At 44.1% G+C, this 288,358-nt stretch overlaps 1 protein-coding gene and 1 pseudogene across 2 annotated transcripts; both read left to right on the top strand.

The window, feature by feature from the left end:
- The first annotated feature begins 84,395 nt into the window (after positions 1-84,395).
- Positions 84,396-260,618, top strand: Garem1 (GRB2 associated regulator of MAPK1 subtype 1). Of its 2 annotated transcripts, none has more exons than XM_051163898.1 (6): positions 84,396-84,578; positions 145,967-146,107; positions 220,737-220,867; positions 239,048-240,217; positions 257,953-258,119; positions 259,653-260,618. In XM_051163898.1, the coding sequence occupies exons 1-6, from the start codon at positions 84,458-84,460 to the stop codon at positions 260,551-260,553; spliced, it is 2,631 nt and encodes an 876-aa protein (XP_051019855.1). In that variant the 5' UTR covers positions 84,396-84,457; the 3' UTR covers positions 260,554-260,618. The 2 variants fall into 2 exon arrangements, with proteins under 2 accessions (XP_051019855.1, XP_051019854.1); XM_051163897.1 differs by having other exon boundaries at positions 259,650-260,618.
- Positions 181,298-183,974, top strand: LOC127204715 (AP-3 complex subunit sigma-1-like; annotated as a pseudogene).
- Positions 260,619-288,358: the final 27,740 nt, after the last annotated feature.

Here is a 288,358-nt window from a genome sequence, read left to right as displayed (position 1 = left end):
AAGTGACTGTGGTGATCCAGGCAAGAGAGGATTAGGCCTCAGATGGCTTTAAACAAGGAAAGAAGTGACAACCCTTATACATCTCAAACAAGACCCTGGAGGCACAGGGACTTGTGAGACCTTAGAGATGAGGTCAGGTGAGGTACAAGTTATTTAGAAACTGAGCTGGGTACCTAGGAGAGTAATGATGTCAGTGAGGTGACTTCACTGTCCTGGTGATGTGATTTACAAGCTTATGATTGTGAGATACGGGCAAGGCAGGTATTCCACACAGCCCTGAAAACTGGGGTGGGGGATGTAGAGGTTAAGTCAGGGCATGAGGAAACTTCGTATCCCCTGGCAACCCTACAGGCTGTGTCGAAACATGTTGTCACCTTCACCAAGCTAGGCAATGTTCTCTCTACATGGCGTGGGTTATTAACATCCTCTGGCGCCATTTGACTTTGAAAGGTCTTAGTGACTTTTCCCTTGCTTCTCAGCCCTCACTAAGGAAAGGCTTAAGTATTAGCTGTGCCCACTTTTCCTCGGGGGCCCTACAGCATCCCTGTTCTAAAGAGAAGGTGCCATTCTACTAAATCTGGCGGGCTATTCTGAGTAGAGCCTTCTCTATGAGTTGAAACACTAAGTCACAAGCCTGTCTGTACTTTCACAAGTGACTCATTCTTTAATTGTAGACCTTGGGGATGACGTCGCTCTGCTTTCAAAATGCATTTATAGACAGACATGTTCACTTTTGTAATTAGCCACCACATGTCTCTAGTTTGAGATAGTTTTCTCTCTGGTGATGCTTATGGTGAACCCCTACATTTCCTTTTGCTGTTAAACATTCATTTTGACTGTCACAACTCTTCAATTTACCTAAAATTTGTAGTTTTTTGTTTTTTTTTAATAATTTAATTAACTTATTCAGAATACAGCTCAATTGTTATCCCATCACTTGTATCCTGCCATTCCTCCCTCTCGCCTGCTTTCACCCTATTCCCCTCCCCTAGGCCTAAGACCGAGATTACCTAAGATTTTTGAAGACTCCAAGAATGATATAGGCCACTCGAATCTTTATGCTTTAGCAACATTGTTTAAAAATGCGGGAAGAGCTGGCTTAGAGATTACAAGCCTTGGCTGCTTCCCAGCACCCACATAGCTATGCACGGTGTCTATAACTAGAGTTCCAAGGAATCCAATACCTTCTTCTGACCTGGACCGGCATGCATACAAATGCATACACATGCAGACAAAACCTCAGTGCATAAAAGAAAACTTAAAAAGAAAACCACAAGTCACAGAACAGGGAACTGTCCATCTTCTCATCTGTCTTCAGCAGTCTGCTTTCCCGCACAGGATTCCATGCCATCCATCTGCCTACTTGACAGTAGGTTAAGGTTGCAGCCATGATTTGTTGACTGGCTTCATGATGTAAATCACTTAATATTGACCAATGCAATTCTGTTCATCTTGCCTCCACAGTGCTCGAAATGTTGTGATTCTTCAAGCGTGTGGCAAACAGAATGATCACCTTGCCTTTCTTTTATTTCAAATGCCTTCCAAACACTTAACACTGCACCTTGTGCTGTTGTGTCACGTGTTCCATTTCTGCTTCCATCCCATAGCACTATGCTTTGTATGAGGTATTCATTCCACACAGGGAACTTAGACCCCATTGAGCCTCCACCTGTCTGTTGGTCTAGGGCCAAACGTAGCATATTCCTCTCTCAGGATCACATCCACTTTCCTCTATCAGGTATCTCACTCCAGAAGGAAGAGGGAGGGTGGGCAAGAGAGGGAGGAGTCATCTTCCTCAGGGAATACTGAGAGTTCTGCCTCCCTTCAATTCTTGAGTCACCTAAAGGCTCAGGCATCTCTAAGTCCTTCAAATCAGTTGTGCCATTTTAGCCAAGGACATGTACTGGTGACGTCCATCATGCAACCGTTTCTTCCTTTTTGGTTGTTACAGGAATGAGTTAGGTCCTCATTTTGCTGGCACTAGGAGAAAGTTGATACTGAAAGTTACTACACATGCCCTAAACCAGGTGGTCCTTCATGAGCTGTGAGCTATGCAAAGAAAGAAGTCTTTCATGGCCTTATCATGCTGCAAATGGATTTCCTGACTTTTCTGTGTTATTTTAGGAGCAGAGAAGGAAGATCAAGGAATAGCATCTGAAACTCTACCACTTATGTGCACAGTTGATTTAAATGCTATTTTCAAAAACTAAATTCTGTGGAGATTATTGAAAGTGTTCATCCAAATGTAGGGTTTTTTTTTCCCCAAGGAAATGTTTAGCTTTAAAGTTAATTGTAATTATGAAAATTTAAAGTGACTTCCTGGCATATCATTCTGATATGTCCTTTTGATGCTCAAAGTTGTAGACAGCATTAAATTGATTCTCATTTTTTGTGACTTTTTCCTTAACAGTAAAAATGACACCATCTTAAATCCTCTCATTAACTCATTTTATTTGTTTCTCTTTGGGGACTTAGGGGATTGATTCGTCCAGAAGCCAGAGATATTCAACAGAACTAAAGAGTTTTCAAGAATGCACACACAAAGGCCAATCCATGCAAAACCATGATTGGGCTGGGGATGTGGCTCGAACTTCTGCCTAGGAAGGGTCTGGGTTAGAACGCCAGCACTGAAAAGCAAATGAACAGCAAAAGTGCCCATCTTGAAGTATTCAGACTTTATGCCTCCATCTCATCCAACTTTGGAAACAACTTTTCTTTCCTCTGCCAAGTGCACTGCCTTTATACAGGGTCTGGGCCATGGCTCTGTACTGGCAGAAGACCTGAGAGGAACCGCACCAGACTTTCACTTCAGTTTTCAAAATGGGAGTATGAGGGCAGGAGCTATTCCAGGTAAACTGAGGGTAAGTCTCTAAGTAGAAGGATTGAATCCCCTAAGTAAGAAACTCAGAGCAAACCTGGCAAGGTGGTGCACACCTTTAATCCCTGCACTCAGGAAGCAGAGGCAGACAAATCTTTGAGCATTCAAAACCAGCCAGTGCTATATGGTAATACCCTGCCCCTGCCCTCTCCAAAAGAAAGAAGTTGAGTGCTGAGGATGTGCTCAACGGCATGGTTTGATACACTACACAATGTATATGTTCACCAAACATCATAAAAGTGAATAATTGGGACTAGAAAGATGGCTCAATTGTTAAGAGCACTAGGTGCTCTTGCAGAGGATCTGGGTTCAGCTACCAGCACCCACATTACTATTAAAAACTGCCTAGGACTCCAGTTCTGCAGATCCATCTACCTCTTCTAACGGCCACAGGCTTCTGCATGCACATGGTATACACACGTACACACGTACACACACACACACACACACACACACCAAATAAATATATTTTTAAAGCTATAGACTTATGTGTCCATATATATCCAAGCCAAATGCTTTTCTTTAATACAATCGAGAGGCTGAGGTGAAGGTGAACAAATGATCATGAGCATGCTAAGGCAGCAGGGACCTTGGTCACTGAGCAGATAAATCAGAAAAAGAGACAACAGCGCTAAATGAACAACAACAACAAAGTGTCACCGGGGGGTGGGTAGGGGTGGGTCATGAGTTCAGTTGGAACCATGTCCTATTCGAGCTCCCTCACAGGCTGCTGCCTAGTGTCGCGGTCGGCTACATGTACTGCCCAACCGCAAGGGGTCCTCAGTCGCACAGACTACAGTAACAGCGGCCTCCCTGGGAAGGGCCGTGACCAGACTGTTCAAATGTACATGAAGCCCCTGCTACAGCATAGGAGAGACATTCTGATTGCACAGATAGGTTTGGGCGTGGGGTGGAGGGTGCTGCCACAGCGTGTAGATAGCACATAAAGTAATCCCCTCCCCCTGGGAGAGAGAGTGTACGATGAGAGGGCTAATAACTCAGCGAAGTCATATTTACTGAGCATAGAGAAGAAGGTACACTCACAAAAGAAAGCAAGAAAGGGGAACCTGGAAGACCAGAAGCCAACCCAGGAGGCAAGTCGCCACCGCTGCAAGAGGACCTTGAAGTTCAGGTCCTCGCCACTAGGTGGAGTGTGGTCTCTGGGTTAGAGTCTCTTCTAGGCCACAGTCCCACAGAAACATTAAGCCAGCAGACACAGGTGAGTGTGTATGCGTCTGTCACTTGCTCACGGCAGAGCCAGGGATAGGATTTCCATGCATAGTGCAGCTAAAAGGTAAGGAATAGGGAGGGAGAAAGAGTTTTCAGTCTCGCTGTTGCAAGAAAACTCCCAGCAAGGCTCTTTGCCTCTCTGTCTTCCTGTTTAAAAAACAAATGAAGTTAGACTAGCCTTTCACCACTCCAACAAGAAAAACATCCCCAGAAAACATCTGGCCTGACACTGTTTCATAGCCTGGAAAAAATGAGTAGGAACAATGCAGCCTCTTGTTCCCCCAAGACCTAACATTCCAGCAGGTTTAGACATATTTGTAAACTAAGGTTGCAACAATATAGGCAAGTGTGGTAATGGGTGCAGATGTGTCCCACCCACGGCCATATGCAGCCAAGAAGAGCTATGAATATAACCTAACATAACACCATAAACTTGCACAAAACATTATGAGATGAGGAGAAAGTGCTGTGTTGTTGCTGTTGTCTCGTTCTATGAGAGAGAGAGAGAGAGAGAGAGAGAGAGAGAGAGAGAGAGAGAGAGAGAGAGAGAGAGAGAGAAGATCGGACAAGTCAGTATAGGGAAACACAGAGAAGCCCTGAGTGCTATGAAGTTCTCACGTAGGAGAAACCCCTAGGATGAATGTCGCATCTAAGTAGGAGTCTTCAAGAGATCATGGTGAAAAGAACCCTATGCTTGCAGTGCCAAGGCCTGGAGGTGTATTCCATGTACATAAAGGGATATAGATGCCAATGGAAAAATGGGCATACAGCAGAGAGCTCACTACAGGACTTACATATTCTATGCTTAAACTTTATTTGGTTCGTAAAACATTTCTAGACACAAACATGTGCCAGGGTTTGTTACATGCTACTTACAAATATTTACTCATTTAATCCTAGCGAAAATCCTATGCAGCAGTACTACTGTCAGGCCCCACCCCATTTTGCAGACAGGGCATTCTCATAGAAGTTTAGTAACACCCTGTGTCATCATGACCTTATCAAGTGATGGAGCTGTGAGTCTAGCAGAGGGTTGTGTTTTGCTTTGTTTCAGCTCTTAAGCCTCAGTTGTTGCCCATACCGTGTGTTTCTGGATGAGCTGTTCCTGGATGGGTTTTCAAGTAGGACTAAGCATCTACTTTGCATTTTAGAAATGTCCCCAGGCAGAGGTGAAAGGCTCGGTGGGTCGCAGGATACTGGTGGAGTCTACAACATAAGAGGGAAACCTGTGAATCACTAAAGGGGCAGGTGAGTTAAGCTGTAGGCTTAGGTAGAGAGAGAGGACTACTACAAAAGCCTCCCTGCTGAGCAAAAGGTATGGAAAAGGATGAAATCGTTAATGCAGGAGAAAGGTCAGGTAAAGAATGTCACATACTCATTATTGATGTTTTCTTGTTTCCAGGAGAGTAGTGTTTTGTTTCAGTGAGACATTTTAGCATTATATCACCCTTTAAGTCTCTTGTGTGGGGTAGGTGTCAATCCAACGATGCTTATTTGTAGTGACCAAGGCCATCAGGCTTGATAGCAGGTGCCATTCCCCACTGAGCCATCTCAAACAACCCCCAACCACTTATATTAATTTATTTCCAAATGAAGGCAGGTAGGATGGCTCAAGAGGTAAAGATGTAGACCACCAGGTGATGTAAGGCTAACAACTGACTTCAATCCCCCTGGGACTCAGATAGTAGAAGGAAAGAACCAAGTCCCCATAAGCTTGGCCTCTGGCCTCCACATGTGTGTCACGGTATGGCACAAACTCCTCCCCTAATAAAAAAGAAATGTAATTTTCATAATTTTTAAATGTTTCCCAAATGAACGTTTTAATCATGGGTATATGTTCCAGAACACAATCCCCCCACCCGACCCCACCTCAAAATCATAAACCTGTATGTCACTACCTTCCATTATCTAAAATTCAAGCAGTAGAAATCTGAGATGATAGGCCCTGGATTGATGGAGACCCATAGACCTCCATTCTCTGGCTCTGGGCAAGTCATTTAGTATTGCTGCACCTCCATTTTCTCATCTGTAAAAAGGACAATTACCCTGTGTACTACATTGGGCATATGGGAGAATAAGAGCCACAGCAGTGGAGTGGCAGCTACTGTAAACTGATGCCCAGCAGATATAAGACCCCTTCTCCTCTCGGGCCATACTACAACTAAATCATGTTTCACTGAAAACTTGAATTGTCAAGAAAAGATCCTCAGAAGACAGGCTCTTTTTTGGCTTTGGTGCCTCCACATCACTAAGGACCACCAGACAGTGGTGGCGTCCATTAGGGGGACTCAGAATAGGAGTTCCTCACACCAGGATGTTGATTACTTCCTCAGATAGCTCTCTGAGCTCTAGTCCTAGTCTTCAGATGCCCATGTCTGCAGGCTTACCAAAAATGGCCATCTCTCCAGACGAGCACAAACCACCCCCAAGTGTGAATCTTAGCAATACTAAAACCATCTGAAATAAGATTTAATGAGAAAGAAGTACTTAGGCACACATCATAGAGCTTGCCAATTCCCTTAAACTGTCTTGAATTATTTAACTTGGTCTAACCTTGGTTTTAATTTCCTCACATTAATTGCAACTCATCCCCATGTTGTCAGAGGCTGATATTGTACGAACTGTGCTTAACCTTAGAGTTTGGCAAACTTTGGTGAAAGCTGCCCTGTCCACCTGCTGGAGGATTAACCTCCCTCATTAGCAGGCTTAGGAGCCACTTTAGCCAACACATGGCACAAGACCCCGGCCTCTAGCAGCCCATCTCAGAACCTCGTCACTCAAACTTCCCACATTTACCAAAGCTAAGGTGAAAAATCCTTCCTGGGATCCCTCAGCCCCATCACCACTGGCTTCTGACAGAAATTCCTTCCCCAGAGTTCCCTGGGCTGCTGCAGGCATGCCTTGATGCTCCCTGTCTTCTCTTGGGGGAGGGGAAGTGCTGAGGAATCAAGCCCAGGGCCTGGGGCATGTGTTTAGGCAAGAATTCTACCACTGAGTCACACCCCGGAGTCTTTCTGTTATCTCTTGCAGGGTTACATAGCATCAGGTCTGGGCTACTCTGGATTACGTGTTCTTAGCTTTCTGCCTCTACCTAAACTCACTGCTATGGACAGCAAGGCTGCTCTTTTCTTCTTTTAACCAATTTTGAATTCTAAAAGCAAAGGATGCTTTTTTATAATCTAACTTCTCTTTGTTCTTCAGGCTATGAAACTTCTGTGTGGTGCCTCGGAGGATGCTTGCCACTCATTTGGCTAAAGCCAAAGAATTTACCATCTCAAGAGCGATATTCATTGTAAACTCTGAGTAATGATGGATTAGTGTAGGTCTGAAAACTGTACCAAATGGATCAGTCTAGGGGATAAAGGGAGTACAAGGGACTGCATATGCTGGGCAGGCTTATGCAATTCTACGCTTCCCTCTCCATTTTGCTGTGAGTCTAAAACTACTCCTAGAAGGGCAGTCTGCTGAACAGAGGACTTGGGTATCACTTCCATGCAGTTTCTATGCAGTGATGGACAGGAAGCTACTGGTCTTCACTACGCCTTCTCACTGTGATACTGGCGCTGCAGTGAACCAAATGGCCTCAGTCCTCATCTTTAATATTCCTGCAATTGAAATGAAAGTGAAAAAAAATTGAGCGGAGTCATCCAAGTAAGTACTTAATTCCACCCTGATAGCATGAAAAAGGCACCCTGGGTGGCTTCCAGGGAGCAGCTGCAAAGGGCTCTTGTCTGGGCTTCCTGCTGGCTTCCTCCACCACCCCACCCTCCACCCCCAGGCTGAGCAGTAGGTGCACTACATCTTGGACTCTCCCTTTTTCTGCCTCCAGTCCTGTTAAAGGAGCTTTAGCCTTTAACACCAGAGAGTTAAAGTACTTCTAACAGGAGTGTGATGGAGCTAACACCAAGTGCACCCGGGCAGACAAGAGTACAATCAAAATAGCTTAACAAGTCTAGTTTTAAATACAGGACAATAATTACATAAAAAACTTAATTTAAAAGTACCTTTAGAAACCTGTTAAACCCAATTGATGCAGGCAGGAGCGGGGGCTTTCCAGTAGTGTCCTGGATCAGATGACCAGTGTACCATACTTGGGGGGCCAGGCTTGCAGCCAAACTGCAAGCTGGAAAAAGCTTTTACCAAGGCCAAACAGCAGCCGCCCCAAAATCCCGCAGTTCCTGTGTCATCTTGGTGCTTGTTCAGCACAGGTGGTGGCAGACCTTAGCAGTACTGTTTCCACCTCTCTCCTAATGCTGCACATTCAAGCCAGAGAGCACAGGTGGGTGGGGAGCATGGCATGCCACTGCTGGCTGAGGGCTCAAGTATTTTGAACCAGCAAAGATACAATAGCCTCAGGGGTCCTCAGAGGGCTTTTCGTGCTTGGGACAGGCCTCTCTACCAAGGACTCAGCAGCAGCCAAGTATTCAAGTAGGAGGTGGGAGGCACCAGACTCAAGCTGCCATGCTTGAGACCTGGCCCGTTTCCAGAACTGAGATGGTTACAAGCAAACAGAAACACAAAACAAATGTTGCAAGCAAACAGAAACACAAGACAAATGTTGCAAGCAAGAACTGCGAGAGAAAAGAACCTTAGTTCAGAACTGCGACTGTCCTGAGAGACAGCGGGCTCTGTCCCGTCGTTCTGCCAGAAACCAAACTCAAAGCAGCCTATCCTGTAACTGGGCTCTGCCAGAATCAGAAAACCAGACCTGGTCTGGAAATCCTACAAAATATTCTTAGTCACGAGAGTCGCACAAAAACAAAAAGGAAACAAAGCACTAACTGACAAAATTAGACTTCCTGCTGCACACAGGTATTGAGACATTGACATCTGCCATACTGCGGGAGCAACCTGCTTTGTCTCCGTCAACCTGAATCAACACTACATACACAAAATCTCAATCAACACTATACACATATACAACAGTTGTTGGACACACAAACATGTTCAGCTCACTGATTTGAGAGGAAATGAATGTACCAGCTCAGCCACCCAGGAGAACATTCAGTAGCCCGATCCAGTACTAAACAGATGTGAGGCTCTAAGTCCTCTTGACAGGAGTCAGAAACCACTTCCTGATGGGGACTGAAGCCGCATAATGGGGACCGAAGCCCCCCCATGGGGACTGAAGTCCCCCCCGATGAGGCTTTAAGGCCTCCATGACGGGGGTCAGAGACCCTCTCATGATGGGATCTGGAATGTCTCCACAGAATACCACAGCCATGACTATACAGTGCATCTGCTAAGTCACTCCTGGCTGCCACAGATACAGAAGTCCCAGGATGCCTGAAAACACAGAGCTGTGGCACAGACAGACATACACAGACACATACTTACCGGCCAGTCTAGGACCTTCAGTTGGGGGTCCTGTGGGGTGTGCCTGGGGGTTCCCAGACGAGCCCCCAAATGTAATACTGAGATCACCCAGATAGCTAGATCCCCCAAAATGACCACCAGGACTCGATACCAATGCAAATAGACAGGTCCTGCATTACAGGCTAGAGCCTTAGATCACAATCCTTCCTGACACAGCAGGATAGGAGAGTGACCCCGAGCTTCAAGGACAGTGGGTTCATAAAGGGAAGTGGGCATTGTGGGTCACAAGAATGTCGACCTTTAGGCAGGTTGGGGGAGAGGCTGGATCTTCAGGGAAGTTGTGGGTCACAAGAATGTTGATCTTTAGGCAGGTTGGGTGGAGGCTGGATCTCCAGGGAAGTTGTTTTATCTCAGAGGGTCATTAGGAGTTAATTGTATCTAATTGCTCTAGTGGAGTTCCTGGAGACTGCTAGCAGATCTAGTTTATGGCAGTGTGTGGTCAATCCCAAATAGCAGGAAGAAGTGAAGTCACCTGGAGGACAAGTTCTCACAGAACATTCACAGATCATGGCATTAGTTGCAGAATATAGAATATGACATTAATTTTGCCCTTACAGTGTCGTCTCCCCACCCCGCCCATATGCTTTTCTCCTCCCATGTGCAAGCCAGTGAAGCAAAACACAGAGAACCATCACAGTGGTTTCTTACAAACGTTTCCCTCCTAGTTTTCACTTTTATTGGGTGTCTTGTTTTGTTTTGTTTGAACCAGGGTATCAGATAACCCAGGCTATCCTCAAACTCCTGATGCAGCTGAGGATGGCCTTGAGCTTTGGGTCCTCTTGTCTCCATCTTCCAAGTCCTAGAAGTACAGGCGTACACAACCACACCCAGTTGACACAGTGCTGAGGATTGGAGCTAGGCTTCACCCATGTTAGACAAGCACTCTACCAACTGAGATACATCTTCTGCCTCCCTCCTGCTTTCCCCTAAATTGTCTCTCTATTCAGTGTGTCACAGAGAAAAAATGGACGAGCACATATATATGTTGTCTCTGGAGAGCCTTTGTGTCAGGCTCTGTAAGCATCTTTTGAAAAGAAAGTGTGGGGAATGGACCCTTTTCCTCCCATATGCTGAGATGATGGAGCCTTTACACAGAGAGATATGCCACGATCCAAGAACCTCTGACTGGGCCTCCATGCTTCTGGAGGGGGCAGAGACATGTCAGACATCCAGAGGAATGTCAGTTGCTGTGTATTTACTATAACGTAAAGAAACGGCTTACTCAAATGTCACTTCAAGAATGGTTAAATACTTTATGGCTCATCTGTAGAATGAGAGTGAAGTAGGACTGTAGCCCCTGGACTAAGACAAGGCAAGACACTAGCTGCAGATCATTATCCCTAGAAGCTCTCATTATCTAGAAAGAAAATGTTCAAATCTGTGTTAGCATATGCATTTTCTGAAGTCTAGACAGTTAGACAAGTGAGTTGTGGGGCATCGCCCATAGGGAGTTATGGAAAATGATAATTTATTCACTGTATGATACTTTCAGCAATTTAACTATTAGTTATAATGAACAACTGTTATGTGCATGTGCTCTTGGGGGTATAGGTGTGGGCAAAGGTTATACAAGTATGGTATGTGCATGTGGAGGCTAGAGGTCAACACTGGGTGTTGTCTCTTGGGTACCCCTCACCTTGTGTTCTGAGATAGGGTCTTTTCTTAAATCTGGAGCACAGCAGTTTGGCTAGACTAGCTGCAGCACATCCCGTAGATTCGCCTGCCTCTACCTCTGACATTGGAATTATAAACATGTGCCACCAAGCCTAGCTTTTTCCATGGGTCAATGTTTTAGAAGTAAAGAGTGAAATAGAGGACACTAGAGATGAAGAAGGGAAATACAGAAAGCAACAAAAAGAGATTAAAAGAGTTTCGTAGATGGGGAGGTACTGGGGACAGGAATAGGAGTTCTGGGTTGAAGGCAGATGTGTGGACACAACAATGCAGCTGTGCACATAAATGGAAGCTCACAGGAAACCGTGTGTGTCAAGATGTACATAAGACAGAAACGAAAAGTGCTTAAGTTGTATATGGAGAGGCCACACTGTTGTTTAATTCTGCACTCTGTCTTATATGTCTCTAAAAATTTAACTTAAGAAGGCTAAGGTTGTTGGCTAACTGGGGCATATCAAATAGCTTAAGGATATCCATTATTTTAATCCTTAACCAAAAACTATTCTAAGTGGAAGTTATCTCTATTTCATGAGGTATCTCCCAGTCCTGAGATGTTAAGTACTTGCCTAACACTGTATAGTTTTCAGAAGATGGGTCCAGAATGTCTCCCAATTCTTGGTCTCTGTGGCTTCTGATTTCTATCGGATCATCACAGATTCCTTCATAAAAACTTTGAGAAGGATACTATTATCCCTATTTAGGAGATGGGGGAGGGAAGTTTAGAAATTTTAGTACCCTTTACCCAAGAGTTTATGATAGTATATGGAAAAGAGGACCAGATACTGGAAGTATATGTCAGTACTAGAGTGCCTACCATGAGGACACAAGACCCTTACACTGAGTTCCACCTCCAGTACAGGGAAGGATGGACAGACTCAGGTGGCCATCTGCACTATTACCCACACAGGCGACTATCTCCTTGGTAACACTTTTTATAAAACTCATTTCTGGGCAGGAAAGGTCGCTCATCAAGTCAAGGTGCTTCCCACCAAGATGACCCCAGTTCATTCTCTGAACTCATGGGGTGAAGGGGAGAATCGACTCCCACAAGCTGCCCTCTGACCTACATTCCTCATTACACACAAATATGTAAGTGTAATATTTTTCTAAGAACCAGTTTCTAATAATATAAAAGGAGAAGTGGACTTAGGCATACAAGACCCAAAATATATTTTGAAAAATAAGAAGGGCCTTGCGTGCACAAGCTCCCAGGTTTGACGACTCCCCGCCACACACACCGCCCCCCGCACCACAAACCCCACAGGTGATGAGAAACACCCGTAACCTCAGCAAATAGAAAGTGAAGGCCAGAGGATCGGGAATCAAAAATGGGGAGTAGGCGAGTAAGAGCTGCATGGAATCCTTAGCTCAAAAACCACTTAAGAAAATATATTAAGATTAAGATTGTTTTCTCTGGACTCTAGCTTAGAGAATGCATCTCCACATCAAGTCACACAAAGTTTAACTGCATTTGTGGGACTGTCCATCAGCATGTTCTCTCACCCCTCGTAACTACTGCTCCAGTGAAACTTGCAACTTCAGGGGAAAAGGAGGAAGGCTCTGAAGCTGTATAATTAAGGACGTTGTGCAATGGAGCATGTGGGTTGTGGGAAGGCAGTTAGAGCACTTGCCCTCTGCGTTTTAGGATGAGCTTACCCATCCATGATGTTCCAGGGCAGAGGGAAGCTCTGCCTGCCGGATGACAGATACGTCATCCTTCACAGGTGAGGCCTGAGCCATTGACCCGTCATCTGGGGGGCATGACATTGAATTGCCAAGGCAGCAGGGTTGATGGATTTGCACTGGTCTCTGTGCGCTCCCTGCTCCTTTGTCCCACCATGAGCGATGACAAGTGTTTGAGGGCATTGGAATTCAAGAGGTGGTATTGTCGTGATATACGAGATTAGCAATTGCCTGTGCAACCTTAGAGCAAGGACAAAGAGCAGGATTCTGTGCAAACATGAACCCTGCGAACGAGTGACCCATTTTCTCTCTGGCTTTGTACAATTGAGTGACGAGATAAGAAGCTGTTTTCAATGTCAGCAGCAGCTCACGTTTCCATAAATAGGACAAAACAGAGAGCTCCAGTAGAGTGCCCTGAGCCTAGTGTGAGACAAGTTCTTTTTGCAGTATGTGTTAGATTTATATGTCTCTGTCTCTGTGCCTTACAACAAGGCCATTCTGCCAGCATGCCCTTAGAACAGGACAGATGCAATATTTCCTTCTGGTTGGAGGCAGGGCTATAGGGGGAGGGAGAGGCACCATTATTACGCAAAGGATATATAAGAAGGATGCCCCCTCCCCATCTTGAGGATGCCCTCCTCAAGAGGCCCTTAGAGAAAATGAGTAGTGAAAGAGAGGATACAAAAGGCTAGGGGCCCATCTAGCTAATAAAGCCTGATTATAAGCAACAGGTAAGCTAGCATATACACTACCTTGACGCCATCAGGAAACTCTGAAGAAAGCGGCATCAGATTGCAAATGCTATGATTTTCTTCTGATGAGAGATATTAATTATACAGAGAAGATTGCAGTAGGACCATAAAATGGGTGTCTGTGTCTTTGTTATTCAGTATTTCGTGCCGTGATGATAAAGCCGTAATGACAGAATAGCAAACAAGCTTTTTATTTATATATTTGCCTCGTTGGAAGCTAGGCTTTGAAAGTCAAATCCAAGTTTGAAGGAAGTTGGTAAAAGGCACACAGAAACACCAGCAAGGGGTAAGATCTCAAGGTTGGGAAGAACAAGAGAGGTCAACCAGTAGCTGGTGGGAAAGATGTGTGTTTTCCTATGCCAAGCACACTCTTAAGACTGCATCAAAGTTAAGACAAAAATCTCACCGCTAGGTGATGGCAGCATGCTGTTGATGTGTTCAAAAATGCACAGAGCTCAGGAAACAATACTTTCTTCCCATGACATGGAGAAGGGCTCCTGTGTCACCCGCAGAGCAGCACCTGCTACTTTTACCATTGCTAAATGCTCTGCCAGCTCATGGGGCCCTGGTGAAGGGCAGAACTAGGCTGTGGGAGACAGAGAGTAGGTGGAAAGGCTAGAGGACTGAGATCACCTGCAAGGCAAAGCAAGGGCAGGAAGGAGTGGGTGGGCAGACAGGCAGGAGTGGTGCCTGAACACACAAAGCAAAGATCTTTATCATAATCTACTAAATAGCTTGTCAAAGAGTAAAGCAAATTGGGAGAGGGGAAGAGAGGAGAGAGGCAGCAATCTGGCTTGCCTGGAATCCTGAAAGTGCCCTCTCAGAACCAACTGTAAGGGCTGTGGTTAACAAGTCACTCCTCCAGCCAGCCTGCCTCTCATCCTGTTAGCATGTCCTGGTGTTTCAAATTCTCCTAACTTTGATGTTTTTGTAGATTGAGTTTGTAAGTCTTGATTACTTGCGACTCTTCTGCCAGCCGCCCCCAACCACACCTTTTTCTTCTCCTAATGGAAAAAGCAAGTATCTTTCCTATTTCAAAGGAAAATAAAGTGGCCTGCTCTGCATCGCCCCCACCCCCTACCCCGTTCTCTCTAGAGACAGAGGCAAAGGAATAGGATTGTTTATGTGTTTTGTTATTTGAGACTCCATTTTCATTGATTTGTTCTGTCTAACAATATGAATGTAGAAAAAACCAATCTGGGAAAGAAAGGCTGTGGGTAACACAAGAAGATTTTGAAATAGTGACAGTTTTCTGGGGGTGGGGGTGGGGAAGGGGAAACTTTTAAAAGTAATCCACAGTGAAATTAATAATGTAAAAAAAAAGAGTTGATGAGGGGGAGTGCAAGGGGGGCAAGGGGAGGGCAAGGGAGCAACTTAGTGATGAGCGCTTTGCTTTTGTGGACTGTAGATGGGGGGCAGGAAGGGAGGGAGGAAAGGGGGGAGGAGGAAGGGAGCCAAGGGGGAGGGGGGAGGCAGGGAGGAAACAGGAGGGAGGGAGGAAAGGGGGAGGAAGGAAAGGAGGGAGGGTGAGGGGGAGGGAGGAAAGAAGGAAAATCAGTTCAACTTACCAAGCAGTACCTCATCTTGCCAATTAAGTACTAAAAAACCTAAGTTTCAAATGGAAAGTTTAACCCGTTTTACCATGAACCACCATGAATTAAACCAGGTTTATCAGGTTGGATGGAGTTATTTGTTGACTTAAAACTGTCCTCTCCAGTTATGTAATAGACACATTGCCCTGCGCTGAGATCACACCTGTACTGCACTTGGAATTAATTTGGTTTCTGGAACTTAGGCCACTGTGCCCCCAGGAACAAAGTCACCCTGCTTCTCTCTTTCCGGTGAGAGGACTGGATTGGAAGGCTGAGTCATATGGCATAGCTTCTTCACCGGGGCAGGGTGATCTCGCCTGAGTAGGAAGGCCAAGTGACAGGACGCATGTTTGCTCTACCTCCACATTCACGCATCCAAAACGGAGTCTTCCGCGTCGTTGATATACTGTTCCTTCTTCCCTCGGCAGACCCCCTAAACACCCAGATGCTAGAAGGTTTAGCCAGCACTTACAGGTTCTCCTGAGTGAACCCAGGTGTTTGAGAAGGGAAACTGAGGCTCACTCTCTTTTCCCCAGAGCATTTGTTCCATGAAGACTTACTAGGTGCTACTATACACAAAGTGATTAGAAAATAAATTATTCAGGGGGCTTGGCACTCCCCCAGTTGGTAGAGTGTTAGCTTAGCATGTGACAGAGCCCTGGACTCGATCCACCGACTGTATAAACCGGCACACATGTTTAATCTCAGCACTCTGGAGGCCGGAGGCATTCTCAGCTGCATTCTCAGCCTGTTTGAGGCCAGCCTGGTTATGTGAGGCCCTGTCTCAAAAAAAAACTACAGTGTGTCTGACCATCCCATTTATGGAAAAGAAAATTAGATACGGAGTAAAGAAAATTCTTTCTCTAAGCAAAGAATTGAGAATGGGTTTAAAGGTACAATATTGAGGTAATAGTTGCTTTTTATGTGAGATGAAAGTGGGTTTTCCAGGTAAGAGTACCACAGTTTTGTAGTTTGAATCTGTAACACCCCCACAGGCTGGTCTTTTCAATTCTCTGGCCCCAGATCTTGACTCTTTTGAAGGTTGTAGAGCTCTTAGGAGGTAGGATTTAGTCACTAGGAGTATATACAACCCCTGGTTCTGGCCTGAGCTCTCCACTTCCTTGCCCACAGGGATATGAAGAGGTCCTATCATACACTCCTGCCATCAGGAACTCCTCCTTGCTTCCCCACCATCCACTGTGAGGCTGAACATTGCCTGCAACTATGAGCTAACATGAGTCTTTACTCCTTTAAGGTTGTTTTTAGGGGGAATTTTGGCCACCATGATACAAAAGTGACTTATACACACAGAAAGCCAGTGAGCTGAGTGGAGGACCCAGGAAGGCAATATGCCACAAAGATAATCCTCATGGATTTGTGTGGAAATGGGGAAATAGCAGCAGTTTGTTTTGAAAACAAACTAGGCTTTTTGTTCAAGAAATATTTGTTTAAATTCTGTAATGTGCCAGACATTTACTAAGAACCAAGGTGAAAAGTGTGATAAAGGCCTTCCTACCACAGTTGTTCCCACAGGATAGTGAGTGGCATTGGTGACATCTGGGCATCATTAGCAATGAATCACCTCAGGACCCACTTCATAACTAATGAGTCAGATGACACATTCTAATAAAATCTCGAGGTACTTTCCATGAGCTTTAAGTTGGAGTGCTCATGTAATATGTTGCTCATATTCAAGAGACCCGAGGTTTCATGAATGAGATGAACAAACAAATCAGTAAATATGCACTACAATACTGGGCCATGAGAGATAAAGACAGGGTAGCTTGATGAGGTGAGTGAATCAGACAAGGCAAAAATGGCAGGACTGGGAAGACGGACGACGCCCGCACAATTGTATCTTAAGGCCTGTACAGAGTAGCCATGGGTATGCTGTGGGAAGATGTTCATCAGAAACAAAAGGAACATGAGCCTTTCTCTGCTGCCTTGGACACTAAGCACTGTTAGCTCAAGCATGGCTTAGTCCTTTCCAACCACTTTCCTCCTGCTCCTATCTAGCCTATTACTCTATTTGGCCATTGGGGTGTTTGAATAAGAATGGCCCCCACACTCTAAATGAGAGAAGCATGGGAGAATAGCAAAGTAGAAGGATCCAGAGGGTCCTAGAAACCTACAAGTAGAACATTATGATAGGCAGATTTGGGCCCAGGGGTCCCGCTCAAACTAAGGCACCAGCCAAGGACAATACAGGCGGTAAATTTCAAGCCCCTACTCAGATCTAGCCGACGGTCAGAACATTCTGCACAGTTGAATGGAGAGTGGGATATGACTTTTTCATGTACTCTGGTGCCTCACATTTGACCATGTCCCCTGGAGAAGGAGACCTGGTGGCACTCAGAGGAAGGACAGCAGGTTGCCAAGAAGAGACTTGATACCCTATGAGCATATACAGGGGGAGGTAATCCCCCTCAGGAACAGTCATAGGGGAGGGGAATAATGGGAAAATGGGAGGGAGGGAAGAATGGGAGGATACAAGGGATGGGATAAACATTGAGATGTAAAAAGAATAAAAAAAAATGCCCCCCACAGACCCACATATTTTAATGCTTTGGGAGTGGCACTAAGGGGGAGGCTTTGCTGAAGTAGGCGTGGCCTTGCTGGACAAAGTGTGTCACTGGCGGTGGGCTTCAGGGTTTCAGAAGCTCAAGGCAGGCCCAGTGGCTGACTCTCTTCCTGCTGCCTGAAGATCTAGGATGTAGAACTCTCAGCTCCTCTGCAGCACCACGCCAGCCTGCGTGCCGCCATGCTTCCTGCCATGATGATAGTGGACTAGGCCCAGTCAAGTGTTTTGCTTTATAAGCATTGTGGTGGTCATGGTGACTCTTCACAGCAATAGAGCCCTTAACTAAGACAGTCATCTATGTGCTTAAAATGGGGTGATTGAGATCCACAGTTCACGGGTGAGCCAGCGCTTTTTGTAACCCCCTCCTAACGCTCTCTGGTGCTCTCAGTCCAACCAGCAGCCCATTTATAAGCCCCATGCTTTCTCCTGCCACAGACAATGTAAACCTAGGTCTCTAAGACACTCCCACCCTGAGACCTCAAGTGGCCTCATACTAGAACATGCCTGAGCTTGGGAAGGGTTGCCTGGTAGCTCTTTTCACACCTGCACTCTTGTATCACCATATGCATTGTGTTATCCACACGGTTTTCACCAAGTCCAAAAACCTTGTCTGTTTTTATGTCAGCCCTACTTCCTCTGAGAACGGTTCTGGTCCATATTAACACTCAATAAGTATTTGTTTGACCAATGAATCATTTCTATGGAGTATGTCTAGATATAAATTGCTGGTGGTCATATTTCTGACAAAAATAAGCAACAAATAAATATTTTTGGAGAAATTTATCCTAACTTCCAATTAGGTTACTAGATGATCATAGCCTTTGTGATAAGCTCACTCTTGTGGTTTAAATATGAAATGTCTCCTGCTGGCTATGTGTTTGAACAGTTGGTCCAGCTAATGATACTATTTTAGAAGGTTATAAGGTTTAAGAGGTGGAGCTTCATGGGGAGAAATAGTTCTGTTGGGGTGGACCTTGAGGATTGGTAGCCTGGCCCCATTTCCTGTCTGCTCTCTGCTTCCTGCCTGTGAATATGATATGGCCGGCTGCCTCACACTCCTACATCATGCTTTTCCTACCGCGGTGGACTGTTCTCTTCCTACCGTGAGCCAAAGTGTGTCCTCTCTCCCTTAAGAATCCTCCTTCTTGCGTGGTATTTGATTGCAGCCATGAGAAAATAGCTAATAAATAGCTAAGCAGTTTCAGTTGCAAAAATCACCAAAAAGAATCCTTAAATGGTGATTAAATGGAGATAAAATTGTGGACAATCTGATTTTAAGTAGGAGAGAAATAAAGACTAAAAGGGAATCTGGAAGGAGGCACCAAAGTCAATCAAAGGGCAGCTGAAGGGGAAGGAGGAACTAGGCGAGTTTGCTAGGATCGAAATAGCAAGAACAGAACACAAAACTGAAGGAGAAGGAGAAAAACATTGTATTGAATTAATGCAACAAGGAGTCAGGAAAATAAGAGAATTGACACATATAAAGAAATCACCCTTGAAAACCTGAAACAGCAGCACATCTTGCTTTAAAATGAATAAGAACAAGACATCAGTGCTACAAGATTTTTTGTATTTAAGTGATATATATATACATATATATATATTTAAATTCACACAATAATTCTACCATGTCAGCATAATTAGCTAGGTTTTACACAAAACAAACTAGGCACAAGCTGCCAGTAAATGGTGCCTCAGGCTTTCACGTTTATGGACTGTCTTCTTCCAGGAAATCCAATCCATTCTAACTGGATTTCACAGATACATTATATTTGAGCAAGGCACTGGCTCAAGCCTTAGTTATAACAAAACTGTCCCTTTCTACCTCTTCCTCTGCTTCAGGGACGAAGATGCTCAGCTATGAGGCTCACAAACAGCAGTAGAGGTATTTTAGTTGAGAAGGGTTTCCTGAGAAGCCCTCACTAGTCCCACTGGCTCTTGGAACTGACCTTATAGTCTCAGTCCCCATTTATATCACAGACATAAATATAATTGATGTCTTTATTATGACTAGCCGCATGAAATGTTTCCATCTTAATAGATGTTAATAGATCACAAAGCCCTTTCTTTGGGCTAGCTCTCTGCTATTGCTACTTTCATTACTCCTCAAGCAACTGTTTTGACATTCTGAGGTCCCCCTCCCTTTTTCTTGTTTTGCTTTGAGATAGGGTCTCAAATACACAAGGCTAGCCTCCAGCACACTAAGTAGCCAAGGATGCCCTTGAACTTCTGAGCTTTCTGCTTAGACCTCCTGAGTGCTGGGATTACAAGCAGGTGCTGCCACCCCTGGTGCGTGTGGACAGAACCAAGAATCTCATGCATGCTAGTCACAACTCTACTAAGATACATGCCAAGATCAGAGGCCATCAACTCCTAAAACATTATCTGCTTGATATTTTATCCTATCTAATAAATATAGTAGCAGACACCCTCAGAGGAGTGTGCATCTTGGTCTCTAGGATGTGAGTATGCTCTGGGGAAAATTGACAGCTGTTAAATTAAGGATCTGAAGATGGCTAGATTATCCTAAATGAGCTAGTGGGGCCAGAGTAATCTCATGGATACTGATTAATGAAGTAAGGCTGTAAGACAGTTGGAGAAATTTAGGGGTATAGAGCTGCTGGAATCAACTGCCATAAGCCCACAAATAAAAGCAGCTTAGACAGCCTGCAGAAGAGACACAACCTACTTACATCTTGATGAACCCTGTGAGGCATGCCTCAGGATCTCTGACCTCCAGAACTGTAAAATCACAAGCTTGTGCTGGGATGGCCAATACATTTGTGATGGTTTGATCCAACACAGTATGAAACAGATGCAAACATCTTTAACTCGTCTCCTGTACTGACATCTTGTTGGACACAATCAATGCCACTCAAGATGGACCTTTTCCACTAATGCCACGTTCTTTACTGAAAAAAATCTCAGCTAGTCAGGCATGATGACTGCTCAACTGCAATCCCAGTATTTGAGAGACAGGGGTCAAGGTCATCCTCGTCTGCATAGTAAGTTCAAAGTGAGCCTGGGCTACATAAGATCCAGTATATAACAACTAAAAACAGGGAGCTGGAAAGATGGTTTAGTAATTAAGAGCACTTGATGCTCTTACAGAGGACTAGAGTTTGGTTTCCAGCATGCTGGTAGGAAGGCTCACAACCACCTGAAACTCCAGCTCCAGGAATCCAATACCTTTCTGTCTCTGTCTCTGTATGTGTATCTCTCTGTCTCTCTCTGTCTCTCTCTCTGTCTCTGTGTCTGTCTGTCTGTCTGTCTGTCTGTCCCTCTCTCTCTCTCTCTCTCTCTCTCTCTCTCTCTCTCTCTCTCTCTCTCATACACACACACACACACACACACACACACACACACACACCACATCGTTAAAAATAAAATAAATCTTTTTAGAAAATGAAATAAAACCAAAGCAAACACACACACACACACACACAGAGACCAAATAGCTTTAGAATTTGCTCCTCTGCTCTGGTTTTTGACTGTGGATGCATCAGACTCACCTTCAGGGCTTATTAAGACCAAGCGCATTTTATTTTTTACATTCTGACTTTACGTTCTAATAGTAGTGTCTTTTTTATTTTCAAACCTCTTCTAGATGTTACAAGGTCAATAGAAAGGAAATAAAGGGCTGGTTCAACTTTACAGTTTATTCAGCATTCCAGACTGAATATTCCTTGTTTTCTAAAGTCAGTGAGTGTAAATTGTACATTTTCATACATCTTTGCAGAAGGAAGCCAGTAGAATAACAAGACAATACGCAATTTGTTAATGTTTCAGAAAAAAAGTGGAGCTAATTAAAATTTTTGGGAGGATGTGTTCCTTTCTATGTCAGCCTCAAGAACAGGCTCACCATAGAAGAAATGGCAACTACTGCCCTGTATCATACAGTAGGGGAACAATGGCTGTCGGTATCTAAAAAGAAGTAACACAGAGGATTTTGGACAATACCAACACACAGCAATGATGTGTCACCGAGGTGAGACCATGCAAATTTTCCTGCTGTCACCAATACATTGTATGTATTGAAGTATTTCACTAGGCCCGATAAATGCATCAAATTATGTGTCTAGCTAAACGAATTGACTCACCTACTCGTCTCTACATCCATGCAGATCACAAAACAGTGGTGTTCAGCACCACCATTCTACAGTGTTACTTAAGGGAATTCTTGGTTTCTCTGCTACATATTACAAGACTAGAGAGACTGAAACTCCCTCTACTGCACTGATGCAGTACAACCACACCACTTCTTTAGGAGATTGTTCTTAAAGTGAAAGCAACTCACTCGTCCTTACCTTAAAAAGAAAAGCATCCTTATTCTTAGCATCCGTTCTTCTTCGGCACTACTTCTGGATCCTGCCTTCCCAGATGTTATCTCAGCTCTCTGGCCAGATGTTTAGTTTTTGGCTCTGTGACGGGTAGTTCCTATCTGTCAACTCAATACAGTCTAGAATCAGCTGGAAAGAGGCTCAATGGTGGGTCATCTAGATCAGTAAGCGTGTCTGTGGGGCTTGAGCTTCCTTACCTTAATTGATGTGGGAAGTCTCAGCTTGAACCTGAGCCACATCTTTCACTGTTTTGGGACCCTAGACTGTATAAGAGTGAAGAAAGGCAGCTAAGTACAGAAGCATGCATGCACTCACTTCCCTTCGCTCTTGACTTTGGATATGTGGATTCTCTTAGCTCATGACTAGCTATCTCAAGCTCATGCCACTGTGGCACCTCCCACAGCTAAAACAACCTTTTTATCTTCTAACTTGTTTGCTTTCAGGGTATTTCATCACAGCAACAGAAATGAAACTAGGACAATCTTTGTGGCTTGTTAAAAACTACTGTTAAACCCAATCCACTTAACTTTTGTTCTTTGGGGAGGGGTCGTATTGGTTTTAATTTTAGATTTTGTTTTGTTTGTTTGCTTTCTTGGTTGCTGTCTGGCTTGCTTTGAGACAGTCTCCTTAAGCATCTCAGGTCAACCTGAAATTCTGCAGTTTCAGCCTCCTAAATGCTTGGGTTACAGGCATGAGCCATCATGAGAGTGCCTGGTGGTGCCGGTTTGAAGCACAGGAATTATTTGTATTTCTCATAAATCCCAAGGTGATGCTGAGACTGCCGACATGGGGCTGTAGTCTGAGAGGCTGTGTTCTAAATCAAGTCCAAGTGACCAGCTGAAACTGCTCTAGTTGCGCGTTATAACAACGGTATACCTAACGTGAGCAATGCGTAACTGGCTCAGTTTCCTCTCCAGAAAAAACAGCCTAATGCTGTTAATCTGCCCACTGACATCACTTTAACCAGTTTTACTGCCGTTCTCTGCAGTCTCTGGACACAAAGAAGGCATTCTGAAAATATAAACCTTGAAATTGAGCATATATATAAATAGATGCCTAGCAGACAGCAAAATCAGTAGAAAGAGGCCCTGCAGAGCTTGCAAACAACCCGCCTATGGTGCTATGGACTCTCCCCAGACTGCTTAGTTCCCCAAGGAGAAAAGATACCATCGTTCTGACTTTCTCTAATAACAATATGAAGCAAGAAGTCCACTTAGCTTTTAATATTTTACATTCACAACAAAGAATCTTTAAAACCCACCTTCCCCAAGCCACGTTTTAAAAACTAAGGTTAAAAATCACACAAAAGGAAGCAAATTTGTTTTTAACTGATCATCTAATGAAATAGACCTCCTCCAGCAACTAATAAAGCATGTCTTTTAACATTAGTAAATTCGGAAGATGCCTCTTTAATACAATGGAGAAGTGTATATTGGTCCTCAGCTCATTAGTTTTAGTATGCCCTATTAAAATATCTTCCTTGCATTTTTGTATCTGCCAAGATGTCAGTTCTGACATGACTCTCTTCAGGCGAAATGTGGTTGGCCTTTCCTCGTTTTTCGCTGACACAGAAAATGAACAATTTCCTACCATCATTTAGGATAATGCTATTTGAATCATAGCAAGTTCAAGTATAAATGAGGTGCACATGCTAAGTCATCTGCAGAAAGGTACAATTTTACAACTGGCTGAATTAGTTCGGGGCATGAAAGTTTAGCAGGCAGACTAAACCAATTCTAAGAGTACATCTGACCGATTAAAAAAGAGAGAAAGAAAAGAAAGGGAAAAAGGAAACGAAAATTTGCAATTCATAGAAACGACCAGCTTTAGTGTCCTCATTTCCGTTTGCATATAACATTTGACTTTAATCTAATGTATGTGCAAGTTGTTTCCTGCAGTGTTAAGCATTAACTATAAAGAACCCTTATCTAAGTGTATTTGATGATTTGGGTTGGCCATTAAAATATTTAAATTGAGCACTTAAGTACAGTTTAGAAAATTATATTCTCTACATTTGAAATAACCGTAAATAAAACTCTCTTTAAATTATTATGGAAGAATAATGCTAAGTGAAAAAAGCAGAATACAAAATTGAATCTACACTGTAATTGCAACTATATAAAATTGGTTATGCATGCAAACAAGATTGGGGGAAAACAGGGAACTGTAAGTGATTTAGGGGAGTACATTGAAGAGTTGCTTTTAACAGCCTCATTCTCTTTACAGATCTTTTTGTACAATTTCCAAAAATATTTAAACCGTTTTAGGGAAGAAGCTGTATGTTCTCTTAAATGGAATGTTTTCCTATCATTGGTGATCATTTCAGTTATGCAGACATAGAAAGGATAGTTTGCGTATAAGGCAGTAAGTACATCGCTATCTCCTTTCATTCAGCGAGCTGTATTCTAAAGCTCGTGTGACGATACACATTACTGCATGTTTCCATACATTTATTGTTGCCGTCCATCACTAACATTACAATCATCAAAACTACTAGTCTTCTAACCAGAAGTAATCATGGAATCATAATAAAGACAAATGAACTAAATTACCGATGGAGTTGAAAGTTGCAGTATTTTGATGAAACAGCCAGCAGGAATTGTCAGACTAATTAACTCAGGGTCAAGCTGCTGCTGAACCAAATGCCAGAACGATCAAAATCCAATACAAGCTATGCCCCGTTACTCCACTAAGACTACGTATTTGTACTTAAGAGTAATGATCTGATATGTTAAGAAAGTTCAGCTCAGTAAAAATAACTGCTGGTGAGAACTATTTGTGCCAGGGCTGTTGTCAGCAAATCACTCAAGTTCTCATAGTCGAGTTTGGTCTTTTCAGTTCTGAAAGTGAGGGGCTCCGACCATCTCCCTAGCTAGCTCACGCCTCGTAGGCCTGAGGAGGAGCCATAGTTTAATATTCACATTCTCAACTATATTGCTATGTGCTGAGAAGCGGGAATTTATCTGAGGAACTGGGGGTAACAGAACACACCTTTAAAAACTCAGGATTAAGGGACTGAGGGGATAGTTCAGTTGGCAAAGCAATTGCTGTGCAAGCAGGAGAACGGGAGTCTTACCACCCAGAGCCCACGTTCAAAAAATAAATAAATAAAGCCAGGCCTGGCCTCAGTGGGTAAGGAAGAGCTCAGTCCTGATGGGACTTGATGTGCTGTGGTGGGCTGGTGGGGGGAGGGGTCCCTTTTCTGAGGACAAGAAGAAGGGGATGGCGTAAGAGGGTGGGAGAGAGGGACAAGGAGTAAGGGTAGGAAGAGGTCACGATCAGGAGGTAAAGTGGACATACAAATTTTTTCTAGAAGCCCAGGGCCACCAGTGCATATCTACAGCCCAAGCACCAGGGAGGTGGAGGCAGGGTCGTCTCTGGTGCTCACTGGCCAGCCAGTGTAGCCTGCTTGGGAGGTTCCAGGCCAGTGACAAGGTGGGGAAAAGTGAATGGAGCCATCCAAGGTTATATTCTGTCCTTCACAGACACATGTGCACACACACACACACACACACACACACACACACACACACATACACACACTTAGGTTTAAATAGACAGACTACTACTGATGTTCCCTCCTACTCCCCACTTATCTCTCAGGCTAAGGGGATGAGCTTTGTACCATTTATCTCTGTGTTTCCTTCCTTTCCTGGCTTCCTTAAGCACTTGCATTGTCTACACTAACTGTAGTCCACTCATAAAGATGTTTTAAGAGCTTTAAGTTAGTCGCTTGAATTATAAGTTATCAGTATAATGTCTTAAGCTCTTCAAACGTCTGTGTTAACCACCTTCACCTCCCAAAACACTGAAAGACAACCGGAGTGCATGCATTGGGTTCACCTGAAGTAAAAGGCAAGGTTGACTAGGAAGTTCAACAAAATGTAGCACATGTTCCGTTGGATATGGTGAAACAGGGCATGTGTTTGGGTGCTCAGGTAGAGTAGTTTCCAGATAGATCCAAGTTGTAGGCTTGTTACAAAGACGATGCTACTGGGCTCCATGGATGGATAACAGAGATGCCACTGAAATGCCAATGAATCCACCAAACAGCCACTTTGGTGTGTATTAAACCAGCTTGCTCCAAATGGAACTAGGGCCAAGACTGAGAAGCCATGGTGTCCACACATTGATTGAAGCTTACAATTATCATGTCTAACTCTTAATGGTCTTGGCTCAACAAAACAGTCAGTCATTCGCACACAGTGACTATTTTCTTAACAGCCTGTCCAGTTTTAAAATAACATATGGAAAACCTTGGCCGTTCAGAACTTGAATAGCTTTGTTAAAAGGCCTCCGTGCGCCCCTCTCTAATTGTTCTCTGTCTTCCACCATACATGTCATAATGGGGATTTTTATTTGGTTCCCGTGGTGGTTTGAATAGGTTTGGCCCCCATAGACTCATGCGTTCGAATGCTCGGCCCACATGGAGTGGCACTGTTAGGAGGTGTTGGGGTAGCTGTGGCCTTGTTGAAAAAAGTGTGTCTCTGTGAGGGTGGGATTTGAGGTTTCCTGTACTCATGCTCAGCCCAGCATGGAAGGAGAGCCTCCCTCTGGCTGCCTGTGGAAGCCCGTCTCCTCCTGGCTGCCTTTGCATCAGGATGTAGAATTCTCAGCTCCTTCTCCAGCACCATGCCTGCCTGCATGCTGCCATGCTTCCTGCCATGATGATCACGGACTGATCCTCTGAAACTGTAAGCCAGCCCCAACTGAATATTTTCCTTTATCAGAGTTGCCTTGGTCATGGCGTCATTGCACAGTGCTACAACACTAAGACAGTTCTTAAGTGACACAGGCATCTTTGTGAGGAAATAAAGTCCAGCAGAGCATTATCGTCACAGAGTATTCCAAGTCTGTTTACAAATCTGCTTCCTCTTTGAAATTGTGACTTTCTTAGAAATATGACCCATTTCCTGGTTACTCCAAGCTTATACAGTGGGCGAGCACAGCAAATGCTGAGGGGGTAGGTGTGTGTGGGGGGGGTGATAGAATGTGTGAAAATGACACTAGAAAGAGATAGTGGGCTCTGTACTACACTTGACAATGACAGGGGTGGTTGTAGTTGCTCTCAGTTTGTTTGTTTTTAAATAGAAAATAAAATTGAGATTTTAATTTCATACTGGCAAGATGGTTCAAGTAAAGACATCTGTCTCCAAGCCTGATTACCTGAGTTAAGCCCCCAGGATGCATAGGATGGAAAGAGATAACCAATTCCACAAGCTGTCCTCCAATACCTTTGTGTGCGTGTCCATGTGTACACACGCACGCACGCGCGCACATACAAACACACACACACAGACACATACATGCGCCCGCGCAATGTAATGTAACTTAAAATATTTTAAAAAGAGTTTTCAAAGCTTATCTGGTGTGACTGAATCTCGGCGCCCCTCCCCCCACCACCACAAAAAAGATAGATTAAAATTCTAACCTAGACACATTATTAGAAGAAATGTCACAGTAAGTATAATTAGTTAAAATGATGGAATTTGGGCAGCCCCATCACCCAGAACAGCTGGTACTTTTTTTGTTGTTGTTAGAAATTTCACTTTGAACTTTTATTTAGTTATCTGTAGTTACAAATTTATAAATAAATATGCACAGATGGTGGACCAATAAAATATGATGATTGTTACATGTAAGATGGTAGATAGATGAATGATAGATATTTGACAAGTAGATTGAAATATGCTAGTATACACATATGCTTCCATATCTAACCCGCAAGATCAAGGCACAATAACATTGTTTGTATAAAGAAGAACATTGACTTCTTATCTCTTGATTTTTTTAGTACTCTTCAATGAAAAATAAATTACTATTGTAGCAATTAGAGAAAGAACTGTATAAGATGACCGTAGAGACTACTAGAAGACCAGAATAAAAGAGAATACATTTAAAAATGAGAGTTATGTGAAATGGACTTAAAAGCCAATTGTGTTTCTAAAATACTAATTATACTTCTAGTTGTTATTAAGTAAATGTTTTACGGATAAGTAGGGCTGGTTTTCTTTTTTTTTATTTTTGTACATCTACATTTATATTATTATACATGTATACAGTAGATTACCTATGGCAAGAAGAACCATGGCACAATCAGGAATTATATAAATGTTACATTCTTAGTGTTTTGGCTATTTGTATTTGACAGCCTTGAAGAAAACATCTTTCCTATCTTGGTGCATCTAAAATTCTGAATGTAAATCAATCTCCATCACATCTTGTCATTATCAACTTAGGACACCTATCTAGACCTAAAAACATCTTAACCCCTAAACAATTAAGCTTCATTGTAAAACTAAGCTACCTGGTCTTCAACTCCCTCAGAGACTTGAGAAGGAGTAAACTTGATTATCTGAGTATGCCAGGAGTGCAGGTTAGTAGCTTTCCAAATGAAAAGATGACAGAGACAGTTTGCTGCCTGAACAGTCACCCAAAACTCTCCATAACGTTGGAGCATCATCTTCAGCCTTCTGGCCCAATATATCTGACAGACATATTTGTGAGGCAGGAACTATTGAGGACTAGCTTACCCTGTGTTGGCAGAGTTTGGCTGTTGACTCTGCCTGCATCCAAGCTTTTCCTTTTTTAAGGCTGAATTCTGTCTGTGATAGAAATGAGGACATTTTGCCCAGTGGCTGGTTGGCCACATTTGAAGCCATCTCCATAAGGAGGTTCTTTGATGCTCATCATCCTCTTTGAGATAGGATGGGTGTTGCTAGGAGTTAACCTGTCTCATTTTCAATGAATCTTTAAAGTAATAAAACATTTTTAAATGCCATATTCTTCATGTCTCTGGGGTTTTTGAAGACCTTGTTTTTCTATAGAGTCATATCTATCTGCTCTACCTAAGATGCATATTCTTTAAATAAAAGTAGACTAGCAATTGACATGACCATTATTTAAGCTACTCACAATTAATTTGTATAGCTTATTTTTCCTAAACAGCTTGATAGCACTTTTAAAGCATTGGAAGTAAACCTTGTATTATAATTGAGTTATATGGGTACAATACCTCATTAGAGTAGAAATATATATATATATATATATGTATATATATATATATATATATATATATATATATATATATAATGTGATGTGAAGAATAATTTTACATTTGAATTCTATACCATGGTATCTAGAACTTATTTTGCATCTATATACAAAATTCTTTTTTTGTTTTGTTTTGTTTTTTGTTTCTTTTGGGGGGGTTGGGTTTTTTTTTTGTTGGTTTTTTTGGTTTTTTGTTTTTCGAGACAGGGTTTCTCTGTGTAGCCTTGGCTGTCTGAGACTTGCTTTTGTAGACCAGGTTGGCCTCAAACTCAAAGCAATCTGCCTGCCTCTGCCTCCCAAGTGCTGGGATTAAAGGCGTGCGCCACCATGCCCGGCCTATATACAAAAGTCTATATCAGTGAATTAAAAATATTTTGTGAGTGACAATTGAGGCATTAAGTTGAGGAGTAGATTCACTAATCTACTTTTTGTTCTATCTTCCCTGTACATTTTTATATTCCCCCTTCTTTCTTTTCAGTCGCTTTCTCCAAACAGGATGTCAATGTCCAGTATGCTGCAAGGAATTCATCCTGTCAGGTCTGATCCAGTGTCAGTGTCTGGTTCTTTTGTTCTGAAAGCATATAGTTTCTCACAAGCATTATACAGTCCTAAAATTATAAGTGTATAAAAGGTGTACGTGATACATGGAACAATTAAGGCTAGATTTCTGCTCTTTGTATGAGCAGGAAAAGAAGACATCTGTAAATCTTCATTCATGCCATATGAAGAATCTAATAGTAATTCATAGGGTTCTTTAGTCAACAAGAAGCATTGTCTATGCCTAGACATTCACGTTTCAGCCAGTCTCAGAGCTAGTCCCATATGGTGGGATTAGCAATATAAGTTACCTGCTTGTTCTGCAGTTTAAATTCTTTCCATCCTGATTGTAGCCCCCTCCATCATTCCCTCACCAACCCCCTCCTTCCCTGATCCCCTCTCCCTCCCTCCCTTAGTACTCAGACAGGGGAGCCTTCTTCCCCAAATATCTGACCTCAGCCCATCAGGTCTCATCTGTATTAGCTGTAACCTCTTCCTCTGTAGCCTGTCACGGTCGTCTTACCAGGGGGAAGTGATCTAAGTTCGGTGACCAGAGTGCATACCTGAAGTAGTCCCTACTCTCCAGACGTGGGATCCACAGCGAGACTGTGCTACTACACCCAAGTAGTGGGTCTGGGTCCATATCATACATAGTTCTTGGTTGAGGTTTCTGACTGTGTTGTAGTGTAGTTATCCTGTATTATGTGGCTAATGTCTCATTATGAGTGAGTATATACCATGCATGTCTTTCTGGGTCTGGGCTACCTCACTCAGGATGATCTTTTCCAGTTCCATCCATTTGCCTGCAAATTTCAAGATTTCCTTGTTTTTAATACACAGCTGATACTTTTTGAAATGGGGAAATATGGGTATAGACAGTTTCATCAGCATATTTTAAAAAAAAAATCAAAACAGAGACCGGTTTGAATTTCCAAACCAATGATGACAAAGACTGCCAGGAACTGTTGTGAGATAAGAGAGAGCCAGGAGATGGACTTTCTTTTCAGGTCTCCAAAGGAACCAGCCCTGGCAGCCATTTTGATCTGGTTACTATAGCCTCCAGTACTGGGGTCAATGGGACCATTAAGTTCTCTGTTATAATTACTCAGGTTTTGGCATTTTGTTACATCAGCCTAAAAGTAAGACAGCTAAAGAATAAAATATTCTCCTTGGGCATGGGTGTGAGCAAACGAGTTCACAAGTTGCCTCCACTTGCTTTTGTCCAAACACCAACAATGGAAAGTTCTAATCTTTGTACTTGGAGACTCATTGACCTCAGACACTTTTTCTACTCTTTCCAGAGAGTTCCTCACAAATCCAGTGAGGGTTCTGGTGAGTTGAGTTTCTCTCACTCATAGGAAGCCTAACTGAGCATAGTTTCTGCCCTTCCCCACTGTCCCTTCATTCCAAGCACATGATAATGGCCAGTCATTATCTTTCTAGCTCCCTTAACGAACACAGATCTGTTATTTCTAAATCATCTGGTACAAGAGAGTCAGGAGTGATGAGCAAGGACCTGTTGCACACACAGGGACTCACTAGCAAGGCCCCAAGGTGACGTGGACTCTACTGTATTGAGGAGCGTGTAGTCAACAGTCTTGGGCATAAAATCAACGCTGTGCAGGCAGATGGTTCCATCCCCTTTCACCTTAGACTCTTCCAAATTACCATATTTGGGGAGATGTGTCTGTCCAAGTGTTTCTTGCCTTCTCAGAACCATGCCAGAATTCTTAGGCCAATAACCCAGAAAGCAGAAAGCTGTTAGCAGAGGAAGACATTTCAAGAGGGGAGCAATCCAGTGAGCAAACTCCATCATAAGGAAGTTGCATTTATGACCCTGACATACATTTGGACCTCAGGAGAAAAAGATTAGCATCGTGTGCACCCAGGGGTTCCAGTGTGCCACTAACTCTCCTCTTCCACATCGCCACTGGGCTCACTAGCCAGCCTGAAGACCCGCTGCTTCTGTCGAGATCCATCTCAAGTGAAGAGCAGGGGACAGAATGCATAAATATCTCTGCTCCTTCCATGAGCTTGCCCTCATATTTCCACCCTGGACCATGGGTTGGATTTCCAGCCCCTATAGTTTCCTCCATGGCCTTCCTCCTTCCTCATGTACGTCCGTTCTCATCCTCCATCCCCACTAATGTTTCTTCTCATGCCTGTCACTCCAGACCTTCAAGTTTCGCCACCCTTCCCTCCTAGTCTCTACATCAATAGATAGGAATTCCTTTGTTACTCAAGTGGCTGGTAATTCATTTCCTTAGTCATCCCTGATCCCTTGAATATGGGTTCACTAACTCCAAAATGTTGTTGTCAGAATATTTGTTTATATATACCACTATCACCTTTCCCATCATATTATATGCCTGTTTAGGGTAACTAAGTATCTTTCCTCTGGCTTTTAAGGGATATGAGGACACATCCATCCCTGCACTGTCCTAACAGAAAGGATGTAGATAATAAATATTTAACTGAACCAATGAAGACATAATAAGAGAATCTCAGCATGTGCACACAGCTTCATCACTGGGTACACAATGACCAAGCATGTACCACAGGCTCGGTATATAAAAAGCAATTCAATTAGATTCTTTTATTCTCTGTAGAAGTGCTTTTCTCATGTAAAAATTTTGACCTTTGCAAATATTTAGCACAAGACTATTTTATAGCAGTTAAAATAAAACTTAAAATATTCCCCTACAATCAGCTGTGCATTAGCATGCACTAACCTAATTAAAAAGCAAGAACTGTAACAGAAGAAAGGAGATGGGCCATACATGGATTGCAAAGAAATAAAAAGAACTAAGTCTTAAAATGAAGAGGAGACGTTCTATCCCATAAAGGTCAAATGAACATTGTCAAACTTGCTTTTCTACTTGGGGTCTTACTTATGAGGTTGGCACTGTATCATTTTTAAAACCGCATATAAATATATTTTATTAATAAAGAAAATTCCTTTGTAAGTAATGAAGAGTTACACCCTTTTGTCAGATTGTCACCCTCAAACAGGCCAAGAACCAAGTGTCTTGCCACACGTGTTCTCTGTCACTAGAATAAGCTCCTCCACATACTTATTCTGAACATTTAGCTATTTTGCTATCTGTAAATTAAGCTATTTCAGACTAAAAGGGGGATCTGCACCTGCTTTTCAATAAGTTGAAAAAGAAGTGAACATCTGAGATCAAACACCTTCAACATCTCCAACAAAGCCACATTTCCAAATAGTTCCTCTCCCTATGGCCAATGGGAGACATTTTCTTTTAAACCACCCAAACTCCTGGGTGTGTGGGGGATGGGGGATTAATCTACAATATATATGTTCTTTCTCGTACATGAATAACTGGCAGAGGGAAGCTGGATAGGAAAACATTCATTACTCTTCTAGATGAAGATGTTTTAATAAGTGATAATTTGAGAGGTCCTCTTTCCATCCTCCTAAATAAACTTCCACTCCTTTCACATGAACCCAGGACTTGTTGGTTTATGTCATAGCTAGTCACTCATTTCTGTTTTGTCCATTACCTGTCTTTCAGTACAGCTTCTGTAGGCATCCTTGATAGTTATAAAGAACTGCAAAAATATTGAAGTCCTGGACTATGATGGTGCACAGACACGAGCAGAAATAATACTGATAGTGGAAACCAGTCATTTCAAGTTGGCCTCAGATTCCCCTGTATACTCTTAATATTGGGAAAGACTCCATGATGTTTTTGTTTGTGTGGGTCATATCTACTGAGATATAAGACCTGAAACAGGAAATATCAACACACAGGCACACATTCCATCAGTCCTATCACCACATGCCACGCAATCTCTGGGAAGGCAGCAGTGGAAACGTCAATGAAGTTTTCAAACTGTTATGAAAATTATTTTGACTTCATAAGCTCATTGAAGGGATCATTGGGATGCTCATGGGTCCCCAGACCCACATTCTGAGAACTTTCAGTAAAAGAATACAAACGAATTCTCCATCAGCATCGTTCTAAAAGAGCCTTAGATGACAAAGGCATGAATTTCCCAGACAGTGAAAGAAGTCATGGGGAGCAGAGCCAGAAACCAGAAGCACACAGGGAGCTTGCTATTTCAGAGTGATGCTCAGCAAGCTTAGTGATCCGCCACTCACCCTCCTGTTTACACAGCTATGTAACACAGCTTTTCTCCATGGCTTATATTTGAAATAATAGTATAAGGCTTCTTGGAATGTATTCCAGAGAAGCAAAAATTTGTGTATGTACTAAAACCTGTACAGAATTGTTCATGGCAGCTTTTCTTTGTTATTTATTAAAAATAGGAGCAACAAAACTGCCCTCAAATTGGTTCAATAGCCATGAGATAATAACCATGGCATGTTACATAGAAATAATAAAGGAAGAAAGCATCAATATGTCCAAGTCAGCTGGATCTCCAAGTTCAAGCACCGCTATTCAACCTCAAAGGGTTAATGCTACATGACTCTATTCATGTAACCTCTCAAAACACGATTATGAACAAAAGAGTTTAGTGGTTGTGAGCAGGCAAGAGTCTTGGCAAAGAGGAAGTGGGGAGGCAAATGTGCTAACACGGAGCAGCTGGAGGGACACTGCTCTAGTTTGCTGCCTGTTGCTGTGATAAACACCATGGCCCACAACATCTTGAGGAGGAAAGGGTTTGTTTGGCTCACATTTCCAGGCGGTGTCCATCACTGAGGGAAGTGTGGGCAGAAACTCCAACAGGAACTAAGGTAGACACCAGAGAGGAGCGTTTGCTCACTCTGACCCATTCTAGCATTCTGCTCAGCTGTCTTTCATAGAGAACCCAAGAGCCTGCCAGGGATGGCTGCACAGACAGTAGACTGGGCCCTCCCTCCTAAATGAATTAGCAATCAAGAAAATGCCCCCACAGACGTGCCCGTGAGCCAATCTGATTGAGGTACTTCTTCAACTGAGCCTCCCTCCTCACAGGTATGTCAAATTGACATCAAAAAGCTAACCAGAGCAAGTACCTTCCTGGTGCGAACCTTCTGTGTCTCTATTGTGTGGTGGTCCATGAGCTAATTCATGCAAAGATAAAAAGGAACTAGAAACACAGCTTACTTGTGTCGGCTTCCTTACTTTGGTATTGCATTATGGATATCTAAGGCATTACATTCAGATGAAGCTGATTAAAGGCATATTTACCACGAGCCTATAATTATCTTAATATTTAAAATTACATAACTATGGATGCATACATATTTTTTTGTTCTGTCCACTGAGACTTCATAGAAGAGATGGCATTCTATTAGGAACAAGCATACCTGGCACCCACATTTTTTTGGTTTGTTTTTTGTTTGTTTGGTTGGTTGGTTTTGGTTTGGGGGGAGTTTTGTTTTGTTTTGTTTTTTGGCACCCACATTTTTGTTCTTTTCTTTTTTCTGTTAAAGGTTTAATTTTTTATGTATGTATGTATATATATGTAATGTAAATGTATATAATGTATATGTATATAAAATATATGTCTTTGTGCATGTATGTGCACTATGCGTGTGCCTGGTGTCTGATTTGTGATACAAATCTAATCATGAGAAACACAGCCCCAATTGAGGGACATTCAGCAATATACCTAACAACATTCCTCAAAAGTGTCAAGACATCACAAACAAAGAAACCTTCACAGCCGAGGAGAGATAAGACTCATAAAGAAACAAGGGATCCTGGAGGAGACAAACAGGACAATAGGTTAAAACTAAATAAAAACAATAACAGTAACACATCAGTCATAACCTCTGTGTCACTGTAATGCAAGATTCCAGTAAGGTAAACTAAGAGGTGGACCTAGGAACTATGTACTATGCTTGCCATTTCTCTGTAATTTAATTTTTTTTAAACATCTTTTTGTATAGGGTTCTCTACTGCAAGTTGTTTAGGGTCATCTCATTATATTATGTTTAATGAGCCTCAGAAATGGTGGCCCCCACACTGAACAGAGACTTACTGATCTGGGGTGATTCTTTTTCTTGGGTGTTTAACTACAGAAAGACTCATAAATGTGAGTCGTCCAGTGAGGCCAGACCACCAACCAGGAAATGATGATAGAGCAGCGGCAGCCACTCATATTCAGAAGCTGATAGGCAGGGAGACATCAGTTCTGATAATGAAGTGAAGGCAGACAGCCTGATTCTTAGACAAAGCCTACAGCTGGAGCCAGCAGTGCCTCCAGGACCACGCTAACCCTGTGGGGCTCAGCAGTGTAATTGCTGAGCCTTCTTCTTTTCTTCTACCTTCCCCTCCACCCTGTCCCTTCTCCCTCACTCCTCCTCCTCCTTCCCTCACCATCCATCCCTTTCCTTCTCCATCTCTCTTCCTTCATTTCTTCTCTCCTTCTTCATTCTCTTTGTCTTCCTTTTCTCTTCCTGGGTGCATGTCTCCTTCTTTGTGTCTTTCTCTTTAAATGGTGTTTGTTTTTATTTTTGTAGGAAATACACACCAATTTGTTCACATTTTAGAAAAGGTAGTGGGTTCCATTTAATAACATACCGTGATTACAAACCTTCAATAGGATGTGAGTCAAACCAGAAAATATCTTCATGTTGCGAAAGAGAAAATTATGCATTAAAAGCACCTGTGTGTAAAGTGAATCGGCGTGAAAAAGATTAAAATTAGTAGCGCTAACGGACAGAATTTCGCAGCGGCACAGATGAAAGTTATTCGAACACTTAATACTCCAGAAATGGAGAGTGATGAGTGCTGGTCTTAACTTACGCTCTCCTTGTTATGCAGCCCGAGGCCCCATCCCACCGTCTAGTGTCATCCACAGTTAAGGTGGATCTTCTCATACCCCTTAACCTAATCAAAATAACCCTGTACAGGCACACTCAGGGGGCTAAACTGAGATAATCCTGTACAAGTGGGCCCTGAGTCTTGTCTTCTAGGTGAGTCTAGATACTGCCAGGGTGGCTCGACTAACTATCCAGCGCCTGCGAGTTTCACTTATGTTCCTCGTTGTCATGATTGCCATTAGTATGTTGCCCTTACACCACAGCAGCTAAGCTTTCTTCAGTCTTCTGCTGCAGTAAGTACTAAGCCTCTAGGGCTTATGGGCCTCAGTAATAAGAAGTGTGTTAGATGATAATACTCATGTAAACTAAACTTTAAAGTAAAATAAAAAGAGGATTGGTTTTTTGTTTGGTTGGTTGGTTGGTTTGGTTTGCTTTGGGGTTATGGTTTTTTTGTTTTGTTTTGTTTTGTTTTGTTTTGTTAGTTGAGAAAAAGACAAACGTGTTCTGGAGTGTTGATACTGTGGAAGTTACTGTCACCTTGGAGGAAAACCAAAGCATCACTTTCCTCAGTATTTCTTGCTGCATTCAGTTGTGAGTTTCCCATGGGGAAGGCTTTGTCTTACATGTGTTTCTGTCCATTGCAGCAGCTCAAAGCCTGCTGTGGGGAGACGACTCAGTGCATTGGCATTGTTGGGGGTCTCTCACATAGTCATCATTTTCAGGGAAAACAGTCAAAGGAGTAAGACCTCGTAAAATCAGAAACTATATAACACACACCACATATCAAAATTCTGTGGACAGTTACGGTGGCCTGTGCTGAACAGTGGAACCTGAAATTCCCAGTAAGAGCGATCGCCAGCATCTAGGGAAGACTAGGGTGAACCAGCCACTGTGTTCAGTGCTTTACACTGTGCAGTGGCACCTCACGTAAGCCTCCTAACGATGCTGCAGGTAACTAACCTCACTGTGCTCCTCTTTCAGATGGGGAAATAGACTTCACCAAGCTGACTGCAAACTGATTATTGACATTTTATTATCGCATTCTCTCTTGTTATCATGAAGATGGCCAAGTGTAACTACAATTTCTTTTCTGATAACTCAGCATGCCCCAAGTTATCTGTATTTGTTTTCTTAAATTACCATTACTCTTCCTTGGGAAAAAAATAGCTAATATTTTATACTAAAGTGTAAACCAGGACCAGCAAGGGCCTCAGTAGATAAAGGTATTCACTGCTAAGCCTGATAGCTTGGCCTTGATCTCTGGAGTCTACGTGACAGAAGAGATCTGACTGTCAGAACTTGTCCTCAGAGCCCCACATGCATGTCATGGCACGTGTGCCTCCCCACCCAGAATAAAAAAATACGTAGATAAATAAAAATGTTTTTAAAAAACAAATTACCAGTTTTCCTAGTAATGCCATCATTTAACACTTTAATATGCACGCCAAGTTTTAAATTTTTCTGTGCATGCAGAGGGACAATTAATTTGAAATAAATAAGTATATTTTCTGACTTAGGTTACAGAAATAGCTACTTTATCATATCTTCAACCTATTTACCAACCAAATTGCATTTATGCCATGGAAATGGAAATGGATATGAAAAATGACCTTGCCCATACCATAGCACTCTGCTTATGTGGTTTGTGTTCACTCTGACACTCTTTCTATGTGAGTCTGTATCTCACTAGTGTGTCCTTGAGATCGATCTCTCCAGGAGATTTTCTGCAATGATGGCAAACCCCTTGTGTATAGGGTTGTAAGTCATGGGCGTATCGAAACACTGGGAGGTACAGGGGTTTCCTGGGGGTGGGGGTGGGGACAACTCTGACATCATGACCCAAGCAAAATAAGATATATGGAAGTGGGTGTTGACAATGGTGGTGCACATGCCTTTAATTCCAGCACTTGGGAGGCAGAGGCAGGAGGATCTCTGTGAGTTCCTGGCTCAGCTTCCTTTACAGAATGAGCTCCAGGACAGCCAAGGCTGTTGCACAAAGAAACCCTGTCTCAAAAAACCAAAACCAAACAAAACAAAAACAAAATAGATATGTATGTGTGGGTAGGGGGGATGGGATTAGGAGCTAAAAGTTTGGAAGTCAGAAATCTAATGGAATCAGTAACAACTTTCAAGAAAAACCTTCTCCAAGGCTGGAGAGAGAACTGAAGATCAGTCCTTGGCTCTCCCTCTTGGAAGTTATGGTTCTCAAGGCAGAGTTTTTCTGGGAACTTCTTTTTGTTTAAGGCAGTGTACGCCGTGCTACACTTCTCGCCTTGCATGAAGGAAGCACATGTTAGCTTTTTGGGTTTGGTTCCTAGGTTCCCTGACCTCTGCAAGTTGTTTATTTTTAATCCCCAAACAGGTAAAGCTTCTTTTCCAGACTTCAATCTCTGCTTCTCTGGAAATGCACTTCCCTGCTTCATTACGCCTCCCTGTAATATCCAGAATTAAATGGCACACCTCATTTATTCCGCTTGTGGGTTGCTTTTTTGTTTTTTAATGCAACATTGGAAATGACTTTGAAAGGACTGACCTAAAGTTTTTACCACTTAATTTATTTTATTCTTTTTACTTCTAGATAATTGTGGAAGAGAAAGTTGCTTAACATTAAGACATTCTAAGCTCACCCAGAGTGCTGGGAAGGAAAGCACAGGCAGGACATGCACAGCGTTCTGTGGGGAAGGAGAACGATGTTTTTCTGTCTAGTAACCCAAGTAGAATCAGGACCAGACAGAAAACAAAACAAAAACAACAACAACAAAAACCAAAACAAAACAAAAACCCAAACCTATTTCTACCAGGGCTGTTGTAGACACGATGAGTAATTCCCTCCTGAAAGAATTTCACTTTGAGGATTCCTAAAGTGAACAAGATATTTCACAAAATGAGCTTCTAAGTCTATATGAATATAACATCTGTGAGATCTGGCTGGAGGCCAGTTAGAACACAACAGTAGTTTTGTAAACTAAGGTTCCTGGGAGAAAAGCCATATCTGTGTTGACTCCACTCCTGTTGTGAACAGTTGTGCTCTCCTAGATGCACAGTCACATGATCTTAGACTACTTTTATTCCCTTTGAAAGCCATTATCTGCTCACCAGTGATGTCTGACTTAACATCACTGTGACTTTAAAATATATTACTCAAAGACCACAAGCTTCCAGTGGCACAAAACCGAGTAATGTCATCACACACCACCTAGGCAGCATCTTCACTGCTGCGCTGTGACCCATCTACCTCTGCCCCCACTAGAGTATCCGATAAGTGCTTTGATGTTATGACTTTCCTTGTTCTGCACTCGACAAAATCTCAGGTGGGATCCTTGGTGGGATGTGATATTTGGGGAAACCTAAATCAGTGTTTCTGGGCCATGGTCACTGACATTTGGCTCCAAAATAGAATATTTCTTACTCTCTTTAAGGTTGCAACTATGTTCTTACATCAACAGTTTGATGGGCTAGAACAAAGACAAAGGTTGGAGGAGGTGTGGCTCAGGGGTGGAATGAAGGTTTAGCATACTTTTGGCCCTTGATTTCGGTGCCAACACTAACAAGCAAGCAAATAGACAGGGCAGTGAAGATGAGCGCAGCAGTGAAGATGCTGCCTAGATGGTGTGTGATGACGTTACTCGGTTTTGTGCCACTGGGATGGAGGTGTGGTCTTCTGGTTGGTTGCTTCAGGGATTGTTTCCTGGAGACAGGGTCTTACACAGGCCAGGTCTGCTTTGAGCTCAGTAAGTCTTCAAGGATGGCCTTGAATTCCTGACCCTTATGTCTCTATCTCCCAAATGGTGCTATTGTAGGTATATGCCACCACACCCATGTTGGAGGTGAGTCTTAGTCTGCCCCCCTCCCACACACATGCATCTCTTTCTCTGCTCTACTTTTCCCACTTATAAAATGAGACTGAAACATTGTTAGTTATAAACATTAAGTTCTTCTGAGATTTTAAAAGTTCCTTTCAAGCAGAGAGTAAAAACTAAAGTGACCTAAGATTCAAAGAATCATTCTTTCAGCTGCCCACATGTACAGGCCATTTTCATGAAAAGGCAAAGATCCACAGGATTGGGTTATGACTTGTTCCTAAGTAATTGATAAATGTTACCTGGAATAGATATTCAATAACTATGAATTGAACAAATGGATGAAACATCTGTTTGTGTCTAATATTTTAAAGAACAAATAGCTGTCATGATAATTGCATTTAATCAAAAGTAAGGAAGGCCTGTGTGATAGTTAATTCTGATTTTGTCAACTCCGCAGGACTTGGAGTCACCTAGGAGACTTGCTTCCAGGTGTTCTGTGAGGATTGCTTAGGTTTTTGGTTTGTTGGTTTGGTTTGGTTTGTTTGGTTTGGTTTTAGTTTTTTAAGTCAGGATTTCTCTGTGTAGCCCTGGCAATCCTGGAGTTCACTCTGTAGATCATGCTGGCCTCAAACTCAGAGATCTCCCTGCCTCTGCCTCAGGAGTGTTGGGATTAAAGGTGAGCACCACCACCACCATCTGGCAAAAGTTTAGCTTGATTGGGTTAATTGATATGAAAAGACCCACAAGCAAGGAGAACATCATTCCCTGGGCTTGGATCCTGGACTTCAAAAAAGGAAGAGAGTAAGAGTAGTATTTCTCATTGTCTTCTTGCCTGTCGCTACAATAAGACCAGCTGCTTGAAGCTCCTGCCATGTGGGACCTTCCTCACAAACTTGGAGCCAAAAAAAATATTTTCCTTAACTCAGTCTGTTCAGGTATTTTGTCACAGCTCAGCAACAGGAAAAGTCGCTCAGATTAACCTGTCTGCCATGATTAAGATGCTCAATGCATCCTCAAACTAAGGAAACATGTTTGATTTCTTTTGGTTTGGTTTCTTTAAAAATAAACAATGGAGCTGGACAGATGGATGGTCCCATGGTTAAGGAGTATTTGTTCTTCCAACAGAGGACATGTTTGGTTCCCCTCACCACACTGAGCAGCTAACACCTCACTGTAACTCCAGCTCTAGGAAATCTAACATCATCTCTGGCCTCTGAGGGCTCCTGCACATGTACAAGCACTCACATAGCCAAACACATACACATGCACACTCACACACACTTATATACACAGGCGCGCGCACACACACACACACACACAGAGAGAGAGAGAGAGAGAGAGAGAGAGAGAGAGAGAAATAAAAATTAAATTAAAATAAAAATATCCACTGGGAATGACCTCTTGTTAGAATATCTGTGACAAACAGTCTTTTCAAAGAGAGTATGTAGTTAAGGTGCAAAAACCATGTATACTTCCCACCATATATGTATGTGCAAGAATTTCCATTTAAATGTTAACAAAATGGAGTAATATACAAAGTGAAGCGCGCACACATACACACACATCTGCCAACTATTAAAACATATGTAGATGTTGGCACAAGTCTAAGCTGTATGATTATTTCAACTGTAGCCCATGGGGTTGTTCTCCAACCCCGCCCCCATTCCTTGATGCATCTCTCCTTGCTCCACCCTCATAGCAAATGAATTATTTCCTTCCAAGGAAAACTAATTAATTTGGCAGGTCAAAGCTCAAGTGTATAAACTGTAATTTCTTCCACTAAAATCTAAGTTGACATTTAATATCAGAGTATGTATTTTATGGTGTGTGGATGCCTTTACCACCAGGAGACTTTCCTCTGAACAAGGGTCAGGACAGGAAGGCTGTAGCTCAGAAAACATCAAGAAGCAAGCGTTTGGGATAAGCCCTATGAGTTTTCGCAGAAGCCTATCTCACTATTCAAAACAAATGAGCCTTTTGAATAAAATTTGAAACATAGGTTTTTAGATTTTTATCTCTTATTATGATTTGGGCTTAATATTAACAGGTTTTATACTCTGTCAAACGAGGATGGAGAGTTAGTTGGCAATTTAAATGAGACAATATATGTAGGAATACTGAAAGTTTTTTTTAAAAAAAAGGGGGGGAGGTACCACTAAGATGGATCAGTACTGGTGCCTCCTATTGCAAGGCAAGGTTCCGGGAACCATGATAACAGAGACCTCCCACATCAGCCCATGGAGCACAGAGCAACTGCCAAAGAGTGAGCAATGGAGATAAAGGGGCAAGTGGGAAACTGCAGGTCACTCACACTTGATAGAGTCTAGAACACAAGAAGCCATGACTCAGTCAGGTGCCTGGAGGATACCTTGGGGAGACAACACAACAAAGGTGAAAAGACGGATGAGGTGGAGGGTGGGACGAGACATCATTTTATTTTACTAAATCTTTTTTTTTTAATGTATTCAGATTACAACTCAATGGTTATCCCATCCCTTATATCCTCCCATTCCTCCCTCCCTCTCGCTTTCACCCTTTTCCCCTCCCCTAGGTCCATGACGGAGGAGGACATCCTCCCCCACTCTATGGTCATAGGCTATCAAGTCTCATCTTGGTAGCCTGCTTATTCTTTCTCTGAGTGCCACCAGGCCTCCTGACCAAGGGGAGGTGGTCAAATATGGGGCACCAGAGTTTATGTCAGAGTCAGTCCCTGCTCTCCACATAACTGTGGAGAATGTCCTGTCTATTGGCTAGATCAGAGTAGGGGTTTGATGTTTACTGGGTCTGCTCAAACTATTACACTAACCAAGAGATGAGACATCTTAATGGAACTGTTTGGAATATAAAATCAGAGATGAAGTAGGGGGGTAGATCATGCAGGGGCTGCTGTATCTTCTTGCATGTGTCCATTCCACGGCTGTTGACAGACTTCAAAAGGAAAAGGTCTCTTTTGGTTCACAGTTTCAATGGATGTAAACGTGTTTTTGTTTTGACCCCAAGCATGGGATGTGAAACAGACTTATGTGAGGGTGTGTGGTATTTTCCCGCTGAAAACAGACTTGTGAGAGAGCAGGTGATGAGGGGACATGGTATTTGCCAGCTGATACAGACTCTGAGAATGTGTGTGTGTGTGTGTGTGTGTGTGTGTGTGTGTGTGTTTGTGTGCGCACATGTATGTGCTCAAAACGAGAGGCTTAGCTTTTTGGTTTTTGCATTCCTTCCTATCATTTGGCTATTCATCATTCTGTTCAAGACACGCCTAGAGAGAAATGCTTCAGAGAATGCTTCAAGGTTCCGGGTTCCAGCTGCTGCGGTTGCGTCACCTTTGCTGAATTGCTGGTGTGCTGTTTAATGGGTCTGCTGGAATCCTGACAACAAAGAGCGGAATCGCTCCAAGGAACTGAGTCTAAAAATGTCTACTTCTCCTGTCCCCATTAACCTCTTTTCTCTCCTGTCTAGGGTAGGTGGGTTGGAAGGGACGTATAGACATTAAAGAACCCCAAATAAAGTAGGCTTGTAAAAGTTCAAAGCCTACAGCCTTCAGATCCTGGCTTCAGGGAGCAGTAAGCTATATTGTAGCTGACAGGAAGCAGAGAAAAGCCATGCAGGGAGGGGTCAGGGCAAGACACAGCACCCAACCACATGGCCAGTGACCTACTTCCTCCATGTAAGTCCTACCTCTTATGAGTTACCATATACTAATAACGTGACGTATTGTGAGTCACACACAAGGGAAGACCCCACTTGTTAGTCGGAGCCCTCGTGATATGATGTAACTCTGGAAAACATTCAGAGTCAGGCCTAGAGCTGTGCTTCACTCATCTCTTAGATACCCCTTGACCCAATGTGACAAAAGTGAGCACTTGTCCAGGTGTGGCTAGAACTCCTAGTACCAGCCTCAGGCCCCTCAGTGACAAGAAGAGCCTACTGCCAGGAGGAGATCCTGTTGGGAAAAAGCCTTCTGAATCTGTTTACTGCTTAAGACTCTGCTGAACCAGGACTGCTAATACAAATCACATGTGTTCCAGAGGACACTCTACCATTCCTAATTATTTTAGGGTAATGTATTTAGTTACACACTAAATTAACGCTAATTGAAGTTGGAAGAGGTTCAGAAGGCAATTAAATATTACTTGGAATAGAGTGGTAGAGTAGGACATGTCGTTTTTCTCGGTACAGAAATCGTATTGAATGATTGCACCGAGCTAAATTGACATCATCACCACCCACTCCTGAATTCCAGCAAATAACTCAATCTTCTTCACTTCTTTCCAAATCAAAGGGAAATGAGAGAGAAGATGCGAGTATATTTCCTTGCCTAGCTTTACCGTTTGGGGAATTTAGACCAAAAGCTCTGATGATCTTATAGTAGAGCCCATAAATACTGGTCACATATTGTGCATCTGTTTTGTGTCTTTGCTAATATTGCCCAGAAACAAGGGAAGGCTATTCAGAATCTGGCTCTGACAGAGAACTGTAACGTAACTGCTAAAAGGAGCTTTTGTGGACCGGAGGGATGAGCCATGGTTAAGATGAGCTGTGGGCTCTCCCAAGGGATCTGGGCCCCGTTCCCAGCATCCACTTGGTGTGGTTCACAGCATCTTTAACTTAAAATCCAGGAAATCCGACTCCCTCTTCTGGCTTCTACATGGTGTATAGACATACAAAGGCAAAACACACATATGCACACATACACTAAAAATAAAAGGTAGAAGGAGCTCTGTATATTATACCTCTCTTTGGATCTATTTCCCCTACATGAACAGTATATGCTCTTAACTGCTGAGCCATCTCTACAGCCCCATGTATGTTACATGTTATTCCTTGTTTTTATAAGTTAAACCAGATGCCTATTTTTCATATATAGCTACATCGTTTGGCCCCAAGTCAATTACTATGTTCTACGAATGCCTTTTTCCAGAAAACTCGCTTACTTTATAGCAAATATAAAATGATATGCAACATTATGTTTAGTTTGATATGTTATAGATGTGAGTAAAATTAAGTTTTAATTAATTCACTGTAAATTAAAATAAGTTTGTGGATTACAACACCACCCTGGCAATTACTTCTTTGATATTTCCCCTGGGTTTGGCTGGAATCTGAGGAATAGTTAAGTGACTTTAGGTCTCTAGTGGGTAATGACAATTTAGAGACTTGGAGGAAGATTTGCTCTCTCTCGTGAGGGAGGTTTCCTGTAGAGAAAAGAAGTAAAAATTAAAACTCAGAGGAAGCAAATGCATCCGAAGGGAGGAGATTTTAATTCAACAGGAGGAGAATTGGAAAAAAGAGCCAGGCCAAGGAAGAGGAGGACCATAGATATTTAAGGGTTCTGGCTCATTTTATAAAATTAAAAGAGTTCATCCCGCAGTTGCGTGACACTTACTATGTTTTAGACAAAAAGAGTCTCTTCTGAGTCTGTACTGGGAAGAGTGGAGTGAACAGTCTTAAAATGATGTTCTCAGTTTTTAAATAAAATTTGAATATAACCCCATAGGAAGAAGCCAAGTGCAGAGCTGAGGCAGTGCACCGGAGTCTTCAAAGACACAAGAAGAATTGAAGTGGAGGGAAATGAGCAGTTGAGGTGATTAATTTTAATTGGCAAGTGGGTTGGATTTATAAACAAACTCCTGGAACATTAGTGAGACACATCAGTGGGTGTGTCCATAAGGGTTTTACTAGAAAAGTCTAACTGAAACAGGAAGACGCACTCTGAATTTGAGTGGCACCATGCCAAGGCCTGGAGGTCTGGGCTGAGTGAAAATAGGAAAGGGAGCTTGCCAATCACCAGCCTTCTCCTTTCTCTGCTTGCTGATCCTCTAAGCTTACGTTCTGAATGCGATGAGGCCACCTTGCTCCAGGCTTCCCTGACAGGACGGACTGTCTCCTCTCAAACTGTGAACAAAAATAAACCCATTCTCCTTTAAGTTGTTTTGTCGGGTCACGACAAAGAGAAAAGCTAACTAATACACACTAGCAATGAGGGGAAGGGCTGGGGGGGAGGGGTGGGTAGAGGCGCGTCAGCTGGGGACCTGTTTTTCCAGAAGATAAACTCTAATCAGGGGAACTGCACATGGCTCACTGTAGATGAAGGATGGATGTGCCAGCAGATAAGCAGAGGACCAATCCTTCTACAGAAGCCACTGTAGAATTTACATCATTCTCTGGGGGCGGAGGAAGGGTATCCATACGTGGAGGCCAGAGGAAAACCTTGGCCTTAGGCACTGCCTAGGCTTTTGTTGTTTGTTTTTAATGGTGTATTTCTTTTTTAATTTTAAGTGCATTGGCATTTTGCCTGTGTGTACGTGTGTGTGTACGTGTGTGTGTGTGAGAAAGAGAAAGGATTTCAAATCACTTGCAGCTCAATTATAGAGCATTGTAAGCTGTCGCATGGGTGCTGAAAATTGAACTCGGGTCCTCTGAAAGAGCAGCCAGTGCTCTTATCTCTTGGTTTTGGACAGAGCTTGGAAGTTGCCAATCAGGCTTGCCTGGTTGTTCAGCAACCCGCATCCCACTTGTCTCTGCCTCCCCGGGGCTTAGATGACAGAGCACACATAGCCAAAGCCCAGCTATCATTGTCTTGGTTCTGGACTTGAACTCGAGTCCTCATGCTTGAAAGGCAGACGTGTTTTTTCCAATAGCTCTCTGCTCATCCCAACCATCAGAGATTTTAAGAAAATCAAGGTTTTGTCACAATTTACCTCAAGGAACTCCAGCCTGACTTAATGTGGAGGCTTTATTTAGTTGGGGAGAGTGGGCCAGGAAGCAGCTTGGAAGTGGATGGTTCTGTTCGCCACTGAGTCAACTGCTCTTAAGGAACAGCCTACGTTTTCTTTCCTGGGGACGTTAGGCTTTTGGTAAAAAAAAGAAAGTAATGGAAGACTTTGCAAAGTAGGCTTGCAATAGCAACCGAGACACATAATCAGGAAAATTAAAGGCAGGCTTGGCAAGAGGAATAATAGCAAAGACCCGGGAAGTGTGCAGTAACGTGTAAGGACACGCCATACCCAGGTCTCGTAACAATGTGGCTGCCATCACCCCAAGCATAAAGGAGGAAAGATCAGTTGCTGGAAACCCAAAGGGGATCATTATGAAGTGGGATAAAAAGACTTTCTGGAGAATAGCCATGACCTTGGGCAATGGTCACAACGAACCAAACACAAGCATGTAGGGAGAAATGACTTACCTTTCCGCAGTCTCCTCCCACCATGGACTTTGCCATGGGCTCATCTTCATTGGCCAGACCTAAATGAGAGTGCAGACAGCAAGAGGGAGGTTTTGTATGGTCCCTACAGAGCAGACTCCTAAACAAAGGAGGGTAGGCTGTATGGAAAGTGGACACAGGGTCAAATGGAAGACATCTAGCTCAGTGCATTGTCTCTGACCCTCAGCATGTTCTCGCCTCCATCGTGCACCAGAAGCATATGTTATATTCCTATGCTGCAGTGCCCTTGAAGTCTACTCAGCTATGAAATCCTAACAGGGCTCCATGTAAGCCTAAAAATGGCCCCACCCATGGCATTTTTCAAAGAAGGTAGTGAAGAGAAATGGGAGAAACAGTTGCACAGGAGAAGCCTAACTGCTCCCAGGTGTGTGTGCCCGGGGCTGGAAATCCTCAGCTTCCTCACGCTCACCACACCATGCTCCCATCCTCTCTGCCAGCACCTCAGCTGCAGAGGCTTTGGAAAGGGTAACCCCAAATTTCATCTCTCTAGCGTGAATCTTAGCTTTTTGGCCTTATTAAGTTGTCTCCTCTTTACATTGGTAAAAATGAATGGAAAATGGCTGCTGCCCAAATAGGAGCCTTTCCTAAAAGTCCTCTGAACCCTGTGCACAGTCCTCCTTGTTCCGTGGGGTAGGAACAGCCTGGTCCGCCCCCCATATCAATCAGTCAATTGTGCAGGCAGTACAATAGCCAAGGAGTTTGTCTCCAAGCCATCCTGTGTGTGGTCTCTCAGGCTGAGCAGCCATTAGAAAGAAAGGCTTTATCTTCCATGCCCCAGGAAGCAGGTAGGTAGCAGCGGAACATATCTTTCCCACACTAGATTCAATGGGCAGACAGTGTGCTGCAGTCTCTGGAGGTGGCTCTAATGAAAGGCCCCCATTCAAAAGCCTCTACTAGAATAGATCTTCAGATGCTTGGGTGTTTCTGTGAAGACCTCTTACTGAGGACTCTGAACCCTTGTGCTGTTGGTCTCTGTGAACTTTTGCATTCATAGCCCTTATTGTCATCTCTCTGTTACTCCTAAGAGATATAATATACCACGAGCCCTTTCCCGAGAATACACAGCCTGAGATGGACCTTGCCTTCATGGATACATCTCATGGATGTGTCTACTTGTCTTTTACTAGATGCCATTTCATAGAGAGAAGGGTGTGACCCTGGGGCGGGGGGAGCTACCTTTTCCAGATCATACTGTCAAAGTAAGTGAATAACTATTCAAATGTTATTTTAATTTTGTTTACTAGCTTAAGTAGCCATTGTAATATATGGTACTATTCTCTCTCTCTCTCTCTCTCTCTCTCTCTCTCTCTCTCTCTCTCTCTCTCTCTCTCTGCCTCTCTCTCTCTCTCTCTCTCTCTCTCTCTCTCTCTCTCTCTCTCTCTCTCTCTGATACTAGATTCCCTTGTCTATCCAGGGACAGGAGACAAGAAAAATCATGAAACAACCTCTGTTTCCAGTTAATCATTCAGCTTCTGCCAAAATAACCATTTAAAAACATGTAACTTCCTAGGAAGATTGAGGAAAATTAATTCTGCTGGCACAGTCTCTGTTATTTAGTCAGTCTGGCCCTTTCGAAAACTGCCTAGGTTAGATGATAGTGAGCTACCAGGACTTGTCAAAGGGCAAACTCCAGTCTCATCCTGTGGTGTTAAATGCATTGATGAGTACATCAATATCTTCAAGAAAAGGTAGACAGAAACTGTTCAGACTTAACTGGGATAAGCAAGATTTTGTTCAATTTTGTCCTACAGTTCTGTCCTTCAATGTAACATGGTCCATACAATCCTGGGCTGTCTGAACATTCCAGAGCATATCACATTAGCGCTGTGTTGTTGACCCCATAAATGCTAGATGGCAGGTGCTCCAGATGATGTGGTAAAAGTCCCACTAAAATTTAGAGGGTAGGGCCAGTGAGATGGCTTGGCAGATGAGGATGCTTGCTGCCAAGCCTGATGACCTGAGTTCAATCTCTGGAATTCACACTGTGGGAGAAAAGAATCAACTTCCCAAGTTGTTTTCTTTTTGTTTTGGAATCAATTTGCTTTACTCAGAAATACTATTCCAAAGCATTCATCATGTGACACAAAAGGCAACATGGAAAGAGATTATAGAACAAGGAGCTCAAGCCAGGCTTCAGAATGAATGATTTGGTCTCTGTGCCAAGTGTAAGGCAGACCCCAGGGGACTGCAGGCCATATTTCACTAGCACACAACTCTTGCATCCTCCATGACTACAAAATCAGAACCACATGAACAGTGCTAATGGTCTCCACCAGCTTGATCAACAGATAGGCTTCCTGCAACTACCTCTTGAACAGTTATTGCTGAGTGCTGAGACTTCCTTCGGAAGCTCTGGGCATGCAGGGCACCATAGCTGCACTCTCTTCTCAAGGGAGCCTTTCTAATTACTTGACAGCTTTACTCTGCGGAAGCTGTGGTGCTCAAGGACTGTCCAGTTCCTGAAGTGCATCAACACACCCTTCCTGTTGTTACCGTGCTAACTAAATATTTGGCTTACTCTTAATGGTTAGCATCTCTTTAACAATCATACCCTCACCGTCCACAATTTTCAGTTTGCTCATTTTCTGAACAAATTATGCATTTTCAGGTTCACTTGCTCTGCTTTTTGTTCCTAATTCTGACTTGTAAGCCCAGCTAAAAAGCAGCCGGTAGCTGTCGTGTCACAGTCTAAATGCTACACTGTCTTGAAATTTGTTTTGCCAAATTTCTTAGATTTTCATATTTAAACTCAGAATAATGACAAAACATAGACAGAAACTTTGCTGGAACATAACACAAATGGCCTCAAGTGCATCCCTAGATAAAGTCCTGATTCTCATAGAAACTGAGAGTGGTGATGCGTACTTATAATACCACTGGGGAGACAGAGACAGGTGATCCCTGGGGCTCGGTGGCTAGCCAGTATAGCCTAACTAGTAAGTTCCACAGTGAGAGGTCCTGTCAAAAACCAAGGTGGATGACTCCTGAGCAATGAAATCTCTGATTGACTTCTGAATTCCATGGCAAAACACACATATGTACAAACATGTATACACATATGCATACACACATAAGAGAGAGAGAGAGAGAGAGGGAGAGAGAGAGAGAGACAGACAGACAGACAGACAGACAGGCAGGCAGGCAGACAGACAGACAGACAGGCTACACATACACTCATATGCATACATGAACAATGTTTCACAAAAGATTATATGAAATTCAAATAAAGTTTTATTGAAACACTCCCCTGTTCTCTTCACATAACTTACAGCCTCTTCTGCTCTATAGCCGCAGACCTGAATAGTTGCAACAGAAGCCATATGGCCCATAATGCCTAAACTATTTACTAGCTGGCCCCTGAGGGATAAAATTTTCTGACCCCTTATATATACTGCTCCATTTTATAATGGAATGCACTGTGCACATCTAATTTTATGGTTCGGTGGATCAGAAAACACAAGTTTGGCAATTTGGATATCCCATGGTCAAGAATTCAATCTGTCCCAAGACCAAGAGCCAGTCAGGGTCTCCCTTCCTAATGACTGCTGGTTGGCAGAGTATGACACGGTCCTTTTCCAACCCCCCAGGGTCTGTGTTGTGCTGTTTCTGCTGCAGTTTGCCCAGTGTTCTGTACAGCATTTCTATCCGCCACTGACAGGGGGTACCACTGGCGACAGGGTGTATCCTAGCTTAGCCTACAGCTATTTTTAGCTTCAGGTCCCACTAAATAATGTCACTTTATGAAGTTACCTATTCAGTGAGCTGTTATGGCCTACTTATGGCATATGTTGCTCAAAGAAGGTCATAAAGCACTGTGAACAAGACCAGGGGCAGCAGCTTCTCTCCCACATCAGGAAGGCTGGCCTCGTGCTCTAGACTCATAAACTCTCAGTTTCTTCCTCACTCACCGGAAACATAGATCACACCATGTCTATGTTCTTCTCCAAGTCTGCGTCCTTGAGAACTTCCTGTGTAATCCTCTGGCGATTGGATACAGTGTCATGCATAGCTGCCCCTGTATGTAAATACAACCTATATTTTATGTTTCTCTTGTGAAAAATGTCAAAGTATTTGAAGCCTGGTGTTATGTATTTGCTCCAGTAAAGACGCCACTTCGGGAGCAGAAACTAGTCTCAGCTCACCCTGTGTATTATACAGGAATCTGCAAAGAGTATGAATGTGTATAAAACTATCTGAAATGTAATCCATCCATCCTCCCACTCATCCACCTGTCCATCCATCCAACAATGAATGTGACTTCCAAATACTCCAGATGCATTAAATCCCAAATCCTGGGTAAGTGAATTCATGTCTCTTTGTGCATCCCTTCTATGTATTGTGTGTTCCCAAGGCTTCTGCTTGTTAGAAAGTTCTTGTGATCTGATGCTTTTCCTCCTTGAAGATGATCTTTTTCCCTTTGTACATGTTCTGTTGGGATCTAACTCTCACTCTAGGCTTAGAAGGAATGAGGGAGTGTGCAGGACTGCCATTTATTTGTGGATTTCAAAAGAAGCTTAAAGTTCAACTCCTCAGACTGAATTGTGGTTTGAACATATATTTCCCTTTGTTGAGGGTTTATTTCTTGCTCACTAATGCCCTTATTTGCATCCACTGTACCCAAGGCTTGTTTCTCAACCATATCTGCTAGGTTACAATAGACTAGAGAGGTTGTTTTTAGCCATACGTGGTTCTCCATACATGTGCTTAATTTAGGTTTCAAAACCTCTAGGCTCTGCTTTTCCTCAGAGAGGCTTTGTAGGACCAGGAGAAGCCAAGTGACTCACTACTGTTGCCACAGTAACTGCATACTTTACCCAGTTCTTTCCTACAGGCCTGCAACTTTCTCTACTCTCTATCCTCAAGTACCACCTGGAAAAATTTAGATGTCATAATGGAACCACATGAGATGTCTTACTCACATCCTGTATTTCTCCGAAAATGCATTTATTCCTACATCCTTCAACTGTGAGACACAGATCCCAGAATCATATTTCAATGGTATCTTTTCTTGTGACTATTACAGGGCCAATCACAGAATCAAAGTCCAAGCCAGAAACAACTGGCACAAAAAACATCAAAATAATTCCAAGAGAATTTAATGCGGAAGTATTAAAAAATAAGGATATAATGAGTAGAAATTACAAGGATAATCATCACAGAACCTATATGACCTCTAGGCCTGAGGAGAAATTGGGGTGTATGACCTGATATCCACAGAGACATGGAGAAATGTAGTGCCCAGTATTAATATAGACATCCCTGGAGGATAGCACAATAAGGAATAAAGAGAGATAAATCCGCTCTTTCCAAGGATGTTCACTGGCCAACTCAAGTATCACCAGCAGGAAAAGTGCTCCCTGGATTAGAAGCAATATCCTCCAGTGAGCACATATGGCCTCCAAAGGGAAAGACCAGGATAAAGAAAGATGAAAAGTACATTCAGAGAGACAAATAGAAACTATATGCTACATCACATGAACCAAATACAAGACTGCATGTTGAATGACAAGAACCCCAAGCCTGTCCTCTGAACATAAAAGCTTGCTCCAGGGCTCTAAAAATCTCCTAGCAAAGAGGTAAGCTTGTTGCCCAGTTAACCTAAGGAAAACACAGACATAGAAAAGCTTTGTTTACAAAGATGAATCAGTTTCTTACTGTCTTGATGGTTAACATGAAAGTATAATGAAAAGCTTGTACAAGGTCAGTGATGGATCAAGCAATCATCCGATAAATTTAAAACAAACAAAAAGAATAAAAGGCAAGAGAAAAATAGCCACAGTGAAAATAAGAATTCAAGATAAAAAAGAAATGTTTAGGTGGAGCTCAGATCAGTGTGTTGGCCAGACCTCATAAGAGAAGTTTCTTCTTGTAGTACATGAGAACGAACACAGAGACCCACATCTAGACTGTATGTGTGTGTGTGTGTGTGTGTGTGAGAGAGAGAGAGAGAGAGACAGACAGACAGACAGACAGACAGACAGACAGACAGACAGACAGACAGACAGACTTTGGCATATTCAGCCCTATGTCTTTATCAAATCCCTCAAGGCTCAGGGAACTATGCAGAAAAGGTAGAGGAAAGGTTGTAAGAGTCAGAAGTGATGATGACCCCAGGGAAAGAATGTCTTTCAGGGACAACAAGACTGACACGTGTATGAAGTCATAGACACCTCAGAGGCAGCACACCCAGGATCTGCCCAAACTCAAGCCAGACAAACTCCCAGCACTGAGAAGAGGAAGTGGATACCTGCTCCCACTACTAAGCAAGAAGCTATTTTCAATTGATCCCTGCTAGAGAAGGAAAAGACCAGTTTTCCTCAACTGAGGGTCACTGGGAATATCGGCCACAGTCCAGGGCAGGCCCATGGCAGCAGTAGTTGGACAACAGAAAAAGAGAGAACATGTATTTTTGTGTACTCTTTTTGTTGTTGTCGTAATTTGGAGAGTTTTGTCTTTTTGGATTTTTTTTGTTGTTGTTGTTGTGTTTCTTGTTCTTTTGTTATTTTCTTTGTTTTGTTTTTTTGAGAAAGAACATAAAGTTGGGTCATAGGTGGGGAAGATATGGGAGGAGTTTGCAGAGGGGCAAGAGTATGATTAAGTATAGTGGATGAAAAATTTGAAAATAATAAAAAAATGTAATAATTTTTTTTAATTAAAAATGTATTGCTGGCAAGACAGCTCAGTGAGCAAATATGCTTGCTGTGCAGGCCTGGTGGCTTTAAGGTTTGCCTCTAAACCCACATAAAGGTGGATGGAGAAGATAGACTCCATAAAGCTGTTGTCTGACCTCCCCACATGCTTTGTGGTGCATACGTGCCACATACATGTACATACAAATGAGTTTTTAGGCTTTTAAGAAAATGTAGAGGAATTAGAGACAGCAATAAAAACTATCAATGTCCTCAAGGGGAATAAAAGCCATACCGCTTAACAATAAGTAGCTATGAATACACAAAAATAATGTCATTCAAAATAGTCTGGGTGTAATACTGTAAGATAATAGAAAAGAGCTGTTTGGAGAATAGAACAGAGGAAAATATAGGGCAAACAAAAAGATGAAAAAATTAAAGAATCCAGGACACAATATGTTGGCTTCTCTAGGAAAAAATATTAGAGAAAATTTAAAGAAAGGAGACAATTTCCAAGGGCTGCAAATCTCAACTCTCTAGAGCATTGGAACCTCATTTTCAGGATAATAGTTACAGGGGATGGGGGAATCAGAACCAAAGAACGTTTCCACAAAACCCCAAATGTTAGTTAGGTTGAGCAGAGCCTTTCCTGGACTAAAATCAAAGCTTCTGAAACTACAGTGCAATGGAACTGCTCAGCTGCAACACTGAAAGCTCGAAGGCACCGGAACCATGTCTTCAAAAACAGACATCATCAGACCTAAAAGAATCCAATTCATTTCACGTGCATCCTCCCTGGAAAATTGATGGACAGGACATGTATAGTTAAAACTGGAGGAGAGTCTAGACCAAGCAATAAACCCAGCTCAGGAGGCAAGGGCACGCATCATTGGGAAGTAGCAGAGGCCAGTCTCAGTGCAACACACAGCGGCCAGTGGGATCAGAACTGGAGCCAGAGGGTCTCAGTGAGGAAGAAATGTAGGAAAAAGAAATGGGACCAATAGATAATCTGCTTATCTCGAAAAAAATTAATTATACAGAAAGCCATCTTGTAAATATGCTGGATTAAGGTTTGGCAGATGCCTCTGTCCCCTGTCACCCTTTGCTGCAGCCACACTCAGCTCCATCACATTCTTTGTCAGTGCAGCAATGACAGACTCTGAGCACTGGAAAGGAATTGGATATAAGGGCTCCTCCTTTCACAGGATTCATATGCCAGGGTGGCAACTATAGCCGTTAATAATGACACTGGTGACAGGTCCAACTATGGGGAGAAATGTGAAAATGAGAATTCCATCCTGAAGCATACAGGTCCTGGAATCTTGTCCATGGCAAATGCTGGACCAAGCATAAATGCTTCCAGTTCTTCATCACCACTGCCAAGACTGATTGGCGGATGGCAAGAGTGTGAACTTTGGGAAGGTGAAAGAAGGCATGGGCATCCTGGATGGAAGTATTTTGCATCCAGGAACAGCAAAACCAAGATGATCACTATTGCCAGCAGCAGGCAACTCTAATTCTTCTGACTTGCTGACATCTTACCTACCAGACCTTTCTTCTGTGGCTCAGGAGAACACCCCCCAAACCACCTGCTCCCAATACCCTGTAACCTCAGCTCACACTGAGGTTCTTCGGGTTTCACATTTCTTCATTCCCCTCCAAGTCTAGCTGGAATACAGAGTTCAGCTTATGATTATATAAAAAAAAAAAAAAAAAAAAAAAAAACAGATCGTTCAACATACACAACCATTCTTTATTTTACTATAGTTTACTTAACAACTTTTTGTGACTTTTAAATTGGATAAAAACATAGTGCCTGCATTTTGCATGTATAAAACTAAAACTTACCCAAAAGGACCTTGCTAAAAGAAATCTCTCCCCCCCCCCCCCGCCCTCTCTCTCTCTCTCTCTCTCTCTCTCTCTCTCTCTCTCTCTCTCTCTCTCTCTCTCCACCCCGACTCCCTCTGTAAATGTGGAAGGATACAGGCAGCTTCTGAGCATCAGGACACAGGCCTGCAGACTTGGACCATGGCATCACCTTTATGGTAGGTATATAGCACCATTATGATCAATAATTATCTGCATAGCAGCAGAGAGACCCTTCAAAACGTAAAGGGAGGAGCCTAAGCATAAAAAGAAATAAAAAAAAAAAAGATGTAGGCGTTACACACCCATTGTCCATAGAGAATAATATATGGAAACAATTTCATTTTATTCTAAAAAATTTTCAAACACATATGAAGATTCTAAGAGGATAGTGTAGTGAACCCCGCCCCCTCATATATCCATAAGTCTACTTCAGAACTTATCACCTTGTGGCCAATCAATCTTGTTTTATTTAAACCCATGTCTAAAATCTCACTCTCACCCTGGGTTATTTAAAACCAAGCCGTAGGGCTAGAGATATCATTTAATGGTTAAGAACGCTTGCTGTCATCTAGAGTCCCAATAGGATGTCCTCCCTCTCTGTCCCAGTTTCCTGGTAAGTGAAGGCTTTCATGGGACATGCCCCTTGGGCTAGTATGCAGATATAAGTGAGTATATACCATTTGATTCTTTCTGCTTCTGGGTTAACTCACTCATTATGATCATTTGTAGCTCAGTCCATTTGTCCACAATTTTCAGGAATTCCTTAATAGCTGAGTAGTATTCAAGGGAGAAGAGCAAAGTAGAAGGATCCGGAGGGTCCTAGAAACCTACAAGAAGAACATTATGATAGGCAGATTTAGGCCCAGGGGTCCCGCTCAAACTACGGCACCAGCCAAGGATAATACAAGCCATAAATTACAAACCCCTACCCAGATCTAGCCAATGGACAGGACATTCTCCACAGTTGAGTGGAGAGTGGGGTATGACTTTCACACGTACTCTGGTGCCTCATATTTGACCATGTCCCCTGGAGGGGGAGACCTAGTGGCACTCAGAGGAAGGATAGCAGGCTACCAAGAAGAGACTTGATACCCTATGAGCATATAAAGGGGGAGGAAGTCCTCCTCAGGCACAGTCATAGGGGAGGGGAATAAGGGGAAAATGGGAGGGAGGGAAGAATGGGAGGATACAAGGGATGGGATAACCATTGAGATGTAACAAGAATAAATTAATTAAAAAAAAAAGAAAAAAGTAAAAAGAAGGCTTGCTGTTTTCGCAGAGGACCCAGGCTCAATTCCTAGCACCTATCTCATGGCTCATAACCAACTGTAGCACCAATCACAGGATATCTGAAGCCCTCTTCTGGCTTCTGTGGATCCAGGCATGCAAGTGGTACAACCAACATACACTCACCACATAATCAACAAACATCAATACACATAAATTTTTTAAAAAACTAAAAATTAGCCACAGACATTTCTTATTATTTGTAAGGCCCTCATTCTGTACCTTCAAGAGCGAAGAGTTCTCTTCAGACCTATCTGCAGCACATTCGCATGCCTAAAATTAATGATAACTACTTAATACCAAAACTGGTGGGCCAGTGTTGTAATTTCCCCAATTTATCTCACAATTTCAGTTCAGAATTTGGATTAAATCAGAATCAAAATGAAATTTTTGCTGGAATCCCCCCAACCCTCCCCCCCCACCCCCCATCTCTCATTGTAGAAAACTGGTCCAATGGTCTAGCGGGACATCATCAACATGGCATCCCTTTGTGCTCCTGTGATCTGGCTGATGGATGTAGAGCCTTGGTCAGACTCAGATTCAATAATTTTGACACCCACTTTACAGATGATGCTGGGTGTCTTTATTGTGTAGCACATAGTGACCTCTGTGTGTGTGTGAGGCGGGGGGGGGGGGGGGGGGACTCGCAAACACTTGTGCTTATTGCTTCAATCATGCATTCAATAGACCTTGAATAACAATTACAGTAAGTCCATTTTCGCTGATTAATCAGAATATAATACTATGACTAAGAGATATTTTTATCCCAGCAACTAATTATTCTAAAATAGGCTTTGTTGTTTCTAAATAGGCAGGATGTCTGTGTTTTTCTCTTTGCTTACCAACCTAAATATCAAATCTGCTCTTTAGTACCTTCCAGTGGTGATTAAGAACTTTGTTCATGCGTCTATTCAATTAATTTCAATCCAAGACTGGTTCCTAAGTTCTTTGATACATCTTTATTAGTCTTGGATGGCCTCTTTGCTTTCTGGTAAGAATATCCTGAGCTAATTTTGCAGGGATTATTGCCCCAGCTGTATGATCAGCCGTTTCTTCAGGAGATGTGGTTCCTTCTCAGGGTCAGTAGCATTCTGAGGTAATGTCTGAGTCCTCAGGATCTTGTTTGTTGCAATCATGACAGCTCCTCAGTAGTTTGCTAGGATGGGATTAGGGGGAAATGCATTTGAAAAGTCCTATTGATATTTCTCATCAAAACCAAGACTGGGAAGTTTTCATTTAGCCTCTTTTGTCTTAATTCTGTGTATTTCCTTCCTCTACACCACAAATCCAAATAACTCAAGCACCATATTTATTTGATTTATCCCTCGACATACACTAACAAACAAAATAAGAATGAGAAGATCAGCATCTCACAGAGACATTTGAGGAATGCCTTGAGGAATGCCAAAAATAATTTTTGAGAAGCTAAGTATTTCATGAGAGCAAGAAAAGGAAAAGGATAGAAAGCAGAAGCGACAAGCTGGGTGTGGTGTGATTTGTACCCAAAATGTGCTCAACCCTAGGTTGACAACAGATTGTTGTGTATGCTGTGGTCCAAGAGGCTGGCTGCATGCTGCTTCTATGGGGAACAGCAGTTTTTAATACTCAATAGTATTAATTTAATAATTAGTCATTTATTTTATTAAATGAGGGCTTAATATAATTTTCTTCTAACAGATACCATCAAGAATTCAGACACAATGCACTTGCTTCAATTTGACATTTTCCCCCCACACACCCTACTTTTCAGACCATAAGATGCACCTGACCATAAGATGCCCCCATTTTTTAGAGCAGTAAAACAGTAAAAACAGTAAAAACAGAATCGGAGTTCTGTGTTCGTTCTATGATCGACAGCCACCCCAGGAGTTAGGCGGGCAGGAAGTCCTGGCGGGCTGTGCGAGGAGAGCTGTGTGGCAAGGGTCCTAGCTCAGTAGCGGTAGAAAGCTCTCGGTGGTTTCTGTGCCCCCTAAGGGGCACTCAGAATGGTCCAGCGCTTGACATACTGTCTAACAAAACTAGGCTGTCTCGAAACCCTGACAACAGGATTGTTTACCTGCATAGCAGGAAGGTTGGGAAAGCACCTAAATCTGCATGCGTTGTGTGCCCAGGCAGACTGCGAGGGGTTTGTGCTGTGAGGCCCAACGTCCTTATGAGATTGTCTAAGACCAAGAAGCACTCAGCAGGGCCTATCGTGGTCCCATGTGTGCCAAGTGTGTCTGCAACAGGATCAAGCGGGCTTTCTTTATTGAGGAGCAGAAAATCGTTGTGAAAGTGTTGAAGGCACAGCATAGAGTCAGAAAGCAAAATAAATATGCAGCTTTTTTAAGTAATAAAAGTCAAGACTTGGTCAAAGAAAAAGTAGCAATCAGACCATAAGACCCACTCTAATCCCCACCCCCCACATTTGGGGGGAAAGTGCATCTTCTGGTACAAAAAATACAGTACATTTTTATTGATTCTCTGCAAGTTTCACATCAAACACTCTAATCACAATCCCTTCCCAGTTTTTCTATGTACACCCGTCTTGTGACCTCCTTTCACCAAAAGAAAAAGGAAAAGAAAAAAAAAAAAGAAAGAAAGAAAGAAAGAAAGAAAGAAAGAAGCTGGGCTGTGGTGGCACATGGTTTTAATCCCAGCACTCTGGAGGCAGAGGCAGGTGTATCACTGTGAGTTTGAGGCCAGCCTGGTCTACAAAATGAGTCCAGGACAGTCAAGGCTACACAGAGAAACCTTGTCTGGAAAAAAAAAAAAAAAAAAAAGAATACAGCCCTACAGTTAATGGACTTACCAAAAAACAAAACAAATGCAAGGCTTAGATTGCAGAGGGGGATTTTCTTCTGCACTGAGCAGCGAGGAAGATCGTTTAGAATTAACTCTTTTTTTTTTTTTTTTTTTTACTCCAGAATTCAGAGGCACTTTCCCTCCTCTTACATTCTCTCACAATGGATAGCTTTTTTTTTTTTCATTCCTATCAGTTAGATAATAAGTTCACTGCATTTCTGTCAGCCTTTCCCTACAGATCCCAAGGTTCAGAAGTAATCTGTGAAGGAAAAAGTTCATGGCCATCTGACTTGAAGTCACGCTGAAAACATTTGTCTTCACTAGTCTTCTTCAAAGACCCGCACCCTGCTCCTCCCTCCACTCGCTACATTTGGTCTGAGCCTGCTGTATTCAGGGCTACATTACTGTCTGCTGACTTCCAGAGAAACTGCTAAGTACCAAGAAAGTGGGCACTTAGCTGCTTTTAGTCATGACCAGTGGTTTGCTAATAAGAGCCTAAAAGGATCAGAAGGGCAGGGGAAGGATGCAGAAAACCTCTAATAGGTCACCGTGGGACTTCTGCACCTGTTTATAGAGTGAAGGCCGAGTTCAGATTTTATTGCAGGTCCAGTTGAGTTTAAAGAAGCGTGACTGGCAGGCCAGTGCTCATGATGGATGGTGCAGTGGTTATGGATGGGGTGGGCAGTGTGTGTTTAAGGTCGTGTGTGAAGAATTTACATCGCGTCCTACTCTTAACGCACCTATAAACCGCTACACAAGAATAGAAGAGATGACACCGGAGTTCTCTCTAGTTTCTGTCTCAGGCATTAACAGCCATGAAGGGAATTCCTACCCCCATCTTTCTCTGTGTTGGTATGAGTCTGGCCTGGAAACCAATGCATAGTATTAGATAGAGATATTTAACACAGAGACAAATATAGTTTGCTTATTGTGCATGGAAACATTGATTTTCAGAGGTAATAATAGTGTCTTGGTTAGGGTTTTATTGCTGTGAAGAGATGCCATGACCACAGCAACTCTTGTAAATGAAAGCATTTAGTTGGGGCTGGCTTATAGTCTCAGAGGTTTAGTCTATTATTGTCATTGTGGGAAGCATGCAGCGTACAAGCCAACATGGTGCTGGTGCTGGAGCTCAGAGTTCTGTATCTTCATCCGCAGGCAGCAAGGAGAGAATGTGTACCACACTGGGTGTAGCTTGAACATAGGAGACCTCAAAGCCTGCCCCCACAGTGACACACTTCCTCCAATCGGGCCATACCTACTCCAACAAGGCCACACCTCCTAATGGCGCCACACCCTAAGACCAAGCATTCAAACACATGATTCTAGGGGGGCGTCACTCCTATTCCAACCACCACAAATAGCAATATTGGCTTCCACTTCCAGGAGGAGTATTGTTCTATTTACCTTGCGCAGAAGATATTTTCATCTGTGTCTTACACTGGAAGGAACTGTGAGAAGTCAAGCAGCCTACCCAGGACTCTGTGCCTGTGAGCAGTCAGAGGACGTGTTTAAATGCAGACATGTGGGGCTGCAAAGCACCTCCCCCACCTCCCCACACCCCCCATTCCCCCCCACCAGTAGGAAGAATATTCTCTATCTGCTGTAGCGTCATCCTCGCTAACGTTCACTCTGGACCTTGAATTTGCCTTGTTAGCTCATAAGCACCTAGAAGGTGGACCTGTTGCCTAAACAGCACATCATGTTCTAAAGCTGAACGTGGTTGTGTCCTTCTGAAATCTCAGCACTTGGAAGTAGAGGCAGAAGGACCATAGGTTTGAGGCCAACCTGGTCCACATAGTAAGATCATGTCTCCCTACCTGTTTGCCCCCTACCTCAAAAATAAAGAAGAGAGGAGGAGAAGAAAGGAGGTAGCGCCAAGGTCCAATGATCACTCAGTACAAACAGGCATAATACCTCTGCTTTCTAGGGAGTTCGATCCTGGGACGAAGACTGGCTTCCCAGAGGTGACAATGTATAAGCATCGTGTACATTTTTAGAGGAAAACATTGTACAGATGCCTCAGTGGCAATTGGGTAAATCCCACTTCTGGGATGTTTTCAGAAGTTGGCAAAATAATGAAACATGTGTTGCCTTGCTCGCCCTGTTGGTTCAGTCCCAGGAATCAGCTGGAGCAGTGTGCTCAGGTAAGCAGAGCTCACTGGGTGGTTTCCCCTTCCTTTCTTCTTCAAAGCTTGTCCCGGGAAGATTAGCATAACTTCGCTGCCATTGGTGTCATTGCAGAGTAAACAGGACAGGTGATACCTTCCTCAAAGGGTTACTATGAGAACCCCAAGAAAAAAGTCTTTCCATTTCCTCACAAAGCTCCTAAAATTTGGTTAGATGGTCCATGAGAATGAACTAACTTTCCAAACATCCGGGTTAGGAGAGATTGGTTGATAACTCTTTTGAGCTGATGTCAGAATAGCTCCAAATGTTTCAGTGAGCAAAATGAGTTTGAGAAAGATAACTGGCATGTTTGGTTTTTAACTGTTTACAGAGGGGAATGGGAGAGGAGAGCAGGAGGTAGATGCAACTTCAGCCATTGACTTTCTATGCTTCGGTATTGTTTGGGTTTTACAATACATGCATGTATTGTATTGAATATTATTTTTATAAAACAACAGTAAATGGTAGCAAAAAATAAGGACTTGCTGAACCTTTGCTAGTGAAGAATAGGCTTTAAATCTGTTAAGGAATAATTCACTGCAGCTGCAGCTGCAGCTGCTGTCTCAACTCCTCTCTGTACTCACAGATCAGTGCTGCTCTGGGTCTCCATCTGAGATGCTTTTTCTGCTGTGAACAGTGACTGATGCAAAAGACCACAAGTGGTCACAGTGCAGAGAAGAAGTGTCATCAGAGTGTTCAGTACAAGTGGTACATCTGTTATCACTGCTCCCTCGGGAACATCAAGGAAGAGGGGGCAAAAAGACTGCAAGGTCAGGGAGGACCAGAACAAAACAGTGTCTTTGGACATGACAAGACCTCTGCACTCATGAACTCACAGCTGCTGTGGCTGCCCTCGACAGACCTGTACAGGATCAAGCTGGTCAACACCCCAGCATAGATTGGGGAGGGACTCTGAGCCCCACATCTAACTGAGGAGCTACCTACTGACAGGTGGTGGTTTCTGGAGAAGGAAAATCCAGCTTTCCTTAGGGCTGTGGCTTCTGGTAGGTTGACCACACTCCAGTGGATGGCCCTAAACCCAGGAGTTTACAGAAAACACAAATTAGACTCAATGGCTTATTAGAGAGAAAGAAGAGGAGGACATTAAGTTCAAGAGGAGTGGGGAGATGGAGATGGAGCTAAGAAAAGTTAGAGGGAGCAGAAGTTGGAGTAAGTTTGATAAAAACGCACAGCATGAATTCTCAAGGATTAAAAAAATATATGACTAAAAGAGGCAGTCCACCATAAACTAGAAGTAGACAAACATGCAAACAGGTACATACAACATGATATAAAGATCTATATACATATATAGGCATATATAATTGAACATACATTCACAATAATTATAATAAAGGAGGCTATCAAATTGATAATAAGGGTTGTTGCATTCAAGGGAGATTATCGGGGAGGTGCTATGGGGATATAACTAATTTTATGAATAAGGGGGACAACACACATAAGATGCTCTTTTAAAAGCAGGAGGTAAACTTTAAACCCCTTCCCAGATCTAGCCAATGGTCAGAATATTCTCCACAGTTGAGTGGAGAGTGTGATATGACTTTCTCACGTACTCTGGTGCCTCACATTTGACCATGTCCCCTGGAGGGGGAGACCTGGTGGCACTCAGAGGAAGGACAGCAGGTAGCCAAGAAGAGACTTGATACCCTATGAGAATATATAGGGGGACGTAATCCCCCTCAGGAACAGTCATAGGGGAGGGGAATAAGGGGAAAATGGGGGGGGGAGGACTGGGAGGATACAAGAGATGGGATAAACATTGAGATGTAACAAGAATAAATTAATTTTTAAAAAAAAGTACTACTCAATGGGATTGACAAAGTGGAAACACTAAAAAAGGAAAGACTTGGTCCTCCAGGGTGCCAGAATTGGCAAAAGCGGTAGAGTTACAACCTATGTTTGGTGGCAAGGAGAGGCCTGTGCGAATTAAGGAAGCATTCAGGGAAGACCAGGTTGTGTCATGGAGAACTGCCCAACATTTGTGATACTTAATCTTGATTGTCAATGTGATAGGATTAAGAATCACCATGGAAACAAACCTCTTGGGATGTCTGTGTGGGGGATGCTCTAGATTGTGCTAATTCTAGTAGGAAGAATGGTCCTAATCATAGACAGTACCATTCCAGGGGCTGGGTCCTGGACAAATGAAGATGAGAAAGCAAGCTGAGCACAAGCACTCATCACTCCTGCTTCCTCACCGCATAGGTGAAGTGACCAGCTGGCTCCTTGACATCCTGCTGCCATGTCTTCTCCTCCAGGACAGACTGGATGCCCTTGAACTGCAGCCAAAGTAAACACTTCTTCCCCTGGTCAGCTTCTTGGTGGCATTGCATTACAGCAGTAAGGAGAGTAACTAATGTGGCATCCACCCACGCAAGCATTTATTCAAACATTTAAAAGCCTACTGTGTGCCGGGGATTGTCACACACACCCTAGGGAGACAATATGTTGCATCCCTCAGTGCAGTGACTTGCAAGGGTGGATACTGACCTTTCACTGTATAATTACTTTTCACTTCTCGTATTACAGTATTGACAGTGTGATCGGGCTTGTTTATAAAACACTCATTAAGGCCATCCTCAGATCCAAAGGGAAGCAAAAGGAAACCCTGACGTCACTGTTCCCTTCAGAAATGTTCACATTATAAAGAAAGGCGTCGCTTTGCGAGTGCACTTTTTCTTCAATAAAACTGAAGACTTTGGATCAAGCCACTCTAACCCTGCACTGTATAAGCATAGGCCAGACACACCCACCTTCAAAGGCTTTTTACAGCACGCTGATGGCATCTCTCTGCATAGATCATGGTAAAATGCCTTCCCAAGGGTTTTCATCCATGAAAACCTGAGGGGGGAGGAATAATGGAAAGCAAAGTAGAATTTATTAAATTGTTCTTTTATTGTACCTGCACAATCATTTCTGTCCTGATTTCCACAGGCACACAGGAAAACCAAATTAAGTCTTGAATTTATTGCCTGCTTTGGGCATCTTGACATCCACTGCGCAGACTTAAGTCTGTTTCCTTGCAACCATTGTCAGAGGCATCTTGTGTTTCTCACTGAGAAATTACATAACAAAGAGACAGAGGAGGTTAAGGTGCTAGGCAGCAGCAGTAGACCTAGCACTCCCCAACCATAAGACAGCTCTTCTGTTTCTCAAATCAGATTGTATGTTCTTTCAATTCAAGCAATACATTATTTTAAGAGACAGTATTACAACATGATGGGACAGAGATATAAAAAGGAAATAATGGAATAGGTGCATTAGGCAAACACCAGTAGAAAGAATTAAAAGTATAGAAGGCAAATATGTACAGGGACAGGTGACATAAAAGGAACAAGCCATCAAGGGGATGTGGCAATCATAAGCTTCTGTGAGCCTAACAACAAAACGTATGGACAGAAATAAGAAGGCAGTTGCAAAAGCAAACAGAGGAGTCCAAGTCATAGCCAACATTTTTTTTGTTTTGTTTTGTTTTGTTTAACATGCCTACATGAGAAGCAGACATTTACGGAAACTACCAGAACTTGAGTAGGAAGAGGATGTTCCCATTGTAAATGTAAAGAGAATGGATATGCATTACTTCCTAAGTTGAATAAATAAAGAACACCTGCTGGCACTACTTGGGCACTACCGATGACTCATTCATATAAATAGATCACAAACAGGTGATGACCAGGTTCAATAAAACATGAAGAAATAATACATTTCCTGACGACAAAACACAAAAAAAAATTTTTGGAAATTAGGAATTGGGGCGAAAGTCCAGGTATTTAGAAGTCTTCAGTATCCGATAACTCGCCAGTTAAATGAGTTCTCGAGACAGAATAGAGACTGTAGGTTAGAACCAAGCGAGAGCTAGTCTGCATCAAACCAAGTTTGTGTTATTGTTATGATAAGACACACAGTGAAGCCCTGTTGATATCGAAACCTGATCGTATACTCATTACAAGGAAACAAGTCAGGAATGATGGGAAGCATTTGTAATCCTGGTACTCATACCTCACTGGAGGCCAAGGAAGCAGGGCTGAGGTAAATTTGAGGTCACTCTGACCTACAATAAGGAGAGGGAAGAAGAGGGAAAGGAGGAGAAGGAAGCGGGAAGAGGGGAGAATATGGAACATTAAGGGCTGGAAAGATGGCTCAGCTGTTAAGAGCACTGGCTGCTCTCCCAGAGGACCCAGGTTTGAGTCCAGGAACACACATGGTAGGTCACAGCCATCTGTCATACCAGTCACAGGAGATCAAATGCCCTCTACACTCTCTTATGGCCTCCATAGTCAGCAGGCATGCATGTCACACCACACACACACACACACACACACACACACACACACACACACACACACACGAATGCAGGCAAATCACCCATATATGTAAAATTCTTTTAAAAAGAATTTTTAAAAAGAACATGGAAACTTTGCTGGATTAAATTTGCATATATATTCATATAAAGCAGTATTTACAATGGATACGTGATAGAGATAATTGAAAGAAGATTGGCTACAAGTCTCAAAAAACCACTAAAACTCTGGGTGGTGGTGGTGCACACCTCTAATCCGAGCATGATGTGGGAGGCAGAGGCAGGCAAACTTTTATGAGTCGGAAGCCAGTCTGGTCTACAGAGTGAGTTCCAGGACAGCCGGAAGTACACATGGAAAATCTGTCTCAAAAAGCAAAACAAGCTGGGCGTGGTGGCGCACGCCTTTAATCCCAGCACTCAGGAGGCAGAGGCAGGCAGATCATTGTGAGTTCGAGGCCAGCCTGGTCTACAAAGTGAGTCCAGGATGGCCAAGGCTACACAGAGAAACCCTGTCTCGAAAAACCAAAAAAAAAAAAAAAAAAAAAGCAAAACAAACCAGACATCAACAAACCAAATAATCCAAATTTTAAAAACAGAGTATAGATCTTAGCAGAGAATTCTCAACTGAGGAATCTCAAATGAGCAAGAAACACTTAAAGAAATGTTCAACATCCTTAGCCACCAGGACAATGCAAATCAAAATGACTCTGAGATTCCATCTCACACTTATTAGAATAGCTTAAGATCAAAAACACTAGTAACAGCTCCTGCTAACAAAGTTGTGGAATAAGGGGTAACACTCCCCCATTGCTGGTGGGAGTGCAAACTTGTAGAGCCACTTTGGAAATCAATATGGTGCTTTCTCATAAAATTGGGATTCAATCTACCTCAAGTCCCAGCTACATCACTTTGGAGAGTACACCACAAAGATACTTGCTCAACTATGTTCATACAAGCTTTATTTGTAATAGCCAGAAACTGGCAACAACCCAAATGTCCTTCAACTGAAGAATGGATAAAGAAGATATGGTATATTCACACAATGGAGTACTATTCAGCTACTAAAAACAATAACATTGTGAAATTTGCAGGTAAATGGATAGAACTAGGAAAAAAATCATCCTGAGTGAGGTAACCCAGGCAACCCCCAGACCCAGAAAGGCTGAGTCACAAGGAGGGCTCAAGGAGAGATGTATGGATCTCCCCAGGAAGGGGAAATAGAATAGATATTGCCGGTGACTGGAGGGTGGGAACAGGAACAGGACGGATCAGGTTGTGGGAGGTTGGAGAAAAAGAGTACTAGGGAAGACAACTGGAATTGAGGGGCAATTTGGGGGCAAGGTAGAAATCTAGGGCAATGAAAATGCTCAGAAATCTGAGGGTGACCCTACCTAAGACTCTTAGTAATGGGGGTTATGAACCCTGAACCATTCATTTCCTATAACCAGGCAAATACCCAGTAAAGGGACTGTAGCACAGCTACAAAACCTTTGACTTATAATTTGTCCTACCAGCATGATGTGCTGGGGTCAAGATGGCACAGAAATTGTGAGTGGCCAACCAATGACTGGTCCAGCTAGAGACCCATACCATAAGTGGGAGTCCACCTCTGACCCTGCCTGGAGGACCAGAAACCAGAGACCCAACAGCCTATGGACCTAGGAGAGATGGCCAAGGGGGAAAAAAAGTAAAGAAATCATTCCTAAAGGTAGTTTGCAATACTCAGAGACAGGAGCCTGGGAGAGAAGTTCCATCCAGCAGTTGATAGAAACAGATGCAGAGACCAACAACCCAACAGTAGATGGAACTTAGTGAATCCCATGGAAGAAGGAGAAGATGGATTTTAGGGCCCAAAAGGGTCAAGGACACCCCCAAGAAAAAACACTGAATCAACAAACCTGGACTCATAGGGGATTACTGATACTGAGCCAACAATCAGGGAGCCTGCAGGAAGTCCAACCTAGGCCCTCCGCATACATGTTATAGTCCGGGTAGCTTGCAATTGTTGTAGGACTCCTAACAGAGGCCGTGAGGGCCATTTCCGATGCTTTTGCCTGCTTTTGGAACCTTTGTCCTCCTACTGGGTTGCCTTGCCCAGCCTTAATATGAGGGGAGGTACCTAGTCTTATCACAACTTGATATGCAGTGTTTGGTTGCTATCCCTGGGAGGCCTGCCCTTTTCTCAAGGGAAAGGAAAGTGGAGGCAGAGTGAATGAGGATGGGGAGGGGGAGAGACTCGGAGGAGAGAGGAGAGGAGAGAGGGGAAACTGTGGTCAGGGTGTAATATGTGTGAGAATAAATTAATAAAAAAAATATAAGAAGCAGGCATATCTCTGTGAACTTGAGGCCAGCCTGGTCTACAAATCGAGTCCAGGACAGCCAAGGCGACACAGAGAAACCCTGTCTGGGGAAAAAAAAAAAAAAAAAAAAAAAATATATATATATATATATATATATACATATATATATATATATATATATATATATATGGGAGGAGATGAGTGGTATTGGGGTGCATGATGTGAAATTGACAAGGAAGTAATAAAAAGTTAAAGTGTGTGTGTGTGTGTGTGTGTGTGTGTGTGTGTGTGTGTGTGTATAATGAATACACCTCAGTACACTGAAAGTCTTATATTTCCAATAGTCTTATTTATTATCAAATGTTGATGACCCACCCCAAGCCTCTCTTTCATCACCCCCTCCCCCCTTTGCCCCTGAGAGGAAAGTCCTGTTTTCCCTTCGTTGATCCAGTTACCTGCAGTAGGCCCAGCTCAGGCTGGTCCAGGAGGCTTTCCCCGCTGCTCCAGCCTGTCTCCTCTGTTCCTTCATGGCCTTTCCCATCCTCTTTCCCTCTTGAAGTTTTCCCTCTGGGCTGCTACCTTGTCTTTTACTTGCTGGTCCACTTTAGTGGGGAATGCAATAGAGAAGGCGTCCTCATCTTTACTTCCTGGGAACCTGAGATTAATTACTCCCCACAGGACACTGTCATTAGGGCTTCCTTTTGCGGTGCTTCCATTACTCCCTGATCATGTAAGTCTAGAAAACGCTGCCAAACCCACTGGGCTGGTTGTACTTTTTTTTCTCTGTGTTTCTTTAAACCAGAAAAGGGCCAGGCAACTGCTGACTGGGGCCTTCCCTAGAAAGCAAAGGCACTAAATCTCACCTGCACATCAGGGACTTCCAAGATGCCTGTCTCAGATGAAAGTAACATGAGTGAGCCAATGTATATCTTGGCATGGAAAGATTTGCCAATAATGAGAACTTTATTAACTCTTTTTCTGGATATTTTTTGCTAATTTACAAAGTTGCATGCTTTATTAAATCCCTGTCATCTTGCCTCCAGATGTGGTATTTGGTTTTTGACATTACACAAACCCAGGGGCAATACTTAATTTAACAAGATTCTGAATATTCCAATCGGATTTCACATTTGCATTTTAAGTAAAGTGTAAGTAAGTGTTTTTATCATGAGCATCCCAGTTCATCACTTACTCTCATCGGGTGACATGGCACTTTTAGGAGCAGAGTAACGGGGTAAAGCTGATAAAGTGCGACCTACTTCCTAAATAGTAGTTTTATATTATCATGTTAAGTATAAGTAATGTCAGGTAATTGTATATTAAAATAAAACCTAAAAATCAGTTTATCAACCTGAAAGAATTTTGAATTTAGTAACTCTTCTCACTGTTATAAAATATATAGTAATGAATAAATATGATAATTATTTATTTGTTACATCAAGAATTGAATGCATTCATAAATACATTTCTGAGTTGTTCATAAAGCCTCTTTTCTATACTTAGAATGCTTTATTTGGGGAAGTTTCTTCAATATTAGCTGGCTTGGGAGGGATAAGCAAAGAATTTGCCTCTATCCTCTCTGCTGAGTTTCACTGTAGAGCTCCAAACAAAACCAAGAAGCAACCGAAAGTTCTCTTCTTTCCATATCGTATAACTAGATGACATAGAAGAGATCCCGGGAAGATGCATGCTTCCAATATTTCAGCTGTCTGGGGGCAGCGATAATTTATTCTTCAGAGGAGAAGCTGGTAATGATGTCTTTCCATGGTCTATGCAGTGATTTATCATGCTATGGTAGAATTCTTCAACTTCAAGAAGGAATCTTAAAAGTGTGTGCTATTATAAATACGTTTCTGGGCTTAACTTATTAGCGCATAAAACTTCTTTTCTACAGTTAGAATGATGTGCTGAGGGTGTTTTCTTCAATTTTAAGTTATTTGGCATGCATTTAAAGCACACCAAGAGGGCTGGAGAGATGGCTCAGCAGTTAAGAGCACTGTCTGTTCTCCCAGGGGTCCTGAGTTCAATTCCCAGCAACCACATGGTGGCTAACAACCATCTATAGTGAGATCTAATATCCTTTTCCAATGTACAGGTGTATATGGAGGCAGAACACTGTGTATGTAATAAATAAATATTAAATAAATAAATAAATAAATAAATAAAGCACATCAAGAATATCCCAGTGCAGACAAAGGCTCCACCTGTTTACTTTTTCGCCAACACGGTTTGAGGAGTCCCATCTCATCACACCCTTGACATCCAGCCTACTCCTAGTGCTAAAAAATAAGTAAAAAGCTCTGCTTAGGATGATCTGCCACATCACCGCAATCAGTAGAGCTGCCCTGTTCATCCTCTCTTCCTCTTCATGCTTTCGAGGGTAGCTCCACCCTGCAGAGCCATGGGACCATCCAAGTGACCAAATTTACTTAAACTTTTGTGAACAAATTATGGCGTTCTGGACTCTGTTTTAAACTGTAAAAATATCAGGATGGATTAATATACATTTTTGTTCTTAAGGCTAGCAATGATCAAAGTATTTTTTTAAGCAGCCTAAAACAAAAGTCAAAAAAAAAATAAAAATAAAAAAACAAAAAAAGTCAAAATAGATGCATCTTTCAGATACTTCTGTACAAAGGTGCTCTAAATGATATCCGATATTGGTGCTACTTGAGATAATTACTTTGGTGAGTATTAACAACTTCCCCATGACAACCACTAACCTGAAAGATTCAAGGGATATGTAGAGACAGAGAAGGCAGGCTGGCAATATGGCTCAGGGCATAAAGGTGTTTGCTGCCAAGCCTGACAATCCAAGTTCAATCCCTTATACATGGTGGAAAGGAAGAATCAATTCCCACAAGTTGTTCTCTGACCTCCACTTGCAAGCCAGACCATGACTGTACTCACGCACATACAGAGAGAGACAGGGGAAAGAGAAGGAGAAAGAAAGTGGAAAGAGAGAGAAGAGGAAGGAGAGAGAGAAAGAGCAGAAAGAAGAGAGAAAGACACACACACATGAGACAATAACTGTTTCTAAAAGCAGAGGAGACATTGAAAGCAGCTACTGGTAGACAGTGTCCCTGGATCCCTAACGATTTTGTTTGTCCTGTAAGCAGAAGCGCTAGTGGCCTTGGCAGTCTTTTCCAGGCTGGGGACAGGAGGTAGAGGTGTGGGGTTGATGCCATCATGAAGCTTTGCCACCCACAATGCCAAGAGGAGTCCGCTGTTGTCTCCAACCCAGGTGTGTCTTGCCTTTTGACAACCTCCGTAAAAGTGTGGAAGCCTGAGTTGTGAGCTAACACATATATAAAATCTCAGGTCTTTATAGTGGTGGACAAGTGTCGTTGAGAAGTGTGCTACCCAAAATACTAGAAAGAGGGTCTAAATTATTTCTGACCAGGAAACAGCATCGTGTGTGTGTGTGTGTGTGTGTGTGTGTGTGTGTGTGTGTGTGTGTACAGTTTAAGGTGAACCCTGAAAAATATTCAAAGTATAGGAGAGAATGTGTGTAGAAGGAGAAGGCATGAGGTGTCACTGATTGCTATTTTTCTGATGATTCTTTTCCACTACCCTGTGACTCCCCCTAGGTAGTTTGCTCCCCACGTTTTTATCAGTTGCCACACTTCTATTTGCAGTATGTTCTTTCTAGGGAAACCGTGTCTACTTCTAAGACATGTGAGCGGTCGCACCAGTGGTGGGTAACAGATTGTCAGCTTGGAAGGGTCTAGAATAACCAAGGAGACAGAGTTCCGGATATCTGTGAGGGAGCTTCTAGACTGAGCTAACTGAAGTGGGACTATTCTCCCTCACTGTGGGCAGCCCTGTCCTGTGGACTGGGATCCTGGTCGTGACAAAGGAGGGGGAAGCAAAGCCCCAGCATTTGCTCGCTGCCCCCTCCTCTCTGTAGGTGCACTGTGACCAGTGGCCTCACACTCCTGCCATCATGTCTCTCCTGACTTGATGGGCCGTACCTTCACACTGTGAGCCAAAATAAATGTTTCCTTCTATAGGTTGGCTTGTCAGGCATTTTGTCAAGGCGATGAGAAAATAATAACTAATACAGCCTGATGAGGGACGGCCATCTCTCCCTGAGGTTCTGAGCAAATTAAACACTATTTACCAACGATTAAAATCCTTATTAGCTACTGATAAGTTCTTAATGCAAGCACTCTTTCTAATGTCTAGTTCCCTTTAAGTAAGCAAAGATTTGACTTCATGATTGGCAGCTACTGGACCCTCCCTTGCTGTTCTTGCTGCCATGAGCAAAAAGGGCTGTTGGTCAAACATCCAGATGACCCACCCATTTACCTGTACCTGTATTTTGAACACTCCTCAGACAGCTCCAAAGCTACATGACTGTCAGAACCATTTGCTCCTGAGAGCTTGTACTCAGTCAGTCAGGACACTTTAAAGAAGTTTAGGTCTAACTTTCTTGGCAACCATTTCGGATCCAGCCCAGAGGGGGCGCACTTCCCCCCTGACAGCCCCGCAGAGGGACTACTGTGACTGGTGCAAAGCAGTGAGTGGCAGGAGTGTGTTAAACAGGAACCTTCCTTTGCATGAAAGCGTGTTTGTCGCAAACACCCCTTCTCTGGACACCTCAGCAGGCTGTTGGTTCAGTTGCTGAGCCTAATAGGAACTGTGCTCCTGTGTCGCCTTTCCCGGTGCTGCAGTGTCAGGTTCATAAAAATCCCTCCAGTGGTCTTTCCTCACTGCCCTTTAGCAGAGCAGGCTGAGCTGGTGACACTAAGAAAAGTGGCAGTAGAAGCAGAGACAGCTGAGCAAGCAAGCGGCTGGCAGGCCCAGCTGCAGAAGCAGCAAAATGACTGGTTTGACAGGTGAATAAGAGGAGGAACCCTAAAGAACACTGGGTCTGCAGAAGTGGGGGTCATACAAACAGTGCCACCTTGACTGTGGCAGCAGTGGGGAGGAAGGTTCTGGTGGCCACAGGGTTTATGCAAGCCTTGACAGTTGAAGAGTTGGAGCTACAGAAGTGTCTAGTGACAACAGAGTGGCAGTGGTAACAGTTGAAGCAAAGGCCACAACATCAACACGTAACAGCATCTGAAGCAGCAGAGATAGCCATAAAGAAAGGAGTCTTAGATGCCACGGGCCTAGAAGCTGTAATATCCACCACTGCCAGGAACAGAGCCAGCCCAGAGTCTGTGCCAGCAAGTCACAGTGACAACCTCCACCATGGACTGAGGAGCCCTGAGTCCCTGAGTCTACACAAGAGTTGGATCATTTGTTGAGCTAATATGTCCCAGGATCCCAGGTCTGTGAGAGCTGTAAGACACTAGACTACCTACTGCTGCTCCCACCTGCTTGCTGCTGCTGCTGCCGCCACTGCTGCCACCACCGCTGCCGCCACTGCTACCACTGCCACCACTGCTGCTGCTGCTTCTGCTGCTGTTGCTGCTTCTGCTGCTTCTGCTGCTGCTGCTGCTGCTGCTGCTCACAGACGCTAAAGGGTGCAACCACCAGCACTAGAAGAGATTCTCTCATCTGTTCAGGATTCCTATCTGGGTAGAACAAAAAGATCCCACACTGTCAACTGTTAGCACTTCTATGGATTGGCTACCAAATATGCACCTCCGTCCTGCATGTTCTCTCCCAATTCTCTCATGTTCTTTCCAGCTGTCCGATGTATTTTGCAGGTGACTCAAATTTAAAATGTCCACATTTGATCCATTCTCTCTCCTCCCCCATCACGTACTCAGTAGGTTCTTTTTTCCTCTTAGCTGCTAATGGAATCATCTCTACCATGGCCCCAAACAAGATAAAGGATCCTCCTTGCTAGTCAGGCATGTCAACAGAATAAAGTCAATTTAAAAGTACCAGGCTGAGATAAACGATGCCGCTTAGTAGTTAAAGCTGTCGATTAAAAACCCACACTTGCCTAGAGGTTGGTCTGTCCCTTCAAAGTTACTCTGCTTCTTCTCTAATCTGACTTACCACAGACTGACATAAAAGTTCAACGTTCATTGTTTTTTTTTTCAGTCTTTATATATGTCCCTATGTCCTAATTGCATGGCTACCCACATTGGATGTCTTACAGTTGGATGTGCTTTTTGATCCCAAAAAGCCATGATCATTTCTGGAGAATGATGAGAATGATGAGAATGAATTAATCAAGTTCTGAGGAGTTTCAGCTCCTTAATAAGTACCTTAGATCTGCCCCCTTGTTTGCACCCCTGAGAACGTATTGTCCTAGCTACACCCTCTGTGATCTATCACCAGATGTTTCTCCTGCCTCTGATTTGTCCTCCATCTTTTCCCGCCAACCTCTCCAAGTCCACTTTGGGTACCCTCTCCAAAATTCAGACCTGAGCTTGGGAATGCCCGTGGTACTCCAGTAGCCTTCACTTTCGTTGTATAGCATCCATTACAGGTCTTCTGTGATGAAGGTGGTGTCCCTTCAATGCATGGACATGGCCTTCTGTAATTTGAATCCTGCCTAATTCTCCTGCTCATCTCTCTAGTCCCCACCTCAGATCTCAAGATACAGCAAAAGCAAACTGACTGCTGCTCTAGCCTCAGTGGAATTAGTCACACTGGCCCCTTCCTAGCCTTCTTCCCATGTCTTCTATGGTTGTAGGGAGCCTTGTATGGTCCAGAGCCTTGTATGGTAGGGTTTTCTAGCAGGCCATCTTCTCTGAAGAGTTGGATTGCTCTAGTAATTCTCAGCAAGCAGGATACTTGCTTTGCAGTCCCCACATGCCACCCTTCTTATCCCTGCCTCATGGGTTATAATTATAGTGTTTCTGGACCCTGCCCCCATGAATGCATCTTTCTGTCCCCCTGGCTTGGAGGGTGCCTCGCATATATGAATATTATAAATACTCATTGAATAAGTGGGCAGACTGATGGATGGATGAAGAGTAGGTAATGAGCAATGGGCATTTATATACCAATTTTAATCAAAGTATACTTAACAAGTTGATCAAAGCATAGAGGGACACATTATTGTCAGTTTCCCTTTTGGAAGGGTATTAGTTACTGTAATAAATACATCAACAATAGAACACATCTGACTGTTGTTTGAACAGTTTCGAATATTTTCATTTTTCCTTATTAAATTCTGACAAATTAGAAGTGCAACTGAACACAGTGAATGTTTTCAACTCAGTATATTTACTCTTATTAAATTCACTCTAATATAAAGCACTTGTGATGCTAGAAAGCAAGGTAAAAAAAATCAGATTTTCTGTTAATATTTCATAAATGTTTATTGTTTTTATTGAGTTCATCCTCATTGTATTAACTGTTTAAAAAATGTGGCAAATGTACTTAGGTCTTTGGAAAAGGGCCAACATTTCCAAATGTAAGTGTGACTCCAAATTATTCAGCAATGTATTGAAAACATATTTGGAAAGAGAGTGTAGAATTTACATTTTTACTACCATTGCAATAGTAATGTGTGTGTGTGTGTGTGTGTGTGTGTGTGTGTGTGTGTTTGTTTGTTTGTAAAGCATCTGAGGTAGTGCTGGAGAAATGTGTCTTAAAATAGAGTTTGGATGAGAGTTTGTGGGAGGCAAGCAAAGATGGTGCTTATGTATGTCAGAGCCTTCAGCAGGACCCAAGGAGAGTCTGCACAGTCACGTTAATGGGGTATCTTCCAGTTCATTAGCAGAACAGTTAGAGCAAAGTGAAACTCAATGGTCTCTGCCCCCATGACTCCCCGGTGCCTATTTAAGTGCCAGGGGATAGTGAGCACCCATCCACTTAAGCTAGATACCTCCTCATAGGTATTTTATCTTCCCATACGACTAAACGGTAAGGATGCAGGGGAAATGAAAGACATGCATCTTACTGATTAAAGTCAAGAAAGGAAAAAGGTCAAATTCAGGACTATTTTGTGGAGGAAATACAAACATAGGCCTGGACAGAGGTGTGAAAAATAACAGAATGCTCACAGCTCTACATAGTGAGGATTTTCTACTCTTTCTTGATATCTGATGGTTCTTACTATTTCCCAGTAAGTCACATTTTTATCGTATTTTTCTATTTGTATGTGTTCTTTTAAGATGTAGGAAGCAGGCTGGAGATATGGCTTAGCTGATAAAGGCTAGGCTCACAACCAAAAATATAAGATGTAGGAAAAATTTGTCAAGATTTGTGGTTTTCATTAGTTATTCTCTTTATTAAAAGATATGGTATCCTTTTTATTATATTGATTTCTTTATTCTCTCTCTCTCTCTCTCTCTCTCTCTCTCTCTCTCTCTCTCTCTCTCTCTCTCTCAATCTCTCTCTGGCATGCTCTCTCTCTCCCTCCCTCCCTCCCTCTCCCTCCCTCCCTCTCCCTCCCTCCCTCCCTCTTTCTCCTTCCTCAGTTGTTGGTTCTGTTTGGGTAGAAGTATGGCAGGATTTGATGGGTTGGTTTTTTGTTTTGTTTTGTTTTGTTTTTTGTTTTTAGGATTTGATGTTTTAAAGATGTTTGGCTCACTTTTGGTTCATGATGTGAGCTCTCAGCTGCTGTTCGTGCAGTATGTCTGTCCCCTACCATCACAGACTCTCACCCTCTGGAACCATGAGACCAAGTTAACCTTCCTTCTATAAGTTTTGTTGATCATGGTGTATTCATCAGCAATCAAAAGTAACTAATACAGGGTTCCAGGGACTGAACTCAAGTTGCTAAGTGTCTTTCCCTGCTGAGCCGTGTTGTCAGTCCTCACTAAGTATGTTTGCCCTTTATAGAACACTATGCTTAGTGTTTATTGCTGGTTACTAGATGTTCACACTAGTGGGATGAGAAATCTGGGATTGAGCATGCTGAGTATGCACTTGCTGTGTCACTGAGCACAGAGTATGCACTCACTGTGTCACTGAGTATGCACTCACTGTCAGAGTATGCACTCACTGTGTCACTGAGTATGCACTCATTGTGTCACTGAGTATGCACTCACTGTCAGAGTATGCACTCACTGTGTCACTGAGTATGCACTCACTGTGTCACTGAGAATGCACTCACTGTGTCACTGAGCACTGAGTATGCACTCACTGTGTCACTGAGCACTGAGTGTGAATTCACTGTGTCACTCAGATACAGTCCAGCCCCTTCTTGTCCAATATTTTGATAAGTGTCTTCTCTCATCTGGTAAATAATAAAAAATAATATAAACTCAATTTCTAAGCACCATAAGTAAAACTTTACAAATTAATGGTATAAAAGCCTTTACAAACATTTATACATTCTAATACAGAAATTCACTGCTTAGGGTCTAGTAAGGGGGGTGAGAAATCTTGGCTATACACAGAGATTTGCCTACAGAAAAGTCATGAAGATATTATTAATATGAAACCATAATAAATCATTAAAATGTCAAATCAGAAAGAGTTGAATAAATTATCTGATAAAATACTACAGAATCATTTTAATGGCACATTTGAAATATAAAATACCACATAAAATGTACATCCATTGTTAAATGAAAAATGTGAGCTTCAACTTTTTACTATAGTTTGGCCCAAAGCAGAGATACACACCATGCATACATACATAATACATGCATATATACTACATGCATACGTACTTACATGTATATATGTATATATACACACACAAAAGTGATATATATCCCAAGTCCAAATAGTGGTAGACAGTTAAGTTAGGATGATAGAATTGTAGTACACATTTTTCTTCGTTGAATTTTTCCATGTTTAAATATTTTATGATATAGACATATAAAAAAACCACATTGGTCCACCACACCACAAAAATTAAATCAAAAATACTCTGATGGCACAAGTTTTCATTTGCTTCCTAGGTAGGAATAAAGTATAAATTTTTAAAGACATAGATTTGGGAGTGAGTAGAAAATCCAGTAGGAAAGTTACATGTGATCTTGAATCATCTAAAGAAAACTGATGTGACACCCTCATATTCAACACTGAGAAGGGTGAAGGAGGAAACGTCCAGTTTTCCAGAGTGCACAGGCATTCAGGAGGAGCCAGTACCAGCTATCTTTCTCTCACTGCTCACTGCTAGACCCAGGAGAAATGTGTAACTTAGGAATGCTGGTGGGGTGGCGCTTCTTGGGAGGCTGTTTCAGCAGAGAGCTAAAGCTCTCATCTTCTTTCTAAGGAGAGATTTAACTGGAAGTGCCTATAACTGCCCCTGGCACCAGAGCTCCTCTGAGATTTCCAGTCACCAGAGCCACAGACTCACACACAGTCTAAGAAGGTGGCTTTTTAAAAAATTCAGTAATAGTTTCATAATAAAATATTTTTATTTTGGTCCTAATAAAAGCAAAAGGATTACTTTGTGGATATTACTTTGTAATATTAAATAGATAGGTTCATTGAAGGAAAAAAATCCAAATCATGTCACAAACTATAGACTCTAAGTGTAAAACAAACTTAGATTATATATTTCACTAGAAATACGGCGTCAAGAGCAGTGGTTCTCAACTTTCCTAATGCTGCGACCCTTTAATAGAGCTCCTCATGGTGTGGTGACCCCCCCCCCAAACCATAAAATTATTTGGTTGCTACTTCCTAACTGTAATTTTGCTGCTATTATGAATTGTAATGTATATATCTGTGTTTTGATGGTCCTAAGCAACTCCCTGAAAGGGTCATTCACCCCTTGTCAGTAAAGGGGTCGTGACCTACAGATTGAGAACTGCTGCTTTAAAGAGAGAAAGCCATAGTAAGGGAGACCACGGATAAGTTAACAATAAACATGTTATCCATGCCAATAATGACCACAACACTGGTCGATAAACATAATCTCTACTTTGTGATGAGTGGGGGTCTCACTGGCAGTGGGCTCAGATGAATGGCAAAGAACATTGTCCACACGGGTCTGGATCTTGAAGGTCTTACTAATATCTCCACCTGGTGGGTTGCTTATGATGAAGAGATGCGGTGACCTCTGAAGTAACACAGAATGTGCTGAACCGAGCTATTTATTGGTCAACTCAACAAGCATTTATCACTTTTCCTGTACCAAGCATGGTAGTAGGAGCTGGAGAAGCCAACAGGAAGCCAGCATATCCATGCCCACAGCTACCTGGGAAAGCAAGCCTGAAAACAGACGGCAATTAGCACAGTAGAAAAGAGTGTTTCAGGGTACAAATGACCTCATAGAAAAGGGTTCTCTTTTGAAAAGGAGACAATGTTTTGTAGAATACAGAAAGCTAGAGCTAGTAGAGGTGTTCCCCAGGAAGAGAGAAGGAGAGAAGCAGTTTAGGCTGAGAGGATGCCTACAAAGGCATGCAACAGCAAGATGGTTACTGCCATCACATGATGTCGGAAGGCAGCTGGCAGAAATGAGTCGTGGAGGCAGATCAGCCACCTAAGGGAATATGTGGTTACACAAAGGGCTTTCTACTTTATTCCTTGGACAGGGGGACCCAGACATTTTACAAGAATCTAGCCAGAGAGTGACTTCTCGGTACATAGAACTTAACAGAAAGGAAAAAGAGCCTGAAGTTCCAGAGAAACCTGAGGGCCGTGACCTTTGCCCTTCCACTTGGCCTCTGGCTTCTGCGCTCCAGGACACTGTGATATGGGAAGAGAAACATGTAGCATTTTCTTCTCGCAAAGCTGATAGTTCAGAGAATGGACACGCCATGCATTTGTGAACAGCGGGTGCACAGTTAGGAGGCTGGGGTGAGTCCCCCACACAAGTCCCCAGGTATTTTCTGTCCTGGTCACCCATGGGCTTATCAAGGGCAGTTCTGCCAGGCTCTTTGTGCCCCTTTCCACAGATTCTAGAGCTGGGAGGGCAGGGTCTTCTTTTCGAGGCCTGTTCCTCTACTGTGTGCTGTTTTTCCTAAATCTAAGACCTCCTTTCCATCTGAATTTGTCTCTTCATTTTTTCTCTAAAACCAGTCCCGTCCACTAGTGTTTTCAATAACACAGGCCGAACACTCCTAATTTAAAATCCTAAATCAGGAATGTTCAAAATTTACATTTTTTGAGTACTGACAGAATACGTGAAAATGACAGTCACAGGCACAGTGAAAACAATGTGCGAATTACCTCCACGGGGCCAAGCATGTGTGAAGCCTCAGCACCTACAATACAATATTCAAAAATGTTCATCATGCTGTTTAGGTATATATGAAATATAAATGATATACATGCAATGTTTAAATAGTAAATACTTAAGGTAGGTATGAAAAAGGAATGGATTTCATGTTTAAACTAGGATTTCAGTCCTCAAGGCATCTTATTTAGGTATATGCAAATATCCTAAAACAAAAACACAGCTAAAATACTTCTCAAGGTCTGAAGATAAGGAACCCTCAACATGCAATAGCAAAGTATTTCCTATGTATCAGACACTGTGCCCATTTCTCAGTGTGTACTAAATCACTAGATTCTCATCCAAGCCCTCTGACATGAATGGTGTTATTAACTTAATTTCTTCAGAAGAGGAAGTCACTGCTTCCCAGGGAGCACACCACTGACTAAACTCAAGGGTTGTGCATACGTACTATTTGAATACTTAAGTTTGTGTGTGTGTGTGTGGGGGGGGGGGAGATCAGAAGACAGCTTGTGGGAGTCAGTTCACTCCTTCTACCGCATGGACCCTGGAGACTGAGCCCAGGTTATCAAGCTTGGCAGAGAATGCCTTTGTCCACCGAGTCATCTCACTGGCCCTGGAGTTGATTATTTTAATTATCTAAATCACATGCTACACAACTGAAGAGATGGCTCAGTGGTTAAGAGTACCTGCTATGCTTCTAGGGGACCTGAGTTTGGTTCCAAGCACCCATATCAGGCAGCTCAAAACTACTTATAACTCTGGCCCCTATGAGCACAAGGGCACATGGGGCATATTTTCTCTCCCCCCTTATTAAATAAACAAATAAAACATGTTTATAAACCTGCTGTACATGTCACAGGCTGTGCTAATCAGTTCTCCTTTATCCAAACAAGTACTTCAGACAAATCCGCTCACTTTTTTTTTTAATTGGTTTTTGGTTAATTGGTCTCTCTGTGTTAGCTTTGGCTGTCCTGGACTCACTTAGACCAGGCTGGCCTCAAACTCACAGCGGTCTGCCTGCCTCTGCCTCCAGTGCTGAGATTAAAGGCCCACACCACCATGCCTGGCACAGTTGCTCACTTTTAAAGCTTCTGGTGTGGTCCTTCATGGGCGGAACTCTTTGCTTTGTGGCCCCTGTGAGGCAGAGCCGAGTGTTCACCTCATTGTATCTAGGAAGCAAAAGAGAGGAAAAATGAGAGGCCAGGGTTCCACAGTTTATCCTCAGGGGGTGGGGGTGCTGGGAGGGGGGAGAAGCACAACTCCATCTCAATAACCCAGAGCCCTCTCATCGGTCTCCACCTCTTAAGGGCTGCACCATTTCCAAGTAGCTCTCCCAAATCCTCTCACAAATGAGCTTCAGGGAAACATTTAAGGCCCAAACAATAGCACCCCTACACCCTGCTTTTGTGTTTTTATATATCCTGTATTGGCTTAATAATTCTTAAAACATATTTGGAATATTGGAAGTTTAATAGAAATTTTCTTATAGTCATACTTAATATGTTTCTTAAGGATTTCTTCAGGATGGAAAACTTACCAGGAATTGGCTCATTAAGACTTCTTCCCTTAAATACTTAAGATTGAAATGAAATCTTTTCTGCCAGGTCAGCAATAAGAGCAAATCTAATGTAAGACCTTTCTTGATTTAAAAACAAATCTAATTACATCAACCTTTTTTACTTTTTGTCTTGTCTTTAGGTCATAGGTCATCAGTCCTTTTTGGGAGAGAGAGCTGCTTTTCATATTCCCCGAAGCTTTTAAGGAGAATGAAATAGAAACAGAAAGTGATGGTTTTAAACATCAGCTCAGCATGTAAGGATTTAGGATCTGCTTACTGGACAAATGAAGGACCCCTGACCTTGCCCAGCCTTAGATAGTTTCTGCCATTTCTCCCCTCCCCCCCCCCCCCGTCAAGCTTTATTTTCAGAAATGATTAAGATATTTAGAAAAAATAGCTGGTTCTTAGCATGGTATGGTTTTGAAACATGTGAGCCAATCTTAGAGCGTTATGGACCTGTGGTGTAATTTTTTCTCTTTATGACTAAAAAAGATAAACATGAATGTCTTAGAATTAAATACTTGAGCAGAAGAATTTAGTTGATAATTTAGCCAATATTCTTAAGTAAAGGGCCCTGGAAGGGAGGAAGAAGATGGATGTTCACCTCAGCAGTCTCTCCAAGTTTAACTTTGTGTGTGTGTGGGGGGGGGGGGGCGGGGGAGATGAACACTCAAGTCAGGGGTGTGCCTTGAAAATTGGAACCTTGTATTTCCTTCTACTACCTGAGCTCCGTTGGCAACAAGCAAACCCTATTTCAAAACTGTGGGCAATATTATTATGGAAAGTAACCTGTTGGTTGAATGCTAGCTGTGTTATTTTGCGATATGCCCAAAAGTTCAGGTAGCATGTTTTGGAAAGGGGATTTATCTCTGATTCTCAGAAAAGAACCTCTCTGCCCTTTCCCTCTGTGCATCAGAGGAGGGTGGCCTCCTGGACGCTGACACTCCACAGCTTTCTGTGACACTCCACAGCTTTCTGTGTCTCGGGTCCTTTTGCATCCTGCCTGCCAGCCATACTTAGGCTGGTTACAGAAACTTCCAGCTAGGTCTGTAGGGTCGTGAGATCTTGGGGGAAGCACCACGGAAGACTGGCTCCATAGGGGCCTCGAGCAGGCTTTTTCCCACCCAGGTCCCTAATGCGAGGACAACCTGCAGCTGCCAGAGGTCTAACTGCGGACCACTAAGAGCGCTAGATCTTGGGCGAGGCTGCAGGGCGCGCGAGCGGTCGGACGGGGGAGCGAGAGCCAAAGCTTGCGGAGCGCAGCCGAGCGGGTACCGCAATCCCCGGCTCGGCCTGGGAGGGAGGCAGAGCTCAGAGCCAGGGAAATGTGTGGAAGGCGGAGCCTACAGGGGGCGGGGCTATTGGAGGCGGGGCCTGTGGGAATAAGGCGAGTGAGGCGGGGCTTGGGGGAGAAAGGAGGAGCCAGAAGAAGGCGTGGTCGTCAGGGGGCGGAACGTATGGAAGGCTGCGCCTACTGGAAGAGAGGCGGAGCTAGTGGAGGTGGAGCCCGAGTTCCAGGAAAGTGAAGCCTGAACCCCAGAGAGGGTGGAGCTAGTGGCGTGGAGGCGGAGCCTGAGCCAAAGAGGCGAGGCCTACTTTGGGGAGGCGGAGCCTGAGCTCCAGGTAGGCGGAGCTCCCAGTGGGGAGGCGGGCGCGGAGGCGGTGCTGGGGCGGGCTGCGCAGGCGTCCCTTGCACCTTGTTGATTAGTCGGTGCCGGGAGCGCTGCTATGGCGTTCCTCGGACCCGCGGCTCCTCCTCACTCTGTGCTCGAGGCGGAGGCTAGGAGGGGGCCGAGGAGGAGGAGGCGGGCGGCCGGCCGCCGCAGCTGCAGAGCCGGGGCCAAGGGAGGCGGAGGCGGAGCGGGAGCCGCCGCAGCCAGCCGGGCCGTCTGCAGTGCTCCCCTGGTTTGAGGGCGCGGGGCGCCAGCCATGCCTCGGTGTGGCCGCTGAAGCCGGGCGCCCGCGTCCCCGCCGCTGTGCCTCGCTGCCCGGCTGCCCGCGGCGGGAGTGCAGAGCCGCCCGCCAGCCAGCGGTGGCGCGGGCGCTGGAGCGCGGGGCCCGGAGGAGGCGGGGAAGATGGACCCGGCGCCCTCGTTGGGCTGCAGCCTCAAGGATGTGAAGTGGAGCCCAGTGGCGGTGCCTCTAGACCTGCTGGTCAGCACCTACCGCCTGCCCCAGATCGCGCGGCTGGACAGCGGTGAGTGCCTGCGAGGCGCGCGGGTGCCAGGAAGGGTGGGACCTGGAGTGGGGGTGGGGGTGAGTAGGGGGGTCAGTGCTGGCCCCTGGCCGTCTAGTTGGCCCGCGAGGCTGCCGCAGCTCTGGCGCGTTGCTCTCCACTCCTCCCCAGCAGCAGCCGCCGCCGCCTGAGAAGTGAGAATCAGAACCCTTGCAGTGCAGTTAATAAAGACACCTTAAAAGAATCAACATCGTGAAAACCTGCAGCTAGTAACCTTGGACGCAATCTGGGAGCCCTGAAGTAATCTTAGACAACTTTCTAACGAAAATAATTGGGCTCTGGGTGGTATCTTGTTTGGGGTGTTCTCTCCAACCGGCCCTCCCTGTGTCCGCCAAGAAGCTGCAGATTTCAGAGGAAAAGCTCCCAGGTGACCCAATGAAAACGACCTCGTCTCTTGAAGACCTTTTATTACAGCTGTTTATACCAACAACGAGCTGTGTACAGAAAATGTCTTTAGCAGAAGTGATGGTATGTTTAAGGTTAATTATTAGCTTAGCGCGCTTCCAGCTTAGAAAAAAAAATTTTTAAGCCACTAAAACACATATTGATTTGCAATCTGAGCTCTGAACCAAGAAATGCCTGTATTTCCTGAAACTGACCACAAGAAGACAACAAAGAACCACCTACACACACACACACACACACACACACACACACACACACACACACACAATTTTTTCTGCACTGTGACATCTGCAAACAAATATGTAGATGTGTTACTGGCAGTCAAGGGGACACCTTTGGGTTTGAGAGTTGTGACACTGGAGTGGGCAGTTTCAGTTGTGTCTGTTTTTCACACTATAACTTCACTGAGTAGGTTGTAGGAAGTCTGCTCTGCTGCTTTGCTGTAAGGGGCTGGATGCGGGGGGGGGGGTTGGGGGGGCGGGCAGGCTGGCAGCAGGCACGCACATAGACAGAGCTGTGGCCACACACAAGCCAGATCAAAATAGGTCTGAGCAGAGGGATGCTATTCCTCCCAGCTACTGACACTTGCCTTACTCCTTGTTTTCTAGAGTAAAAGAGTGCTTCACAGGAGCTATATGTGTGCCCCCAAGGAAGTCTCATGCTAAAGAGAATTAACACAGATGGAAGTCTGTGAAGGCTGGGATACATTGGCATGCTTGATGTCCCTGTCTGATTATTGTTGATGGTTGTACTAGGAATGAAGTGTGTGATGCTAATACTGTTGAGTCCAGGGGAGGACAGATGGCATGTTGAGGCATTTTTACTTGGCAAAGTGTGTTGTGCTTTAATATGTATTTGCAAACCTGTGTGTGTGTGTGTGTGCGCGCACGCATGTGTGCGCACGTGGGTGCACACGTGCATTTTCATTTCCTCCTCCACTCTGTAAAATTGTATGCTTTGGCAGGTTGTGAGTCTTTACCTTTCCATTTCCAGACCTTCCCTCATCTTTGCAAACTCTGCCAAAACTTCTTAGCTAGGCAAGAGACTGTTGGTGCAAGTGGTATGAAACTCACACGGGCTTCCTCTTCTAACTCAAAGTGCAAAGAGGCCTCAGACGTTACTCTTAGTCTTATTATCCACTTATTCTACCCCTGTTATTCATTAAAAGGATCTGAATCAGCACTGAGCTCACCCCACACTTGTTTTCAAATTAGGATGTGGGCTGCAAGTCTTAACACTGTGTCCTTTCAAGGCCTGGCATGGATTTGATCACCATGTGTAATTCTAGTTCTTTATTGTAAACTCCTCTTCTGGTTGCCACTTGAGAGTCACTTCAGCGCACTGCATTCATACTTGTAGCCAGTACTACCTTTTATACCCGGTTCCTTCATTAACCGCCACCATCTCCTTTTGTTAGCATAGATTTTAACGGCTACCTGATATTCTATGGGACTGGCTATAACAAATATCCACTATTGACGGGCATTAAATTGTATTTATAGCTACTCCATCATTGAAGGATGAACATAAAGTTGTTTCTTCTCCTTCCTCTTCCTCTTCTTCCTCCTCCTCCTTCTTCCTCTTGCTATTTGTAAGTTCTGAGATAAGGAGCATCCCTGTACATAGGCATGTTTTGGGGGGTGAGAATGCATTCCTGCCTTGCTGAATGCACACAAGACTCTTTAAAACTTATGATACGGTTGTCTTTGCTCTAGAGATCAAAGGTTGGTTATACCCATGCAAGCATAGGCATTGTGGGAATACCACTGGGCCCACATCCTCACTATAGTAGGACTCTTTGTTTACTTCCTAAGTCTTTGCTAATCTGATGGGGGCAGGGGACAAGTTACTTTAACAATTTAATCTGGGTAGACTTTAAAAGAGCCAAACCACAGATTCATTATGTGTCTGTGTGTCACTGCAGTGTGGAGGGCAGGTTAAGGACATTACTGCAATAGCTTCAGGTGCCACTGGGAAACGCTCAGGATTTACAGTCACACACACACACACACACACACACACACACACACACACACACACACACACACACACCTCCTAGACATGAAAAGTAGCCGTTTTTCAAATCAGCTGTTTTAAAAGAAACCAGAAAGAAGTTGAAAACCGTGCCACAAGTTGACATTATGCTAAGTGGAAGATTGATGGGGGCTGCCATTAGGCAGTCATTGGAGTTCGTCAGCATTGATCATTAGATGCCAGCTGTATGCAGGTATGTTTCCACATGGTGCACGTTGTCTTTGTCCCTCAGCAGGCCTGCTTTTAAGGATTTGGGGAGCCTGGACTCAGATAAGTTGAGCAAGACTTAAAATGAGCAGTGAGATTTCCATCAGGCTTTGTGCCAGAGAAGACTGCCCCTTAGGAGGACCGCCCCTTAACACAGGCTGTGCTGCCTCCTCCTGAGAAAAGGGAGTGGGATTGGGTAGGTCTGACTTCTGCTCTAAATAGCCTCACTGTCTCTGAAAGCTTGAGGACCAGAAAGTCAATATTTTTAAAACCGTGTAGACACCGAATTAAGAGTTGGCGTCATCCATCATATTTAGATGACTTTTTGCTTCCCAAAGGAGGGGCTGAAAAGGGAAGAAGGGAGGTTACAGAAGGGAGAAAGAGTTGGGAGAGAGAAGGAAATAAGTGGTGTTTGGGGCTTACATTTGTAGCTTCTTTGTGCAGTTACTATTTTAAAACTATTAACTCTACAGTACATGAAGAACTTTCCAATTCTTTGCATGAGCCAGGCCAATTAGATGCATTCAGTTTGTTATGTCCAATGATGAAAATTTTAAATTACATTTAATTTGTCGATTTATTTGTGTGTGTGTGTGTGTGTGTGTGTGTGTGTGTGTGTGTGAGTGTGCGCGCGCACACGTGTTTGCACAGGCACACATATCACAGTGTACATGTGGGTGTTAGAGGACAACTCATGGGAGTCAGGTCTTCCCTGCTAACCATGTGGGTCTGGGGGATGGATTTCAGGCCATCTGGCTTGACACCAAGTGTGTTTACCCACTGAGCCATCTTGCCTGCTCTCCAATGAAGAAATTTATCTTTGAGTGCTAAAAAAAAAAAATGGTGAGACTTCCTAGGTTTTGCCCCCAAGTCTTTCTGGAGAAGCCAGAGGAAAAGCCTGTTGTTCTCCCTGGGAGAGTTGATGGGCCAACTATAGTGCGCAGAGGCCAACCCCAGTTATTGATTGGCTGACTGTCAGGTATTTTAAATGGTTGTACTCTTGTAAATTGTTTTTAGGATCAGATTCCGTGAATTCATTCAGAACCAGGAAGCGGACAGAGAATGCTAACCCCTGCAGTCCACGCTCAAAACCAGGTCTGACGGAAGCTGCCTGCCTTCTGCTGTGTCTTGCAAAAAGTCCTAAAGATCTTGCTCAGGATTTTCTTCCCTCCCTTCCTCCCTTCCTCCTTCCTTCCTTCCTCCCTCCCTCCCTTCCTCCTTCCCTTCCTCCTTCCCTTCCTTCCTCCCTCCCTCCTTCCTCCCTCCTTCCTTCCTTCTTCCTTCCTTCCTTCCTTCCTTCCTTCCTCCCTCCCTCCCTCCTTCCCTCCCTTCCTGTCTTTCTGTCCTTTTCCTTAAAAACTATATGAACCTGTGTACCCTAAGCACATTTTAAACTTGTACTTTAAAACCTTTCATGTTTTAAATACAAAGAATGCTCAACCTATTATGAACATTGACATTTTAAAATACACTGTTCTATCATTTCAAAAGCTCTAGTAGAATCTATATTTGATTTCCAATGTTTCGTATTATTTTCATCACATGCATTTGTGTGTATGTGTGTGCACATGCATGCTTGTGCCACGATGTGAGTATGGAGGTCAGAGGTCAGCCTGAAGGTGTTGGTTCTCTTCTTCTATCTTTTGAGTTCCAGAGATCAAACCCAGCCCATTGGACTTGGCAGCAGGTACCTTCAGCCATAGAGCCATTTCACCAGCCTTCACTATTTATTGTAAGGAGGCATGGATAAATCCTTCGGCTGTTATAGATCGTCTCACCTTTTCCTCATGTCCTTAACTTCATGCTTCTGTGTCCTCCGACCCTGAATTATGTCCTGACTCATCCTACCCTGGTGTTTGAAATAACTTTATTGAGCACTCTGTCACAAGTACTGAAACAAACAGAGTAGATTGGAATACAACATTTTGTACTTTTTTTTTAACCATAAGACTTTTAGAATTTGAAAAATTCCAGATGTTAAAAAAGATGACTATTATTTTGTGATGGGGCGTGCATGGTATGTATGTAGAGCTCAGAGGACGGCTTTATGCTTTCGGATCTGTCCTTTCGTCCTTCTTGTGTGGGTTCTGGGGCTTGAACTCAGGTTGTCAAGGTTTTGTGGCAAGTCCCTTTATCCACCAATGCTTTTACCAAACAAAGAATTAGGGGCTGGGGGTGCGGTTTAGAGATAGAGTGCTTACCCCACAGGCAAGAGGCCCTGGGTTTATTCCTGAGACACCTCCCACAACACGTGCAGAATTTCTTTCTTTTTTTTTTTTAAGATTTATTTATTTATTATGTATACAGTGTTCTGTCTGCATGTAAAGACTGCACTCCAGAAGAGGATACCAGATTTCATTATAGATGGTTGTGAACCACGATGTGGTTGCTGGGATTTGAACTCATGATCTTTGGAAGAGCAGCGAGTGCTCTTAACTTCTGAGCCATCTCTCCAGCCCAGATTTCTTGAAGTACAAAAACTGTTGCTCAGATACTGGAGATTTTCACCCCTCACTGTGCATCAGCACTTTCATTATTTCCGTTGTTTATCCCCTTGAGATCTTTGTATCCCTGCCCAGTGTATTTTAGAAAGATCTGGGAGAAGACAATATGCGTATGAATCTAGTGGGTGAAGGACCATCTGGCAGGGGTGGGTCAAGAGCAGCTTCCATCCCTCACAGACATGGTCACCATAGGAGAGAGACCCTTGCATCGTAGTCATGGCCTAAGCAGAACACTGTTTAAATACATATCCTTAGAAGTGGGGGGAGTTGGAAATGTATTGTTCTGTACGTTTGAAGCTGGACCCTTGGAAAGGGTTGGCTTTGCTTTTGAACACAAACCCTGGCTTGAAGAATGCTGGTACAGGATAGTAGAAAAGAGTTCAAGGCTTTGTTTTCCAAAAGGATATCCAAGGCTGCAGAAAAACAATGGAGAGGAGAAAAATGAAAGGGATGCAAGTCGGAAATAGGTAAACAAAACAGCTTCAGTCTCCTACCTTATTGTGTTAGTTCCCCTTGTCACCTCTGTGGCCCAGTATCCAATAAGAAGCAACTCAGGGAAGGAGGGGTTTATTAGGGCTCACAGTCTGAGGGGTGCTAGTCACCGTGGGAGGAGCTGGTAACAGCTGCTTGCTCACATCCCTGCAGATCAGGAAGCAGAAGAAAACCTGTGACACCCAGCTGGCTTTCTCCTGTCTCCCCTGTTTTCAGGCTGGATCCCAGACCCTAGTACAGTTCCACCCACATCAGAGTAAGTCTTCTGCCTGTAGTTGATTTTCTCTGGAAAGAAAAATCCTCACATACACATCCCAAGTTTGTCTCAGTAATAACTTGGGGCCATTTCCTCTCTCCATATCTCTCACTCTCTCTGTCCGTCTCTCTCTGTCTGTCTGGCTGTTTCTTTCTCTTTCTTTCTCTCTCACTCTCTCTGTCTGTCTGTCTCTGTCTGGCTGGCTGTTTCTTTCTCTTTCTTTCTCTCTCACTCTCTCTGTCTCTGTCTGTCTGGCTGGCTGTTTCTTTCTCTTTCTCTCTCTCTCGTTTCATATTTTTTCAATAGGGAGTTTCTCTGTGTAGCCCTAGCTGTCTAACTCACTCAGTAGACCAGACTGGCCTCGAACTCATGGAGATCTGCCTGCCTCTGCCTGCTAAATGCTGGTGCTGGGATTAAAGGTGTGTGCTGGTAATCCAGTCAAGCTGACAATTGAAATTAATTGTTGTATTAGCTATAGGGAAAGTCCATTCTGATGCTAAGGCCTGGGGTGTTGGTGTTGTGGGTATCTGGGTTTTGCATTGTGCCAAGGTTTTCTGGGCTTTATCAGTTATGCACCTGGAGACTGTAGAAGGAAAAATGTGAACAACCCCAAGGGACTCCAGATGGCTGCTTGCAAATGTCAGAGATCCTTCTAAGACCATGCTTTGTCTCTGAAATTGATGTAAGTTCTGAAAATGTGCTCTGTGATTGACATAGGGTGGGGTGTACGCACATGTATTTAACTAACAGCATATAGATACTGCCTAGAAGATAGATGTGCTTATCTTATGGCTTCATTTCTCCCTGGCAGTCTATTTACAACACAGAGGGTACATACACAAGCCCAGGGAAAGAAAAATGATGCTTAATGATGTTGAATTTGGAGTCAAGAATTCTACTGTTTTGTAGCTGTACATTCTTGGCTAGGTCTCTTCATTTGATTCAGTTGTAGTTTTTCATGGAAGAAAAATAAACCTACCTCTGATGTGTCTTATAAATGGTCCTATATTATTAATTTATTAAACCCATACTATTAATAATGTGTTATAGACATTAGAATTATAGTAGTGAGAAAAGCTTTGGTCCTTGTGGGAGCCAGCACTCTTGTGCGTCTGCTTATTTTGGGCATTAATGTAATAGCAAATGTGAATTACATGTGTATTGCCTAATAGTATCCATACATGTTTAAGGTTGGCATAGAAACACTTCTAGGCATGTGTCATTGAGCATGCAGAAGGAACAGGGGTAATAGATGTTCTTACACTTAGACAGGTAGAAAACCAGAAATACTCCAAGTGGCTTAGCCTGCTTCCTCCTGTGAGTTATAGGTGTCATAGGCATCTGCAGGCTATAAAAAGGAGGGAAGCCCTTATCAGTGAGAAAGTGTTATGAGCAAACCTAAGATTAGGCTGAGAGAGGCTGGAGCAGGGAGTCAGGGAAGGATTTTTAACTGAATCCAGAGTCACAGGCAGGTCAGTCCAAGTGGTTCCAAAGCAAAGAACTGAGACATTTAAACATCTGAGTACATATTTACATGGCTTTGGCTGTTGGTAGTCGAGAGTTCTGTATGCAAGGTAAATGATGAGAAAGTTCACTTGATCTTCTCTAACACACGAAATACTTTTATTTTCTTCCAGTCTTGACTTACTCTAATTGTTGGCCATATCTAAAAGTGATGAGCTCAGAATGGGAAAGGATGTTGTCATAGGCAGTGGACAGTGATTAAGATTTAGACCCATGAGGCAAGGGTGGACATAGCTACTTTAGCGTCTTTGTTTTACAAGTCCATGGCTGCTTTGAAAGTCTTGCATGAAATGCATTTCCACACTGGCATTGAGGATCTGGGAAAATGCTCTGACTGGTGATCCTCTGCCTCATCAGTTGAAGAGAGAGTATTTTGGGTCTCTTTTTCTCATTGGCTGCCTTACTAAAATAGCCAGTTCTTGTAGACCAGCTTGTAAACTCGTTTATTTTTGTTGGCTTCCCTAAGGGATCTGTCTTTTCACTTACTAAACCATAGCTCTTGGAAGACTCAGAAACTCCCCTGTAGTCTTAGCCGGACCCTCAGCCTTTAGTACAACAGCTATTGTGTACAAAATGAAAAGAAACTCCCATTCATGGTGTATATATTTTGTCATTCTTGAAAATGATGCAAAGTATCTGCTAAAACGTTTGAAATTTCTGGAGGTTAGTTCTTTCACTGTGGCATGTTCCCACATAAAAAGCCTCCCCGACTTTCTTACCCACCTAAGCTCTGAAATCCTCAACAGTCTTCTCTCCGACAGCAGGTTAAAGATACCTAGAGCTGTATTTATTATTTCTCAGCTCCTAGCACACAGCCCATCACACAGGAAACTATGACTAAGCATGTAATAAATGAATGAGCAAATCCGAGTGTGGGCTCAGATGTCTGCGGGCCTGTAATAGCAGTTCACTTTTGTCCCATTTGAGGCATATATTACATTATTAAGTTTATAAGTCAGAATCAACATGCTAGGCAAGCAATAAGAAAAATGAGAGACATATGGACCATCATCATTTACAAGACAATGGTTCATGGGGCTGCTAGTTCTAGTACTTTAAGTAAATTCTTTCTAGAAATTGTAACTTATTTTCAGGGCAAATGAAAAGTTGCTGGGAAGGGGTTTAAAGTTTACCTCCTGTATTGTCCTTGGCTGGTGCCTTAGTTTGAGCGGGACCCCTGGGCCCAAATCTGCCTATCATATTGTTCTACTTGTAGATTTCTAGGACCCTCTGTATCCTTTTATTTTGCTATTCTCCCATGCGTCTCTCATTTAGAGTCCCAATAGGATGCCTTCCCCTCTGTCCCAGTTTCCTGGTAAGTGAAGGCTTTCGTGGGACATGCCCCTTGTGGGGAATAATGGGAAAATGGGGGGGGAGGGAGGAATGGGAGGATACAAGGGATGGGATAAACATTGAGATGTAACAAGAATAAATTAATAAAAAAAAAAAAAGATAAGTTATGAAAAAAAAAAAAGAAAAGAAAAGTTGCTGGATGAATAAACCACCTGTTACACTAACATGAAGGTGATTGGACATGTTGCATGTACATGCCTTTGAATTTTTAAACTTGGATGTGCTTATACTGCTCACACAATTCCCATGTGTATACACTAGAATGCCTTAATCTTTGAGGCTAGTCACCAATGAGAGTCATCAGTTCAGCTGCCCAGGGTCTCACTGTGAACATTAGCAATTTTATTTCTAAGCAAAGCAAACCACTTGGTTCAAATGTGCTACAAGACTGTAATTGCTAATTTGGTACAGTTGTCTCTTCCTAGAATAGCCACAAGACTGACTGTAGTGTCTTAATCCCAGACAATGAGTTTCCTTTTATGCCCTTGAAGGAGTATTCTGTTGTAGGAAAGGAAGAAAAAACACTTCCAAGCCCTTTACAGTATTGTGGATGCATTGCCTTACAATTATAGGGCAAGTCATTTTAATTGATTCTGTTAATTGCTAACCCAGATTGAAGTATTTAAACACTACTTGAGCTTTTGATGGCTTAATAATTGTTTAATAAATACCATGATATTGAATTTAAAATGCAATGTGAGTTCTTAGCGCTGTGGAAGTATTGTTATTCTGGGTAATACTGAACATGCACTATGGGTTATTGGGGTCAGGCCTAGTCATAGTATAGAAGGGAATATGATTGCTTTTGAGCAGCGCTTATGTACATATCCCTGGAAAGATTTAAGATATGTTGTATCTGCTGGTTTATTTTATTAAGTCAATAGAGAAAAAATTTCTTCAGTGAGACTTTTTTTTTTCTTTATTAAGATGATAGTTTTTTTTTTTAATACCAGACTTTTAAGATGTTGGAAATGAAACTTTGCTATCTTTCTATCAGGGGATGAGGTTTGCATTCTCAAAACAAAACAAGTGTCACCCCCTTTCTGTTGCATTGTTGCTTTTAATCGTGTCTACTGCCCTTTAGGTAGTTACAAACACTGGTTACTGTGGAGGCTGCTGTCCATTCATAAAAAGGTAAAGGACTCCTTGAGAAAACCATGGAAAACTAGTGAATATCTACCTTTGCAGACGCTGTTTATTCCACTAGTGGTGCTCTCTTTGCGTTACCGTTCTCTTGTAGGCATGGTGGACCAGTGAGGACACCCACAACCACAGAACCAACATATGTCCACCCCACTGTCATTTCTGTCCTTAGTCTTAGGCCCTCAGGTCTTTCATCTCGGACTATTTCAGGGTGTGTTCACATTTGGAATATTTCAGCATTCATTTTTACCTCAGGGCCACTGTCCCACAAAATCAATCAAGCTCTGGGCCCAAGTTAAAAAGCAACTTAATTAGTTGAGAGAGAGGCACATGTGTGTATGTGAGAGCGAAGTGCTCTAGAAGGTTCAAATTACCTACTTAAAAATAACAAGTAACAGAAAGCTTTAGTAAGAGGCTGCCCTTATTTTTTTCTGTTTATTTTGGTCCCGTGTTTTGGCCAGTTAAAAGGGAGCCAGGGTAGATAGGTTCGGCAGAAATTTCAGAAACGCATTTATCATGGCTATTGTGTATCAGTCAAGGTTAATTTCAGTCCCGTATCACGAGTCAGGTCCAGAGTTGAAGACTTACGCTGTTGCTGTCTTTCTGCTCTGCCCCTTTGAGCTGTTGTCACTGTGAGCATGACCTCATGGTTCGGAATGGCTGCTGGAGCCCGAACTATTTCGTCTGCGTCCCAAATAGCAAGAAGGGCAAAGGGGTATTTCCTCCTAGTTCCTCACCACGTTTCACGTAGCATCTCATTGGTCAGGACTTTGACACTCAGATGTGGGAGTAGCAGAAGGCAGAGAGTTAAAGTCTGACCTGTGCCCCAGGGTTCCTGTGGCAGGAGGTGGGGGCACTGAGTGTTGGAGACCTCCTGTTACTCAGAAAAGCTTTAAAGCAGCCCTGACATCTCCCTTGCATTTAAGAAGCCTGTTTTTGTTTGTTTGTTTCGGGATGCGGGATAATTAGAGCTTACACATGTTAGGCAAGCTGGTCCACCACCAGCTCTAGCCCCAGCCAAGAAACCCATTATTAGAGTCGAATGTGCTGTCTCAAAGGGAAGCCAAAAGGAGTTGTGTATTTAAAAGAAATGGTGGTTTTACAGCACACCTCACCTTGTTGTTGCTCTGGCTTGCATACTTTTTACATTTTCTCCCTGACTTGATACACTCGTGGGAATAGCTGTACAATTTTTCAGAGAAGCTTGTCCCCTATTCTGGTCCTTCAGACAGAAAGGTGTGATGGTAGTATTTAAAATAGTATTTTCTATTTTCATCATTACAGAAAATTTGGAAAATACGGAAAAGGCAGACAGAGTGAATAATGGCTTTAAACCCAGAGGGCGTATTAATTGTTACATAACAGTTGGTGTTAAACAGTCATGGAAGATAAGGATAAACATGTAGAAGTGGGACCAAATTGTCCACGCTTCAGCTGTGCACGTCGCTGCACTGCATTTCATTATTGCTAAAAGGTAAAATTATTAAGACTAATGGGCTTCTGCCTTGCCGGTAAATCATTATTTACACTGCTTTTGAGTGTGCTGTCTTTGAAAACGTCTTTGTACCTACATTGGTCAGTTTTTTATCATATCGTTATTAGAGGCTCCCACCCAAAGTGTTGCTTTTAGATTCTTCAAATGTGTTGGCAAATTGCACCTAGGACTGTTTAGACCAGAATGACTAAGCCTGTCACTTTGCATGTCATTGACTGTCACAGTCATTTCTTAGTCTTTGCAAATTTAGATAATTTTTTAAAAACTCAGACTTTTTTTCATTTGTATTAGTGTTTCTTTAGTTACTGTTAAATCAGCTTCAATATATTTTATGTGAATTTCCTAAGATTTTTTTTTGTTCAATTTAAAATGCTTTGCAAAGATCTTGCAATCACAATAACAAAAATTTCAATGAACTTTATATTGGTTTCTGTGGTATGTTTATGGATAATCTCATTTAATAGGAGTCAATCGCTTTTAAATTTTCTTTCTGTTTACTTCTGTTATTAAGTAGCTGTTACCTCTGTTTTTGTAATTGAATAATCATGAGCAATTTTGGGGGGGGGGGTCTTGTTTTTTGTTTTTCAAGACAGGGTTTCTCTGTGTAGCCCTGGCTGTCCTCGACTCGCTCTGTAGACCAGGCTGGCCTCGAACTCACAGAGCTCTGCCTCCTGAGTGCTGGGATTAAAGGCGTGTGCCACCGCCCGGCTCCACATGTGTTCTTTTTTGCCCGTTATACACAACGCACCCAAAGGGATGTTTGGACCTGTTGTAGCTTCGGAGTGTTATTGCCATTAGTCTAAGCTCTGGTATTCGAGGGTGAGTGATAGAAACGCACAAGGCAGTTCAAGACACGGAGACAAGCAAATGCAAAAGCTTGGATGCTATTTGTCTTCTGGTGAACATCTGTGTAAATGTTGTCTTCACCAAGCAGCCTTCAGAGAAGGGAGTCTGAAGAGCCTGGCTCGGTTCTCTCTGTGTGGGCCAGTGGTTGACAGGAAATAAAATATTGTCTCAGTCTGCCAACCTAGCACTGAAGGACTCTATGAACAGCTGTATCTGTCAGTGTGTGGAGGTGACAGTTGCTGAGAGAGAATTTTTCATTGTCGGAGGAAAAGGCTCCGATTCACTACATTGTGGACGAGGTAGCTCATCCCAACCTTGCTGTGTCTCATCTGCTGCTCCCCCTCCAGCCTCACCCTCTGTTTTTCTTTGATTCAACTGGAAGATAGTAATCTGAGTAGCTTATGTACAGAGGAATACTCTCATCTCAAAGGAGCTCCAGGCTAGGTGGAGCCTGGAGGGCAGGGAGGAAAGACATGTGTGCACTAAGTCCTGAGGTCATGTGTAGTCCACCATTCATCCTTTGCATCAAGCTCTCCCACCCTTGAAACCTTGCCTGCCCATAGGTCTTAGTCACTGTTCTATTGCCGTGAAGAGACACCGTGCTCAAGGCAAGTCTTATGAAGGAAAGCATTTAATTGGGGGCTGGCTCTCAGTTGCAGAGGCTTAGTCCATTATCATCATGGTGGGGAGTGTGGCAGCAAGCAGGTGTGGTGTTGGAGACCACCCAGTGACACACTATCCTTCTCATCTCTTCAAGTAGTGCCACTCTTTGGTGACTAAGCATTCAAATATACCATGGGGGACATTCTTATCCAAACCACCACACTCTGATACTCTGATATATTCCAACAATCCAATGTGGGCTCATCATGCTTGCTCTCTATTCACCCTGTGTCAACATTTACACAGACACGTGCAAATCCTGTCACGGTTTCATAAAAACTGAGTATTAGGATTAAAGTGTGCGCTACTACACCCAGCTTCGGTCGCTTTTTGAGTGGCAGTCCTGGTGATTAACTCACCAAACCTCGCTGTATGTAAGTCATCGATGTCACTGTTTTCCCAGAGTCATCTACTGTGTGTCCATTCTGCTCAACTATCTCTCATACCATTGTCTTCCTGAGTTCTGTAATGTCACAGTCAGAGGGTTGAGTTTGGAGTCGGGGTGGGGTGATCGGAGAGTGGGGAGGTTGTCAGGTAGCCTTACATCAGCTCAAAGCCCAGCTGGTGGAGTGGGGTGCACTTAATGAGGGCTGATAAGATGAAGCCCAAAAGCCCATCGAAGTTCTTATTCTGTCACGGAAATATGGGAATGCGATTTCCCCAAGTCTGCATCAACCTTTGTCTGAGATGTTCTTGCCAGCTTAATGGATGGAAGTGAAATAAGGTCTTACTGCTACATTAATTTGCATTTCTCCTTGGTAAATCCTGTGTGTGTGTGTGTGTGTGTGTGTGTGTGTGTGTGTGTGTGTGTGTAGGGCAGACAACAACTTGTAGTAATCTGTTCTCTCTGTGTACCCTGAGGGACCTGGGGATTGAACTCAGATCATCAAGCTTGGCAGCTTCTTTAGCCACTGAGTCATCTCACTGCTCCTCTGCATAGTATTTGTATTCTCTGGGGGTGGGGGGGGATTTTTTATTTACACTTGTATCTGACTCTGCATTATTCCACTGAACAGATTTTAGTTTTTCCAAAGATAGACGAGTCTCCTTTTTAAGTCCTGATTAAGAAAACCTACCCAGAAACACAGAATGTGCATACAGTCCTTTAGATTGTTTAGGAAGATTTGAAATTTTCAAATTTGTATTCAGTCCATCTGGAATTAATTTTTGTATATGATGTAAGATTTCTATTTTCCTACAGGCTGCTGTTATGTGAGCCCAGTTATTTAAAAAAAAAAAAAACTGTTTACAACTGATATGAGCTATCTTTGTTGAATTTATTTTGCTTTTTAACAATAGGAAAACACACTTGAGCCACACCTGTCTTTCAGAGATTACCCTGGGCTGTGTTCCAAGAACATAAAAGGTTAATGAAATCTGAAAACAATCTCTTTATTCCCTAAAGAAAAGTCACAGAAGATCTGCCTCTCTAGTATTGATGTGTTCTTCTCATCCAGTGGCCATGGGAGACCCAATAGTTGTTTGTGCAAAGAAAAATTAAATTCCTTTTGAAGCAGGGCTGCCATGGTGAGGTTTTGGAAGCGATAGGAACTTGTCAAATGCCGTCTGGAAGCAGAGTCCAGATGCTTTGGCATTGGGCTTCCCCCAGGGAAGCATTTGCTTAACTTGATTCTTTACTAAGCTGCCGTGTGTGTGTGTGTGTGTGTGTGTGTGTGTGTGTGTGTGTGTGTGTGTGTGTGTAATAGAAAGGAGTGGGGGGAGGAATCGTAATTTAAGGGGGGTTCCAAGTTGTACTCTCTTTCAGACTCTATAATTGTGCAGTTCTGTTATTTTTGGTACAAACAAGGGGCACACTTTTGCACACTACTCTTTTTGTTGTTGTTGCTTTTCTAGACAGGGTTTCTCTGTGTAGCCTTGGCTGTCCTGAAATGCGCTCTGTAGACCAGGCTGTCCTCGAACTCACAGAGATCCTCCTGCCTCTGCGTCCTGAGTGCTGGGACTAATTCTTAATATGTAAGTGTTTACTTTCTTCAGACTCCATAGTGACTCACTCTGTTCGTTTTTAAACACTTAAACTTCTCACATTTTGTTAAATCATTGTCATTCTAGTTCTATTTAATCTCACTTGCAGAGGCTAGAGTTAAACCTTTTTAGAAAAGATGCAGAAGAGTGTGGTTCTCACCTCATCCTCAGAATTCACAGGGTCTCCATCAGTCTTCTCTGAAGCTTTGTCCGTTGCATGTGTCACGTGTGCACTTTCAGCAGAGCCTCAGCCCTGGGTTCCCTGGCGCGCTTCAGGAAATTGGGCCAATGTGTACTTAAATGTTTTATTTCCTTCTGGGTTCGCACTTCTAAGCCGAGAGCAGAGATTTGGACCTCTCATCCCATCGTAGGTTGCACAGGAATGAGTGTTGATGTCCCACTGGATAGATCAGAAGTCCGAGTCAATGGCTCCACCCCAGGTGTGTTGGGAGTGTATAATGTGTGCACATGTGTGTATACTCCACTCTTCACCTAACAATCTTCCAGCAGGCTCTGGGTAAGGGGAACATCTCGCCTCCAGAATCTCTCCCTTCCTGCTCCAGCTCAAAGGATTTAGAGACTTGCAAGTTTTCCTTGTATATATATCCATTGTGTGTGGTACTGTGTGGCATAAAGTCATGTTCAAACAAGCATATATATTCTAGAGTCTTTCTAAGGCCCTGATTTTTCACACTTAATTCTCAAAGGCACTTCCTATCTAAGATTATATTTATATGCATTGGCCTAATGGAAAGGAATTGGACAGATGAAGCCAGCATAATGGTGACATTTTGCTGGTAGGTCACTGAGATTTAGCTATACTATCTTACCAAAAGCTATGTGCATTTTTCCATGTGTTGTGGGAACATATCCCAAAACGGACATTAGCATATGCGTTGATACCAAAGTGCGCATTTTCAGTAGAATGTGCTTTATAATTAATGGTGTGGCATAGTTTAATCACTGGTGTTTATTCTGTCTTGGTTGTTGTAAAGTGATTATCTTACATCTGGATGTCAACATACCAGATGGCATGAGTTATAGTTATCCTGTGGAATGTCTCTCACACAAGTCATTCAGTGCTCAGAGCAAACACCTGAGACAAGGTGCGAGCACCACAGTCGAGGGTAGGATGTTATCCAAGCTGAAGTCCAAGGACTAGTCCCCAAACTATCCATCTCTAGTGGGGAGTGCTATAATGTAGATCTGGGGCATCTCCCAGAGGCCCCCTTAAAGAGTTAGGCCTCAGCTTGGTGCTGGCAGGAGGTCATGGAAAATTTTAAGGGTGGGGCCTAATGAAACTACTTCAGGTCTCTGTGCTGCGCCTTTGAGTGGGATCCTTTTTCTATCCTTTGCTTCCTGGCTACAAAGTGAATGATTTTATTCACTGTGCGCTTGCACCATGATGTGCTGCCTTGCCATGGGCCCCAGAGCAACAGGGCAACCAATGAAGTAAATTCACCAAAAGTGTAAACAAGTACAGCCTTACGTTATAAGTTAATTATATCAAGTAAGTATTTTTATAGTAACAGAAAGCTGACTAAGAGGAAAACTGTTAGGTCGTGTGTGTGTGTGTGTGTGTGTGTGTGTGTGTGTGTGTGTGTGTGTGTACACATAAGTGTAGGGAGGTCAGAGGACAACTCTTGGGAGCTGGTTCTCTATTGCTACCTTGTGAGACCCAGGGATCAAACTCAAGTGCTCAGTCTTGTGCACAAGTGTCCCCCACCCCCACCCCCTAACCCTATCAGAAGCATCTTACCAGCCCAAGGACTCCTTTTGTGGCATAATAATAACACACAACATACTCACAATGTAGTTGAATGATGCTCATCCCATCCTGAATAAAGACGTGTCTCTATCTAAATCCCTTTTTATGTTACCTTACGTAGACAAAAATCTTTGCCGAAGTAATTGACAATCACGAGATGAAAGTATCCACCCAGCTGGGCTGTAAAGCCGTAGTAGGCATCCTTGTAAGAGGAAGGAGGAGCACTGAAAGGGATCTGGGATGGAGTAGGCAGTGTGGCCATGGTGGCAGAAATGGGAGAGATAGCTATGTAAGTCAAGGTTTACTTGGTGCCATTAGAGGTAGAAAACATAATTAGAACCTTCATAGGAATATGATCCTGTTTAGTAAGTTTGGATTTGGCCCCTAAAATGGGAAAGGGATACATTTCTTTTGTTTTAGGCTACCCAGTTCATATTAATTTATTATAGCACTCCCCGAAAAACTGCTGTGCCTATGTGGACACACATGCACATGGACACACACACACACACACACACACACACACACACACACACACACACACCCCACAAGTTTTGCTGGCCTATAGTTAAGTAAAATGCTAGGTTTTTAAAAATAGCAGTTATAAATATAGAAGAACATAGAATTTACCCTAACATCCATCAATAGGATATGTGAGTAGGAGATTGGTATGTGGTTTACACAATGCTATTCATTTACAAACTGGATCACCGACCTGCTATCTGCTAGGAGCGCAGAGATAAACAAATGTGGAGCCCATCCCCGGGAGGCTCGCAGGCCTGCTAGCTAGGTGGTTCTTAGAAGGTTAAATGTTAACCTGTAATAAAGAGATAGAAATGCTTCATCGCAGAGGTCAGTTAATTTTGCCAGGGATTTTTCAGAAAGCACCATTTGACCAGTGAGCTAGTCATCGAAGTATGCCTAGAATTCTGCCCTGTTTAGAACAGGCAGAATTGTATTCCTGACCGAGGTTCAGAGCAGCCAAAGCCCAGGCATGTGAGAGAGGAAATAGGAAATGAGACCCCACAGACAAGTTGGAAACAGATTTTGAAGAGCCAGCGTACAGAAGTTTGGATCTCACCTGTGGCTGCACGAGCAGCCGTTCGTGCCAGAACACAAGTGACAGTGGACTCATTGGAGTCCCTAACTTCGATGAGCTTCAGTGTCAAAATCGCAAATAATGCACTGATCCTTCTGATAAAAGCTAGGCAAGCCGTGCAGCTCAGAAACAAGCTTCTGAATGTAGTTGGCAAACTTAGAAGGGCTGGGAGTGCAGGAGCTTTCTAGATTTAATTTTCATGAAGACCGTTTTCATCATCTTTGAAAATCATTTAGAACCATAAAAGGCCGGTGATGAGAAAGAATATTTGGAAGCCATAGGATTATATAATCAAGAAAAGTGGCCTTTAGTCCCAACCACATGTGGAGAGGCATGCAGAAGGTGAGTGGCACCGGCTTGCAGGTGAGTCTTGTCAGATGAGTGCTTGGATGTGTGTGGGGAAGTAAGAAGCAAAAACGAGACCCAAGGTTACTGGCTTTGGTGCCAGTGCTGTATTAAAGATGACCACACGTCAACAAGTGAAAAAGTAGGCTGCTGGTGAGCGCTAGCAGCAGAGAGATGCGAAAGGTCAGTGTTTTCAAACAGGAAAGGTTCAGCTGCGGGTACAAGAGAAAGATGAAGCACATGGTAGCTTGTGCCACTCAGAATTCAGTCCCCAGCGCTTCAAATCATTGAGTAAAACTTAAGCGGACAAAAGAGCACAGGTTTATGTAGTCCTCACAAACTGACTGCTCCTTGGCCTCCTCCATACCTCCTCTCACTGTAGGACTCAGGTTGGCATCACCATTAACTGTATGTCCCCATTGTTGAAGCAGGAGATTGAATAAGCACATCTCACTTGAGGCCCTTAAAGCCTCTGCCTGGAAGTGATGTACTTCATGTCCCCGTTACATGTCACTGTTAGTGGCTGATTCTCTGGCCACACTTAACTTTCAAGAGTCATGTGTCAAAAAAGACTCTAGTGTCTGCTGTGGTGGGAGATAGGGAAGACAGCACAGTTACCTGCAGCCATGCAGACAAGTTTTAGGGAAGCTGCACATAAACAGTGGAGAGTTTGCATCTTGAAAGTCCACAGCCGGAGAAATGGTGATGGGAGATTGCATGCAGTAGTCATGAGTCAAGTGAACATACCAACAAATAACACTGGGCAGGTGTGAATAGAGCCAGCTCAGTCCAGGGTTAGTAAGTTGTGGCCACAAATGCTCTAACCCCAGAATCCTCCGTTTTGTAGCAGCTGGCTATAACTTTAAATTTTATCTAATGGTTGCCACAGGGTTGAATGAATCACTTAAACAGAATGTGGCTTTTGGAGACTCAAATTGCTGACTGGCATGTAGTGATTTAAAAGGTGCTTTTAGATTTTGCAGTAAGATCCCAGCCAGCTTTTTCACCCCAACAGAAAGATGATGCGTTGCAAAGGGTAGCTACTGTAAGTTGGAACACAAGGTCAGTTATATGTTGATTGATACCAAGATTGCTGAGTACTCAGAAAATTAGAATGCCTTCATGTTTTTTTTTTTCCCCTGTCTCTGCCTCACACAGCAAGATAGGCTTATCCTTGCTGTAATGATGTTCTTTTTATAGCTTCAATTACTGGCAAAGGGAGGTAGTTAATAGCAGTTTTCCCCATTGGCTGAGGTTCAGACATAAGACTTGCATTTCCCATTCTCCATTCTCTCAAAAGGTTCTTACATGTTTGCCTTCCTGACCTCCAGAGGGGGTCTACACTATAGTATTCATGTTTAAAACTTTTTGTGTGCACATATGTAATTAATTACTCTCACCGACTTAACTCCCCTTCCTTCAAAACTGTGTATTTATCAGAAAAATGAAGAAATAGGCCTGGCCCTATGGCATGCCTCCTTTTTATTTTTTTGAGGCAAGTTCTCAGGTATCACGTAGCCCAGGCTAGCCTGAAACTCACTCACTCACTGTGTGGCTGAGAGTGACCTTGAGCTCCTGATCCTGGTTAATGCGGTATCAGGAGTTGAGTGCAGAGCTTCCTGCAGGTTAGACCAGCCCTCTACCAACTGAACTACATCCGCCAACCCATCGTTATCTTTTTAATGGGAGGCTTGAAGCTGTGTGATAGCAGGAATGGTAAAATGAGTATTCCGGGTGAAACAGTCAACGTCTCATCAACTTTCTGCTTTTTGATAGCACACTATACTATGGGTGATTGAGAAAAGTGTAAGCAGGAAGCCAGCTCTTACCTTCTGTGCATGCGCATATACATTATATACACTAAAGGTTGAATAACTAAACACCCATGGAAAAAGGGCCCTCCACCAAAGGATTCACATGAACACAAAAAAGGAAAATCAGTGGTTAAATACTACACAATGAAGTTCATAGTTACCACAGTCATCTACCAAGAAGGCAACTGGAAGCAGAATAGATATTATAAAAAACACAAATTTGGCTTCAGTCCAGTCTTACTTTAGAATGGATCAACATACCTTAGTAATGAGGAAGAAATAACGTCATCTTCATTTATCTCCATTACATATAATTTAAAAAATCTCAATGTTAGTATTTTCCTACACTTCAGTTGTGAGTCTTCATGAACGGGATGAACACAAACAATTCACTTTTGATGCTTGGTGCCCAGTGTATGAGTTTATTCCAGGTCAAAGAAGCAGCGAACAGGGGCAGGTTCCTGACCTTGTCCCTGACACTGCTGACATGTGACCTCCGTGACCTCCATGTTTACTGATAGAGTTGGCGGTAAATTCTCCCACCGGCAAGGCTCTAATTCTTGTTCTCAGGATTGACCCACAATGGCCCTCAGAAATCCTGATACTGATACTGAGATGTTAATTGGGTGCTAATTAATGTATTTACATTATTAAAAAGCTGCCACTAGCTTAAGAACACGCACTTTTTGTTCTTGACACCAGCACAGAAAACTGTGAAATCAAACAGTTGTGTTTTCTCCAAGATGGGTAAGGCACTGGTGTTCACACCTGTGTAGTACTTACAATTCACATTTATTTATTAAGGACTGAATATGGTGCTGGCCATGGTTCAGTTTGTATACATGATCTCAGTTACTTCTTAGACCAGCCCTGACACAGGGAGTAATTTGCGGAAGGTCATGTAGCTGGAAAGTGAAGTCAGTGGCTGGAGGCACTTTGAGAACCCAAACACAACTCCAGCCTGCCTCTCCCAGTTCTCACGCTGGCCAGCATCCCTCCCTATTCGTGCTGCACTGTGCAAAATAAGACAGTTTGTTGTTTATTGTCTTCATGAAAACTTGAACCCTCTCTAGGCAAAAGGACCAAAAATAGGTCCGGTCTCAGTAACTGATGGAGAGTACCACAAGGATCCCATAGAACTCTTTGCAGAGGACAGGAACGGAAGTGAACACTGAGGATCCAGTATCCTCCCACCCTGTCCTTCCCAGCAGGAATGGCTGGATGGTCACACCCAACAGCAAAATAACGAAGAGGTGGAAGGTGGCATGTAACAGGAAAAATAGTTTTCATTTTCTTGGCTTCTAAAACACACATTTCCAAATTGTCCCCAACAGTCTGTATATGTGCATGTGTATGTGTGTGTGTACATGCATGCGCGCGCGCGTGTGTGTGTGTGTGTGTGTGTGTGTGTGTGTGTGTGTGTGTACATAAACCCATATGTACAGTAATATCCTTCACTTACCAAGGGATGGAACTTGAAGAAACTCTGGCCGTCTTTCCAGTGAGCCCTTCCCTCTAGTTTCATGTATCATAGCTCAGACTTGTAGTCAGATCCCTTCTCTGACTGGGGGACAGTGTGCTTTATATCACAGAATGAAATAGCAAACACTGTGCCAATCAAACAGAAACAGGCTGGTACCAGCTGGAGTGACAAGAACCTGTCCCAAACACGCATGTGATCACACTTGCCTTCCAGTTTCAGTCAGCAGCAAATTCTTCCTGTCCTAAACACATCTACGTTGTCACAATATTAGTGGTGATTCTTGCCCAGCTTTTTAAAGCTGTAAGAAAGCAGCGGGTGGACATAGAATTCCTCCCACAATTTAAGAGTGTTCATGGATAGACTTACCCTCCTGTCTGTAACCAAGGACTCAGACCCTAGGCTAGAGTGCTTTGACTCTGAGGGACATGGACACCAGCTCACGATCGGCTAAATCGCCACACAGTAGATGCTCCCAAGAATGGAAAGGCTTACTTATCTATTTTCACTTGGTTATTTTGCAATGAAGTCTTTATTAGATAGCGCTCACTGAATAGTGCCTTTATCGTATGCATGTTGAGTGGTATTAGCAGAGTCCTGTGACAGGAGTGCTAATGAAGGTATCTCAGGGTTGGAGATAGCTGGAGCCAATTCACAGCAGTCTGACCACAAGTTCCTGAAGTATTCCCTTACCAAACAGCAGTGAGGTTGTCGTAAGTCTGAGATTAGCACCTGGGGAACCTAGGCTCACGTTTACCAGAAGACAGCCACTTGTACCCATGCTCTCTACAGTTGCTTTTGCCCTATAGCAGCTACGAACAGAGATTATATAATCCAGTGATGGCGTCCACCAGCCACTCACTTGAAAGAAGTTGACCATCCCTCATCTGAAGTCATTTGTTCTTAGCTATGTAACTTTAGTGTTGATATGGATGATGGTTGCATGTCTGCTTGGTTGCAAGGCTGACAGGGTTGTATATGAGTCTCACGTGTACTCACTTAATACATGATGGGTATGGAACAAAAGAGATCCTGAAAGCTGCCCATTCAGGAGTACAGTATTGCAATCCCTTAGTATCTATGTTGCTATTATCTATTTGTGAAGTGGTATAATTTTACAGACCAGGCTTTCACATACCCTCTCATGGGATACCTAGATGAGACAAACTCAATTATTTAATGTAACACCACAGAGCACAGAACTGTAGAGCCAGAGTCACCCCATTTGACGCAGCAAATTGTGCAATTCCTTGAGTCATCTCTGTTTTTATTAATGTGACTGAAAATTGTAGAAATCAGTTTGAGAACATGCTTGCAATGTATAAGTCAAGTGCAGGGGACAAAGAAATGCACAGCCCCACCTTCAGGAAATGTTAAAATATAATACTTTGTATTTACTACTAGAGTTCCCCCCCCCTTTTTTTTTAACTGTTGTAGTAGATTTAGAAGATTGAAGAACACTTGAATCTATAGCCGTCTTGAAAGGCAGTCATTCATCATTTTTTTCCCTTTGTCATCAGTCCATTGGTGTAGGAAAAAGCTGTGTTGATATGCTAGCACTGCTGCACCTGTGGGGGGCGGGCCTTGGGAGGCTCAGTGGGAGACTCTGCATTTGGGAGCATGCATAAGGCCATAGGGGTTTCCTTCCTAGCAGAGGGAGGGGAGGAGAGAGGGTGGGAAGGAGACAGGGAGGGAAGGAGGAGTGTATTTGCCAGCTTTAAAGACTTACTTTTTAATAAAGCCAAGGAAATTTCCTTACAGTCTGGGGTGAATGAGGGTATACCATAGGGTTGTGGATCACACATTTATTCGATGAGTGCCTTCGATTAATAGGCTTTTAAAGACACAAAAGGAAAATTTGAAACTAGAGAATTTAGCTGAATGTGTGATGCAGCACAGAACACTGATCTTTATTAAGGCTGTCTGTATTAAATTCCAACGTGAAAAGAAATTCTTAAATGTGGCAACAGATGTTCTCATTCAGAGTCTTTGTGGAAAGCCTTGGAGGACGAGTTAGTGGAGTTGGTATAAATGATCAGAAACCCGTTCACTGCTTGCTGAGTGTAAACCAGGTGATGGCGGCGGCATTGTGGGTGCAGATACAGTTAAAAGCTGCAGAGTTGCCTGTAACTGGTGTGCTTTGTGCACACAGTGCAGCCAGAGCTATTTACAGCTGTGCCAGTTGAGCCCTGAGAAGATGGACTATGCTTAGGAACACTCACCAGGGCTAGACTGCTGTGTGCTGTACACACTGACAATTTCATTATCTCAGTGGCTTGGGAATTTAATCCCTACTTTTGTGCCTAGAATCCTCAGAAGAATTGCAGGAGCTTGGGGGATAGTGTCAATGGAGCAATGACCAGCAGCCTAGGAAGCCTCACACAGGCCATGTTGCTGGGTCCACATGACAGCAAAGTGGGACACAGGAAACCTGCTGCTGCTTTGTGTACCAACTTTGTCCATTTCTGTTTGTTTGGGAGGTTATTCTGAACCAGTCAGATGTGGATTTCAACCCCCATTCTCCCTAGTCACTGTGAGAACCTGGCAAGTCAAGAAGCTTCTGACCTTACCTCCTTTCCTAGAATGGTTCAGCATCTCATTTTGTCCAGGATATCCCAGTTTATATCTGTAGTGCCAGTGGGATTGTTTATAGTGCTCCCTTTCCCTCTCAGAAGCACCCTGGCGAGGCTGGAGAATGACTCAGCAGATGAAACACTCGCGAAATGGAGTCTCAATCTTCCAGGTAGAAGCTAGAAAAATGTGGCAGGCATGTGCAATCCCAGCACGCAGGGCCAAGATGGCTTCCTAACCTCCCAGAATTGGTGAGTTCTAGGTTCACCAAGAGCACCTGCCTCAATATAGTAGAGAGCAACCAAGAGAAAGTCAGATGAACACAACACACACAGGCATATGCTTGTGCGTGTGAACATGCATACATACCTCATAGACACACACAAAAAAATAGTGTCCTGGATCGGACAATACATAGGCATCCTGTTTATAGCGGAGAGAGTGGCTCCATATTTGTCATGTTGCAGAGATGGAATTAACATAACATGAAAACGAACAACACAACTGTGTTTATATTTCCTGTGTAACCTGGCTCTGCTGCTGAAATAATGTGGGTCTAATTTTATCCTATTATTACCTCACAGAACATCTTTGATAGATGAGTTTAAGTTAATACCATATGGCTTGGTTCTGGGTTATTATATTACTAATTAAATGTTTGGGATTTACTAGGCATTTCACACATTTTAGACTGTGGACATAATCTGTCACCGACAGTACGATTATTCAGTTTAGAGTCCTACAAAACAAGGGACATTTTTACACACACAGTTTGGCTATGTAATCTGGAAGTCTAACCTTCAGCCAATCAGGTTGACGTCATCATCTTTTATTAGATTTCTGGTCTTATTCAAAGGCAAGAAATTACTAATTCATAAATTCTAGATATTAACATATGCCATAATTTTGACAAGACTTTCCCATCCATTTTCTTCTCTTGGGCTGCCTGTCTCTTGCTGACACGGGGCATGTGCCCTGGAGGAACACACACCTTCATTTGCTTAGCTGATGGCTGCTGCACTTTCCCAGTGCGCTGTTGTGCTCATAGACTATTGGTTTGCCACATAATGAATAGATTCTCTTCTGTTCATGAGAAAGACTCAGAGGGGTCTGATGACCTGTTGGTGTGTGTGTGTGTTTGTATGTGTGTATGTGTGTATATGTGTGTCCCTGAATGAAAGCTGTGCACCTCTGATTTACTCCACAGCTCACCCACTAACTCTAGATTGTCTCATCTGCATCCAGTCACCGTGTTATGTGAGCTGCCCTTCTCCCCACGGAGCTATCCCAGAGAAGCCCTGTGGTCGGCTAGAGTGAGATGAAGAATGAAGTGGGCCTGAGCTGTTGGTGCCAATCCAGGGGGAGTGCCTCCTGGTGGCCATTTTTCTCTAATCTACCTCTGCGGTCCATAGACCCTCTCTGTTATCTCAGACTAGCAACAGATCCAAGCAGATCCAGGGATGGGATGGGAGGCAGGGCGCGCATCCCCTCAGGAGGAAGTGTTGTCTGTATTGAGCCTTGAAAGACGTATAGGCGTTAGCCAGCTGACAAGGACCTGCTGTTCTTCTCTCAGGCTATTAAATAAATACCTCTTTGCTTTATGTAACCTTCTCCTAATCTCTCAAAGTCAAACCTGTCAGTGTTAGTGCCCCCAAGAACATGTGCGTTCAATATAGCATTTGAGGGAAAACAGCTGACCTAGGGAGAGGGAGATGAACCTTCCTCTCCAGCTGGGTTATGTGTCTGGGCCGTTTGGAAAGGCTGGGATGGGACCTGATACTACTGGATGTGGGGACTGCTGGGGATGCTGTGGTTCATCGGGCATCTCTTGCTTTCCTGATGATTGTCCTCACAAAATGACCACCCAACCCAGAGTGGAATATTACATTTTTGTCCGTTCCGAAATATGCAGTGGGAGTGTTGCTGGGACTGTGGGATCACCTCCAGGCCTCACTCCAGGCAGGTAGAGGGCATGTAGGATCCTAGGCCAGAGTTCCGCCGGCCGAATCAGACGCATTGACTAGTTAATGGACGTTGGGTTGTTTTTAGTTTTGGCTGTCATCTGATGTGAGTATTTGTATGTAAGTTACTGTGTGAACATCTGTTTTCATTTCTCTTGGATCCGCATTTAGGAATTGCTGAGTCATACAGCAGTTCTATGACGAGTCATTGAGCAGCTAGCAGAAAGTCTCCCACCGCCTCTGCACCCTTTTTCACTCCTGACGATGGTGCATGGCAATCCCAAATTCCACATTCTGAGTGTCTGTCTCTGTTGCTGCAGCCGTCCCGACAGGTGTGCTGCGTCTCACAGTGGCATTGATGTATGTTTGTTTCCCTGATAATCAAGGGTGTCAGACACCTTTTGCGCCCGTTACCGATGGGGCATCTTCTTTGAATGCTTCCTTGACTTGTTTGCTCTCAAGTTGGACTCTTACTTATGCAGAACTGCTAAATCTGCCTGTGTTCTGAGTGTAAGCCTTTGTCAGCTAAACGCCGTGCGCATGTTTCTTCCCACTGTATAGGCTAGCTTCTCACTTTACTGATGATGGCGTTAGACGCACAAAAGACACTAAGGGTTAAATACTGCCTAAGGTGAACATAACTAGTTTTTGCTTTCCCCACCCTTTGGGTGTCAAGTATGAGAAAACATTGGAACATCCTAGGTCACTGAGTTTTGCTCAGGGACTCTCCTTTTAGAGTTTATAGTTACATTTGGAACTTTATTGCGTTAATTTTCATATGCATTACTGCTTAGTAATGAACTGTCTGCATTGTCCAGCAGTCTTATCTTTAAATTATTTCTGCTGTTCTAGTCTCCTTAAATTAGATGGAAAGTTTTAAGGAAACCTTTCACTCACCTTTCGCTCTTGAGAGGAACCTCCTTAATGACATAGTAATTTCAAGTCTTTAAGCTCAGTACTGTTGTGAGTTGAAGAACATATTTTTTCTTCTACAGTAGCAATGCATTATGCCTCTGAATGCCCTTGCTCTGTTAACCTGAACAGTTGGTCTCTGTTCTAGAACAATCTCTTCATTTTCTGAGAACACTTGTTTGGGACCTTTCACTGAAAGCATCTCTCTTCCCCTCAGCTTCTTGTGTCTAACAATGAACAAAGCCCCTGAGCAGAGGGCAGGGGCTGAGGACCTGCAGGTGACTTGGAAACCCTAGCGCTGTCCTGTCTGTAAAAGCTGGGAATTAGCATGCTTTCCAAAGCCCAGTTTCTGTAACTTGCAAGCCTACTCCACTCCAGTTATCCACCAAGTCACCTGCTGGCGTTTGCTTATTCTTTGCTGTGCTAAGTCCGGCATTCGGTGTGCCGCTCTTCCTGCACACAGCACGCCTTCCATTTGTGGATGTCAGGCTCTGAAAGTATGTGTGCCCTGTGTCTCACAAGAGTCCCTTCTTGCTGAAACATTGCATGGTGAATGAAAAGCTAAGATGGAAGTTTTCTGCTAAAGTCTCATGCGCTGGTTCCTGTTGGAGCATTACATTCTTTAGCTAACCCTTGCTTTTCAGGGGTTTGAAATTTACTTTAGCCTAAATAATGGAGCTGTATACTTTATAGCACTAAATACAGAAATTGAGAATTATTTGCTACATATGTCATCATGGTGCTATAAAGAACAGTAGACATTATAGAGACCATAAATTTATATCATTTTCTTAGCGGTGTTAAAAAGAATAACATTTTCAGTGTAATTTTTATTTTCACAAGATCAATAATAGTTTTTTTGGTTTTGTTTTATTTTGTTTTGTTTTGTTTTTTTGCAAAGCAGCACGGTAATTTGGTGTTGACTGGCAGTGAGAGGCTTCTGGAAAAAAGAAAAGACAATTTGCACCTTGGCTGTGACAGAAGCAGGACTTCCATCCTGGGGCTGGTTGTGAATTGCTTCAAATGTCTGCTGGTGACCTCCCCGGGCTCCATCAGCTGCACCACGGACAGGAAGTTTGCTATATTTTGGAATGCAAGCAAAAATATCGGCACATTGTTTCTGCAGATGACTTTAGCAGCACTTTTCTCTCTGTGAGGGGTGGAGAGGGTGGGCTGTGTGTGGGGAGATTGCTGAGTGGGTTGGCTTGTGGCCGAAGAAGGAGCCCTTTTATACCGGGCACTGAGGACCAAAGAAAAGCAGGGGGATAAAACCAGAGCAGGCCCGCTTTTGTTTCTGGACACAAGGGAAGGCTTCTGTGTGTTTGAAAGATGTTGTGTCTGGGTAAGCAGACATTCAGCAGCAAGCACAGCCAGGAAGCTCAGGCCCTGAGCTGGAGGACGTGGGCAGCTCTCCTCGGCTGCTCATGTCAAACGCTGTCTTCGCCGCTGTTGGCCACCAGGACTGACTCATATTTACTGAGTACCATCCACTGAGCAAAGGTGCTTTCTAAGGTAGCTCTTGTGCTTATCTTCCTTTTTTTCGGAGGAGCGTGCTGGAGGTGATCATTGCATTTAAGCCGTCGATCTACACACAACCCAGATTCTCCAGTGAATTGTGGAAAAACAATTCTAAACCAAACTAGTTGCTGTTTTCCATCTCTTTACATGTATACTCTCCCAAGACATTGGCTGGGCATCTCTCAGAAATCTACATTAGTTACTGTAACAAAATCCCTGGAAGAGGAAACCTAATGGAGTAAGGGTGTCACAGAATACAGTGTGACAATTAGTGTAAACACCCTTGGTTCAGAGGAGATGGGCCATCTCTGTAGGGAAGGGATGTTGAGTGGAATGGACCAGTCTGCGATGCCAAACAGGTAACAGAGACAATCAGAAATCAGTTTCTGCTGTGACCTTTACAGCTTATTGTTAGTGGCCAGCAGCTGCCAGCTAAGCCCTGTGTTCTTTGGTTCAATGCCACAAGTTTCCTAAACAGCACCTCCAGCTGGGGACCGAGGGCTCAGAGACCTGGGGACAATTCACATTGAAACTGTTATAGGGTCTGGGTTTTTTTGTTTTTTTTTTTTTGTTTTTTGTTTTTTGTTTTTTCTTTGAAAGAAAACACATGAACTGTATAGTTGTAATGTCTCCTAAGTTTTAGAAATACAAGCTTCTGGTTTTCAGGTGAGGTTCTAGGTTTTATTAATTTGTATTCTTATTAACTTTTATTAAGAAAGCACTAATGGTAAGACATTTTGTGTGTGTGTGTGTGTGTGTGTGTATGTGTGTGTGTGTGTGTGTGTGTGTTGCCAGATGGAGTCTAACAGTGCCCTTCTCACCTACAATTCTATTTTATACTTGTTAAATTGTCTATTTGAGTTGTTTCAGATAACCTTTTACTGTTGGGCCCACGTAAATAAGACTGCATTGAAATAAGACATCTCTAAGTCTGCTTTTTGTTCAGAGCTGACTTTTCTGCTCAGCTGTCAATGCCCATGTTTTCCCACACATATGGTCCTCCCTGCCATCAAGGGCACTGCTGATAAAGCATTTCTTGGGAATGCTGATGCTGCCTCCAGGACTTTTGTCTACTGACACCCTTTCCAGTGGCTTCATAAACACGAACATATCACGACTGCCGCCTGGCTAGCGGTGACTGTAACATGTATCCCAATCTGAGAGAGTCATCTCAGAATCAAAACTTCTTAGTGTAATATTATGAGAAGGAAGGAAATCCAAGGTTCTTCACTTCATCTTTAATACGGGGCTTGCCAGTGCGCTTCCTGGTTCCACCATTGGTAACCTCACCTGTGCTCACTATGGGTCATGATAATGGAACACTGTGCGACTCGTGAGACTGTGAACTAGGAAACATCAATAACTGTGGGTTCAGAAGCCACAATACCATGGTGGAGAGAGGTGCCCAAAGCTCTAAGAGCCGTGCGAAGCCGTGTGAGTGCTTCGCTTCTCAGTACTTCAGACAGTAAGCATTCTAGTGTCCACCTCGGGGGTTCTTAAATTTCATAGTTAATAACTATAGCAACTTTAAGATGCTGCTTATGCTGGCAAGTGCCTCTTGTGTCCAATCAATTAGTAAACAAATAATAACTGGTAGTGTCGGGAAGTAGAAAACACAGCATGAGAGGGGAGGTCAGCCAGCAGAGAGGAGAGTTGCCCAGAAGCTTAGGAAGCAGCCCTCTGGCCCAGGGACCAGACTCAGAGCCTGTCTGCCTAGTAGAGGAGCCTAAGCATCTGAATCCTGAATCCCGTGGGCCTTGCCCAGCATGCTTTGGTCCTGGTAGGCAGTCTCTGTAGGGCAGCAGTCTTCTGTTGCAGTCCTACTGGAGGAGGGAGCTGCAGTTGCTGCTGTTTGTACCCATGCCAACATTCTCACACTGACCAGAGCAAGGCTTTGCTACTTCCGAGCCTTTTTCACTGGCTTTGCCATTCCATGAGTCCTTGACATGCTGTGCCCATGTCAACAACACGCATTCTCTTAGGGGCGCCGTCTGCTCCCCACAGGGGAGTGTTCTAAAGTAGAGTCTCCTTCCTGCTGGAGGCGCCCAACCCTGAAATCCCATGGGGGAATGAAGATTAGAAAGCAGAAGGCAGAACTTAGACTTTTGTTTATCTAGTATGTTCCCTATGCACGCTATCTGTGTGTGTGATACTGGAGTCTGATGGGGTGGTGGAGACCACAGGGAGGTACCAATTGGCCATGATAGTTGCTAAGGCTCCAACATCCGGCACTGCCCTTCCTTAGCTGTGTCAGCAACCAACCTCTACTGTTCTTACTCAAAATAAACCCCTTTTAAAAAGTAAGATCTGCTAGACTGTGATCAGATGGTGGGGAAGGAAGCCTCTGGGCGCACCCTCCTCCTAACAGAGGTCTAGGAGAGGAAAGGGCAGAACAGGGAGGGAGGGTGGGAAGTGGAAGAGCAAGGGCATAACAATCAGGATGTAATATGAACAAATTATAATAAATAAATAATTTTTTAAAGTAGGTCTGTCTCTTGGCTGCTAAGTTTCTTCTGCAGCTAAAGCATTTCACCTGCTTCCTCGATGTCTTCTGCTCAAGAAAGGACTGGAACTAAGGACAGTCTGTAGGGTTGTAAATCCACTGGCCTCCCAGTTGGAGCGTTTTTATAGGACTGGAGGAAGGGCTGTAGGACGAAGTACTCCATCAGAAGTCAGTTGACCCCAGCATGTGTGGGAAGTTTCTCCCTGTTTAGCTGCCTGTTTGCGGCTCTCGGCTGTGAGCCAGTTGCCTGCTTACCTGCTCTCAGCCTTTGCCCAAAGCCATGGTTCTTATTCTCATGCAATTCTGGATTTTATGGGCTTTTCTCCCTCCTTTGGATTCCTCTGGGAAAGAACTTTTTTTCTCTCATTCTTCTTATTAAATATCAAAAGTGGCAATGATAAGGCAAAAACAAAACAAAACAAACAAACAAAAAAATGGGCTTTAGAGTTTCCAGGGCCTGGCAAGCTTTCACATCTGTTTGGTATCTGCCACATAGATGGGGGAATGGGAGGTAGGATCTTTTAATGGTATTTACTTGTGGAAGTAGCCTCGGAGCCTTGCCTCCAGATTTACTACCTGGAGAGGCTGACATTGCTATCCTGAAAGCCATCTTTGAAGATAGTAGAAATTTCACTTTGCAGATAAAGAAACCCAGAGTCAACAGTAGGGTATTTGTTCCTAGACAAAAGTAAAGATAGATTCCTTTGTAAACTTGTAGGTTAGCAGGAGCTCCTGGGATGAAGGCCCGACATCTTTTCCCCTGGACACTGCAGCGTTTGCAAAGACGGGAGAGCTGTCACCACCGTGACCCAACTATTAAATGGATATCACTTGGTTCCTTTTTACATTTTTTTTTTCTTTTTGTCTTTTGGGGTATTAGTCTGTTTCTTTCTTTCTTTTTTTTTTTTTTTAACTTCTGTTTTATGTGTACGGATGTTTTGCCTACATGTATGTCTATGTACCACATGTGTACCCTAGTGCCGTTGGAAGACAGAAGAGGGATCTCCCAGGATTGGATTTACAGATGGTTGTACCATCATGGTGTGGGTACTGGGAATCGATCCCAGATCCTCTGGAAGAGCAGCCAGCACTCTTAACCATCGACCCTTCTCTGTAGGCCTCGTCTATTAAAGAGATCAGTTTAAAATTTTCTAAGTGGAACCAGAGGTCATCAACACTGCTTTGGGGTCAGCTTGGGGTGCCTCACTGAGGAGTGGAGAAACCATGAGTCAGTCATTCTCCAGACTGTCCACTGCCAACTTTGCCCCTGAGAATTTTAGAAGGAGCAACCGAGGCAGTATGACTCTCTAGCATGGGACCCCTCCCATTTTCTTGTATTTAAGGCCCCCTTGGTTAAATACAAGGGGCTGTCCGTGGTTAAATCTGTGCTCAGGTTAACCTTCTGAAGGACAGTCTACCTGGCAGTATGCTAGGGCTTAGTGTAATCTCTTCTTTGATGTTTTTAGCCCCTTAAGGTCTGCCTGCCCCCCCCAAGAATGCTGGTCCCCATTAGCTTCTCTGATTAGCCAGGAAGTTGCAGACCCTAGAGCGCATCGGAGAACCCCTCCACCACCTGTAGTCCCTAGGTTGCCTTGTAACCTTTCCACTTTATCGTAGAGCTAGTTTCAGTCACAGTTTTTATCCCTGGGCTTGCCGACCCCTAGCAGCTGGGAGAAGCATTGAGAGGCCCCCATGTTGCTTCTGTCCTGTGGCAGAAGGGCAGCAGGAGGCAGTAAGCAAGCTCCTCAGACATGGTCACGCTAGGTGACTGTAGAAAAGTAGCTAACACAAGTTTCCTGCCTCTGTCTGCTACTATTCTCATTATAAAACACACTGACTGGTTGGTTGTTTGCCCCACTATCACTTCTGCCATTTTAATGATTACCTATCACTATTCGATGGATTAAAATCCATATATGAAATGAAGAATTACATGCTGTGTTACCATCACTCAATCCCTGTATTGTAGGCTTCGACTCCTACTTCATTTGGGGTTCTTTAATTCTTACACCTCCCTTCCAACCCACCTAGCCTAGATAGGAGAGAAAAGAAGTTAATGGGAACAGGAGAAGTAGACCTTTTTGGACTCAATTCCTGTGAGCAATTCCCCTGGCATAGTCGGCAGGATTTCAGCAGACCTGCAGCAATTCCACCAAAGTTGCTGCTGGAATCTAGAACATCAGCCAGAACCTGGAGCCCTGAAGCGTTCTCTGGAGCGGTCTCTCTAGGAGCGTCTAGAAGTGGAGCGATGAACAGTCAAACAATACCAAGACCCCAAAAGCCCCCGCCTCCTGTTTTGGGCTCATATATGTGCCTCCTCTCAGAGTCTATACTAAGATGTGTTTCAGCTGGCAAAACCCAAGCCCCCGCAGGAGGTGCTTTGTCTTCTAGTGGATAAACATCACCTGCTCTCTCACAAGTCTGTTTCCCATCCCACATTTGGGATCCAAACAAAAAACATGTTTCTATCCATCATATTGTATTCAAGGGTTGCTCTGTGTCCATGGTCAGCTGGGCATTGACCCATGTGATGATGGCGCAGTTATTTCACAATAGCCTAAAAAAGAAAGTTTTATATTGAGTTAGATTGAAAGGTGAATCCTGGGTGAGCATGTACAACTATAATTAAGGGAGCTCTTGGTTTTGGTTTGATTTAGTTTGGTTTGGGGGTTTTGGTTTGGTGGGGCAGAGCTTCACCCTGTAGCCTAGGCTGTCCTAGAGCTTACCGTAAAGCCTAGGCTGGCCTCAAGCATGTGGCGATCTCTCTGTCTACATACCCCAAGTGCTCGGATTTCTGTTACAAGCCACCACACTGAGCATTAAAATAGTTCCTCTCTCAAACATCTCTGTCAGTGGGTTGGCGAGGTGGCCTGGCATTTAAGGTACCTGCTGCCAATCCTGCTGACCCAAGCTTGGTCCTCAGAAATCAACATGGTAGAAGAAGAGAAAAACTGACCCCCAAAAATTGTCATCTAATCTCCACATGTATACATGCACATGTGTGCAGGAGGGGAGTGCCTGTCATATGAGAGAGTGCCTGTGTATGTGTGTGTGCATACACACACATACACACACACACACACACACACACACACACACACACACACACTTTGTAAATCTCTACTCTTTGGCATCCCCTCAGGTATAGGTACATGAAGAATAAAGAAATTTCTCATGCTTGAGTTGATCAATTTCAAATCTAAAATGTCAAGTCAGAACCCAGCATTCTTCTTAAACTGTAATCTGACTTTTCTGTTTTTATTGAAAACTACAGTTCAGGGGAAACTAGCAATGTGAATAGGGCCATGCACTCCAGTACCTCTAAGAAGGAAGCAGATTAGAGTAACAGAAGCTGTGCCTGACATGAGCTGCCTCAGCCATTTCATTACTAGAGTAAAAACAGTGAGGCTTGCTGCAGCCAAGAACCTGGTTTTGAATGCTGTCACATTTTACAGTCTTAAGTTCTGACTGTCACTCTGAAGTTTCTTATCTTTTTTTCCTTTCCATTTTTTTTTTCACTCCTAAAGTTAGGGAGTATGGGTTCTCCAAATTTAAGCTGCAGATATGGCAATTGCAATTGTATCAAGCACAAATCATATCAAGACAAATCATTATTTTAACTATTATTGAATTCCCTATTTTCCCAGTCTGTGAACATGCTATGCCTCTTCACTTCTTTGCTTTTCTTTTACTTCTTCCCAGCATGTTTTCTGCACTTTTTGCTAAGTGTATACTCAACTATCTTTTAAGTATTATCAATGATATTATTGAAATTGGTGTCTGATTGTTCATTGCTAATATATAGAAATAGGATTGACTTTTAAGAATTACCTTGGTATTCTTTAGCCTTTATCCACCAAACCCTCCGATATGCAAGCCCCAGCCCCTTGCGCAACTTTTCATTCTTCCAAGCTTCCTTCTCTTAGCCCAGCTCCCGCTGCTGCCTCCTCTGGAGTGGATCTGCTGCTTGATAAAATCCCTCTTAGCTGTTCTTCATCTTAGAATGCCCAGGTTCAACTTCATTTTTCAAGGATGCTTTTGCAGGATGTAGACTTGCTGGTGGACACGTCTGTTTTCACAGTGTAGACAAGGCTCCTCTCTCTGGCCTGTATGATTTCTGATGAGAGCATCACTTGAGTCATGATTTCCCTGTAGGCAGCATGTCACCTTGATCAAGTTGCCCTCGGGTGTTGTCCCTCTGTGTGCAGTATTTGACTGTGGAATATCATTGCTTGGATTGCATTAAGCTGGCCTTTTCTACTTAGAGTTTTGACTCTGTCTTTTACTAGATTGCAGGCGTTTCTAGTCATTCCTCAATTTCTTTTACTACCCCACTATTTCTCCTGTCCTCGGCTGTGATAACACGAATGTCCTATCTGTTGATATTATCATACCTGAAGACTTGGGGTTTTTTTGTTGTTGTTGTTGTTGTTGTTGTTCTATTTTTTCCTGTTCATTTATCTTTAGATCTATTTGATTTTTCTTCTGTATCAGCTCTGAACTGTGTGTACTACACTGTAGACAATCTTGGTCCTTGTTAGTAGACTGTACTCTAAATCAGTTCTTGAACTGTCTTAGAAATTGCCTAGGGTCAGAACCCAGGGTTGTGTACACTTTATGGTAGCAGCTCTCTGATGTCTGATATCCTTGATATTCCTGACTTTCTAGAATTCTTTTTTCAGTTTTCAAGCTAAAATGTTAAAGATGTTCATTTTCCCTCTCTAATACACATTTTCCACAATTGCGTCCGCATCCACAGCCAAGCAAGAGGACAAGAGATAGCGCCACACACTGTCCCCTCCCCATGGAGGGAAGCAATATGCACCATCCCCTCCCCATCCCCATCCCCCACCCCCCCTCCCGCCCCCAGAGGGGAGCACTGGTCATTTGTCCTATGGTGTTGGAACCAAAGTTCCCTCCGTCAGGAGGATTATTACCCTTTGAAGTTTTGGGAACCTGGTCAGCTGTGAAGCCCCACCACCATCACACAGACCAACCTGCTGCTGTTGAATCTCAAGTGTCCTGGGAATGCCGCCTTCTGCGTTCTGTCCAGGCATTATGACTAGATGCCCTGGTACACAAGGCAGACTGTACTGGGTCCAGTCCTCACTCTCAATGATGGCTGCAAATGCCATGCTTTTCCTGAGCATCCTAAACATACTGAGACCCTTTGGCTTTCAGTATTTGCACATTCCATCAACTCTAGTAAACATAGACTTTTTGAACGTACTATTCCTGTGAGAACAAATAAAATAATCAAAATACAGCACTTTTTGTGTAAGTCTTTCTTGTTACCACTGCACCATCAAGTCAGGAACAATTCTCACTGTAACTGTTGTAGTCAGTTCCTTTCATCCGCTTTGGTGTCTTTGTGTAAACCATTCATTTGTAAGACAGAATCTTAAAGATTAAATTTAACATCTTCGGGACACCCAAAATATCAGCATGCCAGTTCTGTCTTCAATCCCTTTCTTATATGTGACAGAATGCAAAGTTGTCCTTCAGTGTCAACCATTTCTTTTGCTCACTGACTCCCTTGGACTCTGCAGAGCAGAGCTGTTTTCTGTTCTCAGGAAAGTTCTGGGGTACTAGCATAGGAGCAGCATTCTTGGTTGTGATTGGTAATTGTGTCATGAAATCTGATGTGTTATTTTCTTGATAAGTAAAAAGGACAAGCCTTTAAAAAATTCACGTGACAAGGATCGTGTTTCAGGATTCAGACGAAAACAGCAGAAACCGGGTTGTTGGCATGGCATGTCTTTGGTTTCATGTTACCGGACCGTCTAAGACAGAGCATCATATCCATTCTTTTTTGCTTCCATTCACTAAGCTGAATGTGCAGAGAGAGCTCAAGTGTTGGCTTCCTCTTGGTTATTGTTGTCTGCTGTCTTACAGGCGCAATGTAGGCCATGAGCAGCTCACATAAGAGCACACGCAGTTCTTCCGTAGCAGGAAGGAGTGAGCTGGAAAGAAAGGCCATTCACTTAGAATAAAGTTCACCACACTTGGATCACTGCTTTTCACTAGAGAAGTCAAGTGCCCTTGATCACCATAGATTAAAATTTTATCAAAGAACTAAGCCGGAAACATGGCCTATGAACTAAAACTGGCTGGCTCTCCTCACTTCCTGTCCTCACAGCATGAATTCACTTTCAGAAGTTGAAGTACCATGCTGTGGGATTCAAAAATCTCACGGCAGCATCCCGAGCTCAGGAGGGCCAACATCTGCTTTGAAGTGAAGGTGGCTGCAGCAGAAGCAGCACTTGCTTTGTTGGAAGTGGGTAGGCTTCGTTCCTAATGGCATTCCGAGACTGGCATCATTACCCAGGGTGCTGAAGTCATTTAAGAACTGTTGACATTGGTCTTCATGATACACAGAATCCCAAGAGGTCGGCCACTGGCTCCAAAACGATGAAAATTAGTTCTACACGGACTAGGAAATAAGGAGTAAATTTCCAGTAGCCAGCATGGAATGGTGTGATCTTTTACTAAGCTGATTATAACTAATATGAAAGAAGTCTGACAATGAAACGGCTTAAATAGCATTCCTTGTATATGTAGATGCACAAAGTGAAAGTGAGGCCAGGCCGCATATTGTCAACTCTAAACTGGCTAGCTTCCCTTCCTCCCCACCCCTATCACTAAGAACAGGAAAGTGTCCTCACCATCTTCACCTTAGAGTTGTGTTTGCTTCGTTCATCCATCCATTGAGTCAGCCATTTGTGTGCATGTTTAGGAGTCCTGTGTCCCATGATGCTCTTGTGGAGCTCAGGACAAGCTATAGCAGTTATTTCTCTCCTACCAACTGAGTCATTGGCCCAGCCTCCCATCTTCATTCCAAGGAGTCAATTCTGGGTAGGTGGAGGCAGTATTCAGAGACACATACAATATATTGTATTAAATGCTTCTCAAGACCGAAACATTTGCTAGGACCTTGGCAAACTGTGCAAAACAAACTTGGGCTGCTTCATCAGAAAAGGGAAAAATACAGAACTGCCTGGGAACCCAAGGGCACGGATGGAAGTGACAAAGACAGGACCGGCCTTTGATATTACATCAGGCTCTTATCATCTCTAAAACACAGGCTTGGGAATAAGCAATGGTGTTACCACAGGGAGGGAGGGAGGGAGGGAGGGAGAGAGGGGGGAGGGAGGGAGGGAGGAAGAGAGGGAAAGAAGGAAGGAGGGAAAGAGGGAGGGAGGGAAAGAGGAAGGGAGGGAGAGAGGGAGGGAGAGAGGGAAAGAAAGAAGGAGGGAGAGAGAGTGTGAAGAAGAGAAGGAAGGAGAAAAGGAAGAAAGGAGGGAGGGAAGGAAGGAAGGAGAGATGGAAAAAAGAAGTCTCAATGTTTCAGATAAGTTTGCAATTTCCTGTTGGCCTGGATTCCTGGCTGTCTTTGGCTTCCAGCATCTAGTGGTTGAACCCATCCAGAATGGGCTGGAAGTCTGAGGATGGCCAGAGTGTTCTCCTTTAGGGTCACAGATCCATTCCTGTGCCACCAGCTGTATCTGCGAAGCTGAGGTACCTTGTGTTCCAGGTTGTGGCTCAAGTCCCTCCTCTGGGATGAGAAGAGATAGGATGGTGGTGGGATTGAAGTACACAGGACTCTCCAAAAGCCATCCAGCTCACGTTCAAGTTCACCGCCTTATTTTAGTTAAAACCTTTCCTGACACGCTGCCTTCTGGAGCCTCACAAAATTCATCAAACTTGCAAGTTCATGTTTTCAACCATTTTCACTCTGAAGCAGCCAAACAGTTTTAATGGTTTTGTCCAGGTGTTTGTTGCTCTGTCCCTCAGAGATGGCAACATTTCCAATAGCTTTGTATATTTTAAAGCTGCGACTCTATTTCCCACTGTTCGGGTTATCATCATTGTTAGACCTCCGTACAGCACACTTCCACGTGTGGTCACGATCTTGCACACAATTACACTTAAACTGTGCTAGCCCTCTCCTCTCCTCATTCCTCCTGTTGCGTAGGAACTTTTCAGACCTAAAAGACTTTAATTTTCAATTTTACAAAGTATAGCTTTAATATATCCACAAATGATGTGGCATTTTTTTGAAAGGTCACATTTTTTATGGTTGGAAGGAAAACTGGAAATATTTATGAGTCATTTGAATTGTCTAAGTAAATTTAAGACCAGATTTTCTATCCAAGTGCAGATGCTTAAACTTAAATGCAGAGGACCATTTATCTGCATATGTCTGATTTTAATTTGGGAGATGTGACAGGATGTAATAATACAATCCCTTATTTCCAGACCATAGCCACAGTTCTGCGTTTCAGAACTGAGCTCTGGGCATCCACATCAAGTCAAATGAAGCAGGTGCCCTGGCTTTCTCTCCAGCTCAGTCATTCATTAACAGGGCAGTCTGGGGCTAGTTATTTCATCTCTTGGAACCGTAGTTTTTCCTCACATATTAACTTGGAGAAGGACTTTATATAACTGTTGACCTTTGAAAACAAGTTAAGCTCGTTCCTGAAAAACAATTAATTGCTGCATAGCATATGATTGCAACCATGTTTAGCGTTGGGGTAATGAGAATAATAACACATTTATGAGTCCACAGATGAAATTGGTATTAACCACTTGGGTGATAAACTGGTTGAGTGGATGAGACTGTGAGCACTCTAAGTAGAATTTAAAAGATAATTGCTATAGAATAAAGAATAGTAGTGATATATTTGGAGACATGAAGTAGAGAATGGAAATTGAAAAAATAAATCTAGGTATAGTATACAGAAGCAGAGTCAGAATCCAGAACTGCTGTCTTGCTGAGCATAACTCCGTGGTAGGACACTTGCTTCTAGTGTGTATGGATAGGTTCCTGCATTCAATCCCCAGTACCACCCAAATACAAAACCAGAAGTAACTATCTTATGTTTCTTTTGCCTTAGATCCTGGAACTTGTATTTTAATAATAATAATAATAATAATAATAATAATAAACTTGCTCTGTCTGTCGGTCAAGGCCTTTCACTTTTTCCTTGGACTTAAGAATTAAAGGGAAAATAGTAATGGTCCATGAAAGGTGATAGAAGTAATGAAAGAATGCTGCTAAGGCCCACAGGAGCCATGAATCATTAGTTCAAAGAGAAGCCAAAGGGACCACCCATAAAAGAGACTCCTGAGAAGGTGCTTGCTCACTGAGTGCTCACTCAGGAGAGCCTCTTGCAAAGAGAGAGGCATGGAGGCTTAAACTGACTGACATCTGAGTCCTGAGGTAGGCAGTGGGCTATTTGCATCACTGAGTGTTGACTTTCACCTGGCCACAAATCAGCGCTTGTTTTATCTCTCACTTCTCCTCCCCCCCCCCTTTTTTCTTCTTCTTGCTTTTGTGATATAGGATCTTCCCATGTAGTTCTGGGTGGCTCCCCTGGAACTTACTGTGTAGTCTGCTGTCCACAAGCGCACTGTAATCCTCCTCTCTCACTCTTGAGTGCTGGGATTGCACTTATAGGCTACCACGTCGCGGTTCTTTCATGTGCATTAATGTCTGCTTTTCTCCAATTCCCCACTTTCTGTCCTAAATCATAAGGTAGTGAAGAGCAGAAAATGAATTCTTTTGGCCATGAAACGAGAAGTTCTTTGACCTAGTGGTTTAGCAGACTATGGAGGCAGAGTTTCCCCTGAGAGTTTATGGATGGACTTAGAATCCCTGTTTACCTGAAAGAATAGCAAATTGCATTTGCAAACAGAATCACCTTCCTTAGGAAGTATGCACAGTTTCTTGGTTGGTAAGTCTCCAAATAAATGTGCTAAGAAATCGTGTTTCCTACCACCTACCGTATATGGGGGAGAAATTGATTTCTTAAACAAGCGCTGTTCAGTTAACAAGAGTTTAAAAGCTAACTTTATAGGAAATATACTCTGCACACTGGATGGAAGACACAACCGAGCAGTAACTAATCAATGTCTGCCAACCCTCTGGGGTAAAAATAGTGGCACAGGGAGCCGAGCGATCATGGAGTTGACCTTCACTCAGTCACAAACACTAAATTGAGAATGGTACAGAATTTTAAGTGCCTTTTTTCTTGGGCCTTGCTGTTGTGATCTTTCTTTAGAACTGCTCTGATATACCCTTCGGAAGGCTGGCCTCTGTGGACGTTTCCCGTGCCAAATTACAGCAGCGAACAAGGGCCTGTTCTGTTTGGTGACTGAGAATAGTGGCCCGTCAGTGCTGTTTGACAACATGCTGAAGTAAGAGAACGTTTGACAAAGGAAAGGGAGCAAAACGTTTGATGTTTACAAGGTCTGTTTATATGTACGTTGATAGCGTCAGAAAGTCTGTCCTTAAAGCTCGTCTTTAAAGACCCTACCAAACTCACTGTGGAAAGTGGATGCTTTCATCTGGTTCTTAATATATGCACTCTCTCAGTAGAGTTAGTTCTATTCTAGAATCCAGTCTTTCTCCTCTCTGGCTTGAAGTGTGTCAGATGTTGGTAAGTTGCTTTATGTTAACCAATCTCTCCCAGTCCTGACTGCACCCAGGGACACGCCCCTGGGTGTTTCCTTTCTTTTACCTTTGACTGGTATCCTAGTGTCTTATCTGAGGTCTAAGAATAAGTAACTCTGGGCTCCTTGAGATGCAGCCCATGAGAAAATTAAATTGTGCTCCTATATTCCTGTGGCAGTGCATATCCTGGCCTTACAAAGGGCAGAGGCATTTGGTGTTGAGAGGGGAAATAACTGTGAAATACTTTTGTACTCTATTTCAGTGTCACAAGGCAAGCATTTATCTTGCCTTTACTTCGTCATAGCTCTTTAGCATATGAAAAGCCTCCTGTGGGGTGTTGAAAGCTGCTTCTATTTTTTCATGGACAGTCTGCAATATATAGTCAGGTGCCAAATAGGAAACAATACAGAGTAGAAACCTACTCTAACTTGGGGTAGGGGGAATTCCTTGAGTTAGAGGTCTTCCTGTGTCTCCTTTGGATAAAAGATAAGCTTTAGATGATGCTCCTTGTACCTGAGATGCTCTGAACTTTCCCAACACACGGTACACTTCTGTCTGTGCGGTACACTGTGTCTCTAAGTATGTAAGCAGCATTCATGTCACACTGCGGTGATGACTTGTGATTGCACACACTGATAACAGAGACTGAGGGAAAGGCGAATTGATACACATTCAAAATCCACAAACCCTCCTTTGGCACTGATGGAACTCTCTTGAGCAAGATAAATGCTGAAGTCAGAAAAAGAGGAAAGCGGGACAGTCATCACCTAGTGGTTAGTCTACCACTGAAGGGCAAGCGCAGGGTAAGCTAGTGTCTGTCTTACACTTCATTTCCTCACAGGCCAGCACCTATGTGGCATTTATGATTTATTCAACACATTTGCCATCCTTGGTCCTTAATCCCCAGGGCAGATAATGAAAGAGTACTCTCACATGTCTGTTAGGAGACCCCATCCTGGACCTCCTGAGTAACTAGGAGCACACACTCAAGGTCAGGCTAGGCCTTCCACTCAGCAGGAAGACCAGCCCCTGTCCTTGCTTGGGCTTTACCTCTAACAGCTTTAAGAGCTGCAGTTTAAATGAACTATGTAGATGTATGTGTAATCTGAGCACCTCGAAGTCAATTCTCCAAGGAGGGGGAGGGGGTGGAAGGAGGGGGAGTGGGGGGGAGGGGGGAGGGCGGGGCATGCGGAGTGGGGGAGTGGCTTAGGCTGCACCTGAGAAGCAGGAAGCTGAGTTCTGGTCTTGCTGGTGTCACAAATCAGAGAAGTTTGCGAACATTTGCTCAATTATCACACAAAAATTCTCTGAATCCATATTTAATTGCTACTGTTCCTCTCAAATTTGTTGCTTAGAAAAAAGTCAGCATTGTATGATCAGCCTAGATGTTTGTTTCTTCCAGCTTGTCACAAGCCAGAAACTCATAACCATTTTAATGTGTAGCAACAAAACCCTTTATAACGGCTCCTGGCAAAACTTTCTCCCACCAAATTCTATTCTGTGTCATACCAGGTAACAGGAAGCTCTGCTCCTGTACTTAAGGGATGAAAAACAGTGCCTAGAAAGCAGATAGACATATAGTAAATGTTGATACCAGGCACTTGGGCTGCTGAGACTTATGTTCTCAGCTTAGTGTGGACGTCAGGCCCCCAAATATGAGTTGCTACTGCAGTTAGAAGGACTCTGGGGAATGGCGCTTGCCAAGAAAAGGAAATGGTCCCACCTGTAGGATCGAAGGGCTTGTACCTGCCAGGGCCTCACGAGATATTTTCATACTTAATCCTTTGAAATGTTTGAGGACCAGGTTTCATTCGTGTGTGTGTGTGTGTGTGTGTGTGTGTGTGTGTGTGTGTGTGTGTGTGTATGTTACTCCCATTTTATTCAGAACTGGAAATGACAGATAATAAACTATGTTTTCACTGGAGATTGAAGCCAGTTAAAATCTATTTGCTTAGCATAGTTTCCAGGAGCACTAGCCTTCCACAGCCCAGGCGAGGCCCTGCACTGTGCTCATCCAAAAGCCAGCTTCTCTCTTCTCCCTGCTGGTCACTGTTGTCACCAAGTAAAGCAAAGGTGAGAGGAGTGTCAGCTACCCTCAGCTCTGTGTCTCCATGCTAGTGCTTTGCACCTCCCGCCTTGATCTCTTCACCAGCAAGAAAGACCACTTCCGGCGAAGAAGAGCGTGCTCAAGACCCATCAGGCTTCTCTGTCCATGCTGCTGTTACAGTCAAGTCAGACTGGGACTGACTTGCAGCCAGCTTCTCTTCATAACAACAAGCTCCTAGCCTTTAGCCAGCTTCACACTGACCTTTCCATCAGCAGGAATTAGCTTGGACCTGGTGTGGGAGTGGCCTAGGAGTGGCCTAGGGCCTTTGGAAGAAGATAAGGAAGCTCAGATCCCCCATAGAGCTCAGAGAGGAGAACCTGGAATTTCTTGCTTGGCAGATCAAAGACTTCTCAGGCCATAGCATTACCTTGAGAAGTACCACTCCTCATCAGCTAGCATGGCTGGGGAGGGGGAGGGGGTAGGGGAGGGTAGAGGGTGGGGGGGAGGCTTTACTAGCCTTTGCCAGTGTCTGTTCTCTCAGTCTAGCTAGCTTCTAGACCCTTACCATGGCTGGAGGTGGGTCATGGGGGCATTTCATACTGCACCTCATAGAGTTAGGACAATTTTATCCTGAAGAGAGAAAAGACATGATCAAAGCTTTGTAAGCAGGGTAATAATAACACACCAACCTGCATGTAGAAGATTCCAGGAGCAGTGAAATGGTTGGAAGGTAGGGAAATGTCAAGAGCAAAGACAAGGACAAGGGATGGGAGGTGAGACGTAGTAAGAATAAAGATAAGTTATGCTGGCTTAAACTGCCTGTGCCTTTGTGTATACAAACCATGTGAAACACAAACCTGTGGGCCCTGTATTCTGAGCATCTGCATTCTATAGGGGAATAAACTGAAGCCCAGAGTGTGATGTTTCTTACTGACGTGAACAGGTTTGACATGTGTGTAGCTTTAAATACACTTGCTGACAAAACAGCCAATGGTGTCATTAATGGGGACCCAGGAGTTCTTTGATGAATAATCCCTTAGGATGACCCTGGGTACAGTTGTACTGTATACTTTTTTGTATATCTCCTCAGAAGTATTTGTAAGAATTTCTCTTAAATGGGTAGAATGAGTGTATAGCTCAAAATGTTGGCCTAGCATGCCTAAGGCTTTGGGTTCTCCCTCCCTCCCTCCCTCCCCCCCACCTCTCTCTCTTTCTCTCTCTCTCTCTGTGTGTGTGTGTGTGTGTGTGTGTAGTAAAATGAATGTTGGAAAGGAAACTGCAACTTCAGCCTCAGCCTCAGTGTGTGCAAATGGGAACAGTTTAAGAAGCCCCATGGTAGTAAGACTGTCATAGAGACAGCTGCACATCACATCACAAAACATTCATGTTTATGAAGCCAATTCAGTTTTGTATGGCCCTCCTATGTCCAGCTTTAGATGGTACCCTTCACTAGTTAAGTGGAAATAGAGAGGATGCACACATGGATTTGCTTGTGTGCGGGTGCATGCACATGCCTGTATAACCTACCTTGGATATTGTATGTGTGTGCTGAGGTGTGCATGTATGTGTGTGGAAACCACTGGCTGACAGGAGTCTTCCTCAGTCATTCTTTGACTTAAGGTCTCTTAATAGAACCCAGAACTCATCAATATGGCTAGCCAGCCTGTCTCTGCCTCCTGAGTTCTGGAAATACAGATAGGCCCCCATGCCCACATGGCTTTTCTGTGGTTTCTAAGAATTGGCACTAGGATGAGCCATCCCTCCAGCCCCTACAATTGTTTTTCAGACAGACCTCTCTTTAGGGTGGAGCTTGCTAAATTTGCTGGTCTGGCTGGCCAGCGTGCCCCAGGAATACCCTATCTCTGCCTCCCCAGTGTTGGGGTTACAAACACATGCAACTTTTCACAGCTAAAACGTAGTCCCCTGGGGTTGACCTCAGCTACTCATGCTTGCCCGATCAAGCACTGTACGGAGCCGTCTTCCCAACCACTGAAAGAGTTCTTCATGCTCTTCCTCACCCAGAAGGTGTATGGTGTGGTGATAGGTGAATGCCACTAGTAGACATCTGTACCCTTCCCCCAGGGTGGTGGTGAAGAGTCTAGACTCTAGACTCCAAGGAATAGTTAGTTCCTCGAAGTAGGTCAGGTATTTGATAGAACCAAAAGACAGAGGTGTGTGCACATTGACAGTGTTCATTTCCACCAATGTCAGTGCCTGGCACTTTGAGCATTTAAACATCCTCTGAGCCCAGCATTCTCCCCTTTCCCCGACCCCAGGCACTGCTCCTGTGTCTTCCTTCTTCCTGCCTGGGCTTGAAAGCTAGAGCCCAAAGCAAAGCAAAGCAAGGAAGTCTTGTGGCCTAAACATAGTATGCACAGTAGTAATTCACCAACTGTTTAGAGCTTTGACAGTTATGCACAATTAGCTTTTAAAAAGCCAAGTGAAATGGCTGAAAATCACTTCAGGTTTTATTCTTAAGCATAAACTAATTGGTTTTGGCTGCACTCATGTCTCAATTAGATTTATCTGATGTCAGGATTGTGTCTGTCTCCAGAGTTGGAGTGAGGCACGTCCTGTTGGCCTGGTTGCAATGCTAATGAAGCTGTCACCCTCATTTTTCCTCTCACCTCAGGCAAAGGAGTGAAGTTCTCAGATCATCATGACTCAAAGCATTAATTGATTTTGATTAATTTGTATGCTTGGAGTCACTTTGAAAATCACCTTGTAAACATAAAGTTGTGCGCATAATACTCAAGTTAAATTCTGCATCTGCCATGAAAACTAGCTTCCCTCATGAATTAGCATCCGTGGTAGGCAGATTTCTCAGATGGTCCCTTGTTCTTTGTCCTTTCGTATGATAGCACTATGTTATTACATATAACATATACTCTGTGTGTGTGTGTGTGTGTGTGTGTGTGTGTGTGTATGTCAAATGGGATTGCATAGATATAATTAGGATCATTAATTAATTTACTCTAAAGTAAGTAGTGTCTCCCAGCCTTTTGTTTTATTTTAAGTTAAGGAGTGTCATAGTTTGGGCTGGTATAATAAAATGTCATAGACTAGGTGGCTTATGTTAGTGGGAACTCACATCTCATTGTTCTGGAGACTGGGAATCTGAAAGCAGGCCACCAGTATGGCAGGGCAGGGCAGGAAGGCCTCTCATTGCAGTTTGCTGACCTCTCTTTGAATCCTCAGGTGGTACAAAAAGAACAAGAGAGCTTTCTGGGGCTCCTTTTATAAAGATATTCATCTTATTTCTGAAGGCTCCATTTTATTGCATGACTGTCTCCTCTAGGAGAGCACAGACACCCAGTGCACTGAGGGACGGCTAGGCCAAGTGGGCTGGCCTGGTCAAATGCCCTTTCAAAATCAGGCTGTTCTTTCTCTAGCAGGTCACAGACAGGAAGTCAGAGATATTGGGAGCATGAGAGGGCTTTGGTGTGAGACAGTTGGGTGTCCTGCTGAGATGGGGAGAGGGCTGCAGACAAGGCCTTGAGACTGGCCTTTGGCTGGGGAGCAATCTCTGACCTGTAGCCAGAAAACAGGGATGTCAGCCCTACAGATCCAGATGAGAATGTAGCCAGCCAACACAGTCTCATCCTGATCGATTTACCTGTGCTTGGCTCTCTAAGTGTCCCTATGTCCACTGCTCTTCCAGTCAGCCTTTTGTCTCCCTGACAGAATGCCTGAGCAAACAACTTAAAAGAGGAAAGGCTTGTTTGGGTGCATGATTTCAATCAGGTGACAGTAGGGACGTATGGCCAAGGAGGATGCTCACCTCATGATGGCCAGGGAGCAGAGAGAGACCACAGGAAGAAGCAAAGGGCACCATAGTACCTTCCGTCTAGTGTCCGCCTCCATGTAGGCCATTCAGCTATGCACTCATCGAGAGGTTAATGTAGCATGAAGTTAGCACACTCATGGCCCAGCCACCCCTCGCTAGCACCACCAGCTGGGGACCAAGCCGTCACCTCACAATGTCATTTTTTGAGACTCATGTAACAGCCAAACCATAACAGTGGCTTGGTTTTGAGCAAAATTAGAATATTCTTGGACAAGATAACAAAGGAGCTCAGTGAGGTTTGGTGGGGTGGGGTGGCACCAGCACATTTACTGAGCCTGAAGCCATCTCTTCATAGTTGCCCATGTCTGAGAAATCTTTTTAAACTTTGTAAGTAGCAACTTCTATCCATAATTGCTGACATACTTTCAATTATTCGAACAGACTTTTTTTTTTAAAAGGCATATGTGTACCAGGGTACTTAAGCACCCCACAGTGTGTCTTGCCTCACCTCAAGCCAGTTAGTCTGTGTTTCAGATCGGAAGTTCAGAAAGTCACCCTTTAGGACTAAGTGTCAAAATTACTTTTTCCTTGGTACCTTTGACCACAGAAAATTGTATTGATAATTTACAAGCAATAAAGTCGGTTAGGAAATATAACTAACCATAGTACTAACTCAGTTGGCATTGTCCAGTCATATAATGTAATACTTGTAAATTTAAAAATCCTTTGTTTGTTACTGTATTGTACATGATATACAGGGACGTGCACGTCTCATCACATGAAAGCCATGTCAGAGACCAGTATTGTGGAGTTGATTCTCCTTATGCCTCCACATGTGTTTCGGGCATCACACTGAGCTTGCTAGCCTTGCACAGCACATGCCTTTCATACCATTACCCACCAAACGATCCCACAGCTTTGTTTTTGGCGTCCCTGTTGCCTAGTTTTGGTTTTGGATATTTATAAAGAAATCTTGTTGTTCCTGTTTCATTTTCCGGTTGTGCTTTGAGAAGTGGCACCTCACCTGGGAATGCCACGTACTTCTTGTCTCCCTTTACTTCCTTGTGACCTTTGTCTGTCTATAAAGTTTGATGTGACTTTTAAAGTGTTTGCCTGTTTCCCTGGTTTAGTAGATGGTGCTCTTTGCATTTCAGTTTGTCAGCTGTGTGTATGTGGCAGCCCCACGTGTAGAGTGTCATAAAGCTGCTGTCAGCAAGAGCAGTACAGCCGGAAATGAAACTCTTCCTCTGCTACATGGCATCTACATTATAATAAAAATAAATAAATAAAAATTTCAAAAAATTTTTTAAAAAATTAAAATTCATTAGATTTGTGCATTGATACTGGAAGTATTAACTTCAACATCGACCTATGTTTCTTTAAATATGTGTGAGGCTTTGCTTCTTTATATTTTGTTTGGTTTGGTTTCTAATGCTGGGTTTTGGTTTTCAAAATGTGAGCAACTTTTTTTTTTTAGACCTGGCTGTCCTAGACTCGCTTTGTAGACCAGGCTGGCCTCAAACTCACAGTGACCCACCTGCCTCTGCCTCCCAAGTGCTGGGATTATAGGCATGCGCCACTGTGGCCAGCTCATGAGCAACATTTTAAAGCTGTCAAATATGTAGTTTAAACATTTTCATAAGACTGTTCCTCTCATGTAAGTTCTATGTGGTGAGCTTTATATTAAAATTTTATTCATTCGTGTCTCAAGTTATTTGTCAAGTAATGAAGTTCAAGAGACATTTAGCCAAAGTTGAAACAAAACAACATTAGAAATCTCTGAAATTTAAGCTGTGACTCAATTTATCCATTTGAAATGAAATTGTTAGGGGGCTAGGGATATGGTTCCATCAGTTAAGTACCTGCCTGGAAAGTATGTGGACCTCAGTCTGAGCCCAGAACACATATAAAAACTGAGCACAGGTATAGTCTGTAACCCCCGGGTGGGGGGTGGGGGTGAGAGAGTGGGGGCCCCTGGGGTCACTGGCCAGCTAGCTAGTTTGCCAACCGGTGAGCTCCAGGTTCAGTAAGTGGAGAGGAATCAAGGACAACACCTAGTGCCAACCTTTGTCCCCCATACACAAGGGCACACACATGTGCACACTACAATTGTTGGGTTTTTACACTGGTAGCAGTGCTCTTTCTGAGTGGACAAGGACTCCCCAGAATGTACTGAGCCAGTCATTGGGGAGGGGGCTGAGAAAGAAAATATCACCAATCTTCCTGGAGCCTCCTGTCCACGGAGTGCTAGACTGGGACTCGCATCTTTGCTATTATTCAGTCATGCCGGCCTCCTTAGCACGGCTCCGAGAAGGTAAGGCATTGCCCACAGTCACGTATTAATAACAAAGCTATAATTTTGGACTGGAGAGACGGTTCAACAAGAATGGGAGGCTCTCTCGGTTCTCTTGTTCTGTTGAGAGACGTTGCCTCCGTCAATAAGGAGAGCAATGGAGGAAGAGTCTCACATCAGCCCAGGACTTCCACATGAACATGCACACACGCATACACGCTTGGACTCACGTGTGCCCTCAGACATGCTTATGTATGTGCACCACACTCACAGACACATAGAAAGCAAATAACAGTCACTTAAGCTCAAGCTATCTGTAAAAGCCCCTGCTTATTTCTGAGATGCCTCCCATGTACCACGTGGAGTCATCATATTTTCATAATTATCAGAGTTGGAGGGAAAAACTCTAGGAATGTGCCTGGCGATTTTGGCCTTTGATGCCTGTGGAGTGTGGGGTGACACCTGCCTATACTTGTGGGTCTCAGTTTCTGTGTACCATTTGTGGTGTGAGCATCTTCTTACACTGCTATAGAGCAGTGGTTCTCAACCTTCCTAATGCTGCAACCTTTTACTAATATTCTTCATGTTGTGGTGACCTCCAACCATAAAATTATTTTCATTGCCATTTCATAACTGTAATTTTGCTACTATTATCAATCATAGTAGAAATACTTGAAATGCACGCTAGCTGATATGTTACTCCTGTGAAAGGGTTGTTTGACCACCCTAAAGGGATCGCGGCCCACATGTTGAAAGCCCCTGTTATAGATGCAGACCATTTAAACTGAAAGCGTGATCTTACTGATAGTATCTAACCCAAGGTGGACGAGGTGGCAGAGTGGGCCTATCAGGCTTCCTGAAGCAGTTCTGGCTGTGCTGTAGTGTGGTGGACTTTTCATCAAATACCTTTCTCCTGGGAATCTGAGCCTTTCCCCAGAGTATCCCATACTACTCACTGCGCACTATGCTGGCTCATGGTTTTAAGTGTTGTAGAAATATGAGACTCACACCTGCTTACCTGCTGTTTTCTAAAACTTCCTTTCTGTAGAATTCTTATCTTTAAAACATTAGCACAGCTTGCTATTTTAGAGTATAGAGTCTGGGGTTTGACTTAAGTAGGCATACTACTGTTTCATACGGAAAGAGTTAGGTATCCTAATAATTGGTAAATCTGCTGTTGGAAAAGGATTCCTTTCTCTGAGGATTTATTTAAAGAGGAAACAGTAGATGCCTGATCTCTCTTTTCTCCTTTGTTTCATGCACTCCTTCTTGCTTAGGTTTCACTAGGAAGCTCACTGAGCACATTGCTAGCTAATGCTTTCACCAAATTAATCTCCTTTTCCTTCTTCTCTTATATTTATAAAGAATAAAATTTGAATACAAAGTGCTTTTACTAGCTTAAATTCAAGATTATAATCTCTAGGCCTTTGAATAAAGTATTCATCTGAAAGCAGGACTCTGGGTGACGTGGGTTTCCTGTTGCTTGTGTAGTACAGGAGAGAGCAGTGGGCAAGTTCTCATGTTTCCTTGGGAGGCTTAGGGTTGAGTGAGAGATGGGTGCTTAATTTCTCTTTAGACTTATTTTATGTGAATACTGGTGACTTTATACCCAAGATTCTTTTCATTGAAGTGTATGTGTGTGTATATATATGCACCCACTGTGTTGTCTAGAAATCTTGTGGAATGTAACAGAGCAGAAACAGAAATTACATAGGGCCTACAGATTTGACTAATAATGGTCTAGGTAGGCATCCAAGGGTTCTGGTGTTCTGTGTGTGTGCACTCAAAGTGAAAGTCTGTCTGTGAGCCAGGTGGTAGTGATGCACTCAGAGGCAGAGGCAGGCCGATCTCTGAGTTCAAAGCCAGTCTGGTGTACATAGTGAGTTCCAAGGACAGCCAAGGCTACACAGAGAGACAATGTCTCAAAAACAAAAAAAAAAAACAAAAAACAAACAAAAAAACACCACACACACACAAACACAAACAAAACAAAACAAAGCAAGCAAACAAGGATCTGTCTGTGGAGATCTTAACCTCTGTTTGTCTTACCTTCCTAAACATGTGATGCTTTTGATGAGCAAAGGAACAAGAACTCACTCTTTAACTAGTCAGCATGCCATGACAGCATATGCATATTTAATCAGAACGTCTGTTCTGGGACCAGGGAGGCGGGGGAACCTTCCTGATTTGGTTAACATATCACCATAGACTCTCCTTCTTCTCTTTGAATTCTTGCACGTCCTCCAGAAACAGGGATCTCCCAAGCTTTGCACGAAGCTAGGCTTTCTGTGCCGCAGGTTCATGGCCAAAGTGAAATTCACAGGAGGAACTGAACAGATCCCCTATGTTTAGTCTTAGTCGTAGTCAAATGAGACTACTGGTGTGGAGTGGCCTTACCTTTCCATAGAGCTCACCTGAGATGTCACTGTGCATCATTGTAAATTCCCCTGTTGGTGCTCACCTTAGAAAAGATGTCTGTATTTTTCATGGTGTTTTCTGGCCCAGGTTTCTTCTGTTTGCCCCTGCCCTGGGCTGAATTCTAGTCCTGAGTTCTCCTTGGAGCCTGAGATGAGATGAGATGGAAGTAATCACATTCAGGAATCATATCAAATTACATCTCTCAGAAAGAAGAAGAAAAAGGCAAAATGTCTCCAAAAAGGGTCTTGGTGGCCACGTACTGTTAGCATTTTATTAGAGATTCTAGCTAGAGACACTGAAGAAAAAAATGGTGTCCACATTCAAATGGGGAAGTAAAACTTCTTCTGTTCACAGATAACCTGTGCTTATAAATGGAAATTTCTAAAGAATATGTAATGTTTACAAAGAACTAGGAAGCAAGTTCAGCAAAGTTGCTAAATATAAGATCAACATACAACAATTAACTGTACATCTGTGTGTTAGGAGTGGGCGCTGCAAAATCATTTTCCTTGCAATGCTGTCAGAAAGAGTGTATTGCCCATTCACACATCTAGCAAAAGCATTATAGGACTTGTACACTGGAAAGTGTACATTGTTGAATAAGAACAAAACAAATAGAAAGGCATAACTTGCTCATAGACTGGAAAGATTAGTGTTCCTAAAGCAGCAATCTCCAAACTGATCCATAGAGTAAACAGTTACCAAATTCACAGCTTGCTTTCTTCTTTCTTTCTTCTTCTTCTTCTTCTTCTTCTTCTTCTTCTTCTTCTTCTTCTTCTTTCTCCTTCTTCTTCTTCTTCTCCTCCTTCTGCTTCTCCTCCTCCTCCTCCTCCTTCTTCTTCAGAAATTGACAATTAACATAGATAAAAGGTACACAGAAAAACCCAGACAATCTTGAAAAAGAGCAAAGTTGTCAAACTCAATTTCTTGTTTTCAAAACTGACAATAAAACCACAGTAATTCAGACAGTATAATATTAGCATAACAATATGAGGTAGTTGGATGGTGTGGAAAGGCTGGAAACAAAGCCTTCCATAGACGCAGAGCTGGGTGTGACAGTGAGCATGAGGAGTTTGTGAAGAAGGGATCACCTCTGCAAAAGTCAAAATGGTCGGGCTTCTGAGTAGCCACATACACAGTAGTGCTTTTGGACCCCACCTATGACACACACAGCATTGAACATGAGTTGTAGGCCTAAATGTAAAAGACAAAGCTGTGGAAGCACAGCCGTGGCTCTTCTTGACCTTGTGGTAGACAATGTTTGACTGTGGAAGCACAAGTAACAAAAGAAATAGTATACTTGACGTCATCTGAACTAAAAATTGTTGCACTTCTGAGCACACTATCAAGAAAGTGAAAGACTCTACACAATGAAACATATTTATTTATAGCTTATGTATGTGGTAAGAAACTTGTATCTCAGATATATGTGAACCCAAGAACTGAGCCACCCACTGGGATATGGTCTCTCCAGGGCCCTTTCAAAACCTGGATTGTGCATTAGCACGCAGGGAAGATTTCAGAGCCTGCTGGTCCAAGGACCCCACTCACACATCCCTGACCTCATTGGCCAGAGGCGGGGAATGACGAGTGTTCTCGCTGGTCTCCAAATGATGACAGTGAGCATACAGCCTGGGGTCAGATTGTGTCCCTCTGGGCTGCAGGGTCCTGTCATCACACGCAAGGGACAATCAGACCGCTGCTCATGTTCGGAAATGATTACAGCAGGATGTCCACCAAGGCCGAAGGGCAGTGTTGTTGACTCTGCCTGTTATTTTCCCCCCAGAGGCCACTGTTCACAAAATGACAATGCTAGAACCAGGCTACGGTGTTGAAGGTCAAGAGTGCTCTCTGTGGGTATAGAAATGTAAGAACTCGCATGTCCTTGGAGGATCGTTGGGGAGCGCAGGATAGTACTCGTGACTTTTACTAGACGATTCTAAAGCCTGACTGTGTTTGTCCAGGCTTAGGATGCGGCTTTGTTTCATTCACACATGATATCTGTCCCAAAAGCTTTTCAGAAACAATCCTCTTGACTCGGTTGATGCATTCCCAAGCTCTTACCAAGCAGCCCCAGATATCACTCCTGTGTCTGTGTGATGTTGATGTCAGTTCCCGCCCCTTCATCCTTATAACTCAGCCATTAGGCTGAGGGCGGTCTCCTCTCTTGCTCCTTGGGCTGCGGTGTCTTCAGTTCCCATTAAGTTTGGATTATTACCTGCGCTCCAGTGATTGCCTGTGTCCACATCCTTCCTGGTGGCTTGATAATTTTTCCCTCTTAATGGTTCCCTGCTAACTAGGTATTTCTTTGAGAATTCCCCTCCCTTTCTTTGGAGCCCCTTACTACCTTTTCAATGTAGGCAATATTTCAGTTTTTAGTTTGCTGATGGCTGTACTCTCCCGGTACAGTTGCTGTCACATGACTTCTTCTCCTTCCACACTCATAACCTTTTACCACATGGTTTATAAGGTTGTTTGGGACAAACATATTGAAGGTACATTCTACAGTTTTCAAGCTGGAAGACAGTGGGACAGCTAAGACCTCATTCACTGAAAATGTTCAAGGGTGCTAATTACATCACATTGAATTATGTTCCTTAATCTATAGGATGAAATCAGCTGAATGAAGGAGCTGCCTCTAAACTACCTTCTCAAAGGGCCAAGAAGTTTAAATTTATGCAGACTGCTTAGAGAAACCTCTGGAAACAAGCCTTTTTGGTTACTGGGATGTTGTGATGATAGACATGTTGCCTTAGGTAGGCTAACTGTTGTTGAAAGGGAACACTGGAGCTACCTCTGTGGTAATGTTTCTCAGGCCGTGTGTGTGTGTGTGTGTGTGTGTGTGTGTGTTCAGCCATGCAACAGCTAGTTTGCCCAGACTGCTGGGTTTGTTCCAGATGCTCCTGAAAATGAATATTTCTCATAGGGCTTGTGAACCGCTTTCATGGGTGTGGCCAGGGCAGGAAGAAGGCAGTGTCGTTTTTTTGCTTACACACTTTTGGCTAGAACTCGGAAATATGACGAGGCTAACTGCCAAGACAGTGAGGCACTATGCTCCTTTATATGCCTGGGAAGCAGAGCAAACATATTTGCTGTTCCACCCTTGACATCAAAGGTGTTTTTATTTTTAAGTTGTAAGAGAAATATAGAGAATTCATTTACTCCCTTCCACATGGAAAAGACTGTAGCATCAAGTTTACACACAGTTAAAGTAACGTCACAGTTTTTATTCAATAGAGTGAGAAACATCAAATACATTGTGGTCATTTAGCCAGCTCCCCTTTGGATGTTGGAAAAATAGGACAATTCATAACTATTAAATTAGACTTTAATGAGAATCAACAAGAAAGTTGGAGAAGAGATTCATTTGCCCATAGTTGATATTTAACCAGACACAAGGACCAGCTTTTCATTGATTGAGTCTCATTGCAAAAGCATTAGCAGATCAGATTATTTCAGTTGTGGCTTTATTAATCTGTCAACAAGTATGTGCATGTCCGTCATAGTCAGAGTTCTGCTAGAGGTGCCGAGACCAAACTAAGTCATCTAGGAATAAAAGCAAACTTAGAAAAAGATAATGGCTCTGCGCGTACAGTTCTGTACGCAAAGCCAGGTATTCTGGGAGTTGGAAGGAGTCAAAGCAGTTTGTAGAGCAACAGTGCCTGACTGGCCTTTAGCTCTGGTATGAAATAAGGCACCAGGAACAAAGAAAATGTGAATTTGTTAATAAATTTAAATATATACTTGCCACAGTCACACAATTCTCACAATTGAGGGAATTATTAAAATCGCGTGCGTTTGGTCTTGTCTCTGTTCTGTTAATGCAGGATATACTCTGTATGACAAGAACATGCCCCAAACAAATCCAACATGGACATATGTCTGCCTTATTCTTTGGCTTTATCCTAACAGTAATAATGAGAAAATGTGCTAGTCATGAGCTGACAGATTTAGTAGTAAGACGAATTTAGTCGTCCAAGCCCACTTATTACAGAGTTGTTATTTTTTTGTTTTTTTGTTTTTTTTCTTTCTCAGATTGTGTGATATTTGCAGCTACATCTCAGGACCTAAGTCTAAACACTGGACCCATTTCCATCTTACATGCACCTTGTGTCCCAGCCTGGAAGGAACTGTGTAGTATTTTTAGTTCATGTGAGGTCATGTGTGGAATTTTCCACTTGTGACATCATGGTAGCACTAAAAAAAAAAAATGCTATATTTCAGCACATTTCAAATTTCAGATTTTATTATGAGACTTCTTTTTCACTAGATATGAATTAAAATATTCGATCTGTACCTCACTTTCCTGTTTAAAACTAAAAGGAGCATTTGACATCCTTGTGTTGTCCTGTGGGTAGTGCTGCATAACTGAGGGGTTCAGAACCATCCGAGTAATCCATACAGACCAAAAGATGCCTGTGCTGTGATTCAGATATACTCAGCTGTACTGATGCGTGAAGCTAAAGTAACTATAAGGCACATGGTAAGTTATAGTCCAACATGGAGCTCAGTATTGGACTATTTAAGAGCCCAGTGAAGGCCAAGGCCATGCGTGTAGCCTGCTGTGTTGCCTTCTATGGGTCTGTTGAGATACACTGCCTTGAAGAAGGCTTTGTTTATAGTCCTGAACGTCTATTCTCCTTAACCCCTAAAACCATGTTTCTGAAACCTGACAAATGCATGAGCGTGTCATTTTTGTGTTTGAGACTGTGGCTAGCTATGCAGCCTAGGCTGCCTTTAAACTCACTCTGTAGCCAAGGCTGACCTGGAACTTAGAATCCTCCTGCCTGAGGCTTCCAGGTGCTGAAAGGAACTGTCACCATGGCCCGGTGGGACAAACTTTTTAAATGTTTTTATTAAAATTTTATCTGCATACTTACGCACATACATTTAAAAGTTGACCTCTTAGCTCTAAAAGAAACCACCTAACAATTCCGGCATAGACTATAAGCAAGGCAAAATGATTGTGATTTAAATCAATGAGATTGGGTTTAGTATTTAGGTAGGATTAGACTCAAGATAGAGAGACACTCATGTGGGTGGCATTTGAGCAGGTTTTTAAGAACAATAGGATGAGATGTGGGGTATAGATGTGAGAATATAAAGAGAAGAGTGCAAGTGAAGACAGGAGTGGAGCAAATATTTGAACAAAAAAGAGCCCTTCGGGAGGCTAATGTAGAGCAGGGACATAAGGGTGCAGACCCTTTGGGCTGCTGGGCCAAGAGATGAATAGGAACAGCTGAGGAGGTGGGACAATAGGATACTATATTGTTAAGTGGTCCTGGCTATAGAAAAGAAAAATATAAGATAGAAGGCCCAGAAGATCACTGTGTCTGTTTGGTTCATTCACTACTGTGTTGCAAGGGCCTCGAACATAGTGACTCTCTGTCAGCATCACAGGATGGCTGCATGGTATATGATGCATGGCCAACAGAGGGCATCCCTTCAGAAAGGTGTGGAAAATAACCTAGACCAGGGGCACCACATAGAAATGTGCAACTGATGCCATAAGCTGTGTAGCTAAGGGGGTCCTGGAGAAAGGTGCAGGCTTGTAAATGAGAAAGAAGGGGGGCAGGCTACGGCTGTGCCTTTCCTGCTTCTGTAATGGCTGGTGAAGGGGGAGCACTGAGTAGAGGTGACAAAAAGGTGATTCGGTAGACTGTTTTGTAACATAAGCCAATAGGCAGAGGAGAAAGCTACGCATTTCTACATGTCCAGGTCATAAATCATTATTTTGGATTTTGAAATTGGGCCTTATTTTAAAGCAGACTTACTTTGAAGTTATCTAGTGTTAAATGAAAAGTATGGATATCTTAACAGGAGGGTGTGGATTGCTTTTAGGGGAGCAAGGTCAATGCAAGCAAACGAAGTGTGTCCAGAAGCATGTTAGCTGTAGAGCTCTTACAGGATGATGTTTCCCTATTGTAGAATAGAGCACCCACTTCCTTGTGCTTCTTAGTGCTACAACCTTGAGCTAAATTTTAGTACATTATACATAGTCATGAAGCACCAGGGTAGCTATGTCACACAAAGATGTTTGCTTTATGAATTCATGTAATTCCACTTCTTTATTAGTGACCTACCCTGGGATATTTTAAGTTATTGTATTGTTTTATTTCTAGACAACTTTTGTGGAACTGACTTTGCCTAAAGCAGGCACACAGATCAGTTGTTTAAAAAAATAAAATACGACATAAGCTCAGAAATAGGCATTGCTTCCTTGCTACTTTATGGCTCCGAAAGTCATTCCGAGCATCTCGCTCATGTTCACTGCACCAGCAAACTGCAGGGCTGCACATTAGCTTTTCATTTTGATGAACTTGACTGCAGTTGTTTTTTGGTGCCACTTTAGAGCCCACTGTGGAATAAAATTAAAACACTCTTTATGACACAATTCACTTGCAGAAAATAACATTTTTGTTTTGTCGCTGAGTGGCAGTGCGCCCTCCCCCTGAGTTTCCCATGTGGGCCTCAGGGCTCCGTTTCCTCCCTTCATCTTCATCTTCTGCAGTGTCTCCAGATTCATGTTGCTGACATGCTGCTGTTCATTCCCGGGCTCCAGGAAGGTTTCCGTCTCCTCCTAGCCCAGCTGTCCATCACAGGGTGGCCCGCCCAGCTGTCCATCACAAGGATGCCCGCCCAGCTGTCCATCACAGGGATGCCCCGCCCAGCTGTCCATCACAGGGATGCCCCGCCCAGCTGTTCATCACAGGGATGCCCCGTGGCTCTGTTCTCTTAACACTTTCTTCATCTCTGCTGAAGGTCCAGGCCCAGCCTAGATTGCTTATCTCTTTCATACAGCATGGGTCTTGTGTTCCCTCCCACGAAATTACACATGAGCAAACTGTGGGCCTCTTAAATGACAGAGAATGACAGAGCCATGTCTTTTTTTTTTTTTTTTTTTTTTAAGATTTCTACCAACTCCTCCATTGCCTGCTCACAGAAATAAAAAAGCAGTACAAATCAAGTAGTAGGTCCAGGCATGATGGCACATGTGCACCAACATATGTACACATACGAATAAGAAAGTAAATGAAAGAAGAAAGGTTTGGAGGACAAATGAGTAAGGGATAGTTTGACATTTAAAAAGCATGCAGACTGCCCCCTCAGACATTCATGGCCCCTTTCTAGTACTCTCATGAACTTTTTAATAAGGTGTGTGTCCCTTTCCCATAGCACTTCTCAAATAATTCACTGATGATGAAATTATTCACTGTTCTTGTGGGTATTGTCCGTCTCCTCCGTGCTGGATACGAAGGACTTTTTGTTGTTGCTGTTGTCCCCTGCTGTATGGGCCCCAAATGCTAGAAACATGCCTGTTGTGACGGTTGAGTACATGAAGGAAACTGGAAGCCCCTGGTCAGCTTCGCCCTGTGTCTGGGTTAGTGCCAGTGGTTTTCCAAGTAAAGGCCAAAGTTGTGGCAGAAGATCAGGAAGAAATGCCATTTCCAAAATACAAGTCGCCCACTTACTAGCTGCACAACTCCAAACAAACCCCTCGACTGCTCTGAAGGTCATTCCCAGCCTATTAAAGAACAGCATGACCTAAAATTACAATGTTGGACTAACATTTAGGCACACACATAAAAAAGCGTACTGTGAAGTTAATGGTTGAAGTTTTGGGATCACTCGTAATAGATCAGACCTGGCCACAATGCCCTCTGCTCCATCCCTCTGTGTTCCCTGGGAGGCAGGGGTTGTGATACCCATCTTGCTGGGGAGAAGCAGAGGTCCTGCCCGAGACCACACAGTGGAGGTGACGCAGTGCGGCTGAAGAGCAGGTCTGTGGAATGCACTCGCTGCGTGCTTGGCCCTTCCAGAGGCTGCTGTGGTAGGTACTGCTTAATGTCTCCCCTGGAGTGGAGCTTCTAGAGCCTTCCTTCCTGATGTAATATGCCTGAGAAATGCAAAGGGCTGATGAGTCCCCCGGGAGACGTTATTATGAAATAGCCTAGTCCTCCCAAGCATGAGGGGCAGGGAGTCTGCATGACTCAGACCTTCCCATCCTGCTAACGAACACTATCTCTAGGTCATTTCTACCCTCTAAATAAAGCTTTTAAATCTCTTTTCTACCCCCAGAGATAAAATATGCTTTCATTTAGACTGCTTCAAAGATCATCATGGTATTGGTTTAGAAGTCAGTTAACTGGTTACAGTTGGGACAACCAAGCAGGCATTACTGCCTTCATTAATGACTGGAAAAGTACGGGATCTCTTCATTTTAGAGAGGTCTGCAAACTCCATTGCAAAACATACAATTTCATCACTAACATGACTCTTGATTACTGTAGTAAAGTTAATACAAAAAAATGAGGAAGGCTGTCTTCCCTATAAGGAATTAACCTCTGCAGATATTTTCACTGGGAGTTTAAAATGGCTAACCCAGAACTAATGGGATGGATTTCGTCGGCATCTGAAAAACATCATTTACATCTCAAAAAGTGGATTTCCCTTTTGAAATAGTTTTTCATCATTTCAGGAGGCTAGAGAGGTACTTCAGAGACTATTAAAATGAGAAATAATTTCATCTGGCTATTATAAAGCTTCACTACACTTAATTGATTGGGAGGGTTGGTGGCAGGCCAGAGAGAACTGGCGGAGGTACACATGGAACGTAAAAGGAAGTATACGTATTTAGTGTCAAGCATGCCTTCAACTGAGGTTTACTTTTGATGGTTTTATTGTAGTGCTTAAGGGCTCAGCTTTGGCATCCTTCTTGTCCACATCTGAATCTCTCTTTTCTGCTGATTAAGCCTGTGAGTTCGGACACATCACATCATTTTGGATTAGTTTTCCTTACCTGGGAAGGAGCAATGGCTTCTTAGCAATGGCTTCTTACTACATGAAGTGACATAAACGTCATCTGAGTGGTGACTGCTCTAGACACTGAATGGGGTTTGTCATTAAGCCACAGCCATGTAGGCATGAGGATGTATGTGCTGCCATATTGCCAATTAATGGAAGTGTCTCTATGGAACCCTATGTATAATTTTCAACTTGGAATAGAAAACCCTTTTTGCTTTATTTCTTTTCTCCTTTTTCTTTCCAACCCAAGGAATTTAAACTGTGCTATCAACTGTCCGTTTGTTCATAAATAAAGGTGGGGGCACTAGGGGATAATGCCACCTTTTTCCCTTAAGTTAAATAGGTGGTGGTGGTGGTGGTGGTGAGAGCTGGGGACAACTAACCCCTAAATCCTTGTGGTCTAGACTATCATGGCCTCCAGGGAAACCCATAGCACCACCATATTTTTTGAGACAAGATCTTTCACTGAACCTGGAGCCTGCTGATTGGCTAGACTGGCCAGTTAGTGTGAGGGATCCTCCTGCCTCTGCCTCAGTCTCCAGTGCCCCTTTCCAGACTACACCATCTCCCCAAAGCCATACAAGTTTAAACTAAGGAAATTTCGCTGTAGGGTGTGGAGTAAACAGATACAAATTCCCATTTTCTCCTACGAAATTATATTTTCTAGGAGAGTGCGTGGAAGGGCTGCGGGAAAATGACTACCTGCTGATCCATTCGTGCCGTCAGTGGACCACCATCACTGCCCACAGCCTGGAGGAAGGTCACTATGTCATTGGGCCAAAGATAGAGATCCCTGTACATTATGCAGGTAAGACTGGACGAGACAAACAGAGAGAGGAGGGGACTTGGAGAGCTGATTGTCTTTCTGCCTTTGCAACAGGAACTGAGAATTGCCTGTTAACGAGAGAGCAAGCTGACTTCAAAGAATTAAACACTTCTGTGCAGTTATTTTGTTATCTCTGAGAGCTCTATTTTTGTCATAGTTAATTATAATTAACGAAGCTGGATATTCGTAAGGTGAACAGACCTCTGTGGTCTTGAAGCTGGCTCGCTATGTGTAGCCAGTCCCCGAGCTCCACAGTCTTGTCCAACGTGAACGTCACTTTTGTGAATGACTCGGACGTAGCAGCTCCGCAAGGTGCCATCCCACAAGTGGACAGTGCACCCTGATTTTAAAAGTATCTGCTTAGAAGTTCAGATACCTGGGCCTGCTACTCCTCTCAGTTTGTCTTTCTGAGTGTATCAGTGGTGTGACCTTGTTGCTCTAGTTAAATGTGGGTGGTGGCCACCTTGTCACCTTAGGTTGAGCTCCATTCAGTTCAGGGATGTCATGTTCTGTGGAGTGAATTCTGTGGTCAGAACTGACCTTGTGATGTATTTGCGTCAATAAACTTTCAGTCCGGGTAGCTCATAATTCAGTTTTTAAAAACCAAACATGTCACCATTTACTATCTTCTGGCTTTACAGCTCATTATATAAGGTTATTAACTTCTTAATCTGTTATTCAACTTTTCTTGAAGTTGTAGCAGGATATTTTAGCCAAGTAATTATAGACTGTGCAGACATGGACTGCTGTTTTGGCTTTGACAGACTTGTCTACAATGCCTGGCAGATTATTTATTTGAAAACAGAATCTTGGTACAATAGTAACAAATAGTAGCAAGTGGCATTTGTTCTGTCAGTATTAGTGAATAAATGCTTTGGGAGCCTTTCTCATTCTTAGAATTCTTCAGCTGCTCACTAAACTTAAAAAGAAAAGAAAAAGCCTTTTCAAAAAATACTATAGGAAAAAGAATTGTTGTGGCCTAAAACGGTGTCCGTTATGACTGTACCAACTGCTTTTTGGGAAAAGCGGAAGGTGCTGTGTTTATCAGGTCAGGAGCCAGGCAACTGGAGCAGTGTTCGAAGGAGCAGCGAGTTTCACAAGCCCTACGGGTAGCCCAGACTCCCCTCCAAGAGCAAGGTCTTCTTTCTTTTCTGCAGGCTAAACTCTGGTTTCTCTCTTTATAGAAAACTAAAAAGTACATTGTCATCATGCGTGTTATTACCTGAGTTGTGTTCTGTTGACTTGAATTTTAGAAGTTTCAACAAAACACGGGGAATGTCTCTGCAACCCAGTCTTCCCAGAGGACTGCTTTCGATGGGTCGTTTCCTCAACCACAGTGGAGACCCCCTTTCTGCTTGTGTTGGACATGTAGATTTCTCTAGCCTGATGCTCCAACCTTTCTACTCTAAGGAGGGCTTTCTGCTATAGCTCGGTTAGTCGCTTCCCTGTTTTCCATAGGCTCCACCCACCCTGCTGGAGTTGCCTCCCTCAACCATGCAGCTTCTCTAGTGGGGACAGCCCTTTTCTGTCATAGACTGGCTCTGGGTCCCGCTTGCTGCCTGCATGTCACGTTCACTTGGCACATGCCGTCACTCTTCATCCCGGTGCCACTGTCTCTGCTCCCGTACACCTTCCTTCGCTGACCAGTTGGATTGTACATCCCTTAACAAATAACACAGGTGGTAAACATCTCTTGCTGGCCAGTGATGGCACACTCCTTTAATCCCAGCATTCAGGAGGCAGAGGCAGGTGAATCTCCAAGTTTGAGGCCAGCTGGTTTACAGAGAGAGATCCAGACAGCCAGGGCTATAGAGAAACCCTGTCTTGAAAAAGAAAAGAAAGATAGATATTGACCATCGTTTCTATCAGTCTACAATTGATAAACTTCTTTGCATGTTTCATTGTTCAGAAGCCACAGTCTTGGCTACACAGTGGACTTTAGGTGGTTCCGGAAAGACAGGTGGCTGGGACCAAGCTGCACAGATTCTACTTCAATGGGTTTCAACAGTTGCTTAGGTCTAAATGTTCATATAAGATGAGCGTCAGGATTTTTAAGGTTTCTCCATGGCTGAAAAAATACAATTAAAGTTGGGGAAGGTCATCTAGTGCCAAGTGATAAGACTTCACCCTCTAAACAACAACAGACACTAGGATTTTGAGCTTATGCTTTTATACTAATAGTCCATCCATCTTTCACTGGAAAGAAAGGTACAGCCTGTTCAGACACACACTCTCTGTATGAGAAATGACGATGCCAGCAATGGGATGGCCGTGTAAAGCCTCATGTCGCAAAGATACAGACTGTCTTCAATGAACTAGAGCTACCAAGGCCAAATGAAGGAGTGGGGGGCACTAAAGTCATGCCTCTTTACAGTAACGTATGGAAAACAAATTGAAGAAAGAGAAACCTGAAGTTTTAGAGGCCAAGTGCTTTATGAAGCCGTTCACCGTTAGACAAGGGACAGGTGGCTGGTGATGAACGCAAGGCTCGGTTTTCTGAGCCGTTTTCCTCAGATTGCTTCAGGAGGAAGCTTAAGGAGCAGCTTTGAGGTCCAGACAGATATGACTGATTTGGGGAGGATCGGGGGTTGGGGGCCTTCACACCTTTTGACAGCTATAAGGCATTTTGCATTTCCGAGTGTACAGGCAAAGGGCTGGCTCTGTTGTTTCTTGTAAAGTTTGTCTCAATTATGTACAGCCCTGACCTTAAGCCTCAGTACTGGAAAGGGAAAAAAAAAAAAAAAAAAAAAGGTTTACAAAAACAAATTTTGGCAGTTTTTTAGGGTTTGCCCCTCCCCCGCCAATCTTCTAGGCTAACAGGTGAGCAAGAGGCAGTTTGTTTGGATGCATTATAAAACTGAGGTTTATTATTTTTGAAACGATCACTCTGGTGATTCTGGTGGCATGTTTATGAACTGTTTTCTTAGTTTTTCAAGCAGAGTTTCACTTGCTTGAACTTATCTTAAACTCTGGGGCCCAAGCCACCCTCCTGTCTCAGCCTATGCAAATACCTGGGGGCTATGTGCATACCACCGTGCTTGGCTCCCCGTGGCCTGTAGCTTCATGCCTGGAAGAGATTTATTAGAAAGTTCAGCCCTTGGAAGAAGGCATCACATTGCAATGTGGGAGCAAATGCTGTCACTTCATTGTTCTTGCTTATTCAAGCTCTGGCTGGAATCAGTGGAGGATCCACTCACGCAGGCATGCATTTTCTACTGGTTATTAGCTTCACGAGTCCGGCTAAGTCAGGGTCATCGTTCATTCCTGCAGGAAGCTTAGTAAGTAGTCCGCAAACAACTTTAGCACCACGGCACTGGCAAAGCCCATCAGCTCCATGACCATCCTTGTTTGATTTCTGCCAGTTCCTCATTCTCTGTATTGTTTGGATGGATCCTAGCATCTTGACGTATCAGTAGGAAAGAGTACTGCTCTCTGAGGAAGCCAGGAGGCAATGCAAGCAAAATGCCTTTCAGAATGATCAGCGCTTTCCAAGCCCTCCACAAACATTAGCGGGCAGGATCACCACAGTTTCCCCAGAAAATGTTACTGAGTTCCTAGCTCCTGTCTTGGACTTGTCAAAGGTGAATTCTCTTTCTGGTCATTGAAGCAAATGAGCACTTACACCCCTCAGAGTTGTTGTGGCTGCTGTGCGTGGTTTGGTTTCATTGGACTGTGTGTGAGTGTACCACTGTCTGCTTAGTTTTGCTGTTTAAAAATACTTTTGTTTATTTTGAGAACTTCATTCGTGAGCTCTGCATTGACATCACTTCTGCCCCGTCCTCCCCCTCCAGCCCCTCCAGGTACCCCTCCCAAACTCATGCTCCTACCTGTAGTTACCGTTACATGTATAAACATAGGAATCTCTGTGTGTGTGCGCATGTGCACATGTAAATGTTCAGCCTCCAGAGTCCATTTTGCATTTCATATGTCCACACACGTCGAGCTGACCTCTTGAGATCTGACAACCGAGTGGGAGCTTGTTCCGGGAAGAGACTGGATGTCTCTCTAGGCAGCTATCCCCACCTGTAGCTCTTCATCTGGGGCTGAGACCAGGTGGAATTTTCCCATCCACATTGACACGTGAACTGGTGTTGTCATTATTGCTGACCTTCTCCTGGCAACCATGTTTTGAGAGTTTGCAGATACAGTTTCTTCTAAACTTCGTCTTGAGGCCTCATCCTTACATCAGGTACTCAGTTTGGCCCATTTTGGTCTTGTTTTCACATCATTCTTCCCCATTTGGTTTGCTCATTCTTCCTCTGCCAAAATGTGCATATAGACATATAGGCATCTTTACTTTGAATATGTGGGAATAGATAGCACATGTGTCCTAATGCTTCACCATGAATTTCTAAGGACAATGGTAGCCTCCATCTAATGTAACTATATACAGTTGGAAAATTCTGGGCACTTGACACTTTAACCTACAGCCCATATCCCAGTGTGGTCACTTGTCCCACTAGTGTCCTTTAATGCATTTTTTCCTATCCAGGACAGCATCAACTCACTTAGATTCATGGTCAAGTCTCCTCAGCTTGCTTTCATCTGGCACTGTCCCTTGGCTGCCTCTGTGCAGTATGCTGTGGACATGTGTAAGGATTACAGATTGCCACTTCCTAGTCAGATTCCATGTATGCTCTTTGCACCAGGTCACTATCTATGCAATCATGGCTTCTGCAGGGAGCCAGTAACCATGTTCCTGTTATTAATCATACCAGCTTTAATCATGGAATTAAGTTGTCTGACTTCTTTGCTGTATCTATGTTTATAGATAGATGGATGGATAGATAGATTGACAGATGATAGATGAACGGATAGATACATAGATGAATGGATAGATGGATAGATAGATAGATAGATACATAGCTAGATAGAGTGCGCCATTGCTTGGAAATTTAGAAGAGGAAACTTCCAGACCCTCTGACTATCCTGTTCCTTCTCTGAATCTTCCTGCCTGTCCACTTCACCGTTTGTGTAGCCATTGGCCATGTCCGTCTAGTGCAGTGTCTACTGTGAGTGTTGGGAATTGGTGATTCCACCTGAGCTGTTCATCCTACTGTAAAGAAACGCTTCCCCTCCTTGCTCATTTCTTTACCTGCCTCTAGTGACTAGCATGGATGTATGAATTAGTGTTCTTACAGTAACGCTCCACCTGCTGGCCCCATGTCTGGGCAATGTGCTCACTGTGTTTCTGGCCAGCAGGCCCTGCTTTCTGGCAGCAGGCATTGCTTCAGTCGATAGACTACTGGCTGAATAAAGGAACTGACTGAAAACCACTTTATAATCTTTGTAAATGGAGACCCATAGGCTTGGGCAATACACAGCTTGAGCAGCCACACATATCCAAGAAAGTTGTGAAACCTTAATTTTTTGTTTTTGTTTTTGTTTTTGTTTTTTTCTGATTTCATTTTGAAACTGAGTCTAATTGTATAGCCCAGGCTGGCCTCTGAGTTGAGATCCTCCTGCCTCTGCCTGGGATTACAGGTCATATGTCCCCAAGTCTGCTTCCAAACTCAACATTGTTAAGAAGTCCCACTTCTGAATCCTTCCATAGTTTGTGTCAGAGATTTTCATGAAATTCCTCATATGAAAAGAAACAATTACATACAGCAGTGAAAGGAGCCAAAAGTGCCCTGGAGTCTGCACTCTGACATGGCAACTGTAAGACACTCATTGTGCTGGCTTCTGCGATGGCTCAACATGCTTTAGACACAGGAAGACTTCTTCTGGTATAACAGTCAGTTCTGAGAATGTGTGCAGTCAGCAGTGTGTGTTTTGCTAACGGGAGAGAAAGAGCTCTGAAAGACTGATCATGTTCAGAAAGGAGGCGGCTGCGTTCATCTGCGTGCAAAAGGCATCACAGATAAACTTTATCTTAACCTTCTTCTTTCCCATCACTACCTGGGGCAAAGGTTTCCTAGGAAACGTGCAACATGAAGCGCCCTGGAAAGAGCTGACTCAGAATGCAGACCGACTCAGTCACCCTGTGTGCCCCCCCTTACACCTTGTCCACCCAGACTTATCCGACTGAAAACATTTGCCCTTAAAAGCCTTCCTACAACTTAATTCCAGCAAAGGTTCCCAAGGATGAATGATTTTCATTTCACAGCTTATATGCCTATTTACCAAATGCGTTCTGTCTTTGTAGCTCAGAGTCATTAGTCCAACAGACTCAAATTACTGCCCCAAAAGTACTTCCCATTTGTGTGACCCATCCCACACAGGACCTTAAATATAATTTAGTATTCATAATTCAACATCTGTTTTTTTGTTAATTGAATACAAACTTAGAGTGACACAAAGACCTGGCTGTCATACCATCTGAAATTGTGTTTATCTTCTCATGTTTTAAGACCCTGGGTAATGAAGATTTCCTGAGACCATGTTGTGGAGATTATTGTAGATCTAACTGTTTTGTTTTGTTTATTTTTTGAGGCAGGATCTCTCTCCATAGCCCCAGCTGTCCTGGAACTCACTATGTAGACCAGGCTGGCCTTGATCTCATGGAGACCCACCTGCCTCTGCCTCCCAAGTGTGCCCCACACCTAGCCTACATATCTAACTTTGTAGAGGCCTCAGCCCATGAGGCCTTTGAAGCAAGGGATTCTTCTTGCTCACCTCTCAAGAGAAGCAAAAGGAAACTATCACCCCATGTCTGTAACTCTAGCATAGGGGAGGCTGAGTAAAAAATTCATGAGTTCAAGGTCAATTCGGTCACATATAGCAACTTCCAGGTCAGCCTGAACCTCATAGTGAGACCCTGTCTCTAAGCCACCAGAACAGAAGACAAGCATACTAAGACACGGCTTTGAGAACCAAGGAGGGGAGCCTGGCTCTGGTGGACAAGGCCTGTAATCCCAGCTATTCAGCGGGGTAGGCAGAAGTGGAAACATTACAAACTCAAGGCCAGATCGGAGTGCAGGCTAAGTTCAAGGCCAGCCTGTTCTACCCTTGAGACTATCTCAAAGAACAAAGTAAATAGAAGGCTGCAGGTATCGCTCAGCAGTAGAGAGCTTTTTAAGCATTCGTGAGCCATAGCTTCTATCCCAGTGTAGAATGGGAAGAAGAGCAGAGGGGAGGGGACAGAATGGCAGAGGAGAAAGGGATCAAATGTGAGATGCCTCCCTGCCTGTGCTCCGCCACGTTGGTAGGTAGAGCAGTTCTTAGTGTTCATGAGAATTTAAAACCCTCCATGAACCACTTGTTAGCATCGTAGATAACAGACTGCTCCTAGGACATAAGCATCTGAGATAAACTCTGGCCGTGTTGGCTTCTATTTTTAAATTCCCACCCTCCTGCAAATCCGGTCAATCTCTAACAAGCTAGGATGATCTCAGGGCCTTCTCTCTGAGCTGCTCCCTGCCTAGGAAGAAAGGATGGCTGTACACACATCTGGTAGACCTGCTTACCAGGTCTTCACAGCCCTTATTCAGCAAAGCACTTGGTTTACATGGCAGTGACTGTTTTTTTTTTTTTTTTTAATGTGACATATGCAGTGCCTAGCTCATGACAAAAACATAATAGTGTGCTATCTAATAGAACCTTGAATCATAATTGCTGAACAAAAGGAAATGTTGAAACAAGTAATTTCATCCCTCTGAGTTCCAAGTTTAATTATCATGAATCATCAGTTCACAAAAGTAACCACTAGAGTTGAGCCACATTTTGTATAATTTCTCTGTCATGAGGGGAAAGCTGTGATAAAAGTGGAAAATAACAAACTTTCCTTTTAAAAGTCCTGAGAACTGCCATAATGGGCCAAGAAACACTTCTCCCAGCCAGCCTGGCCGTTATAATTATTAGACAAGAAACAGGCAAGCAGCATCCATGATGGAGGTGCTTAGCCACAGTTAACAAGTAAGCTGTGTTAGTCGTTTTCTAGGCTGCTGACTTAGCCTTTTATTGCTTCGCAGGACATAGACAAAAAGCCTGCTAAGGCTTTCTTACTCCTTATTTGCATTGTGCAAAAACTGCAAATGAAATCCTGGATGTTAAGTCCCTGGTGATGTTACACGGCCAATAAGTATGATTGGAAGCTAGAATACGTGGCTCCAGGCCTTCTCACAATGCTCTCTTGTAAAGTTCTAGAAAGTACTTTTTGGGTGAACAGTGCTATCTATCCATCCTAGAAAACAGACCTGTTAGAAGTAGCTAGTACGTTGGCTCCCTGAAGGCTCAAGCGGTGTTCAGATTCCAGAAGAAAAGTAAGTAGATAATGATGCCCGTGTTTACCTTTTCACTGTCATTAGCGGCCATAGCCCAATCTCTGCATAATCACCTAGGAGAGCTTCTAGAATACCGAGGCCAGTGAAGTGGACTCTTGCTATGCTTGGAGGCCTGGCCATTGCTGGAGGCCTGGAACAAGATCTGCTGCATAGCATCTGAGGAAACAGGTGATCCTCAGCGTAGGATTCTTGAGGAATGAGAGAGGGAAGCTAAATGGTCATGGAGTTAGCAAGGGGGCAGTGAAGGCCTCAAGTGAGGACTGACGGTTTTCGTCAAGACTTGCATTAAAAGGAAACAAGACAGCATAGGCATAAAACGCTTTCGCTATTCCGTTTTCAAAAAATAATGCAATCTGAAGACTGTCTGGGCTAAGTGGGATAATTCAAAAGAGAGAAAGAAGCTAAGTAATGTAGTCGCCAGCAGAAAGGGTTCTGTTCCACACACCTCAGAGTCATGAGGACACTCCTAACCAAGGTTGACAAGAGAAGAGTCAACAGCTTTCTTTTCTCTAGTTTTCCATGACCCTATAGCCTTCAAACTGAAGATACAACGGATGGGAAGACTGTCCACTTGCATGGATGGATTCGGGGTTGGATGTAACTGTCATAAAGGGCAGGGACTGGGAAGGAGATCCCGCAGGTATATCTGTCTTAGCTCTTGGCATTTCTGGAGGGGAGGGTCTGCCTTCTTCCCAAGAGGAGGCAGGGCTCCTGCTAGAGTGAGGGTCATACAAGCCAGAGTCAAACAATGCAGGGGACTGTGGCTAGCTCCTCCATGGAGAAGCAAGGGCGTGGGGAAGCTTTGACTTCCTCATAAGGCTTCTGTGTGGCACTGCAGAAGAGGAGGTTATGACCCTCCCTGGGAAAGTGCAGGTCGCAGTTTCTGTGTCCTGGCCTGAAGGGAAAATGAGAGAGAGAGAGAGAGAGAGAGAGAGAGAGAGAGAGAGAGAGAGAGAGAGGGAGAGAGAGAGAGAAGAAAAAGAAGAAGGAGGAGGAGGAGAAGCAAGGGTTAATAGTCTTTAGTTTAAACACCAGCATGCCAAAGCCCACTGCTGAGGTACCTCCAGACATTCTCCTCATCCCTTTTTACTTACATATGGTCAGATAGATGTTCACACTCAACTCAGAGCCAGAGCGAAACATTACGTAAACAGCTACTTTCCTGAAATAAGTTGAAGGTTGCCACCAATCCTTGGTACTTTAGCATGGCCAATCCACTGCTCACTGCTTCAGATAATAACCCAGGACGCACTGGGAGCCTGGCTTCAGTGCCTGCTCCTCAGCAGCAATAACAATAACCCAGGGAATGTGACAACATAATGTTTTACTGATGTGATGTTGCTGTCTTGATTACAATAGGAATTATCCTTATTTTTTTTAAGATAGCGTTATTAAGAGATAAATGTGATTTTAATATAGATATATAAAATGTTTCTAATGAAAGATACGGAAAGAGGCTATGTGCCAATATATTCATAATTATTTGGCATCATACAATGTGAGTTTTCTTGATGGCTCAATAAATACTAATAAAATACTTTTCATAAAAACTATAAAAGTCTTTTAGTTGCTATTTTCCCATTTCAGCTTGTTTAGTCTTATATACCCTGTGAGTTGTCTGCTGTATCTAGAATCAGAAGAAAATCACTTCTAACACAAAGCAGAAGAAGCACATGGGGTTCAGAACAAGGGTGACACGTGAGGTTCAGAACAGGGATGGCATGTGTGGCTCAGGGCAGGGGTCACATGTGTGGCTCAGGGCAGGAGTGACATGTGGGGCTCAGGACAGGGATGGCATGTGGGGCTCAGGGCAGGGGTGACATGTGGGGCTCAGGGCAAGGGTCACACATGGGGCTCAGGACAGGGATGACATGTGGGGCTCAGGGCAGGGGATCACATGTGGGGCTCCAAACTCCTAGGCTGTTGCTCTCAGTGTCTTTTACTTGTGTTCAGGTACTCAGTGGACATTTGGTGCTGGAAGGAGCTGAGCCCAGTTCCAGTCTATAATGTAACCTATGAGATAATGCAATCAACATGGGCGGAAAGTTTGAAAAGCTGCCTGTGACCATGCTGTTAATGGAGTGTTTATAGCCCGGGCGGGAACATGCGCATCTCACTTCGTAATTTGATTTCCACGTTGGATTTGTACCTCTGATCTTTTTAAAGGTTCCCTTTTAGCTCCTAGGAATAAATCTGAGCTTTTTTCTTTTTGTAGAAAACAGAACTTCCAAACCAATTACAGTGCTAGTAAAACTTCCTGGAGTCCCTCGATGCAGTTTCTTGGGATTATCGCTTTATGACTCACCACCCAGGAAGTTGAGCACTGGCTCTCTCTGAAGACTGACCCTTCTGGTAGTTGTCAGTAGACACAGAACAACAACAAAGCAAGCGTAGCACGCTCACTTCTGCCATGTGATGCAAGAGGAGGGATGACTCAGACACTGCCGTATTCGTTTTCAGGAGGGGTGTGTGATGCAGTGCCTCCAGCTTGTCAGTACCCGTTTACAGAGCATCCTGGGCTCTGACCCTCAAAGTGACTCAAGCCAATGAGGGAGTGTCAGGCAAGCAAAACAAACATGGAGACCTTAAAAAGCATCCGGAAACGAAAACACAGAAGGACGTAGACAAGTGAACTGGTCTAGTCCTTCAGCCAAGAGTTTGCACCCTTGGATGCAAGCGTCGCTTCTAGCAACCCTTCACACCATTTCACCACCTGAGCTTCTCTCTGTAACCAGACACTCTGTGTAAGAATTCCAGGCCCACCTCCACTCTGCCTTGCCCCCTTACCCTCAACGTTCCCATGTGCTTAGTCTTGTTTGTGCCGCTTCCTCAGTGCCCCCACAAGCCACCTGATGTGTCACCTGCTTCAGACACCCTACTTTCCTTCTCAGTGGGCAGTCAATGTAAAGGTCAGGTTACTTTTTCTCTGGTTATCTTAACTGCTGGCCAGACTTTTCCAGTGTTGTCTCTCATGTGAGTACAAACTCTGACACACACACACACACACACACACACACACACACCCCACGCTGGCATTGCTCATACAGATTTTGTCATGTCTTGCTGTCTTCTGTTTCTTGTGTAGAGGACTCACACATCCCAGCCACTGTCTGACCACAGCCCTCCCCCAAGCGCTGTTGTCCTCAAGTACCCTCTCCCAGTCTTCCACACGCTGGGGGAACATCTTTCTTCTTCCTCCTCTTCAGAATCTCTGTAGCAGTTTGTGCCTTTGTTTGTTTGAGACAGAGTCTCACTACACAGCCCTGGCTGTCCTGGAACTCACCATGTAGACCAGGCTGGCCTTGAACTCACAGAGCTCCACCTGCCTCTGCCTCCTAGAGGTTTTAAAGTGTGCACCACTATGCCCAGCTTACTCTTTAAAGGCTCCTGTCTATACATATACATATTGCATGGTCTCCTGAGCATCTAGCACATTCCTGGGTAGTGTAAGGGTTCTGAATTAGTTTAACCAAATAGAGATGGTTCACCTGTCAGAGACAGGCCTTCTATCAACCTCTTTCCAAAGATGCCGTGAAACAGGCAGAGGCAGTTCAACACTAAACCGACAGGCAGGGGTGCTCAGGGGTGCTGTGCTGGGGCTGCAAAGCAACTTTGGTTAAACCGTTGAATAAGGAGTAGCGCTTTATTCTAGGAGTGGGAGGTGGGGGCCTTCAGCAAGCACAAGCAGAAGAGCTGCTCCAGACCAAAGCTTTGGAATGTAACAACGAGGAATCTAAGACCTGTGCTCTATAAGACAGAGGGGAGGGGGTACTTGTGGGTAAGGTTAGGAAGCTGCTTGGAGCACATACTAGGGTTTGGACTCCAGGCACATCAGTAGGAGGTGTAGTTTCTGCACCCTGGACAGAAATGGGCTCTTAGGAAGACAGTGGAGAGCAAGCTCCCACTGTCTCCAGGTGAGTGAGACGGGTCAGGAGTGGACAAGGCTACCGTAATGGGAGATAGGATTGCCAGTTAGGAAGTTATTAAAGTAAACCTAAGGAGAGATAATCAAGCCCTAGATAGGTGGGGTGGAGAATGGAGCTGAGAGTTGATAGCCGGATGTACGCAATAAGGATGTGGGAGAGGAAGATAAGTCTAAGAAAATGTTTGCTTTTTTTTTGTTTTTCTTTTCTTTTCTTTCTTTTTTTTTTTTTTTTTTTTTTTTTTTTTTTTTCCGAGACAGGGTTTCTTTGTGTAGCCTTGACTGTTGTGGACTCACTTTTGTAGACCAGGCTAGCATCGAATTCACAGTGATCCACCTGCCTCTGCCTCCTAAGTGCTGGGATTAAAGGCATGCGCTACCTCCATCTGGCCATTTCCCTAAGTTTTGTTTTGTTTTGTTTACCACCAGATGCTAGACTTTATTTGTTATCCTAATTCCATTTTACGTTTAGAAAATAAACATCAGTATGAATATTTAATGTGTGTGGGTTATAACAGACGCAAAAGCCAATAATTTTCTAAGAATGTGGTGCTCAAAGCCCCTTCTCACTAATGGTACTGTTGTTGTTTTGATGTTGTGTGCCACGTTTTCCCCTGATATGGGTTTTCATTTATACACAGCTGTCAAATAATTTTAAGAAGCACCTAGGAGTCTTTCTAAAATAGTATTCTTTTTTAAATTTTATTTTATTAATTTATTCAGATCACAACTCAATTGTTATCCCATCACTTGTATCCTCTGTTCCTCCCTCCCTCCCGCTTTCACCCTATTCCCCTCTCCTAGGTCTATGACCGAGGGGGCCCTCCTCCCCCACTATATGGTCATAGGCTATCAAGTCTCATCTTGGTAGCCTGCTTATTCTTTCTTTGAGTGCCACCAGGCCTCCCTACCACAGGAGGTGGTCAAATATGGGGCAGCAGAGTTCATGTCTTGACATTTACCTAAGTTTTAAGGAAAGTAGTCAGCCTCTCCCTCCCTTCCTCCCTCCCTCCCTCCCTCCCTACCTCCCTCCCTTCCTCCCTCTCCTTCCCTCCCTCTCTCTCTCTCTTTCCCTCCCTCTCTCTCTCTCCTCCTCTCCCCCTCTCTCTCTCTCCTTCCCTACCTCTCTCTCTCTCCTTCCCTCTTTCTCCTTCCTACCAAGCACACATACTTGTTTACATCACTATGTACTTTTTCACAGTGGCCTTAATTTATGTCTTTGTCATTTCTATGTCTATGACATCGTCTTTGTTACTTAAAGCTTTTCAGCTTAAAATAGAGGTTGCTAGGCCAGCAAGATGGCTCAGTAAATAAAAGTACTTGCCTGACAAGCTGAGTTTGGTACCTGGGACTCACTTGGTAGGAGAAAACTGACTCCCACAAGTTGCCCTCTGACCTTCCCACACACATTCCATGGTATTGCACGCCCACACATTCACATACATACACGTGTGTAAATAAATAAATGTAAGAAATTTTTGGCAACAAGATGAAATCTTTCAATAATATCATTAAATGGGACTAAAATCTTGTAATAGGATAGTTCTAGTAATATTAAATGTTATTAAGTCTTAGTCACACAGTGAGATTTTGTTTTAAATCACTGTGATCTCTGAGAACCCAGAGACCTTCTAGTCCAAGTTTCTCATGATCTCAGATACTAGAGTCTGGACCAGAAATCGCACACTTACCTTCTCCCTCTTGTGTTCTGTGTGTGGCAGCTAAGACTTTTCCATAGAAAAGTTTGCTTTCAGTGAAGGATCAGATGATGACGGGGAAAGGTGTATGTGTGTGTAAAACTCTCATCCTCTGAAGATTAACCTATAAAAATGTAATAGTTTGACCTAGATTTAGTGCTTGCTTCTTAACTGCATCCTATAGGAATTCTTCATTCTATGTGTCAAAATCTAGGACAATGATGAATTGTAGGAATCATTTCAATGCAATGATTAAACAGGTTTTCCTGTGAAGGAGAATATTTAATGTAGGTCAGCTAGCTATGACTTTCTGCACTAAGACTATCTGTCAAGGGCTCTGAATACACAGACCTGAATTAGATTCCCAGATCCCATGATAAAAGTAAAACAAAACAAGCAGGTATGATGATTCACACTTGCAGCCCTAGTACTGAGGAGCCAGAGTCGCTCAAACCCTGCCACTTACTGGTCAGCATCTTGAACCTACTTGACAAGCACCAAGCTAATGAGAGATCCTGTTTCAAAAACCAATGTGTGGGTGGTATCTGAACATTGAACAACAGCTAGGATTTTACTCTGGCGTGCACAGACACACACGCACACACACACACACACGCGCACACGCACACACACACACACACACACACACACACACACACACACACACACACCTGAACATGCACACACACACAAATGTGTTATTTTTCAGAGTTCTTTGTTTGTTTGTTTTTTCGACACACAGTTTCTTTATAGTCTTGGCTGGCCTCAAATTCACAGCAATCTGGCTCCCTCTGCCTCCCTGAGTGCTGGGATTATAGGTGTGCGCTTGTCAAAGATCTTTTTTCCCCTAATATATTACTTTATTTATTTATTTATTCATTCATTCATTCATTCATTCATTCACTATACATCCTGGTCATAACCCTATCCCTCCTCACCTCCCAGTCCTACTCACCCTCCCTCCCTCTCCCCAGTCACCCTCCCCTAATCATCACAGAAGGGCAACCCCACTTTCAATCCACCCTAGCTAATCAAGTTGCATCAGGATCGAGCGTGTTCTCCTTCCCTGTGGTCTGGCAAGGCAGCCCTGCCAAGGGGAAGTGATCAAAATACTGGCAAAGGAGTTCATGTCCAAGAAGGCCCCTGCTCCCCTTACTGGGGGACCCCGCATGGAGCTGACCATTGGCTCTGTCTTGGTAAGGGGCCTAGGACCAGTCCATGCATGGTCCTTGGGTGATGTTTCATTCTCAGAAAGCCCCTCTAGGCACAGGGAAATTGGCCCTGGTCTTCCTGTGGAGCTCATGTCTCCTCCTTGTTCTTTTACCCTTCCTCCTACTTTTCTTTTCTTTATTTAAATTTTTATATAAGTAATATATTCAGATTATATCTCACTTGTATCTTCCCGCTCCCCCTCCCTCCCTCTTTCACCCTATTCCACAGTTCTTAATGACACTATTACTACTTCTTTAAGGAAAGAATGATTATTTCCTTTGTTTAACATAGACCAGCAGTTGTCAACCAGATTTAAAGTTACATCTACCTTCCCACCCTGGGAACATCTGCTGATGTCTAGACCCGTGTTCTCTTGGTGTCACTGGAGGAAGGCAGCTACTATTCTCTGGTGGCAGAAGTCAAAGATACTGCCGACGTCCTATAGTCCTCCCATGCATGGGGCAGCTGCTGCGGCCTAGGATGCCCTAGCCACCATCATCAACAGTGCCCCAGGTCGCCCTCGTTGTCGTCATCATCACCATCACCACCTTCGTCATCGTTTTATACTCTGCTGCACATCAAAATTCCTCACTGTGCAGATGTAGGCTGTCAAGCAGTCTGGAAAATCAATGTCAGAGTTGATTTCTAAAACAACCAGTTGTTACCCAGCCCAGGGGCGCGGGGGGGGGGGGGGGGGGGAGAACAACCTAGTTTAACAGATTGTGAATCATGTTACTTTCCATACAGTTGGACTTCTACTGACAGCAGCCAAGCGTGTCACGGCAGAAAAATTCAGGGGGCTGTGGTGGAGCAATCACTTCCGCTGCAAAGCCTTGTTTACCATCCAGCAAACTGTCCTCAACTTTTGGCCTTAAGGCTCCTTCCTTTATTTACCAAAAGTGGGGGTGGCGGTAGTGGGGGGACTTGCCCATAAATGCCTAGTTTTTAAAAGAATGAAAAGACTGAAAACCAGAGCTACCTGTTTCAGAGTGCAGGAGCCACCTACCACATGAGTCTTTAAATGCGATGTGAAGTGTTTAACATGTGTCCGTAGGAAACTACAATCCCCTCCTCCCTCCTCCCGGCTCCCTGTACACCTCATGGACATATAATTTCATTTTGTTTCTGTGGCTGCTTCTTCATCCTTTTCCAACCACTTCAACACGTGTTTTGTTTTCTTTCTTTAGTTCAGGCGACTGCGTCGAGAGTCTGACCTAGGAACAAGGGATGGCATTGAAACAGGATTGCTGCAGGTCTGTGGATCTCTTCAGGTCCTGGTCAGAAGATTAGATACCTACTGAATGCTAGGCAGTAGCTCTAGGGAGTGGAGCACCAGTTGGCCGTGGTGACAGTTAAGTCCCCTGTTGAGCGCTCAGGGAGTATCTACCGTGTGGTGGCCGGACTATCTCATTTAGTACAGAAACTGCTTTGCTAGCTATGGAAGCTCAGTTCCTGGTCCTCCAGGGTATGGAGATAAAGTTGAGGTTCAAACTCAGAACCAACTAGCTATGGAGCCTGTACATCCAACCTGAGCCCTGCCGCAGCAGCTAAGTCTCAGAGTTCTCACGACCCCTGCAGCTTGGTCTCTGTCCTGTAAGAGTGAGCTCATCCTCACGACGTTGGTTCTGCGCAGCAGGTGAGGACACCCTTTGACTAACAGATTGTGCAAGTGGAAGTAACAGATAATACATCCCTTTGTTCCTCAGCCTCAGGAGTTTGGAGAGGCTGCCCAGCCTCTTCTGAGCAGGCTGGGTTTTATGAATCATGGGGAGGGCTGAGAGGGTGTCAGCGGAGGCTGTAATTCTTCCTTCTGCGTCTCCAGTTCACCCTTCCCTTTTACCCTCTTGTCAGCCAGTATCCACAGAGAGGGTCATCAGTGAGAGCTCTTTCACCTCTCAGGGCAAAGTATCTGACAGAAAGGCCTCCTCATGCTCCTAAGTTATGCATTGACCTGGGGTAGAGAGCTACATACAGGATAGAGAGCTAGAAGGGAAAATGTGGCTCCTGGCCTTTCTAACTCCTATCCCCTCTGTTGCTCTCCTCCTACACGCACTGACATAGAACAGACAGAGTGTCTTCTGAGGTGCAAAAAGGGAGATCAGATGATGCCCTTTACCCATCACAGAAGCTATTTGGAAATTATCTGTTATCTTGTGGCTCCGACAGGTTCCCATGTGGTGGCCCCCAAGCTTGCTTGTTCCTTCCCATGTGGTGGCCCCCAAGCTTGTTCCTACAAAGAGCTGTTCAACCTTTTGACACTGTGACATGTATTGTGGCCTACAGGGCTTACACACTTAAGAAGCACACAGTTGAGTCACACAAGAAGATCACACACACACACACACACACACACACACACACACACACACTTCATAGTGTGGCTAGCGAGATGGCTCAGTGAGTAAAGGCACCTGCCACCAAGTCTCACAACCTGAGTTCAGTCTCAAGAACACCTAGGATGCAAGGAGATACCCAAATCCCACACATTGTCTCCTAACCTTCACACATGGATGTTGGTGTGTGCACATAGGTGGAGAGAGAGAGAGAGAGAGAGAGAGACAGAGACAGAGACAGAGACAGAGAATATCGACTAATCAATCAGAAATACCCTCATAATGTGTTAAGTAAGTTTACAGTTTTGTGTTGGGTTTTAGTCATACTCACCTCAGGCTGCAGGTGTCCTATGGGCCATGGGTTGGGCGTGCCTGAAAGAGACACTGGCACTCAGGTACCTGGAAACCATCTGCACACACTGTGCCACCCCGGCCAATAGCGCTACAGTATCACGAACTGCATTTAGGAGCAGCTCTCCTAGCTGTATTGAGCTTGGCCAGCCAAGAACCATTAAGAAAGATAGTTCCTCTGGCTGACAGCTTGAAAGTGACTCTGGCCGAGGCATCCAGGTGACAGGAACCACTCGAGTCAGCTCAGCAACTCCTGCCAAAGACTCCAGTGTGTGCCTTCCTTGCAGCTTGAAAGGGCCCCACTTTCACCAGGTCCTTCTGTGCCCCAGTAAGTCTTCAGCTAGTGTAAGAATTCTATGAAAAGGGCGGTGCCAGGGAGCTTTGTGGCCTGGCCCGGCAGCTTTTCTACATAGTGGACGGCCTCCCTGTTCCTCACTCACACCATTTATAAAATGAGTATGACAACACGGGGCTCATCCACTTGTCTGAGGATCAGACGACACTTAGGAGCATAGCGGACTACACTAAGCACCTTTTGAGTGACCTCAGCTGTCTTTTGAAATGCACTTTGATTTGCAATTGGCACACAGGCAGTGGACATAGTTAAGAGATTTCAGCGCGGCATTTCAATGCACACGGACCCCTGGCTCCGTGGGTCTTTTCATGGGCTCCTTCCTGTGAGTTGGGGGAAATCGTCATGTCTTGCTCATGTAGATTGCTGAAGCTGGGCCAGGAGTATCTCTCCTGCTTCTAATGAGTTTGGTGAGTCAAGAATGGCTTGTAAAAGCCAGCCTCCATGGCCAGTACCTCTCTGCTGGATGTGCTGTTCTTTGGGGGATATTCAGGGTAGTGGTAGGGAAAATTTCCCGATCCTAGTCTCTGCCACTGCAATTTACACTCCCAACTCTACAACTTCAAAACTACTGCTTTCTTTCCTAAATCTGCGTCACAATGAAACTTTGTCAAGTACTTAGAATAGTCAATGTATTGGTAGCAGGAGCTTTGTAAATAAGGACCGTTCTTTTATAAAGCATTGCTTTCAGTGGGTCTAGATTTCGGCATACACTTAGTGCCTTTTAAAACAGGTAGGTGGGTATCTTTAGTGCCTAAAAGAAATGGCATCTGATCTTTGTCACCCTAAATGCCTTCAGTCCTCCCAGTTGGAAGAATTTACTTCTGAATCACAAGGTACTTTATTGGAGCTGTGTCTGGCACAGTATGGTGTAAAATGTCCACCATGTGTGTCTACAACTTTCTTGTAAGCTCCTAGGCATATTTCATTTAACCCAGAATTCATTTCCACACTGTGTTCAGGGTACATAGTAGGTTCCTTTATATCTAGAAACATGAGCAGTCATTAAATCATTGTATATATTACCCAGCAAGCCAAGTTTCCCTCAAAAGCACATGCTCCTCAGAGCAGTTTTATTTCTATTATCATTTACCATTTTCCTCTCACTTTTCATATTACTCCTTTTCCCTTACCATCTTCATGAGCCTGTGTCTCTAGAGTGCTGCTTAAAGCAAACGCTGTGAGTGCTGTTTGTATTGGAGCTGTGTTGCCTCACCTGAATCCGAGAAAGGATGTAGTGTCATCTCAAACACTTGATTGCTCTCAGTGTGGTTTAAGTTAGTACTCAAACATCATCGTAGGGCCCTGTGTCACCCAGAATAAGGTCACCAGCAAGGACTATAAGGACTTCATGCACTCATCCACGAACACAGACTTAATCTAGAAAACCAATGAGCAAATTAGATTATTATCCTGAGCAAGAAATGGCATTCGCAGAGGATGGTGTGCAGTGGGGAAAGCCATCTGCCCAGAGATAGTGTTTACGACCTCGTGCCTTCCCTTACCTTCACACAGTATCACTCTTGCTTGGGTGTCCCTCGTATCCTTGATGACCACACATGAAACACAGGAAGTGTGAAGTGTGTGCAGTGTGCATAGGGGTTTATGATCTTCGTTGGATGCTCGGCCACTTCTCACACAGGAGAACTAGCAGGCCACAACTCTGTTGTTTAGAAAAGCTGCTGGAATCACACCCCAGGCTTCAAGGACCCATCCGTGCACTGGAAGAATGAAATCTAGATGTGGGCTGTCAACACGAAACACAATATTGACAGCCTCTTACATGGAATGCTATGTGTTGATTTTGAAAAAGAAATTAATAAAGTCTTACCATGTAGATCAGGCTAACCTCAAACTCAAACATCTTTCTATTTCAGCCTCCCCAGTGCTAGTGTTTTAAGTGAGCTACCATGTTTGGCTTGCCAGAAATATTTGCCCATAGTTTTATAACACCTTCTACTAGCTCAGTCAGTAAAGTGCTTGTCATTCAAGCATAAAGACCTATTGGATCCCCAGAACTCATGTAAACACACACCACCACACATGCACACACACACGGTACCACCCTCTGTGACCCCAGTGCTAAGGAGATGGAATTGAGTAGATTCCTGGGGTCCACTGACACCATCAGCCCAGACAGAATTGTAAGCTCCAGGTCAATTAAGAGACTCAAAAAAATAAATGACAACGGGAGAGCACATGAGTTTTATCTCTAGCCTCCGTAAACACATGTGTGCATGCATGCACATAAATACATGTTTATACATTAGGCCCACATTCACTCCGGACTGATTCAAAGAGACACTCCGTGATTGGCACCACTGGCAGTAAGTTTAGGATGCCGTCAAGTGGTGATGGGAGGTTCCCCCTGTCTGGGGCTGAAAAATCTGGATGGGACATAATAAGAGCTGTAGTAATTTTTCTCATGGCAACAGTTATGGGCAACTGGAGTGCATTGTGGGGCAGCTGTTCCACTTAGAACCTTCAGATTCTTGTTTTCAAATGGCTTTGTTTGTAAAGGTATCCATGAAAACACGAGGAAATTAACATGCCGCTATTTTTGGTAGCATCTTGGGGAAATGTGAAGAAGAGAAAAATTCATATTTTAAAAACTGATTTACTCAGAATAAACATTAGCTTTAAATAGGCTATTACCTTTTTTTAAAAAATCCTCTGTGTTCTAGACTGTTCCACTCTGAAAGTGTGAGTAGGAGGGATCATGACCATTGAGGGAGGGAGGGTTCTGCCATTTCTTGGGAAAGCCCGGATGAGCAGGAAGCACTCTAACCCATAAGCCCCATCAATCATCCCTTTGCAAACCACTGAGAAGTTGGAGCTCCATGTTTCTCAGAGCTGTGTGTACAAGACTTCCAGCAGCTGCCTGCCGTTGTTGCTCCTCAGTGGCTCTGAGTCCATGCAAACATTGGAATGTTACAGAGTTGGGGTGCTGGGAAGGCCTAGACCAGAAGGAGGCAGAGTAACAGGGGTGCCGTGTCAAGCACACCGTCACCCTGTGTCTTCCCTCAATGGAGAGGTGAAGCTCCCTCTGGGGTCTCTTTAAAAGCAAGCACTAGTCCCTGTTACAAGGGCTGCACCCTCAAAAAACGTAATTGCCACCCAAAGCTCCACTTCCGGTCACATTAAGGATTGGATGTCAACCTATCAGTGTGTGAGGATGCCACGTGGGCACTCAGACCACAGTGGCAGAACAAAGTCCCTCCCACCACATGGAGCCCGGTTCTGCCTGTGTGTGGACCTCCATTTCATCACATGCCCGGAAGAGACCTAATTTCCACGGTATAATCAGAAAGCAATTGCCTCCCAGGTTGATACAGTAGCTTTCTTAATGTCTTCCCAGCAAGCTTGTTTACTACCTGGCATTTTGCTCTGTAGTTAAAAAGTCAAAGGCAGATTTATTTGAAGCAGTAGAGGAGTCACAGCAATCTTCTCAATCTGTCCAGAGTGGAGAGAGTGCGGTGCAGCGGACCACTGTCTCCATGCTCCTTCTAGCGTCCATTCTGATGAAGTCTGTGGAACGGAAAGTGGCCTGAGAGTGCTAAGACTAAGGAAGAGGAGAGAAAGCTATAGCCAAAATGAAGCCACCTAGGAAACACTTGTGTTCGTCCGTACCCAGGATAGGCTTATACCCATGATCATAGGACTCACAAAATTCAGGCAAGAAGTTCAAGGCCAGCCTTGGCTAGGTGAGGTAAATAAATAAATAAGTACTGAGCATGCAGTTTTCTACAATAGTAGTCCCCGCTCCAGTTCTCTTCTTCAGAAATCTCTGAGAACCACTTTTCCATGCCACAGTTCTGACCTCTGGCCCCATTTCCTGGGAGAGCGAAAACTCAAGCCAAGTCTGGTGGCCATTCGGCTGGCAGGACCAGTTTAACCAGTCCGCCTAGCTCCTTTGACATTGCAACACTGCTCTGAAGAGAGCCATGTGTGCCACTGCCTTTGTGGTGCTGAGACAGAAGGCAGGTGTGGAAGCTTCACAGGGTGGGACTCCCTCTCCGGTGACTCACTAGGTGTCACCCCTTTGGGTGTGTGTTAGCACCCTCTCTCTCAGATGTCCTTTGCCTTCCGGGTGTAGCACCCCGAGCTCCCTCAAACCTTTGGAAGCATTCCCAGTGGTTAATGGCTCTCTCTACTCTGAAACTCAGAGGGACAAGGTGTGTCTTTCTCCTAAGGTGAACGCCGTACCTTGTACCTCTCAGAAGTAAGGAACATGCCTGTTTTGTCAAGGGGTGGTGCATGTTATGTAGAAGGTCAGGTTTTGATGATAAGAAATAGTATTTCCTTTTTGTCTGTGACTATGATGCTGATAACCTAATGGGAGACTGAGGTGTAGAGATATAATGTCCTGTATTAGAACGTGGCATTCTTGCTCACAATAAGTGCCTTTTGTCTGTATCGTATGTGTGTGCACATAAAACCACATGAGAAGGAACAAAAGGCGGCCACCAGAATGGGAGGTTGGTTATGTGGAGACAGTAAGTTGTCAAATGATTTAATAGCACAACCGTATGCCTGCCTTTCCCCTATTCGTCTGTGTAACAGCTCTTCGACTGAGCACCCATCTACCTCTCGGCTCTCCTTGGCGTCACCAATCATTGGGGTCTAACTCAGCCCTCCCTGCATCAGTTTTCTCTAAGGTCATTAGCCCACCCTAGTGTGAACAGTATTTTCAGTCCTCTCTCATTCACGGCACTCTCCTTGACCTTTGTGGGCTTCTTGAGCTACTAGAACATTACGTTACACTCTCTCTCCCCTTCCAAGCTTCCTCACCCATTAGAGTCGCCGCCTTTGTGGCTTGGTGTCACCTTGAATGCCATCTTGGCCTCCTTCCTTTCTGAGCTGTGTCTGAAGGAATGTCACTTCAGTTCAGCTCCCTCCACACTTCCTGCCCGCCCTAAACCTGCTCTTCTTCTTGCATCCTGTTTGGTGGCTTTCACCACCCAGGCCAGAAAACTGGGAGCCTTCCCACGCCTTCATCCTTCACATCCTGTGACGAAAGGTCCCTGGGATTCTATCTTCTCTGCATATCAAATGTGGCTTAAAAAAATTTTTTTTCTTTGCTGCCCTCATTCAAACTCATTGCATGTTCCATTTACCACAGCCTTTTGACTGCCTCCAGCTTCATTCCCCCCAAATTGTACCACCCAGAGAATAGTCAGAGATGCTCAGTACTTAAAACCTTCCTGCCCTGCATCTTCACAGATGCCCTGCCCTGCCCTGACTCTCACAGACCACCCAGCCAAGTGGATGTCTAAGCTGTGTGCTTCCCATCTCGTTCTGCTTGTGTAGCTGCAGCCCTCTGTGAAAGTCCCCTGTGTTGACCATGTCATCGTTACATCCTCCCTTTGGCCACACTGACTTACGGAAGCTCCTTCTGATGCGTCCCTGGCATTCATGGTCTCATTACGATGGCCCCCTTCCCTGGCAGCACCTGAGCTGTGTGAGGATGGAGCCACGAGGACCTGTAAGACTATCTCTTGTTCCTCCAGTGTCTGTCAGTGGATCTGGGTCTGATACAACAGTACATTTTTAAATCAATGGCATTGCTGATAAGACCTGGGCTAAGTTGCTGTTATAAACAGCTCTGGCTCCAAAACACCCTACAGAGCCAGTTTCCATCTCTGCTCAAAACTCTAGGGGAGAATAAATTAATAAAAATATATTTTTTCAAAACTCTAGGCGAAGGATGTTTACCAAGAAAATATGGGGTCGGTTGGATTCCCAGCTAGATTCTTGGTGTGGAAGGTAGTTCCACATCTTTGGATGAAGCACTTGAGCTCTGAACTGGGACCCCACGCTTAGAACTAGCTTTCTCCCACTCTCCCTGCTCTCTCTCCGTTCATCTCATCACAGGGAACAGCGGTTGTCTTTGTTTCTTTTCCCGTTGTGACAAAATACCCTGATAGAAGCAGCTCAAGTGTGAAAAGGTTTATTCCGCCTCACAGTTCAAGGGCACAGCCAATCATGGCAGGAAAGCCAAAAAGGGCAGGAGCTCACCCCCATTTGCTTACTATGCACTCACAATTGCAAAGCAAAGACCAAGTAAGAGCTGGCGTTTGTCTCACTTTGTACGTTTCCTGCAGCCCAAGGCGTGGTTCTGCCCACAGTCATGACGGGGCTTACCACATCAGTTAGCTTCATCGAGACAGTCTCCACAGACATTTTCAGAGGCCAGCCTTAATTTACACATTTCCTCTCAGGTGTGCCTGGAGCTCTGCGTGCTATGATTCTAGCTCCTGTCAAATTGACGTGTAGCACTATCACAGCCGTAGAGGTGATGGTTGGAGGCTGGAGCTGTTCTGGCAGGGCCTTCTGGGGCCAGTAAAACTGGTTTATTGTTCAGATCAAGTACAGACTGCCATCCACCTTCTAAAATGACAGGGATTGTATTTTCTGTTTGTCTCACAAGAGGGTTTTCTTCTTAGCTGTGTTAAAATAAATGTCAGGCATTTTATTTTACAGAACACTGTGTCTTACAGGTTCTATTTTGGGGGTTTCCAAGACAGGGTTTCTCTGTGTAGGCCTGGCTGTCCTGGACCTTTCTCTGTAGTTCAGGCTGGCCTCGAACTCACAGATCCACTTGGCATTGTCTCCCAAGTGCTGGGAGTAAAGTCTTGTCCCGCCACCACCTGACCCAGATGCTTAATCCAAATACAGATCCCATTAAACAGCCATGTTCATATTGTGTGTATGTGAGGAAGTAAAAAGAATATATGAATGAGAAAAGGACTTCAAGGTGCCTTAGGTAGTAAAGATGCCGAGGATCAAAGCCAACAACCTCTGAAGTTAAGCCCCAAAGTCCACATGGTGGAAGAAAAGAGAAACTTTCCAAAGAAGTATATCCTCTGTAAATTAATGGAACTTGAGTTACACCTGGATGTCTTCAACTAATTGTGTTGGGGGAAATACTAAGGTTTAGTTTGATTCTTTGGCTTTGGCTTAAAGTCTTAACATGTTTGTTACCTGTGAGTTTATATTAAAGACCGTCTTAGCTGTATGGCACACATGTAATTGGTATGGAGGAGGCTCTCACTGTGTAAGCCTGGCTGGCTTGGAACTTACTGTGTATGTAGACTAGCCTAGAACTATATCCCCCTTGACTCTGACCCCAGTCTCAAAAGAAGTGGGAGTAGATGAACATGGATACCATGCCTCGCCTTTAAACAATATTTTAAAAATACTGTTTGGAGCTGGGTGGTGGTGGCGGCGGTGGCGCACGCCTTTAATCCAAGCACTTGCGAGGCAGAGGTAGGCACATCTCTAGGAGTTCAAGGCCACCCTAGTCTACAGAGTGAGTTCCCAAACAGCCAGGGCTACACAGAAAAACACTTAGCTCAAAAAACCAAGTAAATAAGTAGATAGAGAGATAGATAGATAGATAGACAGACAGACAGACAGACCATTAAATAAATAGATAAATAAAATACTGTATGGAAACAGTAATTTATCAGCTTTATAAGTAGGGAACTACTTCTGGAGCTTGCAGAAACTTGAAGGAGTCACTGATGTATCGTAGAACATTAAACTGTCCCATCTGATTTTGTTAGAGTTAGTGTTTGACATGAGACAGTTGTAAAATTAGATTCATAAGCTTAAGACTTGAAGCCAGGAGTGCTGCCAGATGATGGTTTGGGGGCTTGGGAGGGACTGAGTAGAAATTAAGAGTTTGTATTTGTAGCAAGTTACCAAGAAGAGACTCGATATTCCAAGAGCATATATCAGGGGAGGAGGTCTCCCTCAATCACAGACATAGCGGAGGGGAGAAGGGGGGAAGCAGGAGGGAGAGAAGAATGGGAGGAAACAGGGGAAGGGCTAACAATCGAGATGTAATATGAATAAATTAATAAAAAAATATATCATCAAAAAAAAAGTTTGTATTTGTACCTTGTCCTAGGTCATGTAGCCTGCCATCAATCAATCCTCATCTAAACAACTAAGAAAACTATTGTTATTTCAAGTATTTTTTTTATTTGCCTAGCATTCCATGCTGAAATCTTGACTTATTTGTTTATCAACGCAGTGTTTTACCTATTGACGACAAAGGCATTGTTACTGAGAACCTACATTCCATCACTGGTTTTCCCAGAATATTCGTTGCACTTTCTCAACAGCTGCAAGTTTGCCAACCCAGTTTTAGTATGTAGACCTCCCAGCTAGCCGGAAACCAAACGTAATTTAAAATCACTCCTGTGTTACATAACCATGTATAACTCTCACACTAAATTATCGTTAATGATTTTAACCAGAGTTAATCTCATATTATTATGTGGTGGTCAGATTTTCATGAAGAGTGGAGGAGGAAAATTATTCCAAGTTCACTGTTGTAGCCTTCTGGTCTACCAACTCCTTGGATTTTCAGTGGCTGGATCTCAGTACAAGGGAAGTTTCCCCATTGCACATAAGTGTACCCTGCTGTAAGATCTTTCTGTTTCCAAGCCCCCTCGTAGAGTTGCCCCTACTCCCTACTGTAGGATTAGCTGAGATAGCACTTGCTGAGTACTCTTTATGGCAAGCCTTGGAGTAGTCCTGGGACACAAGGAAATCAGAAGCGTCCCTGGAAGGAAGGAGCGGGCATGTTCTGACAGGATAAGCCAATAAGGAGCAGAGTAGAAGGAAGGCAGAGTGCTGTGAGATGCGGCCAGACCAGGTAGACCTGGAAGAATTATGGGGCGATGTTCCTGCCAGTTCCTAGGTAGAATTCTGTGGCCAGGCAAGAAGCATGGGCTAGGTGGGAAAGGAGAGAGGTGTTGGGGGAACAGGGACTTTTTTGAGGGAATACGATCTACATTCAAAACTATTCAATTGGCATTTTCCCTCCCCTGAAGGCAGGCACACTCAGACCTCAGAAGGTGTGCATGTTCCTCCCACGTGTCTGAGATGCCATCTGGAGAGTCATCTCTTCATGTGCCCGCTGTGCGGACCCTCATCCGTGTTTGATTTAGTGGTGATGGTGATGAGGATGATCACGGTGGTGATGTGTTTTTACAGGACTCTGCTTCCAGTACCTGCCTCAATCGCTGAACAAGCTGGAAAGACACTTTTTTTTTTCCTTTCCCCAATCTGCCCCTCTCTACCCATCACACTCACTGTAAGACATTAGTAAAGTAAGAAATTAAAAGTCATAGTAATCAATCCTACAGAGCAGTTGTTAGTGCCAAAGTTTGAAAGAGAAAGTAGGGAACCGTACTTCAATGGGTAATCCACAGGCAGATCTGACCCTCCTGTGATCTACCTAAAGCACAGAGCAACTTCTGAGGGTGTCTGTTCCGGATGAAAACAGAACAGGTCTTCATGGCAAGTCAGAAGGAACACCTACTAAAGACACTAGGACGGAGTCAGGAAAGTGCCAAAGAAATGTTATTTATTGCAGTTTTACCTACTCTAAGCAATGTTCAGATGGCCGTTAATACTCTGACTTAATTGTGCAATTATGTATTGGACTATGAGTCCACATTCACTTTATAAAGAAAGAGTAAGGGGGTAAGACCAAATGCAGCCCCTGCCTTTGTAAAGGAGTGGAGGCACAGTGACAGCTTTGCCTAGGCAATTGTTTTTAATTTCCTTAAAATAACTAATGTTTTAAAAGTATAGCATATAGTTCCTTAATTTCCCCCAGAAACAGAAATCATTTTCAGCACTGAAGAAACTGTGGTAGACCTCAGTTTTTCAGGTATAATTCTGCTTTTGTTAAAACAGGAATCAATTTTGCCTTGGCACTAATCTTCCCCTACTGGCAAAACTACTTACCAGCTGCAATTACAGTTTATCTCATTAAGCAAACTTGATAAATGGATGCAAACAGGAAAGTATAGGAATTAAGTCATTACCTAGTTGACATGGTTGACAGAAGATTCCTTGGAAGAAACATCTTAGCTAGACAGTGCCAAATAATCTATTGTAGAACTGAAAATTATAGTTTTACAATGAAGTATATAAGTAGAGGAATATTACTATTTTAAAGTATGTGCATGTCTAATACACATCCCATTTCCTCATTATATGCACTCTTGTTTTAGTAAGCAAAATATTGTGAACTTTATTTTTTTGACACCAAAACTGGAAGGGCAGATGGAGTGTAAATACATGGTTACATTGTCACCAAGGCCTGGCACAGTGTAAATACATGGTCATATTGTCACCAAGGCCTGGCACAGTGTAAATACATGGTCATATTGTCACCAAGGCCTGGCACAGTGTCGGGCGCCATGTCTCAGCAAACACCAGCTTAGCCATTGTTTGGTTAAATCTCTATATGTTTGTCTCTCATTCATTTCCTTATTGAGGTTTTCTTAGCTCCTTACAATCTCTTTTTTGTGCCTTTACTGGTATTTAGAAAGCTGAGAACACATGTGTATGTATATATATATATATGTATGTATGTATGTATGTATGTATGTATGTAAGTAACAACTGAAGAAAAATATAACTTAAAATGTATTCAGTTTATAAATTTGGTAAATTATTAACATGCTAAAATTTTATTAAAAGTTCTTTACAAAGACATATAAAGAACTTATTCTAGGAAATTACTTATTCTAGGCTAAGCATGGTAATCCATGCCTGTAGTCCCAGAACTCAGGAGCTGAATCACAAAGAGCTGAAATTTGAAGCTAATCTGGGCTGTACAAGAAGTTTAAGGCTACCCCGGGCTACGGTGCAAGGCCCCATATCAATGGAAAGACAACAATGAAAGGAAATAATTTGTTCCAGACAACACATTTAAGTACCTTTGCTAGTTACTTTGATTATCGTGGTGACCAAATAACACAAACAATGTAAGGGAAGAAGTATTTAAGTTTGCCTAGTTGAGTAAGCCATAATTTGCTGCTTGTAACTTGGCGGTAAGTTTCACAGTCATAGGGACATCTGTCCAGCAAGAAGGGAGCGGGGTGAAAGAAGCAGGGAGAAAACAGAGCAAGATACAGCACCCAAGAGCATACCCTTGGTGACCAGCTTCCCCCATGGAAGCCCATTTCCTGCCTTTCTTTACTTCCCAGTAGTAACATCAGATCATGAATCCTTAAAGAAATGAATCCGTCCACTGCATCAAAGCCCTCTAAGAAGCATTACAGACACCGCAGAGTTATACTTTACTAATCCCCTAGGCACGTATTAGTCCAGTCAAGTTGACAGTCAACATTGGTCATTGTTAGCTTTCATAGTACCTACTAGAAAGCGCTGTGTAGGCTTCTAGGGAGAAAGTCATCAATATCCTTATCTTTCTGTGAACCACAATAATGACCAGTGTGGCAAGATTCCCCAGGGTGCAATGGTGGCACCAATGTTATAGTGGTAACCAGATACTTTCTGATTTTAATTAAGGCTGGGAGGAAGCATATCTGGCACTGTAAAGCCTACCAAATATTCATGGAGTTCACAGGACTGCTACTACTCTTCTACTGAATAGACATAAATCGATCTATCCTCTAAATTTATATCTCTATACTCAGAGGTGAGTGCAGCTCTCAAGTGTCATCGGTGAACTTTCTTTGTACAGTGGATGGAAATTAACACAGAAACTCACAACTGATGAAAGTGTAGACAGTTAGTGTCAGTGGAGCGCTCTGCCACAAATGGGACCTCTCTAGCCTATTTTCTCACCCCAAGGCTCAGAAAGCATCTTGAAAAAGGGAGTGGAAGGATTATAACAGCCAGAGGTCAGGGAGTCCCAACGTGAAGCTGTATCTTTTGGACATGACAGGACCACTACCCTCATGAACGTGTAGCGGCTAGGCTTGCCTACCCGAGACCCGAGCAAGATCAAGCCAGTCAACATCCTAGCATGAGCCTTCACCCCTAACAGGTGCTATTGATGACTGATGGCTTCTGCTGAAGGGACAGTCAAAGTATATGGGCAGTACAGATTTGACTTGGTGGGTTATTTAAAAGGAAGACACAAAGGGGGGAGGGCTTGGAGTGGTAGGGGGTTCTGGGGTGGTTCTGGGAGAAGCAGCAGTGAAGGGATTGGCTGACTTGGTAATCAGGGGTGCACGAACGGGAATGGAAAAGGGCACTGGTTACCAGATGAGTGAATAAAACACTGTCCTGTAGGCACCAGAATAACTTGTGTGGGAGATCTGAAGACCAAGACCAAGCTGCATGGCCAAGTATTGGCATTTTCTACATCTGACCAGAGTTCTTCTGTGCTCCTCTTCATGCCAGATCCACCACCATAGTTTCTAGTGGTGTTGAAGGTGATAAAAAAAAGTGTGTGTGTGTGTGTGTGTGTGTGTGTGTGTGTGTGTGTGCGTGCGCGCGCACACACGCACATGTGCATGTGTAATTTCTTGAAAATTATGTTTTAAATGCTACAGGTACATGATCATACCTAGAAATGGAGTTCTACACAGATAGAAAGATTAATTAATTATTAGATTGGACCTATTCAAAGTAAACAGATTGTACTTCCTGTCTCCCTATTAGGTTAACCTCCTGGTGTTGATTCTACATGAAGTAAACGGTGCATTTTATAAACTCTCCTAAGAGATGGAAACAGTTTGCAGCCCTTTCTAAAATAATTGGCTACAGTGTTGGGAAATCACAAAATACCGATGTAAAACTCTGTCTCGTAGTAGTATGTTTAATTCCACTTCCTATTAGTTTGCCAGTGCTGAAAATAATAATTCTCTGGAAGCCAAATGGTTGGCTTTGGGGTGTTTATTGACCACCCAAAATTACTTGAGGCAGAGGGCATCTTTTCTGGGAGGCTGGAGGGGAGACAGCTTCAGCCTTAAAAGGATCAGAAGACAGTCGTTCGGGTCCACTAATGAAACTTTAGGCTGTTACCTCACCACCCTGCAGCTAACCAACCAACCATCAAGTCCTTCTGTGTTCCCAGACCTCATAAATGTGAACATGAACAGTATGAGACCTGTGAGTGAGGTCCGCAGTGTAACTGATAAGAGCAAGCCACATGCTTGGGAAAAACAGCCTGAGGAGCAGCAACATACAGGATGGGGGTGGGGGTCTCCAGTCCTTGAAGTCTTTTAGAAGTAGAAAATGCTTACTAAACAAAATCAGAAAATTTTTTGGAAGCAGTTGGAATATAGAAACACACGAACTCTGGTGCCCCATATGTGACCATGTCCCCTGGATGGGGAGACCTGGTGGCACTCAGAGGAAGGATAACAGGCTACCAAGAAGAGACTTGATACCCTATGAGCATATACAGGGGGAGGAGGTCCCCCTCAGTCACAGTCATAGGGAAGGGGAGCAAGGGGAAAATGGGAGGGAGAGAGGAATGGGAGGATACATGGGATGGGATAACAATTGAGATGTAATATGAATGAATTAACAAAATATATTTTTAAAATGACTAAAAACGTTGCAGAAAATTTTTAAAAAAGAAATAGCCAATTGCTTGTTTCATTGAACTTTCCCAGCAAGTAAGATTTTCAGAAGAATGTGTATAAAATGGAGGGCGAGGGGAGAATCAAATATGCACTCGCATGTTAGAAATGAAGGTGGGGAGACATGGAGAAAGACGGGGAGCTCCCACAGTGTGCTGAACCATTTTGAGAGGCTTTTGTGCTTTAGGGTAACAAGAATTAGTAGTAGTTCCATGAATGGACCCCTGTGAAAGCGAGGCAGTCAATCACTTACAGAACTGGCCGTCACCTAGGGAAGGAGCCGTGGTCCCTTTGGCTCTGTTGGAAATTGTTTGGTACAAACACCTAGTATCATTACTCACAGTCCCCAAACCATTTTTGTTACTTGGTCTGAATTCTGTGACCTGACCAAAACAACGATAGAGAGGAAAGATTTGCCTAGCCCCTTCGTCCCACAGTGCTCTGTCACTGTGTGTGGTTTGTTGGTCCACTGCATAGGACATCATGTCTGAGGGAGCTTGTGATAGAACTTTCTCACCTTATGATGGACAGGAAGCAGAGTGGGAGGGAGAACCTCAGGGATCCGGTATCGCCTTCAGAGGCAATTCATCAAGTTAGACCCATCCCCAAAGTTTCCACAAGTGCTCAGCATAGGGACAGGCTTGGCACCAGGCAGTCAGCACATTCGTTTCAGCTGTTTCAGACGTTTCAGTCTGCCTCTGGGCTTCCAAAGGCCCAGATTGACTCTAAACTCAGCCTCCTCAGGGTCTCAGGACGTGGACATAATAGTACAGGCAAAGTCTTTGCCACAGTGTAGCCTAAACGGCCTCTGGTACGACTTCCTGTAAGGTCTTTATCCTGTTTGGACCTTGTGAGCCTGCCCTTCGCTATCTGCATTACTGTAGTGTCTGGTCTCTGGCACTCCCACCAAAATCAACCATGAAGCCAGCTCTGCTTGCAGTATTCCAGGCTTTCCCTAGCCCACTTCTCCAAACGCTCCCGAATTCCTCCCACTAATCATTTCCAACAGCTTGTGAGACAAATAGGTTTAGTCACAGCAGCATCTTGGTAACAGTTTGCTGTCTTAGACTTTACATAACCACTGCCAGAGTGTTAGGGGAGAAATGTTAATTTTGCCCAATGCTTCAGAGCTCTCGGCTTTTCATGATGGGCGTGGTATGGTTAAAGTAGGACTGCTCAACTCTGGGCAGCCAGGATGCCCAGAACCAGGAAGGGATTCCAGGACCAGGTGTTACATCAATAATACTCTCTCCAGACCCCACTTCCTCCATTGGTGCCGCCTCCTAATGTCTCCACCATCTCCCAAAATAGCCCCACCAGCTGGGGACCAGATGTTAATACGCGAGCCAGTGGAGACAGATCACATCCCAACTACAATACTCATAGACTCATACCAGGAGGATCATGGGAGAAGAGAATAGGGTCCACATGAGTGCACGTGCCGGAATATACCATTGTGTAACAGAAAATCAATAGGTTTTTTTTTTTGTTTTTGTTTTTGTCTTTGTCTTAAGACAGGGTTTCACCATGTAGCACTGGCTGGCCTGGAATGCTATATTGTAGACCAAGTTGGTCTCAGAGAGATCTGCTTGGCTTGTTTTGTGCCCCCTCCCTAAGTGTGTGTGTGTGTGTGTGTGATGTCCAGAAACATGGGGGGGGGCAGGGAATTACAGTTGAAACCAGTCAAAGTAAACAATATTTGTCTCTTGGAAGCAAGAATCAGCTAGGAGCCATGGAGGGGCTGCTGTTTTTCTTTTTAAAATTATAAGCCTTAACCCCCTACAATAGGAATCATAAGTGCCCTCCAAAGCACAGCTATTGAAGATGGAGTCCCTAGGGTGGCAATGCGGGTGTTGGTGGTTGTTACATTTAGTGCTTAGGGGGAGGCCTTTGTGTCATTGGGAAATGCCCTTAAAAAGGACTGTGGAACTGTCTCTTGCTCCCTGACTACTCTCCCCTCCCCCCAACCCATGCACTCCTTTGCCAAGGCCCAGAGCAGCAAGAACCAACTAATTATGGACTAGAACCTTCAAGTGTGAAAGCCAAAAATAAACCTTGTCTCCTTATAAGTTCATTAGCTATGGTATTTGTTATAGTAGCAGAAAGCTGACTAACACAAATATCACCTAATTATTACAGCTGTGAGAATGTGTGTTTGGTTAAACAGTAAAGCAGAAGGCAAATTTTGTTGTTTTGTTTCAATAAAAAGCACTACACACCGCTTTGTCTCAGCCTGCGAGTGACACAGTAGGAGGGAGGCAGAATATCGTTCACAGAGGTTTTAATACTATGCCATTGCTGATCCCACACAATCTCAGTCATTTATAGACAAGGGAGCGGCTTGGGCCTCTGGGCCTGCTGCTAGCAGACACATTGTTTTGAATCTACCCTGAATGAGATTTCCACTCCCTCCCGTGACACTGACCTTTTCGTGGCCTGTTGCTTCTGCAGGCAGACATTGATAAGACCACAGTGATTGAAGTAAGTTGACATTCTTCCTGAGGTAATTTGGAAGCAGCACATTGTGGATCACCCAGGATAGCTGTTCCAATATTTTATGTGGGTCGATGCCGTCTTCTTTTTTTTTTTTTTTTAATTTTTTTAATTAATTTATTCTTGTTACATCTCAATGGTTATCCCATCCCTTGTATCCTCCCATTCTTCCCTCCCTCCCATTTTCCCATTATTCCCCTCCCCTATGACTGTTCCTGAGGGGGATTACCTCCCCCTGTATATGCTCATAGGATATCAAGTCTCTTCTTGGTAACCTGCTGTCCTTCCTCTGAGTGCCACCAGGTCTCCCCCTCCAGGGGACATGGCCAAATGTGAGGCACCAGAGTACATGAGAAAGTCATATCCCACTCTCCACTCAACTGTGGAGAATGTTCTGACCATTGGCTAGATCTGGGTAGGGGTTTAAAGTTTACCGCCTATATTGTCCTTGGCTGGTGCCTTAGTTTCAGCGGGACCCCTGGGCCCAAATCTGCCTATCATAATGTTCTACTTGTAGTTTTCTAGGACCCTCTGGATCCTTCTACTTTGCTATTCTCCCATGCTTCTCTCATTTAGAGTCCCAAAAGGATGTCCTCCTTTCTGTCCCAGTTTCCTGGTAAGTGAAGGCTTTCAGTAGAAGAATGGATAAAGAAACTGTGGTACATATACACTATGGAATGCTACTCAGCTATTAAAAACAAGGAATTCCCGAAATTTGTGGATAAATGGATTGAGCTAGAAATGATCATAATGAGTGAGTTAACCCAGAAGCAGAAAGACTCAAATGATATATACTCACTTATATCTGCATACTAGCCCAAGGGGCATGTCCCACGAAAGTCATCTTCTTTTTAAAGGAGAAATTTGGCATGGACAGGGGTTATTTTCACCTATGAACTACATACTAAATGAAATTCTGTTCCTGAAGTCGGGGAGGGGACAATGCATTGAAAGCTCAACTTGCAGCTCCTGGCCAGGGGGAAGAGGAAGCTCTGATTGGTGCCTAGATTAGAAAACCCTGCTGTCAGGGCACCTGCCTGCAAACAGGGATTCAGGACTGAAATGCTGCCCCTGAGACTCCTTGGACTTCCTGTGGGGAGCAGTGCCCCCTTCAGGTAGATTTGATTCCGTGGTTGCGCACCATAAGGTGTCCTGGACAAAAAGCATGCAAGCCTGAAGTGCTCCTCAGAAAGGGCCTCCCTCCACTCTCAGCCGGCATGGCCTTTCCTGTGAGAGTCTTAGCACTCCACATCCAGACTGTCAAAGGTCTCTACATAGGGGTGCGATAACATGCCATCTCTGTGGTCAGCTGGGGGAGTCTTGGGAAGGACTCAGACAACAGCAGGTAGAAACAATGGCCTAAAGAAAGGAGGCAGGGTTTCTGCTCTGGTCAGTAAGTTCATTTTAAAGGATGTTGCCAGAGACCCTTATAAATGTTAAAGCATTAATGGTAACACAGAGACCGTTGCCCACAGAACAGTGTGTCTGAACGGTGCTACTCACTTGGATGTACGTGTCCCACTGTTTCACTTGCTATTTTATTTATAGCTATGACTTACTCGCTGAAATTACTTAAGGCTGCTATGTGCAGAAGATAGCTCTGTTTTGTAGGGGAGGATGCGTGCCTTAGATTGAAGACTTTATTTCCTCTGAGTTTTGGAGAAAGCCATTTTGTAGAGGATGAAAACTACAACGCAGCGCCATAGAGCACTAGGGCAAGCTAATGGGACAGTGCAGGGCTCCTTCTTTCTGTCCGTAATGGCTCTTGATGGCCATTTAGGTCACATTTCCTGAGCAAAACACAGGGATCCAGGGTAGAGAAAGGTGAGATGGGTCTCTGCCATCATAAAGCCAACAGTACAGGCAGTAAGGAAATGCAGCCACTCACAGAGATAAAGGCTTTAAGTGCCAAGTTCAAGGTGTCACGAGGCTTCAGAAGTTGGAGTAAATAGATGTTGTGTCCAGGACAGATCTGTTTGTGGGAGTAACTTGTAAACTGAGTGATACGTAAGGGGAAGGAATTACAGGCAACAAAATCAAGACTGATGGTAACAAAAAATGAGGCAAGACTTCCCAGAAGCACAGGTCCCTCCTCAGCATGGGAAGATTATAGTGGGATCACACTGGGCTATCCTGCCAGGACCAAAAACATCACTAGAAATTCCATTGTAAGACTATAGTCTTAATGCTTATAGATGGGTGTGTGTGTATGTTAGTGTGGTTGTAGGTCATGGAACTAGGAAAGGGAGGGCGATGGAACACATATGACATGACATGATAGCCCATGGGCCTGGAAGGTACAGAGATGAGGAAGAACCAAGGGACGAGAATAAACAAAAACAAATTATATTGGACAATGCCAAAATGAAACCTTCTTCTTTATATGATAATTTTAAAAAATAGTTCAGACTTTTTTAAGTTTAGACCAATTTCTCTGACAAGCATAGTTGCAAAAAATACCATATGTACAGTGGGAAGTTGTTGGTAGAGCAGAACGTTTCAATTTGGATCTTCAATTCATTATAAAAATGTTGCTTTTAGGAAGTCGATGTCACAACCTTGTAAGTTCAAATCTGCTTCTGCTATTGTTCATTGTGTAACTTGGAACAAGAGCCTTCTGTCTAGCACATCCCAGTTGGCTTGATTGTACCATGTCAGGAGGTCAGTGACAGGGAAGACCCTCATGTCGAACCTGCTGGTTGGCAAGTTCTCAGTGGTGGGAGGAGAAGATGTCATACATAGTTACATATCCGAGGGCTTTAAGCAAGCATTAGTAGACAGAGGAGAAGAATAATAAGCTGTTCAGTAAGTAGGAAAAAAATAGAAAAATTTGTTCCAAGAATCAGAAGCATGTGCTTATGAATTATTTGTGATTTTAAAAAACTAAAAAACCAGCCGGGCGGTGGTCGCGCACGCCTTTAATCCCAGCACTCGGGAGGCAGAGGCTTGTGAATCGCTGTAAGTTCGAGGCCAGCCTGGTCTGCAAAGTTAGTCCAGAACAGCCAAAGCTACACAGAGAAACCTTGTCTCAAAAAACAAACAAACAAACAACAACAACAAAAAAAACCCCTACAAAACCATAGCAGTAAAACTTGGGTGATTTTGCTTCTTTTATTCTGGGTGGTTTTACTCTGTAGAGTTATAAGATTGAACACTCAGGGGGCAGCGAGCTCCCGGAGGTGAGGCTCACATGCCCGCCCCCGCCCTGACCCCAGTGCCCGCCCAGTCTGCCCGGCCCACCCAGTGATCAAGGCCATCCTCATCTTCCACAATCATGGGAAGCCATGGCTCTCCAAGTTCTGTCAGCCCTATAGTGAAGATACACAACAGCAAATCATCAGGGAGACTTCTCACTTGGTGTCTAAGCGCGACAAGAATGTTTGTAATTTCCTAGAAGGAGGGCTGTTAATTGGAAGGTCTGACAAGAAAGTGATTTATAGACATTATGCAACACTCTATTTTTTCTTCTGTGTGGATTCCTCAGAAAGTGAACTTGGCATTTTAGATCTAATACAAGTATTTGTGGAAACGTTAGACAAATGTTTTGAAAATGTCTGTGAGCTGGACTTAGTATTCCATGTAGACAAGGTTTACAATATTCTTGCAGAAATGGTGGGGGGGGGGATGGTATTGGAGACCAGCGTGAGTGCGATTGTTACACAGACTGATGCACAGAATAGACTGGAGAAATCTGAGGCTGGCTTAGCGGAAGCTCCAGCCCTGCTGTATCCGCTGTAAAGAATATGAACCTTCCTGAGGTCCCAAGAAATATTAACATTGGTGACATCAGTATAAAAGTGCCAAGCCTGCCCTCTTTTAAATAAAATATTTAAAAGGCCACTCCCAGGTAAAATGCAGAGGGAAAGTCAACTAAGTTTACCATGCAGTTGTTTACCAAAAGAGAGGAGAGTGTGAACTTTGCTCTTGGATTTAAGTCAAGGTACTGTATAGATGCTGTAAAAAGTCAGTATGGAAGTTCAGTGTTGCTTTTCTTGCTCAGTGATTTTAAAGAAATTGAGTAGTTCCAGCATGATTTTTTTTTCTTTTCTTAATTGCATTCCTATGCCCACATAAGGCATGCCTCTATGTATTGGCTATTACAGTGATTGGAAAAGTGAGATGTTTCTTTAATTATGTACAAGCCAAGATGTTGATGTTTCGCATGGATCACAGTGCAGGATTCTCTAATTCTTCTGCTGTTCATCGCATTTGTTATTTAAAGAACCAAGTGTGTTACACGAAAACATGACCTTTTCCTTAGTTTAAATAAACTCAAACTATGGCACCAGCCAAGGGCAATAAATCCAGTTAACTTCAAACCCCTACCCAGATCTAGCCAATGGACAGGACATTCTCCACACTTGACTTACACATGAACTCTGATGCCCCATATTTGACCATGTCCCCTTGATGGGGAGGCCTGGTGGCACTCAGAGGAAGGACAGCAGGCTACCAAGAAGAGATTTGATACCCTATGAGCATATACAGGGGGAGGAGGTCCCCCTCAGTCACAGTCATAGGGGAGGGGAGTAAGGGGAAAGCAGGAGGGAGGGAGGAATGGGAGGATACAAGGGATGGGCTAACAGTTGAGATGTAATATGAATAAATTAATAAAATATATTTTAAAAAATAAAATAAATAAAACATTAAAAAATAAAAATAAAAAAATAAACTCCAAGGTAACTGAGGAAAGAAAAAATAAATAAAAAAAGGTTGAACACTCAGAAGAAAACAAACTGGAGCCTATGTGTGAATGGCCATCAGACACAGTCAAAAACCCCCACATATAATTGTAAAAACAGGGGAAAATCGCTAACCTGGCCTATTTCATGGTCACTCGTCCTCTCCCTATTTTGCTTCTTAAAACAAACCAAGAAGCCAGATGTTCAGCTGCCTGAGATGACAGCTATTTCCTTTGAAATCCTGAATGAAAGAATAAGTGCCTGTCCAGAGCAGCAAGGTCCCTGCCGAAGGTAAGCGTGACCCGGTGCAGGCATTTAGCCGTGGTCACAGGAGTGTTGCTCATGGCGACAAAGAGCACTCATGGACATTAATGGCCCCAAATAAGCCTTCTGAGATGAGTGTACATGGAATTTTCCTGTTCTACTGTACCAAATGTTCTTTACTTTCCAGTGATTGTATTGACCTAAATAGTATTCACCTTGGTAGCCTTGTAACCTTTAAGGGTGGCTTAAAAATCCCCCATTTTGTTCATAGACTATCTTCCACCCAACACACTCCTTTATGTTCTTTCTGTTTTTAAGTGTCAAAACAAAAGAGGAAAAGGTCCCTCCTCCTGTATTTACAAATGGCGAGATAAAATCAGTAATTTCTATTTACTGTTTCAAAAGAAGAAAGTGAAATATGGGCTGGGAGCATATCTCAGTAGGCCTTTGGTTGAGTCCCCTCATGAGAGATGAAGGGAGATAAAAGGAAAGAAAATTCTGTTGTGTTTGTTCGATTTCATCTTACTATATTGTTAGTAACTAAAATACATGAGTATAAAGCTAGTGTTTTGACACTTTACTTTCCAGTCTTGACACTTTGAAGTAAAGTTTCTAAGTGATTATCATAAATGGAAATACACACAAAATAGCTGTACTTACAAAATCTTGTCACAAAAGAAAATTTCATTGTACAAAATTGGGGTTCTAGGTGATACTATTTTGTTGGGATTTTTTTAAAGAATTGCAGATTTGTAAAATTGTTCACCTACTAAAGATTTTGATAAAAAGATACTGTAATTAAACATGGGGTCTTCCTTTTAATAATGATCACAGAATAGACTTCTATTAAATTTCTTCATTCTGTATCTCACACCCCGTTTTTATCATTGTAACAACAAATTTTCATGTGCAGTTTTCTAAAACCAAGTCCCTGACACAGTGATGTCTTAACTGATCATCAGGCAGGTACCACAGATGCTTCTGTCACTCCCTCTGCTTTCCAGCATGATTTGCTTTTCTGGTTTCTCACAAAACATTCAAACATTCACTGAATAAAAAGAAAGTCAGCAAAGAGGAAGGCGCTGTTTAATCTGGAGTGTCTGCAGAACCCCGGAAGCCGGAAGGGGTCATAAGAAGGAGAGTATGGAAGGGGTCTTCGGGGGGATAGGGGCTTGTGCAGCGTACATGGTGTCAAAGTTGAAGAGGGAGGAATATTGGGGATTGGAGGAAGACACTGAATGGGGTGTCAGAAGGACTAATGACTGTTCTGCCAGTCAGGGGGAGGGGGACACTGGGCTGTCTTGTGCATAGGCTGTCTCTCTCACCCTTCCTCATCTTCCATCTCCACTTCTTTCTCACAGCCGTCCTATAGCCCATTCTGTATGACCATGATGCCCAGTCTCTCAGGGCTGGAGAGATGGCTCAGCAATTAAGAGCACTTCCTGCTCTTCCAAAGGACGCAAGTTTGGTTTCCAGTGGCTCATAACTGCCTGTAACGCCAGGTCCAAGAGAATCCAGTGCCTTCTTCTGGCCTCTGTGGGCACCCACACATAGAACACTCACTCACAAAGACATACACACATACAAAGAAATGAAAGTAAATCTTTTTTTTAAAAATTCTCTAATTTTGTCTTTCTTGTAGTGTTAAGTAGTCCATCTGCCATTCATGTGAGATTTCAACATAGACAATAGGAAGCAAATGTGGACAGGCTGCAAACTCTGATACTAAATTACTTTTTTTTTTTTTTTTTCACTTTTGCCACCACCTTGTACTGCTAACAAATGTGTCAGTTTAGAATGATTTGCATATGTTATCTGTGCTTCTTTTGGCTTGGCCAGTATTCATGAGTTTAGCTGCCCAACATCAGCCAAGTGGACAGACATGTTATATTAATACTTATATGTTCTAGTTAATCAACTTACTCATAAAAGATTCTCAGGCCCTTTTCTTGACTTTGAGAATTCACCACCTCACTTCCTGTCGCCATTGGAGTGTTTTCCAGCCTCCCATTGATTCTGAGTCGTAAGGTTCCAGATTTCCTAGCTGGTGATTCTACGTGCATAGAATTGTCCCAGAAAGTGCTGTGGAAGCTACTTGGCACAGGTACTGTGATTTAGTGCGTTAAAGTTGTCTTCCCTTTCTGACTCACCTTGTCTCTTCACTCTTGATCTACGGGTAAATGTTTCTTCTACGTCAGTGTGCTTTTGCCATGCAGCTCAGAAGTCAAAGCCTTTGGTCAGAAAAGGTCCTAATCAAATGAAAAAAAAAAATGCTCTGTGTGAGTAACTCGGGGACTTGAGGTGTGACACACCAGTCTTCTAGCACTAGCACTTGGGCGCAGATCAGAGAGGTTGCCTGTGGGGCTGGAGAGATAGCTCGGTTGATAAAGTGCTTACTTACTGAACAAGCATGAGGACCCGAGTTCAAGTCCCCTGCTCCCATGTGGAAGGTGCAATACAGTAGTGTACAACTAAAACCCCACCACTGGGGCAAAGACAGGAGTACCCCTGGGGCTCAGTGGCTAGGTTTTCCTCCCAAAATGCAGAGCTCCTGGTTCAGTGAGAGGCTCTTTTTTACTCCCTCGTTATTTGTTCATTCACTCTGCATCCTGGTCTTAGCCCTATCCCTCCTCTCCTCTCAGTACCTCCCTCCCTCTATTCCTCAGAAAAGGGGAGCCCCCTTCCCATCACCCCAGCTCTTCAAGTGACATCGGGACTTAGAATGTCCTCTTCCCCTGTGGCCTGGCAAGGTAGTCCCTCCAGGGGGGTATGATCAAAGAGCTGGGAACAAAAATCCATGTCAGGATTGCCTGTGGGACTGGAGAAATTCCTCAGTTGATAAAGTGCTTATTGCGCAAGCGTGAGGACCCGGGTTCAGGTCCCCAACACCATGTAGAAGATGCAGTACAGTAGTGCGCAACTGAAACCCCACCACTGCTCCCATTGCTAGAAGTCCCACATGAAGCCTAAGCTGCCCACCGGCTACATCTGTGTAAGGGGCCTATGTCCATGTAAGGGGCCTAAGTCTAGTCATGTATGGTCCTTACTTGGTGCTTCAGTCTCAGCAAGCCCCTCTGTGCCCTGGTTAGTTGGTTCTATTGGTCTCCTTGTGGAGCTCCTGTCACCTCCAGGTCCTTTCCCCCTCCCTCCCACCTTTCACAATGCTCCCTACACATCGCCCAGTGTTTGACCGTGAGTCTCAGCATCTGCTTCAAAGCACTGCTGGGTGGAGGGGGTGCTCTGTCTTGAAAAGTAAGGCGCAAAGTGATCGCAGCACCAGACACGTGTCTCTGGCCTCCATATGCACACCCTCTCATGCTCACATGTACGTGCATGTACTGTGCATACACACAAACATTGGCTACACTCTAAGCAGAAAAGCTAGCACAGCAGTCAATAGTAATTGCAAAGCTAAACACCTCTTTTACATGGAGGAACTGTCACTGAAGAGTAAGCTGGTGAAGGAAGCAGCCTACAGTGGACTCTCAGAAGACACTCGGTGGAAATGAATGTTTCTGGCTACATTATCATCTGATCAGAATTTTTGGTACATTTCTTACAATAGCAACACTTAAAGATATTAATGTAACAAGTAGAATAAATGTCAGTGATAAAAGGTTGTGCACCCAGATTCTCATTGTCTTGTTAAAATATTGACACCTGACCTCTGTAAGAACTCAATATTCTCTCATCAAACAAAAGGTGTAAGACGCAAAGCAGGGCATGAGGAGGAAAAGTACAAACTGCAAGATATGCTTGTGTGAAATGTCACTGTGAAACACGTTAGTGTGTACGGTTAGTGGGCACTACTAATTTTAATGAACAATTCCATTCTCCTGCCGTCTAGTGACGATTGGGACACTCATAGTTGGAAGATGTATGTGCTTGTTATGTTTAGGTGCCTCCATGTTCTGTGTGTACCACTTACCTGCATCTTAGTGGCAACCGCAGCAGGGAGTTGGTGAGAACGGCTGTGTCCCACGGCCATGGTTAGGATGCTCCTTCCAATCCAGATCCCTGATGGGCCTGGAACATCTCCTGTGCATCTCCTCTATTTTAGCTGTGCCTCGCCTTCTCCCCAACAGTGCGGCCAATCACCTCTTTACCCCTAACTCCCTGGCTCGGCCCCTGGCCTCCTGAAGCTGTCCTTTCTAGAGGTCACCTCCAGTCCCTCTTGCGGTCCAAGCCACCCATGAGCCTCCAATTGACACTAGCAGTGAAAAGATTCCCTCTGGGGCACAACAGGGGTCTTACCCCGACTGGACTTAGCTGTGGTGCAGTTCCCAGTGTTCTGTTGTGATGGTACTTGGCACTATGCTTCCAATCAGGGCTTTTGTGCTAATCTTGCAACTTAATCCTCGCCTGTAACTCTGTGCCCCTGGGAAAGTGCTAAAGTTTTAAAGCAACTGGCTAAGAAGCGAACTTTGAGAATACCACACTTCTGCCATGCGTGTCTGCCCCCTTCTGATAAGGCTGTGTGCCTCACAGCTGCTGAGAACTTTGTTTGCAGTTGGAGGTGGGGGAAAGAGGCCTTGAGAATTTGAAATTCTAAAAGCACTTTGTAATCATTTTAATTTATGTGACTCCTCCATTTAATTTTGGGCATAGTGAATTTTTGTAGAAAGCATTTATTTAGCATATGTAATTCCTTAAGTCTGCATATCAGCAGCTGTGTACCCCCATGGAGGAAAGGAAGATGCTTTCCACGGGCATTTCTTCTTAACGTGGAAACTAATATTTCAATCCACCTTTTCAGAGATTAAGTTACGTTGCAAAATTTGAGTGAGTGTGTGTGTGTGTGTGTGTGTGTGTGTGTGTGTGTGTGTGTGTGTGTGTGTGTGTGGTTTCTGTCCATGTAGGGAGATGGAGAGATGGACTGTGGTGCCAGAGATACTTATGTTTTCATTATTCAGGGTGTTACTTTGAATATTTGCAGCAGGGTGTTAGATAGTTAACACTATCTTCAAGTCATTTTCTGCACACTTGTCTTGGTCTGGATTCTTTTTTTCCAATTTTTAAATTATTTTTTCTTTGTTTACATATACATTTATATTATTGCACATATATACAATAAACTACCTACAGCAAGAAGAACCGTGAAACAATCGGGAATTATATAAATGTTATATTCATAGTGTTTGGGCTATTTGTATTTAGCAGCCTTAAAGAAAACATCTTTCCTATCTTGGTGTATCTAAAATTCTGAATGTAAACCAATATCTATCATATCTCATCTTTATCAACTTAAAACATCTATCTAGACCTAAAAACATCTTCACCCCTAAACAACTAAGCTTAATTGTAAAACTAAACTATCTGGTCTTCAACCCCATCAGAGACTTAGGAAGGAATAAAATTAATTACCTGAGTAGACAGGAAGTACAAGTTAGCAGCTTCCAAAATGAGAAAATGACAGAGATAGTTTGCTGCCCAGTCAGTCACCTGAAACTCTTTCTAACATTGGAGCGTCATCTTCAGCCTTCTGGCCCAATATATCTGACAGACATATTTGTGAGGCAGGAACTATTGAGGACTTGCTTACCCTGTCTTGGCAGAGTTTGGCCATTGACTCTGCCTGCATGCACTGGGAAATTTGGCTGAGCTGTGTGAAACCCCCGTCGTGTGGGGCCCTTAACCACTGAGCCAGCTCTCCAACGCTGTCGCTGTCCTGCGGGCCATTGAAGGTGCCCTCCAGTGCTCTTTGTGGACCGCCTGGCATTTCTGGGTTACACAGGAGCTGAGCTGTTACCATAGTTGCTGTTCTGCTTTCATCAGTAGTTTTACATCAGCCTCCTCCACTGGTAAACTTGAGTCAGATTAGTGAGTAATAAATCTAAAGATAACCTTTTAAAACTATTGGAGAGCCAAGAAAGCGAATATATAATTACGACTTAAAAGGCCGCATGACTAAGACATTCGAACGCATTTCATATGGAACAGTCTTCTTTTCTAGCTCAAATGGATGAAAATTACTTCCTAGTTCAACATGCATCATTAATTACTTTACTCTTTTAAAGCCTGGTGATGGGATACATATCTGTAGACATGAAAAAGACCGAAAGATCAGAAGTTTAACCAGAATACTAAAATTAGTTTAAGGTACAGGTTTCCTAGAGAAATTGCTGAGCCCCTCCCCCCATATTTGCCCTATATTTCCTAGTATTAAACACAGCCACAGTACGAAAGAAATACATGGTATCCTTATCAAAAGGTAGAAACTTGTCTCGTAAGTTGACTTTTTTTTAAAGCATCATTCTTTACATTCCTGATGGGCCATAAAATTTAATGTGAAACAGAAATGAAAAACATAGGGCATTTGGATTTCATATGTGTTCTTAGGCCAGAAGACTGCTGTTCAGCTTGCTTCTACAGTTTGCACTTTGATGTCTCAGTAACTCTTTTCATTTTATCACATGGGGTAGGAATGAAAACTTCAATTTATCATCCAAGAAAAGACTCTTTAAAGCAATTCTCAATCAATAAGAGTTTCACTTAGCTACTTTTTAAACTGCATCTAAATGCACTTTCCATATGTCCCAGGGAGAAAGGGTCTTTTCTTCAGTGTGAAATACTATGAGGTAGCTTGCAAATATAATCAGAAATACCATGAGTTTAAATAGAGATGCTTATACTTATTTCTACCTAATTTAATTATCTTTGGGACCAGATTAAATATGTGAAAATACTCTTGAGTATATTTTGTCTTGAAAATATTTTATCTTTAATTTTGAAGCTGTTTTATACTACTCAAAATTCACAAACATTTATAAAGTATGTTGTTCATTGCCTATACTGTGTTCTTCTTGAGTATATTTTTAAAGTACATATGTTAATATTTGCCAAATTTCTAATCAGTGTAATGATGCTTCTATTAGAGTTGTGTTTTAATTTCTTACTTTCCTAACTATAAAGTAGTTCTGTTGCTTTCATAAATAGATTTTTATGCCTCCTTGTGTCAGGTGAGAGTGTTAACTATTTTATTGGTCTTCTTTCTTCCTCTTCTCAACTCCTCCCCAACACATGCACACTTTCAGTATCTGCACATGGCAAGTGTCCCTTGCACGCATCTGTTTGTTGCCAAGGTGTAAATCAGAAGACCCAGGCTTCTTTCTCCCACTTCAATCACAAGGCTCCGTCTGCTTTGGCCCCTTGGAGCCCTGCCAGCGTTGTCATGATGATGTCAGTTGACCAGGAATGTTCACATTTCTCATGCTGCGCTCACTCCACATTCTCTGACTTGAGCAAATGTCCTTTTAGAGCTCACTGGAGACCCAGGGTTGGATCATAAAAGCCTGACCTGTTTGTGTGCCTGCCCTTCATGTGCTACCTTTCAAAATCAGGGATCCAATTTTTTTTAAAGCAACTTGATGATTTACAAACCCACATGACAACTATCTTCTTTTGTTGATCAAGAAAATAATCACCAGCAGGTTATCAAGCTTTGAAGCCAGTGACCCTTTATTAGTGTACTAAGTTGGACATTTTTAAGTTCAATATTCTCTTACTCAGCAAGTATTTACATTATACATCCACACTGATAATAGATTTTCACTTACTTTATTTTTTTTTTTCATCCCAAATAGCAATGGCATATACTTAATGGGGGGAAGTAATTTCTGTCATGGAATATTGTCCTCAGTCTATAGAATTCTCACGCAGCTTTCAGCATTTCTTGGTTCTTGCCCAGCTCATTGATAACCACTAGGTAATATTTCTAGTCAGTTAACAATTTTGACCTGTAAACCATAAATATCTTTCAAACCTGGATAACTACTGAAAACTGTTCATAGAGTTGGCTATGGCTGGAAGGGGCCATTGAACCCTGGACCACACCTTACCCTACTCAACAGATGCCTCATGCTTGTTGTAAAAACCGTGGTTGAAATGTGTGCAAGCGCAATTTTACGGGCTTTTAGAAAACAACGCTGTAAGATAAAACCCAGTCTTTTTCACACCTGTTACATCTGAACTAATTAGCCCATGTAATTAGAAACACTGTGTGTAATTCTAACTCTGACATGGCCCCTATAGAACATGGAGTCTGACTAAAATTTTACAGGTACGCTTTAGGTCTCTGAGTGCTTGTGGGTAGGATAAATGAGTTAAACTGTGCTGAACATTGCAGATTCTGTGAACTGAGTTCATCCTCAGAATTCTTTGTAAATGTCCAATAAACATTGTTTGCTTAAACTTGTTAGTTAATGCACACTAACGGCCTGATTGACCTTAAAAATGAAATGCCAGTATATACTTATGCTGTAAGCATATTTAATTTTTATGTTCTCTTATTTGAATAAGGAAATTATATACTTACACAGAAGGAAGAAGAACAAGACTTTTCTTGACTGTTACTTTTTCAATTGGCCCTTGATGGCAGAGACTCACATTGTGTATTGCCTGCCTTCCATTTCTCTTAGGCAAAGGAGGATTGTAAATAGTTTCCCTTTAATCCTTAAGTTTTGATTCATTTAAAATAATGGAACTTCTTGAGGCAGAAGCTAGCCCAGACACTAAGACAATGTCAGTCAGACAGAAGCCTTGCCTTTTGTCCTCTGTTCTCATTGAACAGTGTAATGACTTTTGACAAGATTCCAATTCATAAATTTAAACCATTGTGAATTTTATGTTTAATCCTCCTCTTACTGCTCAGGGTAAATGTATCCTTTTGGTAATTTTTAGAGTGTTCCTTTGTGGCTTTTTATAGAAATTTCAAAACAAGTTAAGCTAGGCAAATTAAAGTCTAGTTGAAGACAGAGATTTTTAAAATCCTATTTTAAGAAATAATTGCAGATTCTAGAAGCAGTTTCCAAATTAGCAAGGAGGATTCGATCAACATTCCGTCTCTGACTGAGAACACCTACCTGCATTGTCTAGAATTCCAGGGAAGTTGCCAGAGCTAGTGAGGTACCTGAGTCCCAGTCAGCGCCAGAAATCTGGATCCTACCTTCCTCAAAATGTCTTAGGATTCCTTAGGATGATGGCTTCCATCGGTTGCTTAGGTGTGCTCTGCCAGGGAACCAGGAAGCTTTAAATTAGTTGGAGTAAAAGAACAACAGACCTGTCCACTGCTCCATGCTGGCGTGCTATGGTAGAGACAGCTGTTGTGTTTGCCAAGGGACCGCTGTTGTGACTCCGTTATGCTCTCTTCTCTGACCTCTATTGAGTGCATAAAATACACAAGGTTTGGTTGGTTGGCAAGTCTTAGGCACATCTACCATCGGTGTTGGTATCATGTACCTTACAACATTTCCTAGAGAAAGATCGTGTTCCCACTGCCGAGGAGTATCCTCATTGATCATCCTCTCTGGCTCAACTCCAACACGGTTCTCATGGGTCGCCATCTTAAAGGACACTGTTCTGTGTTTGCTTTCATGTGCCAAATTACAGTCTCCAGCATGAGCCCGAGGGCATGCCCAGTCCTCTTCACCAAGCGCATGGGTTGATTCCCTTGGCTACAGAACATCACTTTTCTTGACTAGTGGTTTTCTTTTCCTTTCTTTCTTTCTAATGCTCTTGCTGCTAAGACAAAGTAATTCCACTTTGTCCTTAACTATCTTCAGAATCATTTGCTCTTCTGCCATTGTGTATACAGGACTACCACGTGACATCACAGTGTGTGCGACATGCTTCATAAGTCAAGAGCTCTGTGGCAGGTTTATATGCAGATGCCTGGAGATTCCGTTTCCAAGCAGAAATGCAGTATGAACAAAGCAGAGACTGGAGGTTAGATTGAACCAGCTAGCTTCTTCTTAGCCCTGAAGATCCACTCTTCTCTTTTGCGGAAAGTTCTTTGCAGACCTGTAGCTGTTAACGCTACACCTGCTTTTTGAGAACCTTGTTAAGAGTTTTTAAATCACAATCTCTTAAGTCTCCAAAACCCAAGATCCTGCACCCCTCCACTTTTCAGTGTCTCATATACCAAGGAGTAATAATTTTAATTTTTTCTTAATTTCCAAGACACTGATGTATTTAAAAATGAACAGAACAATGAGCCCTCTGTTCTTGATCCACCAGAACAGAGCCCAGACCCTTGCGTTGTATTGGAAGCATACAATTGTACGTATCCTGAAACAAGAGAAACATTGGCCATGGTGCAGGAACTTTTTCACATTGTAATTTACCTCTGATAATCTCTATCAGTTTCTAAGAAAATTTTACTTTCTATTAAGGAGACATTTATGAAATGTGTAAGAAAATTCCTATTAAAATGGACTGGTTAGGCTCTTTGTATTGGTAGAGTTAAACCAGTAAAGGCCAATATTTTTATATAAAGATTTACTGAAACATTTGTGTGTACTTGTTATATTTAAAAGTATCACTTTGTGAAATTATGGTTCTTTTCCAGCTGTCTTCAATTGGGCTGATGATGATGAAAATGATGTTGCCGTCACCTTTTGATAAACATGGCAGAATCTGTGGGAACTGGAGGCTTAAGCTCAAGTCAGAGTTAACAACACCAGCCCAAAGTGTCGGCTCTGTCTGAAAGGAAGGCACATGCAATTTTAGACAATGGAGATGATTAGATACTACACTGAAGGCCATCTGAATTGGCTGCAGGACCCTGTCCTGCCATCAACAGTAGGATCAACTCTCAGAACTCAAACCCAGGTCAAGTTGTCCCCTGTGTCATTTTTATCAAATTGGTGATGTGATCCTCAGCCAGAAACTCATCACCAGCTTTTCATCCTGAGAGTCAAATAAACATTTGCTTGTCTGGACAGAATTCAGCAGAAGTGGGCATTTCCTGTGCTTGTTGCTAATATGGCCAAATTAGTTTCACCTTATCATGACTGTGGCTCGAAGATGCCACCAACTTGCACTGTGTTCCTGTTTTTCAGTCTACTTGAAGGGCTTGGTGAAGACACAATGGAGTTAATTTTCCCTTTTAGCTTCTTCTATGTCATCAATTTTTTTATCCTATGGAATTTTCATTGAATGATATCTGGTAATCAGTTCAGTATGTTTCTCTCTCTCTCTCTCTCTCTCTCTCTCTCTCTCTCTCTCTCTCTCTCTCTCTCTCTCTCTGTGTGTGTGTGTGTGTGTGTGTGTGTGTGTGTGTGTGTGTGTGTGTGTGTGTGTCTCTCTCTTTCAAGATGACAACCTGGCTTAGATTTCAGCAGTGGTGGCCTGTGAGTCACTGTTGTCAGTAGTAATACTGGGATCCTAATACTGATATCACAAAGTGCATGGACAGCCCCTTTTTGTGGTCTTCGGTTAATGTGTCCCCTGGACAACCCAGAATTTAGTGCCCTCTATGAAGACCTGCTCTGTTGAGACATTATGATTGTCTAGCTTGCTCATAGATTATCGACAATTTTATCATAGGCTACTCATTGGCTTTCTGACCTGACCCTGCAGCATCAAAATGTGTACATTTTATGTACCTATTAAGTGTATGCATATGTTTTATCATTTGGCAGTGTTTTGTTTTGACAAGCTTATTAAACTAGAAACTTTAAGCATAACATTTCACCCATATGATTTAATTCCAATGGATTATTCAAATAATTGGGTTCTTTTAGATGTATCAGGTCACTGTAGACTCAGCATGGTGAGCCGTTGACTTTGTACTATTGGATATAACCATTGATAATTTCCCTCTGTATAATCTGGTCTGTTCCATAAAAATCCAGACATCAATGCATTACCTAGATCTCTGCAAGTTCCAGCCTGTGTCTAAACAGGCTCCCAGCAGGTCAGTAGATATTTTGCCAAGCCTAAGCAGAAATGATATCATTGGTCAGCATTACCAGCCATTTTGAGACGCTTTCGAAGGTGCTCAATTTTTAAGGACAGGGCCAGTAAGACCTAGTTTTTTGGGGAGAGGTTTTTAATATTTTATTAATCTATTTATATTATATATCAATTGTTAGCCCATCCCTTGTATCCTCCCATTCCTCCCTCCCTCCCGCTTTCCCCCTACTCCCCTCCCCTATATCTGTGACTGAGGGGGACCTCCTCCCCCTGTATATGTTCATAGGGTATCAAGTCTTTTCTTGGTAGCCTGCTACCCTTCCTCTGAGTGCTACCAGGCCTCTCCATCAAGGGGACATGGTCAAAAATGGGGCACCAGAGTTCGCATGAAAGTCAGACCCCACTCTCCACTCACTGGTGGAGAATGTCCTGTCCATCGGCTAGATCTGGGTAGGGGTTCAAAGTTTGCTGCATGTATTGTCCTTGGCTGGTACCATAGTTTGAGCAGGACCCCTGGACCCAGATCCGCGCATCATAATGTTCTTTTAGGGTCCTTCTATTTCCTCATTCTCCCATGCTTCTCTCACCCAGAGTCCCAATAAGATGTCCTCCCCTCTGACCCGCTTTCCTGATACTTAAGACTTTCATGGGACATGCCCTTTGGGCTAGTGTCTCAATATAAGTGACTATATACCATTTAACTCTTTTTGCTTCTGGGTGAACTCACTCATTATGATAATTTCTAGTTCAATCCATTTGTCCACAAATTTTGGGAATTCCTTGTTTTTAATAGCTGAGTAGTATTCCATAGTGTAAATGTACCACAGTTTCTTTATCCATTCTTCTACTGAGGGACACGTAGGCTGTTTCCATGTTCTGGATATTATGAATAAGACAGCTGAACATGGTTGAGTATATGTTCCTGTTGTGTGGTAGAGCATTTTCTGGGTATATTCCAAGGAGTGGAATAGCTGGGTCTTGAGGAAGCCCTATTCCCAGTTTTCTGAGAAAGCGCCAGATAGATTTCCACAGTGGCTGTACTAGTTTGTATTCCCACCAGCAATGAAGGAGTGTTCCTCTGTCTCCACATCCTCGCCAGCATGTGGTGTCACTTGAATTTTTGATCTTAGCCATTCTGATGGTGTAAGGTGGAATCTTAGTGTCGTTTTGATTTGCATTTCCTTGATGACTAAGGAGGTTGAGCATTTCTTTAAGTGTTTCTCAGCCATTTGATATTCCTCTGTTGAGAATTCTCTGTTTAGTTCCAAGCCCCATTTCTCAATTGGGTTAGTTGGTTTGGTGGTGTTTAATTTCTTGAGTTCTTTATATATTTTGGATATTAGACCTTTGTCAGATGTAGGGTTGGTGAAGATCTTTTCCCAGTCTGTGGGCTGTCACTTTGTTCTGATGACAGTGTCTCCTGCCTTACAGAAGCTTCTCAGCCTCATGAGGTCCCATTTATTAATTGTTGGCCTTAAGGCCTGGGCTGTTGGTGTTCTGTTCAGGAAGTTGGTAAGACCAGTTTTAACAGTTCAGTCTAAGTATCTGGGTCTAGAAAGATGCCAGATCCAAGTGTTGACTGTTGAGGACTAGATGGCAAAGCAACACAGGTCTGAGACTATGATACAAGGGTGATGTGAACACCTGTTTAGGTGGGCATGTCCTATGACATCCTTCCAGGTTGGTGTGAACAGGTTGCTTGTAGTCACCTGGAGATCTGAACCTTGGCAGCAACAAGGGAGGAAGCAACCTTGATTGCCAGTGAGCCATCAGGGGTGGGGTGGAAGGGGGTGACATGAGAAGCTTCCAGTGGGAGGAACACAGGTACAGCCACAGAAAAGATGGAGCACAGAGTGACAGGCCTGCCTAGTGAAGGCAACTCATTGGCTCTTCCATGTGCATTCTGGCTACTCAGATGGACTAAGATTGTGCTCAGAATGACACTAGTGTTTCCCAAGAAGTTACTGTAAATGCGTGCTAGGAGAATGTTAATGTGTCTCACCAAGTATGATCTGGGATCTCTTTTTCGTTGACCTGGCTGGCTTTGGAAGTACTCTGTGGCTTTTTCAGAAATCACTTGTAAAGACCCTCCAAAGTGGTGCCTCGGTCTCCACATGGCCTGCCTTCTGTTTGTATCGCTTTTTGCTACCTTGGGGTATTTTCTAGGTGGTGTACCATCATCACCTGCTGTGTAGCTGACACTGACCCTGGGCCTCTGATCCTCCTACCCACCTCCCAATGGCAAGGATTACAGGCTTGCACTGCCACACCCAAATTTATATAGTGGTGAGGATTGAACCCAGGGCCTTGTACATGCTAGGGAAGCATTATGCCAACTGAGCTACATCCCCAACCCTAGATAGAACACCTGGTCAAATTTTTCATAATATGGCACACCTGTAAGACCAGCACTTGGGGAGGCAGAGGCAGATGGATCTCTGTCAGTTCAAGACCAACTTGGTCTACAAAGTGAGTCCTGGACAGCCAGGGCTACACAGAGAAACTCTGTCTCGAAGGAGAAAAAAAATAGAAAAGTCAGAGTAAACATCAGAACTTGGGTCATGTGGTCTGGAAGTGTAGACATTGGTGAAGTAAGTTAGCAGTATTCACAGAGTGACGTGACTCAGAGATTAGAGAGGCAAAAATTCCGCCCCTGAACCACCAAAGCACCCTTTGACTCAGAGATTAAGGAGCTAGATGCTAACCTGGGCACAGTGAGCCTGCTGCTTCAAGGCTTTGAATAAATACTCCCCTGGCCAAGCTCCAGTTACATTTACAAGTAACAATATATGCCGAATAGTTTAGGGTAGAGGGAGCATGGGAAAACAATCCAGTGATGGGCAGAGTAAGCTGCCTGCTGGGTGGGCTGGTGGGCATAGTATGGCTAAGGCTAGGCATCCCCATTTCTCTGCTACTGTAACCTAAGCTTTTGTTCACACAGCGTTTGCTTCATTTATCCAGCAGGCATTTCTAAGTATATATTATTCAATTATTTATTCCTCGCTTCAATTAGTGTGTATTAAGAGATCAGAGATTCCAAAGAGACTGCCCTCGGGGAGTCTGCTGCAGAGACAAAGACAATCAGACAAACAATTCTCTAGAAAGGGGAGTCTGAATTGTATCCAGAGTTCTGAGGAGCCCAGCAAGGATTCCCGCCAGGGCAAGCTTAGAGCAATAGGATATATTTTAGAGTTGTTATGTTAGCACCAGTACTGTGGATGAGTGGAAAACAGAGCCAGACTATAATTAAGTGGAAAATTGTTTCGGACCAGAACTCAGACAACAGAAATAGAGCAATGGGAACAACTCCAAGGACTATGAAGACTGCAGAGGCAGCAGGATCCTGAGTTCGAGCCCGGCCTGGGCTGGGCTACATAGGAAGTTGTAGACCACTTTGACTTTCCTTTCTAGTTCTGTGTTCTCAGTGGCTGCTGTGGATGAGTAAGTCTGGAAACTACATAAAGCACCTCCTGAATTCTCCAGGTCAGCCTGCCTCCACCCCGTGACCTTTAAGACTGTTTTCAGTCATCCTGTCTGCCAGCTTTGAGTCCGTGGTATGCTTCTTCCAGCTTGTGTGGTTAGTTAGCTAATGTGTTTTACATTCAACCAAGGAAATGCAAAATACTGTCTCTGAAAGCCAGCAAAGGTAGACATGCTATCCAAGTTACAAGTAGCAGGCTTGCTGAGTTCTGGGGCAATGACTGGACAAACCACCCACTAATTTGAGGCCAGGAGAGCTTAGACCACACAAATTGAGTTTTCTGTAGAACATAATGTCCTTCTGGACATTCTGTAGCCTTTGGACCCCTCTTCTGGCTTGGCAGCTCTTGGCCATCTTACAGGCTCATATCCTCACTCATTATCATATTAGGTGTGGTCAAGAGTCTACTTTCGAATTTTTTCACTTTCTGCACTGGATCATCTGGACCTCAAACGCCATGGAGGCTTAGCTTGCCCTTTTATGTCCCTAATGGAGCTGGGCAGCAGCAAGACTGACAGCCTTCTCACTCCTAAGTGCATAAGCCAGGTAATGGCACACAGGACCACGGAGGTCTCTTACCACTCTCAAGCTTATACACAAGCACTGCCGTGTTCCAAACTGTATCTTGATGGCTCCCACTTGCGTGTATACATAATTCCAAAAAGGATTGTTCTGATCTATTCAGATCCATTCTGATCTATTCCTGCTCATGTGGGTGAAGCTTTAAGTCTCTAGCCAAAGTTCCATTTAGTCTTTCACAGGAAACTCTGTTTGCTTTTTCAGCCTTACTTCTGGTACTTTTTCAAACTTCCTAGAACTATAGACCAAGCCATCAAATGTATGTAAATTTTTACAGTGATTGATGTCCCCAGCACAATACCAGCATACAGTGCATATTTTTTATTTAATGTAGATGTTCTCACTCATACTACTAATTTATAGACTGGCCCTTACCTACATTTCTCTGTTGGATTTCCATAGCAAATCTTCTCAGTATGAACAAGAACTGATTGCATTGCTGTCTTATGAAGTAAATGAAAAAAAAAAAAAAAAAACCAGCACATTTCCCTGGAGATCCTGCACTGAAGAATTTTGAACATTTAAATTTTTTATTTACTTGCCCTGAGTCTGAAATTTTGCTAGCTGGTGTGTGTGTTTGTGTGTGTGTAACATTAATTAATCATAGCCTATGAAATCAATAAAACAGATCTCACCGCACAGATGAAGATATAATTCTGTTCTTGTTCCTGGGTACTGGAGCCCACCTGGCCAAGGCCTGTGATTTTGGCAGTTGTTATGGTTCAAATCAATTGTCAACTTGACAGCAGCTGAAATTACCTGATAAACAAGCCAGACCTGTGGAGGATTTTCCTGATTGCCTTAATGGTTGTGGGAAGACTTAATCTTAATTGTGGGTGAAGCCATTTCCTGTCTATGGTCCTGGGAGGTGACCTCTAGCGTAGCATTCATGGCACTGTGCTCCTTGACAGTGGGTGTGGAATGACCAGTTCCTGCTATGCTGGCTGCCCTACCATCAGGGATGGCACCACCAACCATGAACCAAAGTAAACCCTTTCTCCTTTAAGTGGCCTTTGTCAGGGCATTTTACCACAGCAACAGAAAGAGTCGCCAGGACAGTAGGCCACAGGCTTCTCCTCGATGCATGGTTGAGTCCCAGTGTTCAGTTCCCGAACTGTCAAAGATCCGTATTTTGGCGCCAGTCCATTGTAACACTGGGTCATAGCTGAGATGAATTGTAGTTGATGGCACCTGTTAGTCACTATAAATCTACCTTAATAATAAAATATCATAAACCCCTGCACTTGTATTTTATAGCAATTGTAATGTTTCACCCAGAAAGGAAACACAATTATGAAACCTAAACTCAGTAAGTAGTTACAGCACACCACATTGTAGGTGCTTTCATACATGCTCTTCAATTAGTTTTTAATAGTAACATCTCAACAAGCCTTAATTACTGCTTATTTACAGGTAACGAAAGTGTCTCAGGCTAGGGAAATGACTCAGTTGGTAAGAGTTTTTGCTGCCCAAGCATAAGAGTTCAAATGCCCAGACACAAAAAAGTCAGTCATGGACACACACACACACACACACACACACACACACACACACACACACACCCCTGTAACCTTAGCACTATAGAAGGAAAGATACAGGAGGATGAGTGAGTGGGGCTTGCTGCCTGCCAGCCTAACTCAGGGTCCAAGGAAATAAGGCAGAGGGATAGAACAAGACCCCTGATCATCTTCTGACCTTAGCACCAGATACACACATGTACACGTATGAAAGATGCATGCACGCACGCACACTCAGACATAGTCAAAAAGAACCAGGTACTTGGGGAAGAGCGCTCAGTTAATGAGGGCAGCTGGACCTACTTACACGAATATCTCTTAGCTTCCTGTCTATGACCCCGGCAGTGCTACCCTGTCCCACTGCCCACAAACCCCTCTGCTGCTTCTGTGTGCACTCTGCTAGCCCCTCAAGCCAGCATCAGCCCAGGCCGCTGCTTGTCATCTGCACACTCTACTTGTGAATTTCAGATCACTTAGGCATCGACACAGAAAGCATTTCCTGAGTTGTAACTGGACTTGTGTAGGGGAAGTCATGCATCTAAAAAAGGTATTCTGTTATGCAGTCATTAGCATCTCCTTAGGAACCTCTGCTTTTCAGAATTAATTCCACAGAGAGCAATGGAGTTACTTATTTATCAGGCGTTTCTGAGAAATAAATACAAGAGACAGATACATGCAGTTCAAATCAAGACAGTTCTTTACATCTGCTCTGGGTGTTTAAGGAGTCCAGGGGTAATCGGACATAGTAATTGTGTTGTGGGATCTGAAGGGTTTTCCTGACACTTGTTTTCGGTTGTGTTCGGCCTGAGCCTGTAATTATGAAAACGTTCTGGCGTGGTGATTAGTTCCCAGTTTAAAATTGACTGTTTCATTAAAGGTAACTCCATAATGAGCCCAGTGAGGAACCCAAGCTGTGTCCTTTAACAGTTGTACTTGTCTCTTCACTGGACCGTGAGCCCACAGGGTGGTGTGAGTCACAGCCTCCAGCCTCGGTCCCGTCTGAATCGCAGGGAGAGAGGAGGCCCAGTCACCCTGCCTTTGAGGTCCCTTCCAGATTTAGCGTTCAGTGATTCTTGGAATATTCACCAAATGGAGGTTCGAAAATTGATTCTGCTTTCACACGGAGGGAGAAGAATGCCCACGATTGAAGGGAAGATTAGGAGCTGTGGAGAGGAAATACTTGTGTTGAGTGAGTCCTTTTATTGAAAATCAGCCTTGGACTACTGGACAGGAAATTAAGTTTTGGCCTGGGTCATTAATCATTGTGCCCATCTGAAGATTGGCAAGGGAGGGAGGTGGCTATATTTGAGAGAAGGAAGGAAGGAGTGGGCACAGAAAGCCCTCCTACAGCTCCGGCTCTGAGTAGGCATTCCCTGGCAGTGGTAGGATGGTACCAGACACCCGCTCTGGCAGATGTCCCTGATATTTTTGTCCAACCCCCCTGAGAGTGCCCATGGTTCTCCTACCCAAACCTGTTCACCAAGAGGAGAGAAATGGATAGACTCACAGGATTTTCACGGAGCAATGGCAGAGAGGTGATGGGCCCATGGGGATAACATTCTCTGTTCTTCATTTCTCCCCAATTCAGCATCTGTAAGAAACCTGCACACTAACAAAGGCAAAGGGACACCTGTTCCCTCAAGATCGCTCATCCTTTCTTATCTCTTACTTGTGCCTTGTCCTCTTCCTGAGTGGAACACTACTACTCTGGAGAGAAAATATTCTACTCTACTCTACTCAGCCTCCCCTCATTGCAGTGGAAAAAATATACTAGCCCTTGCTCTCCCAGCCCCCACCCTGGCTCTTGCTCTCTCAGCCTCCCACACCTCCCCAGTGTTGGGCTGTGACAGAGCTCTTGCGCTTCTGTGTATCTTTTCCTCTAAGGTGAAAAGTCTTGGTAAATAAAACCTTGACAGTAGATTTTATTTCCACAAAAATAATGATTTTGACATCTCTGGGTGTCGTGTGTCTCAAAGCTGTTCCCAGTAGGCTCTAAATATACCTTGAAACTTGTTCATCCCCCATCAGATAGATTCACCTGGGACGTGTGTCCCTCGTGAGCTGTGACTGACTAAGCCTGCTAAGGCCCTAGCTTACAGACTTTTCTGGCTTGGGAATCAGAAGTGGTTGGTGTAGTTATACTTAGTGTGGGTTTCCGGTGCAGTCTCCCCTTCTCCAGACACCCGCCTCTTTCCAACTGGGATCTCACAGTGGTCTTACTTGCTCTGCCCAGTGTGATTCATGGCATCTCTGCTGAGTCCAGCCCTGACACATCCTCTGCGCACTCCCTAGGAGGACCTAGTGGCCATGCCATTCACACTTCAATAGGGCCCAAGTAGCCCTTGCTGTTCCCTCTACAGATGCAGCCTGGGCACTGGTCTGAGTCTACCCACTCATGGCTGCCCCTGTCTTGTTATTTACACCAGAGATGAAGCCCAAGATAGTGTCCAAGGTTTGGGGGTAGGGGGTGGGCAAGAACAGCAGCTTCAAAACACAAATGTCACTGTCAGCCTAGGAGGTGTGAATTCTCTCCTCTGCCCTCCTCTTCTGTAGCTGTCATTGTCACTGCCGTCTATGTGCTAGGCCACCATGTTAATCACTCATACTTTCCTCACTGCAATGTGTGTTCAGGAAACAAAGAGCCCAGGTGGATTTGAGAAGCACACCCGGCCACTAGGGACCTGCAGTGAGACCTCTTGGTAAAGCCTTTATATTTAGAATCTGGTTGCGAGACTTCAAGAAGGAATTATCTGTAGAAAACTTGGCTCCCTAGCAAGGGAAATCTGAAAGGACCTTTTATTTTGTTCTTTGGTTTCGTTATTGGATTTGGGGCCCAGGATCTATTTTCTTCTTATTTTGTTATTTGTCACTGTCCTGGATTTTTTTAATTGTACAGATCTATATTTATTTATTATCAGGAAATGAATACATTTTTTTTTTTACAAAAGGCCTTTATACAGTATAGTTTGATTAGTTGAAGTTTGTCATTAATCAATAGAAGTGTGTTGCTGGTTAAAACGGAGGTGGGTGAAGGGCTCCGTGCTGAGAACTGCACTCTTCCCCACTATAGGCTTACCTTATATGGTCCTCGCAGACTCCCACCAGATGCTGTCTTCATTTGAGTTTATATTGCTGCGATAAACATCATGACCAAAAGCAACTTGGGGAGGGAAGGTTTTATTTAGCTTACGTATCCCTGATCACAGTCCATCGAGGGAAGCCAAGGCGAGAGAGAACTCAAGCCTGGCAGGAAGCTGGAGGCAGTGGTTGATACACAAGCCAGGAAACAACGTTCTTTACTGGTTTGCTTCTCACGGTTTGCTCAGCCTGCTCTCTCGTGGAACCTAGGACCACCAGCCCAAGTATGTATAACCCCCCCATAATGGGCTGGGCCCTCCCCCATTTATCTCTGATTAAGAAAATGACCTACAGGCTTGCCTACATCCCTATCTTATAGATGCATACAGTTGCCGGCCCCTCCCTCACATGACTCTAGGTCGTGTCAAGTTAACATAAAACTGGTCAGCACAGGCAGCAACAGGAGGGCCCAGGCTTCTGCGTGGGAGCCAGGATCTTTGCAGGCACTGCTCTTTCCCTCTTCCTGCTATAATCTAGGTTACCCGGTGGGCCCAATCCCTTGGCCAATTTCTGCTGGGGATCTCGAGTCTTCTCTTTTCTCCTTTCTTTTCAGAACGGTAAGCCTTGATTCATTTGGCACCCACCTTTGGCTCTGCCTAGAGTGGGCTTTCCCACTAGGTTTTCAAAGTGGAGAAGGTACCGGGAAGACTGTGCTGCACTCGGACCTCCTCTGCTCAAACGTTTTGCACGGTTGCACTCCTTAGTGAGTACTTGTGATGCACAGGTTTGCTGAGCAGCGTTTGGGATCCAGCCCAGCTCCACCTCCCATGTACAACCTGGAGAAGTGCTTTGCACAACCAGCGTTACAGGTCGGTGTGCAAAAGGAGCCTGTGATAGGGCTTCGGAGAGGTTGCTAGCAGATGCCCTCATCATCAGGACACTCAGCTGTGCTGTCTCCCCAGCCCTGCTATGTGAGCGACTGCAAGCACATGTGGCAGCTAGGCAACGTGCACAGCAAATTGACAGGACCGTTGGGGCGGCAGTCTGCAGGAGATCAGTAGATGTATTGCAGGCCCTCCTTCAGATAGACCTCTGTCACCAAGCCCTGTAGACAGACCGTCCTGCCGTTTGTCCTTCCCACTCACGGGGTTCTGCTTAGTCTCATCTCTCCCCTCCCCTCCCTTCTCCTCCCTCCTTTTCCATACGTTTCTATTTTGTTATTTCAGTATCTCAGCTTTTAATCATCGAAAGAAAAAAAAAATCTCCCCTAAAATTGGCCTTCCACCTCCTCTAGCTCTGCAAGGCCAGCCCACCTCCAACCTTTGTCTCCTCTCTCAGCGCCATTGTGACACGTCCCTCCGCTGGAAGGTCTCAAGGATGGGCCAGCTATGCAGTGTCAGCATCACTTGGTAGGACTGCCCAGTGTCTCCTGCCACCCCACACCCGAATCAAATGTGGGCGGCTGGATGGAGTCCCAGAAGTCCACTTTTAAAGGATATCCAGGGATTTGGGTAAAATTTAACATTTAACAAGTGTGAGCTTACATAGCTCCCTTAGAATTTACCCATTACATTATTTTCTTACTTCATATAGCCTGCTCATCCACTACAGTTTGGGCCACATCCATTGCTATATCTAAAAGTGGAATGGACATTCAGACCAATTGCTGGAAGTCAGTTCAGTTTTTATCTTCTTCTCTGAGACGAATGCTTTCATCTTGATGTGCGTAGGAGTTCATGGTCTGTAAAGAAAGATGTTAGGTTCTTCACAACCCCTGAATTCCGTGGGCTACAGTTTTGCTTAGGCTCTGTGACCTGGGGACAGTCCTTTCAGAAGCTGGCCCTGGGGGCCTGTGCAGAGTTTTGAAGGGAGCACTAGCAACAAGCAATAGTGCTGATTCCAAAAACAACACTTCAATTTACCCTCAAACCCAGGGAGGGCTCTACCTGTAAGACACTGAAGCGTTCCCTGCTGGTTTCAGTCCCCTTGCCTTCTATCTCAAATGCTCATTTTGGAAAAACAGCCTTAATTCTTTCCACAAATAAGAGCACGTGGGAAGATTTTATTTTATTCTATTTTATTGTGATCACTCATTCTCATCCCACCCACCCATATGCAGCCATTTAAGTGTGTTTATTATGCCGTGTTTCCTCGCAAGTGCTTTTGTAAAGGTTCGGTGATTTCTGTGCACATATTTTTAGGTGTGGTATAGGTGCCTGCTATATGTGACGTGCGTGTGCACGTGTGTGTGTATGTGTGTGTATGTGTGTGTATGTGTGTGTGTGTACATACACAGAGGCCACCTTCTTCATCATCCTCCCTTGAGACAGGATCTCTCAGAAAGCCTGGAGTTACAGGTTTTCAGCCAGCTACCTGGCCAGCAAGCTTCACTAATCCTCCCTAGCGCCTGCAACCCCCAGCCCAGCACAGTCCTGAGGTAAGGATCTGCCAGTCACACCTAACCTTCTCCATGTACGCTGGGATCTAAATTCGTGTGCTTGTCACATGCTCAAGCTCACTGAGTAGTCTCCCCAGCCCACAAATGTCAATACTTTATGCAAATTAGATAGTGCTTTAAATCTCATATTTTTTTTCTTTTTCATTCAGCGAGTTCCAGCCTTGCCTCAAATCCTATTTTTGTGGTATGTTTGTACCCTGTGGCTGCCCAAGGATGAACAAAACGATGCTGTAGTGAGCGCCCCTACAGGCTCTCGCTCACGCACCTGTGTAAATTCAGTTGGCAGTTGTACATAGGAGTAGAGTTGCTGCGTGTTAGAACTATGGAGAGTTAGCCGGCAGATCGTGCTTTGGAGCTGCTGCCTCCCTCTATTCTCTCCATGGTTAACAAGACTCCTTCCCTGAAGCGCTAGGGACGCAGCTCAGTGGGCAGAGCTCCTTCCTGCCTAGCACGCATGGACTCCTCGGTTCCACTCCCTTGCACTGCCTAAAACCTGACATGGTGCATCACCTCTGTCTTCTCAGTACTCAGGTGAGAGACCAGAAGTCCGGGGACATCCTCAACAAAATAGCAACTTTGAGGCCAGCCTGGGCTACATAAGATCCTATCTTTAAAAAGAAAAAGAAAAAAAAAAAGGAGAGAGAGAGGAAAGAAAAGAAAAAAGAATTCTTACCTACATTAGGAAATTAAAACTGTACGGTCCTACTAGGTGTGCAACACTTGCTCTTGCTTTGTATGTGTTGGGTTACTTGGCTTGGCTTTACATGCCTATGAATGATTTGAGTGACGTCCTTAAGTAACTCCCTGGTGGTGTTCATCGGACATCATCTTCCAGGTGGTGGTACCTTCTGGATGATTTTCCCAGTGTTCTTCTCCTTTCAGAAGTTTTGTCTTTTCTATCACCTGCCCATCAACTTTTCCCACAGTGTAAAAATCCTTCCTTTTGATAAAATTATTGTTTCGACATATAGTTTCTTTGGAAGTCCAGTTTGATTTTTCTCCTTACAATGATCCAGTTTTACCAATACCAAAGAGTAAGTCTTCTCTAGTTGGTTGTGGCAACGTCTTTATCATATACTGATTTTTTTCATCTCCCTAAATGGAAATTTATTTATTCCACAGAAATATTCATGAACACCGACCTGACCAGAAGTCTAGAAAAATAAAACTGTCCCAGAAATTAGTAAGAACAATACATTGAGAGAGAGAGAGAGAGAGAGAGAGAGAGAGAGAGAGAGAGAGAGAGAGAGAGAATAGAGGAGAGGAGAAGAGAAGAGAAGAGAGGAGAGGAGAGAGAGAGAGAGAGAATGTGTGTGTGTCTACTTACATGTATGCACATCACATGAATGTGCTATCCTGGAGGCCAGAGAGGGGACTGCACGCCCTGGTTGTTGCTGTCGGGTCTGGATGCTGAGAATCAAACCACACACTCCGTAAGAACAGCCAGCGCTCTTAGCTGCTGAGCTCTCTCCAGCCCCCTTTTGATTGTTTTGTTTTGGGTTTTTGTTTTCTGAGACAGGGTTTCTCTTGTAGTCCTGGCTGTCTACCTCTGCCTCCCGAGTGCTGAATTAAAGGCATGTGCCACCACGCCCGGCTTCCTTCTCATTTCTTGATTATGACCTGTCATCACTATAGAGTAGTAAACGTTCTGTATGCATTTTGACTGGTCCTAGTGCACCACCGTGTGAACAGTGACCATGTGTACCAGCCACCAATTACCTGATACAGGCCATCTGTCTCATCTAATTGACACACAATTAGCCATAATTTCCATTTACAATCAGATCACTTTCTGCATATTATGAAACTTAAGACCATCATCACCATCAGAATAACAAATAATTCCATTTCATGTGCCCCTTTGGAGTCTACCCACCAAGGGTAACTGATAATACATTATGTCTCCAGGGACTGATTATTGGCTGATTTTCTATGCTTTGTTGTAAACAACATACTTTATATATTAATTTACACTTGACTTTTCATTATAACTTCTTAAATATTAGGAATTCTGAAGGTAGCCTTCTGAAATATCCCAAATACTTTAAATGGTTTTTATTTTTCTTTTTAAAAAAAATAAAAAATTAAAAGCTCCAAATGGAAAAAAAAAAAAAAAGTTGATCCCTTTTGATGATATCAGAAATTACAGTGGCCGATTAGCTCGTTATTAATCTTCTAAACTTTTCCGTGAAGTGATTTCTGTTTGTTAAAAGCCTGACCTTACACTAGAAGCAAGAGCATCCTCAGGTGTGATGATGCTCACTTATAGCCCTAGCACTCGGGAGGCTGTGGCATTAAGTTCCAATGCCAGCCTGGAGGACACAGTAAAACCGGGAAGGGAAGTGGGGGGAGGAGGGCTGGGGCTGTGGGGGGACTGAATGGAACGAGAGTATTTTTACTTCGAATGCATCTGTTCAGATTTGGTCCTCTCTAAAAGCGCCTTTCTCCCCAGCCTTGTTGATCCCATTAGACAGCCTGCCAGCAGCCCTGTTTACATAACTGCCCTCCTTGGACGGCGTATTTTACGGAGCCCTGTCCTCCACACGAAGTGCAGCCTGTTTAACATGGAACAGGGTCAGCCTGAATGGCACCAGAGAATGCCCAGTGAGCTACTTCTTTGCAGAACAAAAGTGGAGGCACTTGGAGGAAAAGTGAAGGATTGGAACAAGAAGAAGAGCATTTCATCAGCGTAGAATAAAGCAGAGGAGGGAGGGGAAACCACTTGCTGCTTGGGAGGAGGAGAAGGAGGAGGAGGAGGAGGAGGAAGGTATGTGTCCCCTGCTCAGAAGCATGCTGCTTAACTAAGCACTTTAAAGAAATTGGAGCTGCAACTGGCAGAGCAGCTGGGTCTCCACTTCTTAATGAAAAGAAAACTATTTGCCAAGAACGAAGAGGCTTTCAGTAACTTAGGGCCTTTTCATCTTCCTGGTTTCTAAGGGCTTTGAGTTTTTTTTTCCCCCCCTCCCACAGCTGTGATTGATTGTTAATCAGAGTAGGACCCTAGTCCACAGTCACTGAGGTCATAAATACACTCTGAGCATGAGACATTGGGTTGGAATTGTTCTTCACCAGGTGGGCAGGGTTTAATTGGGAGCCAGTCATCAAAACAGATCACACTTGGGGTGCCTTGTGTTAGTCTGTCTGTCTCTCTCTGCTCTTCTCTTTCCATCTAATAGCCAACTGTGTCATGTCTTTCTCTGTGTCACGTTCACAGGGCCTTTGGTGTCTTGTATTCTGCAGGAATTTTTCCAGAATCAAGAGCTAAGACCTTTGTTGCATCATAAGAAAGGTTAGAATAGCATGGTTACTCCTGTTTCCACTGATAACACGTAGATTCCCCCCTGTCCCCCAAGACAGGGTTTCTCTGTGTAGCCTTGGCTGTCCTGGACTCACTTTGTAGACCAGGCTGGCCTCGAACTCACGGAGATCTGCCTGCCTTTGCCTTCCGAGTGCTGGGATTAAAGCCGTGCGCCACCACGCCCACAGTAACACATAGATCTTGTTAGCACTTTGTCCTGAACTGATGAATGCATTCATTGAGCTCTATCTCGTGTCACTCTGCTGAGCTCCGTCTATATTTCTAGGCAGCCAAATAAATCTAACGTCAGTATTTCTGACCTGTGTTATGAAACTAGGGAGCAGATGTGTCTAGAAAGTTATGACTTAACCAGAATTCCACTGTGGGAGAAGAGGCCCAGCTTTGACTACAGAAGCCCACACACTAACTGCTGTGCAGAGATGGACAGTCATGGTGTTAGTCAGAAACCAATCCTGTGCTGAGCAAAGAGAGCAGCTCGTGCCTGACCAATGGTGCCCACCCCATCCCCCATCTCCACCCTAGCAAATGAAGTACTTGATGGACCTGGCTTGTGGTGGTTTTCTTTTTAATAGAGCAATTAGGGAGATGTTTCCCATAGTCCTCTGCCCCGACATGCACGTACCCTCCCGTTATCAGCAGTCCACACCATAATGGAGTAGTTGTCATAATTGATGAGCCTGCCTTGGCACGTATTACCCAGAGTTCATGGTTTCGTGTGGGGCTTCTCTTGGATAGATGGTGACACCAGTACCACCATTCCGTCATGCAGGGTGATTTCACTGCTTGGCTTCTGAAGTCCCTTCCCCACACCTGCAGCCACAGATCACTGTTACGCCCTGTGCACAGGGTGGCCTTTTCAGAATCTCATATGCTTGGAATCATATACCACACACCTTTTCAGATTGGTATCTCTCACACAGTAATAGGAATTTAACTTCCCTCTGTGGCTTCTCAGAGTTGGAATGCTTTGCTATGTCTACCTAAGGAGTCTGGTGGGAATGTGTCCTTCTCTTTCCAGGCACACAGCATAGGGCCTCTACAGTAGGTGTCTACTGCGTTGTTGCTATGTGTGAGTGGACGGAACCCATGAAGTGTCTGCTGTGCAGTGTTTCTGAGACCCATCCTGTTTCTTCACATGGACTTTTAGCCACTCCAGTTTTGGCATAGAGTTTAAAAACTAGATCTCCTATAATCGGGCATTTTCCCCTTAGTGAGGACCACAGCATGAACAGCTGCTTGTCTCAGTGTCTCTCCTCTGTGGTCCCACCGGTGTGTGGGAGTTTACTGTGGGGCTGGGGAAGAGAGAGCGAGCCAAAAGCCAAGAGTGGGCTCATGTTTCAACAGAGGAAAAAGCAATGGAATACTGAAATCCTTGTGTGTTCCCCACCACCCTTGCTCTTCAGCCATGACTCTGGCTTTCTGCTTCCTTTTTAAACGCTTTCATAAGGCGTGGAGGAAAAGCGTGTGTCACACCGATGCCTAGCCTTCCACGTAGCCTCCACACTCACGTGTTCATTTTTGCCTGTCAATGTAAAGGGGCCGTGCAGATTTAACCCCTGCCTGTGTGGTACACGCCCATGTTTGTCTGTCTGTGCTTGTGTGATGTGCATTTCCTTCACCTAGGTGGAAATTGTGTATATCTGTACATACTGTCCTTTTCTTGTGTTGATTTCTAAATCCTGTTTTCACTTCTTAATGTTTCTCTGTCTTTTTCATTCCCGGTCTCTTGTCTTCTCCTAATTTTCTACTACCTTTGTTTTCCCCTTTACTTTTAATATAATCCAACTTAAAATTAAATTTTCAATTAAAAGTGACAGTGAGATAGTTTTATATTGGCTACTCTTTAGTTTTATGTAGATAATAGGTCATCTCATTATAGTTACCTTTTTCAAGAACCTACCTCAACTAAAATTGATTTTGATATATTGGAACCTGCAGTTTTACTATATGCGTTGCCCTGTAGTAGAGACAGCTGCTGCATTCAGCCTGAGCCTGCCGCTGTGCTAGATATTATAAATGGGTGCCTGGGTTCGGCTTTCACAGAAAGGGGTCCATCCCAGTTACACCATGGGCTTTCCGTGCCTCAGTTGCCCTGTAGCATACTTAAATGAAGTATGGCTTAGCCTTTACCCAAGCTCCGGTCACTTTGGGGACTAAATGAGAGGATCTGAGTAGACTCTCAAATGTTATCAAAGGCGAATTTATTGAGTAAATTAATGTTAACGACCCCTCCTGCTGCTAGCGACCTTTATGTCCTTCTCTCAGGACGTGGGGCGCCTCATCCTGCCGCTCTCATCCTCGGGAGCTGCTGCTGCATCGAGAGCATCCTAGCAAAAACAGATTCAGGTCAGAACACAGCTACAATCCCGGATTTACTCCTGACTCACCCAGACCAAAGCAAATTCTTTAATCTCCACAGGCTTCAGTGTCCCCTTGCCAGTTCAATCCCGCCCATCCCTGGCCTGTTGAAAGGGATGACTGGGTGGGAGACCAGGCTGACCATACAGAGGTGCCTCTGATCCAGAGGTCCGGCCCTCTCCTCTCCGTTTTGTCTTCTCAAAGCTGATGGGGTCTCATAACGCGCCACTCATATGCTGTGTGGCTCTAATGCGTTCTCTGTGTTGGCATCGGGCACATTCTAACCTTCAGATTAGAGCCGAGCGAGTCATGAAGGGCACTTATGGGTCAGAGAGCTCTGACGTTAGTGTTGTCGTTCATTGGGTGGTGTTTATGGGATGTTCTGGCTCTCAAGTGAGATGGATTTAGCTTCAAGTGTGTTTTAAGGTGTAAAATGCAGTGACAGAAGAGAAAGGATGGGGATGGGACTAGAATTTGAAGCCGTAAAACCATGAGAACAGGGTGTAGACGGCAGAGTAGATGCAAGGAGTGCTGAGGACAGAAAGATTGCAGGCACCTGAGAGAGCTGGAGGCGCCTGAACTCAGTGGAAGAGGAATGAAGATTCCCTATGAGCAGTAAGCAGCCACGTTCAACTGTAAAGTCATGTTAGACCCATGCTTTTAGTGGGGCATTTCCCCTAGACATGTTCTAGTAATTCTGAAGAAACAAAATTAGGTACCGTGAAAAATATAATTTTCCTTCTTTGGAAAAAAAAATGGGGGAAGTCATTTTTAGAGTATAGACTAGCTTGATTGTTTGAAACATCTACCCCAGAATTATACAGTAATTATGCAACTTTAAATCCAGGTAAATCTAGGTTCATTTAAAGATGGAGTATCAGAGTCACAAATGATAGACTGATTTGTTTTATATGATGGAAGCATAAGTAGAAATATCTGTAAATTCCTTACAATAATCTAGTTTTGTCTCATGTCTTTTTTTTGTGGAATAGTTGTTTTTTGACTAGTGATTTCTTTCTGTGCTGTTTTCATTCCTGCTCTTGGCAGTGATGTGGGCCTTTCGATATCTGTCTTTATCTTTGATTGCAAGAACTTCATTCCTTTACCCTCAAATCGTAACTCTAGGAACTAGCTCAAACTGATACAGAGAATCCAAATTAGAACAGGAAAAGCCGTCTTGTAACATTTCAAGCTTGTTTCTATTTTACTTGGCGTTTGTGTAGTGCGTGCACGTCTGCATGTTTGTACGTGCACACGTGTACAGGCACACGAACGTGCCTGTGGAGGCCGGAGGTCAACACTGTCTCTGCCAATCACTCTCTACCTTGTTGTTAAGACGAGGTCTCACAGTGCCCTTGGAGCTCTCTGGTTCGCCGAGGCTTGGATGGCCAGTGAGCCCAAGGACACTCTTGTCTCTCCTTCGCAGCCTCGAGACTGTGGTCACACACTGGTACACTACCCACTTATCCAGACTCTGGGCTGCAGGACAGGTCTTCCTGCTTGTCCACATACAAATCATAGTCTGGGCCATCGCCCTAGCTAAAATTATGTTTACGATTAGTACAGATTTCAAAATCGGTAATAAGAAAATTAATGTTTAAATCCCCAAGATATGAAATAATAATCACTTAGAAATAATTGTGTTATCTTTTATAATAAAAGTACAATTCAAATCCCATTGAGATACTTGATTGAAAATGATTTTTAAAGGTTTTCCAGTAAACCGTTAGGCAAAACAATACATGAGGCTGGTGGAAGTGTGAGTGGGCACGAATTTGTACTTTATTTGACAGAGTGCTGAATTAAAATGCACTTGCGCTTTGGCCCAGCAAGTTCTCATTTAAGCATTTTCCCACTAGTGTACTTGGGCTCAATACTCAGAACCTTCAATACAAGAACACTGACTGGCATCGTTGTGGCTACAGAATACTGGAATAAGTCCGAAGCCCATAAGAAGGAAGCTGTTTAAGTCAGTAATGGCATATGTCATAATCAGATGCTGTGCCGTGCTTCCAAAGAGCAAGGCAGTTTGTGCACAGTGATGGACTGTCTACATGGAATGCTGCTCTGTATTTGGGGAAGAGCGGCAATAGGCACGTAGCTGGGCTGCATCAGGCACTTCTTGGGCTCGATGAAGGGCATAAGTAAGTGAACTTCCACCGTTGGCGGAAGCGGACTGGGTTAGCTGCTGCTCTTGACAGTAACAGGTGTGTATCTTCTCCCGGCATTCCTGCTTTTCATCCCAGTCCTAGAGAGGCTCCAACCTGCACATAGGTGCAGATAGACAGCAGGGCCTCACTAGTGACGGCTTGACTGTACGTACAAATTCCTGCCCAGACTTCCTTATTAGAAAGTGGCATTTGATCGCTTCGTTTGTTAGGAATGACTCATTTCTTCACCTGTGGACGTGGTCCAGTGGTTCAAAGGTTCAGATATGTGAGCCATTTAAACTACGTCGCTGATCCAGCTGTAGTTTTATGCCTGAATCCCATGGAATTCTGTCCTTACTGGCACAGAAAGAATTCCAGCTGATGGTTGCACCCTAACTTCCAGCTGGTGGCAAGCTTGACAGACTTGCACTCTACTCCCTCTCACTGTGTCAGCTTAGGGCTGTTGCTCCCTCCCCTTACGGAGCACGGCTTGCTTCACTCCTCCATGTCTGGCACAACCTTCCCCTGTAAGGAGAAGACAGTTGTTATAGTTTAGCTCCTTGGTATTACATAGATGCTGAAACTTAGATGGCAGGGGGAAGACTTGGGGCCTCTCAGCTATGCTTAATATAGTATGCACTGTGAAGTTCATCCAGTATATCTGCTCTGAGGGACATGTCAAAACATGACTGTTTTCTAAATGACACTTACTTCTAGTCAACATGTTAATTATGAAATAGAGTTTTAGAAACAACATATGCGGGCAGAAAAAAGGATGAGTCCTTGGTTTCTAAACATCCTCTTAGAGTCATTTAAACTCTTGTCAGTGAGCATGGCCTTTGTGTTGGGTTGGTTCCTGGGAGTTTCAGGTACCACAGATGGACCTGGTCTCACAATGAGACATTTTATGAGATCATCAAAGCTGTTGAAAGACAATGCAGCTTCCTCTGTCTCCAAGAACAGAGCTTGACAGTAACATTTCGGAACAGATGTTTCCACAGCCTCCACATGTTTTTATTTGGTGGCACAAAAGGCTGTGTTATTCATGAAATGGTCTGTTAGAGAATTAGTTCCCCTGTGTGGGGGTCGTGGGAATATGTGTTATATAAATTGGCTTTACTTCTGGCTCTTAACTCAGCCAGTCTGCTGGGTTGGGCTCCAACAAGTTCCAGGTTTGAGACCACAGCGTCACAGAGGCTGCAGCAGTGACCTAGCCTAGTGCCTTCCCCAGTGTGTATCAGGCCAGCTAGCCAGAAACCATCATATAACTTACAAAAAAGCAGAAGCCAAGTAAGGACCACAGAACTCAGGTCTCATGAAGCACAGACATAGAGTGGGGGCATTCCTGTGGCAGGTCACTGACGTCATCACCCCCCAGTACACGCCCACTTCTGCAGCTCAGAATGTTGATTTTAGATACCCGTTTAAAGGGAAAACTGCCATGCTGGGATGCTGGCACATAGGACATGGTGTCAGGATCTCCCAAGAGACTTTGGTGTGACTGGCCAGTAATGATGAATAAGAGAGCTGGTCATTTTCACTTCCGATGTCTTATTTTTCAACTATTCTGGTCTGTGCTCTCTACTACACCCAGGACAGACGTCAGCACACTGTGGCCCCGGGACCACCCACCTCTGACCTTCTGCCTGCTTTTGTAAGTGTAGTCTAATGGGATCCCAGCTGCTCTCCTTCATGGTCCATTTTCTGTGGCTACTTTTGCACTTTGTCACCAGGGGCTACTTAACTAGTGAAACCTAAAGTATTTACCAAAAAGTGCGCCAACCCCTGCAATGGTAAGTCACATACATACTGTGACTCAGCCTGTGAAGAAGACATTTGATCCTTACACTCGGAACACAGAGGCAAAAGGATCACCAGGCCAGACGAGGCTACATAGCAAGACTCTGTCTCAAAATAACACCAAAGAAGAAAAAGAGGCATATGTAAGATTTTAGTAATTCAGATTTTGAAGTCATTTGGAGAACATAAGAACTATAATTGATGTTAGCTATCCTATCACAGGAGGTTAGTTAAAATATACACAGACAAACATGAAAATCAAGATCTTAGAAAAAGACCCGAAAAGCATTCTAAAATGAAAACGATATTTTCTGACGTATAGTTATGTTCAGATGTTTAAAAGCTATGCCACGTTTGGCTGCTGCTGCCTTTGTTTCTCTCTCATCTCTAAGTGTCGGGTCTCAGCACTCCACACATGTGCATTTCTGGCCGTCCTGAGCAGTGAGGTGGCAAGCACAGGCATTGCTGCAGTGCTTACGTGCTAGCTTATACTTGAGCAGACCGATCATACACGATCATAGACACCGTGGGAGGATGAGTCGCAGATGCCTGAGAACAAGAGCCGTGTTGGTAGAGAAGTAGATGGAGGAAGTTACATGAAGACACCAAGAGCTAAGTGTGTGTCTCATGCCTGGGGTGCAAAGGACCAGATAGCACTCCAGTGTAGAGCACCTGCCTAGCATACAGGAGGCCCCGGGTTCAATCCCCAGAAACATGTACACACAGCCCTTAGACAAAACATAATATTAGGTACTATGACAGGCTGGGTGGAGGGGAGAGAGAGACAGAGACAGAGACAGACAGACACAGAGACACAGAGAGACAGAAAGAGACAGACAGAGACAAAGAGACAGACACAGAGACACAGAGAATGTTAATTGTAAACCTCTTTATTTCATGAGCCAAAATAGTCTGCTTTGTCAAGATATAAAAAATACATTGCTAGATTTAAGAGGTTTAATGCAAGGGCTGGGGAGATGGCTCAGTTGGTGAAGTGCTTGGAGGCCCTGAATTCAATCCCCGGAACCCACATAAAAAGGCTGGATAGAATGGCATGCGCTTGCAAGGACTGGAAAGCAGAGATGGGGTCTTGCAGGCCAGGCAGGCCGACCTACTTGGTGAACCCCAGGTCGCAGTGAGAGAGCCTCTCTCAAACAAGGTGGATGGTACCAGAACACACCCAAGATGTCTTCTGGCCTCAGTGCAAGTGTGTGCACAAGTGCATACACACACACACACACACACACACACACACACACACACACACACAGGCATGTATGTATGAAGAAAGCATGAAATAACGTTATGATATTTTTATTCACTCTAGGTCTATTGACTTAAATGAAATCTACTTGTTAAGATTGACTTCACCTTTTCCTTCCTATTAGCATGGCTAATAGAAAAATATCCATAACTCAGTTTGAGCGGCTGCTAGCCACTCAACAGTGGGATGTAGGGTCCCGACTCATCTTAGGAAAAGCTCTCTAAAACGACATCACAGATTCGGGTAAATTAAACTCTTAATGATAGATTTCCATCCATCCTGGTAGATAGCAAGGCTCACGTTCAGCTTCCAAATCTGTAATTTCTTACTCACGTGATACATTACAAACTAGAAGTCACCACCGCAGGGGAGTGGGAATACTGGTAGATTTCCAAAGTCTCTGTCAGATGTGTGGTGTTGTCACAGTCAAGTGAGCATACATTTTAACTCCCGTGGGCAACTGTTTTGGCCCCTCACACGTTACACAGAGAGACTGTCTGTCTCAGCTTGAAAGATGTTTTCAAGTTATGTCTCATCCATTCCTTGGCTGGGCAGGCTCCTGAAAAGTAATTTTGAGCTTGTCTAGAGCATCTGAGTGATGCTTTTTTGTTTTTTGTTTTTTTTTTGTTTTTGTTTTTTTTTGTTTGTTTGTTTGTTTTTTTTAATTAGGCTGCTCTTTGTGGCTTTTGACCTTATTCCCTCCAGAGTCAAACTCCGTCCCCATCAGAGGCATTGACCCACTACACTTTCCCTGCCCTTCCCACCCAAGATTGTTGGTACCTTTCCCAACCGAAAGGTCCGTGAATGGGCCCTGGACTCACTCCCTTGCATGTAAGGGACTCCTGCCTCCTGCCTCACTTCTTATACCCACTGGCAATCTCACCACTGTGGCAGAATCTAAACCTAAACCTCTGCCCACTTTGTGCCAGCCCCTGTGTGCCTGACCTTGCCTGGAAGAAAACGGGGTTGTGCTCTCTGGCTTCAGTTTTAATTCTCAGCCAAGCACCTCCAGTGGTGATTTAATGTCTCTCAGAGTCACATTGCATCATAGTTCCCAGTAAGCACTTAACAACCTTCAGCTGCCCCAGCTGCAGTTGAAGCTGGCTGCCCATGCCTTGTCTGGAGTGGCTGGTTCCTCCTTGTCGTGTCAGATGTCTCTGAGCCACACCCCAAGCTCTGATTTTGTTCTAGTTTAAGTACTAACATCAGAAACTTAGTTCTGCCATGGCACAGGGCTTTAGTTTTAGAAAATAATGGGTATGATAAAAAAATAAATAAATAAATAACTGTGCCTGAGGGGGACTTCCTCCCCCTTTATATGCTCATAGGGTATCAAGTCTCTTCTCGGTATCCTGCTATCCTTCCTCTGAGTGCCACCAGGTCTCCCCCTCCAGGGAACATGGTCAAATATGAGGCACCAGAGTACGTGTGAAAGTCATACCCCACTCTCCACTCAACTGTAGGGGAGGGGAGTAAGGGGAAAATGGGAGGGAGGGAAGAATGGGAGAATACAAGGGATGGGATAACCATTGAGATGTAACAAGAATAAATTAATAAAAGAAAAAAAGAAAAGAAAAGAGGGAGGGAGAGAAGGAGGGAGGAATGGGAGGATACAAGGGATGGGATAACAATGGAGATGTAATCTGAATAAATGAATAATAAAAATTTGCTTATATGGAAAAAAAATAAGCAACAGTTTATAGCCGACTATGTTTTTCCTTGGAGGTCTACTGACACACAGGCATCCATTTGCTGTCATTTTAAAGTCCTAATAATAAACCCTGAATCTGAACAGGAAAAAGATAAAATGCAGTTTGTTTTTATTTTCATGTGATTTTTCAAAAGTTGTGAAGATTCTAGTTTAATGAATCCTTCGGTGGGATCGCTCCTTTTTAACATGATAATGAATAGCAATCTACACAGAGAAGCAGAAAGGGCGAGGATGTTGTCACCACGGTGACAGCTGTCCAGCATAAACAGTTCACATCTCTTCTGCTTATCGTGTGTTTTAGGACAATTCAAGCTGCTGGAACAAGACCGGGATATAAAGGAGCCGGTGCAGTATTTCAACAGCGTGGAGGAAGTAGCCAAAGCTTTTCCCGAACGTGTGTACGTCATGGAGGAAATCACATTCAACGTGAAGGTAGCTCTAGAACCAGATATTTACCCCTCATTGAGACACTGTAAAGTTCAAATGTATAATATAACACACTAGGTGTGTGTATCCGTGCCTTCTAGGAACATTCTATCCGTCCGCTCAGTGGGTGAGTGTTAGCATCCGAAACACCATAGGTGGTACAGCCCACTTGACTCCTAGCAACACACTTTATTTATGACCACAGTCTTTATTCAAACTTGAAACTGTTAATTTCAGAAGTGAGATTGCTATATTATTTATTTTTCTCGTGGCCGAGACAAATGCCAAGAAGAAGCTCTTTAAGGAAAGAGGGATTTGTTTTGGCTCACGGTTTGAGGGAACAGTCCCATCAGAATGGGGAAATCATGGCGGCAGGAGCTCAATGCAGCTGGCCTGATTACATCCCAGTCAGAAGGCAGAGAACACGATGACGATGACTCCAGCTGCTCAGCTCCCTTTCTTCCATCCATGGATTAGCTCCCATTACTCCAACCTAGAAAGTTCCTCGCTGACAAGGCCAGAGTCTTGTCCCCTGGCCGATTCCTACCCTGTCGTGCTCACAGTCAAGATGAAGCATCGCAACTCCTAAGCAAATAAAAGATAAATTTACCTTGTTCTTCCTCCTCTGATCTGTAACAATTACGTCACCAGAGACTCTGACAAGCTGGGGTTTCCACTCTTAGAAGCAATAGGCCTGTAATGTACCAAAAAATTTAAACATTTCATTTTTTAAAAAAGAAGTCAAGGAGGAAGGAGTGAGCTCACAAGCCCTCTTCCAGTGCCTGCACGGAGACCAACACACATCCGTTCTCTGTGGACTGACTGGTTCAGTGCACAGAGATATCTGATGTTGAGAATCCTGCCCAGGCACAGCCCAGTGTTGGCCACACTTCCTTCATCTTGCGCTCTCAAAGGGACAGTGTACATCTACATATGAGCACCTCCTCTGGCAAGACTCACTAGGAGGCCCACGTGTGGATCCAGTTGTACCATTCACACAGCTGTTCCATTTTGTCATCAACACCCACAGTCACTCTCAAACACCTTATAAAGTGTCCACGTTGAAAGGATTTCCTGTTTACTCTCTTTTAAACAGGAGGTCCAACTAAGTCAGATTCTATGAACAGGGCAAAAGTTAGGAATCAACATACCTGTTTCTTAGAAATGCCATCTCTCTGAACAGCACACTGCATGAGGTGTCATCCCAAGACAGCATCGGTGTCTCTGCATCACTGAGGAAACAGGATCAGGCAGCGCCCAAGCAAACAGGTGGTTCTGCCTCTGACTATGGCTAGGGCACGCCGTTCGTCCCCCACTCTGAAGACAGCCACTGTGGTCTGCTTTCTGTAGTTTCACTAAAAGAAGTAGTGAGAGTCTGTGGTGTAAACTCTATGTTTTATTTATATATAAAAGTCTGGTTTTTTAATTCCTCCAGTATCCTAGTGTATAAGCCATCAAGATAGCAAACCTTGACTTCCATGTTCATGAGAGCATATTCTCTATTTTTAAACTTACTAAGATTAACTAATTCATAGAATATTAAATCTAGGGGTGGTGGTGGTTGGGTGGTTAGTTTTGTTTTTGAAGTTTTGGGGAGTTAGGAATCAAACTGGGGCTCCAAGCACACCAGTTTAGTGCTCCCACTCAACTGCCCTAGGAAGGTGAGCATGACTTCCTGTGTGTTTTAGTAAGTCTTAACTTTCCACATAAAACTTCTATTTACAATTAGCTAAATGAAAAACTGAGTCAAACTAACATTTTTAGATTATTCTATAAAAGTATTTTATCTCCGAAGTGATAACTTGTCAGGCATGAAATTTTTTTTTAGCATTTTTAACATTAACATTCTAATTTTGGTCACGTGTTGTTCTTGTAAAATGTTTCGAGACAGGATCTCACAGTGTTGCCCTACTTAACCTGGAACTCACTATGCAGTTCAGGCTGGCTTCAAACTCACAGATACACCTGCCTGGCATTAACGGCATGTGCCACCATACCCCACCTGCTGTACAGTATTTTTAAAGATGCCTCTCTAGAAGCTTTTAAATTTTTTCATGGTAAGCCATTAAATATGGGCCGGGGAGATGGCTAAGTCAGAATCGTACTTGCTATGAATATACAGGGACCCAAGTTCGATCCCCAGAACCTGTATAAAAGCTGCACAGTGCCCCTGCCTGGAATCCCAGAGCTGGAGAGGCAGACAGAAAGCCAATAGGTGACTTCCAGGTGAGTGTGAGAGCCAATGGGTGACTTCCAGGTGAGTGTGAGAGCCTGGCTCAAAAAAAAAAAAAAAAAATACGGTTGAGGGTATTAGAGCAAGATCGTCAGCATTGACCTCTTACACACACACACACACACACACACACACACACACAAAGCATGAGCATGCATAAATATACACAACACCAAAAAGAATTTGTGTGTGGTAGAGATGCTGCTTACATGTCTGAGGGCACAGACTAGCATATGAAATGTGAGCTTAGGCAGCCAGAGATGAGTGGATTTGGATTGAGTTTTGAGCAAGCGTCAGTATTTGATAACATAGTTATTTAATCCTTACAGGGTTTTAGGAGACATCGCATCCAGTTTGCATCACTCAATAAAATGTTCACTTCTATTCAAAGAACCGTTGGTAGAGAAACCTTGGGAGATTTGTAAAATGAAGCACACAGAACTTTGTGCGCTTTGTGAATGCACACCCAAATGAGTGAGTGAACTGAGGCCAGTTGTAGGAGTGTCGACTGGGTCCTACACAGACTGAAGTTCCATGCTGGGGATCATGGTCTTTAACTAAAAGTAGACATGATATTGGTGCTGTGTGCAGACTGAGGAAGTAAAGAAAGCCGTGTTTGCCTATTACATCCCCTGGAACAGCCCACATGAGATTCCAACCTTAGAAGGCAGAGACAGTTGATCCCCAGCAGCTGATGAGCAAGACTAGCCAGATCAGTGAGCTCAGGGTTTGATGAGATTTCCTGGCTCAGTGAACAGGTAGAGCGATGGTCATGGGTGATTCTTGACATCAAACTCAGGCCCCCACATGCACCTGTGCATGCTTGTATTTCTGCTTGCGCATACACACATGAAGATAGAAAAAGAAAAAGAATGCCATAAATTAGGCCAGTAGGATACACTATTGAGATTGTTGTGCTTATAAAGTCATGACTAATTGGCTTTGTAATTGTCAAAAGACATACATATTTACATGCATGCCTAAGTATGCATGTTTATTGAGTCAAAACTGAAATGAATTGTAATAATTTGAAGTAATATCAAATACATTAACATAATAGCAATTCAGGGTTGGAAATAAAGCTCAGTGGTAGAGGAGTTTTTTTGTTTGTTTGTTTGTTTGTTTGTTTGTTTGAAACAGGGTTTCTCTGTGTAGCCCTGGCTGTCCTCGAACTGCCTTTGTAGACCAGGCTGCCTCAAGCTCAGGAATCCACCTCAGTTGTGATTAAAGGCATGCCCTACCACTGCCCAGCTAGTAGTAGAGTTCTTACTTTAGCATATTTTGGCTCTAAGTTCACTCCTCAACATTGCAAAAATAATGAATCACAGTAATAGCAACACTTGTTCTGTCTTTTATCGAAGACTACAGTACAAGTTTAATTAAGTGCAGTGGATAATGTCAAAGCTATTGACACTTAAAAAAGGAGTGTCTTTGTTTCATTTTAGACTTTCTGCAGGGTCTTATCATGCAGTTCAGGCTGGCCTTGAGCTCACAGCAATCCTCCTACCTAAGCTGCCTAGGTACAGGGCTATCGGTGTGCTAATGCACTCACCAAGCATTTCTGCTAGCCTAAAATTAATAAAAAAAACATGTCTCTAAAAGATGCCTTGATACATTTAAGGTTATTGACCTCATTGCCCCATCACTGGTGATTTACAAAAAAAAAAAAAAAAAGAATTTCTATGCAGTATTTAATGGGTTAACTAGCAAATGTGTTTTCAACTCCTACTGTCTGTCCAGGACTATCCTCAATGGGTATGCAGGTGCCTGTCTTCATGGAGACAGCCTAGTAGGAGAGGAAAATAATAAGTAAACAAATGTTTATCCTAACTCCAAGTACAAGTGTGGTGTATGTAGCTGGCCACACAGACCCTGAGCTTGGAGGAAGGTTGAAGCTGGCCCCTCACCTTTGGAAAGTATAGTTTGAAACTCTGGGTATAGTTGTATTAACCTGAAACACCCATTCTCAGTGGTGGGTGATTTTGTTCCTGGGGCACACTGGCAGTGTCTATGCATAATTTTGTTGTGATTATAGGATGGAAGAGGTTCCTGGCACTCAGTGTGTAGAGGCTAGGATTGCTCATGAGGGTCCACAGTGCACAGCAATGAAGAGTGTCCATCCTAAACAGCAGAAGCCATAGCCTGGAGATCAGGGAGCACCACAGCGTTCAGAAATGAGCCCTCAACAAGGTGGGGTCTCTTGGGCATCTCCCAGTATCCCTGGGTCCCAACCTGCTGACAAGCATGGCTGGCATACTCTGCCCTCTACCCTGAACTTTCCAGCCCAGGGACAGGGTCTCCCCCCACACTGTACTCCGGACATTTTGGTGTCCTTTCTCTTTTCTCTCACTCTCCTCTCTCTCTTTCTGCATCTCTCCTCTTCTTTTTCTCCTCTCTGTGTGTGCCTTTCTTTCTCTCTCTCTCTGTCCCTCCCTCTGCTGCTCCAAATACACTTGCATTTATATGCTGTAACTTGTCTTGCATTTGCTTACAGCACCACAGCAATAAGCTTACCAGTGTCCTCAGAGCCAGGCTGGCAGGACAAATGAGCACCTGTACCATCCAAAACCTAACGTGGTCATGCATCCCAGCACATGAGAGGTGGAGGCAGGACAATCAGAAGTTCAAGATTCTCCTCAGTTACATAGTTAGTAGGTCCGCCTGTCCCCAAAACAAAAGGAATGGCGCTCCCCCTCCTGCCCTCATCACAGTTTTTCCTTTATTCTTCAGTCTTTGTTTTCCATAATGGAAATTTTTACTTTTGTGTGTGTGCGTTTGTGTGTGTGTGTGCATGGGTGTGCATGTGCCCAAGGAAACTAGAAATGGGAGTGAGACCCAAGTTCAGTTCTGGTCAACAATATCAGAAGCACCTGTAACTCCAGCTCCAGGGGATCGAATGTCCTCTTCTGGCCTGGGCACCTGCCTTCATGTACACGCACAGACACACACACACACACCTAAAAATAAAAATAAATCTCTCTTTTTAAACAGCCGATGACAGGAACATTACATAACCTCAGAGCTCCATATCTTCACCTTCACAATGGTAGTGAGATACCACTGTAGATAGATGCATTGTGAGAATTAAGGGAAGCCATGCAGCCCAGCCCTTTTTAAGTATCTGGTGTGGTAGTTAGTAACCCACAGACTATGGACAGGCCATTAGCTTCCGTACTGCTGCGTGAAGCATGCCCTGTCTGTGCACATGTTGTCAGTGGCTTCCTTCTCCCCAGCAGCAGTGAGAAGCGACCTGTGCCTCCCACATCCCATAAGGAAAAACCTGCCAGTGCCTGGTGCAGAACATTCAATCATACTAAATTGTTTCTCGTTTTAAAAGAATCCCCCCCACACAGTATTTCACTTCCACTTTATTTAATACTTCATAACCATTGTCTTAATTAAGCACTCCATATAGAGAAGCTAGATTTTGTCACTGATTCAAAATTGCCCCTTTATTCCAATATCTTTAGGGGACATTACGCTAATAGCTCGTGAGTTATTTGAAATGTCTTCAGCCTTTCAAACGCAGCCCAGTGCTGATGAGAAATTTTCCCACACATGCATTCTTGCCATCAAAATAATGACTAACCAATTAGGTTTTAATTCACGTTCTGTCATTATTGTAGCAACTAAAGCGAGAGGGGTAGGGAGAAAGTCGGCTTTGGCTTGGCATTGGATCTCCGCTATCATCCTGTCTTCACTGCTGCCCCCAAAAGCTGTAAAGTTACTGCCATTGGGAATAAAGGGGGCACTACTGCTCTAGACCGGGTGCTGTCATGCTGCTCTCAGGCCCAGTCTGTGAGATCAGCTTTCAGCTGTCTCAACAGACAATTCCCCAGAGGCAAAACAACAAGTGTGCATTGTCTCAAGAGAGGAAACTCACTCAGACGTGTGAAGTGTTGGTCAGATGTGGACAGTCACCGCCTCTACTTGCCCAGACTTCATAGAAGGACCTCTGATTATTATGTTTAGGACTTGCCACATCAAAGCTGTCTTAGTTAGGGTTTTTATTGCTGTGACAAAACAGCATGACCAGAAACAACTTGAGCTATGCCAGCTGCCAAGCAAAGAAGTAACCAATAGTCCTACAAGCTGCAAAGCCTGGGAACCATAACAGCGACCAATGGCAAGATAGTCACAGTGGTGTGATAATGGCATGTATGTCTTGGGGGTGACTAACCGTTGTCTAAATGAACTTAAGTCTCACTCAGTGGATGGAGGGAATATGTGCTTCATTCTTTAAACTTCGCTAAGTACCCATGGCTAGAGAGGTCATAGACCCTAAAGGAGAAACCTACACTACAGTACTCCAAAGTCAGTATAGGTTTTTAACTGTATTCTTTATACTTATATCCACAGATAAATATAGCTCTCCTCCCTCATCAAAGAAACCTTTATTTTTCTTTGAGCAGACGGAGGCTACTACAGAGACCTATAGTGGTCAGAAATCAGAGAATAAGCGAGCAAGGGATGTCTGGCACCAGTTGGTAAATCTACAACACGATCCCTACACCTAATGCTCAGGAACATCATGGAAGAAGGGGCAGAAAGACTGTGAGAGATAGAAGACCAGGATGTCTGCTATGGGCTAGTTTAAAGAAAAACAGGAGGGAAAGGAGAGTGTTTGCTTCATCTTACAGCTTGTGGTCCAACATCCAGGCATTCAAGGCAGAAACCTAGAGAAAGGAGCCATGGAGGCGTGCTGCCTACTGCCTTACTCCCCATGGCTTGCTCAGCCTGCTTTCTTATACCATCTAGGACCACCAGCCCAAGGGTGGTACTGCCTACAGTAAGGGAAGCTGGGCCCTCCCATATCAATCATCAGTCAAAGAAAATGTACTACAGACTTGCCTACAGGCATATCTTGTGAAGACATTTTCTCGGTTGAGAGTCCCTCCATAGCCTGTGTCAAGCTGACAAACTAGCCAGGACAGGTGTTGTGGCCAAGCCACAGAATGTGAGGATAAGGATCTCGGGATTTCTGTTTTTTGGGATGGCAGCAATAGTAATTATTTATAATGTACAGGTGGTGCTAGATGTGGTTGTAAGCGTGAAGTGATCGGCACATAATGATCAAACCAAGCCGCCTAGCATCCATCACTCCCAGCTTTGACCAACAGCTCAGCATCCTCCACCCTCACTAAAACTGACCCGTTCTGGGAAGTACCCATCCCCTCATTAAAAAGGAAAATGAATCAACTGCGCAAGCTATTGGAACAATGGATAAATAGTTTTTGCTCAGATTACAATGGGAATGACTCATTTTGTCCCCTGCTACTATTTGATTTTATTCCCCACATAAAAGTGGGAACATGCAATATTTATCTTTCTTTGTCTAGCTTATTTGGCTTAGCATAATGTCCAGACTTATCGATGCTGTCATGGATGGAGTTCTTTCCTTTTCTCTTAATTCTGAATGATAAATTGTCTAGGCGTAAGACTCATACGAGTTAACATAATTTCTTAATACTGATAAATATGCTCAAAAACTAAATATTATAATGTTGTAAACAACCCAACAAGATGAGTTTGGGTTTTTGTAACCATTGATTTTAGATCCGGAAGGACCTTTAGACATCACCTAGTCCTGTTTCCTTTAGAAAGAAAAACTAAGAAGCAAACGCCCTAGCTGACCTCAGTGACTCACCCAGTAAAATCTAGAATGGATTCCAGGTCTCCTAGCCCAACGCAGCCGCCCTTAGGCTCTGCCACGTTCCCTGTGTGCTTGAGGTAGGATGCACAATTGTAATCTGAGCATTCTTTCCCTGTCTCAATAACCTCCACAGTTGACCCATTTTCTTTTTTAAATGTAAATAGGCTACACATGCAGTACACACCTGCAATCCCAGCCAGTTTAGAGACAGAACGGATACCCAGGCCGAGGTCGGGTCATCCTTGCCTACCTAGAGAGTTTAAGAGATAGCCTGGTTGTCCCTTTGTTTTGTCTGGGGAGTATAGTTTAGTGCTACCTACTGTTACTAGTTTAAAATGACACTCCAGGTTTCTGGCTTGATAATTCAGAGACGTAACCGCCATGTGTTTAAGCATCTAATAATGTCAATGTGAGGACTCTTCCTGGGATTGTTCAAAATAGACTAGGGCTGATTTGCTCCAACATTTTGCTCCAGAATCTTAGAGCCTGGGTAACCGAGTCAACCAACATTCAGGGTAGCTATGAACTGAGCAAAGTGCTTTCCAAAATGACTGCATAGCCTTTTCTGCCATTTAAAGAAAACCTACCTTCATCTCCTGCTCTAAAATCTGTTGACACTCTGTTGAGATGTAATTTTTGCCTTCAGGAGCCACTCTATCCTGATAACTCAGTATCTTATGGTCCTGTCTTCGTCACGCAACACCCTTGTGTCTGTTAGAACACCTGCCTTAGTTCTCCCTCCCCTGGGCTTACTCACCATGTCTGATCTGCTGGGCTGGAGTTGGGAACCATGTTAGATAGGGCGCTGACTAGCTCAGAAGACCACGCCAACTTTTCTCCCAGACCTCACAGAGTGACACGCCTTTCTGCTGGTCACTGAGAGACTCCCCGGCACACAGACTTGTTCTTGGCCCCATGACAAAAAGGTTAGAAAGGGCTAGTGGCTATGCATGCAGTGTAAGTTTTGTCAGGGAGAGAGGGGAAATCTTAAGGTAATTAGTAAATCTGGTTTTTAAAAATCATATGGGTTTCTTAGAATGAGTCAGATGCCAAGGCCTGTGGAAGATGATACACAGGCAATGATGTGGGCTTCGTGGTTACAGTGTTTGAAGACCACTCAATGCTTTTTTGTTTGCTGAGGCTTTGTAAGCTCCGCTGAGAAACCAGCAGTTGGCAAGCTGTCTGACATGCCATGCTGTGCCGCCACCACTGTGCCACTGTGCTTGCCATCCCTGCCTATTTCCTGATTTAACACACACATACACACACATGCACACACACATACACACACATGTACACACACATATACATACACACATACGCACACATACACATATACACACACACATATACACACACACATACACACATAATCAACATTTATCTCAACTCTTAAAGCGCTAGTTTTTTCCATTTTCCCAGAAGTCAGTTATATTTGGGATATCAACCATTGTGTATTTAATCAACACATATCTATGTTATTGAGAACTGGATTTTTTTTTTTTTACAGCAACAACTTTTACAACAACAACTTTATTAAAGTGAGGAAATAAAGTTAACTTCAAAGAACCCCATCTCCACTGTCACTATGAACTTAAATCTTCATTAAGAAACTGCAAGTTAAATTGACTTTCTTCTAGTGCTGTTGTCTGGGTGTCTCTGTTGCACTGTTTGGTTATTAGAGACACATTGCTTACTGGGGCTGCAGAGAGAGAGAGGGAGAGGGAGGGAAAGAGAGGAGGGGGGAGGGAGGGAAGGAGGGAGGGAGGGATGAAGGGAGGGAGGGGGAGAAAGAGAGAGAGAGAGAATATGAACACATATGTGCCTGGGTGCACACACATCCAAAGTTTTACATCAGTGGCTTAGAGTGCCTTGGGGGTATTAATTCTGAGTGGCATTATGAGCAGTAAAAGCCTGGTCGTTTCCTGGATTAGACCTATTAGAGTTGTTTAGATAACACACTTTGAATTACTTCCTCTCAGGAAACATTGAAGCTGGGAACGCTAACCAGGCTCACATACCGAAGCACTTAGACAGAGCACGTTGTTTCTCTTGCAGTTAAGGGGGAAAAAAATGAAAGGAAAGAAATTAGGCAAATAAATCACATGCACGGAAACCTACAAGGACTGCCGGGCTCAGCAGCCAGGGGACGAGCATTTCTCTGTGAGATCCCGCATCTGCCCTGACGGTGACCACAGAATTGGTCAGGCTGTTTGAATCATAACTTATACAGGGCTATTTGCCAGCATTAATGATGACATCAGAATTGGAGGCACAGGTCTGCAGCCTGTGCTCACGTACATTATGCGTTTTATATGTAGAAGGGGCGCTGATTTACTGAGCACACAGACACTGTGTAGGCAGAAATGTCGAGTGTGCCCAGATAGTGACATTTACTGCGTAAAGTTTCCTGTGTTCAACCATGCACGTCCTGTCTGCTCCATGTCTTGGAAGCTGGCTGACATCCTCTTTCGCGCAGTTCATGGATGGTATTTCACTTGATCTATAATTTCTTCATTCTGGAAAGTGCATGTTTATACAGGTAGGTTAGAGAAAAGTAGAAGCAACAATTTAATTGCATAGGAAGAATCATATATATGTCTTACAGGCTTGGGCTTGGTTCCATAGCAGGGTACTTGCCCCGTGTGCACAGAGTACTGGGTTCAGTCCTCAGCATTGCAGTGGGGGAGGAGAGACTAGAGAGGAACGGTGGGTTTTTTTGTTTTTTTTTTTGTTTTTTTTCTTCATGTTTGAGGGGCAATACTGAGTCTCCTAATACTAACTGAGGAAGGAGTGTGCACAAGTGGAAGAGAAACAGACGCAAAATCATGAGCGCCATGTCTTCAGAACCCCCAAGTTTCCAACAAGATTACACTCAGAAGGAAGTGTGGTGATTTAGCCGAGAGCCTCACAGACTGCTCTCCTCTAAATCAGGAAATTTTGACTCATTTCCTTTGGGCTACGTCTGTAATGATGCACCAGGCTCTATTGTGATACTAAGTTTTATTCCAAGTTAACGCATTCGATAAAAGCAAGCTGTCTTCAATGCAGGGGGAAAGGATAACGCTAAGATAGTGGCTCAGGCTTGGAAACAGTAGTGGGTGAAGCCGCCTTCCCAGTGTGAAAACACACGCAGGGATATAAATGTAAATGGGGTAGAGAAAAAGTCAGGTGTTCTTCAAAGAAAGCTGCCTTTGCTTACTGAGTCCCTCCCCATGCCAAAACCTGTGGGCAGTCGTCCATGTGTGTCCATTTATCCAACAGAGTGAATACAGATGAAAGGGGGGCACTAAAATGTTAAACACTTTGTCTACAGTCCCCTACTGTTTCAGGCAAGGTTGAGACTCAGCATGTGGTTTCATGGCTATGTTAACTAATAGCGTTGTACCAATCGCATTCCAAAGTCCATGGTCCCTTCCATGACTGGCAAGATTTTTGTGGAAAAGCGCATGGTACATATTGTAGGGTTGATGGGTCATATAGTTGCTTGCAAATACTCGATGCTGCCTTTGTTGAGAGAAAGCAGCCTGAACGGATGGGTGAGACAGTGTCCTTATAAAATCAGACAGTGGCCTGGAGTTCCACCATGAGCAGGAATTTGCTGACCTTTGATCTGCATACATGGTTGTAAGCTTCACTAGGTGCGAGCTGAAGTTAAAAGCTACAGATACGCCTTAAAGGCTCCAGCGAACAGTGGAGGATTCCTGAGACCAAAGTCAAGAAAATAAGATGACTCTCTAGCACTCAGGTCAGAAGCTGGGAGTGATGGCACATGCTCTACTCCAAACTCTGAGGAGATAGACCCAGAGTTCCCATCTACAAAAAGGGGGCGTCTCCTAAGAAGCAACACCTAAGGTTGACCTCTAGTCTCCATACATGCATGTGTACCCATGGGCGTCACTACACGAGCACAGGTGTAGCACAGTCAGGAATTATTTCAAACGAATGTTCCTACTCCATCACAGAAGCTGAGAAGCTACTTAGGACAGGTAAATACTGGCTGAAAGAAAACAGTGAGATACAAGTCTTTAAAACATTAACACACCAGCCTGGTCTTCAAAGCAAGTCCAGGACAGTCAAGACTACACAGAGAAACCCTGTTTTGAAAAACCAAAAAGAAAAAGGAAAAAGAATTAACACTACTTCTGTGAGTCACCCAAAATGGACCTTAAACCCCCACACGAAGCACCATTAAGCTAAGATTGTGTTGACATCAGGTGTTTACAATGACTCCTCTGGAAAAATCCACTTCGCCATGGAAACCCAAGAGTTGTTTGTTTTTTATGGCACTAATGCTGATCAACAAATTGCTTATTCCAGAGATTAAAATTACATAGAGACAACTTGTAATGATAACAAGTTACTTACAGAGATGTCTCTGCCTAGTTTTTCTATAAGCACACTGGCATTTGCTGCTCAGGAAGCAGTGGGAGCCTCATCGATCACTTCAGGCAGACACTTTTTATTGCCAAGAAAAAGTTCAGTTGTAATAAACACTAAGCCTGATAGAGACAGATTAATAAAACTGCAGGCCGTTCTTCCCTGTGACTAAGGTCTATAAACCATAAAGCAAATACTATTGAAGAAAATCACGCAGTATCATAATAGGTGCACCATAAATGTATATATATATAAATTATTCCAATCATGTGGTCATTTTAGAATTTAGAAATTTACTGCTGGAATCATAAAACAGTGTACTGAAACAAAAATAAATAAATTAAAACCCTGACCATTTTACTGGATACGGAAATAGCAGTTGATTTAAAAATTAATTTCTTTGTAGAAATTTTTAGAAAACCAAAGTTGGAAAGTTAGTTACACGTGTGGTAAAGAATGCCTCAGGCCAGTGTGTTTCTCATAGTTTTTACTGAGGGCTGACAGGAGCCAGGTAAAACCCCAGCAGTGTGAAAATACTCGCTCCTCCCACCATGCCATTAGAAAGAACAGGTGGGAACGGAAAGGTTGGAGATCGTTTTTTTTTTTTTCATCATTTGTATAAGATAGAATCTCCAAACTCCTAGGGCATCCACTGGAGGGCGAACTCAAGGTAGGGCTGGAGAGATGGCGCAACTGTGTGTGCCAGGATCCCAGCACATCCTCCATAGAACTCTTGTAACACCCTCTTCTGACCTCTGCAGACACATCCATGCGTGTGTGTGCACACATCTACGTATAGACACAGGTGGATTTTTAATCTTTTTTAAAAAAAAAAAAAAAAAAAAAAACATAATTCTGTAAGTTTCTACTTAGTGAGATGCAGAAAGTAGCAACAAAATGTATGCCTGCAGCATACATTAGAAACTTTGTTGCCTTTACTTTTTAATTTCTCTTTATTCTGCTTTATAACAGTCTTTCAAGTTTCTTTGTCTTTCAGGTGAATGACTGAGGCATAGATCAGTGGGAGAGCACCTGCCTGGTTTGGTACCCTGGCCTAGAGACAGTGGGGAGAGGAGGCAGACTAATTCTCGGTTTGGGTGTGCTGGATAGCTCACGACTAGAGTCCAGTGATAGCTCGGGATATTAAGCCAGAAGCATCTTGGAGTACAGAATTGGTGCACATCTCTTGGGCATTATTAAGTCTGATCATTCCATCAGCATTGATCCAGTCTCTTCAGTGTATTATTCAATTTGTCCTCCTAGCACTCACAGCCATTCTAAGCAGTGGTTCTCAACCATCCTAATGCTGTGATGCTTTTCCTGTTTTGTTTTTGTGCTGACCCAACCATAACATTATTTTTGTTGCTACTCCATAACTGTAATTTTGATACTCTTATGAATCATAATGTAAATATTTTTTTGGAGACAGAGGTTTGCCAAGCTGGTCGCGACCCCACAGACTGAGAACTACAGTTCTAGAGGAAGCTCTTTAAGGTCATACAGATGACCTATTTTTTAGGTATTTTTATTTAGGTATTTTTCCCATATCCTGGTGCCTTTGTCCTCCTTCACCTCCTCCAACACCCTCTGCACCCCTTCAACTTCCTAACAGGTGTCCTCCTGTTTCTGTTTCTTGTAGTTTTGCTAAAGGCCCACTGCTCTTAATCACGGTTGCTTGCCTGAGCATGCATGAGAGGTTATGTCCTGGCTTCTGGGCAGCTCACCAGTAGCTACACCACTGGAGAAACCTGGCAGTAGCCCCTTCGATGACTTGCTCGTAATTTAAACGTCTCTGCGTTCAGCACCCATAAATGACTAAGAAGTGGCAAGGACAAAACAGGCGTTGTCCGTTCCTCCACATTTGTTGGCTTTCCACCATTCCTTTGTCTTCATTTCTTTGTGAGTTTTGCTGTCAGTATAAACTTGGTCCTATTCTATTCAGTAGATTGTAATTTGTCATGTTATGTTTACATCCCAGATTTTGTCAGTGGGAACTAAGTCGGGCCATCTCCTGTGTCCTCCTGACATGTCCTCATCATCATACGAGCTGTCTGTTTTCTTGGCAAAACAGAATGCCCCACACTCATGAGGGCTGGACCTCTCCCACTCTGCCCTGGATCCTGATGGACGCTGGCTTTGGAATATAAGAAGTGTGTGTGTGTGTGTGTGTGTGTGTGTGTGTGTGTGTGTGTGTGTGTGTGTGTGTGTCCACACACATCCTGAAAAGTAACTCATTTTACTGTTTTTTTCCCCTTTGTTTCTTCTTGTCTAAAAACAATAAGTAAATGAATAAGCAGAAGAGACAAACATATTTAAGCACAAAAGGTTCTATATAAGCCTTGGCTGAAATGCATCCTCTCAGCTATTTCACTTAACCTCAGTGGACTCGTCCTATCAATCAGCAGAGGGTTCTTTCGCTCTGTTTGGGTGGACAACCTTCCACCTCTCCTGCATCTCTCCTGGTGTAAGCCACTTTCGAGTGGCAGCAGACCCGCACCCAGCAGCTAATGCTAGGAGCCCTGGCAGCCCCCACTCCTGCTACTCAACTTACAGCCACTAGCTAGAGCGTTTCCAGCTGCTGGGGCCAGTTGTTTTGTACAGTTCCTCTGCCTTTGTAGCGCTCACCTTCCTTAGCTTCTTGCCGTCTTGGCACTCCCCTCAGCCCTGTTCTCAGGTGATTGCAGTCTCTTCCTATCTGTTGTCTGGGACTACAGGCCCAAGAGTTTTCTGTTTATTCTATCAGAAGCTTCGTCTTGACCACCCATGATAAAGGACCACAGTAGGCAGTGAAAGCTCCCAAAGCACTTGTTGAGATCTAGAGTGAGACACAAGGCCTGTGGGGGATGGGGAGGCAGTGTAGAAGAGAGGTCTCCTTAGCTGACCCCAGGAGACTGAGAGGAGGGCTGTTTATATATCCAGTCACACGTGTACACAGCCTTATCTTCACTAACCACAACATTTTTGCACTGTCACACCAGTTTGCTTAGGCACCCTCTGCGGGCAGACGTGGGTGTGGGCATCTGGAAGAAATATCTTCTAGGATCACTGGTATGTGGAGTGACAAGTGAAACAGCCGCCTGACTTGTCCCCTAGAAAAGCCACAGTGGCCTCTGCAGGCCAGAGCAGCTGGGGCTGGTTTACACTCACTTCCAGTTAGCTATAGTGAACCTCCCTGAGTACTCATGGTCCATTTTCTTCTCGCACTAGTAATCACACACACACACACACACACACACAAACACACACACACACACACACACACACACACACACACACACCCCACCCCAGCACCATAACTACTGAAATGAGGACTACTCTCCTGATCCAGGAAAAGGGGTTGGTTAATTGACAGCCTCAGTGGGGATTTTTAGTCAGAATAACAAGAGAATGGTTATTAAAATAGTCAGTGATTAGAAAGATACAGAAAGTTAAACAGTATAACTATGGTGGGACAGAGAACTATGATATATGTCATCAAAATAGAAATGTATACATAAACCTTTAATACATATGAAAGATGGCACTTCAGATCAGCTACAAATAGCATAGTACTTGGGAAGTATACTAGACCCTACATTGATTTTAAATGTAGAGGTAGATCCTTCTGTTACCTAACGAGAACTCGGTTAAATACATGTAGTAGTATGTAAAGCCACACACATGCTGGGCGGCCGTGTTGGTCGTTACACCAGCAACTCCCAACTGAAATTTTGAACTGAATAGTCTCGTCTGAAGGCGGGACAACAGGCTGCCCTGCGCATTGTTCATTCTCAGCAGCAGCCTGGACTGGACCCAGAGATATAAAAGACAGATCCCCTCGTCATGGCAACCAAAATGTCTCCAGAAAGTGCCACATATCTCCTGGGGGGGGTTGTAAAATCACCCTGGTTTAAAACTGTTGGTCTCCTGGTGGCACTCAAAGAATAAATAGGCAGACTACCAAGATAAGACTTGTTAGCCTGCGACTGTAAAGTGGGGGAGGAGATCCCCCTCAGACATGGACCTAAGGGAGGGGAATAGGGTGCGGGTGGAAGGGTAGGAGGAACGGAAGGATACAAGTGATGGGAGAACAATTGAGTTTTGATCTGAATAAATTAATAAAAAATAAATAAAAATTTAAAAAATAAAATAAAACCGTTGGTCTTTGTCTTCTCAGCTAGGAGTATAGCACCCCAGAATAAATCACAAAAGATAATTCTGGAAATACTGTCTGTATTTTTACTTTAAAAAAAAGAAAGAAAGAATTTAAAGAAGCTACAAAATTACAATCAAGGAACAAGTCAAAAGCTATATAGCATAAAAGCCATTCATTTTATGTAAAAAGAGTAGCTAGGAGGAACCCCAAAGAACTAAGTTAGTACCTGAGCATCTGCTCACTAATAGTCAAAGCTTTAACACAGAACAGGAACGCGTAAATTAAGGATGCAGCTTTTTCTTCAGGTTAGTGAGGGATGCGTACAGCATGGATAAGAAGCAACAGCAGCGTCACAGGTGCACAGAGCTGTGTGCCCGGTGCTCTGGGTCTGCTGCTTCTTCGGTGGAAATCACTGGACTGTAAAAACTTTCATTGCAGCACTATTTATAATTGCTAAATGTTGGAAAAACTCGTTTTTCTTAACAAAAAGGAAGTGGTCAAAACAAAGTAAAGCCCATCTTTGTGTAATAAATACATGAGAATAATATTATTGGGGAAGTTTATACAGGGAGGGCTTACAGTTGAAAACTCCAGTGAGAGTATGGATTTACATATCTGAAATAACTGACACAAGCCATTTCTTTTTTTCTATTTATATAAGATTTTGACATGATATGTAGTAGGGAAGTAGGGAAGTAATATAGGTTCATGTTATTTTTCTATTTTATATTTCCACCAGCGAACACGAATACTTTGCATAATCATTTTTAAATAGAGAAATAAAGCATTTTAGAGGCTTGGTGTATAGTTCGGTGGTAGATGACTTGTCTGGCTTCCTCAATGACCAGGTTCAATATGTAGCAACACATACATTTTAAATCTTTTATTTCAGTTCCAATATTTAAAAATTTATTAATTAGGAATGTTTTTAAATGGCAAAACTTGAATAAAATTTTAAATAGCAAAAAGAAAATTTCTTCAGTGTTTATGAAAACATTATTTATAATGTCAAAAGGATAATCTTACTACTCTAAATTAATTATCCACCAAGTAGGTCTCTTTGTGTTTATAGGGGGTAAACCTTAGTAATCCAATATAAAAGCAGGAGTGGTGGCCCACACCTAACCCTGGCACTTAGGAGACAGAGGTAGCAGCTGGCTTCAGCTACCTGGTGAGTTTGAGGCCCCAATTATATGAGGCTGTATCTCAAAAAGACAAAAATTTAAAAAATAAATTAATTAATTAAAGGTATAAATTAAGATTGTCTTACATGAAAGGGTTTTTTTTTTTTCCTTTAGCTAAGGAGCTATCAATAGTCGATGGCTGCTAAGGGAGGGGTCTGGTGACCACTGGTAGGTAAGTCATCCATGACTCAGTAACTGACCCCACAACTCATTCACACGCAAGCAAGCACGATTAACTCAGTGTGTTATTCAAAAAATTAAAAAGATAAGAAAGTAGAAGGGAGCCTATTGGGAGAGAAGGGTTCTATAGAGAGTGAGGGGGACTACGAGAGGAAAACGGAGGTGATTCTGATAAAAATACATTATAGACATGTGTGAAACTGTCAAAGAATAAAACGTTATTTTAAAATGAGAAATCTTTCTGCACCGTTCACCGGCAATCCTCTCCAAGGCAAAGTATATGTGACAAGTAGATCTGGCTTTTGTTAGCCACATGAATAAAAGTGAATCCTTCACATTCAGAGTTAAAGGGAAGCCCAGCGCTCACGCGCATGTGTGTGTTTGTCTTCACTAACGTGTGATTCGGTTTATCGTGTCATAGGTTGCCTCAGGTGACGGTAACGAAGACACGGAAGTGTACAACATCACCCTGTGCACTGGGGATGAACTCACCCTGATGGGCCAGGCAGAGATCCTTTATGCAAAGACCTTCAAGGAGAAGTCTCGACTCAACACCATCTTCAAAAAGATTGGGAAACTCAATTCCATCAGCAAGCTGGGAAAAGGCAAAATGCCGTGCCTCATTTGCATGAACCACCGGACCAACGAAAGTATCAGCCTTCCATTCCAGTGCAAGGGCAGGTTTAGCACCCGAAGTCCCCTGGAGCTTCAGATGCAGGAAGGGGAACACACCATCCGAAACATCGTGGAGAAGACTAGGCTCCCGGTCAATGTGACCGTGCCCAGTCCGCCTCCCAGAAACCCCTATGACCTCCACTTCATCCGCGAGGGACACCGCTACAAGTTTGTGAACATCCAGACCAAGACCGTGGTGGTTTGCTGTGTGCTGCGCAACAACAAGATCCTCCCCATGCACTTCCCTTTGCACTTGACTGTCCCCAAGTTCAGCCTCCCGGAGCACCTGGTGAAGGGAGAGGCGTGGCCGGAAGCCCTGGTCCACCACTGGCTGGGCATCTGCCAAGAGCAGTTTGACATCGATGAGTATTCACGGGCTGTCCGCGATGTGAAAACGGACTGGAATGAAGACTGCAAGAGCCCCAAAAAGGGCCGTTGCTCCGGCCACAACCATTTACCCAATTCCCTCAGCTATGCCCGCGACGAGCTCACCCAGTCCTTCCACCGCCTCTCGGTCTGTGTGTATGGCAACAATCTCCATGGGAACAGCGAAGTGAACCTCCATGGCTGCAGGGACCTTGGGGGAGAGTGGGCCCCATTTCCTCATGACATCCTTCCCTATCAAGACTCTGGTGACAGTGGGAGCGACTACCTTTTCCCGGAAGCTAATGATGAGTCGCCCAGCATCCCTGGGAAGTCCGAAGTTCCCTATGAAGAGCTGTGGTTGGAGGACGGCAAGGCGAGCCGCCAGCCTCTCACTCGGTCGCTCAGTGAGAAGAGCAGGTGTGACCCCTTGAAAGGCTCCACACGATCCAAATGTACAACTTCTCTTCCTGCCCCTGCAACCCTGGGAGCCACAGTGAAGTCTTCAGAAATCACCCTACCTCCACCTCCAGTGCCTCCCAAATCTGAAGCTGTAAGTCACTCCTGTGTGTGAATGGTGTGCCAGTGTTTCTGTCTCTGCCCAGGCGTCGACTCGTTCATTTTCTTAAAAAATAAAAACACTTCCCAATTAAAGATTAGCAGAATGAATAAGGGTATGTAATTTGGAGTGAAGTGTGGATGCTAGCCCAGTTATTTCATTGGCAAGTAAGAGTTGTACTTCGTTGCCTGAGAACCTCTGAGAGCTTCTAACGGGCAATGATCTTTAAGCTTGATTTGCTACTGCCTAGAAAACAAATTACAGGGAAGAGACGGGGGTCAAGAGGTGGCCAGGGAAGGAGCAGTCATGACAGAGGTCGAAATGACAGTGTCTAAGCTGTAGCAGTGATGGGGGTGCCAAAAGGAATGAGCTTCAGAAAATGTTTGTATCTCAACCAGCAGTATTTACTGACAAAGTGGGGGTGGAGAGAGGAGAAGTGCACTGTTCTCCAGCAAAACAAGGCAGAGACCAGTGCTTTAGTGAAGGAACTGTGTCCTCTGTGCTTGAGTTAGGAAGCAGGACCAGCGAGACCTCAGCATCTCCAATAACTCTCCTGCGTCCCTCGAACTATACCGAGACCCAAGCATGGGGGTAGCCTCAGAACCAAGTGCCACGTAGTTCTCTCTCCGCAGACCGTAACTCGGAGCTTGATGAGGTGTCTGTCAAGTTTTAGTGTAAACACATTGGTACAGGGGCTGGGGTTGTAACTTTAGCACCGGTGCCCTTTCTTGGCATGCATGTGGCCCAGCATCCCCGCAAAAATAAAAAGTCAGCACAAACAGAAAGGACCTTTCTTCTGAGCGCCATCTTTGATTGAGAGGCATTCTGTATCTTCAGTGTTCACACTGACCTTTGCGTCTGTTTCTGTCTTGAGAGCCACAGAGGCACCAGTTACGACCCATGGATTTGACATCTTTACACTGTTTGTTTGTTTGTTTGTATCTGTAGCAGAATTTATTTTTACAGGAGAGAAGGCTCAGAGATCAAGAATGGTTGGGCTCTTGCAGAGGACCTGAATTCAGTTCCCAGCACCAGTGTCAGGCAGCTCACAACTGTCTGTAACTCCAGCTCCAGGGAATCCAATACCCGTTGTGGCCTACATGGGCACAGACACACAATTGCACACATGCACACACAATTGCCTTCACACAGACAAAAAATAGAATAATATTTTGTTAAATATTTTCAAAAACAAGAGAAATGAAACGAAGAGGCAGACTTTCCTTGCACCCCTCCCACGCCCATCCCCACTTTCTGGACTTTGGACACCTCACTGAGACCCTAGAGCTATAAAGAGTCCACTTTGAAACCTATGACATTATGGGACAGCCACTAGAAGTCGGACATCAGGAAGACCAGGACTGTGGACCTGGGATCATTCAGTTCTATGTAAAAGGTAACAAACGAAAAGAGGTGCCCAGGCTAAGAGATGAGGAACAGTAGAAGAGACAGACAGCATGTGTGGCAATTCAGAACAGAGAAACTCTTAGTGAAGGGTGACTGAGAGGAGCCTTAATGGAGATACTGGCGTTTTAAATGAGGCCAGAGAATGCGCTTGAATTAAGAAGCAGAGAGAGATTGGGGGAGGGGCATCCCAAGAGTAAAGATGTGGCTCCTGGGATGGCCTAAGCACACTGTTCTGTGGAGTTGCCTGGAGAGGCTGTGTAGAGTGCATAAAGGGCAGTCCAAAAGGCTGGAACCAAGATCTGGACAGCCCGAGGACTGGCGGTAGATCATTTCAGGCATCTGATTGGCTATCACAAAGTGGAGGGATGGGGGCCCTTGCTACTACAAAGGTTTCCCAAGAGAGGACCCTACCGCTTTGGCTTCCCAGATCCTATAGAACTAGACTGTGCTTTCCTTCCTACAGAACCTTCCAGGGACCTTCGGGCGCAAGTGCAGAGAAACAGCTGTACTCAATAAGAGATCCTAGACAGTTTGCAGAATTCTTGATGACTTGAGGTCCCCAGACCTTATTTATATTCATGTCCAAGGTTCCCTAAGGATGTTCAAAAAGCAAATAAGTAACAAGTGCAGGGCACCCTTCCTGGCAAGCACTAGGCACCCTTAGTGACGTCAGAACCCAGCAGTGTGTTTGATGTGACATCGTGCGCGACCTTGATCTTTCTCAGGGACACTACTTGAGTCTTTCCTATTGAACTTTGACCCATCTGGCTTGCAGTGGCTCTTGTGTTTGCTGATTGACTGGTGGAGATGGTCATACCTAGGGTCACTTACGCAACCAGATCTAGGGGCTTGGAAACTTACCATCGCTTGGTTTTTATTGTTGTTGCTCTTTGGTGGCTGGTAAGAGATGAGCATGAGTGTCAGTATTAGGACATCCCATCATGACTATGACTGGGTCCTACTATAGAAGATTGAGAGGCGGGTTTGTTTGTTTGTTTTTTGCTTTTTGGAGGGAAGGAAATGTTATTATTGTTTTGTTTTATGTTTCAGTGTATTTCCCCAAATCATGTGTCTCTTGTGATCAACTTTGGTTATCTCAGGATCTCTTTATACCTGACCTACACATGCTTTTCACAAATATTCCTGGAGAGGAGTCTGAGATGCCATCTGTGAGGTTGAATGGGTCTTTGCAAGATTGCATTGTGATATTAGTGGCTGCTGTGACTGACTTTTCTCAAAGTTCCTTGTGATGTGACTGATCTGAGGCCACTCAGAATTTGTAGACAAGGTAGGGTAGCTAACAAGATATTTTTTGTTCCTGCCCACCATTTTTAAACTGCAGTTTTTGTTTCATGAATCTGTTAAGTCATTTGCATAATACTTAACAGCATATTTTAGGCATAATATTTTAACTTAATGGTACTTACAATAATTTTAAAAAGAAAATGACTCTGCTGTCATCCCATCTTGACCTTGGTTCTAAAATAAAAACATCAGACTTAAATTTGAAACTAAAAGCAAGTGCCACAGAGAAAGACCTCGGCCTCAGTCTACACAGTAGTTTCTCATGACATAAGAGACTCCTCTCAGCCTGCCCAGAGATATAAGACACTATAAACACAAAGGACATGGTATAAACACCTGGAAACCATTTACTCTTAAAGGAAGAGCTGGATATTTTAAAGGAAGCCATTTTTTTTTTATTAGTTCTGTAACCATGAAATGAATTTTCCATTTTTAGTGTGTCCGGGGAGGCGGGGGGAGCCAGAGAATGTCATGACTGTTAGATGTGGCTTCAGCTTATAATTTTCAAACAGGAGCTTTAATGGGAAATAAATTCAAGTGTTCCCATAGAATTAAATCACAGTTCTGCCTTGGGTAGTTAGGAGTGTAGGAAGAGTGACGACCTGTGCATGGCATCCTTCCCACCCAATCACTGACATAGAGAAGCAGAGTGGCAGGAAGGGCCCACCTCCAATTGTCAATGTTTTCCAACTAAGCCCCACCTCCTGAGGGTTCCATCACATCCCACAACAGCTCTGCCAGCTGGGGACCAAATGTGCAAACACATGTCCCTGCAGGAGACACGTCTCATTCAAACCATAGCCAAAGCCAGTAGAACACTTATCTAGAAAGTTGACTGTCCCCACCGGGAACTGCTAGGATGACAGAATGGTCAAAGGAAGAGTGTGTGCCCTAGAAAGGAAGCAGGCATGGCTGCTTCGAATTATACTGTAATCACATTGCCTCTGTAAAGATGGCTTCTCAGGGTTTTTTTCTTTGTTTACATACACATTTATATTATTACACATATGTACAATAAACTACCAACAGCAAGAAGAACCGTGAAGCAATCAGGAATTATATAAATGTTACATTCATAGTGCTTTGGCTATTTGTACTTGGCAGCCTTGAAGAAAACATCTTTCCTATGTTAGTGCGTCTAAAGTTCTGAATATAAATCAATATCTCATCTCTATCAACCTAAAAACCCCTATCTAGACCTAAAAACATCTTAACCCCAAAACAACTAAGCTTAACTATAGAACTAAACTATCTGGTCTTAAACCCCATCAGAGACTTGAGAAGGAATAAAATTCATTACCTGAGTATACCAGGAGTGCAGGTTATCAGCTTCCCAAATGAGAAGATGACATAGACAGTTTGCTGCCTGATCAGATCTGACAAGTTCTCAAGGGCTTTTTTTTAACATGTTACAACTCACCTCAGTGGCATAAGAGAGCACTCCTGACAGAAGTGTCTCAGGGGGAAAGCAAAGCAGAGGTGTCTAGGGGAGAAGGGACTCTGCCACTTTTGTCCCTTATTACAGCAGAGCCCAAGCTCACTAGCAAGCCCTTGTCACTTTCAGAGTTTCCAAGGAGATCAGGCAAGAGGTGCTTGCCACCAAGCCGGACAACTGAGCTCCATAGCTGAGTCCCACATGGTAGGGCAGGACAACCAATACCTGTGAGTCATCTGACCCCCACATTCGCATCATGGCATGTGTGTTCTTACGTCTGTGCACACACATGTAATAAATAAATAAATGCAATTTTTTGTAAATTTTGCAAGAATTTCTGCACCATGATAACCTGACAGTTCCTGTTATGTAGATTATCCTTCGATCCATATGTTTATAATGAACTCATTCTTTATTTCATAGCATTGCGGGCCTCTATTCATTTTTATTTCTAGCTACAGGCTAATTTTTTTAATAATTTATTTAATTTTATTTTTTGTACATTGCTGTTTTGACTTGATTCATTTCTGTGTGAGGGTAGCAGATCACCTAGAACTGGAATTGCAGACAGTTGTGAGCCGCCGTGTGCTATCTTGGAATTGAACTTTGGTCCTCTGGAAGAGCAGCCAGTGCTCTTAACCACTGAGCCATGCTCCAATCCCCTAATATTTCTAAAACATTTACCCAGACACTTGACAAATGACAGTCTTCAAGAACTCCTCTGTCTCTGTCGGCCTGTGCCTTCCTTCCCCAGCCCCATCCCCACACCTAGTTTCTCTCCCAAGCGCAGGGCCTGGTGTTTACCCGAAGGAGTCTGAGACAGTATATCACAGACAGCCCTGTACATCAGTGTTTGCCATAGCACTGTTGATAGAAGCCAGGTCACAGAAACAGCCCAGGTGTCCAGCAGTAGAAAGGAAGAGAAGGGAAGTGTGCTGTCTGTATGCACTGCAGATCTGCACAGCTACGAAGACCAAAGATGTCATTTGCAGGAAAATTGCTATAACTGGAAATTATCATATTAAGAGAATTACCTGGTCTTATAAAAAACAGCATGTTTTCTGATATTTGCGGTTCCCAGGGTTTTTTTTTTTTATAAATCATAAGAAAGAGAGACAGAGAGAGAAATGAAAGTAAAAGTGGAACTATTTAGGGGGACCAAGAAGACTACCAAGAGTGGGAAAAAAAGAATGAGAGAGATAGAGTGTATGCTCAGAATACAGTATGCACTTATATGAAAGTGACCTTATGTAGTGCAATACTAGGCATGGTGAATACATAGCATAAAATTTTTTAGAAAAAGATAGCGAAATTTCAAGTGAAAAAAGTACCAGTGAAGCACAAGATAAGACTGGAGGTGTGATGCTTGGAGGCAGAGAGCTTACCTAACATGCACGAAGCCTCATTCAGTCCCTAGCGTGAAGCAACCAGTGGCATCTCTGGATCTCAACCTTCCAAAGCCATTTGGGCAGCAGCATCCTGTCATGGACCAATATCTTCCATCTGTACAGTCACCCTTAGCTGGTTGCTGGCACTGCCCAATCTGTAACACTGGTGAAAGGAAAACTCAAAATGAGCTCTGGATTGAAGCCACCAATCTCACCCAGTTTTAGTGCAGCATCCGTGAATCTGTCAGCCTTTCTGAGAGACAGGATGCTCTCGCAGCTGCTAAGAGACAAGGTGTGAGGACTGAGCTGTAGGATGAAGAGCGGGGTCTCTCATCATGAAGGTGGGCAGCCCATCATTGATAAGCCCACCACAACGATGATGGGTTGAGAGTTGGCTTGATGGGGCCCCATTGCAGGAGGTACTTGACGAAGTCCTTTCCCCTCCAGTGGAACTCAGACTAGCACTGATCTCCACGCCATGAGATAGACGGTTAGAAGTAGTCCTGCCTGAGAGCCCCACATGGACCAGCATCCTCTCACTTGGGGGAACTATCAAGCCTCCCTGAGTCTGTCCCCAGGGGAGTGATAAGTCCTTCACTGTGTTACTGTGTTATACAAAGAGCTTGGCACGGCTCCTGAGCACTTAGTAAACATTCAACGTAAAGAGTAGCGGTAATTGTACGTGGGATGGACTCCTGCTTGCAGCCAGATAGAAAGTGATGCTAACATCTCAGATGGGCTGGCGGCCCCAGCAGCTGCTGTTGGCAGCATATGAGGGCTGAGCTAAAGGGTGAGAATGAAGTCACTCATCATTAGAGGGCAGGATTAACAAAGCTCATAAGGACTGCAGTGAGAGACTTAAAGGGTGAGTTGAAAGCTGAGGTTCTATGCCCTGCCCCATCCTTCCCTGACCAATGGGCAGAAAGAGGAAGTAAAGCCCCTCCGAAGGGTCAGGAGGCTGGATGTGGACATGTGCACCTCTACAGCCAAATCCAGAAAGGCAGGTCAGCGTCCACAGGAGGTGCTCCCCCTCACGCAAGAACACATTAGATCTAAAAATAGAGTGGTATTTTAACCTGCCTATGAAAATGCCTACTTCACAGGGTGTCTACCGTAATTACTTGGCAACAGAGTCATCATAAACTATGCGCTATCATAAACCAGATAGTAAGTTGCGCACTTTTGCTTGGTACTCTGAGGATCCCAGTAGCAAATGTCATTTCAAGGGGAAGTTAAGGGGTATGAAGAGCTTGCAGATATTTGTAAGAAGTGTGCCTGTGAGCAAGTTTCAAGGACTCATACTCCCAGCCCCACCTGCATAGCTGTCCCAAAGCTGAGGTGTAATCACCTTTCCCTTGGTGCAGCCAAGGCAGGCTGTGACATTACCAGCCCTTATTACACGAGGCACCGCCAACCTCCCCGCCTCCAGTAGAATTAGGATGTACTCATAACTACCCAGGTTAAGAAAGCACTATAAACATGTTAGTTTGTAACCTAAAGTGATCATGAAAAATAATTCAACCTTAATTCTCTCATTTTATCTTTGTCTTCTTTCCCCTTTATGAGCTATAGGGGCCAGTGAGAGGACTGGCAGTGCTTCCCATGCAAGCCAGCAACCTGAGGTCAGTTCCCAGAACTCATGGTAGGAAGAGAGAACCGACTTGCTCATAAGTGCCCCTGCGACTTCCACAAGCTCTCCGTGGTGGGTGTGCACCCACACTCACACACAAACAATACTACATTTTTTTAATTTTTAAAGTATGTTAATATTAGATAGGGCATTAAAAGGCAGGTTTTCTTAAAGACACCAGATATCATTGTTGATATCCTTAAAACGTAATGGTGAGATTGGTGATCTTACAGCTCAGTACTGAAATGCTTGCCCAGTGTGCAGGAGGACCTGGTTTTCAGTCTCCAGCCAGGAAAAAAAAACAATGCATAGAAGTAAGAATTTGCATCACGCTAACTGTTCTACAATAGCCTCCATTCAAGATTCCACTAATTAATGAGGTCCCCTAGAACATTTGGCATTTAATTCATTTTAATTACAACTTTTGAGGACTACTTGTAAGCAAGCCATACCTGGGCTTTCATTCATTAATTGAAGTGACGACTAAATTAGTATGTTGTTTTGGTAATTATAAAGCTAATTGCCTTCCATTTCAGGTAGGTTGTTTTTAAATGAAATTTTCTAAGCCAAGACACTTTTTTCCTCCTATGTCCACTGGAACTGTCAGTGGCTGCTAATAAAGATAATTATAATACTGTAGTGGGTAACTCTTGTTTCAGAGACACATTCAAGTGCCATTGTGGAAAGTCACACTGACAAGAAGGTTATGTGCAATGCAATGATATATGTCATATGTTATACTCCTTTCTCAGGAAAATCTTTATCCTAGACGCCAGTGGCACCCTAGATCCTAAACAAGGCTTCTTTTCAGAGCCATTTGCCCTTCTTACCTCCAGCTGAGCGACTGCAGCTCCCTCTTGCCTGGGGCTTGAATATTGGAGACCTTCTCCCAGTAGGTCTTAGGTCCTCATTATCAATATACAATGAGATGAAGGAAAATAATAAGGCACCACATTTAAGAATGGGGTGTAGACTGTGAGCTGGCCTTCAGTAGTTATCCAGTGGAAATTCATTCATGGCATTTCGATATGATAAAAGTTGCACTTCTGTCTGTCCTAAAATACCCACTTACGGCTATGTGACAGGGTTATGAACTCTCTGTATAAAAGCCTCTTTATAAATAAGATGTCTTAAGGCTGTAATGATTTTGTTATCTGGTAGAGGGAGTGTGGGAAGAAATGTAAAATACAGGCCAGAGAGCACACAGGGAAGGCAAGGTTGCAAAGTTCAAGGCAGCAGAGTTACGAAACTCCTTTCTTTGGATCGCCAGCATCGTGCTGAATTTGGCTCTTTTGAAGGGCACTTAGGATGAAGGTGAGGCCAATCCTAGATCACCCTCACTGCTAGCATTTTTATTTTCTGAGTTGTTGTCCATATGGAAACAAAAGACACAGACCCAGGAGAGGAATCAAGAGTCTCCTTGATGATCCTTCCCAGATCCAGGCAAGTTATTTTTGCAACAGGTTGTGACCATCCTCCCCCCCACCCGGCCTCCCCCCATCACCACCGCACCTGCGCGCCTGCTTGTGGTAGATTTATAGCACCCTGTGACTTCCCCCTTAGAGTTGTGCACCAAGCTGGACTAGAGAGAGGGAAGCTTAACCCTGGTGCGGGTGAGTGCAGTGCGGGGTCTCAGTCGATGACTGTTCTGGCAATGAACACACCTAGAAACAGTTTTCGAGAACTGGTTCGGTTTATTGAGGGGGATGGGCGTACTTATGCCCCTGGGGAGGCAGCCAGGGTCTCTAGGGCAAGGCTTGTGTGGCCCTGTACCATTGGCCAGGCCAGGGGTGTTGGAAGATACTTCATCAGCATACTCAGGGTCTATAGGGCAGGAGGGGACCTTAGAAGGTCAAACAAGGAGGAAAGCCCATTCATTGGCAGAGTAGTAAGTTCTTACTAAGGTTGATGGTAGGGGAGCCAGCTTTATGGTGCCAGGTTGGGAAGGGGAGGAGCCAAATCCCATGAGGAGGTGCAACTATCAGCAGGTGTCTCGAGATCACTCTCTCCTAAGGGCTGAGCAGCCACTGCTATGAAATTGAGTTTTTTCCCCCCGAAGCATATATAAAGGATGGTAGGCAAAGACTGCAACATGCTGACATGATTTGTTTTCTTAAGCTATCCCATTGGTCAGTCAGCAAAGGAGTATTATTTCTCTCCCAGAAAAAGAGCAGGGAGTTACAGAGTGTCGAAAAACAAAGGCTTCCTAAGAAATGTCATCCAACCAAAGTCTCACACATACACACACCCATAGACAATCGGGGTGACTTTTTATCTTTGGGGTTTTTTTGTTTTGTTTTGTTGCTGTTGTGTTTGTTTTTTCGAGACAGGGTTTCTCTGTGTAGCTTTGGCTGTCCTGGAACTAACTCTATAGACCAGGCTGGCCTAAAACTCACAGAGATCCACCTGCCTCTGCCTCCCAGGTACTGGGATTAAAGATCTGCACTATCACCAGGTTCTTTTAATCGCAGGAATATGAAGTAAGAGAAAAAAAAAACTTTCATACCATGTATAAAATAACGCAATTATATGTAAGACTTCAGTTTTTGTTGTATAAACATCTATATTTTCCAACCATGCAGGAACCTACTTTGTTCAATTAAATTCTCACAAGTTATTTTTAACATGTGAATATTTCAAGGAAAGACAAATGTCCCCCATTTCCCCCCAAATGCTTGGTCCTTTCTCCTGTTCTTGGGCAGATATTCTCAGGACTAAACAGAGCTGCAGCAGTGGCAGTTTTGAAAGGCAGAGAGGACTAGACACCCATTCCTGAGAGGCAGGTGGTCAAGCTTAACTTTCCAAGCCATCCTGAGAAGAAGTCAAGGAAATAGGCCCATCCCATAATGTACTTGATTTCAGCTCAGCGGTTGAAGTAGTGTCTGACTTCCTTCCTCATGACTGCGCTTACACAAAACTTGGAACCCTCCACGCTGTAGGTGCCTTTTATCCTCACGCTAGCTGATGGGGCGTAAGTTAGCATGCATTGTTTCTCTAGTGTGATGTGGCCACCGTGGCATGGCAGAGGCAGACAGCGGTGAGCATATGTGCTCATTCTCCCATGCATCCTCTTAGGAAGAGTTCTACATTCCCACGGGTGCGTGTGACGTGCCCAGGCACATTTCTCAAGTTTCTTTCCATTCAAAAAGAAAAACCATCCTTCCTCCCATCCAGAGCCCCTTTCTAACAAGTGTCACCCACGTCTTCCTTTCTGTCTGTTACCAGTGGTGTATTTCATTGACTCCACTCTCTCCTCTCCTTCTGGCTTCCACTCATTGAAATCCACCTTGGGTGCATTTCACAGCACTCAAGCCTCATTTGCTAAGCTGGCAATGACCACTGGCTGCCCATATGGTGGCCTTGCTTCCACATTCTCATGGCTTCCTGGTAGCCTTATCTTCTCACTGGGGCACTTCTATGTCTTCACATTGCATCCTCTGTCTGCCGTCTTCATCTCTCGGCTCCCCTCATTCCATCTTTCCATGATTCTTCTCTATGGATGGTACAGTGCAGTCACTTGCTTCTCTCCTCTTCTGTCCTTCCCTTGGGGGCGGAGCCTTCTTCACTTCTCATGTGGTATCTCAGTGCAGCAGAACCCGAGCATCCATCAGCGAGTACAGAGTCTAGCCAAGCAGTATTTTCAGCCTTGAATGCCATGGTTTCTCCCAGCCCTCTGCTTCTGAGTTTCAGTCTCTAATTCATGGTATTAGTGTCTGTCTCATCGTCCACCCTCCTGGACCACAGCATCACTGTGCTTGCCAGATGTTAGGTGTGGATGTTACATGCACCAGGTGCCTAGCATCATGCTGTCTAAGCCGTTATCACACTGTCAATCCTGCTTCCCCAAGACTTCCTCACTAAAGCCTCCTATGAATGTATTCCCCTGCCGTCTTGAATAAATTCATAGTGTTCCCACAAACCTCTGCACAAACTTCAGTTGATACACTTACCAATTTTTATCTTAATTGTATTTGTCTCCCTTCCTCATAACTAACTCTGAGAGTTACATTTTTTTTTATACTCAACCCAACAGCAATGATAGACACTGTACATGTATTTGAACTTCTAAATAGAAAAATGAAGTTAACAATATGTGGGGAAAGAGTCATTAGACTCTTAGAAACCGTGAGAATAGACAGCCCTGTGTCCTATCTATTAACACCCAAGATAGACACCTGTTACAGTTTTCTTCGAATTCTCATGATTAGATGTTTTCAGTGGGTTGGATGGCAGGAAACTGAACATACCTCCCAGTGACACATAGGCTCTGAAAGAACAGCTCACTATCTCTGCCTTCCTCTAAGTTAACTTTATATTTAGCCCTAGCCGTCATCTAGGTAAATATCAAGAACTAGTGACACAAAACTGTTTGTGACATATGTTTGATAAGAGACTGAGATGTCAGAGGAGGAAAGACTGGAAATGAAGGTGACAAGGCTCCAGGTGTAAACAAGAGCGAGCTCTCACACTGTCACCTGGACCCAGATTGTGTCCTCTGGCTTTTTCTTAAACAGTAGGAGGCTGGTGCTAGGAGCCTCTCTGAGCATCCAGACATTGCCTACAGATGGGCAAAAGTCACCCACAACCTGATGGATGCCCACATTCACGTTAAAACAGAATGTTGTCCCTCAGGTAGCCCAAGGGCAGTGTTCGCTCCCTGTTGCCAGTTGAAGTTCAGCTTCAAATAGTGAAAATAAGCCAGGCCACCCTCTCCTACCAGGCACAGAATGGTGTAGTACATGCTTACTTGGAAATAGGGATTACTGGGAGGGTGAATGCTAACAATTCAAACCATGTTAATAGAAGAATTTAGTCACTGCCTTTTCACCCCATTCACTCTATATCAAGTATGGTGGTAAAGGTGTGGTGCGCTATATGCCAGGTGCCACAGAAACTTATGCCCAGCCCATATGACTTAACGATATGAATTTCCACATTAGAATATAAAAGATATGCATGATTTAAATTTTAAAGTAGTGCGTTTTTTGTTACGTATGTTTTTTACTTTAAAAAAAAAAAAACTAACCTGTTGATCGGTTAAGTCTCACCTGAAGTTCTGTGTAACATCTTCCTGACAGAGGAGACAGATGCCAAAGCTCTATATGCACTGGAGAGTACTGGCAGTGACATTGGTCCATTCCATTTTACTCTTGATCTGATTAACAATGCATGGACGGTAAATAGCTATAACAGAGTGCATGGTAGGCTCGTTCAGAAGCAGTGATCCATCCTGGTGCCTAGACAGGACATGTGGCCTTTAGGAGGACATGTGGCCTTTAGGACTAGGCAGTGGGAACAGTCACGTAACTGATGATGCCACAAGGAACTAAACCAGAGGAGAGGTGGGAAAGCGCAGGAGCTTTGAGCTGCAGTGGATCGACCAATCAGACCCACTGTTGTGGAGGAGGAGGAACAGCAGGGTGGAGGGGACAGAAGGGAGATGATGGGTCAAAGCTAATCTGCAAAGGCTTCAGTGGAAGTCCAGACAAGTCTGTCCTCCATCCACTGGGCAAGAACACAATGAAAGCCACATGCAGAGACTTCCAGAAGGAATGGGCTGGACATGGAGCACTTAAAACTGAAATTGAATGTGAGAGAAAGCAGGAAATAGGCTGCTTGACCCATCCGGCCCCGTCAGTTGCCTTCTATCGTCAGATAAAATTCATTTTACATCACTGGTACCTTCTTCTCACATATAAATACCTTGGCTTGAATCAAATCAAGAAGCCGAGAAGAGTAGGATGACCACCGGCGTGAAAGACCATACGAGGTGAGAAGAGAAATAAGAGGCATAACCAACCCTCACTATTTATAACTTCCAGGTGCCAGAATGTGCACATCCCACCAAAGCATGTAATCCTTCCCATAATATGCTGTGAAATAAGACCATCAGAGAAGCCACAGCTGCAACCCAAATTGAAAGTGCCCAGCCACAGCGCTGTGGGGCTGTGGCTTACCAGCCACCTCACCCACCAAGGACTGCCCTTCCCGCCCACCTGTGACAACAAGACCCTCATGCTCTCCCTCTCTCTGCAGAAAGATGCTTGCAATCCCTGTAGAGGATAAGTTGTAGCTTTTAATACTCCCATTTTTCCAAAGGACATTTTAAGGAAGCTTGCTCTTTTCATGTTAAACTGAATCAGACTCAGACTCCTTTCGGGATCCCTGTGGAGGGCCCCAATGCCACCTGTGTCTCACATTTCATTTTGAAGTTTAGCTGTAAATACTGTTAACTGCAGCTTCACACACACACACACACACACACACACACACACACACACACACACACACACACACACACCAGGACCTGACATCCACAAATGCTTCTTTTCACTGGCCACCTCCACCCTATCTGTGGGAAGCCCTTCCGGACGCCTAGCTATGAAGATGCTGTCCAGACAGCCCCAGGCGCCTTTGGCCATAAGAACAGGAAGAGGGGACACCCTCAGGTCACATTCAGCTGCATGTGGCTGCTCTTTTGAGTTCCAACATTAAGGTTTTTTTTTTTTTTTTTTTTAGGTGAAATGTGCATTGTACTGGGCATCTCGGCACACTGCCATTGGCGCATCCCTAAGCTGTTCCTAGTGAACCATCATACGTAATGACTGATTCTAAGATGTAGGATTAACTCTAAAGTGAATTCATCACTGGCCTCTTTTTTCTTCACCTCCACTTAATTCTCATATTGAGAAAAAAAATAATTTATTTTAAAAATTAAAACGTTAACCACTTAACTCTTAAGAAAAGAAGGCTCCAACTGTTTATGGGTTGTCTTTCTGTAGTTACCCACCACTGCCTCCTGTGTTATAGTGTTGAGACGTGGTCTCGCTATGTGGCCCTAGCTGGCCTGGAAATCACTCTGTAACCAAACTCACAGCAATCCACCTGCCTCTACCTTCAAATGCTAGAATCGAAATGTATATCACCACACCTGGCCCACCTTTTAATTTTTACATTATATTTTTTATTAAAATATAAGTATGGGGCTGAAGAGAAAGATCAGAAGTTAAGAGCACTCACTGCTCTTGAGGAAGACCCCAGTTAAATCCCAGCACCCACGTAGTGGTTCATAACCATCCATAACTTCAGTTCCAGGGGATTCAATGCCCTCTTCCTACTTTTACAGGTGCCAAGCACACGTATGTACACATATATACATGAAGGCAAAACACAAGTAAATAAATAAATCTAATAAAAAGTAAAAATGTGATTGTTTCTCTCTATTCCTTTTTCTTCCTCCAAACCTCCCATTCTCTCTCAAATTCATGGCCTCTTTGTCTGTAGTTGTTATTATTGACACAAATATATAGAGAGACATAAATATATAAATGCACCTGCTGGGTACTTTTTGTGTTGCTTGCATGTGTGTACATGCCCTCTGAGCTGACCACTTAATACCGCATAATCAATTAGGGGGCTTCTCCCCAGGGAAAGAATACTCCCACCTTCAGGTGCCTGGAGTTCTTTGTATAAAGGCAGAACCCCATAATATCCCCCCCCCCCACTTTAGCCTATCTGTTGCTGGTGTCCTTGCTCAGGTCTTTTATAGGCAGCCATATTGTTGAGGTATCATGGAGTAGCTTCTCTGCCATTTCTAGGAGAAAATCTCACAGCAGATTCTTCCCACTGCCTCTTCCAAACTATGTCGTGAGTTGTGAGCCTTAGGTGCAGGAGTTGCGGTGTTGCTGTATCCCTTGCGAGGTGATCGGCCGTTCTCTGCGTTGTGACCAGCTGTGGTTTTCTGTAGCGCTCTGTATCTGCTGCAAAGAGAGCCTCTCTGTTTCAAAGGCTCCAAAATGGAAAGCTCGCTCTAGCCGGTCAGGAGGGAGGCTCCTGCCCAAGTGTTTAGCTGTAACTCGCAGAGCTGCCTGAATGATGTGCTCTCTCCTTCCCAACCCGGTGCCAGGGCTGGAGGTCCCTGGGCTCCTGCGAAATACAGGGAACGATGCTCTTTAAGTCACTCCCAATGGGTGTGGTAGGGCATACCTATAATCCCAGCGTTTGGGAGGTGAAGGCAGAAAGATGGGTTCAAGGTCACACACACAGACACACAGACACACAGACACACACACACACACACACACACACACACACACACACTACATACCAAGTTCAAAGGCCAGCGTGGGCTAGATAATACTTCAGTCTCAAAAAGATTTTAAAAAAAATAAGATTACTTCCATCTCACTTAGATCAAGGTTCAAGGCACTAGTCATGAGCATATATGGCTTCCTTTTCTGGCTGATTTTCTTTGGCAAGTGAATCAGGCCTGGGATTCTAATTGGAGGCCCAGGATGTAGTCAGTGAAGGAAGTCTGTGTATGTATCAAATGTGCCTGTTCATTTCATCTTCAGTATCCTCATCACCAAGGCTGGTGGGCACTTGCTCCTCCGTTGTCCCTAAGATAAGGTGTTGAAGAAAAGAGTGAGAGAAATGCAGGGAGCACAGCCTGAAAGTGGGTAGAGATAGCGCAGAACTCAGCATTTTTTAAAATGTGTATGGTTTTATTCTTATAATTTATTCACATTACATCCCCGTTGTAACCCCCTCATTCTGATCTTCCCATTCCCACCCTCCCTCCCTTTTCTACTCTGTTCCCCTCCACTAGACCGCTGATGGGGACAGGGGGTCCTCTCCCCCACCATCTGACCACAGCCTATCAGATCTCATCTTGGGTAGCCTGCATCCCCTTCTTCTGTGTGCCCACAAGGCCTCCCCTCCAAGGGGCAGTGATCAAATCCCAGGCACCAGAGTTCATGTCACAGGCAGTCCTCTCCCCTTCCCCACCCCGCTCCCCATCCCTTGTCCCTTCCTCATGTGGAGAATGAGCTGTTCATTGACTAGATCTGAACAGGGCGTCTAGGTCCTCAGCTTGCAATGCATGTCCTTAGTTGGTGCATCAGTTTATGCAGGTCCCCCTGGGTCCAGATCCACCAGCCTTGGTAGTCTCCTTGTGGAGCTCCTGACAACCCCCCTTCCCCTGTTGTAAACCGCCCCCTGCCTATAGCCCCCAACTCTTCCATACAACTCGCAGCTTTTTGCCCTGAGTCTGGCTGGGAGACTCCATCCAGTGGAGGATCGGAACAGATACTAGAACTCAGCGTTTATTTTTAATAGAGTCCCAAATAGGCCACTGCAGCTGGGGTGGACTAGCACAACCAGGCTTCAAGTGCCCCCTGCTGCCTGACATGGAGAAAGGCAAGCCAAATCGTGACAGGGAAAAGCTACTGGGGCTGCATAGCCAGCTTGGGTCAGGACAGTAGCATGCTGAAGCCCCGGGGCATCCTGGGTCACCAGATCACCTCCAATGTGGAGATGAGTGGAGGTCATCTGACTGGGCTAGCTTTTTATCAGTAAAAGTTCTCCTCTGGACTCCGAGCGCTTCCTCTCCACTGTGTGGTCCCTGGACCCATAGGATAACATTCACCCTGGAGCTTGTTAGAAACGCAGACTCAGCCATACATAGTAACTCCTGTCTGTGATCCCAGCCACCCAGAAAGAAAGAAAAGAAAAAGAAAAAGAAAAATTAGCAGGAAGCCTGCTTGACACAGGTCCTTACTATGTAGCCCTGGCTAGCCTCAAACTCATGGTATTCCTCCTGCTTTGGCCGTCTGCGTGCTGCTGTTACAGGCATGCCCCACCCTGCCTGTCTTCAAAGAACAACTTCTGAAAGAGCTGGCCATGTACTTAGGAGCTAGAATATCTGCCCGGCTTATACAGCACCCTGCCTTCAGCACCATAGAAAAGAGATAGGAAATGCCAACTCTCAGGCCCCAGCCCGCGTCTCCAAAGTTCAAATATGTATCTGAACAAGGTCGCTGTTAATCCCCACACACGGGCTTTGAGGGGCACCAGACAAGTGCCAACAGAGTTCTCACCCTGCAGAAGGCCCTCTCTTAACCTCCAGGACCCACGTGGCCCAAACAGAAAAGCAACTCCCATAACTGTCCTCTGACCTCTGAACAGGTGCCAGGGAACAGCTCACAGGAGACCATGCACATCCGAGCGTGTGCATGCACACACAAAATCAACTAAAGGCCATGTTTCCAAAGGTTTGGGCCAAATTGGATTGCATTCGGGAAACGGGACAGGCAGAGCCTGTCACAGCTGACACCCTCACTGCCTCCCCACTCCACGTCTGCTCCATGTGTCCTTGCATCTCTCAAGCTTGTTGTATTCCCATGCCTTGGTATGGCTCCACAGAAGCTGACCTTTACCACACAGCTTCCTTCCAGATCAGTCTGTTCCCAGCAGTTTGTGGTAGGGGTGTGTGTGTGTGTGTGTGTGTGTGTGTGCGCGTGCGTGCGTGTGTGTGTGTGTGTGTGTGTGTGTGTGTGTGCGCGCGTGCGTGCGTGTGTGTGTGTGTGTGTGTGTGTGTGTGTGTGTGTCTTGCTCACACACTATTTTTACTGTTCAGTGCTTTATTTAATGCTATGAATGCCAACCTGCAAGCTGGAGCTGTGTTCTCCAATCCCACCCTCGCCTCCCCACCCCCATCCCCCAGTCCCCTGCCTTAGTCGTGTTAGTACGTTACTAACCTGGAGTGTTCTTTTCCCCTCACCAGGTCAGGGAAGAATGCCGACTCCTGAACGCCCCACCTGTTCCACCCCGGAGCGCAAAGCCTTTATCCACAAGTCCCTCCATCCCTCCTCGCACAGTCAAGCCGATTCGGCCGCAGACTCGCTCCCCCAGCCCCACCCTGTCCTACTATTCCTCAGGGCTGCATAACATGTAAGTTCCTCCCATCGGAACCCAGGGCAACCAGCCTCTTCACTGGCCAGTTCACAGGCCCCAGGGCTACCTTCCAGCAGTAGGGTGGGAGAGGAAACGGCGTTTGCCTTTTACACATAATTGTATAGGAAGATCATCACTAGGCCCGTGCTCATTTTGACCTTGCTTGGAAGAGCTAGAAAGATGCCTCAAGGCGCCGAGGAAGGCCCCTCCTCTTAGAAGCAGTGGTGTGGGCTGCAATTGCTTCTCAAAAGCTAGCTCTTTTCACCCCTGACACAAGCAAAGACCTCAAACTCAGAGGCTTCCCCCGGCCCCCTGCTCGGAACTTGAACTCTACAGGGATCCCTTCTTGGCTGTGGCTACAAAGACCCTCCTGCCTGGGTCTCTGCAGAACACTGAGCTCTTCTGAGACACAGCCTGCTTCACTGTTGACAAAAGTGAATCATTTTAAGGAACTCTGTCTCCAGGTAACCTAACTGTCCTTTGCCTAAAGAAACAAAACAGCCCCATGTCTCTCAGAAAACACTTAAGATCTTCTGCAAAATGAAGTGCCCATTTCATCTGCTGTTTCCTGAGATGACGGCCTGCCTGTGCCCTATCACCCTCTCCTCACACCTTTCGGCATAGTCTGGTTCCGCTGTCGGTCTTGTGATGTGAAAATATGGCGGCCCCAGGATGAAAGTACCTGTGCCCTTGACGTGTGAAGTCTTTGCAGGCATTTTTTTGTTTTGTTTTGTTTTGTTTTTGTCCTCTGGACATTAAAGTTCTTATGCTACGTATATAACTCTACTGTTGACAAACCGAGGCCAAGGTTTCATTGGAAGAATTTCTTCCTGACAGACACTGAGGAAGACTCAGAGTTATAGACAGTGTTGAAGGCCACATCATTGTTTCTTCATGCACATATGAGCTGCCTGTCACCACTCTGTCTCAGACCCTTGTCCACTGCAGACATTATTTTTCAGTGTAATCCCAAAGCATGGTTTCTTACTAGCTCAAATATACATATTTATGTATGTACATATATTATTTTTATCTGTATATATTTCCCCTTAGAAATAATATGAATTTAAGATAGGTAGGTAGATAGATAGATAGATAGATAGATAGATAGATAGATAGATAGATATAGATAGATAGATATAGATATTTCCCCTTAGAAATTATCTCTGCAAGGCTGGAAAGATGGCTCAGCAGTTAAGAGCACTGTCTGCTCTTCCAAAGGTCCTGAGTTCAATTCCTAACAACCACTTTGGTAGCTCACAACCATCTGTAATAGGATCTGATGCCCTCTACTGGTGTGCATGAAGACAGCATACTCAAACACATAAGTAAATTTAAAAAAAGAAAGAAATAAAATAAAAGAATCTCTGTGGATAATAATAAGGAAAGGCTTGGGGTTTGACTTTTTAGACAGGGTCTCACTATGTCGACCAGGCTGGCCTGGAACTCACAAAAGTCTACCTCCCAAGGGCGAGGGTTCTATTATTTTTGACTAATGGCCTTTTCTGTGTGTGTTTGCTTTTTAAGCAGCATCCCTCAAAGTGACACAAGTCCTCCTGACAGCGCCCCTGTTTCCTGCTACCCCTGCAACCGAGTGAAGAGTGACTCTGCAGACCCCACATCCCCATTTGGAAGTCCTTCTGCCGAAGCTCTGGCCTCGCGGCTCTCGTGGCCCAACCATTACTCGGGAGCAGCAGAGAAGCAGACAAGGAGTGACTTTCTACTCGATCCGAGCAAGAGCTACAGCTACCCCAGACAGAAGACACCTGGCACACCAAAGAGAAACTGCCCAGACCCTTTTGATGTCGATGGCTGCTGCGAGCTCCCGAGTAGCCCACCCAGCACGGCCTCTGCCGAGTTCAGTAGCAGCGGTATCTCCAGTTGCCCCAAGTCTGCCAGCTACTCCCTGGAGAACTCCAAGGACAACTCCCTTGCAGCAGGCGTGACCAAGCAGAGCGTCTCCTGCCCTGCCTTACCCCCAAGGGCCCCAAAGCCAGCAGAGCAGAAAGCCACCCCTGAAGCATCTCCCTTGCCTCTGAAAATTGACGGTGCTGAGGAGGACCCCACGGCAGGGTCGTTGGACCTTTCCGAGGACCAGTATTTTGTCAAAAAGGGCATGCAGGACATCTTCTCTGTCTCTTACCCTTTCTCATCTCCGCTCCACCTCCAGTTGGCCCCCAGGTCCTGTGGGGATGGTTCCCCGTGGCAGCCACCCGCCGACCTATCAGGACTCTCCATAGAGGAAGTGTCCAAGTCTTTACGGTTCATTGGTTTGTCTGAAGATGTCATAGCCTTCTTTGTCACTGAAAAGATCGATGGGAATTTGCTTGTTCAGTTAACGGAAGAAATCCTCTCAGAGGATTTTAAACTAAGCAAACTGCAGGTGAAGAAAATAATGCAGTTTATTAATGGCTGGAGGCCCAAGATATAGGCAAAAAGGCCCCAGCCAACAGGACACAGAGCTGCGAGACGTGTGCTAGAAAGGGTGGACTAGGACACAGATTCATGTTTTTTGCACTAAAAAAAAAAAAAAAAAGACAAAAAAAAAAAAAAAACCCTCTCTGTAAATAGAGATAAGAGAAAGTCTTACTATGCAGATTCCGTTTCTGAATGGTGAACAGGCTATTTTGTACATCAATAAAGATGCTATACAGAACACTTAGAGGTGTGCCTTGTACGTCACTCAACGTTCAACAGCTGCTAAAAGAACTAAAGTCATATCCAGAGAACTCTCTCTTACCTGAGTAGGTCTTCTCGAAGGCATGGTATTTATTACAAAAGAGCCAAAGCCGAAGGACGCTAACACTTGTGAGCAGTTTGCTTCCTCGGGGAGTCGGCGGTGGCCAGCTGATTGTAGCCTGCAGCTCGCTTCGCTTCATGACGGTTGTTTTGCTCTTATGCCTGACTATGTTGGTGGTGTGAAATGACACCTTACTGTTCTATGCTTGGTGGAGTTTTGTTTTGTTTTTTTTTAATCAAAAGGCATTTTTCCAAAAATCATTTTGGATGGATCAAAATCATGTTTCGATGGAGGATATCTGATGACGTAAATCATGACCAATCCGTTTGATCTGTAACTGCTGCTAGTTGTATTGGGCAGAGGGGTGGGGGATGAAAAGAAGAAGAGCGTGTGTGCGCATGTGTGTATACAGTACGCTCAGATATGTTTAGATGTAATTCTTAATCTGGTATTTTAGATCTCATCTTTCCACTTTCTAATATTCACTGAGGTTTCCAGGCCTTTAGCTGAGTGGATTCTCTCATGAACAGTCAGCGGAATGTTTCCAAGGAGTCTTGGAAGCTGAACTTTGACGCTTGGCCTCCTAGGCTCCATCGCTGACAACTCAGAAGCAATCAGGAAAAATTCTGTTGATGAGTTTACTGTGGTTTTTAAGCCTGTGGGAGGGCTGGTTCTTGCATATCCGTGCTGGCATTTGGGGAAATGGCAGCTGCTTAAGAACCGCACCCTTTCCTCCCGGGTGCCCCAAAGAGAGATCTGAAAGGCATTTTCCCACACAGGTGAGGTCTTGTCAGCATGCCGCGTGTGTTAGGAACCCTCATGACTCAGACAGACCACCTCTCTAGTGTGTATACCTTATCTCTACACTGATCCCTAAAATACCATGAGGAGCACTTACTAATTCCATAGACCTCTTCTTTCTACTCTTAAAAAAAAATAGTAATCATAATCATAATAATAGTAACTATTATTGTAATCATACTGTTATTCTGAGAATTCCAAGACATGTCCAGAATTTTGCTAAATGTGACTAAATACCCCCAGACTATCCCGTCACTCCCTGGCTCCTGACTGTTTGAAGGCATATAGCCTTGAAGAGTTCCAGTCTTTTCTGAGCAATGTACCCTCCAAACAGACATCCTGTTAGCAAGACGCACATACCCAGGCTCCTCAGGTGAGATTGTTTGGCCACCAGGACTCAGTATATCCTGAAGGCATGACCATATTTTATCATATCTTCCTGTCCACCAAAAAAAAAAAAACTGTTAAAGGCAAGACCCCCACAGTTCAGGGTTTGCAGCCATGTGAAGCGTGTCATTATTTTTTGCCGTTGGAGAGCTAGTTAATTCCATCTTGTGATCTAGAGTTGCGGTGAACTGATACCCAGTCTCATCTCTCATCTCTGGTCTCACTAATAGGACGGAACACTTTTATCCCTCCCTAACATGCATCCCAAATGTAAATACTACACTGCAAGTAAAAGGAATCCTCCATAGAATGGGCGAACTGGAGTGCATCAGGAGTCATTGATGAGGCTGCCATTTCCACCCTACCCTCTCGCAACCAAGACTCAAAAGAAGTCTGTTTCAGAAAGAGGCCCTCTGTGAGGGGAACTAACTCCTTAGAAGCCTAACCTATCCTGAGAAAAATTCCCTTCCCTTGAGAATAAAGATAGCTTGCCATGGCGACGCTGTGGGTCACCACTGGCACTTGGCCATGATCCTCAAACTCCCGAAGCAAGCCACGGGGTTTGTTTGCATTGACTGTGAAGGTTGCCCCGTATAACCAACTGGTTCCTTTCATCTTTTTGCAAGCAGCTTACCCGAAAAAGGATCGTCAACCTTCTTTTAGTTCATTTGCTTTGGTCCTGGCATACTCAAGCCAAGTATGTATATTGATTGGAGTCCTAGAGCCTCCCTTAGAGCAAGGAGCAAGCATGCTCCCTTGGGAGCATGCGTTCATTGTTCATTCACTGAGCACCTGCTGTGTGTCAGACCCAAGGCTGAGAGAAGACCTAACCCTGCCCTCCCGGAGTATGGAGAGTGACATGTGTCCCATCTGTAGGAGCCCACAGATGGAAGCAAGGACAAGAAACACCACAAGATACTAACACTTGGAATACATCACAAGGGGAAAAATGCATCTGTCGGTCACTGCCTCCTATTTTCTTTTACCCACTTGGAAATTTTTTTTTTCTTTTAACGATAATCACTACTGGCATTTCTAAAAGCCACAGATAAGTATAGTTACCACTTCTGAGCTGACTGTGTATGGAAGATCGTGACTAGACTCAGGATTCATAAGCCAGAGAGCAGCGAGACAGGCTGCGAAGAGCAGAAAGTAGAAAGAGCCCTTGCCTTCTGCTTCCCACAGCAGAACCGCTTCCAACCAGCCACCTCAAGCCCATGGCTCCTGTTGCAGCAGATTCCCTCCAGCCAGCTGAGTGAGCGCGTCCCTGTGGAGAAGTGCTCTCAGAACAGGAGCTTTGGGAGGATCCCCCAACTCCTGGCCAAAATCATCTTCCTGCCCCTCTCCAGGCAGAACAGACTGCACCAGCAGTAAGCCTAGCCAAACAGCTAAAATGTAAAATGCGAAGTCAATTCAGAGAGAAAAAACGCAAGCATTCACCCACCAGGCCCTTCACAGGAGCTTCCGAACGCCTGCAAGTTCTGTCTTTAAGTTGAACTATGCACGTTTATGAACTGTGAAATGTCCGCAAATACTCTCTCTCTCTCTCAGCCCACACACGCCCCTCAGATGTATGAAGTTGTGTCAAGCTGCCCATTCAGCTACATTGCAGTGTTTATTCTTGTCCTGCAGAAAGGCCACAACCTTATGGGAACTGTGACTGTCCATTCCAGCAGATGGGACACATACACAAACAACCTCCGCTCACGCTGCCAGGCCACCCGCGCATCGTCCGTATGCTCCCTTGGGGAGCTCAGGGGGCGGGGGTGGATGGATGGAGAACCCTTCATTTTCCTAGTGCTTTGTGTAATAAATCGCTAAGCCTCGTGCCTAACCTCTGTAAGTACACACCCCCAAATAACAAGCTGGGAAACAAATAGTTCTCCAAAGAACTCAGTAAACTTGAGTTGCAGTCTACCAAAAAAGTAGGTGTATCTGTTGGTGGACACATGAGGCTTTGAGAAACATGTCTACCATATAAACTTCCATCTTGGCTAGAAATCTGAAAGCTGCTAAGGCAAGAAGAATCCACGGCCCAGAGAGCATGCGGTGGAAATGGGACTTTCATTATCCTGTGGGTTGGTGATGTCGAGTTCTTGTGGCCGTATCATGTCAAGTCACATTTCTGAGTTTTCAAGAAGTCTTGTTTTACACTCTTGCCTCATTTTAATAGCCAGAAACAAGTAAACGTGACTGTGTTTCAAGCTAGGTGCAAGCGTCGTCTGTAGTCGTGCCCCTCTGTCCACCTTCAACGCCAGGCGTTTTGTACCAGAGCTTAGCAGATTGATGGTGAGCCCCCTTGGTTTACAGTCTCCTGTAAGTTAGGGCTTGGACAGTTCCCTAGCTAGAGCCCGTCCTCCTGTTTTCTTACTATATTCCATTTGGAATATTCTTTAAGCTTAGACTAAAAAATAAAAAAAATAAAAAAAGAAACTCAAGAACTTGGGGAGTTTTGCTTCACTTAAATGGAAATTGTATTTTCTAAGAATTTGGAAGTCTTCTTAGAGTAAGCTGGAAGTACAGCTTCTTGGCTGGGAAGAGCAGCAGGTTGCTAGCCTCACATCAGCAGTTAGTTGTGTTGCTTCCCAGAGCATTATTTAATGGGCCCAATGTGTACCTCAAGATAAATGCAGTATATTATGTCTAAAAAAAAATCCATTGTCTGTTGATTTAAATGGTTCTGAAATGTCTATAAATAAAAAAGTTTTCAAGGTTGTTCCTGCAGTTTTTCCTGAATGAGTCAGACCTAGTACCATCCTTTCAAAAGCCTCATCCTCCAGCCCCTCAAGCTTGGGGAACTAGAAAGGGATTCCTATTGTTGCAAACCCCATTCTGAATTAAGAGGTACAAGACAAAAGCTGTGATTCATAGAAGCCGGTAGCCAGGCAACCCCGTGACATTCAAAGAGGACCCAGTACCTGTGTGGCCAAAAGGTAAAGAAGGCAAATGCACAGTTGTCCTTGTTCTCCACATCCCATGAAATCACTTCCCAGCATCTTATCTCTCTGTCAGAAGCAAGCCTGGGTCATCCATCCCACCATCTCAAAAGCCCTCGGTCCCACTCCCCCGTTAACACAGAGGTGAGTGTCTGCTCCCCTGGATTGCAGAGCCAGGCGCTAGAAGAACCATATGCGTGACTGAAATGTCCAGAGCTTATGCCAGGGGTCCTAAGAACGCCTACCATAGGCATACTGGGACACTTCTCAAACTGGATGTCGCTAAGAAATTTAAAACTAGAAATAAGTTGTTAGAATCACACGTCCTTTGACTCCAATGTAGCCAGGGTTAGAAAACATATTGTCTGCTGAAAATATTAAGTACGGGATCCATTCTAACTTTGCTCCCTTATGACACCTGCTCACCTCAGCCCCTTCTTGCTTGGATAACTTGTCCCTGTGCTGTGGAGATGATGACGCGTCCCCAGTTGTGTTGGTTATGCTCCTCTGTGGTGAGCGAGCAGCCTTTGTGCATCCACCCCTTGTGACCCGCCTGTTTCTTAGCTTCCCGAGTCTTCAAAGTCAGAGAATTCTTGAGCAAATATGCCATTGCATTCCTGGTGGTGGCTGGTCACTGCGACCTGAAAACTGAGACATCAGTCACAGACTAACAGGATGATGAGGTCAGATGAGGTCCGAGGGATAAAGCTCAGTAGGAGAGTGTGCGTTCAGCATGCTTGAGGCCCTTGGCTCAATCTTAGGGAACCAAACTCAAGGTCAAATGAATGACATCTGTGGTACTCCCACTGTAAGATACAGAGCAGACTGTACAAGAGAGACACAAACTTGTTTGGTGATCCCAGGATGAGTTTCTACCGCGACTGCTGATTAACGCAATGAGAATTTTCTTAGTGCATTTTCCTTACAATTTATGCCAGTGACTTTGCCTTAGTGGTGGATGTAAAAATGAACCAGGAGCAATGTGTTCCACAGGTGGCCACAAATACGAGCTTCAAAAGATGGCAGGCAATTGGAAGACAGTCAATATGGTAGGATGTTTAAGCTATGAGGGTTTGCAGGCCAGAGGCAGTGGGGGATCTATAACACAGGTCTGTGTCCTGCAAATGGCAGTGGTTTGGGAGACATGGCACCATTGGGCTTTTAAACAACGGGGACTTTGGAAATGCACTCTCTTAAGTTCATAGAAATAAGGCTCACACTGTGTCAGTCCCTCCAGAGAACACGGGAGGGGGGTGAGGGGGCCATAATAAAATGAAAGATGTAATTAAAACTTGTAGTCCCAACAGTCTGCTAGTTTCCCCAACTGCTAACTTCCATACATGAATGAATGGCTTTGCGATGTATGTTGCAACACCCTCACTGGTCTCCCCAGTTGGTTGATGCCTCCAGCTAGAAGCACAGTAACTAGCTGAGCTTGGTGGTACATACCTGTGGTCGAAGCACTTGAGAGGCTGAGGCAGGAGGATTTCTGTGGTTTCAACACCAGCCTGTAATGTACACCAAAACCCTGTGTCCAAAGAAAGGAAGGAGGAAGAGAAGGAGAGAAAAAGAGAGAAAGGAGGAAAGGAGGGAGGGAGAGAAGAAAGAAGGAAGGGCAGACAGGAGGGGAGGAGAGAGAGAGAGAGAGAGAGAGAGAGAGAGAGAGAGAGAGAGAGGAGAGAGAGAGAGGAGAGAATATAAAGAAAAACTTCTGCTTGTAAAACAGAAACTGCTGAGGAGGTGGCTGAGTGAATAAAAGTGCTTGCTACTGTTCCAGACAACCTGAGTTGAGTGCCTAGTGCTCACATCTGGTAACTCACTCCACATGTAACACTAGCTAGCTCCAGGATACTCGCCGCCCTCTACTGGCTTCCACAGGCACACACAACGAATCAAACAATACATGTTAAGTCAAAAATCGTTCTCTTTAAAGAGGCTCTGAGCACGTCTGCTCCTTCGTCCAACACAATGGCTCAGTAAAGATACTAAATAAGACAGGTGTGCCATAAAAATGTAAAGCCTTTTCAGATAACCTGTACATACGCTGCGTTCGGCTGAATCCGAGCTATCTGCTAGAAAGAGCTTATAAAGGGAACGAAGGCAGAGAGAAACTGTAATACCAAATATTGCCACTAGATGGCAGACTCTTCCACCCTTGACTGTCCCAGGATGGCACCTGCCAGTTCCCGATAGATTTTAATAACAAACCAAGGACAGTTTTCAGGCCTCCTCCATCGATCATCTTTTTACATTCTCCCGCCAACAGCACCAGGATCCTGAAGTTATGGAAGTGAGAAAAACAAGGAAATAGGAAGCAAGGCACTGTGTAGTGTTTCAAATCACGCGTCCACGAGAAAAACAAGGAAATAGGAAGCAAGGCACTGTGTAGTGTTTCAAATCACGCGTCCACTTGAAGGGGCATGGAGGTCATCTCAAAGCACAAAGCTGATTTGTTGTAGGGCCTGCTACTTCTTACCCCGGGAGATCTAACGCCCTCTTCTGGCCTCTACTAGCTACATCCACATGTGTATGCCCACACAATGGGGACAATTATAAATAAATAAAGATCTTGATAAAAAACTAAAGCAACTCTTGGAGGGAGGGAGGTGATTTCTTGTAAATCTGGTAGGCTACCAGCCGTTTGGTTTTTCGTAGTTTAGATTGCTATCTTTATTGCTCTCTTCAGATGGCATAACAAGTGAATCTTCCCACAGTCCTGCTCACCCAGTTGTTTCGAACTTTGACGGCTTGGGAACAGAGATCATGGAGGGATCCCAACAGCTCTGAGAAAACTACGGCTCACCCTGTGGGCCGCTGAGTTTCTCTTTCACGCCACCTCTGCTGCCCTAGTTAGAATTCTGCCGCTGGGATAAATGCTGACCAAGGCCAACTCCAGGAGAAAAGCGTTTATTTGGCTTACAGGTGACAAGTCCATCATCGATGCAAGCCAAGGCCGGGTCCTGGAGCAGGAACTGAGGCAGAGACCAGGGAGGAACACTGCTTGCTGCCTTGCTCAGTTGCCCACAGTCAGTGGGCTGGGCCTGCCTTCATCAATTAACGATTAAGAGGCACTTCCACAGGCAAGTTTGGGGGCACGTGAGCAGTTCCTCAGCTGAGTCTTCCTTGGGTGTGTCAGGGTGCCAAAGCTAACTCTGTCACAGACTCTGAACACTAAGATCCTTTCCACTCAGGGTCTGTGGGACTACAGGACTGCACCAGGCCTGGAGAGGTACCCTGTTTTCCTTTGGAATTTGTAGCTATCCAGCCATGTAGGTGAGTTTACATAGGAAGCAACTGGATTCTTTTTATTTGTCGTTTATTATTATTGCATATGGTAGATAGTATGTGTGTGCACACATATTCCTCCTGAGTGGTGAGACTGATCAACTGGAGGCAGGACCATTTGGGAACCCCTTATCTGAAATCTGAACCCCAGAAGGACTTTTCACCTCACACCTTGGGCTCTCTTGCTGCAGCCGGCTCCAGTACAACAGGTCCCATCCCCGCAGTAGACGGCCCTCGGCCTTACCTTCTGCTTCTAGCTGTTCACACAGCTTTATAGTATGTGAGTTGTCAGCCCAGTGTCGCACGTGTTCATCTGGCCCTGCATGGAGATAAACTATGACTCGGGTCGTTCCTTACCACACTCCTCCTCAGCTCGGCGGCTTCATTTTTATTCCTCCTGTTTCTTAGGTGAGAACAGCGCTTCAGTTCTTGTCCCCACCATCCGGCCTGGAAACACCAGCTCCCGGGAGCATGTTGGTCAGAAGTAAGATTCCCTTGTATTCACATCCCAGGTGATGGGGAAATGCAGGTATTATCTGTTCTAGACGGAGAAAGGCAGTCTTCCGCATCATACCACTGCCAGGGCCACACAGGAAGAACCATGATCCACCTGCGGCTCAGTTAGTCGTGGTAACCCATCGTTTGGAAGACAGGCACAGCGAGTTGCCTTTTTGCTGATGAAATAAGGGGGCGGAAAATGAAAGGCTTGTTACTGAGTGAGCTCTCAGGAATATCGCCAGAGCAAAAGCTTGAGGGAAGACATTACTATGAGTAACCTATCACCTATCCATCTACCTACCTATGTGTCTGTCTGTCTATCTACCTATCATCTATCTACTGTTTAAGCTGTTGCCAATCCCCACCACATCTAGAGATCCCATCTTCCACCCACAGACATCACCCCTCCCGACAGTGACTTACTGTTAGGAAGCAAATTGATCCAGGGTTTGTTGTTGTTGATGTTGTTTGTTTGTTTGTTTGTTTGTTTTTGTTTGTTTTGGGGACAAATACCTGAGAGAAAAGCATTTCAAAGGAAAAAAAAAGAACTGGATTCCTCTCCATGTCTGAGTGCCCATGCTTGGCTGACTGCACTGCTTTCTGCCCTATTGCAGTGGAAGGCTATATGAGCACAGCTGCTCGCCTCACGACAGCCAGGAAGCAGATGGGAAAGGCCAGGTGCAAGATGTTTGCTCTGAGTCACATACCCAGTGACCGTCCACCACCCAAAAATCCTGTCAGTGCCTTCAGGATGCAACCACTTCCAGCAAAGGAATGACTCTGGAGGGGGTGGGGGGTTGCACTTAAAGACCGTAGAGGGCATGATGTAGTGTTTGGAGGATGGTGAGGGAGAAGTGAACAGTTGTTGCTAGGGACTCAGTCTAGTAGGCTGTGGACCATCCTTATTGCCCATACTAGCTCAGTTGCTCTGCTCACTCACTGGTCACTAAAACAAATCTTAGGCACCCTGCCTTCTCCTGGAGGTGGAGGTCAGGACTGCCGCCTTGTGTATGCTAGCTGATCACCCTGCCACAAGTGAGCGCCTCCGGTCTCTGGCTCTTCTTTCTCTGAGATGTCTTACATCTTTTACTCCCACTTCCTCCAAACTTCTCCTTTCCCTGAGTTCCTTTTTTGCTCTCCTTGTACCTCCAGCTTTCTAGTTATGATATTTTAAAACATCCTCTGCCCCCATTTTTGGCAACTCGTGTGCATTATGAGACTGAGACTAACAGCACTGGAGAAACGTGGGCCTCGGAGGCAGATAGAAAGAGTCCTGCCAGCTGGTAGGCAATTGTGTGAGTTCATTCATAAATAAATTTGGGCTCTTCCTTTATGGGTGCCTCTTAGTCAGTCAGTCATGTCAAGATGAAGCTAAATACCTCTCTACCAGCTACCGGCTGTCAGCAACACATTGAAATGGATGGCAAATGTAAACTCATACTTTCTGTGAGAAGCGCACAGCCACAGAAGTAGTTGCTAATGCCCTAGGTGAAGAGTGGAAGGGTTGTGTGGTCTGAAACAGTGCTGGGAACAACAGACAAGGTTTTCTCATGAAGTCAGGTGTCTTTTATTTTTAATTTTTTGTTAATTTATTCTTGTTACATCTCAATAGTTATCCCATCCCTTGTATCCTCCCATTCTTCCCTCCCTCCCATTTTCCCCTTATTCCCCTCCCCTATGACTGTACCTGAGGGGGATTACCTCCCCCTGTATATGCTCATAGGGCATCAAGTCTCTTCTTGGTAACCTGCTGTCCTTCCTCTGAGTGCCACCAGGTCTCCCCCTCCAGGGGACATGGTCAAATATGAGGCACCAGAGTTCGTGTGAAAGTCATACCCCACTCTCCACTCAACTGTGGAGAATTTTCTGTCCATTGGCTAGATCTGGGTAGGGGTTTAAAGTTTACCACTTGTATTGTCCTTGGATGGTGCCTTAGTTTGAGCGGGACACCTGGGCCCAAATCTGCCTATTATAATGTTCTACTTGTAAGTTTCTAGGACCCTCTGGATCCTTCTACTTTGCTATTCTCCCTTGCTTCTCTCATCTAGAGTCCCAGTAGGATGTCCTCCCCTCTGTCCCAGTTTCCTGGTAAGTGAAGGCTTTCATGGGACATGCCCTTTGGGCTAGTATGCAGATATAAGTGAGTATATACCATTTGAGTCTTTCAAAGTCAGGTGTCTTGACCCACGGCAGAGTACACCTGCTGTTGAATAAGGCATCTGTGTTACAGACCAAGGCGAACTGGGGAGAGGAAGCAGACGTCTGTTCGTGGATGCTGGTGCTAGCAGTTCTCAACATGGTTATTGCTCTGAAGAAAGAAGCCACAAAGAGAAACAAGAAAGCAGCTGAAGAATGTGCTAAATTTTTGGCCAAGAGAATGAAGTTAGCTAAAGAAAAACACCAAGAAACGGATCGCCATGACACGTCGGCTGGCCTTGCTGAGAGCTTCTACTTCTAGTCTGAGTCCGGGCAAAACTAAGTCTCTAAGAGGAACAAATAACTGAGCAGACCTTGCAGGAGCAGGGCAGTTAGGGGAAAGTGTCTAGCATTGTTCCTACATACACTCACACGACATGCAGCAATCCTTTGGTCAATGAAGGAATGCATATAAAGTTGGTCTCACAGCCTTATCATGGAACCAAAGAGTTCCTTTGGCCAAGTGATGTCAGAGTCGTTCTACCTCAAACATGCTTCCTGTGTTCATGATGACACTGCTATACACAGGTCCTGCTGCATGCCAGTCACATGAAAATATCACACATACAATTACATGGACTACATAAGACTTAATCAAAAGCCTGTTGTTTGTTTCAGTATGTAGTACAGTTTAATCATTGCTCTAAAACACACGTTTTACTGGCTGAAAACATAGATCAGTGGTACAGTGTGCTTAGCATGCCTAGAGCTCTGAGTTCAGTCCCTAATCATAAATGAGTAAATAGGTGAAGTTTTAAGGTGTTTATCATAGGGCCAGCAAGATGGCTCAGTGAATAAAGCCATTTGTCACACAAGCCTGAAAAACTGACTTTAGTCCCCAGAACCCAAGTAAAAGTGGAAGGACAGAGCCAATTCCACAAAGCCATCCTGCACTACAGGAGGATTTATTACTGGGGGACAATACTTTAATCCTGAGTCTCTAACTTGGACCAGGAGTTTATGCCTTATGATGCGTGTGGGTTTGGTGCTACATTTGTGGCCATAAAATGAGGGTAACAACAACTATTTCTAGCAGTTGCAATAGCTACTTTTCTTCCTGCTGTGACCAAACACCTGACAAGAAGCAGCTTAAGGGGGGTTACATTTGATGGCTGCAGTTGGCAATGGAGGTGAGGCGAGGCTACAGGCAGCTTCATGGTGGAAGGACTGTACTGGTGTGACTCCATCTTGCCAGAACAGGAAACAAACAACAGATAGGAAGTAGAGAAAAACCAGAAAGCCTCAAGACTCAGCCCCGCAGTGACCCACTTCTTCCAGGAGCCCCCACTTTCTAACAATTCCACAACCTTCCAAAACAGAGCCCCCCAGCTAGAGACTGAGTGGGTCCCAGTTCACCTAAATGGGCTGACATTGAGGACACTCCTAACATGCCACTTAGTTCAAAAATAAGACTTTACTCTGTTTTGAAATAGAATTAAACCAACTTAGAAATGAGGGAGATGGTGGCCACAGGACTAACTTAAATATTCCTTCTATCTATCCTCCAGTAAATACTGAGAATATATCAAGTTTCCAGCCAAGAGACAGGTACCAAAGCATGCAGGCAGACATGGTACTGGAGAGGCAGTTTAGAGTTCTACATTTCTATCAGCAAGCAGCAGGAAGAGACGTGACACTGAGCCTGACTTGAACATCTAAAAGAACAAAGTCCACCTCCAATGACACACTTCCTCCAAGAAGGCCATACCTACTCCAAGGCCATGCTTCCCAATAGTACCAGTCCCTATGAGCCTGGGAGGCCATTTCATTCAAATCACCATACCTGGATCTAAAGCCAAGTCTCTGTGACTCCCAGATCCCACATCTATGCTTCCATGAGTGGGTATGTGCAAGGCCATCAGAGAATCCCGAGGTGGAAAACTTCACTGTGTCTTGAAGTAGCTTGTATCTTGAAGAAAGCTTCACTGTGTCTTGAAAGAAGTAGCTTCTAAACCTATGTGATAAGTAGGAATTAGGAAGATGTAGGGAAGGAGGAGAAGGTTCAGGAAATGGCACAAGATTCCCAAAGTCCTGGAGATGGAAGAGAGCAGAGCATAGCTTCATAGCCCATCCAGCAGTAGAGTGTAGTGACAAAGAACACTGAAAAGTGGTCCATTCAGTGGAGCTCTTCTATGGTCATGCCTAGCTCACGTGAGCATGGAGGATCACCATGAATGGAGAGTGGAAAACGAACAGAAAGCAGGCTAAAACTGGATGCTGCAGGCTAAGAGTAGTTCATGCAGAGATGTGATAGACACTGGATGAAGTGCTCCTGGGGGATGCAGAGGAATGGACCAACTCCAGCAATGTTGGGGAAGCCATGCTTGGATGGCGCTGGCTCTCTGTGGCAGCTGATATGTGAAAGCATGTGTCAGATTCTCCCCTGGCCTCACATGCCTGTGAGTCTCAGAAGCTTTTCCCCCCTTTTTCTGATACAACATGGGAGAAGTAAAATTTCAGCTTTATGGCAACATTCCTGTGGTCCCTGGGCATTAGAGGGGAAAAGAACATGAGTTACGTGGCAAATGATAGTGCGTACTTACGTTGGTCCCTTCTGCCATCACCACTACCCCAGCTTAGGTGTCCAAACTGAACCTCCAGTGTCACAGTATTAGCAGATTGGCTTTGGGGAAGTGTTTAGGATAGAACCCCTATAAACAGGATTAAGCATTTATAGAAAGACATCCTGGGGCTGAAGAGATGGCACATCCGTTAAGAGATCACACCGCTCTTCCAGAGGACCAAAGTTCAGTTCCTAGAACCCACATCAGGCTGCTTACAACTTCATGTGGCTCCAACTCCAGAAGACGCAGCGCCCTCTTCTGGCCTCCACTAGCACCTGCACTCACATGCACAACTCCTCCCACCACACTGCCACACACACGATTGCAAAAATAAATTAAAATTTTTTTAAAGAAAAAGGATACCACAGAGAGCTAACTAGCCTCTTTCTCCATGTGAAGGAATGATAAGAAGGCAGCATCTGTGAGAACGCCGGCCTTCATGAGCGTTCAGGAAACAAAAAGCAAGGCTTCATGTCCTTGAAAGGAGGAATAGAAAAACAAAAGCAAGGAAAGGGACACTGTTACTGTCATTGCCAGAAAGTTAATGCGACACCAACACTGACCTTTCCCCTGAGAAGAATGAGCTGGCCTTTAGATTCTGAGGTCAAAGATCGATCTAACTGGTTTTCGTGCCTCCTCCACAACTAACGCCTCACTCTGCCCGTGGTGACAATTCAACAGCTTCTGGTTGCTTGGTGGGTGAGCAGCTAAGTGGGTAAATGATTGCCTTGGTGGAGCTTTAAAATATATTCATTTTGTACTTTTACTTGTGTGCATGAGGGTGGCATGTACTAGTGAGGACTTACAGAGGCACTGGACCTGGGACTGGACTCTGGGGACCAAACCCAGGTCCTCTGGAAGAGCAGCAAGTGCCCTTAACTGTTGAGCCAGCTCTCCAGCCCTGCTGGATCTTAATGTAGCAAGTTCCTCCTTTTTTTCTTCCACCCTTACAACAGCGTCTTCCTCCTGGCCCCCATCACAGAATATCTTATGAGGCTGTCATCAGTGTCACCCTCCCATCAACACCACAGGACCATCCCTTCCACAAACAGCAGGGCTAAGCATTCCATCTTCTCACAGATGGCAAGTCATGTTGCCATCATCCCTGGAGCCCCAAGACTGGCCCAGCCTGTCCCCTCCAGGCAATAGTCAGCAGATATCTTTGTCTTAAGTTTAAGTATATTTTAAATTCTGCTTTTGAAAATGGGAGGGAGGGAGGAGTGGGAGGATACAAGGGATGGGATAACCATTGAGATGTAATATGAATAAATTAATAAAATAAGATTTCAAAAAAATTCTGCTTTTGAAAGTTAATTCTCTCTCGGTGTTTTTTGTTGTGTTTTTGTTTGTTTGTTTGTTCTTTGGTAAGGAAAATTAATGTTTATGAAATACTTACTTACTTACTTTAAAATTTTATTTTGTGCCCAAAACTGAAGCTTAAAATTAGTTTTCAATTCAATGGAATGATGTCAGCTTTCAAAAAGACACAAGACAGCCACTTCTGGCTTTTTTTTTTTTTTTTTTTTTTTTTTTTTTTTTTGTCTTTATGTGTCTTTTCTCATTCAAAACATAGCAAAAAAAAGTTTTGACTTAATGAATATATAATTCTCTCTAAATTATAATGTGATTTACTTTTTATGGCTTGAAAGGTTCTCTCTAACAGGCTTTCTTCTCTGTCTATGTGAACAAGGAGTTGCATTCTACTAGTCTGCCTCAAAATAGAAAGAACGCCATAGTCGCTTGCCGCATCTCTAATCCCCAAAGGCCATTTCAGAGACTTTCTCTTTCTAGTTTTTTCTTTGAAAACTTTTAAGAGAACTCAAGTCTAAAAGCAATATATCGTAGAGTGTTCTGCCTGAAACTGAAGGGAGACCGGCAAAGGTTAACAAAGACAAAAAGAAAAAATTTAACTCATTCCGTTTTATGGAAGACAATTTCCAAGCAGCTTCCTGGTTATGAAGATAACATCGCCCACGCATTTATTTAACAGTTAATTAGAAGCATCTCTTAAAGTCTTCCCCCACCATAATCCTGGCTACTAATATCAAACTGATGAGCAAAGACATCACACCTACGTGTTCAGCTGATGATGTGGCAAAGATCATGAGAGTCTGCAAAACTCAATCTAAAGCAAGTTGTAAATCGCACAAATACCAGCTAATGGATAATGAGATTCTATCCTAATGTTGATAATGTGCAATGTAAGTGTTTCCTGTTTCTTAAATAGGATATATTTGACCATTTAAGCAAGTCTTTAGCACCAAGCATCCACAGACATGAGTATATTAAAAAAGCCATTTTGTGTATGCCGCTCGGAGGTAATGAGAAAGTGCTTCTCAATGGGACACGCTTAAGAGGAAACATCAATGTCTTATTAATAGGTAAGAGCACACTGAGTTAATAGTGCATTGATAACTTATTTTTATTGTCCCATCGTCATCACGCTTGTGTGGTCCCATGATGTAATATTAGCAGGAAAACAAAAGGCCAAACGAGCACAATTACTGTGTCATCATTTTCTGGTATAAAGACAGGCTTGCTTTTTATTGGAGATGTCTTTTATCTGTAAGGACATCATTTGACCTTTTGCATAAATATATTATGTCCAGTACATTAACCAGGTACCCCAACTTCCTTCAGTTGGTTCTTTGCTCCCACCATCATCTCACACCAAATCCAACTATTGATCTACTAAAAATTCCAACAGCCTGAATTATGGTCAGAATCTTTTTCTAACTGGGGTTATGTCCAGCCTTTGTACTTGCCCACCAGCATAGGTTCCTTCAGCAAAGACTTGGGCACTTTCATCCAAGAACTTGTAACTGTTGAATCCCTACCTACCATTAACTTAGCCCTCGATGGTGGGCACTCTGGTGGGCTGGGGGAAGGATAAAAAAAAAAAAAACATACACACACATGATTAATTCTACTTAATTGTGGAAACAAATCAAATGCAGTCGACAAACACTCAGGAATGAAATACTTACTGCACGCCAGGACCACCCATCACTGACAGAACAGGAAGTGAGAAGCACTGTGGACTGACCTTACCTGGGTCAAAGGGGCACGTCTGCACTAAGCATTCTACAAGCTGATTGACAGATTAAAACCTGTGACTGTAAACAACTGGATTGTTGCAGGTTGGGAGCCAATATTTTTCTAGCCTTCTTCTGCCCGTTAAACAGCCATTCATTCCCCCCTGTGTGTGACCTAACATCCTTATGAGTGTTAGGTAAATCCTCTTGGACTACACAAACAGACCTAGCTTTCACCAACCCAAGACTAAGAATGTCACCTGATGGCATCCGAGACCCAGGGCAGAGCCTGCCCAGCGTTGCTGGGACCCACTCACTGCCTGATGTTTCTGCCAGCGTCCTTGAAAGGCTCCCTGGGTTCTGTTGCTGTAAACACATCATGGATCTGTTACCCGGTTGGAGGGTGGAATTTGGGTCCTGAATTTGTGTTCAAGGCCAAGGGACACAATAAACTGTATCTTCTTCTCTTTGAGGGGTGGTTTTTGGTATCAGCCTCCAGCTTGTCCTCAAGGGGCTTATGGGAGGCAAAGTGGGGATAGACAGGTACAAGATTCAACACTCCAGAATGACTCACAGGTCAAGACAGAAGCAAAAGCAGAATGCTAACAAAAGGCAGTAATGGAAAGTACTGGAAAGGAGGTCATGCTCTCTTTTTCTTTTTTTAAGTTTTTCTTACATTGAAAAATTATAACAGCTGGGCATAGTGGCACACGCCTTTAATCCCAGTACTCGGGAGGCAGAAGCAGGCTGATCACTGTGAGTTCAAGGCCAGCCTAGTCTACAGAGCGAGTCCAGGACATATAAGGCCACATAGAGAAACCCTGTCTCAGAAAAAAATTATTAGTGTGTATGGAGTTATGGGGTGGATATGGATATGGATGGAGTGCTAGCTTCCACAGCACACACATAGAGGACAGCCTGTGGGAGTTAGCTCATTCACTCCATTGGATGGGTCCCAAGTATTGAACTCAGGTCACCACATTTGGCTTCAGATGTCCTCTATCCACAGAGCCATTCTTTGAGTATCATTTAGGTCAACAACCTGATAATCAGAATGCTGTCTCTGCTTTAAGTCTTCTTTCTAAAAAGTCATTCTTTGTAACATGTTTTGTTTTATTTTTGTTTTGTTGTTTTGTTTACCACACCTTCTGTTGGATATCAGTTCAGTTCTGTAAACACAGACCAACCCTGGAGAGCCTGGTAGTGGTGGGGAGAGGGGTGAAGAGGTCATGGACATCACAAATTCAAACATGAATTAAAAAAAAAAAAAAAGAAAGAAAACTAAAACCTCACATCTCCCCATGTGTTCTTGAATGACTTTCTACAAATAACTTCATTTTTTGCTTATTTTTGGCTTCATGTCTTTGTGAGTCAGGGTCCTGCAGTGTATCTCTGACTGACTGGGTACTCTTGTGGTGACCAGAGGCTCATAGATTTGGATGCTGGGTCACCCGGAAGTGACACTATTTGAAAGGAGTAGAAAGTGTGCCCTTGTTGGCAGAAGTGTGTCACTAGGTGTGGGCTTTGAGGTTTCAAAAGCCCAAGCCAGGTCCAGTGTCCCTCTCTCTTCCTGCTGCCTGCAGATCTGGATGTAGCAATCTCAGCTCCTACAGAAACAAGTCTACCTGCATGCTGCCATGTTCCGGGCATGGTGATAATGGACTACACCTCTGAAACTCTAAGCCAGTCCCATTAAAGGCTTTATTCCCTGTTTCTTGTTTGTTTGTTTGAGGTTTATTTGTTTGTTTGTTTGGTTGGTTGGTTTTTGTGACAGGGTTTCTCTGTGTAGCCCTGGTTGCTCTGTAGACCAGGCTGGCCTTGAACTCAGAAGTTGGCCTGCCTCTGCCTCCCAAGTGCTAGGAGTAAAGGTGTGTGCCACCACCATCCAGCTAAATGCTTATATATATATATATATATATATATATATATATATATATATATATATATATATATATATATATAGTAATTGCTGGGGGGGGGGGGATGGAGAGATGGCTCAGAGGTTAAGAGCACTGACTGCTCTTCCAGAGGTCCTGAGTTCAATTCCCAGCAACCACATGGTGGCTCACAACCATCCACAATGAAATCTGGTGCCCTCTTCTGTGCAGGTGAACATGCAGGTAGAGTACCATATACCTAATAAATAAACTTTTTTTAAAAAAGTTGCTGGGGTCATAGTGTCTCTTCACAGCCATGGAACACTGACCAAGAGATTTTATAGTGCCCAGGCAGGCCTCAAACTCGCAGCAACCCCCCTGCCTCATCTTTCTCAAGTGCTGGTATTATAGACATGCGCCACCATGCTGGGATTCCTACTTTCTCACTGAGGTGCTGGGGATGGGAGCCAGGGCCTTGTACGTGCTGTGCAAGTCCTCTGCCACTGAGCCACATCCTCTGCCACTGAGCCACATCCATCCTCTGCCACTGAGCCACATCCATCCTCTGCCACTGAGCCACATCCTCTGCCACTGAGCCACACCCTCTGCCTTGGGATATGAAAAGGCAGGATGTCCCCCTTCACCTTGTGCTTTCCTTCAGTCAACGTGGAACTGAGGTCAGAGAAATGGCATTTGGGTTCAAGAAGAGCACTGGCCACTGTTGCTGCCCAAGGTACCTTAGGGAACCCCCAAGGCCGCCCTATCTGTGCTGATTCCTGTTTACCTGTTGCCCTGAGCCCTCAAACAGGAGCACCCTCTGCTAGTGCTGGAGAGAAATCCCAGCTGGAATTAAAAGAAGTAGCCAGAGGGCTGCAAACTGCTCACGTTGGGCCGCATGGAAGCCAGAGGAACGGCCAGCCATTTCACAACTAAGCCAGACTTCCATGCAGCTGAACGGAAAGGATGGATGAGTAAGCCACAAGGACTAATAAGCTGAGAAGGGAGTAACGTGAGCCATGGGCAGCCAGGAAGGCCAAGCACATGGACACGTGGGTTGGGACAAAAGGAAAAATGTAAGTTTTAGGCAGAGGTGTATTTCTAAGGACACTAGGAGCTTGTATTTTTACAGGCTCTTTCTAAAGACTATCAAAGGCCTTCTTTCTGTTGTTTCTTTTTTACATTTATTCACGTGCGTGTGTGTGTGTGTGTGTGTGTGTGTGTGTGTGTGTTGGAGTACCTATTTAGAGGTCAGAGGACAACTTGCATGAGTCAGTTCTCTCCTCACAGAGTCTTGGGTAAGTCTTGGTGGCAAGAGCTTTTACCCACTGAGCCATGTCACTGGCCTTGAGTTTACTGCCTTGAAAAGGGAGATTAGGCTTCTGGCAAAAAACGATAAAGATAAGAAATGGCTAGGGAAAGACTGGGGAGATTACCCAGTTAGCAAGGTGCTTGCCGTGCAAGCATAGAAGCCATAAAGCATAAAGTTCAGTCCAGCTCACCAACACTGAAAACAAACAAAACCAAGCATGAGAGCCTGTGTTCCTAATCCCAGAGCTGGGGAGGCAGGGACAGGATTCCTGGGATCTGCAGCCTCGCCTAATCTGGGTGTGCCCCAGATCCCAGTGGAAAACTTCCTCAACCACCAAGGTGACCTGCCCAAGATACCCTCTCAACCATCCATCATGGGTGAGGGACGGTTCATGGGGTACCGGAATTTCCTAAGAGGCTCTCAGAAGGATAGCTGCTGGTGGGGTGGGCTTGCTTTCTCCAGTGGCGTAACCACCAGTAAGTTGCCCACAAGTCAGTGAATAGCCTCGCACCCACACTCACACAAGCAACCCTGATTAAACCAACTAAACACACAAAAAAGACATGGAAGTATCAGGAAGACTGGTGGAGAAGAGGATCAGAAAAAGCAAGGACAAGAAGTGAGGATAATGCAGAGTGAATTATACATATATGAAAATGTCAGATATTGCACACACACACACACACACACACACACACACACACACACACACACAAAAGCTTGACAGCTCCCTTGGCCACATTCCATTCCATCTGCCTTAGACTCACTGGGAATTAAAAACAAGCACAAGATAAGAAAGTACCACTTTGAGGGGAGAGAGTGTGTCTCAATTGGTAACATGCTTGTGCCCCAGCACACATAGATGGGGCACGGTGGGCACACCTGCAATCTCAGCATTTGGCAGGTAGAGGCAGAGGGTCAAGAGTTCAAGGTCATTGGGCTGGAGCATATAACTTGAGCCTAAGCCTTGGGCTGGGGAGGTGGCTCAGTAGGTAAAGGACTTGCCATCCAAGCATGAGCTTGGGTCCCCAGAACCCAAGTAAAACAGCAGTGTGCTTCTTTGATCACAGAGCTCCTAGAGTGGCATGGGAAGCAGAGACAGTGGGGCCCAGGAGCTGGGATGAGGAGGGTGGGGAGGGTGGGGAAGGTGGGGAAAGTGGGGAGGGTGGGGAGGGTAGGGAGGGTGGGGAGAGTGGGGAGGCACACAGCTAGCCTGGTGTACACAGCTGAAAGCAAAAGATCCTGTCTCAAACAAGGTGAAAGGCAAGAACCAAAACTTGAGGATGCCCTCTCATTTCTACACATACTCTGTGGCACATGCACACACAGTCCCTTCAGCCCCTATGTGACCAAAGCCTACAGTCCAACGCTGAGCTAATGCCAGCTTTTAGCTCAATGTATTAGGAAACAATGATCTGCACCTTAGACGTGTGTACCGAGAGAAAGAGACACCTGCGAGCCTAGACAGGTGTACCGAGAGAAAGAGACACCTGAGAGCCTAGACAGATGTACCGAGAGAAAAAGACACCTGCGAGCCTAGACAGGTGTACCGAGAGAAAAAGACATCTGCGAGCCTAGACAGGTGTACTGAGAGAAAGAGACACCTGCGAGCCTAGACAGGTGTACCGAGAGAAAGACACCTGTGAGCCTAGACAGGTGTACTGAGAGAAAGAGACACCTGTGAGCCTAGACAGGTGTACCGAGAGAAAGACACCTGTGAGCCTAGACAGGTGTACTGAGAGAAAGAGACACCTGTGAGCCTAGACAGGTGTACCGAGAGAAAGAGACATCTGCGAGCCTAGACAGGTGTACCGAGAGAAAGAGACACCTGCGAGCCTAGACAGGTGTACTGAGAGAAAGAGACACCTGCGAGCCTAGACAGGTGTACCGAAAGAAAAAGACACCTGCAAACCTAGGCAGGTGTACAGAGAGAAAAAGACTCCTGTGAGGCTGAGAACACAGCCCCCATGCATGTGGAGTTCAGACCCAGGGGCAGACCTGCCAGAGCAGGGTCACCAGCACCCACTGCCTCCCTCCTCAAGTGTCAGCACACTTCTCTTTTGTCTCTTACTCACCCATAACGTGTGAACAAGGAGCACACACCTCAGCCAATCCACCCTCTTTTAACTCAGCATAGTAATGTTTTGGATTCATTACTCTCTAAATAGTTCAGACACAACAGAGAGAAATTTAATGTAAACATGTGCGCACTTATGATTTCGTAGCTGGTGCTTGAGTCCTCTGGGTGACTGTCAACTTGCCAGCTTCTGCTTTGTGTTATGGACTGTGTGAATCTGTGTCAGGTGCAAGCCAGCTGGAGTTACAGGCAATTGTAAACGGCTGGACTCGGGCATTGGGAACTGAACTCAGGTCCTATGGAAGAGCAGCAAGAGTTCTTAACCACTGAGCCATCCAAACCTCCTGTTGCTTTTTACTGTATGCCCTAGGGAATCAAACTGGAGTCCTTGCACAAGCCTATAAACGTACCTTTTATTCTCCTGGCTCAATTGTTGTCTGGGAGTCTTACTGCCTCCTTCTACTAACCTAGGCCTAGTCCTGGAAGCTTCTAGCCTCTATAAAATCTAACCTAGGCTTAGAATGTTTTCAGCCTCTGAGACTTAGTGCTTAATGAGCTCACCCTTCCTTGTTCTTTCTGAGCTCTGGGCTGACTGGTTCAACTCAGCTGTTCTGGTTTAAACTCTTCTCCCGGCTGCCTTATTTAATCTGGCTTTTCTCCAGGGCCAGAATTGCTCCACTTGTTCTCAGACTAACTCAGCAATCTGCTCTAATCTGGCTTCTTCTTCTCTGGTTTGTTCCATCTTTACCTGAGTTCTCTCTCTGCAACCCATCTCTCTATTACTGTCCTGGAAAAACTACCTCCTCTCTCTGTAAAACTGCCTCTTAAGTAGCTTCCTTTTCCTCTTTCATTTTGTGAGTTAGGCATCCCCTATTCTGTCAGATCTCCTCTGATTCGTCACCTTTTCTGCCACTCAATTAGACATCACTTTCAAACATGGACATTTCTTTCTACAAACTAACTTTACCTTCATTCAGGATTAAAGGCATGTACCACCACACCTGAATGTAACCTTTTCTTTACCTGATACCTGCTCTATACCAGACTGGCCTCGAACTCAGATCTGTTTGCCTCTGTCTCCTGGATTAAAGGCATGTTTGCATTCCAGCTGGATCACACAGACCTAGAAGATCTTTGGATGTGGTCTCTTGCCAGAACAGCCACGTTCTGGATTAACATTCCTCTACACATGTCCAGCAAGCATTTTATTGACTGAGCTAGCTCCTAAAATATCATTTAAAAATCATCTCAAGAACACACAGAACAGTACGTATGTCCATAGTGATTTTCCAAAAACATTTGACCATTCCCCTTCTTGATGGCTAGGGTTTGTATGTGCGCCAAACTGTACCAATCACAGCAGGATACTCCTTTTCACACGTGCACATAACCAAAGCCAGGACAAGCAAATCTTTCCCTACACCATGTCAAACAGGAAGAAGAACCAGATCCTGTTTGTGGCAGAGCTGTTAGGACTTTGGTCCAGTTCCACCAGCAGCAACAGCCCTGCCTCAGAGATGGAGTCAATTTGACAGGGAGGGGCAAGAAGAGAGAGAGAGCAGAGGACAGGACCCCATGACAAGGCTATCTCTGCTTCCTTAATCACCTGTGGCTCCAGCCTTCCCAAAGTTCAGATCTGCAGTCCATAAAGTGACATCTACTTATGCAAACTTGTAAATTCTTCATCTATGGTCCAAAGGCTTCTAAATTTTACAATCCAGAGTTCTCTTTAATTGCACTGTTCCGCATTCCCTTCTTGCCTCTCTGGGTCCCATCAGAATGGCTGTGACTAACCAGCTATAGTTTCCCCTTCATTTCTCATGGCTCTGCCAGGTAGCAGTGGCTAAAGGAACAGACTGATTTTAAAAGCCCCTGTCAAATCCCAGGGCCAGCTGTCACTAGGTGGGAGATAAAAGCCTCCTATAACACCTGGGGGAGTGGCCTTCACAGAAGAATCCTGGAGAGCCATGTTCCTTTCTCTTGTGGGCTGCATGCTGTGGGTTGGCATATCATAGTTTATAAATGTCACCTGTCACGGGATTCGGAAGGAATTAGCTCATTCAAGCATTCCTGCTGTCAGGCCCTCCGGTCTTCAGTGTGCCCTGGCTTCCCCATACCTGCCTATGCCCTCACCACAAAATGACCAAAGAAGCCATAACCCAAGAAGAAAATTATGCAGAGGTAGCTTTGACCTAAAGAAGCCATTCAGAGGGAGATAAAGAAGAGAAAACAGCCAGTGGAAGTCAGTGGAAGAGCACTTGCCCAGAAGCCTTCTTAAAGCTCTAGTTAATCCCCCCAGAAAAGTGTGGGGCCCCCCATGGGGAGAAAGCGAGCCTGGAAGATTGCCATGTTTACACAAGTGCATAAACCCTGCATTCAGGAAGTTTAGCTGGGAGAAATTCCACATGCAAGGTTTGCATAGGACATAGCAAGACCTTGTTTAGGAAGAGAGGAGAGGAGGGAGTTGAAAGATGAAACAGGGGCACACCCCTGTAACCCAAGCAGCCGAGGCAGCAGGATTGCCGTCAGTTAGAGGCCAGCCTGGGTAAGTCTCCAGACAGCACCAATTAGAAAATAGCTGATCTAGGAGACTGGGGTGATGGCTCCGTTGTTTAAGGCACCGACTTCTTCTTCAGAAGACCCAGGTTGTATTCCCAGCACCCACACAGAGGCTCGTAACCATCCCTAGCTCCGCTTCTAGGGACTCCAACACCCTCTTCTGACCTCCATGAACTCATTCGCATAGAAAATGGCCGATCGCCTTGGACTGGTGGAGTGTCTGAGCAGAGGTGGTTCTTCTTTGCTGGTGTTAAGTATCTGTTTCCTGCTTGCTGCAATACTGTCCCGGGAGCTTTCAAAGGTGATAACCAGTTACAATATTCTGGTGAGGTGTATGCATGGTCTACGGGGTCCCTGGTAATGACTCTGTCCATTGCCCTTGAGTTTTCTAAGACAGTAAAATTAAAAGCTTCCGGAGCAGCATGAAGTTATTGTTTTAAGGTTCTGGTGATCAGTGGTCTAAACTAGATCTTGTAGGGCTAAAATTGAAGTATCTACAGGGATGGATCCCTTCCGGTTCATGGAACAGTTAACAGTGGTCTACACAAGTTCTCCTCCAAATTCCAGCTGGTGTTCCTGCTTCTTGCCCCATCCTAGCGTCTTTGGTGTTTACCAAGACTCTGTCATTCAGGTTAAGGTCCCCTAAGTTACTTTCAGGGAGGGGCCACCTGGGACCTAAGGAGAAGGTCCCTCCTGGGGGGGACCCAAAATGAGTGCTATCTGTTTGATCTACAACCATCAGAAAATGGTCAGATGTTAAATACCTTTGCATAATCAATAGACTAAACCCCAAAAGAACATGCCATACTTGAAATACCAGAAAAAGAAAGCACTTGTTTTCAGATAGCAGGCAGCTGCGGTGGAGGAACTTGGGAGTCAGAGACAGCAAGATGTGGAGTTTGAGGCCAACCTGGGTTGTGTAGCAAGACTTTTTTCTTTTTAAACAAATTGGTAGCTAGCCAGCTAGCTCAGTACATTACCCAATCTGTACACACTTAAATATAGATTTGGTAAAGGATATAAAAAAATAAGATTTCTCTACAATAACTCATCTTTTCAGATTATATGCCCAAAGCGTAGCTATTGGAAATGTGTAACAAATTTAGTCACATAAAACATCTAAAAGATCAAGCCCATCCATGCTCTTTGATTGTTGATTCAACCTCTGTGAGCCCCATGGGTGCTGTAAATCTTCCTGTCATGTTCTTGAACCCTCTGGCTCCCTCAATTCTTTCTTTCACTTTTTTTTACGTGTTTTTTTTTAATTAATTTATTCTTGTTACATCTCAATGGTTATCCCATCCCTTGTGTCCTCCCTTTCTTCCCTCCCTCCCCTTTTCCCCTTATTCCCCTCCCCTATGACTGTGCCTGAGGGGGATTTCCTCCCCCTGTATATGCTCACAGGGTATCAAGTCTCTTCTCGGTAACCTGCTGTCCTTCCTCTGAGTGCCACCTACATATATGTAGTAGATGTGCGACATGGACATCATGTGGGTTCCCAGACCATAGGAGAGGGGCTGTCTCTGACTGTTGCCTGCCTTTGGATCTCTTTTCCCTATCTGGGCTGCCTTTTCTGTCCTCATTGGGAGAGGGTGCACTTGATTTGACTTCTACTTGATGTGACAGGGTGGGGTGGTACCCTTGGGTGGCCACCCTTTCTCTGTGGAGAAAGAAAGAGGGGAGTCCTGAGGATATCTCAAGGATGGGAATAGGAAGAGAAGAGGGAAAGACTACAAGCAGACTGTAAACGGATTAAACAAATAAATTAATGGAAGAAAAAAAAAATCTAAAAGAGCCAGGCATGGTGCTACATGCCAGCATTTGGGAGGCAGAGGCAGGCAGATCTCTGTGAGTTCCAGGCCAGCCTGGTCTGCAAAGTTCAGGACAGCCAAGGCCACAGAGGGAAACCCTGTCTTGAAAACAAACAAAATCTAAAAAGAAAAAAAATTAATAAGTGAAATGTTGCCCCCTTCTCACTCTTTCTCTTCTACCCATATAAGACTCTGGAGTTCCTGAGCCCTCAGAGTGCTGTGTGCGTGGGAAGGTAGCAGGAAGGGCCTCAAGATATCCTGTGGGAACTGTCATCAGAATGGGGCAGGGGTGTAGTGCGAATTTTGGTTTCTTTAAAAACACAGAAATAGGGGCTGGAGAGATGGCTCAGAGATTAAGAGCACTGACTGCTCTTCCAGAGGTCCTGAGTTCAATTCTTAGCAACCACGTGGTGGCTCACAACCATTTATAATGTGATCTGATGTCATCTTCTGGCATGCAGGCGTGCATGCAGGCAGGGAAATGTATACATAATAAATAAATTAATCTTTTTTAAAAACCACAGAAACATTACGAAAATATGTTTTTGGTTTAATCCCAGGTGTGGAATATGGGGCTGCTTTAGATCGTCCACAGTAGCTGACTGTGATTAGTCTCATGCTTTAGCAGGGGCATGGTTTTACCAGCTGCAGGTAGTTTCTGAGAGTGTGTGGTGGTTGGAATTCTGGGGATTTTTCAGAACATATACATGCTAGATCCCTGATTGGGGGGCTCGTTGGCCATTTGGATGTTGCTGGTTACTGTCGCTTGTGATTAGTCAAGCAGTTGTATGCAAAGAAACAACAAGAAGAAATTAGATAGCCTGATGGTAAAGATCAAACTTGCCCCAAGGAACTCAGCAGGAAGTAGTCTAACAATCTCGCCACCGCCTCTCCCTCTCCATCAGTTTTTCTCTTCTACCTAGTGTTAGGGCATTGAAAGGGTTGAAGAAGAGGGGTAGAGAAGTGTGGAAGAAAAAAAGAATCCACAAAGTAGCCAAATGCCAGCTAAGAGAGCCTTGCTGATTTTATAGCATTAATGTTCAACTTAGGTTTTAAGGAAGTCAAAGATTGCTATGAGGACTCTCTCTGAAGAGACAAAAGCAAACATCTACCACTTCTTTATAGGGAATCAACGACAAACCAAAGTCCAGGTCTACCATAACCCTGCCTGGGAAGCCAATAAGTGTTTTCTTACATTCATGGTAAGGCTTACTTACAGAGCATGAAGCGGGGCATCTATAAGCCTTTGGGGGTACCCTGTACTGTCCACACCACTGGTAAGTCTGATCCCAGCACTCATGACAATTTCCCCATAGCTGGAGTCCCCACTTCAGCTAACCTTCCATAGTAGCTGTTCTCTATTGCCTCCAGAAGCCTCAAGGCCAAATGGAACTAGGACGAGATTATATGCAAACAGTGGGCAGGTGCAGGAGGGAGCCTGTGAGTCACAAGTACAGGCCCATTGACCCTCTCCACCCACTTCTTCTTCTTCTTTGAGGGACCGCCTACAGCCCAGAAGGCCAGCCTTGGAGGTCTCTGCAGGTAGGAACTCCTATTAAGATGAAGATGGCAGCTACTGTGCTCGCATGATGACATTCTACAAACAGTAGCTAGAAGCAGAAACAAAGAAAGCCCTAGGTCCAAGGCCTAGTCCTCCAATCAGCAGGTTCACATAAGCCCCTTATCAAAGCAAATGCACCATTGGAGGTTGCCCCTGCAGTCTCCACCAGATGGCCAGGCAGATGCGTCCCCTCTCTTCCTAGGTGTAGATCACGCCATTGCTTCCCATTTTCCTGGTTTGGCTCTGCTTCACAACTGACCATCACAAAGATCTTTATGTAAGTTCATACTTATGTAAGTTATACTGAAAGGACAGGCAAAAAGGACCCACCCCTAAGACAAGGCTGACTGTCAGTGGGACACTATACACACATGATGCTACAACCTACAACAAAAAAAGATCAAAGATTAGATGGCAGAATTCCTCAAATAGCCTAAGCAAGCACAGTGCCACCACCCCCCACCCCACCCGAACCCCCACCACAAAGCCATTAGCTCCCTAGGAATGCTCTGCTAGATCCTCACAAATAATGCACTATCTGCCTCCCAGGATGCTCATGGCTGTTTTTTTTTTTTTTTTTAATTTATTTTTAATTTACAT

This window comes from Acomys russatus, chromosome 20 (genome assembly GCF_903995435.1).
Source record: "Acomys russatus chromosome 20, mAcoRus1.1, whole genome shotgun sequence".
NCBI classification, from domain to species: Eukaryota; Metazoa; Chordata; class Mammalia; order Rodentia; family Muridae; genus Acomys; species Acomys russatus.
Note: the sequence above shows the minus strand (reverse complement) of the source record. Positions and strands in the feature narration are given on the sequence as shown.

What these genes read in the sequence shown, in the direction of transcription:
- Garem1 (XM_051163897.1), top strand. Translation starts at nt 84,458, where the DNA reads ATGGACCCGGCGCCCTCGTTGGGCTGCAGCCTCAAGGATGTGAAGTGG. An exon ending in GATCGCGCGGCTGGACAGCG is followed by an intron (nt 84,579 to 145,966) that starts GTGAGTGCCTGC and finishes TATATTTTCTAG; the next exon opens with GAGAGTGCGTGGAAGGGCTG. An exon ending in TCCTCAGGGCTGCATAACAT is followed by an intron (nt 258,120 to 259,649) that starts GTAAGTTCCTCC and finishes TTGCTTTTTAAG; the next exon opens with CAGCATCCCTCAAAGTGACA.